Source organism: Hyaena hyaena, unplaced genomic scaffold (genome assembly GCF_003009895.1).
Source record: "Hyaena hyaena isolate Hyena2069 unplaced genomic scaffold, ASM300989v1 scaffold_56, whole genome shotgun sequence".
NCBI lineage: Eukaryota > Metazoa > Chordata > Mammalia > Carnivora > Hyaenidae > Hyaena > Hyaena hyaena.
The window spans coordinates 3,171,408-3,378,565 of record NW_024080688.1 but is presented as its reverse complement, the minus strand read 5'-3'; the positions used below and the strand labels follow the sequence as shown (position 1 = coordinate 3,378,565).

Genomic DNA, 207,158 nt, shown 5'->3' with positions numbered 1-207,158 from the left:
AGGAGAGAAAGAGAGAGATAGCGTGAGCAGGGGAGGGTGAGAGAGAGAGGGAGTCACAGACTGAAACAGGCTCCAGGCTCTGAGCTGGCAGTCAGCACAGAGCCCGACGCGGGGCTCGAACCCACGAACCGCGAGATCATGACCTAAGCGAAAGTCAGACGCTTAACCGACTAAGCCACCCAGGTGCCCCTAAACTGATAGTTTTTAATTGCTCTTCTCTGTCCCCAAACTAATTGATAATGCTGATTAATCCAGTAGTATTCAGGGGATAGAATGGAAACAGATTTATTGTTGCATATATGTTGCTACAGATTGTATTTGCTATTTCAGTATAATACGTAAAGGAATTCTGGGATTTTGAAGGGCTTGACATACTATCCTTGTATTAGCTATTTTCATCAACTCTCCTTTTCAAAATGTGTTGTCTAATATTTAGTAATTTGTCTTAGTCTTTCAGGAGTTTGTTATGGTTCTGTTGAAGGAATGAACTGGGTCTATCCAGTATGAAAGAGCAGAACATACAGCTTAATATTTATTTTCCACAGGTAATTTCTGAGCTGCGGGAGAAGTTGGATCTGCAGCATTTTATTTTGCCATCGTTGTTTCAGGCTTCCCAAAGCAAGTTGAAAAATAAAGGACGACAAAGGTATAATGTCAACACCTCCCACCCTTTTCCTCACATAGTCAAGGAAAGTTTTCTGGCATTTATCCTGAAGCCAGGACAGTAGATCTTAATACTTGAAACTACAAATAATGGTAGTAATGTTGTTCACATGTATTATACTACATTTGAAACTATACAATGTTTCAAATCCTGTGTACATGGTACATGTAATGTGTGTGTACATGTATCATGGGTGGGTTGGGTGTATTATTCTGGTTGTTTAAATCAATCCTAGGTAGACTGCAGTACAAATTTATTGCAAAGTTATTAGCCACAACATGAAGTTGTGCCTTGGAACAGGCACATGGCTAGTGAACAGGAACCCAGATCTTATAGGGCCCTCTCTGGTTAGTAGAAGAATGATTTTTTCCTCCCTTTTGCTACTTGTAGTTCTTCAGGAAATCAAGAAACCAGCAGTCAGGACTGTGTTACTCTCTTCTTTGATGTGATAAAGTCAGCTGTTAAATATGAGAAAATCATTTCGGAAGCCTGGATTAAGGTGAGTGAAATCTTTGTGACTTTGAACATTAAGGAGAAAGTAGGTGGCAATCAGTGACAGATAAGTAAGTAAAGGTGGAAATAAAAGTGTTAAAAGTCAGTCAAGTAGACATGATAGAAGACGGTTGCCCCATGGGCAGACTGGTTCTCCAGTAAGAAAACAAGGCATGCTGAATAAGGTGAAACATGTTCTACTTACGTGTCATAATATTTTTGTGACCCTTCTGTTTCTAGGCAATTGAAAACACTTCCTCAGAGTCTGAACACAAGGTAATATTCACGTACTGTGACTTTTAAGTGCTACAGAGTTGAAACTAATGATCATAGCTAGTTTTCCTTCCCTCTTTCCTTTCGCTCTCTCCAGTCATCCCTTGTGTGCCTTCTTTAGCTGCTCTAATCATTAGCTGTCTGGGGAAGATAATCTGAGGGGGGATGCTTGCCAGATGGTCTTTCCTACTCATTTGGCCAATAAAATAAACCTTAACTATCCATGGGGGAAATGTTAACATTCCATACATACATAGTGAGTTACAGTCCCAAGAAGCCAAGTCCCCATGGATGAAGTGAAGACAGGAGTCACCTGGGGCGTGAGTCAGGTCGCTGTATCTATCAGATTACTCTTCCTTCTACCAAATGGAATTGTCAAGGTAATGGCATTCTGTGTTTTCCTTTCCTTTGCTCATGTCACCATTACCAGAGTGAATCAAATAGTCCATCCATTCACTGTCAGGACAGTGATACTGAATCTATCTTAATTATGGATTTTTTTCGTCTGTCAAGAAGCCAGATAATTGAGTTTCTTATGTACTAATTGATTCCCATTAAGGATTTTTCTTTTAGCTGGAATCTGGTTTTGTGGGGTTTTGTTACATTATCTAATTGTTCCTTGACATTTTAAAAGCTTTTATGATATCAAACAAAATAGTGAAAAAATATTTTTTTGTAGGGGAGGGATCAAAATACCCCAACACAACTGTTTTTATTTTTTTTAAGATTATCTTTTCTTTTTTTTTAACTTTATTTATATAGTTTGAGGGTGTGGAGGGGCAGAGAGAGAGAGAGAGAGAGAGGATCCCTAGCAGGCTCCACACTGTCAGCACAGAGCCCACTGTGAGGCTCAAACCCACAAACCATGAGATCATGACCTGCACTGAAGTCGGACACTTAACCAACTGAGACACCAAGATGCCCCAACTATTTTTATTTTTGCATAACCCTTGGCATACCCGTTTTTACAGATATGTAATTATTATTTAAATATAATTTTATATCCTGAATTTTTTCTCTTGACATGTCATAAACATTTTATATACTTGTACATTGTCTTTATGTCATTTTAAAAATTTATTTTTATTTTTTTTAATATTTTTATTTATTTCTAGGAGAGAGAGAGAGCACGCGTGAGCAGGGGAGGGTCAGAGAGAGACTCTGACAGACTCTGAAATAGGCTCCAGGCTCTGAACTGGCAGTCAGCACAGAGCCCGACACGGGGCTCGAACTCACGAACCGCGAGATCATGACCTAAGCGAAAGTCGGATGCTTAACCGACTAAGCCACCCAGGCGCCCCTACAAATTTATTTCTGAGAGAGAGAGAGAGACAGCGTGAGCAGGGGAGGGTCAGAGAGAGAGGGAGATACAGAATCTGAAATAGGCTTCAGTCTCTGAGCTAGCTGTCAGCGCAGAGCCAGACACGGGGCTCGAACCCATGAACTGTGAGATCATGACCTGAGCTAAAGTTGGCTGCTTAACCGACTGAGCCACCCAGGTGCCCTTTTATGTCATTTTCAATAGCTGTATTCTAATACAGTGATTCTCAATCTTGGTGTGTGAATGAATTGGACCTTCAGTGAAGGGATGTCCCGAGTAATTTTTTTTACTGTAAACATCTTTTATTAAAATGTCTTTTTCTGAGATATAATTGACATATAACATTAGTATTAGGTATACAATATAATGATTCAACATTCATATATATTGCAAAATGCTCACCACAATAATTCTAGTTACCACATAGTTACATACTTTTTCTTATGATGAGAATTTTTAAGATCTGTTGTCATAGCAACTTCTGTGCAATACAGTGTTATTAAGTATAGTCACCATGCCAAACATAACATCGCCATGACTTATTTATTTTATAACTGGAAATTTGTACCTTTTGATCCCCCTCACCCATTTTTTTTTAAAGATTTTATTTTTAGGGGTACCTTGGAGACTCGGTAAGCCGCCTTCGACTCTTGATATTGGCTCAGGTCGTGATCCTGGAGTCGTGAGATGGAGCCCTGCATTGGGCTCCCTGCTGAGTGTGGAGCCTGCTTGGAATTCTTTCTCTCCCTCTCTGCCCCTTCCCTGCTCGCTAGAGTGTGCACACATTTTAGCACACAACCTCACATGCTCTCTCTCTAATTAAATGAATAAACTTAAAAAAAGATTTTATTTTTAAGTAATCTCTACATCCAATGTGAGGCTCAGACTTACAGCCCAGAAATCAAGAGTTGCACTCTCTACTGACTGGGCCAGTCAGGTATCCCTCCCTTTCACCCATTTTGCCTCACCTTCTACTTCTGGCAACCCTCAATCTGTTCTATCAATGAACTTGGTTTTCTGTGTATTTTGTTTTTTTTTTATGACATCATAAGATATTTGTCTTTCTGTCTGATTTATTTCACTTAGCAGAATGCCCTCAAGATCTGTTCATATTGAGGCATGTGGGTGGCTCAGTCAGTTAGTGTCCACCTCTTGATCTTGGCTCTGGTCATGATCTCCTCGTTGGTGAGTTTGAGCCCTGTGTCAGGCTACACACTGTCAGTGCAGAGCCTGCTTCGGATTCTCTCTCTCCCTCTCTCTGTCCTTCCCCTGCACAAAATAAATAAACTTAAAAAAAAAATTCTGTCCATATTGTTGCAAATGGCAAGATTTCATTCTTTTTATGGTTGAATAATATTCCAGTGTGTGTTTATGTTTGTACACATGTGTACATACCACATTTTCTTTTCTCACTCATCCATTAGTGGACACTCAGGTTGCTTCTACATCTTGGTTATTGTAAATAATGTGCAGGGATCATAGAGTGTAGATACTATCTTGTTGAATTAGTATTTCTGGTTTTTTGAATAAATACCCAGAGTAGAATTTCTGGGTTGTATAGTAGTTCTATTTTTAATTTTTTGAGGAAGCTCTATACTTTTTCTACAATGGCTGCACCATTCACATTTCACCACCAGTACTCAAAGGTTCTCTTTCTCTACATCCTCGCCAACACTTGTTATCTCTTGTCTTTTTTTTTTTAATATTTTATTTATTTCTGAGAGAGAGAGAGACAGTGTGGGCAGGGGAGGGTCAGAGAAAGAGAGAGACACACAATCCGAAGCAGGCTCCAGGCTCTGAGCTGTCAGCACAGAGCCCAACACGGGGCTCGAACTCACGAACCACGAAATCATGACCTGAGCCGAAGTCGGACACTTAACTGACTGAGCCACCCAGGTGCCACTAATGTTGGCATTCTGACAGGGGTGAGGTAATAACCTCATTGCGGTTTTGATTTGCATTTGCCTGATGATTAGTGATGTTGAGCATCTTTTCATGTGTCTGTTGGCCATTAGTATGTCTTCAAAAAACTGTCCACATCCTCAGTCCATCTTTTGATTGAGCTTTTGCTCTTTTTTTTTTTTTTAATTTTTTTAAATTTACTTCTGGGAGAGAGAGAGAGACAGAGAGACAGCATGAGCAGGGGAGGGTCAGAGAGAGAGGGTGTCACAGACTCTGAAACAGGCTCCAGGCTCTGAGCTGGCAGTCAGCACAGAGCCCGACGCGGGGCTCGAACCCATGAACCGTGAGATCATGACCTAAGTGAAAGTCGGACGCTTAACCAACTAAGCCACCCAGGCGCCCTGAGCTTTTGCTCTTGAGTTGTAGGAGTTCTGTGTAGATTTTTTTTTGTCCAGCTTGACTTTTTTAATCTTTTTTTTTTTTTCTTTAAAGTCATCTCTACATCCAATGTGAGGCTTGAACTCAACAACCCCAAGATTATGAGTCACTTGCTCTTCTAAACCTTGGCTGAAAGGGCTGGGGTTATCACACAGCTTTCATAGTACAGAAAGAGCAGTTTGACGTCCCATAAGCAGGATTTTTAAAGACCTTGAGCATAACAGGACCAGAAGAATGGTAATAGAGCCATAATTATGCATCTCTTGAACCATCACTATTTGGCCATTCAATGCTGTGACCCTTGGGTGATTATTCCTGTTGAAATAAACACCTTTTGAATTGGAATTTTGTAAGCTAGGATTGGTGTTTCTAGGTGAATTTTCAGGATATTGGCCCCTTTAACCTTTTTTCCCCCAAAATGTAGTAAATTCAAGCTAATAAGGAGGACAAAACTGGGGAGAATCTAAAAATGTTAAAAATAAACTTTCCCTGGGGCCCCTGGCTGGCTCAGTTGGTTAAATGTCCAACTCTTGATTTTATCTCAGATCATGATCTCATGGTTTGTGAGTTCAAGCCCTGGGTCAGGCTCTGTGATGACAGTGTGGATCCTGGTTAGGATTTCACTCTGTCTCTACTGGTCTTCCCCTCTGCCCCCAACTCGTTTGCATGCTCTCTCTTTCTCAAGTAAGTAAGTAAATAAATAAATAAAATAAAGTTTCCCTTTACCGTCTGTTCCATTTTTCATGGATAATTATTCTTACAGGCTTTTTCCTATTTATATACAAGGTTATACATGTGTGAGTGCCGGTGTGAGTTCGAGCCCCATGTTGGGCTCTGTGATGATGCCTCAGATCTTGGATCCTGCTTCAGCTTCTGTGTCTGTCTCTCTCTGCCCCTCTCCAACTCACATTTTATCTCTATCAAAAATAAACATTAAAAGAGTAAAAAAAGAAAAATCCTTTTATGACTATTGTCTTACACATTGCTTGCTTTTTTTTAACTTTACGACGGCATGAATGTCTGTCAAAAAATGTAGGGGCGCCTGTGTAGCTCAGTTGGTTAAGCGTCCGACTTCAGCTCAGGTCATGATCTCACAGTTCGTGGGTTTGAGCCCCGCATCAGGCTCTGTGCTGACAGCTAGCTCAGAGCCTGGAGCCTGTTTCAGATTCTGTATCTCCCTCTCTCTCTGACCCTCCCTTGCTCATGCCATCTCTCTCTGACTCTCAAAAATAAACATTTAAAAATTTTAAAAAAATATAGTGTACCTTGTTCTTTTTAATAGCTGTGTCATATTCTGAATTTAATTTTTTTAATTTAAATTTAAGAATTTAATGTAATTTAAAATTTTTTTAATGTTTATTTATTTTTGAGAGAGAGAGAGCCCAAGTTGGGAAGGGGCAAAGAGAGAGGGAGACACAGAATCCGAAGCAGGCTCCAGGCTCTGAGTTGTCAGCACAGAGCCCAATGTGGGGCTTGAACCCACAAACCTGCAAACCATGAGATCATGACCTGAGCCGAAGTGGGATGCTTAACTGACTAAGTCACCCATGTGCCCCAAAATTTTAATTTAATTTAAATTTAAGAAAAGAATTTAATTTTTTTCATATTGACAGTCATTTACAGTCTCCAACTTTTGAGAAAGTATATTTCTGACAATGAAATACATACTGAGGTTGGCAAGTAATGTGAAGATATTCAGGGTTATTTCTGTAATATCACTTCAACTTACCTTCCAATGATTTCATAAAAGATATCAGTGGTTAAGAGTTGTGGCAGTTCATTTCTCTGAAAAATATTTGTGGTTTTTGTGAGGGGAGGAAATGTAGATACTGCCATGGAGTATGTTGAACAAATGAGTATCACCCATTCTATTTTTGTGGGAAAAAGTTGAGAGCTACTATTTTATGAAAATAGAAGTACTGATAAGTAAACTATTTCTCTTTTGTCATTTTTATTGATAATAGACTTTTGACTTGGTGATACTTTTCATCATCTATAGCACCAACACTCAGACCAAGAAGTATGTTGAGAGGGTGCTAAGAAATAAGGTTCGATCAGGCTGCTTTGAAGAACAGCTGCTACAGAGTACATTCTGTATTCATTTCTTGGTAAGTACCAGAGAATCAGACAACGTTAGTCTGAAAGTTATAGAGAAGTCATTTTTAACCTTTCCTGCCCAGTGTGGGAATCTTGACAATACTACCTTTACTGGATGTTGATTTTTTTTTTTTAAATGAATTATAGCAGTGTTTTTATTTATTTATTTGTTAATGTTTTATTTATATCTGAGAGAGAGAGAGACAGCATGAACAGGGGAGGGTCAGAGAGAGGGAGACACAGAATCCGAAGCAGGCTCCAGGCTCTGAGCTAGCTCTCAGCATAGAGCCCAATGTGGGGCTCGAACCCATGAACCATGAGATCATGACCTGAGTCGAGTCGGACGCCCAACTGACTGAGCCACCCAGGCGCCCCTGGATGTTGATCTTTGACAGCTCAATATATTGTAAAACAGTAGGATTAGTACTTACCTTGATTGAGACAATATGATGTGAATAAGACCAACCTAAGACTGGCGTCTCATCTTTTTAGGGAAAAAGTCACAAAATTGGTTTATACTGAACTTTTTAAACTCCAACTCCAAATTCTGTTTTATAGGAAATATTTTAGTTCAAGTCTTCTTTTTGTTTTTAATGTTTATTTATTTTTTTTGGGGGGGGGGGGGAGGGGCAGAGAGAGAGGGAGACCAATATCTGAAGCAGGCTCCCGGCTCTGAGCTGTCAGCACAGAGCCCGAAGTGGGGCCCAAACTCACGAACCATGAGATCATGACCTGAGCTGAAGTCAGAAGTTTAACTGACTGAGCCACCCAGGTGCCCCTAGTTCAAGTCTTCTTTTTGTTTTTAATGTTTATTTATTTTTTTTGGGGGGGGGGGTGAGGGGCAGAGAGAGAGGGAGACCAATATCTGAAGCAGGCTCCCGGCTCTGAGCTGTCAGCACAGAGCCCGAAGTGGGGCCCAAACTCACGAACCATGAGATCATGACCTGAGCTGAAGTCAGAAGTTTAACTGACTGAGCCACCCAGGTGCCCCTAGTTCAAGTCTTCTAATTACATCCTTCTATAACTTGATCTTTAACCTGAAATTGAAGACTCTACAGCTCCTATATAAAAATTTCATCTTGTTTCAGCCCTTTGTTCAAGTGTATTGAGACTTTTGAATCTTAATTTTGCATTAATCATTTTAATTGTCAAGCTCTTTGTGATCTGTAGCTTTGACAAACTTGACTTCTGTATCCTGTTCTAAGCAGTTTTTAAATAGTTATTTACCTTTTGAGAGAGAGCACAAGCAGGGGAGGGGCAGAGAGCAAGATACAGAATCCCAAGCAGGCTCTACTCTGTCAGTGAAGAGTCCAGTGTGGGGCTTGAACTCACAAACTGTGAGATCATGACCTGAGCCAAAATCAAGAGTCAGAAGCTTAACCAACTGAGCCATTCAGGTGCCCCATAAGCAGTTTTTAAAAACCCTGAGCATAACAGGACCAGAGGAATGCTAATAGAGACATAATTGTGCATCTCTTAAACCGTCACTATTTGGCCATTCAGTCCTGTGACCCTTGGGTGATTATTCCTGTTGAAATAAAAACCTTTCAAATTGGAATTTTGTAAGTTAGGAATGGTGTTTCTAAGTAAATTTTCAGGATATAAACAGTGTGTACCTTCTTAGAAAACTGTGTACCCAGTGGTTTGGGGCTTGGCTTAGGAACTAATGAGAATATGCAGTTGAGTCTTAAGATTGACTATTTAAGACCAGATTTAGTGTTTGTGTTATTTTACCTTTAAAAAAAATTTTTTTTTACATTTATTTATTTTTGAAAGACGGAGAGAGACAGAGCATGAGTGGGGGAGGGGCAGAGAGAAAAGGAGACAGAGAATCTGAAGCAGGTTACAGGCTTCGAGCTGTCAGCACAGAGCCCGATGCAGGGCTCGAACCCACAAATTGTGAGATCATGACCTGAGCTGAAGTCGGACGCTCAACTGACTGAGCCACCCAGGTGCCCCTGTTATTTTATCTTACAGTCTTTTCTGTGCTTATTTCTGGCAACGATACGTGTTTTGGGCTATAGTTTTCTAGAAGGCAGAAACCATAAGTAATTTTTTATTGCATTTTCCTCAGCAAAGTGTTATACCCAATTTAGTGCTTAATTTAAGATATTTTTTTATTGTGATGGTATAAGCTAGACTTAAACTGGTTATTTACTTTGGGTCCACTAATGTCCATTTTCTGCCTTATTGGTAAGACATGATCAGTTCTCTTTTTGATCTTCTTTAAAAGAAATCAGTTTAATTAGTGTTGAACTTTATATTTTGATTTTACTGGATCTGGGAATCAGAATGATGCTGGCTTCATAAAATGAGTCTGAAAGTTTTCCCTTGATTTCTATTTTTTGGAATATATATTTTGATTTTAAATCATAAGCAAGGCAGAGCAGGCCCAGGGAGGCAGTATGATTGAGTGAGGAAATTGGGATTTAGAACATCAGGATTCTAGTCCCAAATTGGGCAGATAGGAACAATGCTGTTTGCCTTATGATTTAACTTCTTTGAGCTTCCAGGTCAGTATTTTTCCATACGTCAAATACTACCAGTCCTGAGAGAAGACTCAATGATGACGGATAATTACGAGTAAAACAAAGATTAAGATTCCTTAAGTTAAAATGAGAGTTGGTCAGGAGAACTCTGACATCCTATAAGACTTAGCAACTCTTGGTTCTGTGATAACTAAATTCCTCCCACAGCCTCTTTTTTTTTCCCCCCCTCTTCTCTTTTCCCCTTAAGGTCCTTAAGGATATTTGTCCATCCATTCTGTCGCTGGCTCAAAGTTTGTTGCACTCCTTAGACGAGAGTATCATTTTGTTTGGCAGTCTCCTCTACAAACACGCATTTAAGTTTTTTGACACATACTGCCAGCAGGTATGTTGAAATATTTATTTTGGAAAGGAGGGAACGGAACAGGAAGAAATGCAATTTCAAGTGACTTGCATGTGATATGATGTTTACTTTATTTTATTTTTTTAGTGTTTATTTATTTATTTATTTATTTGAGAGTGAGGGAGACAGAGCATGAACAGGGGAGGAGCAGAGAGAGAGGGAGACACAGATCTGAAGCAGGCGCCAGGCTCTGAGCTGTCAGCACAGAGCCCAACACGGGACTCGAATCTCGAACCATGAGATCATGACCTGAGCCAGTCGGACGCTTAACCGACTGAGCGCCCAGGCACCCCTGATATTTATTTCTTGTTGGCTGGAAGGGATTGATGGAGAAAATATTCTGAACTGGGAGTTGGGGAAACTAAGCTGTAGTCCTACTTTAAAAAAAATGAAGTGACCAGACTGGAGGATCTAACTCTGCGTTTTGAGCTCAGAATTCTCTGAGTTAAAATGAAGGTCCCACCTAGTCTATTTAAAGTACACTTTGGCTGAAAAGGTTGGTGTTGTCAGTCACTTTTCATAGTACAGAAAGAGCAGTTTCATTTTATTTTTTTTATTGTTTTTTTTTTGTTGTTGTTAATTTATTTTTGAGAGACAGAGAGACAGCGTGAGCAGGGGAGGGTCAGAGAGAGAGGCAGACACAGAATCTGAAACAGGCTCCAGGCTCTGAGCTAGCTGTCAGCACAGAGCCCAATGTGGGGCTCAAACCTATGAACCGTGAGATCATGACCTGAGCCGAAGTCGAACGCTTAACCAACTGAGCCACCCAGGCGCCCCAGAAAGAGCAGTTTTAGAACTTAGCTGCAAATAATCAACTGCTAGTTGATCCTGAAGTTGTTGTTTAGAAAAAAATTGTGATGAAAAACAACTGAAGGAGAAATACCGGAGGACATAATACTGTGCCCATGAACATGAGACACAAAACTTAATAGCACAGGCCTAGGGAGGGAACACTTACTTGTGGAAAGTTGGGAAGGATTATGAAAACAAAGAACAGAGTCTCTTACTATGTATTTTTTGTATGTGCTGTACTTAACTGTTAATAGTGTTAAAACATTTGAATGGAACTTGTAAAAACAAAGACAAAATTTTAAGAATCTTAAAGCAGAACAATAGGTTCAGCTGGCATGAATTGGCTACTGCACTTGAGAAAATCATATGACTGTGGAGCAGCAGCATAAAGGAAAGGGAGAATGGCATGTAAGGTATTTTGTTTGGAACCATCTTAATGTCTTAGAGATATTGTCATGACACATGGATGCTTGAAACATACAAGTCTAACCTATAAAAATCTTAGAATCCTTTAGCTCTTTGAATTCCATCTGTTTTTTTTTTTAATTTTATTTTTATTTTAAAATTTTTTTTTAATGTTTATTCTTGAGAAAGAAAGTGCAAGATGGAGTGAGCAGGGGAAGGGCAGAGAGAGACGGAGACACAGAATCCAAAGCAGGCTCTAGGCTCTGAGTTGTCAGCACAGAGTCTGATATGAGGCTCGAACTTACAAGCTATGAGATCCTGACCTGAACCAAAGTTGGACATTTAATTACTGAGCCCCCCATGAGCCCTAAGATTTTATTTTTAAGTAATTTCTGTACCTGACATGGAATTTGAACCCACAACTGCAAGATCAGGAGTCCACCAACTGAGCCAGTCAGGCGCCCTAAGTTCCATCTTATTAATAAGTTTTAATAGATTAAGTACAATCATAGCTTCAAGGGTAGTATTTAACCCATCTGAGAAAGGAAAGGGAAAGACTATGACAGGGAGCAAAATCAGGAGGGCTTAGATAGTGCTCACTGATAAATTTTGGGAAATAAGTCAAGAGTAGATGGTACTATAGTTAGAGTGGCATAATCCTAAATGTCTGAATCCAGCATGAATGAAAAGTACATTATAGAATTAGACAACAGGATAGAGTAGGTTGGGATTTTAACCAAGTTGAGATCGGAATGATCTCAGGCATAAACCTGAGTCATAATGGTTTCAGTCATATTTTTTTCACACTGTTTCTTGCCCTTTATAGGAAGTGGTTGGCGCCCTAGTGACCCATATCTGCAGTGGGAACGAAGCTGAAGTGGATACTGCTTTGGATGCCCTCCTCGATTTGGTAGTTCTAAACCTATCTGCCATGAGGCTGCATGCCGTCTTTGTGAAGGTATCTAGTCCCTCCGGGGATGTACATTGAGTCATTTATCTTTCTTGCATGTATCTGAGAGTTATCTGGAATCCATTAGTAACAATTTGTATTCTAGATATTAACTGCTGTAATTAGTAGGAGGAGATGGGAAAGAGATGAGGTGGTGGGCAAATAATAGAAAAAAATGACTCTTTTATGTATGTATTAATGCGTTCAGCAAATACTTCTTTATGCCTGTGTGCAGGCTTTATTCGGGGTGCTCTGTATATAAAACTTAGTTCTTGCCTTTCTTTGGTGATAGTAAAACTGTACATAAGCAAGTCACTGTAAATGTGTGAGAAATCTCTAGAAAGATAAAGTGCTATAGATATACCAAAGCAAGAAAATTAACTTGGCCTGGGAAACTGGCTATTTCTTCAATGAATAGATTTCAGTGATTCTTAAAAGTTGGGAATGATTTGGTAGGGGAAAATAAAGGAAGTGCATCTAGGCAGAGAGCAGTTCAAACAGAAGCAAACTGGCAGCCAGGTCTTTAGTATACGTGGATGACAAGTAGACTAACATGGTTGGCGAACAGGATAAAATGGTGAGAGGTGTTGGGAGGTGAGGCTGGGAAGACATAGGACAGGGCAAGATTATAAAGTGTCTCAAATACGACACTAAAGAGTTTCAGCTTTTTTTTTTTTTTAAGTTTATTTATTTATTTATTTTTTAATATTTTTATTTATTTCTAGGAGAGAGAGAGAGAGAGAGACAGTGTGAGCAGGGGAGGGTCAGAGAGAGAGGGAAACACAGAATCTGAAACAGGCTCCAGGCTCTGAGCTGGCAGTCAGCACAGAGCCCGACGCGGGGCTCAAACCCACGAACCGCGAGATCATGACCTAAGCGAAAGTCGGACGCTTAACCGACTAAGCCACCCAGGCGCCCCTTAAGTTTGTTTATTTTTGAGAGAGAGAGAGAGAGAGAGCATGAGTTGGGTAGGGACAGAGAGAGAAGAGAGAATTCCAAGTAAGCTCCCCACTATTTTATAGACCATAGAGAGCTATTACAGGCTTTTAACAAGGATTTGACATAATCACATCAGCGCTTTGAAAGGTAACTATATAGGCCGTGTTAGCCCCATATTAGGGATGAGAAAACTGAGGTTTTGCTCAAGGTCAAAAAGTAATTAGTTCCCTTGTGACTCTCTTCCACATGTGTAGAGAATGAATAAGTAATTCATGGAGTGGAAGCTGATAAGCTGACACAGTGATATAACTTGTGTCAGAGTATTGTTTTCACTGAGAAGAAGGAAAGGGCGGAGAAAAGTAGAAAGACCTAGGAGGTATGTTAGGATTACTAACCCTTTGGGACCTGAGCACAGCTTGAGAGAAGTTGAGCTTTTATGGAATGAATGCCTGGCTGTCTATGCTTCTTACAAGGATTTTAATTTTTTTATTTGAAGCAAGAAAGTATTTGCTGCTGACCTTACTGTTGGGCATTTTTTTCCTCACAGGGCATTTTAGATTATCTGGATAATATGTCCCCTCGGCAGATACGAAAACTGTTCTATATCCTGAGCATGCTGGCGTTTAGCAAACAGCATGAAGCCAGCAGTCACATCCAGGTAACAGGCAGTGTACTGAGAGACCTTTAAGCCTTTAAACTTTTTTAAAATTGAAATTCGCTGTACAAAATTATTCTAGCCTGTGTACTAATAGAAATCAAGTACACAGCCATAGTTGAGCACTTACTCATTCTTTTCTCACCACCAACATTATGTGCCTACTGTGTACCAAGCACTGAAATGGTAAGTATATTAGAACTTCTACCCTCAAGGAGCTTAGGCTATTAGGGTAGAAATGGGTCTGTAATCAACTGACTGTGGAACTAACAAAAGCTCTTCAGGTTCTGTAATGAGTGCTGAGGGGACACAGAATTACTTTGTTTCCTAAGGAGCATCTGCTTCTAATGTGAACTTCACCTGGGCTTGCTTTCGTTTGTGGACACCTTTCGCTGAGAAAGTCAAAGGGACTAAAACAGGAGATGAGGTTGCAGTCATAGCTCATAGCTCTTTTGTATTTTTAGTGCCCTCCCGTGGCAGTAATCCACACTGGACTGTGACTTTGAAGAACCAACACTTTTTGTCAATTAAAAAAATAATAATAAGGCTAGGTAATATACATACATAGCATAAAATCCAACAGGTATAAAAGTGGTGAAAAATAAGTCTTCTTCCCTCTCAGTCCTCTAAGCATTTGGTTCCCTAGATGTTAGATCACTGTTACTAGTTAATAGCTTTCTGAGATGTCCGAGCATTTACAAATGTGTCTTTACCTATAATCCGCTTCTTACCCCTTTGTTCTGCATCTTGCTTTTTTCATTTATCAGTATATTTTGGAGGTGGGTTCACAGTAGTAATATAGAGCTATATCATTATTTTTTTAATGGTGGTTAAAACATGCATAGCAAATTTTACTATTTTAACCATTTTTAAGTGTACAGTTGAGTGGAATTAATGCCACAGTTCATTAAGAATGTTGTACAGCTGTCACCACTGTCTATCCAGAACTTTTTGTCATCCCAAACAGAAGCCCTACCCATTCAGCAGTAACTCCCCATTTTCCTTCCTCCAGCCCTTCGTTACCTCTAATCTACTTCCTGTCTCTGCATTTGCCTGTTCTGGGTACTTCATTAAAATAGTCACATGATATTTATCCTTTTGTGTTTGGCTTTATTTCACTTAGCATAATCTGTTCAAGGTTCATCTGTGTTGTAAGATATATTAACCTTTATTCCCTTTCATGACTAAATAGTATTCCATTGTATGTGCCACACTTAGTTTGTGCATTCATTTCTTGATGGTCACTAGCCTTTTTTTTTTTTTTTTTTAACCTGGCTATTGTGTATAATGCTACAATGAATATTGATATACGGGTATCTGTTTGAGTCCCTATTTTCAGTCCTTTGCGGTATATACCTAGGAGCGGAGTTGATGAATCATATATTGATTTTGTGTTCCACATTTTGAGGAACCACCAAACCGTTTTCTATAGCAGCTGTACCATTTTTCATTCCCATGAACTCTTGAGGGTTCCACGGTTTTACATCCTCACCAACACTTACTTTCCATTTTTAAGAGCAATTTTTATTTATTTTTGAGAAAGACTGTGCACGTGGCAGAGCAGGGGTGGGGAGGGACAGAGAGAGAAGGAGACAGAATCCAAAGCAGGCTCTGTGCTATCAGCGCAAAGCCCAGTGTGAGACTCGAACCCAGGAACTATGAGAACATGACCTGGGCTAAAGGCAGACACTCAGCCTGCAGAGCCACCAGGCACCTCACTTATTTTCCATTTTCTAATACTTTTTTTAAATGTTTTTATTTCTGAGAGAGAAAGAGAGACAGCGTGAGCAGGGGAGGGTCAGAGAGAGGGAGATACAGAACATGAAGCAGACTCCAGGCTCTGAGCTGTCAGCACAGAGCCCGACAGGGCTCGAACTCACGAAACATGAGATCATGATCTGAGCCGAAGTCGGACACTTAACTGACTGAGGCACCCAGGTGCCCCTCCATTTTCTAATAATAACCATCCTACTAGGTGTGAAATGGTATCTCACTGTTGTCTTGATTTGCATTTCCCTAATGACTGATAATTTTGAACTTCTTTTTTTTTTTTTTTGAAATGTTTATTTTGAGAAAGGGTGCAAGTGGGGGAGGGGCAGAGAACAAGAGAGAATCCCAAGCAGACTCCATGCTTAATAAGGAGCCTGATGCAAGACTCAGTCCCATAACCCTGGGATCATGACCTGAGCTGAAATCAAGAGTCAGATGCTCAACCAACTGGACCACCCAGGTGCCCCTAAATGGTCTGTTTTCTGTTGTTGTTGACACATAGGAATTCTTTCTGTTTCCTGGTTATTATCCCTTATTAGATACATGATTTGCAATATTTTTCCCATTCTGTGGATTATCTTTTTACTCTTTTTTTTTTAATTTTTTTTGTAGTGTTTTATTTATTTCTAGGAGAGAGAGAGAGAGAGACAGGGTGAGCAGGGGAGGGTCAGAGAGAGAGGGAGTCACAGACTGAAACAGGCTCCAGGCTCTGAGCTGGCAGTCAGCACAGAGCTCGACATGGGGCTCGAACCCACGAACTGCGAGATCATGACCTAAGCGAAAGTCGGACGCTTAACTGACTAAGCCACCCAGGCGCCCCTGTCTTTTTACTCTTGATAGTGTCCTTTGATGGAGTTTTGATGAAGTCCCAATTTATCTGTTTTGTTTTCTTTTTTTGCTTGTGCTTTTGGTGTCACACTTAGGAAAAACTATTCCTTCTAAGAGTCTTATAGTATTAGCTCTTAAATTTATATTCACTTTTAGTGAATTTTTGTATGTGGTGTAAGGAAAGGTTCAATTTCCTTTTTTATGTGTGTGTTTTGTATGTGTGTGTGTTTTTAACACCTTTTATTGAAAAGATTGTCCTTTCCCCTTTGAATGGTCTTAGCACCTTTGCAGAAAACCAGTTGACCAAACATGTGAGGGGTTAGTTCTGGATCCTGTTCTATCCATTGGTGTGTATGGGCTTCCTGTGCAACTAGCACACTGTTTTGATTACTGTAGCTTTGCAGTAATCTTGAAAAATTACAGTATGTAATTTTAAAATTGAAAACATTTTTTTCTTTGGGGCGCCTGAGTGGCTCAGGTCATGATCTTACAGTTCGTGAGTTCAAACCTCACGTTGGGCTCTGCACTGATAGCTCAGAGCCTAGAGCCTGTTTTGGATTCTATGTCTCCCTCTCTCTGCCTCTCCCCTGCTTGTGCTTACTCTCTGTCTCTCTCTCGCTTGCTCTCTCACTAAAAAATAAATAAACATTACAAAAGAAAAGAATTTTTTTTCTTTTCAAAATTGAAATTTTGACAGAACAAAGTTGTTATTTTTCAAGATTGTTTTGGCTATTTGGAATCCCTTGAAATTCCATATGAATTTTAGCATGGGTTTTTCTATATCTGCAAAAAATTCTATTTGGATTTTAATAAGGATTACAATGATGTGCATGTTACTTTGAGTACTATCATTATCTTAGCAATATTAAGTCTTCCAGTTCATGAACATGGGATATCTTTCCATTTATTTAGGTCTTCTTTAATATCTTTCAGCATTGTTTTATAGTTTTTAGCGTACAAATCTTTTACCTCCTTTGTTAAATTTATTCCCAAGTATTTTTTTCTATTTCATTATTTTAGCTGAGCAGCCAACAACATTACAATGAATAATTCATATATCTTTATCAGGCAACTGTCACAACTTTAATAATAGCTATCATTTTTGAACGCCTGTCTTATTTTTGACATTGCTCTAAGTTTTGTAATTTGTCTCTCATAAAATCTTCCCAGTTTTATAGATGAAAAAAATTGAGACTCAGATACAGTGACTTGCCAAGGGCCACACAGTAAATGATAGAACCCTTGCTATTTTAGCTATTTTGGTTCCAGTATCCACACGCTCTTTTGCTGTACTCTGCTAGCATCTTTATCTTTCTTTATCGTACCTCCTTGCAGGATGACCTGCACCTGGTGATACGAAAGCAGCTCTCCAGCACCATCGTCAGATACAAACTCATTGGTATTATTGGTGCTGTCACCATGGCTGGCATGATAGCGGCAGACAGGTATGCGTGGAAATTCTGTGGTTCAAGGTCAGTTAATTAAGTTGCAACCTTACAAATAGAGTATACGTTGTATAGGCAAAAGTATTTACAAAAGTAAATATTAAAACTATAATAAGTGAAGTAAGCAAGTATTTGTTGCAACTTTTCTATTTCCCCTTTTAATCTTAACTGTATATAGGAATATAGTTTTTACAGAATGTGATTATAGTCCTTACAATCTAATGGTTAAAAACTAGGGATTACCAAGAAATAAAGTTCTAGAAATATTTCCACAAAAGAGGAACCCTGAGCCTCCTGGGATGCATTTTTCTGCATTTACGCCTCTCCTAGGCACTAGATAGCACAGGCTTTTCCATAGTTGTGTTATTCTGACTGGGAGGTTGTGTTTGAAACAAAAAAGGTCTTTCTGTAGATTTTTTTTTCCTCTCTCTCACTTTGATGCCACAATTGTAGCACCTAAAAGAGCATCAGTATTGGGTCTTGATAAGATATTGCCATTGCAAAAGGACTTTGGAATTCAGTTTATGCTTCTTAGAGATAATTTGTTAAGGAATTCCTGGGACCTCAAGAGACAGCCTTAAAATCAGCATTAGAAATTCACGGAGGCTACATAGTGTACTGATTAAGAGTTCATTCATTGGAGCTATACTACTTGAGAGCATTAAGTTCTTAGAACAGTGCCCAGTGCTTGCTCTTAGGGTTATTGCTAACTTAATGTGCCCTTAAAAAGTATCTTAGACAGACATTGTTCCAATCCACATTTTGTGTATAAATAGTTAGTTTTCTGTGCCTTCATGTACTTTTATCTCCACTCACATCCCAGGAATGGCAGGATTCACAAACTAATTGCCAGTTCTTACAAAATATTATAAAAGTAAATCTAAAATTCCTTGTTTTTAGAAGTAGATCTTCAAGTTTGACCCAAGGGAGAACAGACATGAGCAATGAACAGTATACACAGGTGAGTTCTTGTAACGTATTTGTTTTTTTGTTTTTTTTTTTTAAATATTTTTATTTATTTATAGGAGAGAGAGAGACAGCGTGAGCAGGGGAGGGTCAGAGAGAGAGGGAGTCCCAGACTGAAACAGGCTCCAGGCTCTGAGCTGGCAGTCAGCACAGAGCCCGACGCGGGGCTCGAACCCACGAACCGCGAGATCATGACCTAAGCGAAAGTCGGACGCTTAACCAACTAAGCCACCCAGGCGCCCCTCTTGTAACGTATTTGAATATGTATATTGGTAACTGAGGAATTGCTTCTGGTCACTGGCAGTTTACCAAAAAGAATGCTCCCCCCCACCCCAAAATCTGTTTTCTTGATTTTGTAGCCATGTTTGCAGAGTAGCATATTGACTGAAGCATAGGCATTAGTAAGTGTCCAGTTGGGGAGCTGGAGATTTAGCTAGTCCAGAGGTAGAAAACAGAGGGCCTGGAATGTGAATCAAGGCATTTTGATTTACTTTTTTACAGAGAAGTAGTCTTTAAGGGTTTCTTAGCATGGACATGGCATAATCGAAGCTTTGCTTTAGAAAAATTAATGTGGGGGCGCCTGGGCGGCTTAGTCGGTTAAGCGTCCGACTTTCGCTTAGGTCATGATCTCGCGGTTCATGGGTTCGAGCCCTGCGTCGGGCTCTGTGCTGACTACCAGCTCAGAGCCTGGAGCCAATTTCAGAGTCTGTATCTCCCTCTCTCTCTGACCCTCCCCTGCTCACTGTCTCTCTCTCTCTCTCCTAGAAATAAATAAAACATTTAAAAAAAAAAAAAAGAAAAATTAATGTGGCTATGTCTGATGGATTGGAAAAGAGATGAGTTTAGAAACAGATGGGCTGGTCAGGAAGGTCAGAGAAACCTCAGGCGAGAGGGAGTAAGAGCTTTACCAGTGATATGGGAAGGAAAAACTTACTACTCTTCGGGGTGAACAGTGTTTAGGAGGTGTTGGCAGCCAGTGGCTGAACCATTCTTTCTCTCTGGCTGCTGCAGGTGACCTCCTTGCTTCAGCTGGTTCACTCCTGCAGTAAGCAGTCTCCCCAGGCCTCTGCACTGTATTATGATGAATTTGCTACTCTGATCCAAACAGGAAATCTGGCACCAAAAGCCCTGGTAAGGCCAAGTATCTTTTCTTAAAGCAGTGAAGCATGAGGGCTGCTTTACTACACATTCTTCAAGCCCTCTGTCTGTTGCCCTGCAAAAATAGATCATCCTGGGGCGCCTGTGTGGCTCAGTCGGTTAAGTGTCTGACTTCAGCTCAGGTCATGATCTGGCAGTTTGTGGGTTCAAGCCCCACATCAAGCTCTCTGCTGTCAGCACAGAGCCTGCTTCAGAGCATCTGTCTCTCCGCCTCTTCTCTGCTGACATGCGTGTGTTCTCTCTCTCTCCCTCTCTCTCTCAAATAAAAACTTAAAAAAAATAGGCCGTCCTGAGAGCTCTCCCATATTCTAGTCGGGAAGGCTGTTCTGCCGCCTCACCCTACCCCAGGCTTCACCTCTAAGGCCTCCTTTACATAATCACAACAGTAATAGTAATGGTGAGGATGGGGATAATATTGTTGATGATGTTAATAGCCACTGTGTGTTCTGTGCCAGGCACTGTGTTAAGCAGTTTTCGTGTATTCTGTTTCCCACTTTATAATAATGGGTCCACGTTTTTGTTTTATCCTCCTTAGAAATGAGACTGAAGCTCAGAGAGGGTAATAGTTTGTCTAGGAATCTACAGCAAGTACACCCTGGGCTCTGTGCATTTTTTGTTTGTTTGTTTGCTTCCTGAAGGAATGGGCTGGGCAGACCATCTTTAATGATTTCCAAGATGCCTTTGTGGTGGACTTATGTGCTTTTCCAGAAGGGTAAGTACTGTTTACCGACTAACTTGATTGTACGGGTGAGGAAATGATGTCAGTGGACGGTACAGACTGCAGAATGCTCTTGACCTCAGCCACGTCTGACCCAGTCCCACAGTTTCTTTCCTCCCAACCCCCACACCCCAGCTCCAGCGTTGCTACAGGCTTCCCCACTTGTGCTTTTTGTTTCTCTCTTTTCCTCAGAGAAGTTCTCTTTCTGAGAGGGAAGCTTGGTTTGTTTTAGTAGTTTCCCCTCTAGACTCCTATACCCTTGCTGCATCAAGTTCTGGGTTCTCTTCGCAGTGACTATCCATTTCCTGTGAAAGCTCTCTACGGACTCGAAGAATACAGTAGCCTTGATGGGATCGCCATCAACCTCCTGCCGCTTTTGCACTCTCAGGACTTTGCAGAAGATGGGGGTAGAACGACTTCACAGGAATCAGACCAGAAGTCAGTGTACTTTTTCTTTACTAAACTTCTGTTACTGTTTTGAATGTTCGCGGGGTATTCCACACTTCTTGCAGCCTTTTGGGAACTTGATGGAAAAGGCTTTCTCCTCAGGCAGGTGGTGTTCGGAGAGGTTAGCAAGAATGGGGCAGATCGCTTGTTTGTTCTTAGGCCCTGTGGTTGGGGTCCGCATTGCCTAATAAGGGGCCAACGGCTACTCTGTGAGGCTGTTTGCATTTCTGTTCCTTTCTCCCTCCCATGTACATACTTGTCTCCCTCCTTCCCATTTTATCTCTGCTTCTCCCAACTCATGGACGTTTACTCTCTTCAGCCTCTGTCTTCCTCCAGTTTAGTTCATTGTTTATTTACTGAGCACCCATTAAGTTCCTTGTCATAATGTTCTTAACAGTAGACGTTTATCTTGGGCAAAACTCTTTAATTATAAGGTGGAGTTCCCTATAAATGTGGATTAATATGCCTATAAAATACTGTTCAGCAATGGATTTTTCCTTCCCAGATTGGTGTCTCCGTTGTGCCTGGCTCCGTATTTCCGGTTACTGAGGCTTTGTGTGGAGAGACAACATAATGGAAGCTTGGAGGAGATTGATGGTTTATTAGGTATAGGGTGAAGTTGTCAGATCCTTTCTTCTTTGTAACTTTTCTCTGATAATCTTGGGGAAGGAGCAAGCCAGTACATGTTGTGTAGGGGAAGGAATTTTCTAACTTCACAGAGTAGATTAGCAGTAATGATGAAATTCAAAAGACAAAATAATGTATAAAAATTCTAGTCATGTTGACAGATCAGCCATCATCATAGTACCTTGTTGCTTTCTGGTCCTTGCATCTAGATTTGTAAAGACTTCTTCATTATATTTAAAGATTGCTACATAATAAGGCAATAATTTGAGACTAATCAAAGCTTCACCTTCAAGTATAAGTTAAAGGGGAAAGTAAGCAGGAGAGGTAACCCTACGGGTAGCATCCAAGTTCTGTTGACTTGAAACAAAGGGAGTTAGAAATGTTTGTTCTCTTTCAGATTGTCCTATATTCCTCACTGACCTGGAGCCTGGAGAGAGGCTGGCGTCCATGTCTGTTAAAGAGAGTTCATTCATGTGTTCACTCATATTTCTTACTCTCAACTGGTTCCGAGAGGTAAGCATAGCTACGGGGCATTTCCCCTAGTGTCTGTAGTTCTTCTTGAAAGGAAACCATTCCCTCATTCTTGGGACTCCCGAAAAATCTCCACCAGAAGCGCCTGGCTGGTTCAGCTGGTTCAGTGGATAGAGCATCCGACTCTTGATCTCAGGGTCGTGAGTTCAAGCCCCACATTGGGGATGGAACCTACTTTAGAAAAAAAAATCACAAGCACTAATCCCCCCGTGTGCTTCTCTAGCTTTTATGTCTCACTTCTCCCCAGTTATATGTATCTTTTGATGTAGCCAAATCAAAATACTTAGAATTCACTTAATGTTGTTCATGCTTTACTACTATAAGCCTTTTTGTTGTATTCTTCCTTTTGCCTGGAATAACTTCACCTTCTCCACTGTGAAACACCACTCACCCTTGCATAGGTATGCACTTAATGTTTCAGTTCGCTGAGGTCAAGTGAGTGATAGTTTGCCTTGTAGCATATATTGTGCTGAATGAAATACACAGTGATGAAATATGATGAAAATGACCGTGATATACATTTATATTTATTTATGCATATTATTTCTGAGAATGTTCACTTAAATTATCTCCTCTTATGAAAAAAATTATCTCCTCTTATGATTATAATTCTATTATGATGTAAGCAGGATAGGCATTGTTACCTTTGTCTCGTACTTGTGGAATTGCAGATACAGAGTTCAAAGGATTCAAGTACTTGCCGTATGCCAAAAGCTGCGCTGATTTCTTTATTTACAGTATTTAATCCATATGGCAACTGCATTCTCATTTTATACTTGAAGAAATAAAAACTCAGAAAGGCTAATGACTTGGCCAGGTTCACATAGCTAGTAAGTAGCAAGATAGGACTTGTTTCACCAAAGTGTGTGCTCTCTACTCACTGCTATTCCACCTTGCTACCTAACTAGAAATCAGTAGAACTAGGATTAGAAGTCAATATTGGCCCAGGGCTTTTTCTTTTTCTTTACAGCACCTTAGTGAGAACACCTTTACATTACAGATCACAGATCCTGCCACTGAAAGCCATTTAAAAAAAAATTAATGTTTATTTATTTATTTTGAGAGAGAAAGTCTGTGAGCAAGGGAGGGACAGGTAGAGAGGGAGAGAGAATCCCAAGCAGGCCCCGTGCTGCCAGCACAGAGCCGGTGGGGCTCAAACTTACAAACTCTGAGATAATGACCTGAGCTGAAGTCAAGAGTCGAACGCTTAACTGACCAAGCCACCCAGGCACCCTGGCCTTTTTAAGCTCTGGATGAATAATGCAAACGGTTATAACCGGAACCGTTCAAAGAATGGGAATATGATTTTTACTTTTCCAGGTTGTAAATGCCTTCTGCCAGCAAACGTCACCTGAGATGAAGGGGAAAGTGCTCACCCGGTTAAAGCATATTGTGGAGCTCCAGAGAATCCTGGAAAAGTACTTAGCAGGTAAGGAAAGTGTCTTATTATGGTAGCCTGGCTAGGATGGCAGTGATGAGATAAAGAACTTTGCTTTTAAGCCAGGCTCAGTGATAGCCATTTTCTACTCATCTGGGACAAGAAAATAGAGAAAAAGAATATATCCATTTTCCTCCCATTGTTACCTCCAAGAAATCTATTTGCTTGAGAAAATAAAAAATAGCATTGGTTGGGCTTTTGTAAAGTAACTTTTCTTCTTTAGAAGTCAAAATGTCAAAAAAAAAAAAAAAGAGGTCAAAATGTCAGGGGCATCTAGGTGGCTCAGTAGGTTTAGTGTCCAACTCTTGATTGTGGCTCAGGTCATGATCCCAAGGTCATGGGATTGAGCCCTGCTTTGGGTTCTACACTGTGTGTATATAGCCTGCTTGAGATTCTTTCTCTCCCTCTCCCTCTGACCCTCCCACTGCTAATGCACTTACTCTCTATTTCTAAAATAAAATCCTTAAAAAAAATACAAAAAAATAGAAGTCAAACTTTCAGTGCGCTTTGCTTTCCTAAACATAGTTATAAACCAGGAGTAAAGCTGAAGCCTCTTAATACCTCTGACTAGGGCACCTGGGTGGCTCAGTTGGATAAGCATCCAACTCTTGGTATTGGCTCAGGTCATGATTTCATGGCTCGTGAGCTGGAGCCCTGAAGTGGGCTCTGTGCTAACAGTGTGGCACCTCTTTGGGATTCTGTCTCCCATTCTCCCTGCCCCTCCCCTACACTCTCTGTCTCTCTCAAAAATAAATAAAATTTTAAAAACTTAAAACATGATACCTCTGACCAGTACATAAACTTGTTTTAAAATGCTAGGTAGGGGGTGCCTTGGTGGCTTAGTCGGTTGAGTGTCCGACTTTCGCTTAGGTCATGATCTCGCGGTTCGTGGGTTCGAGCCCTGCGTCTGGCTCTGTGGTAACTGCCAGCTCAGAGCCTGGAGCCTATTTCAGATTCTGTCACTCCCTCTCTCTCTGACCCTCCCCTGCTCACGCTTTCTCTCTCTCTCTCTCTCAGAAATAAATAAAAACATTTAAAAAAAAAATAAATAAAATGCTAGGTAGATGCCTGGCTGGCTGGCTCAGTCAGAAGAGTATGCAACTCTTGATCTCGGGGGTATGAGTTCAAGTTCCATGTTGGGTATAGGGAATCACTTAAATAAATAAATAAACTTAAAATAAAATGCTAGGTAGATTCTCTGGGAAAATCATGGAGCCTCCCTCAGGCCCTCATCTAAATAATTACGTGTAAAACCTCTGTGTGACCTAATTTTAATATATTTAGATTTTAAATAAAAGTTAGTTTATCTTTAGTCCTTATTTGCTTGGATATTTTATATCATTTTGTTAATTGGTTTTATTTTAATTAGTTATAATCATTTAATATGATACTCCTATAAGCCATTTCTGATCATTTTGCTATGCCAAAACAATTAAAGTGAGGTAACTTGGATGTATCTTACAAGCATTCAGCCAGTCAGGTGATGCATTCTAACAGGGTTATGTGATGGGTATGCATTGAGCGTTGTCTCTTCTCTTTTCCAGTCACCCCATACTATGTTCCACCCCTTGCAGACTTTGACTTGGAAACTTTAGGTGTAACACCTGCCACTACTGCTGCTATTTCAGCAAAAATCAGAAAACAAGGAAAGATAGGTATGTTTTCTCCTTCTTATTCTGTATCTCCATTGGAGCCATACTAAGTTAACCTAAGATTAGGTCATATGCACCAATGCATCAGTAAATAGAGATGATGTCATTGAACTCTTTATTTGGCATGGTTGTAAATTGAACTGTAATGCAGGGTTATAAAATTACCTCCTCTACTCCTAGGTAGTCTTGAGCAGGTTGTTTTCTGAAGATGGTGATATTTAGCAAATATGATTATTAATTACTTGAGTCACTTTTCTCTTTTTGAAACAAAAGGAGGAAGGAAACGGAAAGCAGATGGCAGCAAAACATCTTCCTCTGACACACTTACAAAGGAGGATAGTTCAGAATGTGTCCCTACACCATCTGATAGAAGCCAGCTGGAAAAGGTACTGGAATGATGGGTATCCGTGGAGGTGTGTGACAGCCCAGTAAGATTAACCAAGGACCAGCATTATTCTCTGCATTTTACAGAGAGAAGTATTAGGGAAAAGAAGAAGCAAACGCCTCTCCTAGGTTTTGGGGTGATCCAGTAGCAGAGGTGGGGTTAGACTCTAAGTCTTTATCACTACCACACAGTTTTTTCTAGTTATTTTCTTGAATGTGTCACTCCATTTTTTATACCCCAGCAGTACTTTGTAGCATTTATCAAGTTGCATTTTAGGATATGGCTGTAGATATACTGCTTTTAGCCTCTTCTACCCTCTGATCTCAGATTATCAATTTCTCAGTGAATTGGGATTACATGAAATGCTTAGGACAGTTTCTCATAGTTAATAAATAGTAGTTCCTTTTTCCTATAACTCTACCAATCACAGAGTAGGTTATATGTTTGAAATTGCCTAAACCACATGGATCCCAATTATTTCTGTTTTTTTAGCTGTTTATTGAGTACCTATTGTGGATAGCTCCTATAGTCTTCTAAAAACCCAAGATTAATAGTAATATCTACATTTAATAGGTAAGGAAACTTAAGACCCAGAGAGAGTAAGTGACTTGTCCAAGTTCACACAGTTAATAAGTGCTTGAGCAAGGATTTGAAGGCAGATCTTTCTGGAGCCAAAGCTCATCATTTTCTGCACCATGCCATGACACCTTGGTTTGTCTAGTAATTTATACTTAAGTAGAAACCAACAAGGGGTCTTAATAGGTGACCCCTATCCCAATCTTAAATTAGGTGCTTTTGTCTTAGGAATATTTAGGGACTTAGGTGAAAGAAAGATGGTGATATGCTGAAAAGTAACGTTTGCACAAAATGAATGCATAATTGCATTTTGAAGTCTTCATGAAAACTCAGGTTAATATAGAAACCTTATTTATTCGGTTGGTTTCCTGCTACTTTTTCCCCAGGAGTTCATAGGGAATGAGGAAAAGACATCAGTGTTGCTGCAGAATTACCATGTTTTTTTCCGAGAACTGGACATTGAGGTCTTCTCTATTCTTCATTGTGGGCTTGTGACCAAATTCATCTTCGATACTGAAATGCACACTGAAGTAAGTGACAAAACTGAAATCCTAGAATTTAATCTTCTTTCAGAAAATTTCTCAGCTCTATTCTTATTTTAATAAGAGCACCATGCATTGAGAGAAGTTAGACTCTGGCTTCCAAAGCTTTTATACATAGTGAAAGTAATTTTGAATAATCATCCTCATAATCTTTTTGTTTTAAGGTAAACAATCTAATTAATTTTATTTTATTAATTTTAATTTTTTTAATGTTTATTTTTGAAAGAGAGACAGAGCATGAGCAGGGGAGGGGCAGAGAGAGAGACACACACACAGCATCTAAAGCAGGCTCCAGTCTCTGAGCTGTCTGCACAGAGCCCATCATGGGGCTTAAACTCACAAACCATAAGATCATGACCTGAGCCAAAATTGGACGCTTAACTGACTGAGCCACCCAGGCGCCCTGAGAGGAGAATCTTAAGCAGACTCCATGCTCAGTCTGGAGCTCAACACAGAATTTGATCCCATCTTCCAGGGATCATGACCTAAGCTGAAATCAAGAGTCGGATGCTCAACCAACTCAGCCACTCAGGCACCTGTTTGTTTATTTATTTTTAAAGTAAGTTCTAGGCCCAATGTGGGGCTTGAACTTATGTCTCTGAGATCAAGAGTCACATGCTCTACCAACTGAGCCAGCCAGGTGCCCCCCCCCCCCCCATCATCTTGATGTTTATAAATCTAACTTTTTTACAGTGTGTTAGACATTATGAAAAATCATGCTAAAGATATGATCCTTACCCTAGGTTACTAATAATAAGCTATTTAGATTATTCTTGTAGAGTAGCACTATTCTGGTTGATAGAGGTTAATGCTGTTTTCACTCTTTTATGACATTTGTTCAGCATCCATCAGATGCTTTTCCAGGCCTTTTTTGTGTTTGCCACTAACCTAGACATTGGCAACTCAGTAGAGCATACAGCATGATGCTAGCCTTCAAATAGCTCACAGTCTAATAAGGGAAACACACATAACTAGCAGTGTCTGCTGTATTGGTAATCTGAACCAAGTACCAGTGAAACTCTGAGGAGAGAGTGGTATTTATAGTGAAGTGGGAAATAGAAGACATTTTCACAGAAAAGGTAACTTCAGGGATTTCACCAGAGTAGTTTCTCCAGGTTAAAAAAACAAAAAAAGAGGGGCTCACTTGGTTAAGTGTCTGACTCTTGGTTTTGGCTCAGGTCAGGGGTTAGGGTCTGTGTGGACAACATGGAGCTTGCTTGAGATTCTCTCTCTCCCTCTCTCTCTACCCCTCCCCTGCTCACACTTATGTGCTCTCTCTCTTTCAGGAAAAATAATAAAAACTTAAAAGTAAACCAAGTAAAAAGAGAAACATCTTGAAATTTTTTACTATAGGTTTTTACAAAAATGTACTCCTTCCAAGTAGAGATAGTATCGCTCCTTCCCCACCCCACTCTTTGTACATCAGCTTGGAGATTCTCCATAAATGTATATTGAACCAACAGTTTGAAGTGAGACTGTGTTTGGCTTATTTTGCTTCTGGTAGTGTTATACCCTTATAGGGATCCTGGCCAGAGCTAATAGTAGCAAAACATTAGGGGAAAGAAAATATGGAAGTAAATAAACAGAGAAAAGTGAAATTCCCTTGAATTAGTCATTTTTTATCCCAGGTACTGGGATGCGCCTCGAGGCCATAACGGGAAGGATACACGGAGATATTTATTTCTAGAGAAAAAAAAGTATGTCTTCTGATACTATACTCCCTTGGATTTTTATTTTAATAATTTGAGATTCGTTTTACTTTGAGAATTCTTGACTTTATGATTTGTTGACAGAACACAACCAGCCATTTATATGAGGTAGGGTTTCCCCCTTTTTGGGAATCATCAGATTCTTCAGCCATTGGGACAAGTAAACATGAAATGTACTCCCAACAAAAGATGGCTAGGACATGCTTGGAATTACCCTCTCCTTCCTCCTTGTGACAGGCTACAGAAGTTGTGCAACTTCAGCCCCCTGAACTACTTTTCTTGCTAGAAGATCTCTCTCAGAAGCTGGAGAATATACTGACGCCTCCTGTTGCCAGGAGAATCCCCTTCCTCAAGGTTCGTATAGAGAGAAGCACAGGCCTTGGCCTTAACGAGGTGATCTTAGTGAATTAGTTGTCACTTTCTCTGGCATTGTGTTTGGGTCACTGGTACCAGGGCTGGCAGACTCATTTCCAGACCATTCACCTTGATTTAGAAAGGAACTCAAACAAAAATCAAATAAGTCACAAGATATATATTTCTAAATGCCTGGAGCATTCCTGAATCCTGTTCTTTACTTAGGTTTTGTTTTAAAAGCCTCCCAAACTAAGCCCATGCCCAAGCCTTCAGTGTAATAGTTGGCTATCTAGGGAAAGCCAGAACCTCACATGTGTGATGTACAATGTGCACAGAGCATCTGGCGAAGCAGTTGGGTGATGCAGACAACAAAACATGAAAGTTTTAGGTGTAAACATTTAAACGTAATCTATCCAGTTATTTGATTCATTTTTGTACTATTTACTATTTAATATTCTTTTCAGCCTAAGTGATTTCTGTTTTTATGTGAGCTTTATCTCCATAATTATGGATCTGTTCTTTGCAGACAATTTGTACTCTACAAAAGCCAATGTAATTCGAAGATAGGAAAAGATCTCTTTGTCCAAAAAGAGTTTTGGGCACACAGCCCCTTTCTTCTGTCCACTTCTACCTCGTAACACAAGTCTGACTAAACTCCTTAACAAACTCTTAGTTTCAGAGAAGCTATCCAGCAGTTTCTTCCTTAGTAACTCTGACTTTATTATAGAGTAAAGGACACCGAAATATTGGATTCTCACATCTCCATCAGAGATCTGCCCAACAGATTGTTCATAGTGTCGTTCAACTGCTTACTCCAATGTGTAACCATCTGGAGAACATTCACAACTATTTTCAGGTCAGCGGCTTATCTTATTATTAAGAAATTTAGGAATTACAGAGTAACAAGAGATTTCATTTTTGGTTGGGAAATGCTGAAGGAAAATGAGGGCAATTGCTGAAACAACTGTCCTAAAAGCATTTTTCCCTTTTAGTGCTTAGCTGCTGAGAATCAAGGCGTAGTTGATGGACCAGGAATGAAAGTTCAGGAGTACCACATAATGTCTTCATGTTATCAGAGACTATTGCAGATTTTCTATGCTCTTTTTGCTTGGTGAGTAAGTGGCAGGTATGGTAGGTAGAAATAATCAAGTATGTGCTTGCTTTTACTTGACAGTCACTAAGGCACTGAGGTAGAGAAAAGAAGGAAAAGCCTCTATAAGTCTTATATAAATATGGTACTTGTTCTCTTTGCAGTGCTTTTGTCTGCATCATTTCATTTGATCTTGTACCCTACCCTCTGTGTCTTATGCGGCCAGTGTTATTAACTCATTTGAAAATTAGGTGACTTGATATTGTAACAAATCTGGGCATCTGATTCTTAGCCAGGTTTGTTGTGGCAGGCTTTCGATAATAATGCTGGAGAGATGGTTACTTAAGAAGTTGTTACTGGGGTGGGGGTGGGGGGGCGTGGTGCACCTGAGTGGCTCAGTTGTTTAAGTGTCTGACTTTTGATTTTGGCTCACGTCATGGTCTCACAGTTTGTGAAATCGAACCCTGTGTCGGCACGGAGCCTGCTTGGGATTCTCTCTCTCTCTCTCTCTCTCTCTCTCTCTCTCTCTCTCTCTCTGGCTCTCACTCTCTCTGCCCCTCCCTCGTGTGTGCTCATTCTCTTTGTCTCTCCCAAAATAAATAAATAACATTTTTTAAAAAAAGTTGTTACTGGGGCACCTAGCTGGCTCAGTTAGTTGAGCTTGCAGCTCTTGATCTCAGGGCTGTGAGTTGCTCTCAGAGCCCCATGTTGGGTGTAGAGATTACTTAAAAATAAAATCTTAAAAAAAAAATTGGGCACCTGGGTGGTGTAGTCAGTTAAGCGTCTGACTCTTGATCTCGGCTCAGGTCATGGTCTCATTTGGGAGTTCCAGCCCCACATTGGAATCTGCGCTGATGGCTTGGAGCCTGCTTAGGATTAAGTCTCTCCTCTTTGCCCCTCCTCCGTTTGTGTGGGCCCACTCTCTCTCTCTCTCTCTTAAAATAAATAAGGTTATATATGAATACATATTCAGGTTATATATGAATACATTTTGAGCTGGGTTATTTAGAGATACTTTGTGGAAGGAATGGGACTTCATGGGACTCTGAAGAATAGATGGCCTTTGGAAGGTAAAGGAATGGACTGCAAGGCATGGCATGGATGAAAGTAGAAATGAAGGCGATATGTCTCTTAAATGCTTTTTTTCCTCAGGGCTGGGCTCTGGCTCCTTTCTTCTCCTATAGAGGCTTTCTGGGCAATCTCAACCAAGCTTAAATTTATCTTCTGAGCTACAAGCATTTATATCCAACTGCCTACTCACCACTTCCTTAGATATGTCGATGACACCTCAGACACTGCACATCCAAAATGGAATGTATCATCTTCACCACTGCTCCTGTGGCTTTGCCAGGCCACCTAAATGGCACCACCAGTTGTCTGAGCCAGAAACCATAAGTTATTCTTTGTCCCTGTCTCTCCCACATTGGGTCACCAAATCCTGTTAATTTTATCTTTTAAATAACATCTAAATAGCCATCTGTTCTCTCCTTCCGCACTGACTCCCATTGTCTCTCACCTGGACTAGATTAGTTTCACAGTTGGGCTCTACCTCCAGGTGCCTTCCCTCAGTCCTTTGCTTCGCACAGCAGTCAGAGTGGTCTTCCCAGTGCAAAGCCAACTTTATCCTATCCCAACTTTGGTTCTGGTTGTCCTTAGATTTCTCTTGAGTTCAAACACTTTTACCGAATTTCTAAGGCCTCTTATTATCTGCCTCCTGCTCTCCACTCATTATCTTCCCTTCTGCCCTCCAGCTGTACGGAGTTAATTTCAGCACTTTGCATTGCTTTCACCTGGAAAACTTCACGTATCCTCATCTTTCTACCAGGATCCCTGTCCTCCTTGATCACCAGACTTTTCTAACTCATCTCTGAGATATGAATTTAAACTTCATTTCCTCAGAGTTTTCTTCTCAACCCCTCGGACAAGGAAGCCTCCTTCCTGCCTCTCTAACCTTAATTTTCTCCTAATTCTCTGGTATCCTCAGGGCACCTGGCTGGCTCAGTTGGTGGAGCATGTGACTCTCGATCTCAGGATCATGAGTTCAAGCCCTATATTGGGTGTAGAGATTATAAATAAATAAACTTAAAAAATACTCTGATATCCTCTTATGGTAAAACTTAACCACATTTTATTGTAATTACTTGTTAATCTCTCTTCCTTGCTAGACCATCTGAAACCAATCCTTATTCTATCCTTAGTACGTAAGAACAGTGCCTGACAGAAGAACAGATGCTTCATCAAGGATATGTATGGATGGCGAATAAATAATGCAGAGATGTTCAATAGTATTAGTTATTAAGGAATTCCAAGTTAAAATTCTAGCACAGCTGAATTAAAAAAAAAAGACTTACCTTACCGTATTAGTGAGGACATGGGTCAGCTAGAACTCTGACATGTTGCTGGTGGAAAAGTAAAATGGTACACCCAATATTGAAACAGTTCAGTAGCTCCTTAAGTTAGACATACACCTGTCACACAACCCAGCCATTCTGCCTCTAGGTATTTACTCAAGAGAAAGCATATGTCTAATCTACACAAAGTCTTGTGTACGAATGTTTATAGCAGCCTTATTCGTGAGAGCCCCAAACTGGAAACAAATGTCCACCAACTGGTAAATGGATAAACAGATTTTCATATGATGGAATACTATCCGCAACAACATAGAGGGAAAAAAAGAATTCTACTGAATAGAAAGCAAGACATAAGAGTATGTATACCATTTGATTCCATTTATATAGAACTCTAAGAAAAGGCGTATAATCTTGCAGTAACAGAAACAGATCAGTTGTTGCCTATTACTGGGCAGAAGGATGGAGTGAAGGATAGATTTCAAAGGAATATAAGTAAACTCTGGGGGGTATTATTTATTTATTTACTTATTTACTTATTTTACTTACTTATTTAGAGACAGAATGAGTCAGGGAAGGGGCAGAGGGAGAGAGAGACCATCTCAAGTAGGCTTTATGCTCAGCATGGAGCCTGATGCGGGCCTCGATCCCACAACCCTGGGATCATGACCTGAGCCAAATTTAACAGTCAGACACTCAACCGACTGAGCCACCTAGGTGCCCCTGTTCATTATTTTCATTGCAGTGTTGGTTTCATGGGTTTCTATAAGTCACCTGATCAAACTGATCAACATTTTAAATATATGCATTTTATTGGATGTCGATTCTATCTCAATAAACTGTTATCCCCCCAAAAACCTGACCTATAATAGGCCCTCAGAGTACATTTGCTGCAAGACAGAAGGACTACCATTGGTGATGTGGAGACGTTTCTAGAGGAGTAGAAGATCTAGGGGCCCAGATAGTGCTGGGTTTTAAAGTCAGAAGAATTTGGGGCACCTGGGTGGCTCAGTTGGTTAAGCATCCGACTTCGGCTCAGGTCATGATCTCATGGTTCATGGATTCGAGCCCTGCGTTGAGCTCTGTGCTGACAACTAGTTCAGAGCCTGGAGACTGCTTCAGATTCTATGTCTCCCTCTCTCTCTGACCCTCCCCTGCTCATGCTGTCTCTCTCTCAGAAATAAATAAAAACATTAAAAAAAATAAAGTCAGAAGAATTTGAATGTTGTACAGAGAAACAATTCTGGTTTTATGATTAGAGCCAGGATATAATGAAATTGATATTTTAGAAAAATCCTTTTGGCAGCAGTGTGCAGGACAGATTGGAAAGTGATGCAGAAAGATCAATCAAAAGGTGTCTGATCTACGTATGTGATGATCATAAGGGTCTGGCGTAGAGGGTGGCCTAGGCTTGGGAAGGAAGGGACAGTAGGAGATAATCTGAAGATAGAGTTGTCAAGACTTGACTTCTAGAAGAAGGAGTAATTTTATTATTTTTTTAAGAGAGAGAGAGGGCACAGGTGAATGAGGGGCAGGGGGAGAGAGAGAATCCCAGGAGGAGCAGAGGGACAGAGAAAGAGAGAGTAGCAGGGCTCACCCAAAGGGAGGCTCGTGATTTTACCCCAGCTGGGACTCAAGCTCACCCAGTCAGGGCTCAAGCTCACCCAAAGGGCGGCTCATGCTCACCCCAAGTAGGGCTTAAGCTCACTCATGAACTGTGATGTCATGACCTAAGCCAAAGTCAAATGCTTAATGACTTGAGCCACCCAGGCGCCCCAAGGAGTATGTTTTTTATTGAGCACTTCTATGGATTTGATACTGATATAACAGTTGACAAAGTTATTCCTGGTTTTTCTGGGGAAGAAGGATGAGACTTCTCTAAAGTATAAGGAATGAAGGAGAGCTTTTCTTTTTTTCTTGAAACTAAAGGAAGGGGGCACCTGGGTGGCTCAGGCCATTGAGCCTCCAACTTCAGCTCATGTCATGATGTTGCATTTTGTGGATTTGAGCCCAGCGTTGAGCTCTGTGCTGACAGCTCAGAGCCTGGAGCCTGCTTCAGATTCTGTGGCTCCCTTTCTCTCTGCCCTTCCCCTGCTCATGCTCTGTCTCTCTTTCAAAAATAAACATTAAGGGGCGTCTGGGTGGGTCAGTCGGTTAAGCGTCCGACTTCGGCTCAGGTCATGATCTGACGGTTTGTGGGTTTGAGACCCATGTCGGGCTCTGTGCTGACAGCTGGCTCAGAGCCTGGAGCCTGCTTCAGATTCTGTGTCTCCCTCTCTCTCTGATCCTCACCTGCTCACACTGTCTCTGTCTCAATCAGAAATAAATAAAACATTAAAAAAAATTTTTTTAAATAAACATTAAAAAAAGTTTTTAAAAAGGGAAAAAAAAAAAAAAAAACCTAGGAGCACTGTTGCCTCCTTAAGGAAAGACTGTTTTAGATGCACTTTAATTTGTAATGTGAGGCTCAGAGCTGTGACTGAATTGGGCGCCTGAGTACTTTCAGTGCTCTGGTTCCCCGTTTTCTTTGTTAATCTGTTGATGGTATAGCCTGGAAGCCAGGATCCTGAAATCTATCCAAGCAATCTTCCTAAAACTAAGCTCAACTGCCTTACCTTAAATTTCCCTTAGGAATGGATTTTTTCAGCCTCAGAATCTTCATTTACTGTACTCAGCCCTTGAAGTCCTTACTAACCGACTGAAGCAAAGAGAGCCTGACCAGGCCTTGGAGGAATTGCTCAGGTGGGTCAGACTACACATCACAGAGTGTTGTCTCAAGAAACTCCTAGAACAAGATTAGCGAGATATCTTGGAAATCACTCAGGTGCCTCCCAGTAGTTGTGACAGAAATTGATTTTTTCATCTGCTTTTTCCTCAGTTACATGAGCTTTCTCATGTTTGTATCCTGATAAGTCCTGAAATATTAGAAACTGTTGAATAATCCTATTAAACCTTTGTGCATCCTTCTTCTCATTGTGTTGTCCTAGGTCTTAAAGAGCAAATAATTTGTCCAGGGTTGCTCATATAAACATGCCTAGACTCCTATTTGGGTTTCTTGGTGTGTGACCCTTCAAGGCCAGCATTGCATCCACTGGGCTCTATTCTGCCCTGGCCTTTCTTCGTACAAGGTTCCAGTTCCCTGTCAAGGTCTTGAAAGAATGTGGCCACAAAAGCACCTGAAAATGTTTAGACTATTAAATACATAAGTGGACTTGAACAACTAATAAATTTAGACATATCTGTAATATTTGTGGTGTCTTTTTTATTTTCTTTTCTTGTCTCTTTTACAGCCAGAGCTTCAATTACTTGCAGAATTTCTCTCACAGCATTCCCAGTTTCCAGTGTGCTCTTTATCTCATCAGACTTCTGATGGTCATTTTGGAGAAATCTACAGCTACTAAGAACAAAGAAAAAATTGGTGATGGGCCCAGATCATCATCTTCTTCTTCTTCTTTTTTTTTTTTTCATGAATAGGATTAATAATTCAAGCTTGTAAACTTAGGGCTTCCTAGGAACTTGTACATTTTACATGCACACCCCCCGATAACTGTTGATGTGCCCTCTTGCTATATCAAGGACACTTACTCAGAAGGAGCTATGATTGATCTCTGCTGACATTGCTTACTCTGAATTTGATTAGTTCAGTTGGCTAGGTAATTTGCTTGGCCTCTGTTTATTCAGGTCTTTTTTTTTTTTTTTTTTGGTAAATTATCTAAGGTATTTGGCAAAAAGAGATACAAGGGAAATAAAATGGGTGGGAGAAGGAGGGCAAATCAAGATTAAGTGTAAAGAAAAGCTGGACCCCATTCCTGATCTTTTCTTAAACTATCTTTTCTCACAGCTCTTAGAATTCATCTCATTGATTTATACACCCTAATAGGCAGCAGAGACAGAAAGCAAGAAGAAAATGCAAAACAAGTCTTCTGTTGCTTCCTGTTAATTAAAAGGGAAGCGTTTGGTGTGAATCTGAGGTGGCCATGGCTTATTGCTGCCCAGGAGGAACAAGATTGGTTTTCCTACCGCTCAGCAGTGTGTCTATTCAGTTGGTGTTTTCTGTGGCAGGACAGGGTGAGAGGGTGGGTCTTAGGTTTATTTCTGGTGGAAGGACCAGTGGGACAGGAACCCACGACAGCTCGTTTCACATTGTCTGTTAGACTAGGAACTTCATAGTCAATATTTAAAAAATAATCCTTTGGGGGCACCTGTGCGGCCCAGTTGGTTAAGTGTATGACTGGCTTATGTCACCATCTCACGGTTCATAAGTTTGCGCCCTGCATGTCCGCATAGAGCCTGCTTTGGATCCTCTGTCCCCCTCTCTCTGCCCCTCCTCCCACTCACAACCTTTCTCTCTCTCTCTCAAAAGTAAATTAAAGAATAATATAATCCTTTTGATCATTAATCACCTCCCCCCCCCCCCAAAAAAAAAAAGGCTGGAAAACAAGAGCGTGGTCAGTTTTCTATGCTTGAAACGCGTTTGTCTTGTTTCTCCAACAGCTTCATTGGCCAAACGGTTCCTCTGTCGGGTATGGCCACGTGCGGAGAAAGAGAAGAGCAGCATCTCTACTGATCAGCTCCATACTTTGCTCAGGTGAGAGTCTCGGTTTCTTTCATGAGCCAAATAGTCCATTTTGTCACTGTTGGGATCTCTTTGGCCTGGTCAAAGACTGAGAAATTACTGTAGTTAGGGGCACCTTGGAAACCAGGAGGTTTGAAACTAACAAAAGGTGGATTGAAACTAATGTGATGTCTTGTGTTGATTATACCTGAACAGGAAATTAAATTATCAGAATTTGGAATATGTGGATTGTAAGATTGTCTAGTGTTTTTGATACTGTGAACTAGTTCCTTATTAAATCAGAGAGGAGGGGGTGGAGGGGCCTGTGGTTGTGTTTGCCTCGTTAGCCAGAGTTGTGTGACTTTTTTTTTTTAAGTTTATTTATTTATTTTGAGAGAGAGAGAGAGCGCGCACAAGCAGGAGAGAGAGAGAGAGCGCACAAGCAGGAGAAAGACAGAGAGAGGGAACCCCAAACAGGCTGTGCACTGGATGCAGGGCTCAGTCTCATGAACCCTGTGAGATCAGGACCTGAGCTGCAGTCAAGAGTTCAACACTTAACTGACTGAGCCACCCAGGCGTCCCCAGAGTTATATCATTATTTATTGCCTGCTACATCCAAGACTCATCCGTTACTTCCTAAGTATCTAACTTTATTTCCAATTGAAACATCATTTGCTTTACCTCCTGACAATTACCTGGAATTTTGATTTTATTAAGAATAAATGAGGGGCAAAAGTTAACAGTAGAACTCCCCTATGACCCAGCAATGGCACTGCTAGGAATTTACCCAAGGGATACAGGAGTGCTGATGCATAGGGGCCCATGGACCCCAATGTTCACAGCAGCACTCTCAACAATAGCCAAAACCTGGAAAGAGCCTAAGTGTCCATCAACGGACGAATGGATCAAGAAGATGTGGTTTATCTATACGATGGAATACTACATGGTAATGAGAAACAATGAAATCTGGCCATGGGTAGCAACATGGACGGAACTTGAGGGTATTATGCTGAGCGAAATAAGTCAGGCAGAGAAGGACAAATACCATATGTCTGCACGTATAGGAGGATTAGGAGGAACTTAATGGAGGACCATGGGGGAGAAGAAGGGGGGAAACAGTGGGGGAGGGGGAGAGAGAAACCATGAAAGACTCTGGAATACTGAGAACAAACTGAGGACTGATGGGTGTGGGGGGGGAGGGGGGAGATAGGCATGGAGGAGGGACTTGTGGGGATGAGCACTGGGTGTTATATGGAAACCAACTTGACAATAAACTATTTGTAAAAAAAAAAAAAAAAAAAAAAAAAGAATAAATGAGGGGCTCCTGGGTGGCTCAGTTGGTTGAGCATCCAACTTCAGCTCAGGTCATGATCTCACAGTTTGTGGGTTGAGGCCTCATGTCAGGCTCTGTGCTGATAGCTCTGACCCTGGAGCCTGCTTCAGATTCTCTGTCTCCTCGCTCTCTGCCCCTCTCCCAATCATACTCTGTCTCTCTCTCTCAAAAATAAACATTTAAAAAATTAAAAAAAAAATTTTTAATGTTTTTATTTATTTCTGAGAGAGAGAGAGACAGTGTGAGCAGGGGAGGGTCAGAGAGAGAGGGAGATACAGAATCCGAAGCAGGCTCCAGGCTCTGAGCTAGCTGTCAGCACAGAGCCTGACGCGGGGCTCAAACCCATGAACCGTGAGATTATAATCTGAGCTGAAGTCAGACGCTTAACCGACTGAGCCACCCAGGCTCCCCCCCAAAAAAATTGTTCAAAAGAATAAATGCTAGTAGTTAGTTTAAAGATAAACACTTGGTAATATCTCAAGAAGGGAATCTTAATTTAGGAATTCTGTAACATGTATTCATATTCCTGTGGCTCTCAATGCAGCATCTACCTGGAGCATACAGACAGTGTTCTGAAGGCCATAGAGGAGATTGCTGGGGTTGGTGTCCCAGAACTGATCAATTCTCCTAAAGATGGATCTTCCTCCACATTTCCCACCCTAACCAGGTAAGGGAGTTCTCCTCTCCAGTTCTTCCTTAAGTTAGAATCACACTGTCCAATATATGTGGTTTCCAAATAACTACCTTACCCTTTATCTAGTTGTGTTATAGATGCTAGGTACAGTAATTCATTCAATACATAGAATGTATACTGTGCCTTCTTTCCAAGGGGTTCTCAGCCCTGAATGAATTTTCCATAGAGTCTTCAAAGACACTAAAAAGTCAACAAATGTGTCTTGTTAGTACTTTCATCCTTTACAAGTGAGTATCTGATCATGTGTACATCTCCATGGGTTTTTGTCTCATACGAAGTTTATAAAACACTTTCGCATTCTCTGTCATTTAATCCTTTCGGTGATTCTGTGAGTAGGTATCATTATCCCTGTTGTACTGATGAGGAAAATGAGTGTTAGAGAGGGGAACTTAACTCAGACTTACACAGGCTTAAAGTATGGAACTAGGAATTTCAACTCAGATCTTCTTACTACTACCTCATGGCTCTTTCCAGGCCACTACACCATCTTCCTTCATAGATTTAATTCCGTTGTCTCACAGGCCTTCGTCTTGGACTCCTTTTTTAATCCTTTCAGCCCCCGCCCCCCCCGCCCCATCCTTTTACAGTGGACCCTAGTGAAAGGAAATTCAGAGAGGTGGGGAAGGAAATGATTTTTGGCTCCTTGGTTTCTTCCTGGGAAGTTCTGTCTAACCAGACATCCATGTGTGGGTGTGCGTCTTTTCTCCTCTTTTAGGCACACATTTGTCATTTTCTTCCGTGTGATGATGGCTGAACTAGAGAAGACAGTGAAAAGTCTTCAGGCTGGCACAGCAGCAGACTCGCACCAGGTGGGTCAGGTACTCGCAGCACAAGAGGTAGACCTGGTTACTAGGAAGCTGCCGTGTCTTCTATTTCTTGGGTCCAGGTTTTCTTCTAAGCTGCTTCCTTTGAGTTACAGAGACCCAGGATTCTTTTTCAAAGAGCTCTTGGTTTAATTTCCTTCCCTTCATTTTGAGGGAGAATTGGATTCTATATTCCTTGGCTGCTGTCCAGGGGAAGGCTCAGGCTGCTCCATGAGCCATAGCCCTGGAAAAAATGTCTTTGGCCCCATGTCTGGCAGCTTGCTGCTTGTGAGCTGCCATGAGGTGAGCAGGCCTGTTTAAGATGCTGTGGTGCTGGGCCTTGGCAGTCCCGTAACCAGAACTGAGCTAGACTGTGGAGAGCATCAGTATCAGAGAAGCCACAGGGGTCTGAACACCAGCAGGTGTGTTGCGGAGGCTTTTTCCTATTTAGAAGTTCCTGAAGAGGAGTCTTCTTTTTAGAAACTGTCTCTGAGGTACCTTAGTGTTATATAGATGCGGGGCTCAGAACCATCTTGTGGGTACACTGGTAACATCCCTGAGAGAGTAACTGGCGTAAATTAATCCCTGAATAGCTTTGTAATCCGAGACCCATATATTAGTGGGAATACAAGAGTAGAAGTACTTGGCTGGTTCAGAAGTGCCTATATATTTGATTACCCCCAGATTCATGAAGAGAAGCTCCTCTACTGGAACATGGCTGTTCGAGACTTCAGTATCCTCATCAACTTAATAAAGGTGAGTGTGAAGGCTCCTCGACCCACCTCAACAGCTAACTACAGAAACCAGCAAGGGTCCTGACTTCTAAAATGGGCCTTCCTGTTCCTTTCCCCACCCTTCCTAGGGGGCCGGTTCTTCCCTGTCTTCTTCCCTTATCTGTCTACCCATCCTGGGTAATCCCTTCTTCTGTCCCTAAGCAATGTCGTTTTCCTTCTCTTCCTTCCTCCTTCCCTGTCTGTGCCACAATACTGCTAAACAGATCTCACCTTGTCCTGGGTCCTCTGGGATCTGAGTACATTCCCACTGTCTCCCTTTTCCAGTCCAGAATGCCTTCTTTATATGCCCTCAGACACAGTGTGTGCTCTCACCCACTCCATGATTTTGCTAGGGTGTTCTCCCCGCTCAGGGTGTCATTCTCTCTCCTTTCTGCCTCAGTCCATCCTTCTTCAGACTTCGTTCGCACCAAGGTTTGGACCTCTACAGCGCCATCTTAATATCCTGAGTTAGAGTAAATTTCTTACTCTTCTTTGCTTCCCTCTTCCTTTTTTTGAATTTCACTGATGGTGGTTACTTTATTTCTGTTTTGTAATGAACTGTTGACATGCCTTCTTCATTTTAGAATTCTCTTCCACACCCAGAGCTGTGATTTGCACAACAGGGAAGAGGCTGGGGGTGCTCAAAGGAGCAGACCTCAGCTTTGGTTTCTTTTGTGTCTCCAGGTGTTTGATAGTCGTCCTGTTCTGCATGTATGTTTGAAGGTGAGAAAATAACCTGGCCCTCATTAGTATGTATTCTTCCTGTGGATCTCTCTAGAGATGGCCTCAGCTGAAAGGAGTTGCTTCATACTTTGTCCATTAGCCAGAATTTTCAGAATCTGTGCTAACAGTAGTTTAGGAAGACAATATCTTTTCCCATACTAGTTGGGTGACTAGAGAAGCTAATTTTGCTATGAGTTTGAAAACTTTCGGTTTGAGTCTTAGAACTAGCAGGAGTGGCTTCAGGGTGGCTGACATTAAGAGCAAAAGTCACTGCTGCCATTCCTTCCCAGGCAATAGAGAGGGAGGATGAGTGGGTGATTCCTCTTTTTAAAGCCCATGGCTGGTCTCATGGATGTGGAAGCTGGTATCCTGATAACCAGTGAACTCCTCTCCCAAAGGGAGAGCGCAGATTAGCCCTAGATTTGATGACAGGAGCTAGGGAATGTTCTGAGGAGATTGTGTCTTTCCCTCTCCTGATGGTTCCTTCCAAGAGAATAGCACCTTATTCTTGTTATCTTCTAGTCCCTCTCTTCCTCTTTACTCACTCTGCACTGCTTCCAGTGTGGGAGATGGGCGAGTAGGGAGAGTGGTTTATCTGATTATTAAATTTGGCAGTTGGTTATGTGCTTCCTCAGCTCTATACCTGTTTCCGTTTGGGCGTAAGTGGTCCTTAGGAAGATGGGGTCCCCCTCTGTGTTCTGTGCTCTCATTCTTACACAGATCAGGGCTTCTGCCCATGGTCTCTGTCTAGGGTAGGTCAGTCTGCCTAACTCTGAGGCTTAGCTAGCAGGCCCGTTTAGCTTTTGAATTAAACTTATATTCTCCAAATTGACTTTTTGGATTCCTTCCCATTTATTTTTTATGTACAAAAATAAGAAAATAAAGCCCCTGGGCTGAGTGATGCTATGCTACCTCAGGCAGGGGCCGTTGAGATGAAAGACCTCAGTAGAGGTCATCACCAGGTGTCTCTTCTCTTCTTCAGTATGGACGTCTCTTTGTGGAAGCATTTCTGAAGCAGTGTATGCCACTCCTAGACTTCAGTTTTAGAAAACACCGGGTAAGAACCGAGAACACAGAGGAAAGATGTGCTCTGGACAGTTACTCAGAAGATACGTCCATGGTGACTCCTGGGCTGGGGGGATGGGGGCGGTCCCCTTTCCAGGACCCAGAGCACTGTTCTGGGGCTCTTTCGGCCCACTTCCGCTATCACCAAGATGCCCGTATTGGATGGAATATTCCAAAGTAGGCTAAACTCAGACCCACTCTGATTTAAACCCCCCTTTCTACTTTTACTCCAAATCTGGGGGTAGTTGTTTTTCTCAGCTTGATTTATTTTGTTGCTGCACTCCCAGCACCTCATGTATCAGGATGTCATTTGCATATTTCTTGGCACTTCTCTAGGTCTCCCCTCAGGAATAATAATAATAATAATAATAGTAATAGTAATAAACGGCTCACTGCGTTAGAAGCTTTTTGCTGTTGTAACAGATAGTCTGTAGTGGTTTTTTTGGCCGAGTGAGATCCAGGGTTGGAGTAGTGAAATAAGGATAGAAACAAAAGATGATTTCTTACACGTATTTAGCGAGTTTGCAAGATACTCTCACAGTATTTGGTTGATTCCTCCTAACCTAGAGAGAGAAGGGGGAGGGCAGCTAGTTAGTCCTCACTTTGAGGGCCAAATTGAGATGATTACCAATACAAGGCTGGGACCTGCGGGTTTGTCCTCTCTGGAGCCCTTGATTGCATCTAACATGAAATGAGAGCAAAAAAAAGAAAAAAAATGAAATAAGAGAATTTAAATTGGCATTTGTGAATTTTGTTGGTTATGTAGGAAGATGTTCTGAGCTTACTGGAAACCTTCCAGTTGAATACGAGGCTGCTTCATCATCTGTGTGGGCATTCTAAGGTAAGAGGGGAAAGCAAGCCATTGCGTCATCCTGCCTGTTGGCTTAATCTCAGTGCAATCAGGAGATCCATGGGCTCCAGTTCCTTCATCCTTTTTTACCCTTCTTGAGTCTTGATTTTTGAGACTGTGTCTGTCTAGAGATAGTTTCATTCATAATGGTCAGAGCCTTAGCTGCTAATTGCAATTGGGCAGTCACGTAGAGGGCAGTTTCTGCATCCGAAGTTTGACTCAAACTCCATAGCACTGTTTCCTGTAGAAGCTTCTCTTTGGTGAGAGAGAGAGAATGTTGGTGGATGTGTTGCTGCTATGAAGTGCTCTGGGTGGGAGGAATATTATGTAAGGGATGATTCTCCGCTAGAGACAAGAGGTGGTTCTAAAAGCAGCCATCTTGAGAGCTTCGCAGCTCTACTGACTTGTCAAAGAACACATCTGTCTCTCGTGAGAACATTTTACCATTAGAGGATTTTTCCACCTGAGGCCTACAGTTGGACCATTGTCACTTTTTGTCTGAAGGCACACGGAACCTTAGAGCTCTGTAGTCACAGGCAAACCAAATAATTTTTCAATCCAGTTCCTATGCTCATCTCCCCCCTTGGTTCTAACCTTAGAAGGCACTGAACAGTGGAGTTGTAAGGGATACTCTGTAGTTTGATGTCAGTGTAATACATACTCAAGAATATTTGAGGTAAATTCATTGATAATTGGTGACTAAGAGGTTAAGAAGAACCAAAGGTGTCAGTGGTAGGTCTTCTAGGCTCTTCTGGCTTGAAGGACAGCTGCCGTTCTCTTTTGGATAGTTTGCCACACCCGGTCCTCGGCCTGTACTGGGAGGACTTGTGCTGTTAGTCAGTGCTCGAGATGTCGGGAGTGCGCAGGTTTCTGTGTAGCAACGTGAGCGCATGCTGATCGGTCCAGGTGAGTTGGATGCATTTGTTTCTATTCAGATTCACCAGGACATGAAGCTCACCAAACACGTGCCTTTGCTCAAAAAGACCCTGGAGCTCTTAGTTTGCAGAGTGAAAGCCATGCTCATCTTCAACAATTGCAGGGAGGCTTTCTGGCTGGGCAACCTCAAAAACCGGGACTTGCAGGTAAGCCTAGGGGCCTGCCAGTGATCATCTACTCCCGCCTTGGTGAGAGCATCAGAAGGTATGTCAAGGAGGTCAACTGAGCCCTGGTCTCTCAATAAGACTGTTTTTCTTTTAAACCTGTGGCCGTTTTGCTCTTAAAGTTAGGGTGCATTGCTTCTGGTCTTAGTATGGGCTCCACCCCTCATCGTAGCCAGCAGAGGCACCAAAACATGCCACTGATAGTAACAGGGCTCAGAGATAGAAGAGCCAGATCAGTAAAACCTCCCTCCTCACGCAGAGTGGGCTCCCGTAAGTCCTACTGGTGGTAGATTCACGACATTTTTTATATGGACAAAGTTTTTAAAAAATCATTTTGAGTTTTTTCTTTTTTTTTTTTTTAAGTTTATTTATTTTTGAGAGAGACAGAGACAGAGTGTGAGTGGGGGGAGGGTCAGAGAGAGAGGGAGACACAGAATCTGAAGGAGGCTCCAGGCTCCAAGCTGTCAGCACAGAGCCCAACGCGGGAGTTGAACTTACAAGCTGCGAGATCATGACCTGAGCTGAAGTCAGACGCTTAACCTAATGAGCCACCCAGGCACCCCTTGGGTTTTTTTCTAACCAGTCTGTCTTATTCCTGAAATTATTCTCTGCCTGTTTTTAACAAATTGACATTTCTAAGGTCTTTCAGCTGTCTGACTGAGAGAGAGAGAGAGAATGTGAGCAGGGAAGAGGCAGAGGGAGAGGGAGACACAGAATCTGAAGCAGGCTCCAGGCTCTGAGCTGTCAGCACAGAGCCACCCAAGCACCCCAGCAATTTCTATATAGGGTACAAGTCCTTCTCATTCATGTTTACAGTAGCTGAGGGTTTTATAATCTTATATATGAAAAGACTAGCACGCCAGAGAATTAGTTTCCTTGAAGTTTATTTTTGTTTATTTTGAGAGAGATAAAGAACAGGCAGGGGAAGGGCAGAGCGAGAAGGAAACAGAACCCCTAACAAGCTCCACTCTGACAGTGGAGAACCCAATACAGGGCTCAAAGTAAGTAACCATGAGATCACGACTGGAGCCGAGTCATTACAGACTTCAGGGTCAGACACTTAATTGACTGAGCCACGCAGGTGCCTCTTCCACAATACTATTAAACAAAATACTATAATAAAACAATACTGTGGGGCGCCTGGGTGGCTCATTCGGTTAAGCGTCCGACTTCAGCTCAGGTCATGATCTTGTGGTTCGTGAGTTCAAGCTCCACCTCAGCCTCTGTGCTGACAGCTCAGAGCCTGGAGCCTGCTTCAGATTCTGTGTCTCCTTCTCTCTCTGCCCTTCCCCTGCTCACACTCTGTCTCTCAAAAATAAACATTAAAAAAGAAAACAGTACTATAGTTTCCATGAGAACAGTAAATCTCAGAGGTTAAGTAACTTACCTAAAGTCATTTAGCAGTTAGTGAGAGGTGCCAGGATTTGAGTCAGCTTCTGCGTGGCCATTTGTAGTTGGTGTGTTGGTGGTCATATACCTTAAGGTATTTGGGAAATTTTAGAATGATACTCAACACTAACTGAGTCACATCCTGGCCTTGTAAAATCTATTATGATACTAGAATACAACAACAGACTTTTTATAAAACTGTATTATATTGGAGCCACATTTATCTCAGAAAGTGTGATTTTTACTTCTCTAGATGCTAGATTCACAGATTGGTGTCTGTGTTTAACCATGTTTGAAGGGCTAGAATATCTTCTGTTGTCTGCAAACTAAGCCTTTCTCCCCTTGAGCCCCCAAATATGTTTATTATAACCCACCATGTGTCTTGGCCCGTCCGCATTTAGGGTGAAGAGATACTGTCCCAGACTTCCCAGGAGAGCACAGCCGAGGAGAGTGAGGAGAATATGCCATCCCAGGCCTCCAAGAGCAAAACAGAGGTATCTCTGCATAAGGCCCCGGAGTGTGCAGTTGCCTTGCATTTTGTTGATTATTGAGTCACTGGAAAGTACAGAACTTGCTTTTTTTTTTTTTTCTTAATCTTAGATCCTTGTGAGTTGGAACTACTTTTTTTTTTTTGGTTTATTTTTTTTTTTTTTTAAGTTTTTAAATTTATTTTTAGAAAAAGAGAGAGCATGAGCAGGGGGGCGAGAGAGAATCCCAAGCAGGTTCTGTGCTCTCAGTGCAGAGCCCAGTGTGAGTCGTAAACTCACAAACTGTGAGATGTGACCTGAGCCAAAGAAGTGTTGGATGCTTAACCAACTGAGCCACCCAGGTGCCCCTGTATTTTTTTTAATGTTTATTTTTGTAAGCGAGTGTGCATGTGTGAGCAGGGGAGACCTGAGGATCTGAAGCAGCACAGAGCCCAATGCGGGGCTCAAACTCACGAATTGCAGGATCATGACATGAGCCGAAGTCTGATGCTTAACTGACTGAGCCACTCAATCGCCCCAATGTTTATTTGTTTTAGAGAGAGAGAGAAAGAGCGAGCATGCAGGCTCAACACTTACTGCTCAATGTGGGGCTTGTTCTAACAATCATGAGAAAGATCTGAGCTGAAATCAAGAGTTGGATGCTTAACTGAGCCACCCAAGTGCCCCTATGGGGGGGGTTGTTTGTTTGTTTTTTATTTTAGAAATCTCTACACCCAACGTGGGGCTCGAACTTATGACCCTGAAATCAAGAGTCGCAACTCTCTGACCGAGCCAGCCAGGCACCCCTCCCTGCTTACATTTATAATCAAAGACTTCTGTGCCCTTCTCCTTTCCCTCCAGAAAAGCTTCTGTTTTTATATGAATTTTGTGGGGGCCAAAAGACTATCTCAAGTTATGGCATATATTATGGAGTTGAAAAAACCGTTTTAGAGAGGAGAAAAGAAGCATTCAGGTGTTCTCTGAGTGTTGAGAAGAAAGAGTTAAACCATTTAAATATGTTGTGTGAATATACAAAATATATATGAACGCATTTGGTGAAAGCTAAAGGACAGAATCAAAGGCTGCAAACACTAAGGACTACAGTAAGGGTAGGGGTCCTTATTCTTTTCTGGGCTATTATGGATACTTTCAGGATTTTACAGAAAGCTGAAGAAAAATGTATATTTTTATTAAATTTTGTTACAGTTCAGGTGGGTTATGGACACCAAGAAGTTCCGATTTAAGAACCCTTGCTGTAAAGCCTCTCCGTAATGGAATATGAGGCTGAGAAAGATCATTTAATACGAAAAATGTTTTTATTACATGGTCCTCTGTTGTATTTGTACCTCTACCTTGTTCTCATAAAAAATTTTTGAAGCAGACAGTGTCTTACTACTTTGGTACTTTTCTCCTAAGCAAGACTCCCAGATTAGAGCTGTAGACCAAAGATTTTTAAAAATTTTTTAATGTTTATTTATTTTTGAGAAAGAGAGACAGAGTTTGAGCAGGGGCAGGGCATCGAAAGAGGGAGGCACAGAATCCAGAGCAGGCTCCAGGCTCCAGGCTCTGAGCTGTCAGCACAGAACCCGACGCGGGGCTTGAACTCACAAACTGTGAGATCATGTCCTGAGCAGAAGTCAGATGCTTAACTGACTGAGCCACTTAAGCACCTCTACTGACCAAAGAATTTTATGCTGAATTCCTGTTGAGATACATCAGAATTATTTTTTTCATTAAAATTTTTTTTTCTTTTTTCTTTTTTAATGTTTTTTATTTATTTCTGAGAGAGAGACAGACAGCGTGAGCCGGGGAAGGTCAGAGAGAGCAGGAGACACAGAATCTGAAGCAGGCTGCAGGCTCTGAGCCAGCTGTCAGCACAGAGCCCAGTGTGGGGCTCGAGCCCACGAACCGTGAGATCATGACCTGAGCCGAAGTCGGACACTTAACCGACTGAGCCACCCAGGCGCCCCACACCAGAATTTTTTTTTTGTTTATTCTTTTTTTTTTTTTTTTGAAAGAGAGACATAGAGTGCAACCAGGGGAAGGACAGAGAGAGTGAGACACAGAAACTGAAGGAGGCTCCAGGCTCTGAGCTGTCAGCACAGAGCTCGATGTAAGACTCAAACCCACGAACCGTGAGATGATGACCTGAGCCAAAGACGAACGCTCAACCAACTGAGGCCGTCCAGGAGCCCCCACACTAGAATTTTTAAGTTAGCAAACATTTCATTCGACATTGAGTGCCTATTTGGTTCTATGTCACACACATGCAGTAGAGGTGGAGGACCATGGCTTATGTAAAAATCATGTGAATTTGGTTTCGTTGCAGAATGTCATAGGTTGCTATCACAGTGGCCTCCCTCCATGGTCTTGACTTAAGAGGTCATGATAGAAGAATAATGGGAACGCCTCAATTCCTTCTTCAGATGAATGGTTTAACACCCGTCATTGGTTTTAACAATGATACACTACAGTTGTAAATGCTATGGGAGCAGTATTGTAATTCAGAGTTACTCAGATGACCTAAAACATCTAATTATCCTTTGCCTCGTAGGATGGTGAAGATGAAGTAAGTGATGGAGAAAAGGAGCAAGATAGTGATGAGAGTGAGGATGACTCCGATTAGCCCACAGAGAGACTGCTGCCCCTTCCCCGTCTTTGCTAGCCTCTTCCCGGTTTGTGTCTAGGGTTTGAAATCTGTCTGCCCTCCTTCCTGGAAGCATCCTATTTTGTCCCTGGGGTGGTGGGCTTTACTGAGTCAGCTTAGTTGTGAATTTCATAAGTTGTCTCTCAGCATCGAAGACTGTGGCTCCTCTAGCATTACTCACTGGTCTTGGGCAAACGTGGCCGTGCTGTGCTGCAGAATAATCACGATTCTGGGCTTTGGGAGCTAGTTTTGAAACTCTTAGAATTGAAGATTGTACTGGTTTTACAAATAAATTCTGTTTTCAGTTTTGTCTGAACTATCTCGTTCCTCTTTCTGAACTTCCTTCATAAGTCAGGGATTACATGGAATTCAGTTGGGGTTTGTGTGGAGAAATAATGGAAATTCTACCAATTAAAATCGTACGTTTCCTATTCTAAGGACCATCTTTACTTGAGAAGATCTTTGTGACATTTTTGGAGGAGTGACAAATTTCTGTACAATTCCCCAAAGAAAGTCAAAAGGAAAATTCTGGCTGCTTTTGTAAAGCTTTCTGGTCATCCTGTAGATAAAAGACAAAGGGAAAAGGCACCATCAAACTCATGTTGACTTTGTATATGTGTTTATTTCCACATTATTCTGAGTTATACCTATAATCTAGTTACAATAATGCTACAAAATTACTTGTAGTTTATTAGAAATAGAATAGTAGAACAACAGCTAAAATGGGGGGCTGTCTTGTGTTCGTCCAGAAAGCCCAGTTTCATTGCTGTTTCCAAGTTCTTTCTTGCCAGGCTATAAATATTTAATATTTGTTAATACTTCTACTCACTTTGGTACTCTCCAGTGGCATTAAGATGTGGTTGGTTACGGGTTTTTGTTGTTCATTTGGTGGGGGAGGTGGTTTTATTTTTTATTTGTTTTTTAATCCTTGAGTCATCTATAGCTTTTTGACCCCTTCATCCTCATGTACATGGAAATCCATAATCTCCTTTGACACCCCTTTGTTTCCCCAACTCATGTTCGGGGAACATGATGTGGTCTTAGATGTTTAAGTGAGTTCACACTAGGCTCATTGGTTTATATGGTTTAATGGTTCTTTATCACACGTACATGTCAATGCTAGTTTGACTCTCTGTTAAATGTTGTTCAGCTTTACAATGGAAATGTTCTCCCTTGCTCTGGTCACTGGCCTTCTTTGGAGGAGGAAAGGAGAAAAGGGATTCCTGAATTGTCACTGCTTAACAGAAGAGCAAGGTGGCCTGGGTGATGTCAGTTTCCTTTACAGGGACAGGTTTCTGTAAGCTTCACACACATAGCGAAGGGCACGGTGTAAGGAACAGGAATCAGATGGGACTTCTTACTTGGAGTGCTGTAAGGCAAAGGTGCACTTCTTGTATGTTGCGTACAGTAAGAGGATAGAGCGCAGCATCTGTTTGCACATGGTCACTGTCATCTGAATCTGAGGTTCCTTAAGTCCAGTGGGCCACTGGTGCTCCCGGCTGATGATTTTGCAAAAGGCTGATTTGTCTGAAACTCTGAAGGTTCCAGTCCATTTTGGTGGCTGAGCTGTGATGACCCTGCCAAACACGGAATCCACTCCACTGAGGCGGACAGGCTGGGGCTTCCTGACCAGCCCTTTCTTGTTGCTCATGGCTTGGAGCTCTGATGTGTGGCAGGGTAACTTGGGACTCGCCCCAGGCTCCAGGAATGGGCTGTCTAGAACTAGAGTGACCTCTTGAAAGCACAGCTGCACTTCAAGGTCAGAAGGGGTATGTGGGAAGCAGGGGGAAGCCCTAAAAGGGTGCTTTGAAGAAGGTGTAGGTGTTGTGTGCCGCAGCCATTGGAAGCTCTCGTCCAGTGGGGTCCACGGTGACCAGAGCTGGTATCCTGCCATTGACAGTCCTAAAGAAGAGGAATCAGAACATGGAATTTCCCTAGCATGGTTTTGGTGAGGGCATGGCTGTTTAAATTCACATTTATTTGTTTCATTATTGACTGTAACTTATTCTGTAGTCCTCATTAACAGACTCCAATGGATGCCAGGGGACTAGTAATTCTGTAAAGCGCAGTAGTGGATGGTCTCAAGTATTGAATCTGGCAACTGCTTTGTGTACTAAAACCTTATGAAGTCTTATCACAAGCCTCTGTAGGTAGGTTTTCACCTATTTTACAGGTGAGGAAATGGATTTGTCCAAAGCGGAATACCCTGGTCCACCATTATAACTGCTAAAGACAGAATCTACACCTCTGAAGTGGCAGAGGCTGCAGGCACTTCATGATGAGACATTATTTGTGGTCAGAAGCTCAGAAACTCCTGTCTTACCAGATATTTGTGACTCTAAATCCCATACACTTTATTTATACCGGTGTTTCTCAAAGTACGTCCTGGCACTAGCAGCTTTGCTAGTACATCTAGAAATGTAGGGATGAGCATTCTTGGGCCCTGCCTCAGACCCATAGAATTAGAAACTGGGGGTGGGGCCTTGCAATCTACATTTAAACAAACCTTCTAGAGTATTCAGTGCACTTACTATTTGAGAACTTCCGATGCTGTCCCTTTTTAGGAACTTAGGTTTTCAGTTATGGAGACCGCCTCCTCTTGGCCCTAAAAACCTGTTTTCTGAGATAAAAGAACAGCTCTCTCAGAGCCCTGGCTACTTAAGTACCACCTCAGAGGAGTTACACCAGGCTAGAAGGAAAGAAAGTTTCCAAAGGACAATCTTTAAATAAATTTTTAAACATTTTTCTGATTCCTCTAGGTGTGTTTTATTTTTGACTTCGGTTTGTTATGGGAGACCCTGGGGTTAAGATTGTGATTTTCCCCCCTTAAAGGAAAAGGAAAGGGCTGGGAGGATGTTGCTAACTCAAAATTTATTCAAGCAGAATTTGGATTTTCCATCGTTCTCTCTTCTAAAATTGCCGGTATATTAAAGGCTTTACTGAATTAAGAAGCTAACATTTTTGAGCACCTACCTATTGTTTTAAGGGGCATAGCAGTTCCCTTTTCTTTCCAGTCAAGTGTATTTCTCTGCCCCTTCTCTCTTCTCCCACAGAACATAACAGCAGCGGATCTGATCCCATCCTATCCAGTAATTGCCCACAAAATGTGAAAAGTTGACTCCTCCACCATAGTTTGAGAGACAGTAAAGTTCATTTTTAAAAAAGAGTTGTTGGTTACATCAAAAACTATAAAATATCCAGGAATAAACCTAACCAAAGAGGTAAAAGATCTGTATGCTGAAAACTATAGAAAGCTTATGAAGGAAATTGAAGACACAAAGAAATGGAAATAATGGATTGGAAGAACAAATGTGAAAATGTCAATACTACCCAAAGCAATCTACACATTCGATGCAATCCCAGTCAAAACAGCACCAGCCTTCTCACAGAGCAAGAACAAACAGTCCTCAAATCTGTATGTAACAAGAGATCCCAAATAGCCAAAGTAATGTTGAAAAAGAAAACCAAAGCTGGAGGCATCACAATCCCAGGCTTTAACCTGTATTACAAAACTGTAATCATCAAGACAGTATGGTATTGGCGCAAAAACAGATCAATGAAATAGAAGAGAAAATCAAGAAATGGACCCACAAATATATGGCCAACTAATCTTCAACAAAGCAGGAAAGAGTATCCAATGGAAAAAAAGTGTAGCAAATGGGGCTGGGAGAACTGGACCACTTTCTTACACCATACACAAAAATAAAATCAAAATGGATGAAAGACCTAAAGGTGCAACAGGAAACCGTCAAAATTCTATCGGAGAGAACAGTCACCTCTTTGACCTCGGCTGCAGCAACTTCCTGACGTGTCTCTGATGGCAAGGGAAATAAAAGCAAAAATGAACTATTGGGACTTCATGAAGATAAAAAGCTGCTGCACAGCAAAGGAAACAAAACTAAAAGGCAACTGATGGAATAAAAGATCTTTGCAAATGACATCGGATAAAGGGTTAGTATCAAAAACTACAAAGAACGTATCAAATTCAACACCTGAAAAACAATCCAGTGGAAAGACTGGGCAGAAGACATCAATAGACACATTTCCAAAGAAGACATCCGGATGGCCAACATGAAAAAATGCTCAACATCACTCATCATCAGGGAAATACAAATCAAAACCACACTGAGGTATCATCTCACGCTGGTCAGAGTGGCTAAAATTAACTCACGAAACAACAGAGGCTGGTGAGGATGTGGGGAAAGGGGAACCCTCTTACACTGTTCGTTGCAATGCAAACTGGTGCAGCCACTCCGGAAAACTGTGGAGGTTCCTCAAAAGATTAAAAATAGAGTTATCCTGTGACCCAGCTATTACACTACTAGGAATTTATCCAAAGGATACCAAAATGCTGATTCAAAGAGGCATATGCACCCCAATGTTTATAACAGCACTTTCAACTATTGGATATATATACACATGTGTATATACACCTACATGCAACGGAATACTACTTGGCAATGAAAAAATGAAGTCTTGGGGCGCCTGGGTGGCTTAGTCGGTTAAGCGTCCAACTTTCGCTTAGGTCATGATCTCACGGTTCGTGGGTTCGAGCCCCGCGTCGGGCTCTGTGCTGACTGCCAGCTCAGAGCCTGGAGCCTGTTTCAGTCTGTGACTCCCTCTCTCTCTGACCCTCCCCTGCTCACGCTCTCTCTCTCTCTAGAAATAAAAAAAAAAAAAGATGAAGTCTTACCATTTGTGACAATGTGGATGGAGCTGGAGGGTATTATGCTAAGCAAATGGAGTCAGAGAAAGATATCCCAAAATACCACTCATGTGGAATTTGAGAAACAACAGAAGATCATAAGGGAAAGGAGGGAAAAATAAAACAGGAGGAGGCAAACCATAAGAGACTCAAATATAGAGAACAAACTGAGGGTTGTTGGGGGTGGGGAAAATGAGTGATGGACACTTGATGGAATGAGCACTTGCTGTTATGTGTAAATGATGAGTCACTGGATTCTACTCCTGAAACCAAGACTATACCATGTTAACTTGAGAAGAAATAGAAAGTAAATAAATAAATAAATTAATTAATTAATAAAACCATTAGGACCTCTTTTTGGAGGAAAAAATAAAAACAAAAGGCGGGGCATTTGAATTATAACAAAAGAGTTATTGGTGACATTTCAAATCAGAAAACCTGTCCCTGACAGTGCTTAGGATAAAGGAGGTTTGTTTGTTGATTTCCTTCAACTGTTAGATTTGTCCTTTGTACATTCCTTCACATACTGTGTTCAAATATCTGGACTGCCTCAGGATGAGAAATTGGCACAGAAGTGGTGGTTATCTATTACAAACATCCTATGAAAGTCTTCTGATGCTTGATATCCTCACCCAGTGAGAGTATGTCGAAGATCAGGGCTGCACTGGTACAGCACCATGTCAAGGTGGGATGTGGAGGGTGTTACCTCCTCAGCATATGACCAAAAAAGAAAGATTACTCAATCCCAGGATCTTTTTCCTGACTCCTTCACTCCTAAGAGCAGATAGGGCTGGAGGTAAAAGGCTTTATCAGATGTCCCGCCTTAAGTACTGGGCAGACCCAACCTTGGATGAGGGGCCTTCTGAACCGGGTCTTCACGCCACTTGCACACAAGGTTTAAATCCAGACGATTCACCCCTCCACTCCCACCACCCGAAATCACAGTCATCCACTCCAGTAGGGGTTCAACCTTGGAAGTCTGTTTAAACTGCTTTAATAGCTCCCAGATAGGGAACACCTTGTACTCCTGGCCAGAAAGTCTTCCCCTTCACACGCTCCTCCCGTTCCAAGGAACCAGGTCCCTCGATTTCCCCACCTGGGAAACGGGAAGTAAGCGTCCAGGTGCAGCTGAGGTCCTCGTGAACTGTGAGCTGCGATCCCGATCCGGAGAGGCTGAAGCTGCCCAGAGTGGGGAGGCTCTCCCCCTCCCGGCGGGAAGAAGGGGCTTGTCCCCTGTGGGTCCCTAACTGGGGGTGGGGACCAGACGGCTCTGGCCGAGGCGGAGGTGGCGGTGGGAGCCCAGGCCCGGTCCCACCATCCGGGCCAGGGGCTCACCGGCTGAATTCCGCGAGCCGCACACTCCAGAGTGGAGGCCGCTGTTCCCGGGCCGCATCTCTTTTCCGCCGGGCGCCTGGCAACCGCCTTTGTGACCCAGGACTTCGCAGAAAGCCCGAGCCGCCGCGGGGGTGGGGGCTGGAGGAGCCCGGCTTGGGGGTGTGTCCGGGCTAGACTCTCCACCTCCACCTGCTTGGAACCCTTTGTCCAAGACTCCGCCTCCAGGAGTGCGGGTTCCTATCCTGTCTTTTCCATTCTCCCTCCTCCTCCCCACCCCGCTACACCTGTGTGCTTTTGAGGTCGTCACTTCAAAAAAGGTGTGGTCAGGAACCTGCATAGAAGTCCCAGGACTTGTAGTTAGTAGTTAGTATTGACTTAGTCTTCACTCTTTTTTTTTTTTGAGTCTATTTTGAATGGGGCAGAGGGAGAGAGAGAGAACACGCACGTGCATGCGAGTGCGAAAGGGGCAGAGAGGTGGGTGGAGAGAGAGAGAGAGAGAGAGGAGAGAGAGGGAGAATGCCAAGCAGGCTCTGGTTTGTAATTGCACAGCCCAACTCAGGACTCCGTCTCGGGAATCCTGAGATCATGACCTGAGCCCAGATCAAGAGTGGGATGTTCAACTGACTGAGTCACCCAGGAGCCCCAGTCTTTGCTCTTTAAACTGTGCTCAGGGGTATTCAGGATGAAAGCTTTTATTGCTGCATTGGAGTGGTCCCAGCACAAGGAGACCGTCTTTATAAGTGCTCACCGCTCATAAACAAGAAGACAGGTACATGTCTTCCCTTGACTTCCTAACCAAAAATCTTTTTTCTGCCTTCTATTAACTCCCCAAAAAGGCAACACTATCCTCTTCTCACAGAGCTGAAGAACTGACCGTTTCACCAGAGTGAAAGAGTGATTTGACAACTTTGTAAGTGTCACTGCAAACAATTTCCCTGGAAGGCTGGGGGGGGGGGGGGAGGAGAGGTCTACCCAATTGATTCCTATATCCTCCCCAGTGCCTGGCAGTATGAAGTACTTGTGGTGAGAATTAAATTAATGGTCCTTCCTGCCCTTACGTTACCCAGAAATTGCCCTTATACTTTTCCACCTATAGAGCACAGCACAAATAAGAACTGTCACCTTTTATCTGGCTCTTTGGCTGAAGCTGAACAGGAGAGGTGGGCGGCATTGGGGTGGAGTCAGGCGAAGATCCTGGTTTGGAAGACCAGATGGTCTTGGTATTGAGGATCAAGAGGTCTTAAGGGGCAGAGATCAAGAATTATCATATGCGCTCTGTGTGTTGGGGGGGGGGAGCACCCTGTGAAAGGAAAGAAAAATGGAGAGTTTGGAAGGGAAGTCAGAAAATGGAGAGAGGGACAGAGAGTGATGAGTCTAATCTTGGAAGAGACTGAAATGATTTGAATTGCAAATCATTTTCCAGCAAGTTTCTTTTTATTTTCCTCTTGAATAAAAGAGACATTGCTATTTAAAAAGCAAACAACACAGTTTTTATTGCACAGTTGTGCCTTTTTAAATATTAAAACCCCCAAAGCAAAATTGCATAATTAAAAGTCGTTGGATAGAGAGGGCTTCATGCTGTTATGACATTCTGTACCACAGCCCTCTGCACACTCTGTCCAGCTCTAAGGGATGCATTGTCGGAGGTGCAGTTCGCTGTCACCTCTGGCTCCGATACTCCAGCTCCATGGCTATCACACATATGTGGAAAACCAGAATCGCCCATATTGCATGTTACTGATGACCTACAACATCAACTTCGTCTGCATGATCCAGTGCTCAACATTCTGTGTGCACTGTTCTCAGGGACTGTCATGACAGTAGCCACATTTGCTCTGCTAAGAGATGGTGCAGTTCTTTTAAAGAGGCTAACAACCATTGCCATGGTGCACATGCGATATCCATAGCTGCACCAATGATGGTCTAGGTGCATACGATAGCAGAAAAGACCCACGCGACCATGCTTAATGCAATTGACACATTTCTTCAAGAATTTGATTCCGCTCTGATTATTATACATGAAGTCGTTAACAAGATTCCCTGAGTTCTGTGAAACATGACAGATCTAAAAACAGGAACCTTGTTCTCCGCTGAGGCAATCTGCCACCGGGAGGCGCTACTTGTTGCACCAGCAGCATTCCCGAAGGGCTTGCCTCTGTAAGCCTGCCTCACTCACTGGTAACAATTTCTGCAGGGAACAACTACCACGCTGGCAAACCCACACTGAAGGACTGCCTGACAGCAAGCTCCATGAGGCATATAGGAAAAAGCTGCAGAAGTCCAGAGGAGTATTCTTCACTCTAGGACAGCACCTCATCCTTGAGTTGCCTGGAATTACAGGGGAGAGCCTAGAACAGGTGTACAGGAAGTCCAGGGAAAGGAGAAGAGCTGAGCCTGACTTGTCCATGGAAGGCCATTAATCTGGAAAAAAAAAAAAAGTTGGGTAGATACGTGTGCTTAATTTTCTGCTTTCTGTGTAAAGAGAAAATGTAAACTCATGAGTGCCTGCTTTGTGAAGAGTCAGGCACCGTGCTTAGTGTTTTACTTATCCTTTCTCACCGAATTCTCCCAACAATCCTAATCCATCCATGTTATTCCTCTATTACATACGAAGAAACACAAGCTCAGAGGGGTGACGTGACTCATCTTTGGTAGATTTGTGATTTGAAACGGAGATGTCCCGCCCTGCCTCTGAAGGAAAAACACATCTCAGGTGCCTGGGTGGCTCAGTCAGTTGAGCGACTCACTCTTGGCTCAGGTCATGATCCCAGGGTCATGGGATCGAGCCCTATGTGAGGCTCTGTGCTGAGCATGGAGCCTGCTTGAGATTCTCTCTCTCTCTCCCTCTGCCCTTCTCCCCTGCTTGCTCTCTTTCTAAAATAAAAATTAAAAAAAAGAAAAGGAAAAGCAGATCTCTCTGATTTCTTTGTGACATGTGAGCACAATACTAACTTCAACAGCATCGCTTTGGAAGCAGGTTGTTGAAAGACAATAGCCCTCTGGATGCCTGAGGTTCAACGTTTAGGGTTGATATTTACGATTTTAGTAATCATTTCTATCAATATGTAGGAGAGATCAAGATAGGCCTTAACCTGTTTTCAGATTGGTACAACGAGAAGATACTGGAGTCAGGAATCAACTGGTGAAGGTCCACCACTTATGTGACTGTGCGACCTTGAACTTTGCCATCAAGAGAAACCTCTTCCTGATTTCCTTCCACAGGGTTTGTGAGGGTCCAGTGAGGTAACAGCTACAAAAGTAGCTTTATAGCTTGTAAAATCACAATTCCTCAGTAAAGGACTGTTAGTAAAGGTTTCTTCCCAGTGGTACGTATTGCACAAAGCAGATTGTAAATATTCCCTTAAACAATATAAAATTCTTCATAATTCCACTACTTTAGCAAACCAGACTTTGACATTTTTGGATCTACTTCTTGTCCTCAAGCAGATGTAATTTCATATAGTTGCAAGGAAAATTTGTTATTTTGTTTTCCACTTCCTTTACCACGTGTGATGTTGTCACAGAGTTCATAATTGCCATTTAAAAAATAGCAATATTAATTAATGTTGATGCTATTAATTAATGATATTAAGTAGCTGCATGATATTGTCCTAGGTGGCTCCACCATTGCTTAGCCACTCCTCAACGGTGGAGATATAGTTGTTTTGTTTTTTAAAATAGATGTTATGAAGAGCACCTTTGTGCTTAAAGTGTCTCTCCCTCCTCCTTTTTCAACGATTTTCTTAATGATTAGGTCAAAAAAGTTTGAATTTTTGACAGCTCTTGCTATCAGTTTACAAATTTCCCTAAGGAGGTGTGCCAGTTTACAGTGTGACCAGCTATTTAGGAGCCTATCATTTCCCCCTCAGCTTCTCCACCACTTGGTATTATTGTTTAGAAAAAAAAATAACATTTTGTTCATTTGATGAACGCAAGGTGGCTCATCATGTTGCGTTGTTGAAAGGCATTTTTATTTTATTTTTTTAATTTTAATTTTAATTTTTTGAAAGGCTTTTTTTAAAGTTTATTTCTGAGAGAGAGAGAGAGAGCGTGAGCAGCGGAGGGTCAGAGAGAGAGAGAGAGAGAGGGAGACACAGACTCCGAAGGCTCTGAGCTGGCTGTCAGCACAGAGCCCGACGCGGGGCTCGAACCCACGAACTAAGCCACCCAGGCGCCCCTTGAAAGGCATTTTTAAACCGAGTTGTATTTAATGTGGCTTAATTGGCTGTGGCCAACTTACTGCTGTCACAGACCGCAACCTTAGTTTGCAGCAGCTGGGGCGGCGTGTGTCACGTGGTCCCGCGCCCCGCAAGGACCAAAACCACCCGGGACGGGGTGCGTGATGGGTAGGGAGTGTCTCGGCGCGTGCGCACTCCATTCTCCCTCCCCGTTGGCTTTGATGCGACTTTTTTCAGGGGCGTGGGAGCAGAACTGAAACGCAGGCGAGGACTTGACATCGCGCAGGCGCATCACGGCGTCCGTGGATTTGTGGGTGCCAAGGCATGGGCGTGGCCTCGCGGCGCAGACGCACTGCCGGCCTGGAGGGTCGGGGCGCCTGCGCAGTCGCTCCTCGTCAGGCGGCAGCCATGGCGGGTCAAGAAGATCCGGTGCAGCGGGAGATTCACCAGGACTGGGCGAACCGGGAGTACATTGAGGTCATCACCAGCAGCATCAAGAAAATCGCGGACTTTCTCAACTCGTTCGGTCAGCGGGCGAGCCGGGGGAGGCGCGGGTGGGTCGGAGGCCACTCGGGCAGTTTGGCGATGGCGCTCCGAGGCTCTGAAGGGGCTTTCTCCCGGCTGGTTTCCGCGTCCTCTCTCGGAGCCCGCCTTCCCCCTCTCGCCCTGACCCTCAGGCTCCGCTGGGCCGTCCCTGTGGGCTTATCCTGCGCCAGGCTGAGCTCATGGGCTTCACTGCTGTCATCCCAGATCCACTAACAAGTCCTTCCTTCCCCCAGACTCTTCAGATCGCTCCATCCAGCGTCTTTGCTTTTCAGTAGCCTCCCTGCCTCCTTTGTAACCCGCTTCCATTCCAGTTCCCGCTTTGCACCCAGTGTGCGTCTTTCAGAATGCAGCCTCAGCCGTGTCGCTGCCCTCGTGTGAGCCTCCGGTTCCTCCTCGTTTTCAGGGTCGCTTCAGCTCCGTGCCTCTCAGTCGCCCCTTCCTACCTCCCGCGTTTGTTGTCCCGAAGAGTGGTAGGAGGTGAGGTCGCAGGTAAAGGCTAGATTGTGTAAGGACACGAAGATCTCGATTATTGCTGGTCTGTAGCCGACAGCAGGTATTCCTACTGTTTCTAGCAAAATCTTTCCTGGGCATGGCCTGCTGGTGGTAGTCCTAATTTCTTTCTGCATTGTTCCGTCACCTTCCGGACAGCCGACCTGGAACAGAGATTCCCATCCCGTGTTCTCAGAGTGTTTCTTTAACAGAACTAGGCACTGCGTAGACTTACTTAAGTAATTACAAGGTGCAAGGATGACATCTAGTGATCTCTTTCCAACTGGTGTGCTCCTGTTCCACTACTTCAGCCGCAAGCAGCCAAGACTAAGTGGTGGAAACTGATGTATAAAAAAAGATATAATTATTTTCCAGCCAGAGGACTGATGGATTCTGAGGAGTAAGGTCACAGAGCATGAGTTTTCTTAGAAAACATCAGCAAGAGAAACTAGATCTCAGCACAGAGCTCTCTCTAAGGCACTCTGGAGGACAGAGAATAAGAAGCCTTTCCTGCTTTCAAGGCATTTCTATCTTGAAGGTGAAATAATGACAGCTTCAGAACATTGGTTTTGTATTAATGTGTTTACTTATAAAGTGTATACAGTTATAATCTTGACGTGTCTTGGTATGATGGATTTTCTCACCAGGGAATGGGGGTGAGTGAGGGTAGTATTAATGAGGGAATAGTATACATATATATGCCAGTGATACATATTGACACACATGACTTGGTATAGATAAAGGTTGTAGGAGGGAATGATAGTCAACAAATCATAGATCTCATGTATCCTGAAATCGCTTAAGGACTATGAGTGAAGGAGTATGGCTTAGTGAAAAAGATGCATGGATTTGGAGATAGGAGACTCAAGTTCAGAGGCTAGACTAATGGATTTCAGTGAACTGAAAACGTCTAAGAAATACTGAACCTATTTACTCTGCTACTCAGTCTGGCTTTCCTCAGAGAGTTTTTTTTTCCCCCTTAAGTTCTGTGTAAACTCTTTCAATGTTAATTCTCATAATTGGTTTCTCCTGCTTTCCTGGAGAGTTGAATTATTCTTGGAGGTTGTTCACAGCATTCTTTGTTCATAATCTTCCTTCCGAGGAAGGGCCAGAGAAGCGGAAAGAAAATATTGCATGCTAGGGGAAAGCTGGAATGATGACAGCTTTGAGAGTTTGGCTTGGTTTGAAGAGGCAGTAGAAGGCAGTTGGAAAAATCACTAGCATGGAGAGTTTTAACTTTAAAGAGCAGAATTAAAAGACTTCGCCTATCTGGTAGGATCTGATATGTACACACAGAAAATCCAAGCAGAGTATTAAGAATGTCAGTGAAATCAACAAAGCATCTGAAATTACAAGTCACACTGGGACTGTTCAAAACTTAAAAGGGATCTAGCATCTCAGTTCCCCGGATTTGGATCTGGGTAATGTAATAACTTCATCTCTGAGCACGGAATTGTATTAGTAAACTTCTAATTCACGTACATTTATCTTTGATATAAGTCTTCCTGGCATCTTATAGTCTCTAGATTTATAGGAGATGAGGCTTGGAACTGACCAAAAATTGAAGAGTTTGAGCCCAGGATTTGCAGAGGAGAAATGCCTCTTTTCTTGCTCTACAAGCAAGGAAATATCTGCACTGAAATTTTACCAAATGTGTGAATCACATTTTTTGATTAAGTGAAAAATAAAGACTTTTCTTTTTATTAGAGACTTCCATCAGGTCTCAGACTGAGGAAATAGTCACACAGAATTCCAGTCTTAAGGATTGGATCTTAGGGATTTCCTTAGCTTAAGCCATTATTCTCCCTTACAGTGATGCTAGTGGGCTAATGTTTGGAGTAATTACTAGATGATTTTTGAAGATTGTGGGAAGTTAATTTAGTCCTTTTAAAGAAAAGGGACAGGGCGCCTGGGTGGCTCAGTCAGTTGAGCATCCAGCTTTAGCTCAGGTCATGATCTCGAGGTTCATGGGTTCGAGCCCTGCGTTGGGCCCTGTGCTGACAGCTAGCTCGGAGCTTGGGGCCTGCTTCGGACTCTGTGTCTCCCTCTCTCTCTGACCCTCCCCTGCTTTCACTGCCTCTCTCTCTCTTTCTCTCTCTCTCAGAAATAAATAAAACATTAAAAATTAAAAAAAATAAGGGACAGTTGCAATTATGAAGCAAGGTTAAAAGCGAAAGCCATTTGACTTAGTATTAGGTATACGTAACTACCATTCAAGGCGAGTCCTTGAATATTGACAGTATCACTGATAGAGCAGTTTGGACAAGAACCAACCAGTTTCTCAAAACTGGATAAATCATGAAACACTTGAATACATTGTCTTGGCCTTGAAAGACTCAGGGTAAACCTGTGAGGGATATTTTTCCACTGTCAGCCCTCAGTGTGACTCCTCAGTTCTGATGTGTAATCGGAGGGCTTATACTGAGTTTATGATAATCTGATTTGGTGGTATAGAGACTTACTAGGCGTTTCCTTTGAGGGGGCATCCGGAGCGAGCGCTTTGAAAATGGCAGCAATCCTCCAGTCCCCGTCCTGACCACGGAGGGTCTGTGTAGGCCACGTGCTTTGCAGAGGAAACTGTTTTTTCGAGATAGCTAATGACTGTCTGAACAGCGTTTACCCTGTGATTCCAGCTGGTGAGAGTAATACTGGCGGACCACCCACCTGAACCTGAGGACCCAGAGGTCGTAAGGCGGTGATAACATCCAAACGCTTGGCCTGACCTTGAACTGGGGAAGCTTCTAAAAGTAGATTGTCACAGATTTTTAAAAAAAATTTTTATACCATTTTATCTGATTCGAAAGCTAATCTGTGCAGACAGGTGTCACAAAAATACAAAGTGTGGTTATTTTTAAATGTCAGTTTTTATACTTAGCCAACAAATGTAGCCTGTCTGTTACGGTGTCAGCTCTGATAAAGGAATCAGTGAGAACACACGGTAGCGGCCACTGAGAGATTGAGAATAGAACTCGATCTCAACTGATGTTGAGAACATCAGTTCCAGGGAATGGCAGTGCTGATTTTTGCAGGCTGAGGTTCTGTGCATTAAGAGTTCAGAGAAGCTGGCACCGGCCTTTGTCAGCAGCGGTGATGGACACGCGACGTCAGGCACCGTGACTGGGACGGCTGGTGCCTTCACTTCCAGCCTGGTGACAACACACCCGTAACTGCACTCTGGTTCCAGATTTGTTCGGCAGCTGAGTGCTTTCCCAGGGCTTTTGCTTGAATCAGTATGTATTTCTTGGGACCTGAAATAATGACCAGAGTTTCTGGAGTTCAACCTGAGATATCTGTCAACAGTGCTCGTCCGTGTGGGTCAGTAACACAGTGTTGTTCTTGGATTCCAATGCATTACCAGACTGACCGAGCTAGAGCAGAGCAGCTGTTCAGGAAGGAACCCTCCCTCACCACCCCGCCCCCCTGCAGATAATTCCGGCATGCTTCTTTTTATGGGAAACGACAGGTGTCAGTGGCAACAGTCATGCTCTGTGGAATAAACCTACATGTGTGCCTTTGAGGTGCTAAACCAGATCGAAGGAGACGTGGTCCTGTTGGGCAGTCGCGGCAGTGAACGTGTATCCAGGAAGAGGAGGGCGCTGAGGTCCTACGCCAGCTGGGCCTAGGAATTAGGAAGAGTGGCACTAGCAGATAAACAATATGGTTTAAAAGAGGAATGAAGAGGGGCGCCGGGGGGCTCAGTCGGTTGGGCGTCCGACTTCGGCTCAGGTCATGATCTCACGGTTCATGGGTTCGAGCCCTGCGTCGGGCTCTGTGCTGACAGCTTGCTCAGAGCCTGGAGCCTGCTTCGGATTCTGTGTCTTCCTCTCTCTCTGACCCTCCCCTGCTCATGCTGTCTCTCTCAGAAATAAATAAAACATAAAATTTTTTTAATTAAAAAAAATAAAAGAGGAATGAAGAATGTCCAGAATAGGCAGATCCATAGAGACAGAAAGATGAATGGTGGCCAGGGGTGGGGGTGAGCCTGAATGGGGAATGGCTGCTGATCGGCACAGGTTTCATGTGGGGATCATAAGGATGTTCTAAAATTAGTCTATGCCGATGGTTCCACAGCTCTGCTCTAAAAACCATTGAGTTGTGGGGCGCCTGGGTGGCTTAGTCGGTTAAGCGTTCGACTTTCGCTTAGGTCATGATCTCGCGGTTCGTGGGTTCAAGCCCTGTGTCGGGCTCTGTGCTGACAGCCAGCTCAGAGCCTGGAGCCTGTTTCAGTCTGTGACTCCCTCTCTCTCTGACCCTCCCCTGCTCACGCTGTCTCTCTCTCTCCTAGAAATAAAAAAAAAAAGAAAAAAAACCCATAAAAACCATTGAGTTGTATACTTTAAGTAAGAGAACTTCATGGTGTTTAAATTCTATATCAATAAAGCTGTTTTTAAGAAAGAGTAATGAAGAGTAGCAGTGAAGATGGATGAGTGGGAAAATACCTAGTATGGAAACAAAAAGAAGAAAAGGAACCAGTAAATGGAAGAGTCCATCTGTAAGCATCTTTTAAGAGATGTGGGGAGGGGCGCCTGGGTGGCTCAGTCGGTTGAGCGTTCAACTACTGCTCAGGTCATGGTCTCGAGGTCCGTGAGTTCGAGCCTCGCGTCGGGCTCTGTGCTGACACCTTGGAGCCTGGACCCTGCTTCCGATTCTGTGTCACCCTCACTCTGCCCCTCTCATCTTCTGTCGGTCTCTCTCTCAAAAATAAACCATCATTAAAAAAAGATGTGGGGAATAGAGACACCTGGCTGCCTCAGTCAGGTAAGTGTCTGACTCTTGATTTTGGCTCAGGTCACGATTTCACTTTTGTGAGTTTGAACCCTGTGTTTGTCTCTGGGCTGATAGCACGGAGCCTGTTTAGGATTCTCTCTTTCCCTGTGCCCCTCCCCTGCCTTATGCTCTCTGTGTGTCTCTCAAAATAAATAAACTTGAAGAAAGAGAGAGAGATGTGGGGAATAAATTATGCCCTCAGAGGTTCATAAAGATGGTAATGTGTGTGGTGGGGAGGCACCATCAGGGCCGTGAGCGAACTGGGTTCTGAACTCCGCTGAGCTGCTTCGCCCGTTATCCAGGATGGGCTTTGGTTCCCCACGCGGAGAATTAGTAGAGTCACATTAGAGCCAGTTTTTGTTCTACTGATAACCGGACTCCCGTCTTTTTTTTTTCCTTCAGAAACATCGCTGTGCCAGTAAAGATACTAATTAATAAGAGGTAGTGTCTGCCTTTGATGAACTCCTTCTGGTGGGGAGCAGATATAGAAATCAATGATAAATTACAAATATGTAAATATCATTTGGCTATGTGGCATGAGCATTTTCTTACGTCATTAAATATCCAACTTGTAATTTTATGTTTTTTATTTTTGAAAAATTTTAAATGTTTTTCTTTATTTTTAGAGAGAGACAGACAGACAGGGCACCAGCCAGGGAGGGGCAGAGAGAGGGAGACACAGACTCTGAAGCAGGCCCCAGGCTCTGAGCTGTCAGCACAGAGCCCGACGCGGGGCTTGAACTCTTACTCGGACACGTAGCCAGCTGAGCCACCCAGGCGCCCCTCATTTTGCTTTTTAATGAGTTGTCACCATGATGCCTCTTTTGTTTGTTTTTTAGTGACTTGTGAAAAAGATGCAGACTCGTAATTTTTAATGCCTGGTTTAATAGTCTTTCATAAGCCCTACTTCATGAAACCATTCCTAAGTAATTGTCGAGAACATTCTTGTTGGCTAAATCTGTATTCAAGGGGGAGATGATAACCTAGGCCCAAATACGTAAGTAACTTATAAACTAGAAATTCAACCATGAATGTACAGCAGAGGGAGAATGATATCCATCTGCCAGAGACCTCTCGGAGGCCCAGTCTGAAGTGAGCCTTGAAGGAGAATGTTTAGACAGGCAAGATGAGCAAGATTGGGACATGGGGTTGCGGCAAAATCTAGGTGCAGGATGATTTGTCGAAATAGATGCCCAAGTGCTTTTGCGTAACAAGGAAGAGATGAAAGGGAAGTTGTGAGCGAAGTGTTAAATCACTGAGTGGGAGATTGTCTCGGAGAGGATATTTTAGGCTTAAAAACAGAAGATTATTGAGGATGAGCGAACAAGGGAGTTGGAAGAGGTAGGAAATCATTAGCTCGCCTAGGAACCTCTTCTCCCATGTGTTGAATGGTGGGGGAAAGAGTAGTAAAGCGGTTTCTGTTAGAGTAGTTTGCGGAGGAAAAGGTGTTTTAGGGGAAATCTCGGGTTTCATTTTGGATGAGGTAGTGAGAAAAGATTAGAAGGGTAAAGGAAGAAAAGGAATTTTGCTATTTTCCACAGATGGCATGTGGGCTTCACAGGGTATTTGATCTTCTCCCGTTTTCTCTCGCTCCGAAATGCCTGCGCAGATATCGATGTCACATTAAGTACCTTCCTAGAGCAAAGGCACAGTCTCTGCTGCTTTCTTGGCCTCTGTTTCTCCTCCCTCTTGAGATTATTTTCTCTCTTGTCGCTTCCCCTCTCTTGAAACTCTTGATTTGCCTGTTAGCAAATAGCCGCCTGTACAGTGTTGGTGTGAGTTTTCACCGGCTGCTGTGACAAGTTACCGTAACCGTAGCCCCTTTTATCACAAGTTTATTATTTTACTGCTGAGTAGATTGGACGCCGAACATCTATTCCCTGGGCTAAAATCGAGGTGTCAGCGGGGCTGCCTTTCTTCCTGGAGAGTCTAGAAGATCTGTTTCCTTGCTCATTGAGTTCCTGGCAGACTGTTTCCTGTGGCTGTAGGACTGAGATCTCGGTTTCCTTGGTGGCTGTCAGCTGAGGCCTGTTCCCAGCTTCTCAGGGTCACCGGCATCCTTTGGCTCATGGTCTCCTTCCTCCATCTTCAAAGGCAGCAATAGCAGGTTGAGTTCCCCTCACCCTTTGAATTTCTTCTTCTTCCTCCACCTTTCCTCTGTCTCTCCTACATTCATGGATTTGTGATTAGATTGTGTCCATCTGGATCATCCTGGATCTCAGGGTCCTTAAACGTAATCATATCCACAAAGTCCTTTTTGTCATGTAGGATACATATTCATAGGTTTGGGGGATTAGGTCGTCGACATCTTTGGGGGTCATTTTCTCTGCCTGCCACCCTTGGTAGCAAATTCAGCAGATCCGTTCTAAGCAGCTGTGTTCCTAACGGAATTCTCACCTCTTCTGCGGTCCCCTGCTTTGTCCATTGCTCCCATCTGGGCTCTGCATGATGTACCGTTCCTCCTCTGCAGCTAGGGGCTGTGTGTGTGTGTGTGTGTGTGTGTGTGTGTGTGTGTATTTGGAATGACCTTAATCCTGAACATCAGTCTCCTTTTACCAGATATGTCTTGTCGTTCAAGACTTGCAACACTAAATGAGAAATTGACAGCCCTCGAACGGAGAATAGAGTACATTGAAGCACGGGTGAGTACCTGGGGGAAGGTGCTTCCTCATGAGGCCAGGCAAGGCTTGTGCGAGAAAGTGCACGTATCCACTTGTTACTGAAACAAACGTGGAAGCAATAACAGCCGTAGGGAAGTTAATGAGCTTGGTTCCCCGGATTTGACCCAGGTTTCTGGACTCCAAGGCTGTTACCTTTCCTTCCACTCCCAACTACTAGGATCTAGAAAAAGATATTTTTTTTATCCTTGTGACTGTATCTAATTGTCCTTTTCCTTTGGCAGGTGACAAAGGGGGAGACCCTCACCTAGAACTGTGTGCCACACTGCTGCTGGGAAGTTGCTTTACAGAACACAGGCCTCCGTGGGACAGGCCCCAGCAGCCTCAGCTCCTTCCTCTCTCCTTAAAGAGCAACAGGGCTTATTCTTGTTTTCCCTTTTTCAAAAGCGTGGCCTTTGGGCTCTGCCGCGTACAGCGGTGTGTGATGTGGCATGTGGGAAGAAGCCCAGGGGACCTCTCGGACACAGCGTTAGGCGTTTTACCTTTTAAGTAACATTTTGTCGAACTGTTTGTCAATGTATTTGAGGCGTGCGCAGCCAGACGCCTGGGGCTCTTTGTTAAGGTCCTCCCCACCACCTCTCTCTCTCTCTCTCTCTCTCTCTCTCTCTCTCTCTCTCTCTCTCTCTCTCAGAATTTCCTTACAGCTCTCATGGCCTCTGCAATGGTCCTATAAACAGTTTTTGGGTCCTTTCCACCTTTGCTGGGGGGCGGGCAGCAGGCCTGGCTGAGACGCGTACGCCCCGCACGGTGGCCACCGAAACTGTTGTTGGCAGCCCACCAGGTTCTAGTCCTCTGGGGGAGGTCGAGGCCAGGCCCCCACTTGGCTTGAAGGGACATTTTCAGAATTTTCTTTCTGTCACTTAGGGTGTCTGTGCCTCTCGTATTTCCCTAATAAACTCCTCAACTTTATTTGACTGCTGTGATTGTGGTGGGGAGAGGAGCTAGAGATGGGGCCCGCCTGTTCCACAGAAATCTGATGTGCGGGTGACTGTTCTGACATAAAACTCTCAGCCGTCGCTCTTTGGTCAAAGCCTAGGTCGCTTCCTGGCTGGGCAACCCCCCCCGCCCCCCACCCGTCCCCCATGTTTGGACTTTGAGCTGACTGATGCATCTGGGAGTCATCTGGCCATTCAGCAGACATTTACGAGGTACTTAATCTGTAGGCATGTTCTGCTCCAATAAAAGCTACAGCATTGAATGGGGCGTGATGCTTCTAGTCTGCTGCAAGGCCAGCGTCCATGCAGGCTCACCACAGCCCAGGGCAGACTATTAGTTTTATCAGGTAAAAGCTAAATGTCTATTTCTTTTGAAAATCAAGTCGTTCAAACAGAAGGGTCTAAAACTTTGCATTCTAGAATCCAAAGCTTGCTGTGAGCTCGGGCCACCCTACTTCCAAAGGTTTGTTTCTTATGTAGAAGTCTCTGTGTTAGTCACGTAGAAGTCCCCATGCTCCATGCACACACGTTTCCCTCTCTTCAAATTGCATTTGCTATTCAAAGGCTAGCTTGCGTCACACCACTTCCAGAAATTTCTCCGAGACTTCACTTTTCATTTAGTACTGCCCTTTTCCTTTTCTCAACCCCTCCCATCCCATCTTGCCGTGCTGACGCTACACTTCAGCTCTGGACTTGATGTTGTTATGAGTCGTTCCCTGGTGTAGCATCCACCTAGTATAATATACACGAGTCCCTTCTCCCAGATTGCCCAGCGAGGTGCCTTGCGGAAGGCAAGTGGTCAGTAAATAGCAGTTAAATTGACTTGTAGAGTCCAAGCTGCTTTGCACTGTCAGATCTTTTAGAATCTCTGCTTAGACTTTTAGATCATTTTAAGTAGTACCTTCGTTTAGAAATAGGATTTTTCAATGGAGACAAACCTGACATCCTTTCCTATAGTAAGTGGTGTTTTTGAACACTCTTGAGCTTATCAGTAGAGAGAGGGCTTTTAACTGTCACTTGAGTCACTTGAGTTCGTGATTCAGCTCTGTCCTGTCCACAAGTACTTCCAAAGTTCAAGTTGTAGGTCATCTGGTGCTCCGCGGTCAGTTGGGCAGACCTTCACTGAGTTCCTGCTATATGCAAGGCCTGGGCGGTGAGTCAGTGATGGGGCAAAAGTGATGGTAACCGACAGAGACATTTCTAAAAAAGTTAGTGTCTTAATGTAATTAACATAATGTAAGTAATGCCATATTGCTAATGGCAACTTGCCGGTTGTAAGGAAAGCAACTAGTAATGTCTGATGTGGGAAACGAGAACACAGCCTTCCGCTAGTAGGAACCCCTTCATGACACCTGGCACTTGAAGGTGTGAGAGTGCTTTTCTGTGGTATCAGTCCCTTTAGAGAATGCGGCCCTGGCTTGCTCAAGGGTATGCAGCTGATGTTGTCTGTAATTTAGTATTATATGTGCTAGACGTGCCAGTTGCTTCTTGTACTTTATTTCATTTAATCCTCGGACTCCAAGAAGTAGGCATTCTTATCTCCGTGTGGTAGGCGAGGAGCTAGTTTAGACAGGCTAAAACCTGTCCAGAGCCATTCGAAGTAAGGGAAGGAACAGGGATTTGAACCTAGACCTGCCGGACTCAGACCGTTCTAACCATTCTTTGATTCTGAATGTGGTAGAGTGAGATCTAAAGTGTGTTTTCTCATTCCCAGGCCAGTGCCCTCCCGCTGTCTTCACGCAAGACGCTTTCGGCACAAATCACACACACGTGTTCGTCTTCCGTGCTTCTCTCTTTCCTTTTGTTGAGAAGGCCTCACAGGTTGTCCCTGCTGTGCCCAGCGAACACTGTTTGCATTCATGTCTGTCGTGTAGTTCTGCTCCTCGCTGCCTTTTTTCTCTGAAGGTTCTTGTCTAGAAGCCTCGCCTAAGGAATTTAATCCACGCCAGTGCTTCTTCTGGCTGCTTTGGGTGGAGCCAAAAGCAGCAGCTACATCCCTCTTCTGACCGGCCTTAGATCTGAGTCCAGAACCTGGAATTTACTCTCTTGTCATTTGCATCTTTGCTCACTGGGCCTTGTAGTCCATATCGTTAGGTTAAACAACCAGTTACCTTGTCCCCGGGGTGTCCCTTCTTCAACTGAAGCAATAACAGTTCTAAAATACGAACATTTCATCCTTACTGAGGATGGTAAAGTTCTCCTTTACATTTTAGTCTACATTTATTAAACATTCTGGTCTTTTAAACACTAACGTTTAATGCCTATAGCAAAACTAAGAGGTTGACAGGGTAGTTACTTTGATTGGAGCTGTAAGAAGACTGGAGTTTCAGAGGGATTAAATATGCTCAGATTTGCTAAATTCCGGTGCTTCTCAGTCACCTCCTCATAATGAAGAGTTAGATCGAGTTCATTTTCTTCTGAGGCTTGACTTAGGGAAGTTACTCACATGGTGCCTGTCTTCCTTTCCTTAAGGCGTCTCCGTGATTTCTGAGGAAGGGTAGTTTTGAAGGACTTTGCTGTTTTCTAACGTGCGTGGGAAACGAGCTAAATAGGACACATCTTCTCTCAACCATCCGTAGGAACCTTCAAGAGAACCTCTTTATTCTCTTAGGCTTGGAAATATTTTCCGCCCTGCAGTTTGGTTTCATTTGCATTTTTATTGAAAAACTAAAAACCAGGGGGTTTGAGCCGGTGAGCTAGTAGGTGTAAGTGGATTACACATCTCTTGATAATAAAGCAGTTTTCAATCTCTTGCAAAACTAAGCCTGACCTAGATTTCAGAAGCAGGAAGAAACGGGGAACTGACGTTTCGGGCATTAGAGACGTACCCAGTTCGCGTTTCGGGCATTAGAGATGTACCCAGTTCGGTTACGTTGCTCCTGTTAATTTCCTTTGAATTTCCTTTGAATTTCCCACCTTTATCCCGCAAAGCTGAAGCCATGTTTATAAAACGTGTTTGTTACTGTAGGCCCTGCCGCGTGGGACAGAAAGCCCGTTGTTCGTCTCTGGGCTCCTTCCCAGCCACTGCACTCGGTTTCAGACTGTTGCAGGCTTGAAAATCTTTGCCCAGGCTCTTGGCTTTCCAAATGTGAGTTGGGACTTAACCCTGGCAGTTTGCGGACCGTTGGCGCCATGAGGATCAGTACAGAAATACAGCTGCCTGCCGAAGGCAGGCGTGGCCGTCAAGTAGATCATGTAACAAGAAAATCAGGTTGATTTAGGGCTCTCGGGTTTATTTTCTGAGGAAAAGCTGACCTTGAAACTAAGTTGTCTAAAGATGAGGATTAGCGAGCAATAAAACTCCCAGAACGAAGATGAGAAAGGATTTTAGTGGCAATTGGGTCTACTCCTGCCATTTTAGAAACGGATAAACAAGTGCAGACAGGTTGTGCGGCGTGCCCATCCACTTACCTGGCGGCCAGGCCAAACCTAAAACCCAGGTCTCCTTCCTCCCGCTCAGCGCAGGGCTGTTCAAGGACTCGCGCGTCAGTTTTCTGTTCTCCGTGCGGGGCCGGTCCTTCGTCAGCCTCTCCTTGGGTCCCAAGGACAACCTGACCGAGCAGAAAAGCAGCTGTGACATTTAGCCAAGTGTTACCCTCTGGCATCAGTGTTTGCATCGAAACACTCTGGGACAGGTTTCCTGTGGCCCTTGGGCACCTTGGGATCTGTTGAGATGACCAAGTGTGAGGTTGTTATTGTGCCTTAATCTGAGTCCCTTGTTTTTAAAAAAAAACAAAACTGATTTTAGTGTGAAACAGTCTTCAGGCTTGTAGAAAAGCTGTAAGAAGAGTATAAATAGTTTCTATATATTCATATAACCTATTTTTGAATTGAGAAGATTTATTTTGTCCCCAAATTTGAACTCCTTTAATGTGATAATCCCAGTGTGACCTGAAAAGTACACATGGACAATAAGTGCATTACAAGGGGAAACACTTTATTAATACACTTTTTTTTTCTTTTTAAAGCAGAATGTCTCATCCAATAAATAGGTAATTCAGTTTGGCTTTGACATACATTTTGCCTAAGAAGTTGTTTATTAGCATCAAATACACTGTATGTACATCTGCTGTGCACGAGGCACTGGAGATAAAATGGGGAGAATCAGACACATAGATCCTACTCTTACCAGAGTATAATGTAGTCAGTCATTATTCACTGTATTTTCCCAGACAGCCCAGAGGACACCAAAATGGCATTTTCATTAAAAACTCAGGAAAAAAAAAGAACGTAAAGGATCAATGCAGTATCAACTTTATTAAATAGGAAAGATATCACTGGCCAAAGCTTTATTTGTCAGAACCAAGTTTTTCGTTCTGTTTTTTGGTTATTTTAGTTTTAGTTTTGTTTTTGTTACTGATTTTTACCACTGTGAAAGTAATATGATACCGCATATAGATCGTAGGTACACACAAGTATATGAGAAGCAGTAAAAATTGGCCTGGATAAAAGACCTATCAAAATTCAATGAGAAGAGAATCTAATAAATGGTTGAAGGACTTCAGGGACAAATCGATAGCAAGCAAGCTCATGAAAAGATAGTCAACGTTGCCAGTCACTGGGAAATAATAAATTAAAACCTTAGTGAATTCCTACTATGCAATCTATTAGAAGAGCGAAAACCTCAATAAAACAAACAACGAATACTACTAAATGCAGGCAAGGATGTGGAGCAAATGGATCAGTCCTCCATTGCTGGTGAGAATGCAAAATGATACAGCCACTATGGGAAAGCACACTTCCCACGCGACCCCGCAGTTTCATTCCTAGATGATTCTCACTTAGGAGAATTGAAAACTTACGTTCACACCTGCACACACAACAACCTGTATGCAAATGTTTGTAGCAGCTTTGTTCATGATTGCTAAAAGGCGGAAACGACTCCCATGTCCTTCAGTTAGTGAGTGGATGGTGGAATACCATTTGGCAATGAAAAGGAATAAGCTGTTGATACAACAATATGGATGAATCTCCACTTGATTACGCTGAGTGAATAGCCAGGCTCAAAAAGCCACGTACTGTATGATTCCATTATATGACGTTGTGGAAAAGGCAACACTAGGGATTGGAGATAGATGGGTGGTTGCCAAGGCCTCAGCCTGGAGGTGGAGGGGGGTCACAGCATCCTTTGGGGGGCATGAGATATCTTGGATCTTAGTCGTGGTGATGGTTACATGACTGTTCTGTCACAACTCTGATCTATACACCAAGATGTGAATTCTATATGTAAACTTAAAATAAATTTAGGGGGGTAAATACCCTGAAGAGATACACAATTGGCGGTAGTTATTGCTCCTGGGGAGGAAGGAGGGACATGGGACCAGGGTGGAGGTTAAAGGAGATTTTAGCCTCGTATGTTTTGTTAAAAAAGTAAATATGACAGCATACTGTTAAATTTATACGGTGAGATTATCAGTGTTCGCCTTATTATTTGTACTTCTTTGTATTTTTTAATTGGTCAAAATATAAACGAGGCAAAATGTATCCCCCTAAAGGAAAATTTGTAAAAGACATTAAAATAGAAGGGGAGAGAAATAACCTGTTATATTTGGGTGTATTTTCTTCTATTCCTCTCTTTGTGTTTGCTTTTGCATAGTGGAAAGTGTAACGTGAGAACAATATAGCCTCTAGTTTTGCGTGGTATATCCTAAACGTGTTCTCCTTCCTCATAAATAGACTTTGTAATTATTTGCAATGATGTAATAAGAATCTTAAGGCTTGCATTTATTTAAACAGCTGCTCTCCTTTTACGGATGTAGGTGTTTCTGTAATATTAAACTGGTATGTTTCACTTCACTAACCTGGAAGTACAAGTGAGGGTATGTTTGCATGAATCCTGTAAATTCTCATGTCTCGGAAGCTTTGTAATTCAACAGGCAGCCCTGCCCCTCACTGGGGCTTTCCTCCACGAATGTTTCCACGATGATGTTCAGTGGAGCTGGAGGTCTGCTCCCTGCTGCTCACTCTCCGTCTGGAAGCCATCAGGACACTTTGTATAATGTGCTTTCAAGGAGAGCGCACGGCAGAATCACTGAGGTTCCGGTGTTCTTTTGTAGATTCGTCTCACTCCTTAGATGGACTCATGCCATCATTTTCAACAAGGCAGGAAATGATGAACCTCTCTAATCCAGCACACTCCTCCGGCCACCCTCTGCACACCCTTATATATGCTTCAGTTTTCTTAATTGTAAAATGGAGAGAATGACATAGCTTTTTTTCTAAATGCGCTTATATATATATATATACATATGTATACATATATATATAAATGTTTTATTTATTTTTTGAGAGAGACACACACAGACTGCAAGTGGAGGAAGGGCAGAGAGAGAGGGAGACCGAATCTGAAGCAGGCTCCAGGCTCTGAGCTGTCAGCACAGAGCCAGATGTAGAACTTGAACTCACAAACTGCGAGGTCATGGCCTGAGCTGAAGTCTGAGACTAAACTGACAGAGCCACCCAGGCACTTCGATGTATGCTTATTTTAGAGAGAGAGAGAGTGAGAGCATGCAAGCGGGGAGGGGCAGAGAGAGGGGGACAGAGGATCCGAAGTGGGCTCTGTGCTGACAGCAGAGAGCCTGATGCAGGGCTTTGAACCCTTTCAACCCACGAACCTTGAGATCATGACCTGAGCTGAAGTTGACGCTTAACTGACTGGGCCACCCAGGCACCCTGAGAATGACATAGCTTTAATGCATGTGTAATGCTGAGTGCCTGGCCTGGCACTTGATAGATTTTTTTTCTTTGTTCTTGAAGTTCACCTTTGACTAGAAAGAAACCTCCTGGGGTGCCTGGGTGACTCAGTCAGTTGAGTGACCAACTCTTGATTTCGGCTCAGGTTGTGAGCCCTGCATCAGCCTCTGTGCCAACTGCTTGGGATTCTTTCCCTCTCCGACCCCCCACCCCTGCCCCCGCCCCGTGCTCTCACTTTCTCTCAAAACAGACCTTAAAATAATAAAAAGAAACGCACGGAACCCTGCCATTTCAGTGCCACTTATGCCCTTAGGACCTATCCCACGTGAGTGAACATTTACCCAAAATTGCAGACCATCTTCCTCGATCACCAGATTTCCAGCCTTCCGGAGCACCACGTGGCTTCTTTGTTCACTAGTTGTAAGCTCAACTTGGTTTTTATTTGTGTGATTGGCTATTCTGTAACCCTCTTTGAAGTGCTGTGAAGGCAGGGACCTTGACTCCTCTGCCATATTCTCAACGGCTCAGCACAGTACCTGGCACATTGTATTCCCTCAGTATTTGTGGAATGAATGAGAATGAGTGTTTATGCTTTGTAGTTTTAATCTCCCAGAAATAAACATCTCATTTCCCGTATTTTCACCTTGTGCTCTTCACATAGTAGGTCTGGTTATTTTTCCTTTATCACCAGGCATCCTTGGTTTTTTGGGGTTTGTTTTTTTTTAAGTTTATTTATTTATTTTGAGAGAGACTGCGAGCAGGGGAAGGGCAGAGAGGGAGAGGGAGAATCCCAACAGGCCCGGTGCTGTCAGCCTGATGGAGAGCTTGGTCGTGACCTGAGCTGAAAACAAGAGCTGGTTGCTTAACTGACTGAGCCACTCCAGTGCTCCAGGCATCCATGGCTTCTAATAATTGATTTGGGGGCCTCAGGGTGGCTCAGTAGGTTAAGCCTCCGACTTCAGCTCAGGTCATGATCTCATGGCTCATGAGTTCAAGCCCTTATGTTGGGCTTTCTGCTGTCGGCACAGAGCCTGCTTTGGATCCCCTGCCTGCCTCTCTCTGTCCCTTCCCCACTAGCGCTTGCTCTCAAAACTCAACTAAAAAAATTTTTTTTTGACTTAACCTCAGGGGCACTTGGTTGGATCAGACCACGTAACTGTTTTTGTTTTGTTTATTTCTTTTGAGAGGGAGGCAGGCAGAGTGCGAGCAGGGGAGGGGCAGAGAGAGGGAGACGCAGAATCCAGAGCAGGCCCCAGGTTCTGAGTTGTCAGCACAGAGCCCGAGGCTCCAACTCACAAACTGTGAGGTCATGACCTGAGCTGAAGTGGGACCTCTAGCCAGCTGAGCCACCCAGGGGCGGCAGAAAACCATGTAACTCTTGATCTCGGGGTCATGAGTTCAAGCCCCATGTTGGATGTAGAGATTACTTAAAAATAAACTTTAAAAAATTTTTTTTAGGGGCGCCTTCGTGGCTTAGTCGGTTAAGCGTCCGACTTTCGCTTAGGTCATGATCTCGCGGTTGGTGGGTTCGAGCCCCGCGTCGGGCTCTGTGCTGAATGCCAGCTCAGAGCCCGGAGCCTATTTCAGGGTCTGTGTCTCCCTCTCTCTCTGACCCTCCCCTGCTCACGCTGTCTCTCTCTCTCTCCTAGAAATAAATAAAAATATTTAAAAAAAGATTTTTTAAAAAGAATTGACTTGGGTCAATTATATCTCAATAAAACTGGGGGGAAAAGGAACTGGCTTAGTTGTTTTCATTACAAAGGTAATAATAAAAACTACATTCAAAAGTTGGGGTGGGGGAATAAATGTGTATAGTTTACTTAAAGGTCATCACACTACACATACAATTTAATAGGTTCTCCCCCTGTATTTTTAAAAATTTTACTGTTTATTTAGAGAGAGACGGAGTGCGTGCAAGGGTGAGCATGAGTGGGGGAGGGGCAGAGAGAGGGAGACACAGAATCTGAAGCAGAGAGCCCGACGCGGGGCTCGAACCCACGAACCGTGAGACCATGACCTCAGCCGAAGTCGGACGCTTAACCGACTGAGCCCCCCAGGCGCCCCGAGACGGAACTTATGACTTTATTCTACCCTTCGAATTTTGTAACCGAAGATGGAGACAAAACAAACGAGAAAATTATTAAATAAATAACAGCGCATTTGGTAGGGAGAATATGGCAAAAACCATGAAGATCTTACGAGAATAAATGAAGCTAAGGAAATGCTGTGTCAGAAACTCATCGGTGCGAAAAAAGAATCCGCTTTACGGAGGAAACGCGTGGACGAGGCGGCCCGGCGTCAGCCTCTGCACCCCGAAGGCTCGGTTCCTGCGGCTGGAGGTTGCCCCTGCGCGTGCGCAGTCTCAAGCCGGCCATTTCCGCGAGCGTCTTCCGCCCCTGACCGAGAGCGCGCTCGCGGGGACGCGCACGCACGCACGCGCGCCCCGCCCCACGCCGTACGGCCCACAAATCCCGAGGCTGCGAGGCCCGGGCCGTCCAGACTCCGGGAGGTAATGCCCCGGAAGGCGGGGAACGTGGACGAGGCCGGGGCCGCGGCGGAGGAGGTGGACGCGGAGGAGGTGGGCCCTGAGGAGTACGGCGGGGAGGAGTCGGGCGCCGAGGAGTCGGGCCCGGAAATGTCCGACCCCGAGGATCCCGGCGCCGAGGAGGAGATGGAGGCCGGGCAGCCGCGGCCGGTGCTGCGCTCGGTGAACTCGTGCGAGCCGTCCCAGGTCATCTTCTGCAACCGCAGCCCGCGCGTCGTGCTGCCCGTGTGGCTCAACTTCGACGGCGAGCCGCAGCCCTACCCGACGCTGCCGCCCGGCACTGGCCGCCGCATCCACAGCTACCGCGGTAGGTGGGCCCGGCCCGCCCGCGCCTCCCGCTTTGTCCCGGGGCGCAGCGAACGCCGGCTGCCGCCCCCGAGGGGTTACGACAGATCCGGGTGGACGCTGCTACTAAGTGGCAGCCAATTCCTTTTTATAGGACCGAATGATTTGCATCGGAGGTGGCTTCCCCGCCTTACACGTATCTTTATCCCTAAAAGTGCTGGGTACCTAATGCCCGTTCGCTCAGTCCGTCTCTGGGAGAATCTTCCATTCTCCGGTGTCCCCCGTGGGCCGGGTCCGCGTCAGGTCCCCGTCCTGCATGGAGAACGGAATCCAGTGGCGGAGACAGAGGAACGCAAAAACGGATGCCGGCCCCTGGCTCCGCGAAGGGAAGGGGTGTGTACGCTTCGGTTAGGGAGCGCTTTGCAGTGGGTCGTTGGGCCCTGAGAGTGGTGTACTCGGTGACGTTTCCCAAACTTTGACACCAGACGTCCCCTGACACTAAACGGTGGAGAACACAGTTCTTCCAGACGACAGCGTTTCTCTAGTTTTCTATTTTATCTAAGAATTTGTGCGACATTTTTGCTTTTTTTTCTCCAAAACTTATTTACGCTTGATTTAATATAAAAAATGTTTAGAGAATCTGTTTTTTTAAAGTTTTATTTATTTTGAGAGAGAGAGCGCGCGAGCGAGCGTGGGGAGGGCCAGACCATAACCTGAGCCAAAACCTCGAATCCGCCCCTCAACTGATTGGACCACCCAGGCGGCCTTTAATGTAAAATTTTTAAAAATTACTTACCATGTGAATGTGCTTAATGTCACTGAACAGTACACTTAAAATGGTCAATTTTATGTATGTTTTACCATAATAAAAAAAATTTACCAGTTTACATTTCTTAAAACTTCCCACCAAATCTTCAAGTATGTTTGTGCCCCGGGAATGCATGATGTATTTATTCAGATGCACTCTCCACCTGCCTTAAACGGACTGTTAGGCCTGGAGGCGGGAAGGTTTGCTTTCTTCCTCTCTCTGCCTCTCTCTGTCTCTCTCTGCATATAATGTATTTGTTTCTTCAATTCAAGTATAACTTACAGTAAAATGCACAGACCTTACAGATTGGTATGTTTTTGACAAATAGAACAACACCTAGATCCAACTATAGGTTAGAACATTTCCATCGCTCCAGGAAGTTCCCTCCTGCCAGAGGCCACCATTCTTTTGGTTTTCCACACCATAGATTAGTCTGGTCTGTTCCTACAGAATGTACCCTATTCTGTCTGGTGTCCTTTTCTGAACGTGATCGTTTTGCATCTTCTTGTTCATGAGAAGCACAGATGTAAGGAGTTGGTGAAGTTCTTTTAGTTTGCGGTGTTGGGTGTGATTCGCAATTCCCGGACTTTGCTTTCGGACTGTGGGAGCAGACAGGGTACTGTATTTGGAGCCTCAAGTACCTGCTCTTTTTTCCTTACTGGCCTCATTGCCTTGAGCAGAGCACTTGGCTTTTTCAGATCTATTTTCTCATCTGTAAATAGAGCTCTTGTGCGGATTGAGTAAGGTATAATATTCCTGGAAGAGCTTAGGAAGATATTTAAGCAGCATAAGAGGCAAGTACTTCGGCATCAGTCCAGGAAGATGAAGGAAATGGGTGTGTGGCTACATAACAGCTTTTTCTTGTTTTAACAGGTCACCTTTGGCTTTTCCGAGACGCAGGAACATATGATGGGCTTCTGGTTAACCAGACTGAACTATTTGTGCCATCTCTCAATGTTGATGGACAGCCTATTTTTGCCAACATCACGCTGCCAGGTACGGAGGTTCTATCTAACTTAATAAAAAGATAATGCTGGGGGTGCCTGGCTGACCTCAGTGGGTAAAACATGTGGTTCGTGATCTCAGGGTCGTGAGTTCAAGCCCCACAATGACCATAGATCCTAAATCATAAATAAAAAGATAAGGCCGTGGTAATAAGTAGAGAATAAGCCACATGAAGGAGCCAAACCTTTATTGGTTTTTGCTGGACGCTAGTCAAGTTATCCAACCTTTCTGTGTCCTTTCCTCCACTAGAAATAAAATGGAATTAATTTATTTGTATACTCTACATGGAACAAAGATGTGCTTGCTCAGAAGCTCTCCGGGCTTGTCAGAGATGAGCTGAATTAAAATACCTGATTGTCAGGGTGCCTGGCTGGCTCGGTCCAGAGAACATGTGACTCTTGATCTCAGGGTTGTGAGTTCAAGCCTCACATTAGGGGTAGAGATTACTTACAAAATTTAATAAATAAATAAAATATCTGATGTAATTAAGAATGCATTTTCACTTCCCTGGCCTTGGAGCAGAATTATGCCCTGGAGTCTTCTAGAAGAATAAGGTACAGAGAATGAGATATCATAGCTTCTAGTGTTGTATCCTTTTTATTCCCCTTCCTCGCCCCCCGAGAGCGTGAGAGAGTGCGCGCGTGAGCAGGGGAGGGCCAGCAGGAGAGGGAGAGAGGGAGTCTTGAGCAGGCTCTACGCCATGAAATCATGACCTGAGTGGAAATCAAGAGTTGGATGCTTAACTGAGCATCCCTAGTGTTGTATTGTTAATGTTATTTAACCCACTCAAGCTCACAAGTTTATTTATTTTGAGAGAGAGAGAGTGCGTGTGTTAGTGGGGAAGGAGCAGAGAGAGGAGAGAGAGAAACCCCCGAGCAGGCTCCATGCTGTCAGCCTACAGCCTAAAGCGGGGCTCGATCCCATGAACTGTGAGATCATGACCCGAAATCAAGAGCCGGACACTCAACTGACTGAGCCACCGGGCACCCCTTAATTTTATATTTTAGAAAGAGTGCGAGCAGGGGAGAGGGGCCGAGGTAGAGAGAGGATCTTAAGCAGCTTCCACACTCAGTGCAGAGTCTGATGCAGGGCACGGTCCCACCGCCCTGGGGTTGCGAGTAAGTTGCCGGGGCTGCTTACAGCTTAGCTTCGGAGTTGGCGCAGCGTTGCGCAGCCGCGTTCGGTTCATTAACGCCCGGCCCACTTACACGGGGAAGTTCTTACACAAGGTCCTGTGGACCGGGAGGCGTGCGTCAGGGCCGTCACGTTGCCCCCTGCCGCGCGTGCCCACGTTCTTCCCTCCGACATGAGCCCCGTCTGTAGTGAGGGGTTGCGGGGTCGCCACAGCCTCCCGCTCCCGCCTTGCCCCGAGCCCGCTGCTGAGGGCTGGTTTTCCGCATTTGCAGTGTACACGCTGAAGGAGCGCTGCCTCCAGGTTGTCCGGAGCCTCGTCAAGCCCGAGAACTACAGGAGACTGGACATCGTGAGGTCGCTGTACGAGGATCTGGAAGACCATCCGAACGTCCGGAAAGACCTGGAGCGGCTGACACAGGAGCATTTTGAAAACCAGCGGATGGAAGGGGAGACGGAAGATTCGAAATCAAATTCGCACTCCTGAGTCTCAGCCTTTGGTGGTACTGACTAGTCTCGGTCTTCATTTAGTACTGGTCACTTACTCTCAGATTCAAGGTGTCTCATTCCCGGAGGAGAAAGTCCTCCATTGCTTACAGGAAGGGTAGCTGCCTTCACCAGGCACTGTGATGTGCAGGGGCAAATGTCACAGACTGTAATTTCATGCCCGCCCCTTCTACGCGGATTCCAGTGGTCACCGAGTCATTGCATTTTTGCCTGCTACTAAGTCAGGAAAGTGTGTGTAAGGACTTTTGTGGAAGTAATTCAGTGAGAATTATAGCATATTCTCCAATTGTAAGAAAGCGGTGGCGTCTGCTTTTCATTTGCTGTGTTGTGGTTGGTGACGTGTCCGCCTCCCACTTTGAGAAGCCACGCGTGTCCCTGAGGCAGGGACAAGTCTGTCTTCTCGTTGAGACCCCAGTGCCTCACACATTATGAGCCTTCAGTCAGTGTTTGTTGAAGGAACAAACCAGTGGGTACTTTGGTAGAAAGCGTTGGGAAGGTGTGCCCTTTTTTGGGGGGTGGGGAGGTGGGGCCTTACAGTGTGTGCCGTCAGCAAGTGTTTTAAAGGGAACCACTTTTATAGAAAGCACTTTTTATAACTTTCTAAATTTTGTGCTCTTCTCGGTCCGCTGCTGTTGCCGTGCTGTTCCGCTTGTTTCTAGACCAGGATTAGCTTTCTACAGTCACTGCGATGATCGCTTCTTTTTAAACGTGACATCTGAACCGAAGATGGGAGAAAATCCCTGTCCTCTCGTTTAATTCTAATGTTAACGTACCGCAAACAGGTTTTTGCTAAGTGTGGGCATTTCTGCCACTTTTTGGAAATCCGTTACATTTCTGTCTGGCTTAGCATTTTATTTTTTTTTTAATGCTGCCAGCATTTTAACCAGGGGCCAGTGGTTTGGGGGCGCTGGGGACCACCCAGAAGAGCCGCTCTCGGGTTCATCTGGGCTCACAAGGCTGCCTGGTTAGCATTTTTCCTCAGGCAGGACCTGGTGAGACTGCGCCCCTGGCCGGGAGAGAGAGGGGGCGGCGGCCCCCCGCTCTGGGACATTACTCTGAGCACGGAACGGACTCACGGAGTAGCTGAGAAGGTTTTCCAGCCTCACGGGTGTGCAAAGCCTTTCTTACAGACTGGACTTAAACTGACGAACTCACATGCAGTACTTCTATCAGTCGTCTTCTTCTTTTTTTTTTGGTAACTAATAGTTAAAAAGAAAATGCCCCCAGTAGAGAACATTTTGGTAAAGATAGTAAAGTAAAAGAAAGGAAAAAAAAAAAAGATCACTGTAGATACACTACTTGAAAACAGCCACTAAACATTTTGAATGTTTCGCCTCTTTGAGGGCACCTTGTGGTTTGGTTTGGGTTTTAGCTACTTAAAATCATACTGAATATACGGTTTTGTACTTGGCCTTGTCAGTTACGACTTTACAACTTAAACAGCTCCCCGTGGTATTAGAAGCCCTTTTCAGACGTTAGTGTGGGCTTCCTTTGATAAACAGCAGGGTACTTTTTTGGTGTCGTAGCTTCTGCGCTAACCGATGAGCACAGTCCCCGCTGTCTGAGAGCAGCGTCAGCACGACAGCGCCCCGCAGCTGGGGAGAAGCAAGTGCTGGCAGGGGGGGTGGGCAGCCGTGCTCATTTGAGGCTGGGATGGGGGGTGTCAGGACGTCTGCTCCTGCAGGATGGATTCACCGTTGGTTTCATTTTGTCTTTAACCGGTCTTTGTGTCCAGATGCGATTCGTGTGAAAACATGTAGATTGAGGGCTGTGGGGTTTTTTTTGTGTCGTCCAGGAGGATGAAACCCTGTCGCATGAATAATTTGTTTTTCATTTGAAATCTTCCTGTATTAAATGTATTGCTCTTAAGAGACTGTGATGTTTCCTATTTTGACTTTTAACAAAAACTGTTCTTTAAGACATTAAATGGTGCTGGGTAAAGACCATCGGTAGGGTGTGTCCCGGTGTCATTTCATACCGGCTCCGTTGGGAGCCCTGGGTTTCTCTACAGGCTGAACGTGGGGAGAGGCTTTGCAAGCACAAGCAGCTGGCTTCATGCTCAGTCCCTTTTCTTTCCAACCCTTTTAAAAATTTTTATTATTATTATTTTTAATTTCCTTAAGTAATCTCTACACCCAACATGGGGCTCCAAGAACAAGATCAACCCCAATACCAAGAGTCGCATGCTTTACTGAGCCAGCCAGGCCACCCACCCTGACTTTATGTATGTATGTATATGTTTAATTTTTAATTTTTCTTTCTTTTTCATCGTGTTTTATTTATTTACTTTGTTTTTATTTATTTATTTTATCTTAGGTAGGCTTCATTCCCAGTGAGGATCCCAACCTGGGGCTTGAACTCATGACCCTGAGATCAAGACCTGAGCTGAGGGGCGCCTGGGTGGCCCAGTCGGTTAAGCGTCCAACTCTTGATTTTGGTTCAGGTCTTGATCTCGCAGTTGTGAGATGGAGCCCCAAGTCGGGCTCCACACTGAGCATGGAGGCTGCTCGGGATTCTTTCTCTCCCCCCCTCGCCCTCCCTCACTTGTGCTTTCTCTCTCAAAATAAACAAACAGACATCAAAAGACCTGTGGGGCGCCTGGGTGGCTCAGTCAGGTTGAGCTCGTCTGACTTCAGCTCAGGTCATGATCTTACAGTTCGTGGGTTTGAGCCCCGCATCAGGTTCTGTGCTGACAGCTCAGCGCCTGGGGCCTGCTTCAGCTTCTGTGTCTCCCTTTCTCTCTGCCCCTCCTCTGTTTGCTCATGCTCTCTCTCTGTCTCAAAATAATAAACATCAAAAAAAAAAAAGATCTGAGCTGAGATCAAGAGTCGACACTTAACGCTTAACCTACTGAGCCACCTAGGTGCCCCTTGCCACTTTTTTAAATATTTATTTTTGTGAGAGCATGAGTGGGGAAGGGTCAGAGAAAGAGGGAGACAGAGAATCCCAAGCAGGCTCTGCACTGTCAGCACAGAGCCCAATGCGGGATCCTAACCCACTGCAAGATTGTGACCTGAGCCGAAACCCAGAGTCGGACACTCAACTGACTGACCCACCCAAGTGCCTCCACTGTATTGTTGTTGTTATTTTTAATTGTTTTTTTTAATATTTTTATTTCTTTCTAGGAGAGAGAGAGACAAAGACAGCATGAGCAGGGGAGGGTCAGAGAGAGAGGGAGACACAGACTCTGAAATAGGCTCCAGGCTCTGAGCTGGCAGTCAGCACAGAGCCCGACGCGGGGCTCGAACCCACGAACCGTGAGATCATGACCTAAGCGAAAGTCGGACGCTTAACCGACTAAGCCACCCAGGTGCCCCTGTTGTTTTTAATTTTTTAATATTTATTTATTTTTGAGAGAGAGAGATGGACAGAATGCGAGCAGGGGAGGGACAGAGAGAGACACACACACAGAATCTGAAGCAGGCTCCAGGCTCTGAGCCGTCAGCACGGAGCCTGGTGTAGGCTTGAACCCAGGAACTGGGGGGTCATGACCTGAGCCAAAGTCGGACGCTTAACTGAGCCACCCAGGCGCCCTCCCACCGTGTTTTTTAAAAAAGTATTTTAATGTTTATTCATTTTTGAGAGAGAGAAGAGGCAGAGAGAGAAGGAGACACAGAATCCAAAACAGGCTTGAAGCTCTGAGCTGTCAGCACAGAGCCCGATGTGGGGCTCGAACCCACAGACCGTGAGATCATGACTTGAGCCAAGGTCGGATGCTCAACCGACTGAGCCACCAGGCGCCCCTCCAGACGACAGAATATTATTTAACACTGAAAAGAAATGAGCTGTCAGCCACGAAGAGACATGGAGGAAACTTGACCGCACATTACCAGGTGAAAGAAGCCGCACTAAAAAGGTCACCGAGTAGATGATTTCAGCTGTATCACCTGGAAAAGGCCAAACTACGGAGTCATAAGATAACGTTGCCAGGTTATGGAGGGGAGGGGGAGGTGAAGAGGCAGAGCGCAGGGCTTGTTTAGGGCAATGAAACTCCTCTGTCTGATCCTCTAATAGTACATACATGAGTTTTTACAACATGGACTAGACAGCACCACGAATGAACCCTAAAGTAAACTATGGACTCGGGGTGATAATTACAAGGCAGTGAGGGTTCATCAGTTGTAACAAAGGTACCACATTGGTGGGGAGGTTGATCATGGGGGAAGCTTTGCATGCGTGGGGGCAGGAGATGGATGGAAATCCCTCTACCTTCCTCTTAATTATGCTATGATTAAAAAAAATTTTTTTTAATGTTTGTTTATTTTTGAGAGAGACGGAGGCAGAGCATGAACGGGGGGGAGGGGCGGCGAGAGAGGGAGACACAGAATCCAAAGCAGGCTCTCAGGCTCGAGCCGTCAGCACAGAATCCAACGCGGGGCTCGAACCCACGAACCGTGAGATCATGACCTGAGCGGAAGTCGGAGCTTTACCGACTAAGCCACCCAGGTGCCCCAATTATGCTGTGACTTTAAAGTCTATTTTTTTTTTATGGGGCGCCTGGGTGGCTTAGTCGGTTAAGCGTCCGACTTTCGCTTAGGTCACGATCTCACGGTTCGTGGGCTCGAGCCCCGCGTCGGGCTCTGTGCTGACTGCCAGCTCAGAGCCTGGAGCCTGTTTCAGTCTGTGACTCCCTCTCTCTCTGACCCTCCCCTGCTCACGCTGTCTCTCTCTCTCCTAGAAATAAATAAAACATTAAAAAAATTTTTTTAAAAAGTCTATTTTTTTTAAAAAAAGAAGAGAAAAGCTAAGCGGTCACTGTTCTATCAGTGCTTATTCTATGATATTCTATCAGAGAACATTATGAAAGGACAGGCACTGCCCTAGAAATCAACACCCTAAGGGTATGAAATAGGTAGCAGTGTTTTGCACTCTTGACATGTGAGCACCGATGTGAATTTTTGACCTGAGCTGAAATCAAGAGTTGGACAGTCAACTCCCTGAGCGCCTCAGGTGTCCCTACTTAAAAATCTTAAAAAAAAAAAAAAATTGGAACATGAAACCTAGGAAAGTATGTCAGCTTAACATACAAAGAAATAGCAATATGCTCTCTTTATTCTTCAGGCAGAAAACGCAGAAGACTGCCTTGTGCCACTTGGGAAAAGTTGAGTCTTAGAGTCCTGCGTGCGCCCCACAAATGTTAGCAGAGCTCAGGCTGCTGTAAGAACCAAACGAAATCATAGCGAACCATCTTATCTGATTCAGATAAACGGAAGGACAGCTCCTTGGTCAAGGCAGAGCTTAGTGGCACCGTGCTGGAGGGGGAGTGGCGCGAGCTGACATTCTTCACCTTTAGGTCCAATGCAGGAATGCTGGCAATGTGAGGACGGTTCTAGCAGGTCAGGAATACCCTGTCCTGGATCAACTAGAGGGACGGGGGAGGAGTTGTGAGGGCGGCTGGGTGTGCCCCTGGGGCCGCAGTTTTCCAATACTGGTTTGTGGTTTTCCTCGACAGCCTTTAGGACCATCTTACCTCTCCTGCAGATGAGAAAGCAGACGCCTCTGGAACAGACTCCAGTACTGAAAATAAAGGTACATCGATAGGAGATTGGCCAAATAAAGAGAAGGAGGGAAGGTGTTCATTCTCTTTCTCCCACCCTCCTTCTGTCCGTCTGTGCGTGTGTGTGTGTGTGTGTGTGTGTGTTCATAAAATATATTGACTTCTACCCCTGGTTCCTGGCACATAGTTCCTAAAACCCTGGTAAATTCCTAAGTGATAAAGCACTAGGAGCATCTTTTGTTCTACTGAAGCAACTCTAAGTAGGCTTCGGAATGGCTCCTGGCTGGAGGCTGGTCACCAAAAGATATACCAAGTCATGATTAGACGCTTGGAATTTTCAGCTCTGCCCCATCCTCTGCTTCTGTAGAGAGGGCAGAGGGGATGGAAATAGAGTTAATAATTGGTCCTGCCTCTGTGGAAGCCTCCATAAAACCCCAGCCGTAGGGGTTTAAGAGCTTCCAGGGCAGTGAACTCCTCCAGACTGGGAGGGTGATGCACCCAACCCCGTGGGCGCAGAAGCCCTGCACCCTACGTATCTCTTCACCTGGTTGTCCATTCGTATCCTTTATTCATCCATAAAGTTTATTTATTTATTTTGAGACAGGGAGCACACACGCAACAGGGAGCAGGTGAGGGGCAGAGAGAGGGAGAGAGAATCCCAAGCACAGAGCCCCATGTGGGGCTCGATCTCACAAGCCGAGAGATCGTGACTTGAGCCAAAATCAAGAGTCGGAGGCTTAACAGACCAAGCCACCCAGGCGCCTCTGTATCTTTTTAAAAACTGATAAATATAAGTGTTTCCTTGAGGGGCGCCTGGGTGGCTTAGTCGGTTAAGCGTCCGACTTTCGCTTTGGTCATGATCTCGCGGTTTGTGGGTTCTTGCCCCTTGTCTGGCTCTGTGCTGACTGCCAGCTCTGAGCCTGGATCCTGTTTCAGTCTGTGACTCCCTCTCTCTCTGACCCTCCCCTGCTCATGCTGTCTCTCTCTCTCTCCTAGAAATAAATAAAAAACATTTAAAAAAAAAAAATAAGTGTTTCCTTGAGTTCTGTGAGCCCTTCTAGTAAATGAATTGAACCCAAGGTTGGGGGGGGGGGTCATGGGAACCTCCTATCTGTAGCCAAGTAGGACAGAAGTGATGAGTGACCTTGCCGTCCACATCTGAAGTAGGGTGGGGACAGTTTTGTGGGAATGAGCCCGTGATCTGTCTCCAGGTAGACAGTGTTAGAAGTGACTTGAGTTGCAGCACCCTCAGCCGGCATTGCGGAGAATTCCTTGTGCGGAATCCCTCCACATTTGGTGACCAGAAGTGTCAAAAGTTAAGTGTTCTGTGTAAAAGTAAAGGAGAAACATAGAGGAGAAGGTAGAACTGTTTTTGTTTGTTTGTTTTGTTACCCAAGAGTTGGAGAGACTAGTACTGGTTTTCTCCTCAATTCACTCTGAAAATTAGTCCAGGGAAAACTCACGAAAATGGAGTCAGGAGGCCGGTAGGGGGAGCTCTCACACCCTACCACTCCTGATCAGTTGCACACCCACAGGAAGAGACGGACCTTGCAACTCTGCTACTTTCGCATCCCAGTAGGAGAAAAAAAGGTTTTCCTTTTCTTTCTTTAAAATATTTCTTATTTATTCCTAGGAGAGAGAGAGAGAGAGACAGCGTGAGCAGGGGAGGGTCAGAGAGAGAGGGAGACACAGACTCTGAAACAGGTTGCAGGCTCTGAGCTGGCAGTCAGCACAGAGCCCAACGCGGGGCTCGAACCCACCAACCATGAGATCATGACCTAAGCCGAAGTCGGACGCTGAACCGACTGAGCCACCCAGGTGCCCCTGACAGTTTTATTTTTAAGGTTACCTATTCTCGAGAAGGATCACGTACTATCAGAAAAACCAGCGAAGGTATTTTTATTAGAAAGAAAATGTGCAAAGTACACAGAGAAGCTTTGTTATTGTTAATCCCCTATCAACAATCTTCTTTCCCATCCCAACTTCGTGATAAAACACTGCTTCTCAACGCTGCCTGCCCATCAATAGAACTACCTGGGAAGCTTTTTAAACTGCCAGTGCAGAACAACGGAGTCGCTCTGCGGAGGCCAGGCTGGGCAGGTGCAGTCTGTTAAAGGTAATTAAATGTGAATAGGTCAAAATGACATAATGACCTAATTTTATAATTAATTGCATTCAGCCTCAATAACAGTTCAGCTGATTGTGGTAGGGAATGACGTAATTAGGGGAAGAAATGAACTGTGCAGGATCAAAGGAAGTTTCTCTTTGTGGCAAGGCAGTATTATAGAGTAGAAGAGTCAGGATTGGGTTGAATCCTGTCACTTGGCCAGTTTGACTTGGCTAAGTTACACTGACTTATGCCTCAGTTTTCTCTTCAGTAGAATGGGAACAACCCTACCCTATAGGGTTGTTGTGAGGATACCAAATAATGTATGGTAAATGCCTGGTATTTGGTAGGTGAGTGGCAGCTCGATTAGTAATAACAAAGAGCTTGCTTTGAAGAATTTTTTCTAAAGAATGGGGACCAAGATGTGCCCCTAAGAGGATCTGCTCAGGTCCTGAACTACTAAGATCTCTCTGGAGGAGAAAATCCTAGGGCTCAGACTATAAGCCCTGAGGGTGGGATGCGAGGGAAACTTGCCAAGAGCCCAAGGAAATAGCAGAGAGAGGAATTTGGGGGGCTTGTCTGTCCTGGACTAGCCAAGGCTGAATGCAGGTCTCCTATGGTCTCAAAGCCCCATCCAGGGGAAGAGGCCCCGTGGCACTAAGGGAGGAAAGCTACGAAGACCGATGCTCTGTGCTTGCAAAAGAGAGGGAGGGGCAGGCAGAGGACTCTGCAAGCAGAAACAGTGAGAGAAAGAAGAGCATCTATGCCCTGGGAAGTAGGTGCTTTCCCATTCAATTCTACCTTCAACCACTGCTGAAACACAGGACTTCCCCTGAAAAGCAGTCACAGAACACTGGAGCGTGCCTCAGTTCCAACATCCAAGGGGCAGACTCGCATGAAATCAGCTCTTTACTGGGCTAAGTACTTTACTCTTTATCCCAAGCATTTGGAGGTCCATGTAAGCTTCCCACCAATCCTCCGAAGTGGTTAGGGTAGGATATGCAGCTTACAAAAGAGAAAGCTAGGCCTTGTATCCAGATAGAATTCTAAGGCGGTGGATGCTTTTTCCTTTGGTTTTCTTTAAAAAGTGAGTTTGATGTCCTTTGATCCTCTGTCCTTTGATGGATTGTGGAAGCACTCTTCCCAGAGCTTTTTTCAATATTATCAATGGCAGCCACCATCTTTCGAGTCTATTCTCTGGACAAGAAAGACTTGTAGGAGGCATTCTACATGGGCTGTGTAAGTTGCTTTAATCCACTTCTCTAGCTCACAGCTCTAGGCAACTGAAATCATTAGTGCCATTTTACAGATGTGGAAAGCAAGGTTCGAGAAGTGAAATGGGTTGTCCAGGGACACAAAACCTGTTGGTGGCGGAACCAAGGCTTGTCCCCATGACTCACTTTCCTTTCAGTTTCCTTCTTCTGCAGCCTGAAGCTTATGGCCACAAGGTGGAACTCTAGTTTATCTGCCCTCACTGATGTTGCCTAATCTCTTGGAACCTCTCTATTTCTGTGTAAAGAAAGGGGATAATAGGGGCGCCTGGGTGGCTCAGTCGGTTAAGCGTCCGACTTCGGCTCAGGTCATGATCTCAGGGTTCATGGGTTCGAGCCCCGTGTAGGGCTCTGTGTGACAGCTAGCTCAGAGCCTGGAGCCTGTTTCAGATTCTGTGTCTCCCTCTCTCTCTGACCCTCCCCTGCTCTCTCTCTCTCTCTCTCTCTCTCAGAAATAAATAAAACATTAAAAAAGGGGGGCAATAATACTGGAGTGTCTGGGTGGCTCAGTTGGTTAAGCATCTGACTCTTGATTTCAGCTCAGGTCATGATCTCATGGTTGTGAGATCAAGCCCCCCATGGGGCTCTGTGGTGGGCATGGAGCCTGCTTGAGATTCTCTCTACTTCTCCCTCTGTCCCTCCCTCTACTTGAGTATGTGCACGCGCACATGCTCTCAACAAAAAAGGATAATACGTATCTCTTAGCATATGCTTATGAGAATTACAGAAAACGATTTATGCAGAGCACATGATAGGTGTAGATAGATGGTAGTTATTATAATAAGGTGGAGTTTGTAGCCAGTGGTCAGACCGTTTGGGTTCAAATCCCAGCTCTGTCACTTGTACCTGTATGATACTTGGCAACTTACCTAACCTCTCTGTGCTTCGGTTTCCTCATCTGTAGAAGGCGGTAGTAACCACACCTACCTAATAGGGTCATTAAGAGGAGCAGGCAAAATAACCTAGGTGAAGTCTGCACATTGTAAATGATCAATAAGTACTAGCCACTACTAGTATAAGTTCTCCTCCCACCCTACTTAATAATTCAGTTTGCCCTGAAATCCCTCTTTTTTTTTTTTTTTTACAAATAGTTTATTGCCCTGAAATCCCTCTTATTCTGTTTTTCCCCATTAAGATTTATTACCTTCTAAGATCATAAATAGTTCAATGAGCCACCCCCACTCTCTTTCATCATACTCTGCTTTTATTCTCTAATGTTACCTATCATCTTCTACAGTGCTAAGGTATTTACTTACTTAGCATTTCTCTGCTTATTGTCTGTCTTCCTCCAGGGCATGGATTTTGTCCTTTTTTTCCTCAGGTACTGCCAGCACCTAGAACAGTGCCTACCACATAGTAGCTGCTCAATAAACACTAACCGTTTTTATGATAAAGTCTATCTTGACTACCCTGTTTAACAGAGTCCGCCCCCTGCTTGCTTTCAATGCCTAATTCCCCTTAACCAACTTCCCTTTCTCTTTTTTTTTTACAGTAGTACTTATTACCTTTTTATTTTTTTATTAAAAAAAGTTTTTTAATGTTTTATTTATTTTTGAGAGAGAGAGAGAGAGAGACAGCGTGAGCAGGGGAGGGTCAGAGAGAGAGGGAGACATAGAATCCGAAGACAGGCTCCAGGCTCTGAGCTGTCAGCACAGAGCCCGACGCGGGGCTCGAACCCACAGACTGTGAGATCAGGACCTGAGCCGAAGCCGGACGCTTAACCGGCTGAGCCACCCAGGTGCCCCAGCACTTATTACCTTTTAACACACCTCATGACTTACTGATTACATACTTTTATCACTTATCATTAGTTTTCTCCTCCCACCATCTGGATTTTAAGTCCCATGATAGCAAGGAAGTTTGTAGGGTTTCTCCACTCCTGTATCTCCAGCACCTTGAACAGTACCTGCCCTATAGCAGGTAATTAACAGAACACCTATGGAATGAATTCTAGGTGGCGGAGCGCCCAAAGCACCGAGCCTGGAGTCGGCAGGCCTCCCGGGACGGCCACCGAAGTCCTCGTGTGTCCCTGAGCGCGTTCCCGCCGCGCTCCCGGCCTCGCTTTCGGCTGCCCGCTCGGAGCCTGCTCGGTCCGCCCCCGGTCGCTCCAGCAGGTGGGGCGACGTCGCGCGGCGAGCGGCCGCTGGGGGCGGTGGTGCGGAGCGCGCGGCCCGCCCACTTCCCCGGAGGAGGGGGCTGGCCGCCGGGGCCCGCCCGCCCCCCGCCCCCGCCCCCGCCCCCCGGGGTGGAGAAGCCGGGTCTCCGCGCCGCTGCCCCAGTCGCCCGCGAGCCTGCCCGCCGGGCCCCGGAGCCCAGCCATGGCCTGCTACATCTACCAGCTGCCCGCCTGGGTGCTGGACGACCTGTGCCGCAACATGGACACGCTCAGCGAGTGGGACTGGATGCAGTTCGGTGAGTGGCCCCCTGGCGACCCCGCCGCCGAGCCCGCGGCCCGGCCCGGTTTCCGTGGGCCCCGAACCCAGGGCTGCCCGCCGTTCCGGCCCGGAGCCTCGCCGTGCGTCCTCGCCCCCAGCTGGACACCCCCGCCCCTCGCCACTACCACGGGGATCGTCCGGAAGGTGTTAGATGATCTTTGAAGATTTCTCTTGTTCATCTGTCGCTCGGTAGTGTCTGGCTCGACTTGGCCGTTTACGGTCGAGCTTATCCTAATAGCTATCAGCAGTTACTGTGCGCTTACTGTGTGCGTCCCGCCCGGATGCAGGCACGGCTCGGCTTGGCTCTCCGAATTCCCACGGGGGCTTACCAAGTACGTGTTTCTCTTCCCCCATTTTACAGACGGGTTGAGAGATAGAGCAAATTGCCTGCGGGCGTGGCGTTGCTAAAGGGTTGCTAAACTCCTCGGTGTGTTTGAACTTGATCCCAGGGCCTGGCACGGGCGGGGGACGCGCGCCTGCGGTGCTCGCTCCCCAGCGGAGGTCTGCTGGCGTTGCAGGCGCCAGCTCCTGCCTGCTGGCCACTCCGCACAAGCTGCTCCACTTCTCCGAGCCTCCGCTTCTTAATCTGTAAACCGGAGGTTCTTGTGAGTAATGAAAATTACATAAAAGACACCTGACACTTAAGTGTCAGATTCTTGTGAGTAATAAGGAAGTATTAACAATCACTATGTTTATGTCTGAAGTCAATGTAACTGGTACCACTTTATTTTTAAAATAATCTCTATATTTTCTTTCGAATTTATATATATATATATGTTGTGTACATATATATATAATTGAAAGAATAGTAATAAAATGAACATGTATGTATTGTCCATCAGTTTGAGCAAATAATATGCATTTTAACCTAGTGGTTTTCAACCAGAGGGGATGCTGCCCCCTAGGAAACAAATGTCTTCTGGAGACATTTTTGGTTGTCACAGCTGGGGGCATGCAGTGAGTGAAGGCCAGGGATGCCACTAAACGTCCTACATCGCACAGGACAGCCCCCTCCCCCCCCCCACGTAGAATTATCAGGTCCAAAGTGTCAGTAGTGCTCAGATCCAGAAACCCCACTTTAAACCAGTAACAAAAGTAATACATGCTTGTTGAAAAGCACTGTAGGAAACAAAGATTAGCTCACCCCTCAGGGATAACCATTCTTATCTGGATGCTAATATAATAATAATGATAATAATAAACAGGAACAAGCTTTGTTGCCTTCTTCCTGTGTGCTAGCAGAGTGCTATGTGATTTATACGTCCTGGTATATAATAATAAATGTATTTTTGTGCATGCATTTTTCAAACATTGTATCATTTTGCACATTCTAATAGCATGCTTTTTTTTCACTTAAAGTTTTCAGGTATTTCTCCTTGCCAAGCAGTGCTCTTTAGCAACCTGGATTTAGGTTTTACTTTTAGTTTGTTTTTTAATGAACTATTTTTTAAAAATGTTTTATTTATTTCTGAGAGAGAGAGAGAGAGAGAGAGAGAGAGAGAGAGACAGCGTGAGCAGGGGAGGGTCAGAGAGAGAGACACAGAATCTGAAACAGGCTGCAGGCTCTGAGCTGGCAGTCAGCACAGAGCCCGACGCGGGGCTCGAACCCACGAACTGTGAGATCATGACCCGAGCCGAAGTCGGACGCTTAACCGACTGAGCCACCCAGGTGCCCCTATTAACTATTTTTAATGGAAAAAGCAACACATACACTTATACATGTAAATAAAACAAGAGGGGCGGAGAGGAAGGTAAACGTCATTCCTCTTGCTGGTCTTCAGCCTTCCCAGCCCTCTTCCCGGAGGCAATCCCTGCTGACATGTCGGGACACCTCTGAGAAAGTCCATTACCTGATTTTCCTGACTGTTCCTTTGTTCCAATTACCTGTCACTTACCTACTTTGAATGTTTCCTGGGCACTGGACAAATTTTGCATAAGACGCTCCCTCTAGTTTTTTTTTTGTTGTTGTTGTTGTCATTTGTTTGTTTTTCATGTTGCCCTTCACGGTAAACACTTAGGACCTTCTTTTCCTAAGATATTTAGAAGGTACACCTGTGACTTTTTTTATTCTTTTTTTTCCTTAAATAGTTTATTGTCATTTTATTTATTTATTTATTTATTTATTCTTTTTTTCCCTTAAATAGTTTATTGTCAACTTTTTATTTTTTTTAATTAAAATTTGTGTATTCTGAGAGAGAGAGTGTGAGCAGGGGAGGAGAAGACAGAGAGGGAGAGAGTCCCAAGCAGGCTCCTCACTGCCAAGGCCAAGCCTGATGTGGGGCTGGAACTCATCAACCGTGAGATCATGACTTGAGCCAAGATCGAGAGTCAGACACTTAACCAACTGAGCCACCCGGCTGCTCCTCACCTGTGACTCTTTAAAACCACTTTATTCAGATATAATCCGCATGCTATGCAATTCACCCATCCAAAGTGTACAATTCAATGGCGTTTAGTCTATGCAGAGTTAGATATCCATCTCGACAGTTAATCTTACATATTCATTGCCCCCAAAAGAAACCCTGTACCCCTTTATTGTCATCTCCAATGTTCCCGCCACACACCTCTCATTTTCCTCAGCTTTGGGCCTTACCTATTCTGGACATTTCGTATAAATGGAATCATATGATGTGTAGTCCTTGGTGACTAGCTTCTTTCATATAGCGTTAGTGTTCAAGTCTCCTCTGTGGCGTACCATGTGTGAATGCCTAATTTCTTTTTATTACTGAATAATGTTTATTATCCATTCACCAGTTAATGGGGTTAACATTTGGGTTCTTTCCTCTTTTTGGCTGTTAGGAATAATGCTTCTGTGCATACTTGGGTACAAGTTTTTATGTAGACATATGTTTTCATTTCCCTTGGTGGTTACGTAGGGCTGGAATTACTGAGTCATATGGTAACTCTACATTTAACCTTTCGAGGAAGTACCAGATTGTTTTCGATATTAGCCGCACCATTTTACAATCCCTCCAGCGATATATGAGGGTTCCAATTTCTCCATGTCCCCTCCAACACTTGTTATTATCTGTCTTGTCACTTCTAGCCATCTGAGCAGGTGTGAATGGTATGTCGTTATTGTGATTTGCATTTCCCTAATGACTAATGATGTTGAGTATCTTTTTATGTGCTTGTTGGCCCTCTGTACATCCTCTTTGGGGAATACCTCTGATTTTTTAGAGCCTGGAGACACCAGAATTGCTCAAAGTCTTCAAAGACTTCCAATTGTGGCTTAGGATATAATCCAGACTCCACCAGGCCTTCCCCATCTGTCGCAATCTGACCCCCACTGGCTTCTGGCCTCTTCTCCTTCCACACCTGCTCATGCTCACCTTGCTCCAGCCACACTGGCCTCCTTGGTCCAGACTCAGGGCCTTTGCACTTGCTCTTCCCTCTGCCTGGGACATTCCTCCCCCAGTGCTCACCAGGGCCACCTTTCTAGTCTGTATTAGTTCCCTCTTGCTGCTGTAACAAATCACCACAAATTTAATGGCTTAAAAACAGCACACATTTATCGTGTTACAATTCTGGAGGTCACAAGCTCTAAAATCAAGGTGTTGGCAGGGTTGCATTCTTCCTGGATGCTCTAGAGGAGAATTCATTTCCTTCCTTCCTTCCTTCCTTCCTTCCTTCCTTCCTTCCTTCCTTCCTTCCTTCCTTCCTTCCTTCCTTTCTTAAATTTACATCCAAGCTAGTTAGCATAGAGTGTAGCAATGATTTCAGGAGTAGATTCCTTAATGCCCCTCACCCACTGAGCCCCTCCCCCTCCCACAACCCCTCCCGTAATCTCATTTGTTCTCCATATTCCAGAGTCTCTTATGTTTTGTCTTCCTCCCTGTTTTTATATTATCTTTGCTTCCCTTCCCTTATGGTCATCTGTTTTGTCTCCTAAGGTCCTCATAGGAGTGAAGTCATAAGATATTTGTCTTTCTCTGACTGGCTCATTTCACTTAGCATCATGCCGTCTACTTCCTTCCACATAGTTGCAACGGCAAGATTTCATTCTTTTTGCTTGCTCAGTAATACTCCGTTGTATCATATACCACATCTTCTTATCCTTTCATCCATCGATGGACATTTGAGCTCTTTCCATACTTGGGCTATTGTCGATAGCGCTGCTGTGAACACTGGGGTGCATGTGCCCCTTTGAAACAGCACACCTGTGTCCCTTGGATAAACAGCTAGTAGTGCAGTTGCTGGGTTGTAGTGTAGTTCTATTTTTAATATTTTGAGGAACCGAGGAGAATTCATTTTCTTGCCTAAGCGTATCAGTTTCTAGAGGCTTCCTGCATCCCTTGGCTTGTGGCCTCTCCTTCCACCTTCAAAGCCAACAGCGAAGCATCCTCAAGTCTCTCTCTGACCTCTGCTTCTGTTACTAGATCTTTTCTGCATCAGACACTGCTGCCTTCCTCTTATAAGGACCCTTGGGATTACTTTAGGTCCATTCTGATCATCCAGATAATCCTATCTCAGAACCCTTCATGTAAGCCCATCTGCAAAGCTGCTTTTGTCATGTAAAGTACCATATTCACAGGTTTTGGGGTTTAGGATACTGACATCTTTGGGGAGCCATAGCCTTTCCGGTCTCAGTTCATACTTCATCTTTTTCCAGAGGCCTGCCCTGCCCTCCTGTTACTCTGTACCACCACTGTGCTTTCCTTCCTCTGTTCCACTTAACATACCTTGTTAATATTACCTTGTTCCTTATTTATTTATGTCTCTCTCTCCCTGGAGAATGTAAGCACCGTGAGTGCAGAGACCTCAGCCATCTAGTTCACGCCTATAGTCCCAGAGCCTAGGACAGTGCCTGGCCAATGGGCAGAGACTCAGTAGCCACTTGAACAAATGATGAGCTGAAGGATGTAGGAATGGCAAGGACGTGGGGCGTGTGCACTTTTCGCCCCACTGAACTGGCTTTGAGCCCATGGTCAGCCGGTCTCCATGTTGGATTGGAGCTCTCTGGGCTGGGAACTAGCCATGCACCCCATTTAGCTGCTCCTGCCAGGCCACAGCATTGTCTGGCTTCCTCTTCATCAGAACTAGTGGTCGCCATTGTCCTTCCATCTCTAAAGAGTCTTTGCTTCTCTGAGTCATTTAGAAAAGAGAAGGGCGGCGCCTGGGTGGCTCAGTGGGTTAAGCTAAGCGTTTGACTCTTGGTTTCCGCTCAGGTCATGATCTCCTGGTTTGTGAGTTCAAGCCCCACATCGGGCCCTGCACAGTCAGTGCACAGAATCCTGCTTGGGATTCTCTCTCTCTCTCCCTCTCTTCTGCCTCTCTCTGCCTCTCTCTCTCTCTCAGAATAAATAAATAATAAACTTAAAAAAAAGATAATCCCTTAGGGCTGATGGTGATACTGAGGGGTGCGTAGGGTAGGAAGATCCTTTGTCAGCTGATCTAGAAAATCACATGGCCACACATGTGTGCTCTTTGGATTTGCCAGCTGTTGGGAGATATTGTGGCTGCTTCCTGTTCATTTCCCTATGATTACAGCGGCATCTATTTTTGGTGTTAGGGGAAAACAGTCTTCTTACAGCTTCATCCACCCAGGTGTTTCCCAGCCCAGGGCATGAGTTTGTTTGCTGGTTTGCTCCGTATGGCACTCACTGGCACGTGAGCGAGACTTCGTGCATAGCTCTGCTTTGTCCCTGTCTAGCTGTGTGATTTTGGGCAAGTGACTGCCTCTCGCTGAGGCTTCTGTTTCCTCATCTACACAATGGGAGTGAGTTGCTTAGAGGCTTAGGGGACATGTTAGGGTCTTTAGCGTTTTCTCCTCTTAGCCATGGAGGAGTCCCATTAGTCCCGACAAGGGTCATCTGACCCTACGGTGGATCCTTTCAGGAGGCTTGGAGCGTGGGGCAAGGCTTTCTACTCTCAGGTCAACTCCTGCAGGAGTCGGGGACTCAGACCTGGGGGGATGTCCCACGTGGTCTTAACCATTGGGGGCAAAACCAGGTTTGCATAGAATGTAGATGGTTTAACAATGACAATGAACACTTATATCATGCTTCCTACGTACGAAGCATTATCCCAAGTACATCTGTATATACGACTGATCTGATCCCGGCAACAATTTCTGAGGCAGGGGCTGTTACCCTCATTGTGAGATGAGGAGACTGAGGCACAGGAAGAGGTGAGGGCCTTCCTAAGTACACAGCAAAGTAAGTAGCAGCATCCAGAATCTAGGCCCTGAACCACCACTGTCCTTTCCTGCTGATATGAATACGTATTTTTATATCTGTAGAAAAATTTAGAAGATTAGAAGCAAAAGTATGACCATTGCTTTTCTTGGGGTCTTCCAAGTGGGATGAGCATGGAGACTGATTTCGTCCCGTTGGCCAAATCTATAAGGACCACATATTTCTTGTGTGTGCTGAGAAAAGAGTTGGGAATTTAGCAGGGCGCTCAGTGGTGACTCATTCCCCCAAGATCTCCATCTTGCCTTGACCCCGTTTTAAGGGCCTGGTTACATGCTGATAGGTTAACGCGTTAAGATACGTCACTTTCATGGAAATGTGCGAAGTGCAAGGCACCTCAGGGCTTGGTTCCTGTTTCTCTTGTGTCGCCTCTCAGGAAAGCGCACCCCACAAAGGTGTGGGACATCACGCCGGGACTTCTCTTTTTCCCGCTACACAGAGCTGCCTCTGAAGAGTGGGAGGCCGGTGGCCCTGAGCAGCGGGTGCCTAGGGAAGGGGGCAGGCAGAGGGTGTGCGGGGGAGGTGTTCCTTCCTCTTCCCTCCCCTCTTTTCTCTGGGCTTCTAGAAGCAGCCCCTGACCCTGCTGACATCACTTCCCACTGACCAGGAATCTGGCCTGGGGTTTCCAGTGACTAAAGTTGCAACTGAGAACTTTCCATCCCGAACAGGCTTTCTCTCTGCAGAAAGATTAAGGCTGTCTCAATCCTTCCCGTTCCTCCAGAGGGAGGGGATTGTGCAATGTGACCATGTCACTCCCTGGCTCTGAGGTCTTCTGTCGTGTCTCTGGCTCCTAGGATCCAGTCCAAACTGTATAGCCCAGCCTTCGAGGCCTTTAATGTAGTCTTGAGCTTAATCTCCTGTCTCCCCTTCCCCACTCAGTTCACTTATGTTTGTATTTTTCGAACAGAAGTCTCCGTGGGCTTCTGCTTTACTCACCACGGTATCTCTAAAGCTTGTCACAGGCTTGGAGCACAGAAGTGCCCGGTAACGTTTACCAAATGAATGCACGAATGAACGAATGACTTGATGTTCATATGGATTCCTGTTCCATGATTTCTGAAAATCTGGAACTGAAGCGTGATTATTTTATTCACAGTTAAGAAAAAAAAAAGCCTCCTTCACTTTAGTTAACTCAGTGAACTACACGGGACCATTCAAAATACCATTTATGAAGAGTTTGTAGCAACTTGGGAAATGCTTATGGTGTAATGTTAGTAAATGAGGGTAAATGTAAAAGTCCAGCAACAAGTGCATCTAGAACAGCCCCTGTGTGGAGGGGAGGGGAGAGTTTTGGAAGGAGAAAGTACCCCAGTGGGATGCTATGTAACGTGTTATACTGGTGTTTTTTCCCCCTTTGTCTCCCAAGTTTTCTTTAGTGGACAACCATTAATTTTATAATGCAAAATGGAAAGGAGGAATGCTTTATATTGAGTACTGCCAGCAGCAGCTGCCTGAAAATTTCATAGTGTTTCAGAGTTGGCAAAGTGCTTTTGCAGATGCGTGGGCTCTCTTTTTTTTAAAAAATGTTTTAAAAAATTTTTTAAATCTATTTATTTATTTATTTATTTATTTTGAGAGAGAGAGACAGAGAGAGTCAGAGACAGAGACAGAGAGAATCACAAGCAGAGCCCAAGGTGGGGCCTGAACTCAGGGACCGTGAGACCATGACCTGAGCCGAAATCAAGAGTTGGATGCTTTTATTTATGTATTTATTTAATTTTTAGTGTTTTTTAAGTGTTTATTTTTTTTTAATTATTTTTTTTAAATTTTTTAATGTTTTATTTATTTCTAGGAGAGAGAGACAGCGTGAGCAGGGGAGGGTCAGAGAGAGAGGGAGTCACAGACTCTGAAACAGCCTCCAGGCTCTGAGCTGGCAGTCAGCACAGAGCCCGATGCGGGGCTCGAACCCACTAACAGCGAGATCATGACCCAAGCGAAAGTCGGAAGCTTAACCGACTAAGCCACCCAGGCGCCCCAAGTGTTTATTATTTTTTTATAATATTTACTTTTGAGAGAGACAGAGCATGAGCGAGGAAGGGGCAGAGAAAAAGGGAGACACAGAATCTGAAACAGGCTCCAGGCAGGACCTGAGCTGTCAGCACAGAGCCCGACGCTGGGCTCAAGCCCACGAACTATGAGATCATGACCTGAGCCGAATTCAGACGCTTAACCGACGGCGCCACCCAGGCGCTCCTAGATGCATGGGCCCTCACTTGGGATGCTGGACCATTGGTTCATTTGTTCCTTAGTTCGTTTGTTCGTTCGTTCATTCATTCATTCATTCATTCATTCATTCATTCATTCTCACCCCTCCCCTGCTGCCGGGGTAGGACTTAGGGGTGAGGAGAATGAGGTGCCCAGGGCAAAATTTAAGGAGGCATCTATTTTCCAGCTACTTCCCCAGCTTCTGAGATCATCCCTGAGAGTGAACACCTCCTTAAGTTTTGCCCCGAGCACCCCTTTGCCTCACCCCGGTCCTGGCCTTGCGCCCGCTCTGTGCCGGGTACTCTTCTCTGTCCTGGGGATCTAGTGGTGGACGGAACAGATAAAACTCCCTGTCTACACGGAGCTTCTGTTCTAGGAGGGGAGGCAAGAGGAGTTGTATTACCTGCCTCCTCTTCCAGCTGGGGAAACTGAGGCTCCTGCCAGCGGAGTGGCTTGCCCATAGCAAGTAAGCAGCCAAAGCTCAAGGCCCCTGACCTTCTTGTCCAGTGGGCTTTCTCCTCGGTTTTGTGTGGCCGTGACGTTCATATTTACACTCGGGTGTTGAAGTGCCGGTCCCATGGGTATCAGGTGGACCCAGCGCTAGAACTCGGGCTGCCCGGGAACCCCCACCAAAGGTGGGATTTCAGGTGTGAAGGGGAGCGAGGGAGAAGATACTGCAGACAAAGCCCGTGAGCCTGGTGACCCTCCGGTGGAGGGGCTGCTTTTCTGACCCTAAGCGGAGCCTCTCGCTTGCCTTGCAGCCTCGTACGTGATCACAGACCTGACCCAGCTGCGGAAGATCAAGTCGATGGAGCGGGTGCAGGGCGTGAGCATCACGCGGGAGCTTCTGTGGTGGTGGGGCATGCGCCAGGCCACTGTCCAGCAGCTGGTGGACCTGCTGTGTCGCCTGCAGCTCTACCGCGCGGCCGGGATCGTCCTGAGCTGTGAGTATCCCTGGCTGGGGTGGCGGGGAAGGGGGGCCGTGCGGCTGCCCATCGGCCGGTTCCGGCATGAGCCACGCCGTCCGGCCTTGAAACTTTTCTTTGCCTCGGAAAAAAGTGTAAAAGAAAGGATTTGCCATCCAACTAAGAAATTACCGCTGGGAGAGCAGTTGGGTGGCCAGGGAACCCAGCTATTGGAGGGAGACTTTTCTGTTCATTCTTTCGTACCTTTAGGAGTCTGCTTCTCTATTCCAAAAATAAATTTAAAAAGGACGATTAGAAAGATACCTACCCATAAAAATCCAAAAAAATCTACAGTAAAAAATGATTTATGTTCTCACCCTGTTTCTCAGTTTCACACCCTCAGAGGAGAACCACTATTAACAATTTCCTGCCTATCTTACTGCAAGTTTTCTGTACATGGGAAGCATGTGTATGATATCTACAACTACTTTTTTAAAAAAGATTTTATTTTTAGAGTAATCTCTACACCCAGGGTGGGGCTCTAACCCACACCCCCAAGACCAAGGGTTAGTTGTACACTCCACCGACTGAGCCATCCAGGCTGTATTTTAAGTTTTTTTTAATGATTTTACTTTATTATTTTTATGTGTATTTCTTTATTTATTTAAAAAAATTTTAATGTTTTATTTATATCTGAGAGAGAGAGAGAGAGACAGCATGAGCAGGGGAGGGTCAGAGAGAGAGAGAGACACAGAATCCGAAGACAGGCTCCAGGCTCTGAGCTGTCAGCACAGAGCCCAACGCGGGGCTCGAACCCACGAACCGTGAGATCATGACCTGAGCCGAAGTCGGACACTTAACGGACTGAGCCACCCAGGCGCCCCTATGTGTATTTTTTTAAACGTTTATTTATTATTGAGAGAGAGAGGGAGGATAAGTGGGGGAGGAGCAGAGAGAGAGATGGGGATAGAGGAGCCAGAGTCGGCTCCGTGCTGACAGCAGAGAGCCCGATGTGGACTTCGAACCCATGAACCATGAGATCATGACCTGAGCCAGTCAGACGCTCAACTGACTGAGCCACCCAGGTGCCCCTTAAGTTTTGACTAATGTTCGTACCAGTGTTACCGGAGCACCTGGGTGGCTCAGTTGGTTAAGCATTCAATTCTTGATTTCAGCTCAGGTTATGGTTTCAAGGTGGTGAGTTTGAGCCTGCATCAGGCTCTGCACCGAGCACGGATCCTGCTGAAGTTTCTCTCTCCCTCTCCCTCTTCTCCACCTGTGCATGCTCTTTCTCTAAAATAAAAATAAAAAAATTTAAAAAATATTTGTATCAATATTACCAAGTTACCCCCCTATCCACTATTACCACAGTGGTGGGAACATGGTTAGCAGGGAATAATCGTTCCCCACCTGGAGGAGTCGCTGTAAAATGGAAGGAGTGGAATTTTGCCAAGTGCCTGGTGTTCAGCCAATGCTCAGCAGAAGGCAGGGGGGGTTATGGCTACTCCTGTCTAGACCCCACCCCTTCTCGTGTCCCCAAAGAGCCCCCTTCAGTGTGGGGCAGCAAGGCGGTCTGTTAATAGGGACTTTCTGAAGGACCTCTGTCCAGTGCCTGGTGCTGCCCTGGTTTCTAGACTACAGTGATGGACAAAGCGACAGGTCCCTTGTCCTCATGGGGGACAGAGTCACATGAAGATATAATCAACAGACAGGAACATAAATAAAAATAATAGGTGGGAGTGAGCAGGTAGGGGAGCCCCGAGAACAGGTGAGTCACGGAAGGCCAGTCTGAGAAGGTGAAATTGGAGGAATGGAAAGAAGGCGGCCGTGTGAAGAGCTGAGGAAAGGGAGCCCAGGAAGTGCTCCGGATTTTGAAGGAAGCAGCATAAACCTGGTGTGGGAGGCAGGGGGGCCCAGAAACGTGCGGAAGACCCTCTGTGGACCCCGGTGTTGGCCTGCCTGGGGTTTCTGGGCCGGGAGTAGCCTGGTTGGAGCAATACCCACAGGTTCAGCACCTTCCCGACTGCACCTCAGGCCTTCTGGCATCGTGGAAGGCTTCCAGGAGGAGGGGTGGTAGGATCTAGAGCAAAGAACTGATTGATGGGGGCTTAGAATCCTCCACCCTCGGAGATGGCAAGGCAGCAGGGGACATTGGGGTTGCCCTGCATGTGAGGGGATTGAGAGCTGAAGCCGAAGCCAGGATTTCGGGTGCACCCCAGGGGCAGACCGCTTCTTGGGCATAGAAGGCTAGTGGGACAGCGGGACCGTTTGTCACCCTTAGCCAACTGGTGACTTTCCAGGATTTAGGGTGTCCAGGGACTCAGGGCTCCCGCACGCGCACCGGATCTTATTAGATGAAGGACCGTTCCTCTCGTGGCCGGATTTGCCGCCTGGGGGCAGGTTGTGGGGATCAGGTCCTGCTTACACAGCGACACCCCAGCCAGCAGCGTGACTCAGGCTGTCCCCTGCCCCCGGGTCCCGGCAGTGTAATCTCTGGATCAAGAGTAGGCACATCTCCAGACACGGCCACCCCTAAACCCCTACAGCCTCTGCCCCTGTCTGGCCAGCCTCCCAAAACTCACCATCTTCCTCACGCTGGGGAGGGGTGTTCTGCTCAGCCCCCTGGCTCCCCAAGGGCCAGGTCCTCATCCTGGTCCGCCGGGGGTGCCCGGGGGTTCACAGCAAGGTGGGAAGGCAGTGCGGCTAAGCCCCGCCGTCGCGTGGGCAAGTCCCTCCCTTCCCCTGGGCCTCAGTCCTGCCTTTGTCCAGTGGGGCTGGGCTGGATGGCGTCTGAGCCCCCTCTGGACGCCCGTGGTGCCCTGGCCCCCCATTGTGCCTCAGACCTGTCGGGTGGCTGACCGACACCTGCCCTGTTCAGTCGTGCGCGGACCCCGGCTCTGGCTTCCCTGCGTCCCCGGAGCCTGGCCCGACGTAGATGGTACAACTAGCACTGACTGTGTCCTCAGATATGTCTCACCTTTTCGGACACTTAAGTGTAAACTCCTCATGGGTTGGCAAAGGGGCGAGGAGGGAGGGGGCTGCTGGAGGCGAGGGGAAATGGCACTGGGTCAAGCGTGGTCAGAACCTGGGGGCCCCGGCTGCCACAGCCTGGTCCACCTCGGGAGGGGGCCGGGGGCCTGGGGCCCGTACCACACCCTGGCTTTGTCTCTGCTACAGGGATGTCCTGGGTCCCGAAAGCAGAAAAGCACCAGGCACTGAGGCAGGCCCCTGGCTGGACACGTCAGCTCGCCGCGGAGGCCAAAACCTGCCTGTTGACTAGTCTCCAGCATGTTCTTAACGCTTTGAGGTCAACGAACCATATGGGGCCGGGTTTACAGGAACCCCCTCCACGCAGCACAGCATGTTAAGCTGGGCCCCCGACCGAGCACTTTGGATGCAGGCATTGAGCTTCCTGCTTGCCTCCTCCCGGCAGCCCCTCGAGGTGGGTGCCCTGAGGAGCCCCTTCTCCACCTGAGGAGACTGAGGCCCAGAATGGCTAAGCGACTCCGCCAAGGGCACAGTCCGGTGGTGTGGTGGGTAGAGACGGAGGCCGCACCCAGGCGTGTCTGGAGCCAACGCCCTCACACTTAGCGTTTCTCACGGAAACTTCACCGAACACGGTGTTTGGGTTTCCAGGCAGCAGTGATACTTTTTCTGTCAGCCCCTCTTCTGTTGAGAATTTTCCTCAGACCCCTGCTCTCCTGGTCCGGCCGCCCCCAACGTGTCAGGACTGTGAGAGTCTACCTTTGTCCCTCAAACCTCCCCTCTCTTCCCCTTAACCCCTGAGGAAGAGAGACGAAAGCTTGTTTCCACGTCCACACCCCCCCTCCCCTCCAGCCGTTCTTCAGAGAGTCTGGTTTTTACTAGTGTTGTGCGTTCTCAGGAAGGACACTTCCCCTTTCTGGATCTTAGTTTTTTCATTAGCTAAAAAAAGTGCCATAAATCTCTGCTCCCTTTTGGAGGTAAACGTAGAGGGCGTATCCTATACGTGTGGAGCGTTTTCAGTTTCTGGATTCCGACTCGCCGGAGCCCTTTTCCCTGCCCTAATCATAACTCAGTGAAACCTTATTTTGCACTGGCTGGAGGACGATTGCTTTTGAACTTGATCAGCTGCTTCCGGCAGTTTGAAGACCTAACTTCTGCCTACCACTTCTTAAAGGGCTTTTAGAATAGCTTTGATAGAACCTTGTTTGGAAACCACACGCACACTAGAGGTCCTGAGCATGAATGGGCTTCCTTAGAGACTGTGTTTGTGTTTGTATCTCCGGGTACTATATTTGTATTTGACAGAGGCCTTCTAAAGATTGTGTCTGAACTGAAAGGCGGTGTGTGGGGTCCCCTGGGGGCCGCATCGCATCTAGTCTCTTGAAATCGAGCTCTCTGGGTGGCTTCCGTTCTGACTGTGTAAAGACCTGGGTCTCTGGGTCTCTGTTCCTTGATATTTTCTCGGCCTTCATTGCCAAGACCGTTGTTATTTTATTTGTCAAGCTCCTGACATTAAATGTGATAAGAATTAGAATAGGGGCGCCTGGGTGGCTCGGTCGGTTAAGCGTCCAACTTCTGCTCAGGTCATGATCTCACGGTTCACGCGTTCAAGCCCCGCGTCGGGCCCTCTGATGTCAGCACAGAGCCTGCTTTGGATCCTCTGTCCACCTGTCTCTCTACCCCTCCCCTCCCTCTCAAAGATGAATAAACATTTTTTAAAAAAGTCTTAAGAAAAAAAATTAGAATAAATTAGTACGGAAGGCTCACTACCCAACTATCCATTCCTCCGGCAAACTTGTTTGCCAGCCTCAACCCCTTTTTATTCTTTGAGCCGTTTCTCGGTGGCCGTCTGTATGAACACTTCTGGTTCACTGCTGTTATTAAGGGCAGATTACGGTGCCTGAATAAGTTGCACACGTAACGAGCTGTCGGCCAGGACCTAGTCACCTGATAGGGAGACTCGGAGACGTTCTCTGTAGCTGGGAGGTTGTGTGTGTAACGAAAGCTTCTATTACTCTAGAGGAGGTGGGAATAAATATTGGAGGGACAGCACGCTCCCTAGAAGTTTCCCCCTTGGGCTACCCAAATACCCATTTATACCTGTCTTCCCACGCCTAAGACGTGCCCACCTTTTCCCCAAGAGAGACAGGCCTGGGGTCCTCAGCAGTTTCTTCAGTTAGCTCTGGGCCCAGGACCTGTGAGTGATGTGTAGTCCCCAGATCAGCCCCCAGTGGCCCAGTCCCTCCCCCCAAAGAGAAGTTGCCCGCTCCCCTTTCCCCCAGACACTCAGAACCCAGGGGTGGCATCTGAACAGGAAGCCATGAGCACAGCTGTCCCGTTTGACGTGAGAAACACGCTGTGGTCCCTCTGTATTTGTCGCGGTGGACAAATTGAGCAGCCGTTATAAGGCCCCTCCCGGCCAGGGGAAGTAAGTTGCTTGCTGGGTTGTCTCTTTGTTCTTCTTGGGGCATCAGGGGTTCTCACTGTGCCAGACCTCTAGCCATCAGCATCACCTTGACCTTGTTAGAAATGCAAATTCTTGGGTCTCACCTCACCTGCTGGTTCAGAGACTCCAGGGGTGGGGTCTGGGTCTGTGCTTTACACAGGGGTGAGGGATGGGGAGCAGGCACGGGCGTGGGGGGTGGGGGGGGCTTCCCTGTTCATTCCTCCCTGTGGCCTCATCTGAAGTGGGGACTGAGGGGAGCCTGCCCTTAGCGGGGGCTGGCTCCTTGGCTTGCACGGCCCACTTCCTGCTGGCCTGAAAGTGTAGCTGTTAGCCAGGCAACCATATGTCTAGCTGAAACTTCTAGAATGTGGGAAGTCAAGGGGCATGGGCATTCGCTGCCATATTAGTACTATCTCTGAATAATGTGCTTATACTGACCCTTTCATATTTATTTTTATTTTTTTTAAATTAAAAACTTTTTTTAAATGTTTATTTTTGAGAGAGAGAGAGAGAGAGTGACAGCGTGAGCAGGGGAGGGTCAGAGAGAGAGGGAGACACAGAATCCAAAACAGGCTCCAGGNTGAGCAGGGGAGGGTCAGAGAGAGAGGGAGACACAGAATCCAAAACAGGCTCCAGGCTCTGAGCTGTCAGCACAGAGCCCGACGCGGGGCTCGAACTCACAAACTGTGAGATCATGACCTGAGCTGAAGTCAGATGCTTAAGTGACTGAGCCACCCGGGCGCCCCTAATTTTTTAAGTTTTATTTATAATTTTTGAGAGAAAGAGAGTGTGGGCACACAAACAGGGAAGGGGCAGAGAGAGAGGGAGAGAGAACTCCAAGCGGGGTCTGCACTGTGAGCATGGAGCCTGATGCAGGGCCTGAACTCACAAACTGTGAGATCATGACCTGAGCTGAAATCGGGAGTTGGATGCTTAACCGACTCAGCCACCCAGGGGCCCCTCATATTTATTTTTAAATACAACATACAAACCTTATTTTATTTTTTTAAAATGCAACATACAAACTTTTTAAAAAAGATTTCATTTTTAAGTAATCTCCACACCCAACATGGGGCTCAAACTTAAAACACCAAGATCAAGAGTCACACATTCTACCCAGTAAGCCAGCCAGGTACCCCTAAACCTTACTTATTTTTTTAAATTCAACATATAAACTTTTTAAAAGTTTATTTATTTATTTATTTTGAGAGAGAGAGAGAGAGAGAGAGAGAGAGAGAATAAGTGGGGGAGGGGCAGAGAGAGAGAGGGAGAGAGAGGATCCCAACAGGCTCCACGCTGTCAGCAGAGTCCGGTGCGGGGCTTGATCTCACAACCGTGAGATCATGACCTGAGCTGAAATCAAGAGTCAGATCCCTAACCAACTGAGCCACCCAGGTGCCCCATGAACGTTTTTTCTTAATGCAACATACAAAGTTTGTTTTTTGTCCTTTTCATATTTATTCATTTAAATATTATCCACTAACGTCCTAGAAGAGGATTTGGCTTAAACATAACTTCTCTCCCTTTCTAATACATTTATATCACAATATTTAGTTCCTCAGTCGATTGCCTTTGTAACATTAAAATTTTTTTTTAATATTTTTATTTATTTCTAAGAGAGAGACAGCGTGAGCAGGGGAGGGTCAGAGAGAGAGGGAGATACAGACTCCGAAACAGGCTCCAGGCTCTGAGCTGGCAGTCGGCACAGAGCCCTATGCTGGGCTCGAACCCACGAACCGTGAGATCATGACCTGAGCTGAAGTCGGACGCTTAACCGACTGAGCCCCCCAGGTGCCCCTGCTTTTGTAAAATTTAATGAACGTCCTGACGCTTCTGGTTCGTTTTTGATCGGCTCTCGGCCGTGCCTGTTGACCCCCCACTCGGTAAGATGAAGCTGTCCATTCACTTGCCCTTTCTTCCCCTGTTCTGCCCACTTTCACCTCCCAGCTTCGGGTGAGGACCAGCGGGCACAGGGATGCTCTTACAGCTCTGGGCCCCGCGGAGCCCACAGGGCAGAGCTGGCTCTGGGGGGAAGCCCTGCTGTCTGGGTCGGGACAGGCAGGGGAATGCCGTCTGTGCGTCCCGGTTGACAGCGGTCTTGTGACGGGAAAGTACCGTGTGTACAGGGCGTCTGCAGGTGAATCATAGCCTAGAGTAGCATTTCCCAACCACATGCTTCGGAAGCACACTCCAGAAGATACACCCGCTGCATGTTCATGAAAGTTCATGAATGACTAGGGCGATCCGGTGTGCTTCATCAGTGGCCTCTGCCTTTGGAGATTCACGATGTAAACCATCCTGTTAAGGCTCTGATAAGCCCTGTAGCAAAGACCTATTTAGGCCAGTGTTTTCCATTTATATTTGACCGTGGAACCCCTTTTGATGTGATGCTTACAAATAATTCCACGGAACCAACACCCTGTGGGAATCACTGCTCTAGGGAATGGTGGCCCTGGTGAAATTGCCGGGCATTCCAGCCTCATGATGGAGACACGGGGGGATCAGGCCAACATTCAGCATCAGAAGAGTCTGTTCCAGGGGCCCAGGGCCGGCCGTCACCCTGAGGTTCAAAACATGAAGGTCCTACTCCCGAGAGGGGCTTTTCCAGACTATGAATCATGGGAGGGGACTGTGGGCCAGGCTGCGGAGCCCACGTTCTAGCATCTTGGGTGCATAGGAACGGGAATCCAGGCAGAGGCCAAAGAATTGGAGCTGTGGCTTCCAGCTGAAGGCGAACCAGGCATCGTCACTACTGAGCCCTACGGCCGGTGAAGGGCTCCCACGGGCAGGCCGAGAAGCTGAGCGTGCGGATGGTGAGGATCACAGGGATCCTCTGCGGAAAGCGGCTGGAAGCCAGGTGAACCTCGCCTGGGAGAGAAGACGCCCACTCATTCCTCCTCACAGCCAGTTGGATACGTGCAAGCTGCCAAGAGTCAATCATGGATTAAAGAAATGTCCGTCAAGTGGCCGCAATATGCTAGGCGCTGGGGACACAGCAGTGAAAACACGGACGGGGTCCCAGACCTCCAGGGGCCGGCAGGCTGGCGTGGGAGACACACACTAAAGGGACGGTGACCTGGGGACCATAACCTACCGCAGTGTGAGTGCCCGGAGAAGTGCAGGTGGGTGATAGCCTGAAAGAGGGCAGGATTTGATCTCAGCAGGGGACGCTTCCCGAGGAAGTGAAAACCGAGCCTCCATTCACGGGACAAGCGGACCTAGTTGTAGGCAGAGGGCACGGCGCATGCAGAGGCCTGGGGGTGGGGAGGAGCGATGTTTGAGGACCCACAGAGAGGCCGTGGAGGCCTCCGCTACAGGACCGTGTGAGTGTGGTGGGCTGGGCCTGGGGAGGGCGCAGAGGGCAGGGGCAGGCCACCCACGGCCTCGAAGGCCACGGTCAAGAGTCTGCTTTCCCGGGGAGCTAAGGGAAGATTTTGGAGGGCTCGTCCCTGGAGTGTGCCCTTGTTCTGTCTGCTACGTGCACTAGGGGTCTGTGAGGTTCCGGGTGCGAGGTTTCGAGGAGGAGAGCAAGAAGCTTCTGGAATCTCCTCCTGCCACTACCGTCTTCTGAGAGTTTTGACTTTTGCAATTTTCACGTTTTGTTTTGGTTGTGCAACCGGGACAATTTCTAACTTTTGGTTTGGCATCTCAGCCAAAGTCATTTCCTTCCTGGAGCTGGGCTCTCATTGAATGGGGGAATTTTTGGCCGCTACTGAAAAGGAAACAGAAGAGAATGATCCCTTTCTGAGAGAGCCCGGGCTGTTGCAGGGGCCAGAAGGGAGTCCTGGATGTGCTCCCTTGGAAGGCCTCCGAGCACCTGCCCCTTTCCAACTGCTAGGGAATAGCAAAACACGGACAGGATTCGGGGCCACTGGAGAATTGCCCCTGGAGGTTGGCGCTGTGTTTGGCCAGGATTCCCCCAGGCCAGGAGCCCGTCCATCTGGGGTCTAGTTATAACCCGTATTTAGCACCCCATATGTGCCAGGCAGGCATCTAATCTCACAAATCTTACTATCCCCATTTTATAGACGTGGAAATTGAGGCCCAGAGATTAACGAGCATGCCCAGAGCCACACTGCTAGCAAGCAATGGGCTGGGCTGAGGACTTAACACCCTATCAGGGTAGGTCACTGGATGTAGGTATCAGGTCCCACTTTTCCCCTCTGAAAACTAGGCACACACATGGCCCTATTTTTCTCATAAACTAGAAAACTTTAAAACAGAAGAGATGGTGAGGTTCTTAAAGAGTTACTGCATGTGGCTCAGGACAGGGCATCTGACTCTCCTTTCACACGCTAGCCACCACCCTGGAACAAAGCAAGGCTTTAATCGCTGTGGGTTTTCGGGAGCTGTGTGAGAATGAACAGAGGGTATATGCCGTGCATCTAAATCAGTCCCCGATTTTTTTTTTAAGTTTATTTTTGAGACAGAGAGACCACAAGTGAGTGGGGGGTGCAGAGAGAGAGAGAGAGAGAGAGGATTGAAGCAGGCTCTGCAATGACAGCAGCAACCCCATGCAGGGCTCGAACTCATGAACCATGAGATCATGACCTGAACTGGAGTCGGACGCTTAACCCATTGAGCCACCCGGGCGTCCCCAGTCCCAATTTTCTTAGAGAGGAAAGGTAAGAGCTGGAATAAAAGGAACGGCCATTTACTGAACTCATGCTCTGTGCTGGGCTGTTGTAACCAGGCCCCTCTGGGTTGCAAATTTCGAACGCTTGGAGCTCATCCGGTAACCAGGATAGGCTAGGTTATGCTGCGGTCTCAGGTAAACCCGGAAATCTCAGTTGTTCAGCAAACAGAGACTGATTCCTTGAAGTCCAGCGCCGCTCCTGCATTCTCATAGCTGCTCTGTCCTCTGGAATGCATAGCTTCCAGGGTCAGTGTGGCCGGGGAAGAGAGGGCTCAGAGAGGCTCGCTGGCTCTCAGTTGCTTTGTCCAGAAAGTGCTGACAGCATTTCCAACCGAAACCCATTGGCCAGAACCGGTCACGTGGCCCCAGCTGACTTGCAAGGGAGGCTGGGTTTGAGAGGGAGCAGAGGGCTGTTTGGCCAGCAGCCTCTCACCTATACGTGCCCTCAGTTCACGGGGATTCATGATGAGGTCCTACCTAACCGTGGCTGGCAAGGTCCCACGTGATCCCACCCTTGCCCTGTTCTTTCACTCCATCTGTGCCGCTTCCCCTCCATTCATTCAGCTCCGCCACGAGGGTCATCCTTCATCTGAGGAGATACACCAGGCTGTTTTCTGCCTCAGGCCCTTTGCATATGTTGTCCCCAGAATGCTGGTCCCTCCTCAGCAACCTTGCGTTCTTCCCAGGGCTAATCTTTCTCATCTTTTGAGTCTCTGCTTAAATGGCATCTGCCCACAGAAGCCCTCCTTGGCCACCCCATGTAGGTAAGTCTGTCAGGTACCCGCCCCCCTCAAGTCTGTTTCCTGCACAGAACTTCTCCCAGCTTATGATTAGAAATCTCTTATTTCACTAGCTTGATGTCGGGATTCTGTCAGTTTTGATAATGGATGGCATCCCCAGTCCCTAACACAATGAATGAATGAATGAATGAATGAATGAAGGGTAAATCACTTTAGCAGCCGGTGGAGTACAGGTCATTGGAGAACCAGAGACAGAACAATTAGGAAGGTGGGTTAGGAGGTCATTCTCTCAGATTTGCCTAATTTTGTGTCTGGCTTGAATTGGGAGTTTTGAGTGGTGTGTGTGTGTGTGTGTGTGTGTGTGTGTGTGTGTGTGTGTGTTGGACTTTGGGTATCCAGGCAGGTCCAGTCCAGAGATGAAAAGGGGAGGGAAAAAGGAGGATCCAGAAAGCTGTGTTTGTCACTGGTATGCCAGCCGGGACCAGGATTCGTTAGTTAAGGCTGAATCACTTTTATGTGTTCTAGAAAGCTGCATTTCAGCCACATGAGTCAGCTGCAGAGTAAAAACACACATACAAATGTTACATCACTGTGCATCTCAAAAGCTGTGAAGGGAGGGAGGGATTTCCAGATTATGCTCACTGAGGAAAGACCTTGCTGGCACGGTCCTCTCTGCTCCAGTGTCCGGCTCTGGGTCTGGCACAGTATTCAGTGTCCCTGAGCTGGTGGGGAGACCCCAGGGCCCTCTCCTGAGGGCTCAGCCCGCATCAGCCTTTCCACTGAAGGAAGTGGGGCATACATAAGTGAAATCGAAATAAGACGGTTATTCTGGGTTTCGCTTTTTGGAATATATAAAACCAGAGACAGTCGTTGAACCTGCTCCCCAGGGCGGTGAAATAGGCCACGCACAGGAGCGCCTGCCCGGCTGGCTCCGTTGCAAGAGCGTGTGACTCTTGATCTTGGGGGTGTAAGTTCGAGCCCCACATTGGGTGGAGAGATTACATTAAAAAAAAAAAAAAAAAAGAGTTCATGTGTATGGGAAAGCCTGTAAGCCAAAGCCTGACCCCAGGTTAGGGATGGTGATTAACCCTAGTAAATAAAAATAGTAGCCTATATCTGTTGAGCACTTGCTTCTTTCATTCATCCTCACAGCTGCTGTGGGGGAGTGGGGGTACAGGGCGTCTCATGTGTCACACAAAACAGGTCACCTCGCCAGGCAGCCCGAGGCCACATGCGGTGAGCTCACCCTTCGGCTCCGCGGCCCAAGCGATTCCGGCTCATCGGAGAGCGTGTGGGGCATCCTGAAATACAGAGCAGAGAGGAAAAGAAATCAGGCCTGTCACCCACTGTGCTCCCCTGTCCCTGTCCCCTGGTGCCTGAAACTCCACCCTCGCCCTCTGGGTTGAGTCAGTGGTCCTCCCAGCCTTACCTGGGGACCCTTAGGAACATGCAGGCTCTCATGCCGCACGGCCACTGGGCCTGTCGAGCCCATGCAACTGCCTGCCCTGTCACGGCTTCCATTAGAGGATTTAAAATATTGCCAGAAGGGGCGCCTGGGTGGCTCAGGTGGTTAAGTGTCTTGACTTCCGGCTCAGGTTGCGATCTCAGGGTTGGGGAGTTCAAGCCCTGTGTCGGGCTCTGTGCGGACAGCTCAGAGCTTGGAGCCCGGAGCCTGCTTCTGATTCTGTGTCTCCCTCTCCTCCTGCCCCTCCCCCACTCGTGCTCTCTCTCGCTCTCTCAAAAATAAAACATAAACAAACAAAAATAAAACGTTGCCCATAGCCATTCACCCCACACACTTCCTTCAGAGACCCTGAGCTGGGAACAAGAGGTTCCTTCTCTGCGCCTTTTGGGCAGGGAGGGAGGGCAGAGGATGGTCATTGGCACAGCTTGTGCTCTGTCCCTGACCTTGGGCTGGCTGCTCTGCATATCCCGTCCCACTGAGTCCTGGGCAATCCTGGGACAGAGGGGTTACAATTACCCTGATTCCACGGATTGATGCAAATGATGTTCAGGGTTGAGAGGGTTGCCTTCAGCACATAGGTGGGAACTGGAGAGGCCGGATCTGGAAACAGATGGAAGCTTCTCCACAGTTAGTCTCTGTTCTACTCTTTGACTCTTTGATCACAATTTATATTTTTGTTCTATTTTTTTTTTTTTTATAGAGAGAATGTGTGTGCACATGGGAGAGAGAGAGAAAGCAGGAGAGAGGCAGAAGGAGAGGGAGGGAGAATCTTTTTTTTATGTTCTTGTTTTCTTTTTTTTTAATTTTTATTAATTTTTGAGAGACAGAGAATGAGCATGAGCACAAGTGGCGAAAGGGCAGAGAGAGAGGGAGACACAGAATCCGGAGCAGGCTCCAGCTGACAGCTCAGAGCCCAACACAGGGCTCAAACCCACGAACTGTGAGACCACGACCTGAGCTAAAGTTGGACACTGAACCAACTGAGCCACCCAGGCGCCCCGAGGGAGAGAGAATCTTAAGCTGAGCGTGGAGCCCAATGCGGGGCTCCTTCCCACGACCCTGGGATCATGACCTGAGCCGAAATCAGAGATGGATGCTCACGGACTGAGCCACCCAGGCGCCCTCACAATTCATCTTTTTGGAGCTCATGATGCTGCAGAGTCAACTTCCCACGTGTAGAACCATTTTCCAGTCTGGGCCTTGGCAGACAGGAAATGTGTGGTGAGATTTAACGTTTGTCACAACCCTTTGAATGCTTTGGCCTCCTTCGCCCTGTCGTGTCTCTGATGGTCTCTTTCTACTTCTCGGGCACTCAGGTGTGTCAGCCTGACAGAGCCGGCGTCGTACCTGCCCGGCTCTCAGATCAGGTTCCTAGGCGTCAAGGGTAGAGAAGCCACCCTTTCTCCTCCTTCTCGTTGTGAAGGCGGGAAAGGAGGCCGGCGAGGCCCCCCTCGTACCTTCCGGCAGCTCAGACCAGGCACCGGCGACTCGGGAGGAGAGGCGGAGATGTCTAATGTTAACACATCTTACGTGTTGTCGGTACCTAAGATACATCTGAAGACTCACAGCGTGCTGACACAGGGGTCTCGCAGCAAACCGAGATTTGTCATCCATCTGTCACCGTGGGCCTGACGCAGAGCTCTGTCAGAGGAGCTCTGTGGCCGGCCGTGGCCTTTGAAGGCTGACAAGGTGGGAAGGTGGGTGTCAGCCCGGAATGTGCTGGCACGTAGGCCCTGCTGATGCCTCTCCGTGTGGGGTCCCCCTCTCCTGAGTGCTGGCACGTGACCCGGGGGCCAGCTTGGGCCACTGCGTGTCACTGCGGAAGAACAAGAAGAAAAAAGCTGAACTCTCCTTAGGAGGAAAGCACAATGAAGCCTTTATGTCCCGCTTGGGTGGAGGCCGTAGAGGCCAGTCGCAGATGGGCTGGCGGCCTCAGCGTCCCTGCCAGCTGTGTCGTGGCGGAGAGGCGAAGGTTTGCGCAGAAAGGGGAACGATAAGGCTCCTGCAGCGAGGCCAGGCCACGGTGTCCACCCTCCCCGCGCGACCCCCGCATCTGACGAGGAGAAACCAAAGCCAGGGCCTCCCAGGGGAAGGTGCTGTTTGACCCGGGGCCACACACAGCTCAGGGTGCAGGTGGGACCTTCAGGGAGGCAGTGTGGTCAGCGTCTACAGTGTTGTGGCCTGGCGTCTGGAGCAAGTCGCAGTCTGGGGTCGCCTCACCGGCAGGCTCCGAGTGGCCCGGCGTGGCCCCTTCCTCCTGGGGGCCGGGGCGCAGGGTTCACTTCACACCCACCCGGGAAACGGGTGGCTCTGTCCCCACTCTGCTCACCAGTTCGCAGCCGTGGCGGGCGATCGTTCACCCTGCCGTTCCGCACGTGGGCTGTGGACCGAGCGTGGAGGTATCACGGAAGGCCACCGTGTGTGGCTCCATGGGCCCCGCCTGCGTGGCTGCTGCAGGAAAGGACCCCCCGCTTCTAGGCTCTCAAGTTTGCCCAGAAGCTCTTCGGCCTGGGGTGAGAGGGGCTGGGGGTGCAGCCTGGCCCATGGACAATCTTCTGAGCGTCTAGGGACCCCAGATGGGGAGGAATGAAGCATGTGTCCCCCCTGCCCACGGGTCTGGCCTCCCCCCTTCCTGCCTCAGGGAGCCTTTCTTCCACCTTCTCCCCCCCCCGGCCTGTCCCCTCACCTCCCTGACCGCCGGTTCCCTACTTGCCACTTCCAGGGCTGTGGCGAGGATGCTTGGAGTGAAAATATCAAGAACACATCTTAGACAGCGGGTGGCCAAAAAACAGAAGTGAGTCGGATCTGAATCCAGAGAGATGACCTGTTTGCTAATCTAGGTCAGATGCGTTCCCCAGGGCAGATGACTACTCACTCTGGCTTGGATGACTGATCTAGTCATTACTGTAGCTAGCTTGCTTCCTGACTTTATTTCCCTCCCCACCCCTCCCCCCCGATAGGAAACGCACTTAGTTTGCAACGAATGCATCATCATCGTTGAAAAATTCTACAGTGTGAATGAACGGAAAACCAACCAACCAAACCCATAATGTAAAATTATTGATAACCGCAATTATCAATTGGGGGATTAAGCACTGTTCACATTTTGTGTATATTCTTCAGGCTCTTGTTTCTTCATGCAGCAATGCCTTCTCTACTTTCATATTTTACAGGAAACCAGTGACCTAACCTGTACGCTCTCCTGTCACTCACAAGTGTGTTAACAACCCCTTTGTGTGTCAATGGAAAAAGTTTAGCTGCTGTTAAAGTGAAAGGAACACCCATACGAGTTGCAAAATTTAAATGAGCAGCCACATTTCTAGAGATAGAGTGTAGAACGGTGTGGCCAGGGGCTGAGGGGGGAGGGACGGGAAGCTGGTTTTTAACGGGGACAGGGTTCAGTTTGGGAGTGTGAAACGGGTCTGGAGGCATCTGGTGGTGATGATTCCATGACAGTGTGAACGGGCTCCATGCCGCTGAACCGTGGATGTAAAAGTGGTGTAGGCAGTAAATTTTATGTCCCGTGTGTTTTACCACAATAAAAAAAAATATAATAAAACTCAAAAAGAAAAGTGGAAACGATTCAGAGTTGTGTTCAGTGAAAACTAAGATTCCCATCTTCCCCTCCTTATACTAAATGTTTTTAAAATATAATAGCCACAAGGGCGCCTGGGTGGCTTAGTCAGTTGAGTGTCCAACTTCGGCTCAGGTCATGATCTCACGGTTCGTGGGTTTGAGCCCTGCATGGGGCTCTGTGCTGACAGCTCAGAGCCTGGGGCCTGCTTCGGATTCCGTGTCTCCCTCTCTCTGCCCCTCCCCAGGTCGCAGTCTGTCTCTCTCTTTAAAAAAAAAAAAAAAAAAAATAGCAGCAGCAATGAATTTCCCGTGTTTGGAGCTAAGCAGGCCACACGCACTGTATCCCTTAGTCCTCACAAAAGAGGGGAAAGGTCAACAGAGCAGGGATGTGGTAGAGTTGATTTCCATTCCAGAGCCTGAACTCTCATCAGCTCAGCTCTGTCCCTTCTTGTTTTTTAAGATTTTACTTTTTTTTAAGGTTTTTTTTTTTCCCTTTAAGTTGATTTATGAGAGAGCGAGCACGAGCTGGGGAGAAGCAGAGAAGGAGAGAGAGAGATTCAGAAGCAGGTTCCACGCACTGTCAGTGATGTGGGGCTTCATCTTATGAACCTCAAGATCATGACCTGGGCCGAAATCAAGAGTCTACCGCTTAATCTACTGAGCCACTCAGGCGCCTCAAGATTTTATTTTATTTTATTATTTATTTAAAATATTTTTGATATTTTATTTACTTTTGAGACAGAGACAGAGCAGGAGCCAGGGAGGGGCAGAGAGCGAGGGAGACACAGAATCCAAAGCAGGCTCCAGGCTCTGAGCTGTCAGCACAGAACCCAACACGGGGCTCGAACCCAGGAACCGTGAGATCATGACCTGAGCTGAAGTTGGACGTTCAACCAACTGAGCCATCCAGGTGCCCCTAGATTTTATTTTTCAGTAATTTCTATACCCACCATGGGGCTCGAACTCACGATCCTGAGATCAAGAGACACACGCTCCACTGACCGAGCCAGCCAGGCAGCCCTGCTACTTTTTCCATAAGATCATTTTATTTAAGAGAATAATAGGTCCTTGTAGGGAAGGAGGAAGTCACCCATCATCCACCAGTAAACCTCCTTACGACTTCTGTGCATTCCCTGTAGCCTTGCTTCACATGTCCTCACCCTTCCCTCCCACTTTGTATGGGTGGCCCCGGGGTGGTGCGGTCTGCAGAGGGGGTGGGGGGGGGGAGTTGGTGTCGCAGGATTTCCGCCTGAGCCGTTCGGGGGTGGAAGGTGAAACCAGCCCCAGGTTTGAATCTGATCGGTTGTTTGGGGGTAAATCATTGCGCCTCGCTGAGCCTCACTGTGCTCAAAAATAAAACGCAGTCACCTCGGTCAGCCGCCAGAGAGTGTCGTGAAGATCAAAGAAATCTGTGTGGTGCCCTGCAGTTTTAGGCGTTATGAACATCATTCTAGTCCCAAAGCTCGGGTTTGAAAAGCTCGGCCCCTGGGTAACAGTCGGTGTTGAGAGAGAGAGAGAGAGAGAGAGAGAGAGGGAGAGATGCCGTTTAGCTGTAGGAAGAAATGCTGTCCGAGACTCAGGCCGGAGTCGTCCTGGCCCCGTCGGAGGTGCGTGTGAGCGAGTCGGAGGCTTTCCCCGGGGTTTCAGTGCCCCTGTTCTCACGGTTCTCAAACGTGGGTCCACCTCGGAACACCAGACGGCGAAGGGTGTAGAACTCGCGTTTGGTCTGGAAGCTAAAGGGGAGATTCACGGAGTTGGGAGAAGGTGAGGACCTCATCTGGACAGTGGGAGGCCACAAAGGCTCCAAACAGGGAAGCGACAAGACGCGGTTTGTGTCTTAGCGCCATGAAGCCTGGTTGGGGTGTGGGGGCTGCCCCCGCCTCCGTTTCCTCATTTCTAACAGGGTGAGAGGCAGACGCCTTGTGGGCCTGAAGCACGTGCCCCTGGGCCTGGCACTCTGCGCGCTCAGGGGACGCAGCCTCGGTTGGCGAGGTCCCCACCTCTGAGACGGGCCGGGATGCCCACGATTCCACCGCTTGGGGAAGGGGCAGCCGTAGGACTGCCAGACTGGTCCATGCAGGGCTCAGCTCGGGACTCGGGGGGGAGGGGGGGTGCATAGCTTTACTTTCCTCACGTGTGCAGGGGGTGTAGAGGCTACAGAGCCCTTTCCCGTCCGTGTTCCCAGGCAAGCAGACACTATCGTTATCCTCCTCCCCGTTGTACACGTGAGGAAACAGGCTCAGAGAAGGAGAGTGTCTTTTCCAAGGTCACACAGCTGGCAGGGGTGGAAGCCAGTTTTGTGTGACTCCGCGTCAGCGCTGGACCGATCACAGGAGATTGTCGCGTCCCCTACTAGTTTCCCGGGGAGGCTGAGACCCAGCAGGGAGAGAATTCGAGGCGGAGTCAGGAATAGGCCCCAGCTCTCTGACTTCTAGACCCAGCCTCTTGGTGACGACCCCACTTCACTGAGTAATAGTAACTTTCTTTCTTTCTACTTGTTTCAGGGAAACCAGTTTCTGAAATCTCTTTCCTAGACTTCCCCGATGCCGTGAAGGCGGCAAGGCCTTCGGCAGCTTCTGGAAGAAGCACTGAAGATGAACAGGGACCGGGGCAGTCCGTGAGGCCAGCCGCCTTGCCAGGCCCAGGTATTTTAAATTAAAATTTTCATTTAGAGGAAATGTATCTGTAAGAGTATTCAACTCAGCAGATAATAGCAAGAAATTGGGGCGCCTGGGGGGCTCAGTCAGTTGGGCGTCCGACTTCAGCTCAGGTCACGATCTCATAGTTCACGAGTTTGAGCCCTGCATCGGGCTCTGTGCTGACAGCTCAGGGCTTGGAGCCTCCTTTGGATTCTGTGTCTCCCTCTCTCTCTCTGCCTTTCTCCTGCTCACACTTTTATCTCTTTTGTTCTTTTAAAAATAAATAAAACTATTAAAAAATTTTTTAATTAAAAAAATAGCAAAAAAAAAAAAAAAGGAAAAAACCACGGGGGATGGTAAAATGGCAGTTGCTCACAACAATACAACAATGCTGTTAAAAATGATGTCGATCTGTTTACATATGTAGAAACGTGCTCATAATACCTTGAATTAAAAAAGCAAAAAAAAGGTCAAATAACAGAATGTATACCACTTGTTATCATTTTTATAGAAAGAAAAAAAAAATACCTCTGTAACTGAGGCTCTCTCTGTGCTTGCCGGACACTGTTCTCAGCACTTAGGGGATCCTGACGTATTTAATCCTCAGCTGTCCAAGTTGGGTATTATGATTATCCCCATTTCACAGATGAGGACACTGAAGCACAGAGAAGCTAAACAGCCTGCCAAGGTCATATGCTTCGGGGCCCAGGAATTTCACGTGGTTTCCCAAGCCCCCAGCACGGGCTGGACCTGCTGCTGGCTCCCATCTGGGAGCCTGATGACCTGTGTGTCTGTTCTCCACGGGACGCCTTACCCTCGTAGCTCTGTGATGAGGGCACTGAGGGGAGCTGCCTGCCCCTCCACCCCCGCCTTTCTCCTGAGTACCAGCCTGCTGCTTTGTTCTAAAATTTTTTTTTAATGTTTGTTTATTTTTTTTTTTGAGAGAGAGACAGTGTGCAAACCGGGGAGGGGCAGAGAGAGAGGGAGACACAGAATCCGAAGGAGGCTCCAGGCTCCGAGCTGTCAGCACAGAGCCCGATGCAGGGCTCGAACCCACGAACTGTGAGATGATGACCTGAGCCGAAGTCGGATGCTTAACTGCCTGAGCCACCCAGGCGCCCCCCTGCTTTGTTCTACAGCCCCTGAGGCACTGAAAGGAAGAGTGATTTGCTCAAGTAGAAAGTAGCATCTGAGCAGTGTGACTTACTTAAATGCCTGTGTCCCTAAGGGCCGCACACACTGCTATCCTTTCAGGCCACTTCAGATTTGTCTCCATTGCCTTGTGCCCATGGAAGTTTTCAGGGACAGTTTGCCAAATGATGGAAGGACTCAGCCAGCGGATGACTTCCCCGTGGTCAGGGCAGGGGGATCACTACACACACCCATGTGTCCAGTCTCACCACCTCTCCCTGGGGGCCTGGCCTCCCTTCTGCTCTCCTGTGATCTGAAGGTCCCAAATCCATGAAATCTCAGTTCATTGACGCTCTTCCTGAAGCCAAGGTCAGCGTTGGCTGCGGGGAGCATGCCTGGGGTTTTGCATCAGACAGAGCTGTATTTGAATCCTGCCTCTTTCTGGCAGGAGAACTATTAGCTTCTCTTTACTTCAGCTTCTTCATCTAAAAAAGTAGGCACAATAGTGAAAGCCAATGGCATCGTGTTGTAGTAAGAAATCAAACACCTCAGTGTTGCTACCATGTAAGCATTCATTAAATGTCAGAATTTTTAAAATGTTTTATTTATTTTTGAGACAGAGAGAGACAGGCCATGAGCGGGGGAGGGGCAGGGAGAGAGAGGGAGACACAGAATCCGAAGCGGGCCCCAGGCTCCGAGCTGTCAGCACAGAGCCCGACGCTGGGCTCGAACTCATGAGCCGTGAGATGATGACCTGAGCTGAAGTCGGCCGCCCAACCAACTGAGCCACCCAGGCGCCCCAAGTGTCAGTTAAAATTAACAGCATTCCAGACACCCCAGATCAGTTGAAGCTGGGAAAATAATTCTAGCCCAGGAAGTCTGAATTGTTAACTGTAGCTAAAGGAAAAAACAAGCAGAAACAAGTGCAGAACATTGAGCAGCAGTTAGAGATAAGGGGAAATGGTCCTCAAGCAATTGTGAAACTGGCTGGTGGCCAAAGGGAAGGGTAATAGTAAAAAAGGGAAATCCCAGGGGACCGCTGGTCCAGATGAGGAGGTGATGGGGGTTGCAATTTCTTCTGCGGCTCCTTGCCTCGGCTCCCGAGAAACCAGCCTCCCCTGGAGATGCCTTCGCACCGTTCAGCCTCTTGAATGGCCCTCGGGAGCCCATGTGCCCCTGCGGGCGGGCGGAGACGATGAACACAATCTACAGACAGAGAGCGGAAGTCAGCGGCCTATCTTTGCCCAAACTAAGGTTTGGACATTTCATCAGTGACCTGAACCTTGTCTTCTCTTGGGAAAACCCTCAGGTTTCCTCGGGCCCCAGAGTTCAAGGTGACTGATTATCTTGTTGGAGTGGAAAATTTGGAGCTGGTGGCCGGGGGGTGGGGGGACAGGGATGGGGGGCTCTGGCTGCCCCCCCAGGACAACTGGGGAAGGACGCATAACCTGCCGAAGCCTCATGGCTGAGAAAGTGGCGGGACCAGGATCCAGCTCGGGCCGCTTGCCCTGGAACCCTCGTAGGTGGGGGGAAGTGGGGAAGAGACGTGAAGGAAAGTACGTGAGCAGCTCATTAAACAGATTCAGAGACAAGGGCTTTAGTAGCTGAAATACTGTCACGAAGCTTTAGCTGTCGGAGAGGCCACGGGGTTATCAGTCAGAATCTCTTATTCTGCACATATTTTTACCATCTTCGGGACTCTCTGTGTGCCAGAGCCTTGTGCTTTCTAACTGCCATCTTGTCGATTCAGTCTGGATGATTCTACAAAGAATGGGCTTCTATTGCTCTTTTTACATTCGACAACGCCCAAAGAAATGAAGCACAAGTCGCCCAGGTTCACATCTTACTAATGAAGGAGCCGGGACTCCAGCCCATTTCTCTCCAGTGCCACCAAAGGAGATGAGGTGGCCGTAGGGGCCACTGTACTGCCAGCCGCGGGGCTGGCAGCAGAAACCCCCAGATCAGACACTGCCCCGCTCTGACCTTCTGTCCTCAACGCCTTCAGTGACTCAGCCAGCGGGACGAGATGCAGGGTATTCTCCTTGGGAAGGCAGACATTCCAGAAAGATTTCTCTAGGATTTTTTTTTTTAAGTAAACGTTTTGACACATGGAGGGTTCATGATCTGGAAACGGCGTGGGTGAAGATGAGTGTCTTCCCTGACCCCACGCTTCCCCCAGGCATTCACAAAGCAAGGGCCAGCTCTCCTCTGATTGGCCCGCCCCGTGGTCCTGGCTCACATCCCATTTGGCTTTCCCTGCAAACCACAGGGGTAAATAGCCACTCCTCCAACTAGTAGCCCTCATGTGTCAGAAGATCAGACCTCAGTGACCACCCTCCCGACCCAAGAGGCCTTGCACAGCTTTCAGGCGAACCCCAGGCATCAAGCCAGACCAGAGAGTCATGGTTTACGTGAGGCCAGTGCTGGCCGGGGAGTCAGTGGGCAAAGGGAGAGGAAGAGGGACCATGTGTGCGGCGAGAGGCCCCGTCGTGAGGGCAGCCCTGGGCCGGGGAGAGGGCAGAGCTTTGAGGGAAACACCCGAAGGGAAATGGAGCGGCCTGGAGCGGCGTAGAGCCGCCGTCCCCCAGGGTGTGGAGCCTGGCTCCCCAGTGCTCCGAGAGAGCATGCGTGTTAGAAAAGACGTATATCTCATGCACAAAAAGCTCGGGGTTGCAAAGCTAAATACGTAGCACGTGAACTCAAGTGGGTTGAAAGGAAAACATCAAGTAACTCACAGTGAGGCGGCACGGAGACATGGCCAACAATTAAGAGATGGAGAATCACGACCACGGGTTGGGGACACAGGCCAAGGGTACTGGGCCAAGGTCAAGAGAAGGCTGGGCCTGGGCAGAGGCCTCCCCTGGACTAGGTCACCTGAGAAGCAGAAGGATTGTCACAGACAGGGCCACCTGGGTGGCTCAGCCTGTTAAGTGGCTGACTCTTGATTTCAACCCAGGCCATGATCTCATGGTTCGCGAGATCAAGCCCCACGTTCGGCTCTGCTTGGGATCCTCTCTCCCTCTCTCTTTGCGCCTCCCCAACTCGTGTGTGTGCGCTCTCTCTCTTTCTTTCTCTCAGACTAAATAAAGAAACATTAAAAAAAAGAGAGAGAGAGCGAGAGAGAGAGGAGGGTTCTCTCAGGACAAGTGCCTGAGAGAAAATGGAGAAGGTGGGTGCTGGGCAAGGCTGGGAGAGGCTTGGGGCCCAACGGAAGAAGAGAGGGTGGGAAGGTTGGGTGGGGGTGTCTGAGGCAGGCCCACCTGGTGTCTTTAGGGGGATCAGCACCCTGGTCTCCCCTTCATCTCCCCTCCACACTCATTCAGTGCGGGGAGCAGCCCAGGGGAACCATGGGCGAATGTGGGGGATTGATTTGACAGAGCGGCAGGTGTCTGGGTCAGTTGTCTAGAAGCACCAGCTGGTCTGGAACAGCCGCCCCAGGGAGAGAGGCTTAGGGCTCCCCTCCTCTTGGGCCCTGTGGGGGTCAAAGAGCCTCAGCCTGCGTTACACGAGCTTGGTTTTATCAGCTGCCTGGGTTCATATGTAGCAAGCCCGATTCTAGTTTGGGCATGGTGCTGTTTTCAGTCTTCGGAATTAAATATTTTTTTTATTGGCCAAAGTTCCAGATTAATCACTCATTTCTGGATGTTGTAAATCAGAAACACCTGAAGCAATGGATTGGGCTAGCAACAAGGGCTGGCCCCAGGATACTCAGAGACTGTCCCGGCCATGGGGTCGCTGGGTCTCTCCGGAGGGTGACATGCAAAGCCCCTGGCTCCTGGCTGAGGCCTGCTTCTGCGTGGGCCAGCCACCACGGCCCGTGCCACCCCTGGCCCGCGCCCCCTCTAGTTCCTCTGACCCCAGGCTGCCCTGTTAGTGTTCAGGTTCGTCTCGTGGCGGAGCCTGGTGAGGCAATGTCACCTCCTTAACCTGGCTTTTCCTGGACCGCAAACTACACTTCAAACCTTCTCTCCCCTCAGTCTTTTTCACACGACTTCACACATGACTTGTGCCCTTGGAAAGAATCTGAAGCCCCTGTGTGCTCTCTGCCTCGGTTTCACTGTCTGTAAAGGGGAGATGGCAATGGCCCTTATCTCCTGCGGCTGTCCTGAGGGTTTTCGCCAGTTGAGCGTGCCTGGAATATTTTCTGCATGCCCGGGCTTCCCCGCTGCCATATCCGCTCAGCCGGCCGCTCTCCCTCCATGCTTTCTGACCTCATGTGCACTTTTCGAAAAAACATTTCCCCATCTCTCAAGCTGAGGTCCATTGCCCCTTCCTCTGTGAAACCTTCCTTGGCCTCCCAAACTGCTTCGGTGGCCTCTCCTGCCTCTGCCCTGGGGAGGCTGGTCATTGCCATCTGCTGCCATGGAGCTTTCTGGAAGGAGGGCTCCCGAGCTAATCGCCGCTGTGTCCTTCACTGGTCCTGGTGTGGGAGGTGGGACATGTAAGCCTTGGTGCACTTGAAGCCTGGCTCTGCCACTTCCTTGGCTGTGTGCCCCTGAGTAAGTGGCCACCCCCCAGCCTCCATTTATCCACCGTCCAGTGAGAATCCTATATAGAACCAGGCCTGGGGCTGTCATAGAGCTTCACGGAGGTAACTCGGAAGGAGTGTGCAGGCCGGGACCTGGGAGCGTCAGGAAGTAGCAGTCGTCATTAGCGACATGAAGTGTTTGTGGGGTGAATGAGAACCTGGTTTGGTGTGGGAACCGGTTGAGGCCTTCACCTGTCTTCTTCCTTTCCAGGGCATGGCCGCACCCACGGCCCCTCCTTTCTGGGGCCCGCTCCAGCCAGAGCCCACCTCCTGCCTCCTTCCGAAGATGGCCCTCATTCCTTGAAAACCAACTTTCCTGGTTCATCTGATTCAAAGGTAAATCTTCCTCATCCCCAGGTGCTACCTCCCCAGCTTGTGGCTCTCACTCAAAACCCCAGTGTAGGGGGCGCCTGGGGGGCTCAGTCAGGTAAGCGTCCGACTGCGGCTCTGGTTATGATCTCATGGCTTGTGGGTTCGAGCCCCGCCTCGGGCTCTGCACTGACAGCTCAGAGCCTGGAGCTGCTTCAGATTCTGTGTCTCCCTCTCTCTCTGCCCCTCCCCTGCTCACGCTCTGTCTCTTTGTCTTTCAAAAATAAACAAATGTTTAAAAAAAATTTTTTAAATGGGAATGTATTGGGGAGCTTGGCTGGCTCAGTGGGGCCAGTGTAGCTCTTGATCTCAGCGTGGTAAGTTCAAGCCTCATGTTGGATGTAGAGATGACTTAAATAAATTAAAAAAAAAAAAAAAGCAATGTATATATTCCCTGGGACCAATTGGGGAGCCAGGGGTTAGGGGCATGGGGAGAAAGGAGACTCGTGGAATTACTCCAAGCTTCTAAGATTCTAAATGCAGGCTGTCAATGCACCTGGGTCCTGGGGGTTCAGGGTGACTAGAGAGGGTTCGCTTCAGGGAGTACACGTTTTTAATGAGCTTTTCCATTATTTGTGTTTAAATGAGGGCTGATGCATGGCATCTTTCTCCCCTCAAACTACGTAACTGATGTTACATTTATACTAAGCCATTTGCTTACAAACCACCTCTCTTGCGACCTTTTTTTCTGCCCGGTTTATGTCTGAGTTACTCTGAATATTCAGCGACTTGGGTTCAGGGCCACATATGACTTCTGAGGGTCTTTAGGCACTTTTGCCTTCCTGGGCCTTTTCCTTCCTTTGTTTAAAAAAAAAAAAAAAACCTAAACAATTTTTTTTAATGTTTATTTATTTTTGAGAGAGAGAGACAGAGTGTGAGCGGGGAAGGGGCAGAGAGAGAGAGAGAGAGAGAGAGAACCTGAAGCAGGATGCAGGGTCCAGGGTCTGTGCTGTCAGCACAGAGCCTGACGCGGGGCTCGAACTCACGAACCATGAGATCATGACCTGAGCTGAAGTTGGACGCTCAACCGACTGAGCCACCCAGGTGCCGCTAAAGATTATATTTTAAAATTGCATTGGCATAACGGTGAACATAATCCAAACTGGATTAAAAATTCAAACATTTTCTTTGACTCTAAAACTTCATTTTTGTTCCTCTGACTTTAAAATAAATCACATTTTGGTGGGCCTCTAAAACTGTCCTGGGCAAGGTGCCTGGCCAAGAAACCAGTGCTGCGTGGACCTGGTTATTGAAGCTCTCCCATAAAGAAGATGGGCACTTAAATATGTTTTTTAAAAAATACTTAATAATTTTCAAAGACAATGTAATGATTGGGAGAATGATCATGATATACGGTTAAATGAAAACACCAGAAATCAAAACTAGGTGTATGGCATGATCCCAATTCAAAAAATAAATCCTGTGCGTGTACTTTACAAGAACTATCGTAAACTTGAATGGCAGTTCAGTAGACAATGGGATCATGGATGATTTTTTTCCCCCTCGAATTTTCTAAAACTGTAAGAGCAAATATAGCTTTCAAAAAAAGTTAACTTTCTGTGCATCCATTTTTTAAAATGTTTTATTTGTTTTTGAGAGAAAGAGAGAGAGAGGAAGAGAGACAGAGTATGAGTGGGGGAGGGGCAGAGAGAGAGGGAGACACAGAACCCGAAGCAGGCTCCAGGCTCCGAGCTGGCCGTGCAGAGCTCTACCCGGGGCTAGACCTCAAGAATCGTGAGATCATGACCTGAGCCAAAGTTGGACACTTAACCGACTGAGCCTCCCAGGCGCCCCTCTGTGCATCTGTTTTTCAGAAGGGAAGTCGCTGAAGCCGAGCTGCTTTTCCCAGGCTCGCACAGAAGTGCACTTGGTGATGTGAACCTAAATCCTACTTCCCCCGCGTGCACGCCGCGTACAGGAACAAGGGCGTCAGCTCAGCCGTTGCTCAGCTGTGGGCCTCACCTCAGCTCTCTGACCTCCTTGGTTCTCACTTTTATAAACTGGGGCAAAAAGCAAAACAAAACCCTCCCGATCGTGTGCCGGGGAAAAGAATATTTCCCATATTCATTCCATATTAAACTCCATCTCTTCTCTCTGCCCTCCTAGGACTTGCGTACCTCCCTTCCGAAGCAGGAAACACTTTTGAGTCTGGCTGAAAACAGTCTTTTCTGGAGCGAGGCCGACGTGGTCCAGGCAACTGATAACTTCAACCCAAACCACATAATCAGTGAGGGAACCTTTGCCGACATCTACAAAGGGCAAAGGCATGGCACGCCATTCGTCTTCAAGAAGCTCAGAGAGGCAAGCACTTCTTGGTTTCCAGGAAGGGGTGGAGGCTGTCCGGGTGAGGCTGAATTTTCATGTTCCATTGTCTTTGCCTACAGGCGGCCTACTCAGGTCCAGGATCGATCGAAAAATTCCTCCACGCAGAGGTACAGATTTGTCATAGGTGAGCCCCCTCTTTGGAAAATACTTTGTTTAATAATAACGATGACAGCTCAGCCTTGTACATTGCTTCCTGTGTGCCAGGCATGTCTTAAGTATCCCACATATAAAAATTGACTTCCTCCTCACAAGTGAATTGGAGCATAGCTGCTGTCATCAGCATTGTTTTACACACGGGTCCATGGAGGCCCAGGGAAGTTAAGTGTCTTGTTCAGGATTTCACAGCTCGTAAATGGCAGAATAATCTAAGTTGTTGCGGCTGCATAGTCCATGCTTTTTCTCTATAGCAACTACATGCCTAGATTAGAAATGTCAAACAACCTCGGCTCGCTTGGTCCAGGGTGGAAGCAATCTGTTTCTGTCCCCTTTTTTTGAGATGGGCAGCGACTGACGGTTTCTAACTCTGCTGGCAAATCCATCTTGAAACTGGATCATTCCAGAGCAGGGATTGGCGAACTCTGGACCACGGGCTAGATCTGGCCACGCCTGTGCTTGTCTGGTCCGCGCGCCAAGAATGGACCTACGTTTCCGAATGGTTGGCAGAAAGAAAAAGAAGAATGTTTCAGGACACATGAAAAGTACATGAAATTGAGATTTCCGTGTCCATAATAGGGCTGTCTGGGGACACTGCCACCCTTACTTGTTTCTGTGTTCTCTCTGGCCATTCGCGTGGTAGAGTCCAGCTGAGTGCTTGCGACAGGGACGACGTGGCCCACAAAGTCTACAGTATTTACTGTCTAGCCTTTGACGGAGACATTTTGCGGACCGCTAGTCTTGAACAATTAAGGCCTTCAAAAGGCATCCTCAAACCTGCTCCTTTTACAGATGGGCAACTGAGGCTAGAAGTGAAGGGAGCCTGCCCGTCACAGAGCTGGGTGGGGCTTGGGCAAGAAAAAGAGAAGGACCTAGGAAGACTCATTCTGGCTCTGCCGTCACTGTCTGATGAATTTAACAGACGCGTATCGGGCACCTGTCACGCGCTGGACGCCAGCTGTCGTTCAACCTTGGCAAATTACCGTCAGGGTTTCCTCTGCCAGTGCGTAGCCTTGGGCGAGTAATGCCTGATGATTGGAGAGTATTTTAAGAAATAAGGAAAATCAGGGGTGCCTGCCTGGCTTAGTTGGTAGAGCACATGACTCTTAAGCTCAGGATTGTGAGTTCAAGCCCCACGTTGGGTGCAGAGCCTACCTGAAAGAAAGAAAGAAAATCATAAATAAGAAAACAGAAATCACCTATTTTCCATAGCACCCATAAATAACTACTGCTGTATTCGCATTTTGATATATTGTTTTTAATTCATCTATGTGTATAAATAAACACACACATTTAATAAGAGATGAAAGTATGATTCCCCTTTCCATTTTGGCAGTGCCTTTCTTGAGTTGGCAGACCCTCCTTCTTCCTTGATTGGGCACATGTGACTTGTCAAGGCCCTTTCTTGGCTCTAGGGAGCACAGTTGTGAAGAATACACAGCCCCTGCCTTGGGGAAGTTTAAGGTCTGGAAGGAACTGAGTGTGAATGGCTCTCATGAGCGTGAAACGCGCAGTAGCGTGGCCTGGGGGGGTGGGGGAGGGCAGAGGGATTGGACAGGGGGCCATTACAATAGTCGCGTGGAGTCCATCAGCGTCTAACTGAAGGCAGAGGAGGGGGGGAATGGAGGGGACAGTTGGAAAGCTATTTATGACGGTGAATGCTGACTAATTAGACAGGGGAGGTAAGAAGGTTTCCACGAAACTGGATGGATAGTGGTGCCCTTTGCTGAGATCATAGCTGTGGGCACGGAAACAGGTTTGGGACTTGCTGAGTCTGGGCCACTCACCTAGCCTTGGAATGCAATTAGACATTCGGGTCTGGAGCTTAGGGAGGGGCTGAAAGGAGAGATTTGGGGACATTCCTGTTAGAGGTGGGAGATCCCCGGAGACGCAGCTTACAAAACAAGATGATGAGCTGAGCCGGGGATACTTAGGCTTCAGAGGAAGGCAAAGGAGAAGGGTCTTCGGGGAAAAGGCCAAGAAAGAGCAGTAGGAAGAGAGGTGGGATGAGAGTCGGGAGGGAGCAGTGACTCAGAACCCAGCAGAAGGGGATTTCAGGGAAGAGCCCAGTCCCAGGAGTCAAACAGACCCGCGATCTGATCCTGGCTTCACTGCTTGCTGGTTGTGACCATGAGTGAGTTCCGTAACCTCTAAGCCTCTGTTTCCAGAAGATGGGGGTGGGTGGGGTGGGTGGGGTTAAGGTGCTAGGTGCTACAAAGCAGTGGGGCAGGATGAGTTTGAGCTCCTTGACTTTAAGCTTGTTGAAGGCAGGCAGTTTTCACCTCTCTCTCCTGGTGTCGGTCTTCAGGGCCACAGCGTTTGGTACCGGGGAAGCCACTGGTGGTCTTGGGGAGGGGCGTAGAGGGGGCAGAAGTGGGGTGGGAGGTGAAGCAGTGGAGCAGTCTTTGGTCATTCTTTCTGCCTGACCCCTCACCTCTGCACTAATACCTGATTTCAGATGCTGCCACCCCAACATCTTACGTCTGCTGGGCTTCTGCTCCGGAACTCAGTTTTACAGCTTCATCTATCCGTATATGGCAAATGGTTCTTTGCAGGATAGACTCCAGGGTCAGGTAAGGGGCCGGATCACGGTCAGAGAACAGGACCAGGTAGCATCTAGATAGGGACTCAAAGTTTAAGGGCTTGCAGAGGGGAGAGGGGCCATCCAGAGAGACATTAGGTTGGGGTAGATGAGATCTGGCTGGACATCTTCAGATAAAAGCCTATACAAATTGTTTGACAAGAGGCATTTCATTTAAGTCCAGAGAAAGACAGAGGTGTCTGATAGCACTCGTTTTCCTTAACATTGTTCTGGGGGTGCTAGTCAAGGCAATAGGGTAAGAAAAATAATTAAGGGATACAGGGTATGGAGAAGAGGAGCAATTTTTTTTTTTTTTATAGAACATGTATTTTCATATCTCTTAAAACAAGAATATTATAAAACAAATACAACAGTATTAGGTTTCTTACTGTTTTGGATTTTGAGGCATATAACTTTTTTCTATTTTCTTCATAATATTATACATTTTTGATATTTCCACTTTGATAACAATGCTAATCTGTGCTGATGCCTCTTTTTTGTTTCCAAAACCTATACGTCAGTTTCTTTATTACAGCCATTCATGTCCCATCTCCTTACCTTTACCCCTTAATACTAGGCTTATATGCCACTGCGAAAATTTTTACAAGATTTCTTCATATGTAGGGGATTGAAATCTCACATTCCTCCCATTTCATTGCTAAGTTTGGACCATTCTGTAATTGAGGAAGCAAATTTTTATTTGCTGAAAGTGCTTTTCTTTTTAAAAAAATTTTTTTGTTTTTATTTATTTTTGAGACAGAGCATGAGTGGGGGAGGGGCAGAGAGAGAGGGAGACACAGAATCCGAAATAGGTTCCCGGCTCTGAGCTGTCAGCACAAAGCCCGATGTGGGGCTTGAACCTACAAACTGTGAGATCATGACCTGAGCCGAGGTCGGACACTCAACCGACTGAGCCACCCAGGTGCCCCTGAAAGTACTTTTCTATTATACACTTGCTTCTGTATTTATGGGCTATTTCTGGAAAGATACAAAAAACTGGTGCCTTGGCTGCCTCTGAGGAAGTGAACTCGGTAGCTGGGGCAGGGACGGCAGAGGGACCTCTAGCACACACCCTTTTGTGCCCTCACGTATGATGCGGGCATCATACCTCTTAAAGGTAAGGTTTTAACGACAAACAAATCTCCTTCCCGTAAGATCCTCAAATAGGGGGGAAATTTACTCCGCAAGAAAGTCACTGCCTTCCTCACCAGAGGCCAGGACAAAGCAATTACTCGTGATATATAACGATCGTTAGCTTTGTTGCGCTCTTGCTGTGTTTGAGACGCCATGATAAAGGCTGTATACATTCTCCTTCAGGCCTTGCCACAACCCAAGGGGTATCCCCCATTTTCTAAAAGAGGAGTCTCTGGGGGCACCTGGGGGGCTCGGTCAGTTGAGTGTCCCACTTCGTCTCAGGTCATGATCTCCCAGTCTGTGGGTTCAAGCCCCACGTCGGGCTCTGTGCTGACAGCTCAGAGCCTGGAACCTGCTTCAGATTCTGTGTCTCCCTCTCTCTCTGCCCCTCCTCCACTCTTCTCTCTCTCTCTCTCTCTCTCTCCCTCTCTCAAAAATAAGTAAACCTTAAAAAAATTTAAAAGAGGAGTCTCTGGCATGGAGAAGAAAAATGTCTTGCCCAGAGGAACCCAGTGACAAGTGTCCGGGCCGGAATTTAAACAGGGTTCAGGTGGCTCTAAACTTCAGAGTTTTTGAAGGGAAATCTATTAGCGAGGCCAGTTCTTCGAGGATGCGGGACCCAAGACAGGATTTGATAAATAAGTGGCGATTTAGCCTGGAGTTCCAGCCTTAGAACAACTGTGGCCACGCCTGGGGATGGTGAGGGCCTTCGCTCGCCCCACAATCCCCGTTGGCCCTTGTGAGGTCTTCCCAGGTACACACGAAGTTGGCGTAAGGCCCATTTACCACTCTACGGTCGTGATAAAAACAGCCGTACTTTGCTGAGCACCCACTGCGTGGCAGGCGCTAAGCTGGGGGCATCCTGTATACTCCTCCGCCGTATACTCCGTACCTCGTCCTCCTCTGAACCCTTGGAGCAATCCCAAAGCACAGGGATTTAACATTTAGTACCGTTTCCATTTTGCAACTGAAGAAACCAAGGCTCAGAGACGCTAGTATCTCTTCCAAAGTCACACAGCCTGTGCGCGCCTGAGCTGGGATTTACATCCAGATCTCATGTTGGAGCCGCTCCCCCGCCGGAATACCATGCTGGCCGAGCCCTGTTGCACAGGGTGTGAAGGTCTGGACGAGCCACACGAGCTCGCTGGGACTTTAAGAAGACACGGGTGTGACTCTTTCTCCTCTTTTTCTTTTCCTCAGGGCGGCTCGGACCCCCTCCTCTGGCCCCAGCGTGCGGGCATCTGCTCTGGGCTGCTGCGCGCCGTGGAGCACCTGCACAGCTTGGGGATCCTCCACGGCAACGTCAAGAGGTGAGAGGGGTGGCTGCGCCCTGCTGGCCACCTGCGCCTTGGCCTTCTCTCGCCTCCCTTCCTCGCCCCCTCCCCGCTCCTTTCGCCCCCCCCCGCGGCTCTCTCTCCCCCCTCCCCTCCCTTGGGTCTCTTTCTTTGTCTCAAAAGTCAGCGTTTCCGCTGCCCTCACGAGCTGCCCACCTGTCCCCACGTCTTTTTGAGCCGGTGTTTTCCTGGCAAGCACCCCACGCGCCGATGCATTTTACTTCCAACCCAGCAGCTGGTCTGGACCGGATCCTTGAGCTTTGGGTCAAGCCCCCTGGGATTTTGAGCTCCTCGCTCAGGGTTTTCTTGGAGAACCGTCCCCTGCTTTTGTATCTGTTGGCAAAAGCACTCGTGTCAGGGAAGCTTCCAGAAGGGTAGGTGCGCGACCCACTATCTCATGCTCCCAGGAGCAAGAGAGCCCAGCCTGGGGACTGGAAGCATGGAGAGAGATTCCAGAAGACACCAGAAAATCTGACTTCCAAACCATAGAACTCATACTTCCTCAAACTTCTATATTTGGCAGGCGGAATCCCTGTCTTCCTTTTTTTGGCCCCTGATTTTTGTTTGATTGCACAAACAATTGTAATCGTGAAAAAGGAAATGAAAGGGTGAGGGGTCATTCTGGCTCTGGTGCCTGACTCACCCCTGGCCTCCATTTCTCCAGCCCTTGACCACACAGAAGTCTTAGCCTTCTACCAAGGAGCACTGTTACTTGGTTACCAGTTCATAGTTTCTTCTTTCCCCCTTTATTTAAACAGGGCAGGTATTTCCCTATATTGCTTGTCATCCTTTGTTGTTGTTTTTTTTAAGCTTATTTATGTGTTTTGAGAGAGAGAAAGTGGGAGAGAGGAAGAGAGAGAATTCCAAGCACGTTCTGTGCGGAGCCCAACTCGGGGCTCAAACTCACAAACCTCCGTGTGAGATCGTGACCTGAACTGAAACGGAGTCAGACGCTTAACCAACTGAGCCGCCCAGGCGCCCCTGCGTGTCATCATTTTGGGTGACTTTTTAGTTTTCTGTTGAAGGGATTTGCCCATAATCTACTTAACCACTCCTCATAGCGGATATTAGAATTGATGTCTATTTTGTAAAAAACTGTTTAGGGTTCGTTGGATCATTTTTACACATGTAACTTCGTTGTTCTCTTGTTTGTTGTTTTTTCCTTTGAGGTACTTTCTGAGAGTGTTTGCTCCCACAGGGTAGATGGCTAAACCCAAGAATGTTTCCTATTGCTTTCCCTATTCCCCATGATCTGGGCAGGACCCGTCATAAAAGATGGTGGCCTTTAGACTTAGGTCATTTGTGCCCGAGCTGGGGGTCGGAACAGTTTCAGAAGGGACCAAGCCCATGTAGGCTATGGGCTTGGCAAACTGAGGTTAATGCGGGTTTGACATCTGTGGGGGTCAGGAAGGCTGCACCTCTTTGGCCACACCATTGGCCACGCCAAATGCCATGCTTGGGGAAGCACAACTGACCTTAGCTCCGGCCTCGTTTGCTGGTGGGAGTGGGTTCCCACTCCTTCCTCTCATCAGGACTGGCTCAGAAAGTCCAGATTGAGGGACTTTTAAAAAAATTAATTTGTTTATGGTGTGTGTGTGTGTGTGTGTGTGTGAGAGAGAGAGAGAGAGAGAGAGAGAGAGAGAGAGAGAATCTAAAGCAGGCTCCGCACTGTCAGTGCAGAGCCCGACACAGAGCTCAAACTCACGAACCATGAGATCATGACTTGAGCCAAAATCAAGACATGGACGCCTAACCGACTGAGCCACCCAAGTGCCCCCAGATCAAGGGCCTTAAGTGACCCCTAACTGGTAGGGACCAATGCTGCTTCCTGCAGAGTTGTTTTCCGAAAGGGTCTTCTTGGCAACGTCTTTGTGTCCGGCTCAAACTGGAACAGTCCTCTGCGTTCTTTTCCACAGCTCCAATGTTTTGCTAGACCAGAGGCTCTCCCCGAAGCTGGCTCACCCCGTGGCCCACCTGTGTCCTGACAACAAAAGGTCAAAATATACCGTGATGAAGACGCACCTGTTCCAGGCCTCTGCTGCGTATCTGCCGGAAGAGTTCATCAGGGTGGGGCAGCTGACCAAGCGAGTGGACATCTTCAGCTGTGGAGTAGTAAGAGCTTCCCTCTGTGCTTGGACTTGGACTTGCCTGTACCTGTTTGTCCTCTCCACAGTGCCTTTGTAAGCATAAGATATGACGGAGGCCCATAGATCTAGCCCATCGAAGTCCCCTGGGGGTTGGCAAACCATGGCCTCCAGGCCAAAACTGGCTCAGGGTGTATTTTGTACCACCTGTAACTAAGAAGAGCTTTTACATTTAGAAAAGATTTAATAACAACAATAAGTGACAGAGACTTGGTTTGTGGTCCCACAAAGCCCAAAATGTTTACCGTCTAGTCTGTTCTAGAAAGTTCGGTGACACTCGAAGCACAGCTACTCACGAGTGTCCAGCTTCTAGTAGGCTCCATCGCGCCCTGGGTCCCAGCCAGCCAGCCACCGTAATGGTCAATCCAGATGTCTGTTCATGTTTGTCTGTCCACCTGTCCAACCATCCATTTGGCTTAGTCATCCAATTATCCGTCTGTTCAACAGCCCCCTGCCCATTCAGTACCCACCTCTGCTTCTACCCTCCCTCCTCACCACCACCACCTCCACCATGCCCTCCTGTCATTACTGCGTGCTGGGCACTTGAAATGTAAACGTAACTAAAACACAGTCCTTCCCCCAGGAGCCCATGGTGTGAGTATAGCAGCCTCCGAAGTATATTTCTGTGGCACACCCTTGACGTCTCTATAGGTTGGATGTGTTTAAAGGCGTTTGTGGCCAAATAGGTATGAGAAATGCTGGGGTTGAGCAACATCAAGCAGATTTCTTCACCATGAAATTAATCAGAGACTTCAATATGGTTATGAGCCTTTAATCTAATCTAATTGTGAATTCACCGCAGCCGCGCAAATGGTATACAGGCTTTCCCAAACTCATTTGACTGTGGAACCTTGTGTCCTCAGTATCGTTCAGCACTGGGGTTCCATGGAGCCCCATCTGGGAAATGCTGGCTGAGAAAAAAAAAAAAAAATGACAGTCTCTGACTGACCTTTGCCAAGAGCAGACCGCTACCTCTCAGACCTTGCCCTCTCTCTTCTTCTCTAGCCTGGAGCTCTGAGCTTCCTCTCTCAGACCCCAGTCTTGCGTGTGTCCACCTCTCACACTTGTGCCCTCCCGAGCCACCTTCTGTCCTTAGCCTGGCCTCCATATGTCAGCTTCTGCTTCCTTCTGGTTTCCGTGACCCCATCAGGGGTCAGCAGCTCAGGGAAGCTCCGTGGGGCTAGCCCAGGCTCCTGCTCCTCTTAAGAATCAGCAGGACTGGGGGGCGCCTGGGTGGCTCAGTCGATTAAGCGTCTTGACTTCGGCTCAGGTCATGATCTCGTGGCTTGTGAGTTCGAGCCCTATGTTGGGCTCTGCGCTGACAGCTCAGAGCCTGGAGCCTGCTTCGGATTCTGTGTCTCCCTCTCTCTCTTTGCCCCTCCCCTGCTCACTCTCTGTCTCTCAAAAATAAATAAAAACATAAAAAAAAAAAATCAGCAGCACTGAACCCTGAGGCTGCCAGGCAATACAGTGTAGAGCTTGAGAGAGTCCCAAGTTGGTTACCTTCAGCTGTGTGACCTAGGGTGGATCACCTGTAACTCTGGGCCTGTTTGGTCCTTTGTAAAATGGGATAATATTGGGAATGGAGATTAATAAGATAATATATATAAACTGGTTAGCACAGTACCCTGAAGATACCAAGATTATTATTATTATTGTGGTGGTGGTGATTATTCCTACCTTTACGCTCTCACTCCTGATTTCTTTTTATCCTTCAATTAAAAAAAATTTTTTTAAATGTTTATTTACTTGAGAGAGAGAGAGAGAGAGAGAGAGAGAGCGCGCGCACAAGCTGGAGAGGGGCAGAGAGAGAGGGAGACCCAGAATCCAAGCAGGCTCCAGGCTCTGAGCTGTCAGCACAGAGACTGATGCGGGGCATGAACCCATGAGCAGAGAGCTCATGGCCTGAGCTGAAGTCGGATTCCTAACTGACTGAGCCATCCAGGCATACCTACCCTTGAATTTTTAACTCAGCTCTTGATGTAACAATGTTTTCATTCATTCATTCATTCATTCACTCACTCACTCACTCATTCATGCATTCATTCAGTGCCCACTGGCTCCCTTCACTCTTTTTCTTAGCTCTGCCGCTAACTGGCAGAATGAGTTGGAATTCTGGTTCCTCCTGTTAGAACACTGCATTTCTCAGGGCTTTGTGTTTTTGTTTTTGTTTTTGCTGGTGAACACCCAATGATCTCCATGAAAGGTTCAGCACAGAGCCTGCCTGTGCCAGGGGCAGAGGGAATGTCTGTTTATTCATTTCCCCTCATCCTTCCCTCTCTTCCTGGCAGGAGCTGGTTGGGAACCCCCTTTCGGTTTGCTCCCGTCCGCTTGCTGCAGGGTGCCCTCTGCTGCCCCCTCCTGGCCCCTGCCCTTTATTACTGGCATTTATTTTTTTATTTTTTATTTATTTATTTTTTAAATGTTTTATTTATTTCTAGGAGAGAGAGAGAGAGAGAGAGACAGCGTGAGCAGGGGAGGGTCAGAGAGAGAGGGAGTCACAGACTGAAACAGGCTCCAGGCTCTTAGCTGGCTGTCAGCACAGAGCCTGACGCGGGGCTCGAACCCACGAACCACGAGATCATGACCTAAGCGAAAGTCGGACGCTTAACCGACTAAGCCACCCAGGCGCCCCAATTACTGGCATTTATTAACCGGGTAGTCCCGTCCTCTGAGGTTGGAGGATTTCTTGGCAGTAAACGGGACTCTATTCTGATTTGTTTCGAGGGAGGTTGTGGGAGAGACATTTGAAACTAAGGGTGGGGTACTCAGTCCCTTATATTTACAACCAGTAGATCACCATTTACCAGGTAAGGATGGAGGCTCAAACTTTAGGCACTTGCCCAAAGATCGCCTGAGTGATCAAGGAAGAGAGTCAGGGGCACCTGGGTGGCTTAGTTGGTTAAGCGTCCAACTTCATCTCAGATCGTGATCTCATGGTTTGTGAGTCTGCTCTGACAGCACAGAGCCTGCTTGGGATTCTCTCTCTCTCCCTCTCCCTCTTTCCCTCCCCAGCTTACAGGCGCGCTGTGTCTCAAAACAAATAAATAAACTTAAAAAAAAAAAAAAAAAAGGAAGAGAGTCAGCCTTTAAATCCAGGCAGCGCTGTCTGACTGTACAGTCCTTAACCACTGTGCTCTTATGTATACTGAGAATTTCTGTTCAAAGCAGGTTTCCCCTTTATTAAATGCTTATCATGTGTGGGACACCTGGATGGCTCAGTAGGTTGAGCATCAGACTCTTGATTTCGGCTTAGGTCATGATCTCATGGTTCGTGAGATCGAGCCCTGTGTCGGGAGCCTGCATAAGATTTTCTCTCTCTCTCTGCCCTTCCCCCACTCATGCTTGCTCTCTCTTTCTCTCTCAAAATAAATAAATAAACTTAAAAAATAGTGTGTGTGTAGATATATATATGAGTATATGTGTGTATACACATATTTGTATATAAATATACAGTATGCATACGTAAATATACATAGTATATATATATATGTGGATGTACATATGCGTTCAAAACTGATGGTAATACGCACATATTTGCTTTCCATCCTTCCTGACTTACTCTTCATTCACACCTTCTACCTCGCAGCTGGGTGTTGTGTTTAGTTGGAGGAGGTGCTTAATGCTACTGTGATGTTCCAGATTTGGGGCAAGTGTCTGTACTGGCAAATGGCAGCGCCGGGCCTGGAGCTCCGCTTTTGTTACTGAGAAGAATCGTCTGTCTTGGCCAGAATCTGCCGCCTGAACTTGTGCATGACCAAGCTAACTGCGTGTTCTCCCCAGGTGTTAGCGGAGGTCCTCACCGGCATCCCTGCAGTGGATAATGACCGAAGCCCAGTGTACTTGGTAAGGGAACCAGTCACTTCCGGCTCACGGCTAGCAGGGGGAGGGGGCCGGAGGGCCGGGACCTCTACCCATTTTACAGATGGTTATGAGGCTTAGTCCAGGGTTTGATTTGCAAGGTAACCTTAAAATCTCCCCTACTTACCAGCTGGCCAACAATTTAGTTTTCCCACTAAGAGAACCTGGAATGCTTTGGGGAAAACCCATTTCTTCTCTCTAAACATCTGGCAATCAAGGATTTGTTTTCGAGCTGGTAAAAGTGAATTTCAGCCCTCTTAAATGGGTTTATGTAATAAAACAATAATTCCCATTTTGAAGGTTCAAAGAAGTAGCATTCCCATGTATATACATACAGTGCCCTTTCAAAAAGATAACAGCACAGCCGGACTCTGTGTTTGGCACTGTCCATGTAATATCTTCCAAGTCATCTCAAGGCCCCCCGAGATTGATAGGGTCGTTGCGTTCACCTGCCCTTGAGCAAAGCAGGCTCTGAGGTTTGCCTGAGTCTCAGCTTTGGTGAGTGTCAGAGCTGGACCTCCACGTCAGGCCTTTCTGGGCCACAGATCCTGATTTCTCAACCCCCACACTCTGCTGACTGTGTAATTTTCATGTCAGCACAACCATATCAGTTCAACATGACTATCATCCTCAGCTTGCAGATGAGAAAACTAAGGCCAAGGTGAAGAGATTTGTCCCATGCCTCCCAATCAGATCTGCGGTAGAACTGGGATTTGAACCCATGTCTTCTGCAGAGTTCCAAATCCTCTTCATCAGTTTAAGAGGGGAGAACTCTTCTGACTTGCTGCTGAGGCCATCAGAGCAGTTGGCTTTTTTGTGGCTGGGCTCCCAAAGCATCCCCTGGGCCCTCGGGTGGGGAAGTGAAGGTCTTCCTACACACAGAAAGCCATGACCTGTCCCTTTGCTGATCTCCCCAAGCTCTGCCACTTCTGGGCCACCGGGCCCCAGATGCTGCACAGAAGTGAGTTTCAGCACCTCAGATCTGGTGTGGGCCAATTTGAGGTTGTTTCTCCTATTCTGACAGTTTTCCTCCCTTTCTTTCTGGTTTTTTGTTTTTTGTTTTTTGCATTTTATTTTATTTTTAGTTAATTAGTTTTTAAATTTACATCCAAGTTAGCATCTCGTGCAATAATGATTTCAGGAGTAGAATCCAGTGATTCATCCCCTATGTATAACAGCCAGTGCTCATCCCCACAAGTGTCTAAAGCTCCTCACCCATTTAGCCCCGCCCCCCACCCTCAACCCCTCCAGCAACCCTCAGTTTATTTCCTCTGTATTTAAGAGTCTCTTATGTTTTGTCTTCCTCCCTGTTTTTATATTATTTTTGCTTCCCTTCTCTTATGCTCTTCTGTTTTGTATCTTAAAGTCCTCATATGAGTGGAGTCATACAATATTTGTCTTTCTGTGACTAATTTCGCTTAGCATAACACCCTCTAGGTCCAGCCACGTAGTTGCGAATGGCAAGGGTTCATTCTTTTTGATTCCTGAGTAATACTCCATTGTGTGTGTGTATGTGTGTGTGTGTATGTGTATGTGTGTGCGTATGTGTGTGTATGTGGTTGCTTGCCACTATAATAATTATTATATACAGCTAAATATATAGCAAAAGTGATTATAGCCATAGACTTCTGTAGCAGAAGGTCTAGGACAATATAATCCAAACCACCTGCAGGTGTTACCTTTGGCGAGTGAAACCGAGGGGACCATCTGCACACTTGGTTCAGAAAACCCAGCTACACAGGTAGCCATACTATGCCTGTCTCCTCCCCTTCTCTGGCCTCAGGCATGGCCACTTCTTGAAAGCCCCTTTTGTTATGGACAATTTAAAATATGCAAAAGTCAAGAGAAGAGTATAAGGAATCTCTATACATCCATCCCATCCGTTATCACTAGCATGTTTTTCTTATTTCTTTTGAACCCAAGAAATTCTGTGTGTGTGTGCGTAGCCTAAGGGTGGCTGGGTGGCCCAGTTGGTTAAGTGACTAACTCTTGATTCTGGCTCAGATCATGATCTCCCAGCTGGTCATGGATGGAATTGAGCCCCTGAGTCAGGCTCTGTGCTGGGGGTGGAGCCTGCTTACTATTCTCTCTCCCTCTCCACCTGCTCCTCCTCCCTCCTCTCCTAAAAAAGAGAAAGCATAGCCCACATATTATGTTATTCCACCTATAAAATATAGTTTTCTTAATTCCTTAATATCATTTAATACCCATTCCATATTTAAACTTCCCAAGTTGTCTCAAAAATTGCTTTTTAAAGTTGGTTTGTTTGAAATTACTACAAACAAGGTCAACATGTTGCCTTTAGTTATGTTTCTTGAAACCCTTCTTTTTTTTCCTTAAGTTTTTTAATTTAGATGATCTTTACACCCCATGTGGGTCTCAAACTCATGGCTCCAAGATCAAGAGTCTCATGCTCTTCTGACTGAGCCAGCCAGGTGTCCCTTGAAACCCTTTTAGCCTCCAACTGCACCCTTCCCCATTTTATCTTTCCACATACGGCATTTTTGCATAAAGTGAGTCATTCGTACTGTAGACTTTCTTGTGTTCTGTATTTTTAGGTCATTGTGGTGTTCTTGACTTGCTTCTCTATTCCTCTTGTCCTGAGACTTGGTTAGACTCATGGTCAGTGCTGCCTCCTGGGTGGGGCTGGGCGCTTCCCGCTGCGTCACTGCACATAGTGACTCCTCCTCCTGACAGTGCTCAGGTTCATCAGCACGTCCAGGTGGAGATGCTGACTCCACTGAGTTCGCTAAGTTTCCCCATCACCCTGCCCGTGAGCCTTCTTAGCATCTCCGGATGACTCTTGCCAGCTGAGATCCCTGATCTCATTGGGGGGAGTCCAGTGGTGAGCGTCTGCCTCTTTCCTTCTTCCAGGGCTGTCGTTTCGAACAGTTTCTGATTCTGTTTCATATGGTGGTAGCCTCCATATCTGTGAATAACACCCTTCTGGCATTTATTGATGTATCAACTTTAAACACCATGATAACTTTCAAAAATAGTATATATATAAAAATGTATATATATTTTGGGGTGTCTGGGTTGCTCAGTCCGTTGAGCGTCTGGCTTCGGCTCAGGTCATGTCATGATTTGTGAGTAGGAGCCCCCGTCGTGCTCTGCGCTGACAGCTTAGAGCCTGGATCCTGCTCCAGATTCTGTGTCTCCCTCTCTCTCTGCTCCTCCCCCACTCATGCTCTGTCTGTCTGTCTGTCTCTCTCTAACAAGAGAAAATAAACATGAAAATATGTAAAAAATATATTTTAATGTTTGTTTATTACTGAGAGAGAGAGGCGGGGAGCACGAGTGGGGCAGGGGCAGAGAGAGGGAGACAGAAGATCCAAAGCAGGCTCTACGCTGCTGGCAGAGAGCCCAGTGCAGGGCGTGAATTCACGAGCCATGAGATCATGACCTGAGCCAAAGTCGAACACTTAACAGACTGAACCACCCAGGCACCCCTATGTTTATATTTAAATATATATTCACATTTTCTATTATTTACAGCATGGAGCTCCATCAATTTCTGCATTTTATATAGTATAAACTATTGTACAATATTTATAGTGCATAAAACATAGTGTATATAACATAAACTACATTGAAATATTTGCATATATTTACATGAGTAGCTATATAAACTACTATATATTCTATGAAATATAAGTAGAAACACGTACACATATAAAATATTGTTTAAAGTAGGGGCGCCTGGGTGGCTTAGTCGGTTGGGCGTCCGACTTTCGCTTAGGTCATGATCTCGCAGTTTGTGGGTTCGAGCCCTGCGTCGGGCTCTGTGCTGACTGCCAGCTCAGAGGCTGGAGCCTGTTTCAGAGTCTATATCTCCCTCTCTCTCTGACCCTCCCCTGCTCACGCTGTCTCTCTCTCCTAGAAATAAATAAAAATAAAAAAAAATTTAAAAAAATATTGTTTAAAGTATACATTATATATAACAGAATATACATGGAAATTTTATATTAAACATTTTATTATTACACAAATATATCACAATATAAACCATAAATGTAAATGCTTCATTTGTTAATGTAATGTACAATAGATTGATGTACTATATATTATATCAATAAATATAATTATAGTACATATTTCCCTTTAATATATTTAATCAATGTATTTAATATATTTGTAACATATTTCCATTTATAAGTATGTAAATATATACTTATGAAGTATCATGAAACTTAATTTATATTATATATATGGTTATATATATTTATATGTATATAACCATATATATTTATATATATAACCATACCTATATATATAACCATATATACCATATCTTCTGTCATATACATAGTTCAGATTTCTGCTTTCTAAGTAGTATAAAATGTTATAAAACTTATAATATGTAAATATAAAATTTATAAAATATGTAAGTATACATAATATTTACATAGTAGGTCTCCTTTTAAATATGTATGGATTAGGGACGTCCGACTGGCTCACTCAGTAGAGGATGTGACTCTTGATCTCAGGGTCATGAGTTTGAGTCCCATGTTGGGTGTAGAAATTACTTAAATAAATAAAACTTTAAAAAATAATAATGCTTCTCAGGCTTTAAAAAATAAATAAATATAAGTGAGTCAGAATCCTACACCCAAAATGTGTATTTTTATCAAAAGATTGTGCCTGTAATTGTTGATAAGATTAAATTATTAGTGTAAGGGAACTATATAAATGATAGCTATTACTACTGTTTATCATAGCCACTGATCAACTATTGAATCTTTATTCAGTGTCGAGTATCACACTTTATGCTTTAGATGCGTTATATCTTTTCATCTTTGTATTAATCCTATTATCCCCATTTTCCTGATAAATCAGCTGAGGCCTATGTTAAGCCCCTCCCTTGGTGGTACCAGTGTATTATGGAATGCCCTGTACATGGGCGGAATTTGGCAGCTCTCCGGTTCTGGCTTTTTTACTTGTGTCTTGGATCCTTGTATGTATTTATTTCTTAAAACCCCGTTTTGTGCAAAGTTCTGCAGCTCTGGTGTGTCGCGGGGGACGGTGGGGTGTGTGCGGGTTGAAGCCCACATCCCTGCAACTCCCACTGGAGTGTCTTTCCTCTTCTTCCCGCAGAAGGATCTGCTCCTCAGTGAAATCCCAAGCAGCAGCCCCTCGCTCTGCTGCAGGAAGACGGGCGTGGAGAAGGTGATGGCTCAGGAGATCTGCCAGAAGTACCTGGAGAAGAGGGCTGGGAGGCTGCTGGATGACTGTGCCCAGGCCTTGGCCATGGCTGCCTGCCTCTGCCTGCGGAGGCGGAACGCCAGCCTGGCGGAGGTGAGCCTCACTCTCAGCCTTCACCTTGGCCATGAGCCGTGCCCTGGGTTGGGTGGGCTTCCCGTCCCGCTGGCGCTGTGGTTCTGCCGTACCAGGGACTAGGTTAGCACTCGGGGTCGAGCCCTTTACCGAGATGTGATTTCATCAACTGGGGCTTTGTTTGCTTGCAAGCCGCACAACTTAATGGAGATCATAGCAGCAAAACAGGGAAGCCAGTGGCCGAGAGTAGCTCCGGAGCCTGAGGGCCGTGTGCTGGGGCCTCAGGAAGCCCAGGAGCCCATGCTCAGATGTTAACAGAACTCTGCTTCCTTGGAATCTGCTTGATTCCTCCTCTCCTCTCTGTAGGCTCCCTTTTCTTTATCTGCAGTTTGATTGGGAGATGTGGCCGTGGGTATTATTTATATGCTATGGTTCTACTCCCCACTGGGAGATCACGTCTCCAGGTCCCAATTCCAGTCTGTCAGGGCGAGAGCCTGTTTGGCCTACCTGGAGTCAGTTGTCCACCCATTGGCCAGTCAGGTTAGGCGAGGAGAGTGGGGTCCAGTTTCTAAACCTGGTGGTCAGGGGTCAACCTAAGAAAGCAGGAGGGGCTGAGTCCCAGGGGAAGGGAGCATCCGTAGCCCATGGGCTAGGCAGATACCCCAGAAACCAACCGTATCGGGGGCTACAACATCTTTCTAGGGGTGTGATAGTGGTGGTTTCCATGGTAACAGGTGTAGCTTTGTGGCCCATGCTAGGTGTTTCTAAGGACCAAATAATTGCCTGAGAGGACTCTCTGAGACTAACTGACAGTGATCTTCAAGTGGTGTCTGACAGGGAGGGGCTCCTTGACATGACCTCACGAGTTGCTTTTGGCAGCAGGAGGTCTTGGGGGGTGCAGGCCCCACCCATTTACCTCGCATACATACGTTGAGTTCTTAACATTTCGTTTGAGGAAAGGCTTTAATAGCTGAAAAAAAAAATCTTCGAACACAACCACCGTAGCCCAGGACTGCCGTTTTATTTATTTATTTTCTAAAATTTATTTCTGAGAGAGAGAGAGACAGCATGAGCAGGGGAGGGTCAGAGAGAGAGGGAGACACAGAATCTGAAACAGGCTCCAGGCTCTGAGCTGGCAGTCAGCACAGAGCCCGATGCGATGCTCGAACCCATGAACCGCGAGATCATGACCTGAGCCGAAGCCGGACACTTAACCAACTGAGCCACCCAGGCGCCCCCAGGCCTGCCATTTTATAGATGGGCAAGTAAAGGTCCAGAGAGGAAGAGATGAGGCCACAGAGTGAGTGAGTTTCTGTCAGAGCTTCCCGGTTCATTCCCATGTCCGCCATCTTGCACGGGGATGTGGCCGGAGCTAGAGATCCAAGTGGCTGTTCTTCGCCTCAGCTGTTCCTCAAGTGCCTGAGTGGCACAGCATTCATTCAGTCATTCAGCACTTGTGTGCTGGGCAGGGGGAGCGGGAGGGGGGTGAACAAGGCAGGCCCAGTTCTCCTTTTCCGGAGCTCACCCTGGGATAGCGTGTGAGACGGGGCCTCACCCTGGAGGGTTTTCCCCAGGAAGTGGCTGTAAGCGAAGAGCAATCCAAACGGAAGGAACAGCCCCCGCAGATGGCCTTGGGTGAGAGAAAGCCTGGCTTGATCAAAGGTCTGGAAGAAGGTCAATGTGACTAGAACAAGAAGAACATGGGGAAGAGTGGCTTGTGGTGAGGCTGCTGAGGAAGGAGGGGCCCCGTAATTCAGAGCCTCGCAGGCACAGTTAGGATTTTGAGGAAGACACTAGGGTTTGGAAGCAGGGGCGGGACATAATCAGATTGATGTTCTGAAAACATCGGTCTCCCTGAACCACTTATTCTTTCACTGAGGCCTTCAGCTCTTCATTAATTTCATTCTTCTGTTCCGTGAATCAGTTATAGGACCCTTGATGAAGCTGTTATAATGTGGAGACTCGGAAACACAGTGCTTTAAATGAGATAGAAGTTTATTCTCTTTAGCTGAACAGCTTGAATGTAGGCGGTTCAGAGCTGATGTGGCCATGCCACTTTACTGGGGACCCCAGGATGCCTCTGTAGTGTGGCTCTGCTATCCATTTCAGAGTCCAAGATGGCTGCTCTAGCTCAGGCCGTCACATCTTCATTCCGGCCAGTGAAAGGGGTTAAGAGGAAGAAGAGAATACACTCCCTACCTACCTCCAAGATGTGGCTTAGAAATGCATGCATCACTTTTCCTCAGACTTCACAGGCCCTAATCTAGTGACAGGGCCACACCTAGCCACAGGGCAATGCAGTTTTTAGCGTGGTGAATATTTATTTGGTATATACTCCACAGATTTGTCTCCAGAGGTGACATTTGAACTGGGCCTTGGAGGACGAAGAGGCGTTAGTTATGTAGAATATAGGGGTTAGGGCATTTAAGGTATAGAAAGAGCAATGAGAAAAAAAATGCCCTCAGTATTTCACAAGTAAACTGGGAAAATGAGAGGTCATCTGGGTGATGGACTTGAAGACAAGCAGGCCTGGGGGCACTAGTCAGTTCTCTTACTTACTGGCTGAGTAGCCTTAGGCAAGGAACCTAACTTCTCTGGTCTTTTAAACTTTTTACCTATAAAAACTCACTGTGCATTACATTCAAAGGTGCTTTGTAAATTGCAAAGGTACTGAGCAAGTGAGATGTGTCATTGTTATTAAGGGTATGTCTGTGTGCCGTGTGTGTGTGTGTGTGTGTGTGTGTGTGTGTGTGTGTGTGTATAAAGAAGAAACATTCCTTCCCTGCCTCCATCTGATTTCCTAACCTCCCTAATCAGAAATGCCCTCAAAGGCAATATCTATATTACTTAGGTCATTTCCAGTTGAAAGAGATAGAATTTAAGTCAAACACACACACACACACACACACACACACACACACACACACACAGGAGGAAGGACTGGGAGGGAGTATATGAATGAGTGAATGAATGAATGAATGAATGAATGATTGGCTCATGTAAACAAATAGCAGACAGGAGACCCAAAGTCTCAACCAGCAAAGGTATGTCTATCTGTATCTCTGACCTCTGCTTCATTCTTTGTGGGGGTCTTAATTTTTCTCACCATGAACGGATTTTCTGTGTGGGTGGGGAGTCTGGGTCTGCCCCTAGAAAGGAAACGGGGGTCTTTCCTCAGTCAGCTTTAAGTACAAAAATCTCAGAGAAGGATTCTGGTTGGCCAGCTTGGGTCACGTGCTCAACCCTTCACTCATCAAGGTCAGCGTAATGGGATACAATGATTGGTGCATCTTGGTCATGTGCTCTTTTCAAAGGCCTTAGATGTTCTTCCAGACAAAGCAGCAAGAATCAACATTTGATTCTTCCATCTCTCTCTCTCTCCTGAGACCTGGGAGACCTGTAAGATTTTTGATTTCAGAGCGAGTTCTTATCTCTCCTCTCCCCAAGGTGTGTGGCTCTGTGGCCGCCGTGGCAGAACGGTTAAGAGATCAGGAGACGTTGCCCCCTTCGAGTGGGGTTTCTGAGGGCACGGGCCCTTCCTCCAACACCCCAGAAGAAACAGATGATGTGGACAATTCCAGCCTTGATGCCTCCTATTCCATGAGAGCAGCGCCCAGTGCTGGGGCTGTTGCCTCACCATCCCCTACAGAGGACAGAGAAGGCAGCCTGCAGGCCGATGGGGAAGGGCAGGCAGACCCCTCCTCTGCAGCCTGTGCCGGTCCGGAACCTCCCCAGGATGGTAAGTGTGTGGAGGACCGAGTGCTTATGCGGGCTCATTTAGGGGTCTCTAACTCAGCCTGCTATTTGTCCCTTCTATCGCTCTAATTCACGCATGCTTTGATTTTTCAGCTGTTCACCTACCAGCTGACTGTACAATGAGAAACCTCGGGTGGGGGTCGTCCTTGATACTTCCCTCTCTCTCTGGCCCCCTACGTCCAGCCCATCACCTAGTCCTATCCATTGGCTAAATATCTCTCAGCTCCCTCTGCTTCTCTGCATCGCCTGCCCCCGCCTTGGCCAAGCTACTGTCTTCTTGCTGGATGATTGCACAGCCTCCCTGTGTCCCTGATGCCCTCTGGCCCCTTACCCTGTCCCTTCTCCAGGAACCAGCCAGAGTGATTTTTAAAACCAACTCACATCACCCCTCGCTTAAAGCCCTGTGTGGCTCCCCATCGTACTTAGGGAACAAGTCAAAACTCTTCCTATCTCTCCCTCTCCTATCCAAATATCCCAGGCTTCCTTCTGGAATAAAAATTTGGAAAGCCTGGGCACCTACATGGCGCAGTTGGTTGAGTGTCCAACTCTCGATTTCGGCTCAGCCCATGATCCCAGCGTGGTGGGATGGAGCTCAGCTGGGCGTGGAGCCTGCTTGAGATTCTCTCTCTCTCCCTTTGTCCCTCTTTCCCCGCTCACATTCTCTTCCTCCCTCCCTCCCTCTCTCTCTCTCTCTCAAATTAAAAAAAAAAACAAATGGAAGCCCTTTTCAATGCAGTGTCCCTGCCCACTACGAAACATGGCTTAGTGAATGTCCCAGGAGACACTGGGTGAAGAGAGGAGGGAGAAGAGAGAGTGGTGTATTCACACCAACCTCTCCCACCCATGAGAAGGAGCATGGAAGGCCCCTCCTTTCTGAAAAGTGGGGCCAGGGGGCAAGGCTTCACTGCAAAGACAGAAGCAGGGGAAAATGCTCATCATGCTCAGGGCCTGATTTAGAAATGTGATTTAAGTGAGAAACTGACCAAGTCTGACTTCTAAGAATTAGAATAATAGCGGGGCGCCTGGGTGGCTCAGTTGGTTGAGCGTCTGACTTCGGCTCAGGTCATGATCTCTCCATTTGTGGGTTCGAGCCCCGCAACGGGCTCTGTGCTGACAGCTCAGAGCCTGGAGCCTGCTTCAGATTCTGTATCTCCCTCTCTCTCTAACCCTCCCCTGCTCACGCTGTCTCTCTCTCTCTCTCTCTCTCTCTCTGTCTCTCTCTCTCTCTCTCTCAGAAATAAGTAAAACATTTAAAAAATTATAATAATAGTAACTACTTCCAAATGCTGTTTATTCAAGTTCTTTCTTTAAACTTTCTATTGAACGCCAGCTATGGAGACCTCGTGGAAAATCGAGATCAATGAAGCCAAAAGGAAGCTGATGGAGAATATCCTCTTCTACAAAGAAGGGAAACTAGACAGCATTGAACTTTTTGGCCCCTGATGACTAGAGCACAGATGAGGATCCTTGTCCTCAATTGGAAAGATGAACAGCAAATCAAAAAGAAGATCTGAGGCAGAATCAAAATCTCCCAAGAACACCAGCCATCAGCTTTCCTGGGCCGGGAAGGAAAGCTTCCAGAGCGAGATGGGGAAGAAGGGACCTCAGCTTTTCAAGACAAAAAATACATGAAGTCATCATCCTTTCTGGGATTTGTCGGTCAGAGCTGGGTAGCAGGAGACTGAAGCGGAAACCCGGGTCCATCGGCACAAGATGTGGGCGATTTTGTGGTTTCGGGGTGTGTGGTAATCCTGTTACCCAGCTCACACCCCCCAAGAACTGACGGAACACTGTCGTTTGTATTCCAAAGTTAAAATCTCTGGATCACATTTGCCAACAACATCCGCAAACTTCCCTGGCCTGAAAGATCCTCAGCTTGTGTGTCCTAATGCGGTTCTTCGGTTCACATCCCAAGGCCTCGAGTTTTACAAATGCCAGACACCTGGCAAAGGGTTCAGTAGGTTTTCTACTTTCTCCTTCAGAAATCTTTTTTAACCCACAGATATTTATTTAATGCCCACCCGGCACCTCCCATCCCACTAATGCTAATATTTTCAGTGGAGCTTTTGTTTTGAGAGTGTGTATTATTTATGAGTGAATGAAGAATCCAGAGAGCCAGTTGCATGTCTGATTCTGCTATTTAAATCACTTATTTAATTTCTGGACCCTGGGCTTCCTTGTAAGTAACACCTGTTCGTTTTCCTTCCCTGGGCTATTTGGAGGAACGGGTGAGACATGGCTACAGAAGTACTTTGAAAATGCACTTGCCCTGTTATATAAAATAAATAAAAAGATATTAAACATAGATTTCTGCCACGTACCTAAGGTTTATGCAGCGGGTCTTTTTTTTTTGAAAAGTCGTGTTGCAAATCTTTTTGGGAAATGTGCAATTTTAAGTTCAGTGTGTCCTATTTTAAATAGTCCTACTGTAATGATTTCTTTTTTTGTAAAATAAAAATACATCGGGGGAGGGGGGCACCTGGCTGTTTCAGTTGGAAGAGTGTGTGACTCTTTTTTTTTTTTTTTTTATGTTTTTATTTATTTCTAGTAGAGAGAGAGAGACAGCGTGAGCAGGGGAGGGTCAGCGAGAGAGGGAGTCACAGACTGAAACAGGCTCCAGGCTCTGAGCTGGCAGTCAGCACAGAGCCCGACGCGGGGCTCGAACCCACGAACCGCGAGATCATGACCTAAGCGAAAGTCGGACGCTTAACCGACTAAGCCACCCAGGCGCCCCAAGAGTGTGTGACTCTTGATCTCAAGGTTGTTGCGTTTGAGCCCCACATTGGGTGTACAGATGACTAGATAAACAAGTAAACTTAAAAAGATACATTGGTAAAGTCAACAGATATTTTGTAATTAGTTTGTAATTTGTTTGTGTCCAGATGAGCTTGTCTGGAGAAGGTGCGCTGCACCAAGGGGTATCATGGAGTGCCTGAGATTTGGGCGCTGCCTATAAATGTTGATTGTTAGTAGTTGTGTGATCTGTTAAGTTAGGGAGCTACCCTGAGCCTGTTTCTTCATCTGCACAATGGAGAGAAGACAAAGTACCTGGTTCATGGGTTTGTCGTCAGGGCAAGGGCAAGAACTTGCTTTGTGAAAGCATTCAGTAGTCCCCCAAGAAGGTCAGCTTTGTACGGCTTTGTAGCAAAGATGAGTGGGCTCCGGCCTCAGTGGGCAGCAGTCTGCACTGACACCCCTGATTTGTTGTTGTTGTTGCAATATATTTTTTAAATAGTTTATTGTCAAGTTGGTTTCCATATAACACCCAGTGCTCATCCCCACAAGTGCCCTCCTCCATGCCCATCACCCCCTTCCCCTCCCTCACCCCATCTGCCCTCAGTTTGTTCTTGGCATTCAAGAGTCTCTCATGGTTTGCCTCCCTCCCTCTCCCCCACTATTTTTCCCCTTCTCCTCCCACATGGTCCTCCGTTAAATTTCTCCTGATCCACTTATGAGTGAAAACATATGGTATTTGTCTTTCTCTGCCTGACCTTCTTCACTTAGCATAATGCCCTTGAGTTCCACGCACGTTGCTACACATGGCCAGATTTCATTCTTTCTCATTGCCATGTAGTATTCCATTGTGTAGATAAACCACATCTTCTTGATCCATTCGTCCGTTGATGGACACTTAGGCTCTTTCCATGATTTGGCTATTGTTGAGAGTGCTGCTGTGAACATTGGGGTCCATGTGCCCCTATGCATCAGCACTCCTGTATCCCTTGGGTAAATTCCTAGCAGTGCTATTGCTGGGTCCTAGGGGAGTTCTGTTGTTCATTTTTTGAGGAGCCTCCACACTGTTTTCCAGAGGGGCTGCACCAGTTTGCATTCCCGCCAACAGTGTAGGAGGGTGCCCGTTTCTCCACATCCTTGCCAGCATCTAGAGTCTCCTGATTTGTTCATTTTAGCCACTCTGACCGGTGCTGACACCCGTTTTAAGCTCTAATGGCTGCGAGGAGTCAACTAGAGTGTGTGTTATATGCCCCAACCGAGACCTGGAATGTGGCAAGCGCCTTACAATTCTGACTAGGGTGTTTTCAGGACTAGTGCCATTAGGGTGCAGGTTATCAAGACATCTGGCATTTCCAGACCAGGGCTTCATACATTTCTGGAGAAGTCAATGAACCACTCTGACAACTGATGAAAGCTACAGACCTTCTCCCCTCAGCAAGTTGTAAATATGTATATATAAGTTTGTGGATATGAATTCTGGGGGGGGAGGGCTCAAGGGCACCACGATATCTTTCTATGAATCCTTAGAAGGAAGGCCTGTTTTCTCCCCTCAAGTTAATAAATGCACATGACAAAAAAAATCCAGTACAAACCATTACATGCTAGGAAGAAAGCCTTTTTTTCCACTGGGATTTTCGTCTCTTGCCTCTTCTCTCCAGAAGCAACCACTGTTATTGTTTGGGGTATCCTTCCAAAGATGATGAAAATTTTACCTTTTTGCTTAGCATCGTTAATTGTTAGATTTCATTAGAAGATTTTCATTAGAAGACCAAAACTATGAGTTAGACTGAGCTGAAGATGGAGTTGGAATTTCTGGCTTCGGGGTGGGTATGTTTTGTCACATCCTTCCTGGCCATCCTTCCTCAACAGTACTTTTGGATTACTTTAGTCTTTTTGCCTGGTATTCCATTCTAAGGATATTCCATAATTTATATAATTAGCTTCCATTGCCGGGTGTTGCGGTGGTTTGCACTGTTACTACAGTGTTCCTTCGAAAGATGTTGTACCAATTTATATGGAATCCGTTATGAGAATGCATTTCCCCACATCTTCAGCTACGACTATTATCGTGCTTTTTGATGATTGCCCATTAATAGGTGAAAATTTATAATTTTATTCGTATTTTTAAAGTGACAAGTGGAGGCCTATTTTTCAGATATTAAAGAGCCTTTTGTAATTTGCTGTTCCTTGGCCCATTTGTTTCCATTTTATTTTTTAAATTTTTATTTTAATTCCAGTTAACATGTTTCCATTTTATTGTTTCTATTAATTTTTTTTCTGTTCCATTTTAATAATTATCCTATTAAGAAGGTTTTTACATAGTAGGGACATCAGCCCCTGTCAGGTGTTGCGAATATTTTTCTAAGTGTGTATCTTGTCTTTTAACTTTGATATTTTTTGCCCGGCAGAAATTTTACATTTTGCATTTTTGTGTCGCTTTTTTTTTCCTTGTGGCTCCTAACTTCCAACTCTGCCACTCTATGGGTGTGTCTCTTGGTCTCTCTGAGCCAGTTTCCTGCTTTGCAAATGGGGTCATGACGTTAGTGCGGGTTCGAGGAGACTCTCGGGACCTGAACGCGACCGGCTAAGGGTTGCAGCGCTGAGCAGTAGGGAACCGCTCTGTAGGATGGGGGTCCGCGGACTCCCCCGAAGCCGCGGAACGCAGGCGGGCGGAACCGCGGCCCTCCCTCGCTTCGCGCTCTTCGGGCCCACGTGAGTGGCTCCGCCCCGCCTTGCTTCCGACCAATGCCTCCAAGCCTCCTGACCAACAGGCGCGCTCCGTCTTGCTCGGAGTCCCGCCCCCTGCCGATTCGAGCAATGGGCGCCCCCCGTTCTGCGCAGGACCCGCCCCCGCCGCACGCCGGGCCGCGGGCCGCAGGGCTCGTTCCGGGAGGCGGGCGCCGCGGAGGCCGGGGTGGCCGGAGCTCGGGCGGAGGCCGCGGGACTGGGGCGGGAGGCGAGCGGGCGGCCGGGGTGGGACGTTCTGGCCGTGGGGGCGGCGGGCCCGGCGTCTGGGCTGCGGCGGCAGGGGCGGCCGGGCGAGCCCGAGGGCGTCCCGGGCGGCCGAGCGCGGCACCGCCGGCTCCCGGGGGGCGGCTCGGGCCCCGAGGGCCCCGGGCTGGTCGGCGGGGCCGCGGGAGCCGGGCGGGCTGCGCGCCGGGTCTGGCCCTGCCCTGCGGCCCGGCCTGGGCGTACAGGGCCTCTGGGCCACGCGCCCGCCCAAAGGCTGCGGGTCTGGTCGCCCTGTGTGGACCCTAAAAAGCGCCTTGTAGTCTTTTGAAGCGCCTTGACATCTCGGAAGGGCTCTGTATCGCAAACTAAATCGAAGCGCTTTGTAATCCCGGAAGCGCTTTGACATCTCCCTAGTAGCGCTGTGCAAGCTGAAGCGCTTGGCGATCGCGGAAGCACGTTGTGGGTTTGGAAACCCAACCGACGCCCTTAGTAAATCTTGGATCGTTTTGACTAAGACGAAGCGCTTTGGAATCGCGAACAGTCGAAGCGCGTTGGCATCTCCGAAACCTTGAGAACTGTGATGGGCAGTGGAAAGAAGGGGGAAAGGTCAGTGAGGCGCCTGGCTCTGACCTGGCTGGCCCTCCTCCGGGGGACCTTGGGATGGCGGGGGTCTGCGGAGGGGCGGTGTAGGAATCCAGGCCCCCTCTTTACTTTGCAGGTGCCCATGGCGTCGGAGCGGCGCAAGGTCAAGTACCACTGGAGCAGCACTTCGGAAGGGTGTCCCCGCAAGCGCAGCTGCCTCCGGGAGCCCGGTGATGTGGCCCCCTCCAGCCGGTCAGCTCGTAGCTCTGCACCGCGTTCAGGAGGGACCGGCAGCCCCAAGCGCCTGAAAGCCCAGAAGCAGGACGATGTGGCCTGCACCCCGAGGTTGCCCTGGGGCTCTTCCTGCCGCAGAAATTCCTCCTCCTCTTCCTCCTCGCATTCCTCTGGCCCAGGTGTGGGCGGGGCTGCCTCCAAAGGCTGCCTGATTCGGAGCACACGGGGATTCCTTTCCTCCGGAGGATCCCCCCTTCGCTCTGCTGACTCCTCTCTAGAAGAAATGGCTTCTCTGGAGGAGGAAGCCTGCAGCCTTAAGGTAGGTGGCTCGGGAGCCTTGCAGTCGGTGAGGCCCTTCCACGTGGCTTGAGACTAAAAAGAGTCACGTCTTCAGAGATCTCTGGGGGTCTTCCCAGGTCTACCTAACAAACTCGGAAGACCCAGCAGCTGGTCGGGGGGCGGGCTAACGTGCCCTAGAGAGGTAGCTTTCAAACTTGGCAGCACTTTAAAACTCTCTGGGAAGCTTAAACGTGCTTGCGCCTGTTTCTCATTCTCCTTTAATTGGGCTCTTGGGCCCGGGTGTGGCCTGGGTTTCCAGATTTTTAAATGCTCCTCTAGTAATTGTAGTGTGCAGTTTAGGTTGAAGGCTCGCTGGGTTAGAAGGTGCACGGCAAGTTCAAGAGACACCGCCGTATTCATTTCAGTTGTGAATGTAAGGAATGGCGCCCTTGTGCTTTAAACCTGAGTCACAGAACGGAGAAGAAGGATTTGTTCTTGGTGGGGAATTTCACCAGAGTTAACGGTTCCTAGCACCTTGGGGTTTTGCTTGGTGGGTTAGGGTAGAGTTGCTTTTGGAGCTTAAATATTTAGCTCCGCATTAGAACCATGCAGGAGCGCTTCTCAGACGAGGTACATTTCATCCACTCCTTCATTTTATTTATATTAACTTAAAAAAAGGCGGATAAAATTTTCCCAGTCCTTTTTTGAGAGGGTGGGGTGGTGGTGAGGGAAGATTGAACATGCATCTGTGAGACATAGAAGCAAATGTAATTTGCTTCTCTCACGGTCCGCTGCTTCCCTGGTAGAGCGGGTGAGCACTACCTAATGTCACCAACCTTAGCGTGAGCTTCACCCTCTCTTCCTTCCAGGCAGGTTTTGAACAACTATTTATCGAGGGCCTAGAGTGTCCCAGGCAGTGCTCTACTTGGAACAGAACAGAGATCACCGCCCTCTTAAGAGTTTGCATTCTAGGTTTGCAGCTCTGGGCCTTAGAAGGTGAGGAGTTGTGTTCGGAGAGGAGCGGAAGGAGAGCCTTAGTTGGGTGAGATGGCTTCAGATAAACGCATCTTACAGAAAGGAATCAGAGGCAATAAGGAAAGTGGGTTTATCTGTAAACCTTGGCTCGGTGGTTAAGTTTCGTGGACCTGAGATCTAATGAACCCCCGCGGGTCCCTTAGGTGAAGCGCGCCAGGTGTTTTCACCGTGCGCCTCACACAACTCTTGTGTGGCACATGGGTTTTTTCTTTCTTTCTTTCTTTTTTTTTTTTTTGATGACGATTTCAGATTCTTCTGTCTTGGGCATGAGAATGCATATTGAACAGGATTCAGATGTAAATCAGGTAAATAGCAGGCTCGGCCTGTTCTTTTAATCTTGCCACTAGTCCTTCTTGACGCTGTTCACTTGATTTGGGCACAGCATAAAATAATATCAGTTGATTTAAATTTTACTTCAGTGACAATTAGAGATAGAATGAAGCCTTTCAAGAGGGGCTGGAATCTCTGCTCTTTCAGTCGCGGCACATCCGGCTCAAGCCGTCCTACAGATTTGAAGGTAGAGCGCTTCTGATCCAGGTGGGTCTAAGCTATCAGGGCCCCATTTTTATCTCATTTAGGGCTAAGGGGCCTTCTTGTGCCAAAAGCTATTTAATGGTTAACTGTGGAGCCAGGAGTAGTCGGGTCCTGTCTCGGAAGCCGTGACGTGAGTGCCTTGCCTTTAGTCCGTAAGCCCGTGAGGGTTCCTGAGGGCCGGGCACTCTGCTGGGTCGTGGAGCCATGGGATGGCTTCAAAGGAGCACCTGTCCTGGGGGGAGGGCTTGAGAAGTCGTGAGACGGCCTCATGATGTGCTTGCTTGTGGAGCTTATGAGCCCAGGATGGAGGCTGGAGATGAGGTGGGGGCAGGTCTCAGCAGGGCGTCAGTAGCCAGGGGACTTGGGATTTTATTCTGAGCCATGAGAGGGTTCTAGTGGATTCTATCTGTGAGGAAGGCAGATTAGCATCTTTGAGAGGTCACTCGTGTTCCGTGAGGATAGAATGGCAGGGTGTTAACTATTAATCTGAATTGTTCCTCTCTCTGGCCCTGCTAAGGGTTGTCCCTATAGTGTTTGCTAGTTTGGAAACAAGGCGTGATACTGGCCTCGCGTTGATGACTTACAAAATGCCTTTCTTATTTCCCTCTCAGTCTGCACCTCTTCCCCTCTGGCTCTGCGGTCACGTCCAGCTTTCTCATCGAGTGAGTCCTAAGTCCTGTCAGCAAGCACAGCCCAGCGGCTCTCACAGGGAAACGACACGTTTTCCCCCCTGGGCCTTCTGAGATCGCCTTCCTTTCCACTACCTGTCCACCTCTTCTGCATTTGCCCTGTAAACTTGGAGGGGTATGTGCTTGGCTGTGTGTGGGGGGGTCCCTCATCGCCTCTCTCACCCCAGCTTCAGCACTGAGGCCTCAGCCAGGTCACAGAATAGTCACTGGGGAACCTGTTTGAGTCTGTTCTGGCTGCGACAACAGCGCCGCAGATTGGGTAGCTTATAAACAGCGGAAACGTATTTCTTACACTTCTGGAGGCTGGAAGTCTGATATCAAGGGGCCAACATGGTTGGGTGAGGGCCCTTTTCTGGGTTGCAGATTTCTCCTAATGTCTTCACATGGCAGAGGGGACAGGGGAGCTCTCTTGGGGCCTCTTAGGTGAGAGCACTGGTCACATTCACGAGGGCTCCGCTTTCATGACCTAATCACCGCCCAGACTACCTGCCTCGCACCATTACCTCGGGGTTAGATTGCAGCATAGGCATTTGGGGGGCTGGGGGGAGGGACATGCAGACCATAGCTAGATGGGGCTATTTGTAATCACTAGAGACTTTTGTCGGCCAGCCTCTTCTCATTCATTCCTTATTAGCTCTGGGACAGCTGCCGGAGAGGTTTTCTCAAATTCTAATGGGGGCCGAGGATGTTCATTTATTCTGTAGAGAAGGTTAAGTTTATCTGTTGTGAGCACCTTCACCTACCTGATAACTTAGTCCGTAGTATGACCCGTCTAAATTTCTACTTTCAACTTCGGGAAGGAAGACTGGAAGGGAAAATTTGAGCTTTTACGAGGTGATAGACTTTCATCAAATACGGTTTTCAACGTTTGACCCGTAAGCTCTCACATAATCCTGAGAGTCTCGTGAAATAGTATTATCTTTACATGTCCGTTAACAAATATTTACATATCGATAAGCACAAGTGTGTAGGGGCTGGGAGAGGAGGCTCAAAAACATTAAGTAACTGGCCACGCCGTGCAGCTTGTATGTGGCGGAGTCTGCGCTATAATCCCAGACCGGTGGGACTACAGAGCCTGGGTTCTCTCGCATCCGGCCCTCTGGAGCACCTGCTCTGTCCTGGCCCAGGATTAGAATGAGGGGTGGAGAGACGAAGAGGCCAAGATCCTCCCCTTCTGCGGGGCGGCACAGCCCAGACACAGGAAGCCATTGTGTGTCTTGGCTCTCGACTGACACAGCTTTTGTGTGTGATCGTGGTTCCTGCATCCCGACCCAGCAGATGTGCAGAGCTGGGCGGTAGTCCGTGCCAGGGGCCGGAGGTGCAGAGAGCGAGGCTGTGGTTGCGGCACTGGCCAGTCCTTCAGCACCGAGCATGGTGTGGAGTGTTGTAACAGAGGTATTTGAAGTACCCGGAGTCAGAGCGGTGAATGACGAACCCTCGAGAAGGCCCTCACGGAAGAGGTGCCCATTAGAGTTCTGACGGGCAGGGAGGAGGGTAACGGTGTGTGTCCAGAAAGTGGCAGCGAGGGCTGCTGGCCTGAAGCTCTCGGGACACTCCCGGTTCCCGAAGGCCCTCGCTTCCGTTGGCTCCAGCACCTTTCTCCATTCCCGGGCACCTGGGTGTGTGGAGAAAGGGGGCGATGATGCTGGAAAAGAAGCTTGGGGTCGAGCCTGCGAACGGCTTCTGATGCCCTGCTCGGGAGCTGCGGATGTGTCCTGTGGGCAGATGCGGAAGCACTGATGGGGTTTAAGCGGAGGCGCGAGGTCGCCAGATGTTAGAACTCCTCTGGGCGCCTGGAGGAGGGACGGGAGGGACTGGGCGGGAAATGTCGCCCTTGGGCACGCTGGTGAGGACAAGGCCTGGAACACATCTCTCTCGCCTCCTCCAGAGATGCATAATTCACCATGCCGAACCGCCAGGAAGAAGGAACCCTCTCCTTTAAGAAGCCAGGTTGTTGGCCTTTTCTCTTGAACTTCCTACCTAATCATTGCCTTTAGAGCCTCCTGTCTACTTCTGCACGTCTTCGGTCGAACCTGGATCTACTTCGGGTCCTCACGGTCTTTGACATCGCGGCCTTTGCTACTGTTTCTGAGTGTTCATATTTTTGCTATTCTCCCTTGGTTTCCAGGATGTTAGGGGGAATTTGAGTTTGCCTCCTGGTTCTGCCACTTATAGGCCATGGCAGTTTCCCTCCCTGAACAGGAGGGATGACAGCTGTGGCAGCTCTGGGGACTGTCAGCCCACAGGGAAACATGTAAGGTTCAGCTCTGTGAACTCTTGAGTCCACATGAAAACAGAAGGTGTGTTCTTCGGATTCTAACCCTTTTTTCTCCCACAAGGATAGTCCCGGTCTCCTTTACCGGGGTTGGCCAGACGGTGGCCCACAGGCTACGTGTGGCCTGCTGGGTCCTCGGAGTATCAAAATTTTGGAAATTTCACATTAAAAATCACCTCCTGGCTAGACCTCTACCTTGAACCGGGCACTTGAGTGCCCTTCTCCATCCCTCCTTTCCACGTGTTATTTTCTCTCCGGCCCTGTTCACCCTCTACCACATACATTGCCTTTCTTCGGGTTTTCCCTTTGCCCACCAACTAGAATATGAGGTCCAGCGAGCAGGTGTGTTGCTATGTTTTATTGAATGCTTAACCCCCAGATCCAGAAGTATGCCTCAACAAAAAAATTGCTGACTGGATGAGACAAATGAGTTAACTTTGAGATTTCTTGTTTTCCTCGGAAAACGGGGATCTGTAACTCCGGGTCTGTACTTCCAAGCGGCGGTGTCAGGTTTGAAATCAGGAGCCGTGACCCTTCAGAAGGTACAGGGGCCCCTCTCCTTGCTGTCGGCCTTGTCCTTCGGTGCCATCCTGTACCTGGCCTGGGCCGGGGGTGGGAGGGCGAGGGAGAGGGGCAGCTGGTGGCCCAGGCAGAGGCGGAGAAGTCCAAGTAGGGATTTGGAAACTTCAAGGATGAGTAGTAGTTTGTGAAATGTAAAATGAATACTAAGGCAAGGGTATCCCAAGCAAAGGAGGGGAGATTTGCCCACAAAGGTATGTAAAAGGGCATGATGGGGGCCCTGGAGGCTGGCAGGTGGTTGGAGGTCGTGGTTGGAGGTGGAGGTGCAGACGGTGGAGAAGCAGGCTGGGAGGTTGTGGCTGTGCCCCATAAGACAAGCCCAGGCAACCTCCAAGGTTTTTTGTTTTGTTTTGTTTTGTTTTTTTAAAATATTTATTAGGTTTTCTTAAATAAGAAAAGGTACCAAAAAATGGTTTATAATCTCCTTTCCCAGATAATGCCTGTAGACAATTAAAAAAAAAAAATGTCTACCATGCTAGAAGATTCAGAGGTTCAAAATGAAAGTAAAAACCACCTTTCCTGTCCGTCTCCTCAAAGCCAGTAGACACCAGCAATTTGAGTACTGCTAGTAAAAAATATGCCACGTTACTGTCTAGATTTATAGACTTCAGAAGCCTTAAAGAAAGGATGCATGTGCTTCTTGGAAAGAATTCAAATAATATGAGAAGTGAATAAATAAGAGGGTCAGCCTCTTTATGTAACCAGTCCCTTCCTGATGGGCAGTAGAGAAAAAGGATCAAGCCACCTTCGTGTGGAGTTCTCGCTCCGTCTGTATATTTGAGAGGAATTTAATGCAAAGGAATTCGAAGTGCAAGATGTAGGGACTATAGAAGCCCTTGGGTTGATGGTCAACCCAGGTCCTAGCTGGGGAGGTTTGGACTTCACTGCTTTTGAGAGGATCCTAGAGGAAGATTTGTGGAGTGTTCTTATCCCCGGCCGGGATCAGACTGGATGTGTTTCACAGTAAATTAACATCGAGAACAGTGTAGCTGCTGGAATGAGTGAGTGCTGAGGGGAAGGAAAGAAGGAACTGAGACTTGACCTGCATCTCTGAGGAGATTTGAGGTCGGGGGTAGTTACAGCCTCTGGACGGACCCTGGTGCATTCTCTGGGAGACCAGACACCTTCCAGCACCCAGGTTTTGATTTGGGGGAAGGAGTTTGCAGAGAACTTCGGAAAGGCTTGCACCCTGCCCTCAGGGGTCCACTGCTTCCTGGGCCCTTAGGTCTCCTTGACCCTGAGACGGGGGATTGGGTTAGCTGACCCTTTTGGTGCTGAAATTTTGAGCTTCTCTTTTGCCCATGCGTGTTCTGAAGTGGGTGGTGGTAGTCCTTGGCCTCCAGGACCTTACCTTCTAGTGACTTTAGACTGTCTCTCTCTTGGTTCGTTCCTGCCCCGTGCAGTATGAGGGTATGACCTGATGAGCACTAGAAAGTGAGTAGTTAGAAACTGCAGCAATTCAGGCCCTTTTACAGTCGCACTTCTAAACAGGCCGGGATGGAGCCTAGCTCCAGGAGAGGATCTTCGTCTCGGTCACCCTGCCTGTTATTGCTGCAGCCGCCACTGACTTCTGATTTGCTGAGGACTTGCTGTATGAAATTACCCTTGGGACAACCCTTTCACGATCTGTGATTTTTTTTTTTTTTCCCCCTTGCTTCCAGGTTGATTCAAAAGAGAGTTCTCGTAACTCCACAAACTCTGAATTTGCAGCTGAAGCTGAGGGTCAGAATGACACAATTGAGGAACCAAACAAGGTGCAGAAAAGGAAGAGGGATAGGTTTCGAGACCAAGGCTCTACGGTGATCTACCTGAAGGCTCTGCAGGGCATCCTGGGAAAGTCGATGCCGAAAAGGAAGGGAGAGGCTTCCCCCAGGGCAAGCCCGAGCGCCGGCGGGCGTCCCAGCCGTGGAGAAGGGCCGGGGGCCAGGAGTGCTGCCACGTCTCCTGCTCAGGAAGGGAAAGAGGCAGCCCCAGAGGTGAGAGCGGAGGAGGAAAAGGCGGAGCCAGAGAGGACCAGCTTCTGCGACAGGAGAGTGGTGATAGACCCCGAGGAGAAACCCAGCGAGGGGACACCTGGTGACCGCAGGACAGTCGTTGACAAGCACTCTCCCCCGCTGGGGTGCTGGGAGGACTCTGACGCTCACACGGAAAGCCAGAAGGTGAGTTGAGCCTACACCGAGCGTGCGGTTTTTAGTTCTTGGCCTTTGTAGTTTGATCCTGCGTGTTCTTCATTAAAAGCAGCACTTGACTTACCCAGGACCCCAGGACAAACTGATGACTGTCTTCTAAAATACTGTCTTCCTAAGAAGTCTGGAGAGTTTCTAATACAGTGCTGGTTTTTCTTTCTTTAAGATTCTGGTTTTAAGTGCTCGCTGCACCGAACTTGGAGCTTAAAACTCACAGCCCTGTGAGCCAAGAGCTGTACGCTCCCCTGACTAAGGCACCGGGCACCCCCACCTGTTTGTTTGTTTGTTTGAATTTAGAATTTATATGTTAGGATATGCGTGCCTGCCCTAACAAAATGGATAATGGCTTAAAGAAAATAGAAATTTGGCTTCAGGAGGATGGCTCCACACTTCCAGGGACCCTGGCGCCTGGCGTTGATGCTTTGCTCCCTCAACCTGGTTTCCGTCTGGTCTGAGGTGGCTACTCTGATGGGACCCTGCGTACATGACATTGACATTCTAGCCAGTAGGAAGGGGAGGAGAGGAGAGGAAAGGAAAGGACATGCCCTGCTTTTATCTATTGACACAAATCCAGAAACCTGGCCAACACCTAGCTGCAAGAGAGTCTGGAAAACTAACCTTAATCCGGGAGATTGACACCCTGATCATACTGCTCTTGAAGGAAAGAACGGTATTGGAGGGAAACTAGCAATTTTAAATGCAATTTATGATCGAGGGGGAAAAGCCTTCCTCTGTTGTACCCATCTCTGCTTATCCTTTACCTATGGCTCTTGAATGGGAGCTCCTTGAACCTTTTTAACTCTTTCTTCTAGTACTTACCTCTGTATTTCTAAGTAAGCTTGCACTGTGTATTGATTTTCCAGTTGTAGACATCTGTGGACGTGCTACTCAAAAGCTGAGAATTTAGTGCTCTGCGCTAACTTCAGCGCTAACTCCCTGTGCTGTTATCCAATTTCTGGCTGAATCTGTTGAAGATTTATTATCCCCCATTCCTAGCCCGAGTCATCTAGAATACTCTGATTACATTTTTGGTTTTCCTTTGTTGTAATGTTTATTTTTGGGAGAGACAGAGCATGAGTGGAGGAGGGGCAGAGAGAGAGGGAGACACAGAATCCAAAGCAGGCTCCAGGCTCTGAGCTGTCAGCACAAAGCCTGATTGTGGGGCTCGAACCCCCGAACCGTGAGATCATGACCTGATGATGCTTAACCGTCTGAGCCACCAAGGCGCCCCGGATTACGTTGTTATAAAAGTTTATCTTCCTTGGAGAGCATCACTGCCTTGTTTCTTCCCTTTAGTTTTCTCTGTACCTGTCACTAATTCATCCTCAAACTGCTAGTGCCATAAAATTCTCCTCAATATTGTCAAAATAAGTAATCCTGTATTTTCTTCTTGGAGGTTTACCTCCCTCAGTTGTTGCCGTAGAATTCCTTTTGTTTTTGCTTTCTTTGTGAGTAATTAAGGTGAGTGTATATAATATATACTCCCCACTCCATTTTTGACATACTAAATTTCTTTTCTTTCTTTCTTCCTTTCTTTCTTCCTTCCCATCTCCCCCCTTTCTTTCCTTTCTTTCCTTTCTTTCCTTTCTTTCCTTTCTTTTCTTTCTTTTCTTTCTTCTTTCTTTCTTTCTTCTTTCCATTGTTGACAGAGAGTGTGAGTGGGGAAGGGGCAAAGAGCAAGGGAGACCCAGAATCCAAAGCAGGCCCCAGGCTCTGAGCTGTCAACATAGAGCCCGACCTGGGGCTTGAACTCACGAGCCATGAGATCGTGACCTGAGCTGAAGTTGGGCACTTAACTGACTGAGCCACTCAGGTGCCCCTGATTAGTTAATTTCCAAGAACACTAGTTGAACGTTTTGAGTATTCCTTTTTTAGAGCATCCTGTGGTTGTTTGAGATTATCACGCCTTGTCTCTTTGAGAATTGCTACAGGTTTGTTTTGAAGTTTTCTTCTGCTTTCTGCACTGCTTTTTCTTTGAGTTTCCTTCCATTTTTTCCCCCGAAGAATTTTGGTTTCGATCTTCCGTGGTAGGGCTCTCCTGGGATGTAGGTGCTGGCTGTCCGTATTTAAAGATGGAGCTTTCGAAAGCTGATTGGAAGTTGTAAGTGCGTGGATGGACTTATCAACTGCTGGCTTCAACACAGGGTGCCGACATTGGGTAATTTTGTGGGGGCCCCAACTGGGTCTGTGGCTTGATCGTCATAGGCTGGTCAGTGTCCCCCAGGGGAAATGCTCTCCTCCTCCACCCGGGAGGCGTATGTCTGGCGGCTGCTGTTCTGGGAGTCAGGTTGAGGGAGGTACCTGGGTTCTTAACTGTGCAGCGGTCCCTCCCCCTCAATTGTGTGTCCGTTGTCCCTGGTTATTCCATAGTCTCCTTGGCTCAGCTTTACCAAGTATGAGAAAGTTCTAAGTACTTCGTATGACCTTAGTCTTTTGCTGGGTGGGAAAGGGCGGACCCACCTGCATAAGATGGGAGCGGGGAGCTGGGGACCTAACTTCACAGATTCTGGCTCCTCCTGTTTTCATCTCCAGCTTTACCTTCAATTTTAGCGCTCTGATCGCTCCAGTGCCTGAGTCTTTTCGGGGCCCTGTACTGTGGCTCTCCCTGTTTCCGGGTGTTTCTCACTGCAGGCTTTGGTTTTGGCCCTCTGTGGTCTGCGTATCTGATAACTGTTCCTCTGTCTGCTTTCTGGCAGCCGATTTTTGTGTACTTTGCTGTTTATTCTATATCCTTTCTCTTTGTAGGTTTGTCTTCTCAAGTCATTTCCTATAATTTTCAAAGGGTTTCTTGGCAGGAAGGACAAAAACCACATGTGGTGTATTTAACGGGAAATCCCAAGAACAAGAGGTTTTATAACCTACTTTTTCCATTCACTGTATCATGGCTGTGTTTCCTGTCTGATGTTGATCATGATCTGTTGGGCGGCCTAAAATTCCTTCGTAGGGATGAACTTTCCAGACTGAAGTACCCAGATTTCTCTTGGTCAGTCTGGACATGTAGATTGTCCGTGTTAAGCATCCATGTGGAGGTGGCATGACCTGGTAGGTAGGCACTGAGTGCTGGCATCCGGTGATTTGGGTCGTATCATGGCCTCCTGAACTGTGATCATGAGAAAGCCACCCAACCTCCGTGAGCCCCAGTTTCATCTGTGTACAAGTCACAGTTCTTGAACACTTACCATGGTTAACAAAGAAAAGGATCAGCAAACTCATTCTGTATTCTGTAAACGGCCAGAGAATGCCTTCGCTCTTGTGGGCTCTGTGGCCTCTGTTGGAACTATTCAGCTTTGCTGTAGAAGTGTGAAAACAGGCCATATTTAAGCGAACAGGCCTGGCTATGTTCCAGCAAAACCTTGTTGACCCCAGCAGGCAGTGCATTGGACTTGGCTTGTGGGCCACAGTTGGCTGATCCGTGAACTAGTATGTGAAAACACTTTGCGCAGTGATAAGTGTATAGTAGGGCCTCAGTAAATGTTAACTTTCAAATTTTACCATGTTGGTGTGAACCTAAGGCAGTCTTGAATATAGGTAACCTTCCATTTTCTCGAAAAGAAGACCCAAAACCCTTTTCTTGGCCAACTTGACTGTATAAGCCTTTCAAGGACTTAGATGACATAATCCTAAGTCTGTTGATAGTATGTATTTGTAGTTACACATGCTTTTTTGAATTCATATATTTTCCACACTCTGCCATTTTTCCCACTCACGGATTTCATTAAATTTTATTGAACCTTTTTACATGTCTTTGACATGGTGCTTGTTGTCACTGGAGTTCCTTTTTGAGTCCAGTAGTGTGATTTCCTGAACTTCCCTGATAATAAGAATGGAAAATCTGACTCAGGAGATCTGAGATGGGACCTGGGCATTGATGTTTGTTTGTTTATTTTAACATTTTTATTTACTTTTGAGCAGGGGAGGGACAGAGAGGGGGGAGACAAAGAATCTGTGAAGAAGGCTCTACGCTCTGAGCTGTGAGCACAGAGCCCAACATAGGGCTCAAACTCATGAACTGTGAGATCACGACCTGAGCTGAAGTCAGTGCTTAACCGACTAAGCCACCCAGGTGCCCCTGTGAATTGATGGTTTTTAACAAAACCCCCTGGAAGATAGAGGAGTTTGGGAAGCAGCCAGAGGATGTTATCCACCCTTCTATCTGATTGGAATCGTAACTTATTGTTTTTTAAATGTTTATTTTGAGAGAGAACGTGAGTCGAGTAGGGGCAGAGAGAGGGAGAGAGAATTCTAAGCAGGCTCTGAACCCCCTCTCAGCATAGAGCCGAATGTCAGGCCTGAACCCACAAACTGTGGGATTGTGACCTGAGTCGAAACCAAGAGTCGGATGCTTAACTGACTGCGCCACCTAGGCGCCCCTTATTAGTTTTATTTTAAACTTTTTATTTTGGAAAATTTAAAACATTTATGAAAATTACCCATACACCCGTCCCTCATCTTCAACAATTAATTCACTGCCAATCTTGTCTTAGCTCTTTTCTCTGCGTGATTTTTTGTTTTTTGGGGGGGGGGGGGGTGGCTTTCAGACCCAACATGGGACTTGAACTCAAGACCCTGAGATTGAGTTGCATGCTCTACTGACTGAGCCAGCCAGGTGCTTCTCTCCACAAATTCAAAATAATTTTGAATCCCAAGCAAATCCCAATTACTGTATCATTTCAGTCATAAATATTGTGGTATGACTCTCTAAGTGATACAGGATTTTCAGAAAAAACACATGACAAATTAGACCACACACACACACACAGAATCCTTGATAACATCAACTATCCAGCCAGTGATTAAATAATCCTGTTCATTTCATGATATTTTTAGTTTGTTTAAAAGAGTATCGAAATAAGAGCCATATGTAGCAATTTCTAAATATCTCAAGTCTCTTAGTCTCTGTAGATTCTCATCCCTTCCCATTGTGTTATAATTTTTTTTGTTGTAAAAAATAGGGCCATTTGCCTTGTAGTTTTCTGCAGCTGAGAGATTGTGCTGATGGGATGTGGCACTTTTTGAATCTGTGTATAATTCTGTCCTTGGAAATTTATCCCAAGTTGCAAATAGCTGTTCCTATCACAGTCTAGCAGTTTGTGGTTCATTTTTTCTGGACGTGTATTTTGGGATCGCCACAATGTAACAACCTCTGATTATTTTTGAGGTTACTTTCTCAGTAAATAATCTCATGATTTGAAACTAAAGAACAAAAGGTATTTAGTGAAAAATAGCTTTCCATCCTGGTCCTGTTACCCTGTTTCTCCACCTGGGTACCACTTTGTAAGTTTCTCAAGTATTTTTCTTTTTTTAAACTTTTTTCCTAATGTTTTTATTTATTTTTGAGAGACAGAGCGTGAGTGGGGGAAGGGCAGAGAGAGAGGGAGACACAGAATCTGAAGCAGGCTCCAGGTGCTGAGCTGTCAGCACAGAGCCCGACGCGGGGCTCAAACCCATGAACCACGGTATCGACTGGAGCCGAAGTCCGATGCTTCACTGACTGAGCCACCCAGGTGCCCCTCAAGTATTTTTCTAATGTCTCCTTATGTGCAACCATTTACTGTATTGCTTTTTAAGAGTGATATTTAAAAAACAAAAAGTGATCTTAAAAAGGTTTGTTGAAACCTTGATGTTCAGCGAGACTGTGAGGTCCTATCCTCCAGGAATAAAATCTGGTACATCTCTTTGCCTAACTTCACCCCTCAATTTTAAGAAATGAATTTAGGAAACCTTTCTATAAGCATCCAACAGTAGCTTGCTTGAGGTCTGTTTGGGGTTATTTGTCCCCCTCTCGTAAAAGAACGTACATCTCGTAATACAGGAGACTTTGTAAGAACTTGGATATCAAATGATGCCCCCTTTCTGAGGGATCATCCTTGCAGATAAAACCTTAACCTTCTGTTGAGGTGCTTTTTGTAACTTTAATCAGATTAGTTATTTAAAAAAAAAATGGCAGAATAACTTTAAAGAGCTGGATTGCAAAGATGTTAATTGCATTTGAGAACGGCTTTAACTTTCAGGTGCACGTATACAAAAGTAATGATTCCAGTGTGTCTTCTTGGGAAAAAGGGGGAAAAATTGTCAAATTCTGGCAAGACTGCAGTTTTTTATTGTCTGCATTGGTGGAAGTTTCCACCATAATTAAGATGGTTTTTGAAGGATTATTTTCCCTTAGAGATTAATTTGTAGAAAACTTCTTATTTTTTAAAGTGAACTCTGCTTGCAACCCTGAGATCAAGAGTCACACAGTACACTGATGGAGCCAGTCAGGCACCCCTAAAAACTTTTTATGGGAAATTTTGAAACATATTCAAAGTAAATGGACTAGTATAATAAATCACCCAGTTTCAGGATTTCAGATTAAATGTTAAATATTAGTTGGGGCCCTGGGTGGCACAGTCATTTAAGTGTCCAACTTCAGCTCCGGTCATGAATTCATAGTTTGTGAGTTCAAGCCCCACATCAGGCTCTGTGCTGGCAGCTCAGCCTGGAGCCTACTTTGCATTCTCTTCAGAGCGTGTCTCCCTCTCTCACTGCCCCTCCCACCACTCACGCTCTGTTCTCTCAAGAATAAACATTAAAAAAAATGTGCTGCAATTTAGGTTATCTTGTATCTTAGAAAAGATTCTTGTTTGGCTATTTCTGTTATTCATGGAGGGAACAGCAGGAAGAAAATCTAAAGCAGGGAAGTGTCCTCTGGGAAGTTTATAATTCATTAACACATTGGCCACCAATGTTTGTTTCCTTTCGGAGAGTGGGTAGCGGTGTGGAAGGTTAGTATCGACAGTAGAAACAAAAACATTTTTTTCCCCATTTTAAGGAGGTAATCAATTTATCCATCATACTTCTTCATAGTAAATTTTTTGTTATGTGAATTGTCTTTGCTTCTACAAGCATTTTCAGGAAAAGAAAGGCCTTCGTAAGGCCTGTTGTGCTGCTCACACTGTCGGGTCCCGGTGGGTATTGGGCTTCGTCAACCAGAAGAAACGAGGAGCCTTCAACAGTCTTTTTTTTGCATGAGCTGAGATCTGTGTGTTTACTGTATTTCTTAAATCTGATTTGTATCAGAGTGACATGGAAACTTGCATACGGATTCTTTGGGACCCTGTTGGATGAAAATTTTTTCTCTTAGGGTGGGGTAGCCTTAAAAAGCCCCCAGTTGCTTCCAGAAGCTACATTCAGGGAGCATTGCAGAACATTTGTTCTGCAGATTCATCAAGTACTTGTGAGCACATCATGCTGGGCACTGTTGTGTTTGGGAGCCCGGAGTGAAGAGAACTAGACCTTTCTGAGCTCGGGGCCTTGTGTTCTGCGGGGCTGACTTGATGTGAGGCAACGTGTAGCCCATGCGCTTAGCATCGCGTGTAGCGGCTCAAACGAAATGTTGGACGTGGCTCTCAGTTTTGCTAGTGAGGAATTCAGAAAGGTCTAGACGGGGCAGGTCTGGCTTGCGGGTGGAGGTGGTGTTCTGTCATGTGCCTCTGATTCCGTTATTGGGGGGCCTGCGGTCCAGAAAGTGTGTCGGGGCGGGAGGGTCGAGATCCTTGCGGGCGCGGCTGGCGGTCGAGGCTGGCGCCTGCCTGGGACCTTCTGGGGTCTGGTCTCGGCGGCCGGGCTGGCTTCCCCGTGAGGCGCGAGCGGTGGGATCCCCACGGGGGCTGCCAGGCTCCTCCCACCCAGCCCCGGGCGTTGCCCAGCGTCCCTGCTGCTGTGCTCGCCGGCTGTTCTCGCGAGACCCACTGGGTTGGCTCAGGTTTGAGGGGAAGGGGCGGGTCCCCGACGCCGCCTCTCCGTGGAGAGCAGCGTGACAAGGATTTGCAGTCACGTGACAGCGCTTCTGCACTTGGGACGTAGTGGAGACCCGTTAGAGATGAGGGCTGCCCGGCGCCGCCTTTCTCTAACCCCCAGCTCAGCGGGGGCTCGAGAGAGCGCCTTTCTCCGGAGGGAGGGACGGCCAGGAAGGGGGCGCGGGCACCGCAGCCCCTCTGGGGACGGCAGTCTGAGCCTGTGGAACCTGCTACGGCTGCTTATAGCTGTGACCTGGCTCCCGTTCTAGAAATGACGAGGAACCCAGGCGGCAAAGGCAGCCGGCGCAGAAGGATCGCCAGGGCCGGGAGGACCAGCCTGAGTTTGTGTCCTGCTGGCGAGGGCGTGCGAGGGCTGCCTGCGTGCGCGCCGCGGCTCACGCGTTGTTTGCTTCTCTGCAGCCTGGGGAGAGGGACGTGGTGGTGGAGCGCGCCTCTTCCGGGAGCGACTGGTCTGACGTGGACGAGGTCTCCGCAGTCCGCTTCTCTCAGGAGGAGCCCGGCTCGCCGAAAGTTCCAGAGCCCGCCGCCTTCCCCGCCGACTATGTCATGTACCCGGCTCACCTGTACAGCAGTCCGTGGTGCGACTACGCCAACTACTGGGCCGGCAGCCCCAAGCCCTGCGCCTTCCCGCCCGCGGGCGGCGGCCGGGGCCTCCCGAGCGACCGAGCCGCTCAGCCCGCCGCAGGCTCCCGGAGCACCTCCAGGGACCAGGGGGCGGCCGAGGAAGGCACGTCCCAGAGCTCCCGCTCGTTCCACTTCTCCAGGAGCCCAGAAGAGGCGAAGGAGGAAAGAGGGCTCCAGGAGGAGACAACAACGCGTCCCTGCGGAGGCCACGCGGCCGGCCCCCTGCCGAGGAGCCATCGGGGGTCAGGCCTGGAAGAGGGGTTCATCGATACCCACTGTCACTTGGACATGCTGTATTCCAAGTTGTCTTTCAAAGGGTCCTTTACCAAGTTCAGAAAAATTTACAGCAGCTCCTTCCCTAAGGAGTTTCAGGGCTGCATCTCTGACTTCTGTGATCCGCGGACGCTGACCGATTGCCTGTGGGAGGAGCTTCTGAAAGAGGACCTGGTGTGGGGGGCCTTCGGCTGTCACCCGCATTTCGCGCGGTACTACAGCGAGAGTCAAGAGCGAAACCTGTTGCAAGCCTTGAGGCACCCCAAGGCCGTGGCGTTCGGGGAGATGGGCTTGGATTACTCGTATAAGTGCACCACGCCTGTCCCAGAGCAGCACAAGGTAACCAGGGGCCCTGTCGCTTGCGCACGGTTTTAATTCTCTGTCAGGTGTTGAAACTCAGCATTGAAGGTTTCTCTGCTTTCGGATGGAGGGAATTCAGAGCCCCTTAAAATGTAATTGCTCTTGTCCGGAGCGCCCAGATGTCACTTGTGAAATGCTTCGCCAACTATTTCTTGACACTTTGTTGTGTGGGAGAGGGGCACAGGGGCTCTGTGACATCTTGTGGCGTGATAGCAATGGCGAGGCATACGTTTTTCTTCTGGAGAAGGGACCAGTTTTGTTTAAACTGTATTTTTAGTCTGGTCCTAAGGTTGAGTATGTTTGTAGCAGGATATTCTGAACATACAAAAACGTGTAAAGAAGAGAATTTTCCATCCCACCGGAGATGACGACTGTTACTCGTCTTAGTCCATCCCCCGTCCAAGTATCTGCCCCTTTGAGCACAGGCATTTGACAGAGGAAGGGTGGTTCGAGTATTTGACTGGAAGTTTCTGATTTGGGAAGGAGCAGGTCAAGAAGAAAGACCCTCCCGCCTTGTCACTGCTCACACTGCCAGGCTGCATTTGTCGTAGAATGTGTTGTGTGCTGTGTCCCTGCTGATGCCTGATCGGCTGGGTCTGCCTGCCCAGTGCGCCCCAGGCCTTGGTGAGAGGGCGCGTGGACGCCGGCCTGGGCAGAGCTGGCACGTCGGCTTTCCCTTTGGTGCTGTCCCCTGCCCGGCTCGGTCGACCTCGGCCGTGCACTGATGCTGTGCCCCGTTGCTACGTGCATCTGTGAGTAACGGTGTGAATTAAGAGGAAATCTTCTAGAGTCAGAGCATCTGTGGTTAATGGTGTGAATGAAGAGAGGGAATCTTCTAGAGTCAGAGCATCTGTGGTTTATGGTGTGAATGAAGAGAGGGAATCTTCTAGAGTCAGTCTCTAGAGTCAGTCAGAGGTTTCTTAGTTTCCCTTGACCACACAAAAAGTTCAGAGAAGGTGCGGTACCCTTCTGCCTAAGCTGAGGACTCTAGACCTTTATACACCTTTCGGCGAAAGAGATTCTGATTTGAATACAGTTGCCCGTGGCAACTGACACGCATGCAAGGCTGAAGAGTTAATTTACCTAAGAAACAATTTCACACGTTCAGATGCTTCCGAAGGATCTCTAAGCTAAGTTTTCTAGGACCTGCTAAGGTTACTAAATTTGGAATAGGTTGATTTTGACTTGATCTGTTTTCAGACAGGTGGGATTTTATTTGTGTGAATGTTCTCTTTTTTTTTACTTGATCTGGTGAGTTTCTAGTGTAAATAGTGTTTCTGTTCGGAATTAGGTGTGTCTTACACACCACCTCTTGTGTGTCCATACTTGGGTTTCACTAACACTCGGAAGCTTGCAGTGTCTGGCTTGCGGCAGTCATAAACTAGTCAGAAGTGCATGGAAGAATAGCTGAATCTGAAGACGGAAAAACAGCCTTTTAAGAAAGAAATATTTGTCTTTCCTGGTTTGTTTCTCTGGCTCAGGGCAGGTGTGGTGTGGAAAGAGGAACAGCTGAGAAATGCATGCACTAAGGCAACTGGAAGGAGGAAGAACAGTGTTGTATTTAGTTGTATAGCTGGTGTTGATTGAATGCCTGCTGTGTGCCGAGAAATATACCAAGTATTTCACGGTAACTTTTTTCCCTTTATTAAGTTACTACGGTAACGGGGCGCCTGGGTGGCTCAGTCGGTTGAGCATCCAACTTCGGCTCAGGTCATGATCTTACAACTCGTGAACTTGAGCCCCGTGTCGGGCTCTGTGCTGACAGCTCAGGTCCTGGAGCCTGCTTCGGATTCTGTGTCTCCCTCCCTCTCTCTGCCCCTCCCCATCTCGCTCTCTGTCTCTCAAATGTTTAAAAAAAAAAAAGTTATGGTATCAGATCTGCATGTAGAGGCACATGGGGCGTGCTGCACAACAGACTGAACTTGAAGGTAGTAGCAGAGGGCGATAAATAGAATCCTGTGGATAACATCTGGCTGGGTGAGAGGGGACTCAGGCCTGGAAAGTGGTGATTCAGTGGAAATACATAGCTGGCAGCAGGAGGGGGAGATAAAATATTTGTGTAGAACACTGTGACCCCCAGGCTGGATGGAGGAAGTGGATGCCTTGTTCTTGATGTAAATCGACACTCAGGCACCAGAGTGAGACGTGGTGGGCCCTAGCAACTACACCACTTAGACGTCTGGCAGAGTTGCATTTGCCTAAAAACAGAGGGGTTGACAAGCTCTTGAATATTTTACCTTCTGAAGGGAAGAAGATACACTGATGGAAGAAACCATATCTGGCTAAGCGGTAGGTTTGGTTATTAGAGCTTGGTTTCTGTTACCTAGTATTTTCTGGAAGGATTGGAAAACAGAGGAAAGCAAAAGAACTGGGGGAAAATTCGGTAGTTACCCTGCTACTCAGAGTGAACCATTGTTAACTTTTTCCTTGCTTCTCTGTGTGTTGTAGATTAACTCTTGAACTTCCCATTTGACCCCTGAGAGCTGGGGTCCTGGATAGCTCAGGTGAGAGTTGCACCCATCAGCCAGTATGATGATCAGACGCTCTTGGTGTCTGGTTTCAGAAGCCACGGAGCTTGGACTGGCCTTCCCTCCCTGGGCTGGCCGATCCAGGCGGTTTCTGCCTCCAGTTGGGTTTGACTGAAAGTCATTACTGGGGAACTGAGTACGCAAGAGCCGCCTGGGCCACCCTAGGAGACACTGACCGACTCAGGAGTCCCTGGAAATGATGGGTCCACAGGGAGGACGGGAGCTCATGCAGGCGGAAGAGTAATTATGCTGGGTCACTAGCTTCCCCGCACTCCGTCTCCCCACCCCCTTGCTTGTCATCTGGGTCCCCGGTGGCTTTGCCCCAGCCACAGGGTCCTGCCTTCTAACACGTCTTCTCCCGTCCGCGCATTTTCAAAATTTGGATGTTTTACAAAACGTTGTGTTTTCAATGTTCATGTCCCTTGTCGCATTGCAAGGGACGAATGGCACGTCTAACAAGGACCTGTCCTAGAAGCCTATGTCCATGCTTCTAAAAAAAAAAAAAAAAAAAGTTAGGAAATAAAGATTCGTTTTTAATGTTTTTTCCACTTCTGAAAAGGTTCTTCTTTCACATATATTTTGAAAAAAATAGGTTTTTTATAACCGCTTTGTAATATTCTACCCAAAGGCTATAGTTTACCCTTAGGACTAATTGTTTAGGGGCGGGAGTTATGCCTTCGAATTAAAATTCCTTGTGACCTCCTGCCTCGGTCGGGGTCCAGGGAGGGCAGCTGTGTCGGGAGGACCCAGCCGGCTGCAGACACGGGGCCAGACCACCTTTCAAGCCGCTACCAAGTGCTCTAAGATTTTGGTGTCTGTGGCCCTTTTTCCTTTTGTTGAGAGCACAGGTTAAACGAGAATGACCCCAGAATGGCATTGAGTCAATGTCCCTGAGAAGAGGAAGCCCAAGCGCTAGACTTGCAGATGGCGTTCTCAGGTGAACGTTACAGGACCCAAGCTACCAACAGTTTACTGGCTGTTAAAAATGCAAACATGAATTCTATTCCACAGTTAAAACAAAAAACAAAAAAAAAAAACAACTCATGGAAACATGAAGTTTAAGATGAGGTCATGTGTTTATGATGAGTTCATACTGGTGTTCTCTTCTAAAGCTAAGCTTGTTAGAGGAAAGGATAAGTTCAGCTCCTTTTCACTTAAATTATTAATATGTGTAGTTTACTAGCGGTTTAAAAGTGGCTAGAGTTTGTTGTTGTTGTTGATGTTTTTTAAAGGTTAAAAGATGAAAGGTAGTGTCTCCATAGGTATTCATCTAGAAGGGTATCTGATTTTGGTTGAGTAAAGAAAGTAAGTTGGAGAAAATACATGTTTTTATTCTGGCAAATATTTGAGCACCTTTTGAGATCCAGGCATTGTGCAGGGGTGTGTGTGTATATGTGTGCGTGTGTGTGTGTGTGTTTGTACAACTTTGGAAAATGTATGGACGGTGATTACCTCTTGGGAGTAGGAGTAGAGATGGGGACGGTGAGGGGAAGGACATTTAACTTCTACTTGATGTCCCCGCGCCCCGCCCTGCCCTCCCCACTTAAGCACTGCATGGCGGGTGCTCTCTGGAGTGCTGGGGTTCAGCTGTGCGTTGTGACGTTCCAGCTTCCAGCTGTGAGTCCCTTTTCCTCTCTCGGAGCCTCCTTGTCTTCAACTGCATCAGGCTAACAGCACGCCTGCCCCAGGGTGCTTGTGAGAATCACAGGTTATGCTACAGCTGACGAGCTCTGAGCGCTCCCTGTGAGTAAGCACCCAGTATGAGTTAGGTGGCGTTACAGTGCGTTATATAGTCTGCAGAACGGGGTAGCGGGGTGCCCGTTGGTCTGGGTGTGCTCGAGGTGACAGGCTTCGAGGTGGCTCTAACCCACAGCTGTCCCTGTGCCTCCCCCCAGGTGTTTGAGAGGCAGCTGCAGCTGGCCGTGTCCCTGAAGAAGCCCTTGGTGATCCACTGCCGGGAAGCCGACGAAGATCTGCTGAACATCATGAAAAAATTTGTGCCCTCAGATTACAAGATCCATAGGTTAGAAGGCTGAGCTCCGTGGGCGGAGGAGAGGAGCGCTTTCTGGGGAGGGTGTCAGTTGGAGAAAGGAAGACTCGGGAGAGGATGATAAGACGAGGTCTTCACGACCGATATCTCTTCAAGAGATGGACTATTAGATTAAATCAAAGGCCGTTTCTGATATTTGACTGTTTTTTTTTTACTTACCAAATGGCAGTTTTGTATGGTTCGAGCTAACAGCCTAAATCACCAGTGAGCAGGAAGGAGGCTTTCATGACCCCTGTCCCTGGTTGCAGGCTAAAATGGCGTCTGAGCGCTCAGAAATGAGGGCCCTTGATCTGGAGAGAGATCACTTGTGTCGTCCAGGGACTTAGCACATGGAGATCATTCCAGGGCCCCTAAAAAATTCTTTCCTGTCTTGAATTTGAAAGTTCATTTTCCAGCCATTGAATTTCAGTATGCATTTCATCGGAATTGGCTGTAGGGCCTCAGTGAGGTAGACTCTTGGTCTCCTACTGCGTGCCCGTCCTAGGCATGGGCTCGGGGCCCCTGGGAGCAGCTGTGGAGGCTGGCTAGCGACTTCCGCAGAGCGCAGGGCTGAGGCGGGCGTGAGGTGCTGTGGGAGCCCGAGGAGGGGCCATTGGCTTAGCTTTGCTAGAAAGGAGCCAGGAGGTGATGCCTGGGGTGGCTCTTTCAAGATGGGTGAGATGGGTTCACAGAACACACGGAGCCTCAGGTGTGACAGTTGCTGACAGGCAGCAGAAGGCAGTGGGTCAGCAGCCAGACTGCTGCCTTTCCGGTGCCCAAGTGGAGCGCGACCTCTGACCCGTGGTCACACACCAGAGAGGAGGCCCCGTCCCTCGGCCCTTCCGGAGGGGCTGGCGGGCTTCTTGTGGCTGGCTTTGGGGGTGACTTTGAAGGAGGGCTAGTGGGGGGCAGGTATAGCAGGGCCAGGACGGCTCGGTGAGGTGCCGTGGCTGGCGGGAGCCCTGAGGGTCCAGACTGGTTAACAGTATAAAAGGGCCCTGAGAGCCTGACTAGATAACATGTTCAGAGGAGCTTTGCCTGTAGCCGCCTCCCTCCTGTCCTCACTGTTTTTGTTGGCTTCCAGTTCACTTGATTGCAGAGAAATCCGTTTTTTCTCTTGTAACTGTAATCATGGAGGCGCCCCGGGTTTTCATTCTCCTTCTCTTCTCGTGTTACAAGCGCACCCTGCCCCTCCCTGTATGGCTGCTCTGTGTTCCCTGTGGCGGTCACTTCACGTGGCCGCGTAGGATTGGGTGCTGCGACGGGTTGCAAGCCGGAGCCTTGGCTGAGAGTCGCTTGGGTCTGCGCCGCGGTGCCCTTGTCTGGTTACCGTGGCGTCCCTCCCTTGGATGCGGCCTTCGTGTTCCTGGGCGTTCGTCCACGCGCCATCATTGGAAAGGGCCTCCCTGTCCTGGGGGGCGGGGGCTGTTGCGCGGGGGGGCTGCGAGGGGCCCTGATCTGGAACTGCCCCTCCCCTGCCCCCCAGGCACTGCTTCACTGGCAGCTACCCCGTCATCGAGCCCCTGCTGCAGCACTTCCCCAACATGTCTGTGGGCTTCACGGCAGTCCTGACCTACTCCTCGGCCTGGGAGGCCCGGGAAGCGCTGAGGCACATCCCGCTGGAGAGGATCATCGTGGAGACGGATGCTCCCTACTTCCTGCCCCGGCAGGTACGCGGGTCATGGGGCTGAGTTGGGGCGGGGGTGGGAGGGGCGGCGGGCGGTCACCTTGGCAAGGCTGGCAGGGCCAGAGCCCCAGTGACTCGCAGGTGTCCCCCTTGGCTGTGCAGATGTCTCCTTGTTGTCGCTCTGCAGAACCAAAAGTCTAGGGGGCTGAGAAGCTGAAGGGTAACCACTCTCTTCCAGGCAGTGCAAAGCCCTACCCTGTAGAGGGCAGTCCAAGGAAGCGTGGGACCCCCGCTCACCCAGAGCCCCCCATGACTAGGACTCTCCCTGCACCTGCAGGTAAAGGGGTCTCTACAGGGCAGCCCCAAAGAGGTCCTCGCTGGGGAAGGGCCGGGGAGGGGGTCTGCTCGTGACTGCGCGCAGGACGCGTAGCGAGGCGCGGGATGCTTGGTGTCTTGCAGGTGCCCAGGAGCCTCTGCCAGTATGCCCACCCGGGCCTGGCCCTGCATACAGTCCGCGAGATCGCGCGCGTCAAAGCTCAGCCGCTCTCCCGCACCCTGGCCACCCTGCGGGAGAACACCAGCCGCTTGTACAATCTTTAAGCGGAGGGCGTGCCATCCGGAGAACAAGGTCAGACTAGAAAAGGTCATAAAGATCGCATTGTAGGTTCTTGAAAAATCAGCACGAAGAGAGGTTTCTCTGCATTTTCTTACTGGAGAGACTATAGACCGTAGGGCGAGCATTAAGCCTGGCCCGTCTTGAGTGAACTTGCTTTGGGACCTTCTTTTCTCTTCCTCCCGCTCCAGGACGACCAGTGGCCTGACGGAGGATGGGCTGCTTTGCTCTCTGCGTGCACGTCCCGGGTCAGGGATGTGTCTGGAGGGAGCCCCTTGATGCGGAGGAAAGCAGGACAGGATGCTTGCCCTGAAGCCCAATCCTAAGGCTCCACTTCTGGCTGTGGGGGGGGGGGGGTCAGCGAGCTCACCTCTCTGAGCCCTGGTGCTCTGTAGCTGGTGGCAGTCTGCACAGATCCTCCCCTGCTCGCCGGTGCCTGTGGTCTCGGCTCCTGGTTCTCAGTTCGAAAGATGAACTCCCAAGCGGGATGCCTCCCCGGGGGCCGTCCGCTGGAGCCCCCTCTCGGGAGTTTATGGTCCTGTGACTAAGAAGCCCCCCTTCCTCACCTGGATAACGCTTCAGGGTGGCTGTTTGCGCTCCTGCCCCGGCTCTGCTTCAGCAAAAGGATGGAAGACAGGGCCGCTGGTCCCACGCGTTCTTCCGCCGTCAGTGTGGAGGGCCGGGGGCCGCTCCCTGTGCAGGGGAGGTCCTGGCCAGTGGAGACCTGGATGCACAGGGGACTCCAGGAAGAGGCCTTTGGGAGAAAGAGGACCCCCGAGAAGGTGTTTCTGCTTACGCACGCCCCCCAGGGCTACGTCTCGGTTGTGTTACCTGGGTAAGGGTTCCACGGGTGGCAGATGCCACCCGCTAGTCTGCTGTCGGGGCGTCCCAGCCGCCCGTTGCTCCATTTTTGCCCCATTCTCCTGGAACGCTGGACCAGGACTACTTCTGTTGCATCCCGTGTAACAGCCCCTGCGTGCCCCACCTCGGTTGAGCGGTAAACCGGTGTAGTTCTTCACAGCTGCGCTGGGGCTGCTCCGCCACGGTGTTGGCTCTGCAGAACAGCAGGCCTGGCGCCTCTGCCTTTCCGTGCCTCCCGGGGCTCTCCCTGCCTTTGCCGCCTCTGTGTCCTTCCTCCCACGCTGGAAGTGCGTGCCTCTCCCCGGAACGGTGAGAAGCAGGGTCATCACGTTCGAAGCTGTGCTCTGCCCCCTGCTGGTCTGTGTGTTACAGGCCCTGGAGGGTTATAACGGTCAAGGGTGAAGTGTGAGGACACTGTGCACTTTGTTGAAAACGATCCTTCACCGCCATCTCCCACGGGGAGACGGGACACCCTCTGTCCTTGTCTGCTTCTTGGAGGCCGGTGGCTTAATACGTAAAGTCCATCACTTGACGCCGGATTTCTCCAGGTTTTTTTGGAAAGTGCGTTTGAGCCTCGTAAGCTAACAGGGAATGGATTTAACATCTCCCGTCTGGCTTTTCTGTCTTGCCCCCGTGCCCGCGTCACTGGCCTGGGAAGCAGGCCTCCATTCACTGTTGACCTTACATGGGTCAGCTGCGTGTCATCTGTGGGGAGGCGGGGCTTACGCTTCTGCTTGGAGGACAGATGTCCAGAGCGCTCTCTTGTCACCCAAGTGACCTGCAGCCTGTACGCCCCCTTTACAACAGGCTTGTCAGTCCTCACTGCGCTGGGAGCGGACTGGTCCTGCGCTAGAGGCACATCCCAGCCTGTGCAGTCTCCCTGTCAGGGGGAAGCACAAGGTGCTATATGTACTGTCCTCTCTAGGATGTAAGACGATCACTTCTGTGCTGTGACACAGTGGGACACGACCCATGTGGGCGGTGAAAGCTGGTGGGCGTTGTCTTTGACTTGATGGCTGCCTTGATTGTTCCCACTGTGCTGCTGGAATGTGAATGCCTCTGTACGTCCCCTACCCCTGCCCCTCGTGGCCATCTCGTTCTGAAAATAAAGTCCTGGGTCTCCAGCCGGCTCCCGTGCTCTCTGTGTTTGGTTACCCTGCTCAGAGTGCTATCAACAGTTAGGTTGTCGGCCAGCCTCGTAACCTGCGAATCCAGAGTCGCGGAGAAATGCTCGGGGATACGTGGATGTCTCTGCAGAATGAAACCACTCATAAGAATGCATGGTACCTTCTTCAGAGTTCTGCTGCCCTTGAACACTAGCCCATTTTGCTGCCCGGGAACTCTGATGTATTAGCTGCTGCTTAGCAGTACATAGATCTTCCTTTTCCCCCAGAGTGCTGCGGTAGAAGGGGAGCACACAGGGGTGCTGTTGACGGTCTGTTGTAGTGAGGCTGGGCTTTGGCCTGTGGGCTCCTCTGGGCAAACGCTGGAGGAAATTCTGTGTCGCCACTTGCAGTCGGCCCTCTAATTCTGTGCCAAGGTCTTCCTTCCTGAACACAGGTGCACAGGCCAGAAGCAGGCCTGCGAAAAGGAAGGCTGTGTTCCACGAATGCTACAGAAATTCGAAGTCTGTGCAGATGCCTCATTTGGGACGCCACCATCGATGATGTATCTCCAGCATAGTCCCTTCACTTGGTCTCCTCCGCTCCTTCCCCGGAGAGCACACAACTGACTGCATCTGCCCAGGGATAGCCTTGCTTGTGGCTAGAAATCCGCTGCTCTCTCTGTTAAGTTTGGGACCAATTACTCATCGTTTACTGACAGCACGTTTACGTTGGCATCACTCCGTTTCATAAAATAAGGGCGAATGGCCACTGAGCCACACAGCGACAAAACCGGCTGCATCAGAGACTGTGGAAGTGCTGGCCAGTACAGCCCTTGGTCACAGCGCGCATTTGTCCGTGATGGTCGGGGGCATGTCCAGACGAGGGAAGGTAGCTAAGTGTGGGTCTTCGTCCTTAGGTTTGCACACTGTCTTCCGACTTTCTGAGCACACGCCTATGAGTGTATAATACATGTGTTCCTCTACTAAGGTACCAGGTATATTCTGTAACACCAAAGTTTTTTATAAGGATTTTTTCCTCCAGCAAATACCTTGCTTCTCCCAGGGATAAGTATACCTTGTTTCAGAGAAAGTTAAGTTAGTGGCATCATTAAATGATGTGTGGAGACGTGGGTTTAAGGAAGAAGCTGACCTAGTCATGATCTCACAGTTTGTGAGTTTGAGCCCAGCATTGGGCTCTGTGCTGATGGTGTGGAGCCTGACTGGGATTCCGTCTCCCTCTCTGCCCCTCCCCTGCTTGTGCTCGCGTGCTCTCTCTCTCTCAGAATAAACAAACATTAAAAAAAAATACATTAAAAAAGGCTGACCTAGGATGTTGGAAAGGCTACATTTCCTCAAGTGTTTCCTTTGCTAAATTTTCTGTCAGTTGTTGACTTGAAATTGTCCTCACCCCACTCCGATGTATTATGAAGGAAAGTGAAAAACAAAAGAAGCCCCTTAGATCGTAGGTAGTCAGGCAAGGGAAGTAGTGACCGAGAGATACAGACCTGGGTACCATACCTCTGGATAGGAGTCAGCAGCAGATTTGCTGAGTGACTTTCAAAGTTACTTAATTCCAGTTTTCTCCCTCCTAAGTGGGCTTGTGCAAGTTAACTGTGACTACATTGAGCACGTACAAGTTTATAGAACAATGCCGAGGGCACGGCAGGCATGCAGTAAATAGTGGTGGTTAGAATAATTGAAGGCCTACTATGCCTGGTGTCTGGTGGGGGGGGTACTGTGTTCAGTCTTGACAGTAACCTGGGGAAATGGGCGTTTTATGTGTGATGAGCCTGAGAAATTCATTGTCTTGGTCTGAATCCTACATCTGGAATTCAAATTTGGGTCTTGAGTCTGAAGGTCCTAGCTTTCCATCACATCATGATCCCTGACCCAGGAGACTACTTGGCCCAGAGTGGGTGCTCAGCATCTGTTTTTTCTTTCCCTCACTTCATTCCTTCCTCCCTCCCCTTACTTCCTTCTCAAATTAGCTAACATAAAGTGTAGGCTGGGCTTCAGGAGTAGATTCCAGTAATTCATCACTTATGTATAACACCCAGTGCTCATTCCAGCAAGTGCCCTTCTTAATGCCCATCACCCTTTCTTCTCCCACTACCATACTCCACAGCATCTATTTCTTACAGAAATCACCTAGGCAAGTGGGAGAGTGCTTATGAGTCCTTTGCGAGAGGAGTAAGCCCTTGTCTTTGTTTTGGAAGCATCAGGTGATCATATTCCCCTCATGGCCTGAACCCATGCCACCCTGGGCCCGATCTATGCATGCTGCTTGGGTCGCTCGCTGCCTTCCTGGACCACTTTGACCACGTGTGGGCCTTGGATCCTCCTCTGGGGTGACAGTGCAGGAAACAATCAGCAAAACAAATGCAACCGTTGGAATGGGAGAAGATATTTGCGAATGACCTGTTAGATAAAGGGTTAGTATCCCAAATCTATGGAGAACTTCTCAGACTCAACACCCAAAAAACAAATAGTCCAGTGAAGAAATGAGCAGAAGACAGGAATAGATACTTTTCCAAAGAAGATATCCAGATGGCTAACAGACCCATGAAAAGATGTTCAACATCACTCGTCAGAGAAATTCAAATCAAAGCCAGATGCCACCTCACACCTCTCAGAATGGCTAAAATGAACAACTCAGGCAACAACAGATGTGGGTGAGGATGTGGAGAAAGGGGAACCCTTTTGCACTTTTGCTGGGAATAAAAACTGGCGCAGCCACTCTGGAAAACAGTATGGAAGTGCCTCAAAAAATGAAAAATAGAGCTACTTTCTGACCCAGCAATTACTCTACTAGGTATTTATCCAAAGGATACCAAAATGCTGATTGGAAGGGGCACGTGCACCCCAATGTTTATAGCAGCGCCATCGACAATAGCCTAAGTATGGAAAGAGCCCAAATGTCCATGGACTGATGAATGGCTAAAGAAGATGCAGTGTATATATATATATATAAACACACACACACACACACACACACACACACACACACACACACACTGGACTATTACTCAGCGATGAAAAAGAATGAAATCTTGCCATTTGCAACAACCTAGATGGAACTAGAGCCTATTACGCTAAGTGAAGTAAGTCAGAAAAAGACAAATATCCTATGATTTCAATCATGTGGAATTTAAGATACCAAACAGATGAACGTAAGGGAAGGGAAAGCAAAAATAATACAAAAACAGAGGGACACAAACTGTAAGAGATTCTAATACAGAGAACGAACAGGGTTGTTGGCAGGGTGTTGGGTGGGGGATGGGCTAAAGGGGAGATGGGCACTAAGGCACTGGTAGGGATGAGCACTGGGGGTTACGTGTAAGTGGTGAATCACTAAATTCTCTTGGAAAAAACGGCTGCGGGCCTGGTTAGTGATGATCAGAGCTGCAGCCCTACTAAGTGGTAGAGCTGGGTTGTGGCCAAGGTGCAGGACAGTGTGCTGGTCTCTGCATTGGGGCTGGGGGCTGAGGAAGGTCCTTTCCCTCCACTTGTACTGCCTTTCTCCCTCTTCCCCCCTTCGCCCACTGCGTTCACCAGTATCTTAAGTTCTTTCTATGGTGAATAACGCTTTGCAGTCTTACTCCTGAGGCTTAGAGGTAGATGCTTTCAGAAGCAAGGTTGTGGTGTGCAAAGTGCCAGTGTCCTCAGAGTCTGTAGGCATCTGGGAGACGCAGGTACGGGTGTGGTAGCCCCAAGGGATGGCATGGCATGTCCCCGGCAAGACTGGGGCTAGAGACATGGGGGAGGTAAGTGAGCATGATGTTGGCTCAGTTTTGTTGAGGACGCCACCTGGCCGGGTCTGAAGTTTCAGAGGTTTTATATGAGAATCAACACGGGTTCATGCTGGGGGGGGGGGGGGGGGGGGGGGGGGGGGGGGGGGGGGGGCGGGGCCAGTAGTAAATCCGGTTCTCCTGTGTGCTGTGCTGCCTGAATAGACCAGGATCCAGTTGACTCTCAGCCCCTTTAAATAAGCCATTTAATCGCCCGAGGATCTTGTTAAAATGCAGATCCTGATAGGGTAGGACCAGGGCGGGGCCCAAGATTCTGCACTTCTAAGAGGTTCTCAGATGGTGGTGGTCCCTGCCCAGGGTGGTGGTTGGATTTCAGTGTGCCTGCCGAGTCTGATCAGTGGGTAGTGCCCGTGCTGCTGTGCCTTGCATGCCAGGCGGCCACGGTTTTACTCCCGAAAAGACCTGCTTCCTCCAGCTCTCTGACAAAGGCTTTTCCGGACTGTGCCTGTTACCCCAACTCTGTGCAGAGGGTTGGCCTACACATTTCTAATAGGTATTGGCAGTGCTTCTACTTGGAGCCTCCTCATTCTTTACCCTTTTCTCTCCTTAGTGACTCACCCATCCTCTGTCATCACCGGCTCCTTGAAATCAAGTCACACGTTTACGCTAAAGTGTAAATCACTAATAACTGATGTTCCTCCCGAGAAGGCTGGTATCTTCAGTGGAACTAAGTTGTGGAACTTAAGGATCACGTCTCAGTTCAGCTGTGAGCTAGAGTTGAAAGTGTTTAGGGACCTGCCTGGTGTCAGTGAAGTAACCGAGGTGGTGCCCAGCCTGGCCTCCATGAGATGGCGTCTGCTTCGCCACGTCCTTACGGGGGTGGACAAGGAGGAAGGAGAGAGGGTGACTTCAGCCCTGTCTGGCCGCGGCTGGTAGCACTGTGAGCGCCGCGCTTAGGTATTCCTTCACACGCCTGCTTTGGCATTCCCAGGATCCTGTTCTGATCTCGAAGGTCAGTTCAGTGGATGTTGGCCCTGACAATGTCACCCGAAGTTCCCCGGTCCCCGGTCCTTGCTGTTTGCTAAATAGCTCTCATTGTAACTTCTCTGTGCTCAGGAAGCTGTGCTATTGACAAGAATGGTCTTTCTATCGTCCCCTCCCTCCCACCCTCCCCTCCCTTTCTTGGTTTCCGAAGTATGCACACCTGCCTTACTACATAGCCTTCTTTGCTCTTCCCACCGACCGTAGATTTAAAAAAAATTTTTTTTTCAACGAAATGTCAAGTTTTCCTCTTTGGTGAAATAAATTTCCATTTTGAACATTCGGCAGTGTGCATGTTTATTCAGCTCATGAGCTAGTACCACCCAGACCTGGGGGTTGTTGCAGAAACTGTAGAAAAGCCAGGCAGGCGCGCTCAGCGTGGGAGGAAGGCAGGGGGTCCAGTCTCGTGGATCGTCACTCATCCTCCAGGGCCTCTGAAAAGCAAGAGGTCAAAATTCAGTGTCCGTTGTCCTGCCGGTGCCATCGAAAATGGCTTTGCTTCCGCAATGGCGATGTGGCAGGTGGCATGATGTGACGCAGGGAGGGGGCGTTGGCCTCGGAGGGTGGACTGTGTGGGCTGTGGCCTTGTCACCCGGAAGCCAAGCTGTGCTTTCCTTCTCTGCACCCCCAGGTAAGTGCCATGCGCCCTGCCTGCCTCCCGTGGCCGCTGGGGGTGGAGGGTGACGCCATGTTGTTAGGGAAGTGCTTTGCGGGTTGCAATGTTCTTCCAAAGCTTCCAAAGGCGGCTGTTTGTCCCCGTGATCAGGAACAAATGAATGGTTTCTTTTTACAAGCCAAGGAGGGATTCAGAACAAAACCAAGAAACCTTTGCTTAACTGCAGAAGAATCTATCCTGATTATACCGCTAATTCCTTCTGTTCATGAAGCAAAGTTATATAACAAAGGTATAATTTTATGCACTCACAGTTAGGAAAGTTGGGGTTCCGGGGGCCCCAGAGTTAGTCAATGTGCTAGTTCTTGGAACATAGCGAGTATGCTCTTGAAATACGAAGACTGCTCAGCTCTCTTCTGAGCCCCTCACAAATCCCAGCCCAGCCCGCTGTCCTGCAGACTTCTGGGAAGGAGGAATTAGAAGCTCTTTGAGAGGCACTAGCAGGGGAAGAAGACTTCTCTTGTGTCACCCTTAGGCCGAACTCACATTTGGGACTCCGTGGAGACTGAAGTGACCTGACTGGGGCAAGGACTCACCATTGGTCCCTTCCCAAAGGACGTCCTGAAGAAACTTCCCCAGCGCCTGGCCGTGCTGGTGGTGCTGAGCCCCTGACAGCTTGATTCCAACATCAAAGGGGGCGTTGAACTAGGAGGAGGGGCGGGGAAGACCCAGGAAGCATCAGTCAGAGGTCCCACCCTCTGTCCCAGACACACAGTCCTCCCAAAGGAGTCCCTGGGCTCTCAGGGTCTCCTCCCAGGAGGGAGGACGGCATGCGGGCCCAGCAGGGGTGCCGAGGGACGGCTCAGCCAGGTTACTCTGCCTTCTTAGGCCCGTTCTTCCCGCCCCGGCCATCTTTAGGGGACTTACCTTGCGCTCTTTCCGTACCTCTAGTGAGGTTGCTCGTATGAGCTGTGGGGCTCCCTAGATCGCTCCCACTCCCCCTTGTAGTTTGGCAAGACTGAAGTTTGAGTCGCCAGTGGTAGAAGTTCAGACTCCAGTGGGGAGCCTGGGAGGAGCGTGGGTCTCGCCAGGGTCCTGGCACGAGCCTGGATGGTGGCCCCCACCTCCTCTCCCAGCCGTTCTTCCTCTCCTGGGCACAGGCCTTTCCCTTTCCATGAAAAGTCAGACAAGAAGCTGACCTTTGCCTGGAAAGATGGCCTGAGCCAAGTGCTCCCTTCTTTCTGTGCCTCTGTCTCTTCCCTTCTACAGGGGAGCCCCTGATTGCCCTGCCCTGTCAGCACTCGGGCAGATGATTCACTGAAGCCCAGCGTTGGGTAAATGGGGAAGAGCTCTGTTTGCAACCACCTCATGGATTGCCTCCCTTGAGAGCGGCTATAGCTTTATCTCTGTTCTTCCAGTAGCTGCCTTGGTACCTGGTACCTGCCTGCATGCTGGTCACTGACATGTCGCGAGTCACTGAGGGAGTCCTGTGCCGGGAGGGAGCCTTCAGGCATCAGTCCTTCTGCCACCCGCCCTCCCACCGGGAGGCCTGGGGAGGTTGATGACTTAACGAGGTGGCCAAGGCCTACAGCCCGGGACTCCAGCCCGCCGGTCCTGGAACCTTGTCTGGTCCTGGGCTGCAGCGACACCCAGCACGGAGCCCGCCCCCGTCTCCGCCAGGCCGGCCCGAGGCCTCGCCTCCGTGCTGGGCGCAGGCCTCTGGGCTTCTCTGCCAGCAGGTGCTGCTGTCATTCTGTTTCACACGCGAGCAGACATGCCCCAGAGGTTATGAAAAAACCAAATAGCTGCCTGTTGGGAAGACCGGCCTTGCTCGTCTCCACTGTGAGGGTGGAGAGAGCGGGGAAGGACGTGATGAGTTTTTAGGGAACTTCGGCCCGTCTGTTCTCTCCCACAGGCAAGTGCTTATTTCTCTTCCACCCTGGGGCTGGCAGATGACCTGAACAGACTTCTCAGCAACCACATGACCATGGATCGGCGGCCTGCTGGCTGGCCTGGCTCCTGGGACCGGGCGGCCGCATGGCCACTCCTGAAGGGGAGGTTTGCTTCTGGTGACTTGAAGGCCCATTTGGCCTCAGTGCCTCCTGAGTTCTGTCGGGGGTGGCCGGCCAGCCGGGGGAAAGGATAGGACTTGGTCTCAAAAGTCTTAAGGCTCTGAAAGTCAATTCCGGGAGGCACATGCTTGGGGGACGGGTGGGGGCCCGAGATGGGGGCCCGGTGGAGCCTGGCGCAGGAGGGGCTCAGGCAGTAGGTTCAAGAGCCCGGTGGCCAGGGTGCGGGCCTCCCCGCCTCCGGCGCAGCCACCTCTTCCCAGGCCAGCCTTTGTGGGAACTGGAAACTGGTTGCCCCGGCCCTGCCTTGAGTCACCAAGCCACCGAAACCTCTCCTGTCTGTGCAAACAGAGCCGTTAGCCCGGCTGCGGTGAGTGCCAGCCGCAGGGGCTGCCGGCCTCACCGGGAGATTCCCCGGTTTTAGTCTGAGGATTTGCCGGAATCGAATGGGGCCCTCTCATGTGGTGTAGACGAGGCCCCTGGGAGCACCCCTCAGTTCTGGTGAGGGTCCGAGAGAGCAGGGCTCGGGAGCTCGTGCCTGACAGAAGAAGCTGCCGGGGAGGGAGGGTGGCCGACTCACTCCGGCTTCTCAGGCCAGAGGAGACCAGCGAGGGGGACTCTGGGCCGCTGTGTTCACTCTGTTTGCTAGACCCGGGGGGCAAAGGGGGCTTGGGAGCTGGAGTCAGCTCCAACCCCGCATCCCGCCTCTGCCACACACCGGCTGTGGCGCATCAGGCACGTGACTCACCTGTGTGACCTGCGGTCCCTCGTCTCTAAAACGAAGGCAATCATTTCAGCCCTACTTGCCGCACAGGGTGTAGAGATTAAACGGTGTAGAGATTGAACGGTGTGCAGTGAGGGGAAGGCAGTTCATAAGTGAAGTCTCGGTCAGTAGACACGAGCAGTGCGACAATCGCCACTATTGAGGACTCCCCCCTGGAATGTTCTGGCTCCACTGCATGGAGGCTTCTGTTGCCACCTGAATGCTTGTCAGAACCATGACCTGAAGCACAGCCAGCCTTTCAGGGAAGTGCACGGGCAGCCCCTACAGAACCCCTTTCCTCCTCAGCACGCCCATCGGCCTCCTGACGGGAAAAGACCTGGTAGAGCCCAGTTCAGAGTCAGCTCTTCTTTTGCTGTTTGACACTTAAGTAGGTGCTAAGTGGATCCCCATCCATAGCCTGCCCTCTGCCCTCCGCCCTCCCCTCCACTCCCACTGAAGCCAGAGGGACCAACCCGGATTTCCAGCTCATCCTCCTCCCCTTCCACTTGACTTGGGTTTCCTGGGCGGAGCGAACCTTCCAGAGCTCGGGGCTGCAGTTTAGGTGGTGGCTTCTTGGACTCCTTTCTCTGCTGGAAAGAGAGATTCTCTTTTTAGGGCCCCCCCCCCCCATATACTTCCAGAGGCAGGTGAGGTGTGAACCTGTGGTCAGACGCGGATTTCTCCTTTGTGCTCGTGGAGAAAGCTGAAGAGTAGAGTTGGGCCACCGCCCAGGCCACCCTACTGGCTGCTCCGTGGCAGGGCCGGAACGAGATCCCCCTGTTCGCATGTGGGGCTCTGTGGGGGGAACCCCTCACCTGTACCTTCTGGTGTTCGGGGCTCAGGAAGCTGGAGCCCGCCATGGTCAAGTCCATCCACAGCACGCTGAAGAGCAGCAGGCTGCACACAGCCCCCAGGGAGGGCATGGCGTCAGGCAGGCCTGCAGGAGAGAGGGTCTCTGGGCAGCGGGCCCTCCCCCGTCTCCCTGGGCCCCAGGCATCTCAGGGAGAAGCCCAGCAGGCAGGGTGAGGGGACTTGGCCCTGGGATGTCACTGCTGAGCAGAGGAGCTCTTCCTACCCCTGAGAGGGGCTCCCTCTGCCCACTGCCCCCAGGTAGGAGCGAATGAAAGGATACGTGCCCTCTATTCCCAGGCTGTTGGGCAGTGGGACTCCCCATGTTTGTCCTGGACCCCAGGGAGCTTGTGCTGAATTTCTTTTTTTTTTTTTTTAAGCATTTTAAAAAATATATTTTTATTTATTTCTAGGAGAGAGAGAGAGACAGCGTGAGCAGGGGAGGGTCAGAGAGAGAGGGAGTCACAGAATCTGAAACAGGCTCCAGGCTCTGAGCTGGCAGTCAGCACAGAGCCCGATGCGGGGCTCGAACCCACGAACTGTGAGATCATGACCTAAGCGAAAGTTGGACGCTTAACCGACTAAGCCACCCAGGCGCCCCTTTGTGCTGAATTTCTTAATGCAGGATCACAGAGCTGGACCAGCAGGGTCCCCAGGGGATAGGGGGCTTGGGGGCTTCCTGCTGCCCCATGCCGCGCAGCCTCCCTTTGTTCAGATGGGCCTGCGAATGGGCAGCAGTCACAGTGAGTTAAATCCATAAACCCACACACACAGAGTAGAGAGAGCCTACCTGGGGTTCCTGCGGAGATGGTGCCCCGTAGCTGTGCGGTCCTTATGTAGGAAGCCCTGTGTTTGTTTTAAACTCGCTCCCCCTTCCTAACTTCCTGCGGCTGCTTTACATTCTTTGGGAACTAAAGATGCTCATGTCCTCTGGGTAGAGATCAACAGTGGGGTCGCATGCTCACCTGTTCCAGCTGTCCCCAGGTGGCCCCCGCCCTGCTTCAGGCGGGAGGAGGGGGGCTCGGGGTCCAGGCCAGCTTTGCTGCTCTCTGCTGCTCTGCGTGCTCCCCCTTCTGAAATCCCTCTTCCTTCTGGCTACAGTGAGGTGATGGCCACCAGATATTTAAGAGCTTTTCCAGCCCCAGCATGCTCTTCTCTGTGACGCTGCTCTGGCTTCCCCAAACCTCTGGAGCTCATGGGGAGGCTGGCTCCTGAAATTCCCACGCTGCCCCAACCGAGGAAGTGCCACGAAGGAGGATTCTGCTGGGAGGGATGGTGGCGGGCGGGCAGGCTCCCCACTGTGCTTTCCAAGGAGGAGTGGGCCTGGGGATCTGGGGATCTGGGGATCAGGGATCGTTTCCGGCATGCTTCGTTTGCCTTGGTGTTTCCTGACATCTTGCCCTAGCCAGATTCTCAGAGGGAACAGACTGGCCCTGGAGGCAGAAGAGCTCTGGCCCAGTGCTGGGCACGGGTGACTTCTCCCAGGGTGATGGGCCCCTGTGTCAGAGCCACTCCTCAGAGCAGCTGTGAGGATGACGTGAGGTGATGGAATGTGAAAACCTTCCGAGGTGTCATGCACACGACCACCCCTTCTGTTCCGGGGCCGTGGGACTTGCAAGTGTGTGCCGCAGCCACACGTGCTTGGGTGAGGAGCTGGTTAGCCTCACAGGGGAGTCCTTCCCTGTCTGGAGAGCTTTATCTAATTGGATGCCCAGGCAGTGGCTTCTAAGGGCTGAATGAGTTGTCTCCACAGTAATTCTGGCATTTCTGAGGAGGAACTCTCTTCGGGCTGGAGCTCAGGGCTGGGAGGTCAGGAAGGGCTCCTTGAAAGAGGCAGATGGTGAGAATGGAAGGGAGGACACCCCAGCACGGAGAGTGGTGTGAGCACAGGTGAGCGGAAGGTGTGAGTACGGAGCATTGGGGTAACCATGAGAAAGCTGGCTGCCTTGCATGAGGGTGTCCATGGGGGAGGTCGTGAGGAATGGCCTAGAAGGAGGTCCCAGGTCAGGTTATGCACAGCCTCGAAGGCCTTGCTAGCTCAAGGAGTTTGGGTGTTATCTGTAGGAGGGAGGCCCGAGAAGGTTCTTGAACAGAGGAGTGGCAAGACTGCAGAGTACAAGAGTTTGGAAAGACCTTGGAGAGCTGGGCGGCTGGACTCTGATTCCCCGGAAGGAACCCTGAACACCAAAAAGGCCCCAGTCCCCTCAAAGCCACACGGCCTTCAGTGGCAGATGCTGGCTCCCCTCAAAGCCACACGGCCTTCAGTGGCAGATGCTGGCTCCCCAGGCTCCTGGCTGCTAGGTCAGTGCCTTCCCTGATAGACCGTCCTGATTACACAGCAAGCGTGGGATTCTAGGAAAATCCGCTTGCTCTGAGACGGGTGGGACTGGGGTTGGGATCCACTTAGGATATGGAGGCAATAGAAAGCTGATCATCAAATGGCTGGCCACCCATTTAAGGGGGGCACTGGATCCTTGCAGAGCCTAGGGGCAGTGGAGACACAGGAGGGTCTGGACTGAGCCCCTTAGTGGAAGGTGGGGGACTGAGTACTTCCTGCTGGAAAACCTCTCAGAGCCAGTCCGCCCTCAGCCCCGCAGAGAGTGAGCACATCACCAGGAGGCCTTCTCCCTTGTCAGCCACCCGAGCTTAGATCTCTTGGTTCCTGGGTGTGGACAAACCTGGAGTTCTTGGAGACTTGTTCAGAGCCCCTCCCCCCAAAGGAAAACCAAACAAAAGCCCTCAGAAACCTGACTGTGGTGACCAGGCACCTGCTGAAACACGAAGCCTCCACTTAATCCATCCGGATGCAGGAGCCACCAGTGTTGATCCTAGATAAGGCCACCGGCCAGCAAACAGCCCTGCTCGCTCTGTTATCTTCGGGGAACAGAGAGGTGGCCTGCGTGTCTGGAATGACCCTAGCCACATACCACAGAGTTGAGGCAGCTGGAAGGAGGAAGGAACATCTGATGGATGTCAGAACTGGTGACGAAGGCGTCAGGGGGCACCCAGGGCTTTGCTCACTGCCCACTCACAGTCGTGGAAGCAGGGACAGGCATGGGGTGGGAAATGTACGCGCATTGGAACCGAGAGGAGTCTGGAGGAAGACAACGCGACTCTGGGAAATGACTGACCTTCCTGAGGCTCATTTTCTTCCTCGTTCCTTTCGGGTGTGGGTCATCCCAAGGGCCCCCCTGTCCTGCGTCTCTCCCAGCACTAGGCGTGCGCTCTGTACACCTGCTTCCTCTGGATTGCTTGCTGGCTGCTGGTTTCTTTGCCGTTGTGGGGCCTTGAGGGCCTGCCTTAATGAATGGATGAGAAGCCCTCATCCCCTCTGGATTAACCGCTGTGTGTTAGTGGTGTCTGAGAACAAATTACACACTTTCCACTACACGTTCATTTCTACTCACAATTAGTTGGCTCGGGCAGCACTTTTTTCATCAGTTGGGCCAAACCTTTTTTCTGAATGAGGCAGATTTGGGGGTTGTAGAAAAAGGTTTTCATTTTTTGGTGCTGGGGTTGCAGATAGAAATTTTTTCTGGTTGGGTTTCCTTTTTTGTCCTGGTTTCCATAACTCTTAGGTCGGTGTTCAATAGAAATACTGTGCCAGGCTCAACAGCCTCGTAAGTATTTTAACTTCCGTTAGGAAATGTAAAACCAGGTGAAATCAACTTGATATACTTTATTTAATATATATAAAATATCAGTTTGAGGGCACCTGGATGGCTCAGTCGTCTGAGCACCCGACTTTGGCTCAGGTCATGATCTCGCACCTTGTGAGTTCGAGCCCTGCGTCGGGCTCTGTGCTGACAGCTCAGAGCCTGGAGCCTGTTTCGGATTCTGTGTGTGTGTGTGTCTCTCTCTGCTCCTCTCCTGCTCTCACTGTCTGTCTCTCTGTCTCTCAAAAATAAACATTAAAAAGTTTTAAAAGTTTGATATGTAATCAATCTAAAAAAATGATTAATGAGCTATTAGACCCTGGTTTTCTTTTTACAAAATCTCTAAAATTCAGTGCACCTTAAATATTTTCTGGCACATCTCTGCTCATACTAGCCTCACTTCCAGTGTGCAGTAGCTGCACGTGGCTCGCGGCTGCCATACTGGATAGCACCGTTCTAGGTAATCATGAGTATCGTTCTTATACCTTCCACAGGCTTAGCCCCACTCTTTTCCATGCCTTCTGCTGTCTGAGGCAGGTCGTTTCCACCGAGGCTTCCCATTGTCTGCTATCATGGTGCTGGGGCCCCAGGAGTTAGTCTCTTTCCCGCCTTCTTCAGTCTTCCTCTCCAACGGCTTTTGCTCTCAGCCTTAAGATATGCCCTGGTCTCTAATCCTGCAAAGGTCTGTTTGGCACTGGTCTGCTTCCCCTCACCCTACCACCTCCAGGCATAACTTCCTTGCCCTTCCCCTGTATCTTCCTCCGTGTACACTGGCCCCTCAAAACTTCAGAGAGGACTCCCGTCTACACCCTGTGCTGAAGCTGTTCTCCATGTGTTTCCAGTAATGTAGCTGTAGCCTAGCGACCACTAAGAGACATGGTATCTCAGAGTGAGGACTTGAACGCTGTCTGATCTCAGCTTGTCAGTGCAGACTTGTGCGGGGCTGCACTGCATTTGTGGCAGAGCTTATAAGAACACTGGGTATTTGTATGCCTGATTCTCCAATTGTGATCTAATAGGCCTAAAAAGTGGGAGCCCAGAGTCTGTATTTTTAAAAATTTTTATTTATTTTAAATGTTTATTTTGGGGGGGTGCATATGAGTAGAGGAGGGGCAGAGAGAGAGAAGGGGGAGAGAGAGAATCCCAAGCAGGCTCCATGTCCAGTACCGCACGGAGCCCCACACAGGGCTTGATCTCATGAACTATGAGATTACGACATGAACCGAAATCAGGAGTAGGATATTAACCAACTGAGCCTCCCAGGCACCCCTAAATTTTTGTTTAAATTCCTCTTAACATACAGAGTAATATTAGTTTCAGATATACAATAAAATGATTCAACACTTCCATACAACGCCCAGTGCTTATCACAAGTGCCCTACTTAATTCCCATCTTCCCACCCACCTCCCCTCTGGTAACCATCAGTTCTCTGTAGTTAAGAGTCTGTTTCTTGGTTGGCTTCTCTTCTATTTTTTCCCGACTAACTTTAATTCCATATATGATGAAATCATAAGGTATTTGTCTTTATTTCACTTAGCATTATACTCTTGAGCTCCTCTGTTCATCTTGTCATTGCAAATGCCAAGATTTCATCCTTTTTTATGGTTGAGTAGTATTCCTCTGTGTGTGCGTGTGTGTGTGTGTGTGTGTGTGCGCGCGCGCGCACGTGTGCGCGCCATATTTTCTTTACCCATTCATTAGTTAGTGGACACTTGGGCTCTTTCCATAGTTTGGCTATTGTAGAAAATGCTGCTATAAACATCAGGGTACATGCGTCCCTTTGAATTAGTCTTTTTATATTCTGTGGGTACACCTACTAGTGCAATTGCTGGATTGTTCTATTTTTAGGGTAGTTCTATTTTTAAGTTTTGAGAAATCTCCATTCTGTTTTCCACAGTGGCTGCACCAATTTGCATTCACACCAACAGTCCAAGAGGTTTCCCCTTACGCCACATCCTCACCAACAGCTGTTGTTTCTTGTGTTGTTGATTTTAGGCATTCTGGCTGGTGCTTTTGATTTGTATTTCCCTGATGATCAACAGTGTTACACATCATTTCATGTGTCTGTTGGCCCTCTGTGTGTCTTCTTTGGAAAAATCTCTGTTCATGTCTTCTGCCCATTTTTAATTGGATTATCCATTTTTTGTGTGTGTTGAGTTTTTAAAGTTCTTTATATATTTTGGATTCTAATCCTTTATCAGATATTTATTTAGATATTTATCAGATATATATTTGCAAATATCTTCTCCCATTCCTTAGGTTGCCTTCTAGGTTTGTCGATAATTTCCTCTGCTGTGCAGAAGCTTTTTTTTAAAATGCAGTATTAATAGTTTATTTTTGACTTTATTTCCCTGCCTCAGGAAACATATCTTGACAGAAGCTGCTATGGCCAATGTCAGAGATATTACTGCCTGTGCTCTTTTCTAGGGTTTTTATGGTTTCAGGACTCACATTTAGGTCTTTAGTCCATTTAAAAAATTTTTAAACATGTTTTAATTAATTAATTAATTAATTAATTATTTTTTTTGAGAGACACAGAGCGTGAGTGAGGGAGGGGCACAGAATCTGAAGCAGGCTCCAGGCTCGGAGCTGTCAGCACAGAGCCTGATGCAGGACTCGAACTCAGGAACTGTGAGATCACGACCTGAGCTGAAGTCAAACGCTTAACCTACTGACCCACCCAGGCGCCCCTCTTTAGTCCATTTTGAATTTACTTTTGTGGATGGTGTAAGAAAGTGGTCCAGATTCATTATTTTGCATGTTGCTGTCCAGTTTTCCCAGCACTATTCGTTGAAGAGACATTCTTTTTTCCATTGGATATTCTTTCCTGCTTTGTTGAATTTCATTTGACCATATAATTGTGGATTCATTTCTGGGTTTTCTATTCTATTCTATTGATCAGTGTGTCTATTTTTGTGTGCCAGTGATCACTTACAGCTTTGTAATATAACTTGAAGTCAAAAATTGTGATGCCTCCAGCTTTTTCTTTTTCAGGCTTGCTTTGGCTATCTGGGGTCTTCTGTGATTCCAAACAAATTTTAGGATTATTTGCTCTGTGAGAAATGATGTGGGTATTTTGATAGGGATTATATTAAATGTGTGTATTGCTTTGGGTAGTATAGACATTTTAACAATATTTGTTCTCGCAATCGTGAACATGGAACATCTTTCCATTTCTTTGTGTCATCTGCAGTTTCATCAGTGTTTTATAGTTTTCAGAGTATAAGTCTTTCACTTCTTTGGTTAGGTTTATTCCTAAGTATCTTAGTGTTTTTTGGTACAATTGTAAATGGGACTGATTCCTTGACTTTAATTTCTGCTCCTTCATTATTGGTGTATAGCTATGCAACAGGTTTACCTGGATGGCTCAGTTGGTAGAGCACACGACTTGTAATCTTGGGGTAGTGAGTTCATGCCTGATATTGGGCATGGAGCCTACTTGAAAAAAATTAGAAATGCAACAGATTTCTATACATTGATTTTGTATCTTATGACTTCACTGAATTCATTATCAGTTCTAGCTAGCAGGTTTTTGGTGGCATCTTTGGTGGGTTTTCTACATATAATATATCATCTGAAAATAGTAAAGTTTTATTCTTCCTCACCGATCTTGATGCCTTTTATTTCTTTTTCTTATCTGATTGCTGTGACTAGGACTCCAGTACTATGTTGAATAAAAGTGGTGAGAGTGGACATCCTTGTTTTGTTCCTGACTGTAGAGGAAAAGTTCTGTTTTCCCCATTTAGGATGTTATTAGCTGTGGGTTTTCAGATACGTCCTTTATTATGTTGAGGTATGTTCCCTCTAAACCTACTCTTTTGAGGGTTTTTATCAGGAATGGATGTTGTACTTGTCATAGGCTTTTTCTGCATCTTTTGAAATGATCATATGGTTCTTACCCTTTCTTTTATTAATGTGATGTGTCATGTTGATTGGTTTGCAAATATTGAGCCACACTTCCAATCCAGGAAGAAATCTCACTTGATGGTGGTGAATGGTTTTTGAAATGTATTATTGGATTTAGTTTGCTAGTATTTTAATGAGAATTTTTGCATCTAGGTTCATTAGGGATATTGGCTTCTGGTTCTCTCTCTCTCTCTCTCTCTCTCTCTCTCTCTTTTGTGGTGTCTTTATCTGTTTTCGGTATCAGGGTAATGCTAGCCTCGTAGAATGAATTTGGAAGTTTCCCTTCCTTTTCTAATTTTTGGAATAAGTTGAGGAGAATAGGTATTAACTTTTCTCTCAATGTTTGGTGGATTTCATCTGTGAAGCCATCTGGTGCTGGATTTTTTTTGTTGGAAATGTTTGGATTACTGATTCAAGTATGTTGCTGGTTATCAGTCTGTTCAAGTTTTCGATTTCTTCCTGTTTTGGTTTTGGTAGGAATTTACCAATTTCTTCTAAGTTATCCAATTTTTTGGCATATACTGTTTTGTAACATTCTCTTATATTTCTGTGGTGTTGGTTATTTCTCCTCTTCCATTTATGATTTAATTTATTTGGGTCCTTTTTTTTTGTTAGGTCTGGCTAAGGTTTATCAATTTTATTTTTTTCAAAGAATCATTTTTTCAGAGAATCAACTCTATTAATCTGTTCCGCTGGAGGTTTTTTTTTTTTTTCCTATATCATTTATCTCTGCTCTAATCTTTATTATTTCCTTCCCTCTGCTGGCTTATTTGTTCTTTTTCTAGCTTTTTTTGGTGTAAGGCTAGGTTAGGTTATTTATTTGAGATTTTTCTTGCTTTTTATTTTTTATTTTATTTTTTTAAAATATTTTATTTATTTCTAGGAGAGAGAGAGAGAGACAGCATGAGCAGGGGAGGGTCAGAGAGAGAGGGAGTCACAGACTGAAACAGGCTCCAGGCTCTGAGCTGGCAGTCAGCACAGAGCCCGACGCGGGGCTCGAACCCATGAACCGCGAGATCATGACCCAAGCGAAAGCTGGACGCTTAACCGACTAAGCCACCCAGGCGCCCCATCTTGCTTTTTAAAGTAGGGCTGTATTGCTCTGCTCTTCCCTCCTAGGACTGCATTTACTGTATCCTAATGGTTTAAACCATGATGTTTTCATTTTCATTTGTTGCTGGGTATTTTCAAATTTCTTCTTTGATTTCCTGGTTGATCCTTTCATTATGTAGCAGCATATTCTTTAACCTCCATGTATTTGTGGTCTTTTCAGATTTTTTCTTGTGGTTGACTTCTAGTTTCATAGTGTTGTAGTCAGAAAAGCTGCATGGTATGACTTCAATCTTTTTGTATTTGTTGAGGCTGTTTTGTGACTTAATATGTGATCTCTTCCGGAGAATGTTCCACGTGCACTTTAAAAGAATGTGTATTCTGTTTTAGGATGGGATGTTTTAAATATATGTTTTAAGTTCATCTGGTCCAGTGTATCATTCAAAGCCATTATTTCATCAGTCGGAAAAAGATAGATATCCTATGTTTTCACTCATAACTTAACAGAACTCAAAACTTAACAGAAGACCACAGAGGAAGGGAAGAAAAAATAAGTTACAAACAGAGAGGGAGGCAAACCATAAGAGACCCTTAAATACAGAGAACAACTCATGGTTGTTGGGAGTAGGGGGTTAAAGGAGCGGGGAAAGTGGGAGATGGGCATTGAGGAGGGCACTTGTTGGGATGAGCACTGGGTGTTGTATGTAAGAGATGAATCACGTCTTAAGACTCATGACCTGAGCCAAAGTCGGACACTCAACTGACTGAGCCACCCAGGTGCCCCTCCTCTCACTTAATTTTAATTAAAAAAATATTTAAAGTTTGTTTATTTATGAGAGAGAGAGAGAGAGAGAGAGAGAGAGAGGGAGGGAGGGGTAGAGATATGGGCTTTACATTTTTTTAATGTTTATGTATTTTTTGAGAAAGTACAAGCAGGGGAGAGCCAGGAAGAGAGGGGGGCCAAGGATCCGAAGAAGCCTCTGTGCTGACAGCAGAGAGCCTGATGTGGGGCTCAAACTCACAAAAGCATGAGATCATGACCTTAGTCAAAGTTGGACGCTTAAGTGACTGAGCCACCCAGGCCCCCCCAACTCCAACTCCTCACTTTCAATCTGCAGGTGTTTTTAGGTCTAAAATAAGTCTCTTGTAGGCAGCATATAAATGGGCCTTTTTAAAAAAAATCCATTCTTCCACCTTATGCCTTTTGGAGTTTTTAATCCATTTACATTCAAAGTAATTATTAATAGATATGTATATATTGCCATTTTATTCCTTGTGGTTTCTTTTCTGGCAGTTTTCTCTGATACTTCCATGTTTTGCTGATTTTCTTTAATGACATATTTGGATTTCTTTCTCTTTATTCTTTGCATGTTTATTGTTTTTTTTTTTCTTCTAATGTTTATATAGTTTTGAGAGACAGAGCACGATCAGGAGACAGGCAGAGAAAATTATAAGGAAGCTCTGTGCCATTAATGCAGAGCCCAAAGTGGGGCTCCATCTCTTGAACCATGAGATCATGACCTGAGCCAAAATTAAGAATCAGATTAATTCTGATTCAACTCAACTGACTGAGCCACTCAGATGCCCCTAGTGATTTTTAATGCACAGTAACCATTAGGTTTATATATAACCTCTTCTGCAAATAGCAATCTGTATTGAGCTGATTGTTGTTCAAGTTTGAAGACATCCTTTCTTCCTCTCCTCCCCATATTTTAGGTATGTATATGTTGTTATATTTTATATCCTTTTTTTGGTGTGTGTGTGTGAGTTCCTTGGCTGATTTTTAGAGAAATGCTCATTTTACTGCTTTTGTGCTTTGTGCCTTTATACTGTTACTTTTAGTCTCTCCACTCAGAGTCCTCCTTACTATTTCTTGTAGGGCTAGTTTAGTGGTCATAAACTCCTTTAGTTTTTGTCTGTCTGGAAACTGTTTATCTCTCCTTCTATTCTGAATGATGGCCTTGCTGGATAGAGTAATCTTGGTGGCAGATTTTTCCAATTCAGCACTTTGAATATATTATACCACTCCTTTCTGGCTTGCTAAGTTTCTGTTGAAAAATCTCCAGCTAGCCTTACATGTTTTCTCTTGTAAGTTAATGACTTCCTTTGTCTTACTGCTTAAAATTTTTTTTTATTATTCTATTTTGCAAATTTAATTACAATGTGTCTTGCTGTGGATCTGCTTCTGTTGATTTTTTTTTTTTTTTTTTTTTTTTATGAGAGAGAGAGAGAGACAGCGTGAGCAGGGGAGGGTCAGAGAGAGAGGGAGTCACAGACTGAAACAGGCTCCAGGCTCTGAGCTGGCAGTCAGCACAGAGCCCGACGCGGGGCTCGAACCCACGAACCGCGAGATCATGACCTAAGCGAAAGTCGGACGCTTAACCGACTAAGCCACCCAGGCACCCCCTGCTTCTGTTGATTTTGATGGGAGTTCTTTGTGCCTCCTGGATCTGAATGTCTGTTTCCTGCTCCAGATTATGGAAATTTTTAGCTATTAGTTCTTCAAATAAATTTTCCCCTTTTCTCTCTCTTTTTCTTCTGGGACTCCTATAATATGATTTTTACTACATTTGAATGAGTCATTGAGTTCTCTAAGTCTGTTCTCATTTTGTATAATTTTTTCTCACTTTTATTCATCACCACTGCTAACCATTACTTTGTCTTCTAGGTCATTAATTTGTTTCTCTGTTCTTTGCAGCCTCTGTTCATTGCTTGAAGTATATGTTTCTAATCTCATTTATTGTACTCTTCATCTCTGATTCTGTTTTAACCGTTATATCTCTGTGGTGGGGTCTCACTGATCTATTCTTTTCTCAAGCCCAGTGAGTGTCCTTCTCTTCATTGCTTTGAATTCTCCTTATATCTGTTTCACTTAGATCTCTGCTGTAGCTTTATCTTATTCTTTCATTTGTGATAAATTCTTGTCTTTGCATTTTGTCTAAGTCTCTGCCTTCTTCTCTGTGTTAGAAATGCCATTTATGTCTCCTGCTCCTTCTTTGATGTGGCCTCTTCTCTCCCTTTAGTTGTGGACTTTGTTCTGTCAGCCTTCAGATCAATTCCTGGGATGCTTAGGATGATTTTATAGTTATTCAGTTGTGTTCTTAGGATGAGTCAATTCTAGGGTCCTTCTACTCCACAACTATCTTCTGACTTTTCCCCAGAATATGTGTTTAAACAGGTATCTTGGGCATTTCCTTTCTAACCATAAAATAGTTGCTTTCTTCCAGCAGAAAATTCAGCCAAATAGAAGAGATCCCCTTTCCCCCCCATATATTTTAATATCTGGAAAGTTTCAAACAAATAAAAAAGAGTAATATAATGAGTCTCAAGGCATCCATCATCATCTTCAACATTTATTTGCATATTGCTTCCTCTGTTTATCCTCCACATTATTCTTTTTTGGAGGTGGGTGGGATATTTTAAAAGCAAATCTCTGAAGTCATATAGCTTCAGCTTTAAAAACTTGAATGTAGGGGCAACTGGGTGGCTCAGTTGGTTGCACGTTTGACTCTTGATTTCGGCTCAGGTCATGATCCCAGGATTGTGGGATTGAGGCCCATCTTGGGCTCTGTGCTGACAGCATGGAGCCTACTTGGGATTCTCATTCCCTCTTTGCCCCTCCCCTGTTGACATGCTCTCTCTAAATAGATTTTTAAAAATTAAAAACAAAAAACACCCTTGGGTATGCATCATTGTAGAAAAAATACACCGTTGGTTTATTCACATCCAGAGCCCATGTTTGGTTGACCGGTCCATTAAGTCTCTTAGTCTACAGCAACCCCCTACCTGCCCTTCTCCATCCAATCATGCATTTTACACAACAGGCTATTTGTCCTGCACAGTTCCTGCATTCTGGACTTAGTGGACAACTTACTTGTGGCATTTTCTGATTTGTTCTTCTCCCATCTGCCTCTCTAAACTGGTAGTTAGACTTCAACACACAGAGCCTCATGAACCTTTCACATAATGGGCTTAAGTATCATTGATTATTGGTGACTGCATTTTTTATTAAGAATTAGAAGACGTGATTGTTCTCTTGATTTCTATATTTATTAGCATTTTTCCTGTAGCAATTATTTTGTTACCTCGACATACAGTTTGTACTAAAAAGGCAAGATAAACGTAGGATTTTAAAAACTTTAAAAATTTTTAAAATAAGGTATCCTAGCAACCTGCAATGTTTTTTTCCTATCATAAACTTATGGATTTTTTTAATATAAGTGCTTCAGTAAGTTATAGTCATTATTCCCTTAGATGCTTCCATATTTGATGATTCCCATGTGGTTTTGACATGATCCTATACTTTAAAGTTTGAGAAAGTGCATGCATGTGTGAGTGGGGGAGGGGCAGAGAGAGAATCCTAAGCAGGCTCTCCACTAACAGAGCCTGATGGGGAGCTCAAACCCATGAACTGTGAGATCATGACCTGAGCCCAAATCAAGAGACAGATGCTTAACAGAGCCATCCAGGTGCCCCTCAAAACACTTTAAAATTTCTTATTAATAATTTATTTTTAAATTTCATCCAAGTTAGTTAGCAACAATGATTTAAGGAATAGATTCCTTAATGTTCCTCACCGATTTAGCCCACCTACCCTCCCACAACCTCTTCAGCAACCCCCTGTCTTCTGTATTTAAAAGTCTCTTATGTTTTGTCTTCCTCCCTGTTTTTATATTATTTTTGCTTCCCTTCTCTTATGCTCTTGTTTTGTATCTTAAAGTCCTCATATGAGTGAAGTCATATGATATTTGTCTTTATCTGACTAATTTTGCTTAGCATAATACCCTCTAGTCCCATCCACGTAGTTGCAAATGGCAAGATTTCATTCTTTTTGATTGCTGAGTAATACACACACACACACACACACACACACACACACACACACACATCTTCTTTATCCATTCATCCATCGATGGACATTTGGGCTCTTTCCATACTTTGGCTTTTGTTGATAGTGCTGGTATAAACATTGGGGTGCATGTGTCCCTTGGAAACAGCACACCTGTATCCCTTGGATAAATACCTAGTAGTGCGATTGCTGGGTCATAGGGTAGTTCTATTTTTAATTTTCTGAAGAACCTCCATACTACTGTTTTCCACCAAAGTGGCTGCCCCAGTTTGCATTCCCACCAGCAGTGCAAAAGAGAGCCTTGTTCTCCACCAACATCTGTTGTTGCCTGAGTCCTGAATGTTAGCAACTCTGACAGGTGTGAGGTGGTATCTCCTTGTGGTTTTGATTTGTATTTCCCTGATGATGAGTAATGTTGAGTATTTTTTCATATGTCAGTTGGCCATCTGAGTGTCTTCTTTGGAGATGTGTCTATTCATGTCTTTTGCCCATTTCTTCCCTGGATTATTTGTTTTTTGGGTGTTGAGTTTGACAAATTCTCTATAGATTTTGGATACTAACCCTTTATCTGATATGTCATTTGCAAATATCTTCTCCCATTCCGTCGGTTGCCCTTTAGTTTTGCTGATTGTTTCCTTCACTGTGCAAAAGTTTTTTTTTGTTGTTTGTTTTCGCTTGTTTGTTTGTTTGTTTTGATGAGGTCTCAATAGTTCATTTTTGCTTTGGTTTCCCTTGCTTCTGGAGACGTATTGAGTAAGAAGTTACTGTGGCTGAGGTCAAAGAGGTTTTTGCCTGCTTTCTCCTCTAGGATTTTGATGGCTTCCTGCCTTATGCCTAGATCTTTCATCCATTTTGAGTTTATTTTTGTGTGTGGTGTAAGACAGTGGTCCAGATTCATTTTTTTTGCATGTCGCTGTCCAGTTTTCCCAGCACAATTTGGTGAAGAGACTATCTTTATGCCATTGGATATTCGTCCTTGCACTGTCAAAGATTAGTTGGCCATACGTTTGTGGGTCCATTTCTGGGTTCTCTATACTGTTCCATTGGTCTAAGTGTCTGTTTTTGTGCCAGTAACATACTGTCTTAATGATTACAGCTTTGTTATACAGCTTGAAGTCTGGGATTGTGATGACTCCAGCTTCGGTTTTCTTTATCAAGATTGTTTTGGCTATTCAGGATCTTTTCTGGTTCCATACAAAGTTTAGGATTGTTTGTTCTAGCTCTGTGAAGAACGCTGGTGTTATTTTGATCGTCATTGCAGTGTAGATTGCTTTGGGTGGTATTGACATTTTTACAATATTTGTTCTTCCTATCCAGGAGCAATGAATATTTTTCCATGTTTTGATGTCTTCTTCAGTTTCTCTCATAAGCATTCTATAGTTTTCAGTGTATAGATTTTTCACCTCTTTGGTTAGATTTATTCTTAGGAATTTTATCTTTTTTGGTGCAGTTGTAAATGGGATAGATTTCTTGATTTCTCTTTGTGTTGTTTCATTATTGGTGTATAGGAATGCAACCAATTTCTGTGCATTGATTTTATAGCCCATGGCTTTGCTGAATTCATGGATCAGTTCTAGCAGTTTTTGGTGGAATCTTGTGGGTTTTCCATATAGAGTATCATGTCATCTACGAAGAGTGAACGTTTGACCTCCTCCTGGCTGATTTGGGTGTCTTTTATTCTTTTGTGTTGTTTTATTACTGAGGCTATGACTTCCAACACTATGTTGAATAACAGTGGAGAGAGAGGACATCTCTGTCTTATTCCTGACCTTAGGGGGAAAGTTCTGATTTTCTCCATTAAGGGTGATATCAACAGTGGATCTTTCACATATGGCTTTTATGATCTTCAGGTATCCTTCTCTCCCTACTTTCTTGAGGGTTTTTTTTTTTAAATGAAGAAAGGATGCTGTATTTTGTCAAATGTTTTCTCTGCATCTATTGAGAGGATCATGTGGTTCTTGTCCTTTCTTTTGTGATGTGATGTATCACATTGATTGTTTTGTGGATATTGAACCAGCCCCGCATTTCAGGTATAAAGCCCACTTGATTACAGTGAATAAGTCTTTTAATGTATTGTTGGCTAGTATCTTGCTGAGGATTTTGACATCCATGTTCATCAGGGAAATTGGTCTATAGTTCTCCTTTTTAGTGGGATCTTTGGTTTTGGAATCAAGTAATGCTGGCTTCATAGAAAGAGTTTGGAAATTTTCCTTCCATTTATATTTTTTGGAACAGCTTCAAGAGGATAGGTTTTAACTCTTCTTTACATATTTGGTAGAATTCCCCTGGAAAGCGATCCATCCCTGGACTCTTGTTTTCTTATCCATTCAGTTACCCTATGTCTTTTGATTGGAGAATTTAGTGCATTGACATGTAGAGTGAGTACTGAAAGATAGGAATTTATTGCCATTATGTTGCCTATAGAGTTGGGACTTTTTGGTGGTGTTCTCTGGTCCTTTCTAGTCTTTGTTGCTTTTGGTCTTTTTTCTTCTTCTTTTTCTTTTTCTTTCATTTCTTTTCTATTCTCTTTTCTTCTCTCTCTCTCTCTCTCTCTCTCTCTCTCTCTCTCTCTCTCACTTTCTTTCTTTTCTTTCCCAATCCTTTCTCCCCTCAGAGAGTCTCCCTTAAAATTTCTTGCAGGGCTGGTTTACAGGTCATGAACTCCTTTAATTTTTGTCTGGGAAACTTTTAACCTCTCCTTCTGTTTTGAATGACAGCCATGCTGGATGAAGAATTCTTAGCTGTATATTTTCCCGATTCAGCACATTGAATATATCCTGCTCTTTTCCGGCCTGCCAAGTTTCTGTAGCTAGGTCTGCTGCAAACCTGATCTGTCTTCCCTTGTAGGTTAAGGACTTTTTTTCCCCTTGCTGCTTTCATGAATCTTTCCTTGACTGAGTATTTTGTGAATTTGGCTATACTATGCCTTGTTGGTTGGTTTTTGTTGAATCTAATGGGAATGTTCTGTGCTTCCTGGATTTTGATGTTTCTGTCTTTTCAGGTTAGGAAGGTTTTCCACTATGATTTGTTCATATAACCCTTCTACCCCTTTTCCTCTCCATTTTCTGTACCCTTATGATTCTGATGATGTTCCTTTTTAATGAGTCCCTGGTTTCTCTAATTCTTAAATTGTGCTCTTTTGCTTTAGTCTTCCTCTTTTTTTCTGCTTCATTGTTCCCTATAATATTGTTCTCTATATCGCTGCTCTGCTTCATCCATCATTGCTGCTGTGGCATCTATTTGAGATTGCAGCTTAGTTTTGGCATTTTTTATTTCATTGACTAGTTTTTATCTCTGCAGAAGGATTATAATCTGTTTTCAACCCCGCTAGTATTCTTATTACCATGATTCTAATTCTGGTGGAGACACCTTGCTTGTATCTGTGTTAAATCCCTGGCTGTCATTTCTTCATGTTCTTTTTTGGGGGTGAATTCCTTCATTTCATCATTTTGAAGGAAGAAAAGGAATTAATAAGGTAAAAAAAGTTAAAATTAAAAAATTAAAAAGAACACAAAAAATCAAATAAAAGATGCTAGATTCTAGGTGTCTTTTGGTCTGGTTGTTAAAAGGAGCTTTATAGAGGGGTGCCTGGGTGGCTTAGTCGTTTGAGCGTCT

The 207,158-nt window shown here is 46.8% G+C and overlaps 7 protein-coding genes across 16 annotated transcripts in view; 5 read left to right on the top strand and 2 right to left on the bottom strand.

Annotated features, from left to right (window-relative positions):
• FANCD2 (FA complementation group D2) overlaps positions 1-49,115 on the top strand; it is a 64,868-nt gene extending 15,753 nt beyond the window's left edge. Inside the window, exons 11-43 of the mRNA XM_039231409.1 lie at positions 495-646; positions 1,055-1,163; positions 1,397-1,432; positions 7,055-7,198; positions 9,924-10,058; positions 12,100-12,231; positions 13,709-13,819; positions 17,750-17,859; positions 18,760-18,820; positions 19,837-19,956; positions 20,622-20,695; positions 20,993-21,139; positions 21,654-21,754; positions 22,173-22,288; positions 23,627-23,735; positions 25,289-25,399; positions 25,670-25,782; positions 26,744-26,887; positions 28,846-28,962; positions 29,690-29,818; positions 29,955-30,073; positions 35,032-35,142; positions 35,691-35,818; positions 36,895-36,988; positions 38,833-38,955; positions 39,698-39,791; positions 40,470-40,541; positions 41,243-41,281; positions 42,264-42,338; positions 43,113-43,187; positions 44,132-44,278; positions 46,087-46,179; positions 48,707-49,115. Of these exons, the coding sequence (XP_039087340.1) occupies positions 495-646; positions 1,055-1,163; positions 1,397-1,432; positions 7,055-7,198; positions 9,924-10,058; positions 12,100-12,231; positions 13,709-13,819; positions 17,750-17,859; positions 18,760-18,820; positions 19,837-19,956; positions 20,622-20,695; positions 20,993-21,139; positions 21,654-21,754; positions 22,173-22,288; positions 23,627-23,735; positions 25,289-25,399; positions 25,670-25,782; positions 26,744-26,887; positions 28,846-28,962; positions 29,690-29,818; positions 29,955-30,073; positions 35,032-35,142; positions 35,691-35,818; positions 36,895-36,988; positions 38,833-38,955; positions 39,698-39,791; positions 40,470-40,541; positions 41,243-41,281; positions 42,264-42,338; positions 43,113-43,187; positions 44,132-44,278; positions 46,087-46,179; positions 48,707-48,778 (3,513 nt within the window). The 3' untranslated portion in view covers positions 48,779-49,115. The remainder of the gene's footprint in view (positions 1-494; positions 647-1,054; positions 1,164-1,396; positions 1,433-7,054; positions 7,199-9,923; positions 10,059-12,099; positions 12,232-13,708; positions 13,820-17,749; positions 17,860-18,759; positions 18,821-19,836; positions 19,957-20,621; positions 20,696-20,992; positions 21,140-21,653; positions 21,755-22,172; positions 22,289-23,626; positions 23,736-25,288; positions 25,400-25,669; positions 25,783-26,743; positions 26,888-28,845; positions 28,963-29,689; positions 29,819-29,954; positions 30,074-35,031; positions 35,143-35,690; positions 35,819-36,894; positions 36,989-38,832; positions 38,956-39,697; positions 39,792-40,469; positions 40,542-41,242; positions 41,282-42,263; positions 42,339-43,112; positions 43,188-44,131; positions 44,279-46,086; positions 46,180-48,706) is intronic.
• Positions 49,116-49,868: 753 nt separating this feature from the next.
• FANCD2OS (FANCD2 opposite strand) lies at positions 49,869-54,894 on the bottom strand. Of its 3 annotated transcripts, XM_039231290.1 has the most exons (3): positions 54,601-54,886; positions 51,773-51,881; positions 49,869-50,701 (listed from the first exon to the last, which is right to left on the bottom strand). In XM_039231290.1, exons 2-3 carry the CDS (start codon positions 51,855-51,857, stop codon positions 50,157-50,159), a joined length of 630 nt encoding a protein of 209 aa, XP_039087221.1. In that variant the 5' UTR covers positions 51,858-51,881; positions 54,601-54,886; the 3' UTR covers positions 49,869-50,156. The 3 variants fall into 3 exon arrangements, with proteins under 3 accessions (XP_039087221.1, XP_039087223.1, XP_039087222.1); XM_039231292.1 differs by lacking the exon at positions 51,773-51,881 and having other exon boundaries at positions 54,840-54,894; XM_039231291.1 differs by lacking the exon at positions 51,773-51,881.
• Positions 54,895-59,355: 4,461 nt separating this feature from the next.
• BRK1 (BRICK1 subunit of SCAR/WAVE actin nucleating complex) lies at positions 59,356-68,406 on the top strand. Its single transcript, XM_039231360.1, has 3 exons — positions 59,356-59,543; positions 67,379-67,461; positions 67,722-68,406. The coding sequence occupies exons 1-3, from the start codon at positions 59,426-59,428 to the stop codon at positions 67,746-67,748; spliced, it is 228 nt and encodes a 75-aa protein (XP_039087291.1). The 5' UTR covers positions 59,356-59,425; the 3' UTR covers positions 67,749-68,406.
• A 9,170-nt stretch (positions 68,407-77,576) lies between these two features.
• VHL (von Hippel-Lindau tumor suppressor) lies at positions 77,577-83,358 on the top strand. Its single transcript, XM_039231421.1, has 3 exons — positions 77,577-77,977; positions 79,637-79,759; positions 81,175-83,358. Exons 1-3 carry the CDS (start codon positions 77,638-77,640, stop codon positions 81,384-81,386), a joined length of 675 nt encoding a protein of 224 aa, XP_039087352.1. The 5' UTR covers positions 77,577-77,637; the 3' UTR covers positions 81,387-83,358.
• A 9,111-nt stretch (positions 83,359-92,469) lies between these two features.
• IRAK2 (interleukin 1 receptor associated kinase 2) lies at positions 92,470-151,420 on the top strand. The gene is made up of 13 exons (XM_039231423.1): positions 92,470-92,693; positions 101,877-102,059; positions 120,373-120,513; positions 126,378-126,502; positions 128,642-128,836; positions 128,920-128,984; positions 131,472-131,586; positions 133,929-134,038; positions 135,979-136,174; positions 139,990-140,052; positions 145,165-145,365; positions 148,792-149,083; positions 150,431-151,420. The coding sequence occupies exons 1-13, from the start codon at positions 92,600-92,602 to the stop codon at positions 150,541-150,543; spliced, it is 1,893 nt and encodes a 630-aa protein (XP_039087354.1). The 5' UTR covers positions 92,470-92,599; the 3' UTR covers positions 150,544-151,420.
• Positions 151,421-154,959: 3,539 nt separating this feature from the next.
• Positions 154,960-186,070, top strand: TATDN2 (TatD DNase domain containing 2). 6 transcript variants are annotated; one of them, XR_005528300.1, is made up of 9 exons: positions 154,960-155,391; positions 155,504-155,920; positions 162,654-163,151; positions 171,377-172,213; positions 176,658-176,785; positions 178,278-178,461; positions 178,878-179,046; positions 181,453-181,886; positions 185,357-186,070. XR_005528300.1 is itself a non-coding variant. In XM_039231378.1 (8 exons), the coding sequence occupies exons 2-7, from the start codon at positions 155,510-155,512 to the stop codon at positions 179,016-179,018; spliced, it is 2,199 nt and encodes a 732-aa protein (XP_039087309.1). In that variant the 5' UTR covers positions 154,960-155,391; positions 155,504-155,509; the 3' UTR covers positions 179,019-179,046; positions 185,357-186,070. The 6 variants fall into 6 exon arrangements, 4 of the variants coding, with proteins under 4 accessions (XP_039087309.1, XP_039087307.1, XP_039087308.1 ...); XR_005528301.1 differs by lacking the exons at positions 181,453-181,886; positions 185,357-186,070 and adding an exon at positions 178,657-178,755 and having other exon boundaries at positions 178,878-178,965; XM_039231378.1 differs by lacking the exon at positions 181,453-181,886.
• A 59-nt stretch (positions 186,071-186,129) lies between these two features.
• On the bottom strand, positions 186,130-190,882 carry GHRL (ghrelin and obestatin prepropeptide). 3 transcript variants are annotated; one of them, XM_039231417.1, is made up of 5 exons: positions 190,872-190,882; positions 190,048-190,169; positions 189,706-189,822; positions 186,997-187,105; positions 186,130-186,221 (listed from the first exon to the last, which is right to left on the bottom strand). In XM_039231417.1, the coding sequence occupies exons 2-5, from the start codon at positions 190,153-190,155 to the stop codon at positions 186,202-186,204; spliced, it is 354 nt and encodes a 117-aa protein (XP_039087348.1). In that variant the 5' UTR covers positions 190,156-190,169; positions 190,872-190,882; the 3' UTR covers positions 186,130-186,201. The 3 variants fall into 3 exon arrangements, with proteins under 3 accessions (XP_039087348.1, XP_039087349.1, XP_039087350.1); XM_039231418.1 differs by having other exon boundaries at positions 190,054-190,169; XM_039231419.1 differs by having other exon boundaries at positions 189,706-189,819; positions 190,054-190,169.
• Positions 190,883-207,158: the final 16,276 nt, after the last annotated feature.

Excerpts from the sequence above, each read along its gene's own strand:
- FANCD2OS (XM_039231290.1), bottom strand. The coding sequence starts at position 51,857 with ATGTTCTGTGGGAGAAGAGAGAAGGGGCAGAGAAATACACTTGACTGG. Across the intron at positions 50,702-51,772 it reads TATGCCCCTTAAAACAATAG|GACTGTCAATGGCAGGATAC; the intron begins GTAGGTGCTCAA and ends CCTCTTCTTTAG.
- VHL (XM_039231421.1), top strand. The coding sequence starts at position 77,638 with ATGCCCCGGAAGGCGGGGAACGTGGACGAGGCCGGGGCCGCGGCGGAG. Across the intron at positions 77,978-79,636 it reads CCGCATCCACAGCTACCGCG|GTCACCTTTGGCTTTTCCGA; the intron begins GTAGGTGGGCCC and ends TTGTTTTAACAG. Across the intron at positions 79,760-81,174 it reads TGCCAACATCACGCTGCCAG|TGTACACGCTGAAGGAGCGC; the intron begins GTACGGAGGTTC and ends CCGCATTTGCAG.
- TATDN2 (XM_039231378.1), top strand. The coding sequence starts at position 155,510 with ATGGCGTCGGAGCGGCGCAAGGTCAAGTACCACTGGAGCAGCACTTCG. Across the intron at positions 172,214-176,657 it reads CTGTCCCAGAGCAGCACAAG|GTGTTTGAGAGGCAGCTGCA; the intron begins GTAACCAGGGGC and ends GCCTCCCCCCAG. Across the intron at positions 178,462-178,877 it reads CCTACTTCCTGCCCCGGCAG|GTGCCCAGGAGCCTCTGCCA; the intron begins GTACGCGGGTCA and ends GGTGTCTTGCAG.
- GHRL (XM_039231417.1), bottom strand. The coding sequence starts at position 190,155 with ATGCCCTCCCTGGGGGCTGTGTGCAGCCTGCTGCTCTTCAGCGTGCTG. Across the intron at positions 189,823-190,047 it reads CCGAACACCAGAAGGTACAG|CAGAGAAAGGAGTCCAAGAA; the intron begins GTGAGGGGTTCC and ends CTCTCTTTCCAG. Across the intron at positions 187,106-189,705 it reads AGGATGAGCTGGAAATCCGG|TTCAACGCCCCCTTTGATGT; the intron begins GTTGGTCCCTCT and ends CCCTCCTCCTAG.
- IRAK2 (XM_039231423.1), top strand. The coding sequence starts at position 92,600 with ATGGCCTGCTACATCTACCAGCTGCCCGCCTGGGTGCTGGACGACCTG. Across the intron at positions 131,587-133,928 it reads AGGATAGACTCCAGGGTCAG|GGCGGCTCGGACCCCCTCCT; the intron begins GTAAGGGGCCGG and ends TCTTTTCCTCAG. Across the intron at positions 136,175-139,989 it reads ACATCTTCAGCTGTGGAGTA|GTGTTAGCGGAGGTCCTCAC; the intron begins GTAAGAGCTTCC and ends TGTTCTCCCCAG.
- BRK1 (XM_039231360.1), top strand. The coding sequence starts at position 59,426 with ATGGCGGGTCAAGAAGATCCGGTGCAGCGGGAGATTCACCAGGACTGG. Across the intron at positions 59,544-67,378 it reads GGACTTTCTCAACTCGTTCG|ATATGTCTTGTCGTTCAAGA; the intron begins GTCAGCGGGCGA and ends TCCTTTTACCAG. Across the intron at positions 67,462-67,721 it reads TAGAGTACATTGAAGCACGG|GTGACAAAGGGGGAGACCCT; the intron begins GTGAGTACCTGG and ends TTCCTTTGGCAG.